The sequence below is a fragment of the Coloeus monedula genome (genome assembly GCF_965178545.1).
Source record: "Coloeus monedula genome assembly, chromosome: 11".
Taxonomy (NCBI): Eukaryota; Metazoa; Chordata; class Aves; order Passeriformes; family Corvidae; genus Coloeus; species Coloeus monedula.
The window spans coordinates 5,426,794-5,708,293 of NC_138791.1; the positions used below are offsets into that span (position 1 = coordinate 5,426,794).

The following is a 281,500-nucleotide window of genomic DNA, read 5'->3' on the forward strand; positions in this document are numbered from 1 at the left end:
TCCTGTAGGAGAAGGGATACTTTAAAAGCAGACTTTATTTGTTAGAGTAATTAGAGCAGGATCCTTCACTAGCACAAGGAAGATCTGAGTGTAGCTGGCTCCCCCAGCCTTTTTATTTTGCTGGAATAAGTCTCCACAAGGATCCAGTGCTGGCCTGGGGCAGACAGGACACACATCGCTGCTTCCCCACACGCAGTTCTAGACAATAACAAGTCCTACAACAACTGCTTTCAATTATTCTTGTAATCCAAACAGAGCCAAGAACTTGCTGTATTTATGTCCCAGTATAATTTGCCAAGCAGAATGATCCTCCTGCTTCAATCCAGCACCCCAGCCCTTGCACCAGCACTCAGGGTGGCTTTGTCAAACCTGTCTGCAGGAGTAAAATGACAGTGACATTTACGTTCTGCAAGCCCACCTGGGACAACAATAACATTAATGGCTCAGAAGAAAGGCAAGGTCTGAAAAAACTTGTAAAATATCCAAGAAAAAAGTATTTGACTTGTTCATGAAACAGATTGAATTATTTTATTAGTCTACCTTTTTCCTCATTAAAATGGTGAGAATTTTTTTTTTTTCCCATCCAAGCATTTCTTGTCATTATGGATAATAAGGTGTATTCATCAGCAAAGAATTCTCCCCTGGTATATTTGCAAGACCTGTAGTGCAGCACAGAGAGAAAAGATATTCTACTGAGTATTTTCTAGCTTAAAAATAACTACAGGAAAAATGCAATTGCAAAGAGATAAAAGGCAAAAATGAAATTATTTTGATTAATTAATGTCAGTTAAATACATATTCTTTCTTTACGTTCTTCTTGGAAATAATTTCATAATTTACTTCCTAGACTGAGCGTGTCGGTTGAAGAGGAAAGGAGCGTTACAGTATCACTGCCTGATACGGTCACAGTAAAAATTTCCTTGGTCAGGTTTCCAGATGATTTCCTTGGGCTCTATTTCTTGAACACTGACCGTTTTTCGGACAAAGTCAGTGGAGTTCTGGGTGTGTATCATTATGGATGTGTACAGCAAATAAGTCTTGTAACTCAGCTCCTGGAAAGAGAGTGTAGTTGGGGGTTTGTTTCAGGGAGTTCTTGAGAAACTTTGCATTTAATTAAGTCTTTTTGGACATTTAACTTCTACTCCCCAATAATTCTGAAGAGGGGAGGTCACACCCTGGAAACATAACACACATAACACAATGCTTTTCCACTCACCAGTGGCACAACCCTAAGTAGCCCATTATGGGTTTAGAAGATGTAAAAGTAAGACACAAATAATAGTTGGGCTTAACCCCAACAGTGCTGTGGAATGACATGATTGCTGCAGCAAATTCATTTGATGTCAAAAAATAGACTATAAATAATGGACATAAAATTGTAAATAATCATGTTTAGAAAATGAAAGCCAGCTGCTCCTGAATGTCTTGGCTCCAAAAATCCTGGTGGGACCTAAGTTGAAGTTGTTTTGGAAACTGTGCAAATGGAGAGGCTGCATATTCCAAAATCCACAAGAAAGAAATAATTGTGAAAACTCATCAGAGCAAGGCTGAACCTTGCCATGGAGGGTGTTAAGGATTGCAGGAGATCACAGCTGAAACAGGAATTTTCTAAACTTAATAATGGAGCATCCAAACGTGGTCTTTGGTTTGTTTTCTGAGATAAAGAGCTTCTCTCCTGGTGTTAGAGCTGCCATTTGGGGTAAATAAACAGCAACACTCAGCTGGTTTGTATTTCTAATTAATTTGTGTGTCTGTTGCTTAGGTCAATTTTATTCAAAAGCACAATTTGGGGATAACTCCAGCAATCAGAGAGCTGTGGAAAGACTCCTAAGAGTGTCTGGATCTGAGCACAGAGTTTCCAGGTAACAGACATGGAGGATGTGTGTGCTTTGAGATGTACTTTATCAGCAAATGCCAGAGATCAAAAGAAATTAAACTGAGGGGGTGTTTGTAAGAACACCCTTCTTTGGTGCAAATAACTTGCACTTTAGCTTTTCCCTAACAGGCTGAATTTGTTGTTTAAGTGATGCTACAGGGCTCAAGGCTCCTATTTCATTGGGGGGAAATAATTATACCTTGGGGCTACAGCTTGCATGGTTTTCCTGGACAAGGGAGGGTATTTCCTCGGTTGGATTTGCCACGAGAAAAATTTTCTATCCTTTAGTTGCTTTTAGCACATGTCTGTGGTGTGGAAAAAATGGCATGAGTATGCAGATCCTGAGAGTGCTGAGGTGAACCTCTGCCCACACAGGCCTCCGAATCCTGGTGCCATCTGCACGTCAGGGCAATTCTGGCCCTGCCCTTTGATTGTGTTATCACAAATTCTCTTGTTTTGATTTCATTTCAGATTGTACAAGAAAGATTACAGGCTTGAGTCAGCCAGTGATCCTGTTTCCTGCTGGTCAATAGATCTAACTCCCTAGGAAAAAAATTTCTGTGAAGAAAACTATGCAAATGAAGCTGTTCCAAGTATTTTTGATACTTTCATCAAGAAAACCACACAGTTAAAGCCTTACTATCACTCTATACATAAATGTCACAAATATTTTACCTTGAAATAATTATACTTTCAAGATGTGACTGTGCTTGCTTGTTTGCTATTTGAAAATGGTTTCTAATCTGCAATGTGGTTTTGTTGTTGAAGATTCATATGAATGAACTAAATAAAATTGACATTATCAGCTCACAATTTGATATGGACACAAGGACTTAGGTTTCCAAATAAAAATTAGTAGTCGCATCATCCAAGCCAAAAACCAGATTTCTAAAACTCTGTCTAGTTATATATGATGGTGTTCTTGAACCACACATTTTGTGAAAATGCCATGAAGTTTATGCAGTATTAGTTTACCACGTCTCTCATTTTCTATTTCATTGCTGTATCACGGTTCTCTTGGAGGTTGTTCTCTGAGACCATTCAAAGCAGGAAAGCAGCAGTGAACAGGGCTGTGTGTGTGCTGCAAACCCACACCAGCTGTGGTGTGGTTCATTGTTGCAAAAGTCTCTGAGGCTCCCTTTTGAAAACATCTGCAGAACAGCCATTGACTGGTTGCAAAACCTCTGGTTGCAAAAGACAGCATTTCAACCCCAAAAGTTAGCAGCTTTTTTTGGCACCAGTTCATACATTTTGCAAACATTGGAAGATGTTTTACAAATAATTAACAGCTCAAACCCAACCTGCTGTGCTCGGAGGTAACACTGCAGACTAAACACACACAGAGGCCTCTGCCCAAGGAATCCAAGCTGTACTTTCAGTCTTCCGCTTTTTATCAGTTTTAATTCCAAAAGATTTTGTTTTACAATTTCAGTTCCTTTGTATCTTTGAACCCATAAATATACCAGGATTGTAGGCAGTTTAACAGAAATTGCTTTCTCTCCTGCCAATAATATATAACTGGAAAAACCTTATTATTTTAAAGCAATGTACTCAAAGAGAAACAATTTCTTGCCAAAGTCAACAAGCTAAAACAAACTGTGTAATTAGAAGCCTGTTTTTTAAAAGAAATATGCAGACATGATGCCAAGATATGTTTGTGTGAACTGCTGGTACTTTCAAGGTGCTGATTTTGCTGGACAAATTACATTACAATGTAGAATTCGGAAACTGGAAGCACCAGATTGCTCACTTCACTGCATCAAAAACAGGCTTCCCAGTCTGATTGTTTCCATTATAAATGAACTCAGGATTTGAATCACAAACTGTTGATCTTGGGTTATATCAGCAGACTTACTGCAAATTAAACATTCCCTGCTTTCAGTTATAGGGTGTCTATGTGTCCCCTCCTGCCCTGCTGCCAGCTGCGGGGATAGAAACAGTGCTGGTCAGGGAGCAGTGGCTCATGGCTGGGGCAGCTTTCACCTGGGACCCTCTGCTTTAAGTGAGGGTCAGGCAGGTACAGCCATGCTTGAGAGCTGCACTCAAACTGCAGTGCCTGAGGTTCCCCAAGAAGCTGCTGCCCTGCTAAAGCAGTTCTCCCTTGCTGCAAAGAAGCTCTGCACCAGGGAATTTATTAAGGCACAATAAAAAGTCTTCACATTTTTCAAAGATTTTATCTGACTTTGAATAGATATGTTGTGCTGACAGAGATTTCTGTGCTTTCTGCAGCAGCCCAAAGTCGCTGGCATGCCTGGCTACTGCAGCTCCAAAATCTACACAGTGCTGCTTCCCCTCTGCACGTGTGCTTTCCATTCTGTAAGCAGGAGCCATGCCACTCTTCTTCACTTGAATTGTGTCTTAATTTGTTGTTTAGTGACTCCCCTCCGGTGCTTTCCACACCACAAAGTGAGTTCTGGTTTCTGATTTCCTCTGTTCCTTTCCCTTGCTCCCAAGATGAAGGCAGATGCAGTAATGAATATTTGGCATTCTGTAATTTCTAATTCCAATGCAAAATAGTGTCAGTGTATATGTAACAGGTCTACACATATCTCACAGGATATATCCCCACACTTCTCTTTTAACCAGCACTGTAGCCATCAGCAGGAGGAGTAAATGTTTTATCTACCTGTGAGCACCTGTCTGCTGTTTTTCTCTGCCCTCCCTGTTACCTTTAGCTATATTTGCTGTTATCTCCTACCTTGCAGGAATCTTGGAGCACTTATTGAACATGAGCCATGTAAAAGCAGACCAGAGCCCCTGAGAGCAACTCGTGGCTCTCAATTCAGTTACAACAAGACTTCTGCCAGCTCCAGAGATTTGCCTCATCCCCATAAATCAAACAGGAAAGTTCTGTCTGGCCTCAGATTGCCTTGTGCCCAAACTCTGCCAGCCAGCATAGGTCAAGGTCCACTGCTCTGCTTTATTGTGTCAATGGAGCAAGTGAGGACAGGACCAGCCCTGATGGGCAGTGCCACAGCTCCTGTTTTAGGATCCAAAATGGATCATTGCTTTATTTCATTCTATTCCATCTAATTCATTCTCTTACAATAAAAATTTAGAACCATGTAAACTTAACCTTATTCGTTTCAGTGTTCTGGTCTTCTCTCACTCCTTCCTGTGGCTTTCCCTGCCTCCCCCATTTTTCAGTCACTTACTACCTTCTGTAGAAATTACTGTTTTCATTCACCAATTCTGTCTGGATTTAGTAGGCAAAGAACTGCAGCCACTGTGACACCCTCTCCCCTCACCAATTTTTTTTTCTTCTACAAAACTGCTGCTCTCATTAAAGGATTTTGCTCCTCAAAAAGGCCTGTATCTCCCATAAATTTAAAGTAAGTATTTTTTTCCTCAATTTTTTTCCTCTTTGATTATTCTGATGTATTTTTCTTCACCTCTATCCTTGTCCTTTTAATTTAACCCATCACATCTTATACCATCTGTTTCTCCCACTACATTCCCCTTTTCTCTGTGTGTGCATTCTAGTTTTCCACAAAATTACTTCCCTTGTCCTACTACTGTTGAGGAAATGTCTACTTTGCCATTTGAGACCACAACTGCCTTTTTGTGGCTGATTTGATTAAAAAAAATCTTGAAGTAAATAAGAAATATGGGGAGGATAGAACATGTTTTTGTTGGTTGGGTTTTTTGCTTTAGAAGTAAGAGCTTGCAATTTCTTCCAGTAAAAAATGAATATATAAATAAATGGGGCACTTGCCCTGGATGTGCTCATAAATTCTTTTATGGGAACAGAAGGAAGGGTCTTACTCAAGAAAGAAACAGTCCAAAAGAGCTATCATTATTTAAATGTGAGTGCTGCTTGCAACTGTGGTATTTCATTAATTTATCAAGATTCAGACATTCAAAAGTTAGGCTCAAATTAAAATGCTAAAATACAGAAGTCCTGGATGCCAACAGTCACCTCCTGTGCTGGCAGCAGCCCTCAGCACTGCACAGTCAAGAGGTCAGGTGGTTCCAAGTACCACGGGATTATCCCAAAATCTGGGCTGAGCTGTCAGATGTCCCCTTGTGCTCAATTTCAAAACACATGTGGCACCCTGGCTTTGTGGAACTGGAATGAGAACATTGAAATGTCAGAATAACAGAACCAGGCACTGAGTACTGATGCTTTTATTTAATCACTCCTGACACTCAATTATTGATTAAAAATTGGGTAGGGGGTTTCTGTTATGTTTTACAAAGAAACATTTTAAGTCAGAATTTTAAACCTAATAAGGAGGACATTTCAGAGGATGAGGGATCTTGCACTTCAGATTGAATCAAATACACAGTAAAACTCTCCGTAAGAATCCATCATCCCTCAAGGACCGTTGTCCTTGCTAAACACGGTATGCTTATATGCTTTGAATAGTTTTTATATGTTGAAAATACTGTTCTTTCAGACAAATATTGCCTGCCTGTGAATTTGGAGGAAGTTGTAGATGCTTAAAAGAGACTGGAAACAATATAATCTGTATGAACACCATCTATCAGCCCAGCTCCATTGTCATGCACAAACCAGCAAGGAATATCAACCCCGTGTTTAGGATCTCTTCTGTAGTCCTTCTGCCAGCCCCTGCAAGGGAAAACACAGCCATGGGAGTACTGAGGTAGGAACTGCACCTGGACAAGGCAATCTTGTCTAAGTCTTTGCTAAGGACTTCATAATTTTGTACCTTGTTACTATCAGTTCATTGTTTTTAACAACCATTGTGGCATCTGGTTTCTTGGGATCAGACCCAGGATGAATTTCAAGTATGGTGAAATCAATGGGCTGGAAAAACTGTCCTAGAATGAGAAGCCAAAATTATCATTTCAGGCATTAAAACAGAAGCAAATCAAGCAGAAATCCCAGGATTTCTACATTCCTGTGCTGGTTTCCATGTGCCTTCGGGGTTTTGATTGGATAAGCAAACAACAAGTTACAGGTATGGCTGAACATATGCCTATGTATTATTGGTATTATTTTCTCTTTATAACCCAGAATTGTATCCACATCATCTGGGTGTAAATTCCAGCTTCTGAGTGCACAGAACAATTACAGCCTTTTCTAGATATCCTTCAAGATATCCTCACTTGGTGTCTTGTCTAGTCCATTGTATTTATTACATGTTTTCCAAGTCCTCAGCTTTTTAAAAACCAAATAATGCATGTGTTGATCTCTGAAATTTCTGTGTGTGATTATCCTCAGCACAAGTACAATATTCTGTCTATAAATTATGTAGCCTCATAAGGAAAGACCAGCAGAGAAACACTAAACAAAGTCATACCTAATAATCCATGGGTCTGTTCAGACAATTTATCACTTTTCAATGTATAGAGTCCTAGGAAATCTTGGTGGAGAGGATGTTTCTTCCACACTTGGTGCAAAACAACAACAAATGAGACGCCACTGCCCATTGAGAGCACCAGATTTTTTTTTCTGTTAATTATCAAAGTTAAACTGAGGAAAAAAGAAAAACATGACTTAGAGTGTTGTGTTAACCAGAGTTAACAACAACAGGAAGAAATGTGAGAAGACAAAACATGTCCAAGAAACAAATGTGTCTTTATAAACTGCTCGGTGTTTTTTAAAAGAGAGGGTTTCCTGCCTAGTTTGGTCCATGGAGTCTCTCTGTGTGTCACAGACAGTCACAGAATCATATTAAATGACACTGGAAAAGGCTATGGGGCCTTTCAACTTTTCAGTAAGATGTTTTTAGCAAAACCTGCTCTTTAACAGTATAACTAGTCACAGATAGGTTTGTGATATGTAGATACAGCACCTCGTGCTCAGTGATACAAATTCTATTGATTAAACCATCACTTCCTTGCCTGGATGCTACATGACAATTTTTCCTTTAGTTTTTCAGAGAAGTCAACTCCCAAACTGCCTATTTTAGTGCCTGGGTAGAGAAGATTTGCTTCTGATTGTGTTAGTGATATCATCCATGCATTTATCACAATAAAGAAAAGCATGTGTATGAATGACAGTTTGCTCTTTCTGCTGCACTGCCAGGCCTTGAGAAAGCAGGAATTTTATTCTACACAATGAAATGTAAAGGAGGAAGAGACAATGTTGCCTGTTCCTTTTATAAACCTTCTGCATGGGTATAAATGATTCTGTAATAGATCACATGAGAAATATACCTGCTGACAAGAAAAAAATATCAATTCTGTAACTGCCACAAGTTCCATTTTTAAAATGGAGATTTTTTTTATGGGACATTATTATGCCTTTGAAAGATTACACACTATGTCTGAAGTTACTCCTTAAGTATTTGCAAGACACTGCTACATTAAGCACAATACCAAATCTAATTTTACCTTAGTCACAGTAGTAGAAAATCAGGGGGAAATCTTCATTTACTTATTCCAAGCAGAGGAATTTGTGAATAATTCAGCAGTTACACAACAAAGTAGAGAGCAGAATCCAGCAGGGCTTGAATCAATTTCTTTTGTAGATTCACACAACAAATCTTAGAAGTATATTATTGATCAACATTTTAAAATATTTTAAGAAGACTAGAAAGTAATACAAGAACCTGATACCCTTTCTGTAAGTCTTACCCTGCTTGTTTCAAGGTGACTGAGTCCAGCCAGGTGAAAGCTGTTTTTTCATCACCATTCTGAATTGTGATTGTCTCAGGAGTTACTGTCAGCTTGAAATCCAGGTACTTATTTGCTATGCCAAGTTTTCCAAAATATGAGTTTTGGATCTTTGCATCACTATTTGCTCTCTTATCACCAATAAGTTCTCCATTGACTGTGATGCCTAATACAGAAATGAAACAAGTATTGTTTTATAGACAGGACCTGATCAACCAATGTCAAGGAGTGTCTTGAAAATTTAAGAACAACAACTTAAGAAATATTAGTTGAAAAATATACAAGAATTACTTGTGCATGTTTGTACCAAAGTAAAATGAAGTTCTGGGGGTTGTTCTGTGAATTTCCACAAAGCCAACCATCATTTTGTTGAGAAAAGTTGCATTTCTCCCAGAGCACGGAGTGTGTGTGATGGGCACAGAGAGCCTGGGTGACATCAGTCTCTCTTTACCAGATATTCCACGAATTGGCAGCCTAAGGATTATTTTATTGCTTCTACTACAACTCACTGAGAAAAATTACTACCCTCAACCCTCACAGTGGTTTTCAAACTAAGTTTCAACGTTCATTTTGCTCCAAGAAGTGAAAACAGTCATGGTAATGATACCCTCTCATAGCTACAGGACCTCCTGCTAACTTTGCTGGGAAAAAAAGCTTATGCATTATAAAGAGAGAAATAGCCTTTAAACATATTTTGTTAGAAGTATCCTGTATTTTTAAAAAAGTTAAAGACTCACCTGTAACTGGGTCATTTATTAAATTTAGGATCATACCAGGGTTTTCATTGATATTGAAACAAATGGCATCTTTTTTTTGTGGCACTGATATAATGAAGTGTGGATCTCCATCAACTGTAAAGGCAAATCACTGGTGTCTGTATAGTGATACACAGGGTCAGAGCTCCACAAAAGCATTTAATATTGCTTAATATTATAACTAAATATAAATTACTTAATAGGAAACAGGCAGTTATCAACATAAAACCTACTGATGGGAAGGTGGACTGAGAAAATGACCACATATAATTTCAATTACTTGATCTTTAAAAGACATTGAGAAATGCTTAAAGCAAATCAAAATACTTGCCCCTTAAAAATGAAAAATGGCTGCTTTTATGGAATTATTGAAAATATTCATAAGAACTGTGCAATTTAGCCTTAAAAACCCTCTTCTGTTCTCCTAGACAAACACTACTCAAACTACTCACCACTAGTATACCATGTGGGTTGTGGTGCATGTGTGTGATATAGTGGTGAAGCTGCAAAAGGAAAGAAAGTTGTTAGAAAAACACACACCAAAATGGAAAATTGCATGGTCCATATAAGATGTCAAGGAGTTAATATGCTAGGTAAATCACTAATTGCATCCTAGTTTTTAAAGCATGTAGTCTATGGAATGACAGTGTGTGTGCTGCTTTTGAATCAAAAAAAGCTTCAGGATAGAGACAGATTTCACTTGTAGTCTAAATTGCTCTGAGGGTTTCCATATAGCCCAAGCAATCTATCTGTAGGACACAAATATTTCAGACTTGAGGATTAAGCTTGCAACAAAGAAATGCAGCATCATCCATTGAAAACTTCTGACTTTTTAACTTTTTTTCTCCCTGCCCCCCCAGAATGAATTTAAGTCTTTTCAGTGAAGACTTGAAAAAATTAGACAGAGACAGAGAGAGAGACTGTTACTAATCTCCAGAGCAAAAACATAAATCTAACTCTCCCATTTCCAGGATTGCCCAGCCAGCAATTTGGTGAATCAGTTACTGTCTCTTGAATAAAACAGATGCTTTTTGTACCAGTGACTGAACATGTTAATTTAGCCAGAGATGCTGACATCATAGTCCCTTGCTTTATATAATTCCAAAGGAAATGCAAAGTGAAGTCCATCCCCTGTTCTTGGGAAACAGCTTTCAGGAAAAAATGGTGGTTTGATGAGCAGGCATTTACTCCTTATAAACTATGTAGCTGAAACTTTGTCACCTCGTATTGTTCACCCTTTAAGTGTGTTTTCAGCAGTGAGCAGAATTTGGTAGTATTTATTGAAGTGCAGTTCTACTGCCAGAAAAGGTGTCTCTGCATCTGGTAATTTCAGTTGACAGATCCTGCTCCATTCAGAAACTGAAATTAAATTACTTACCCACCAAAGGACCTGTGAACATCCCTGCTTGAATGAAACAAAATGTTATTTTAGAGGATACAAAGAACAAAAGCCAATCTCACCCACTTCCTTCCTTCCTCCAAAACCAACCCAAAAAATCTTGTATTTATGTATAAATTTCTAAATATTACAAAGTAAAAATTTAGTCAAAACAGTTTATTTAATAGTGCTACACAGCAGCAGTCTTGAAGGGGCTAAAAGCACACCCTGCTTTACAGCAAAAATGTTACTTCTCCAAGAGCATGGGGTTTGTTCTGTATGAGACTGGGAAAACTTGCTCATTCCTGATCCCTCTGTCCCACCTTGTTTGAAACTGTACTTCTAAGAATTGCCCACCTGCTTCCACATTGTTCTAGTCTTCTGCTCTTTCTACATCTGAAATTCCATCAGGGTGTCTGAAGACAGGGCTTCATGCTTTAGAAGTGGCAATCATGGCATGAATGAAGACATCTCTGTATGAGATTGCTACACACAGGTACCTGGAAGTCCCCAGTGCCAGCCCTGGAGAGCAACTTACTTGTACTGGGCCTGAATTCCATGGTGGTGGGATGGTGCAATCATCAGAGACAGGAACTGAACTGAAAGCACTATTTACAAACTTATCCATCTGAGAAGTTGTATATCTATTTATAACACGATCTTGATTGATTCCTTAAGAACTTTATGAAAATCTTGCATCCTAGATCAAATAAGTAATGTCGAAAATCCATCTCTATTAAAAATACTGAGTAAATTTAATAAGAAATGTACATACCTTCAACTGTTACCACGGGCAGGTGAGAAGTAAAAGGAAGAAAAATAGAAATTTACAGTTTCAGTTATACAATTAAACAGGAAGGATTCTTATTAAAACATTGTAAAAAACCCCCAAAACTGTTTGACAATTCAACCAGCTATCTCCAGTATTTTTCAATGCTATTTCTTCCCAATGATGCAACCCAGTATTTGTAGATCAAACAGAAATGTACTCAAAGTAAAAAGCTGTTATGTGGGGCAGCAGAACCACAATTTATTATGTATGGGACAAGAGTCTATTTGGAATTGTTTTATTGTTGTGCCATACCTATACTGAAAAATGTTCATTATTGATTTTACTATTTTGTGGTTTTCCAGGCATTTGGGTGATTCTTTTAATACTGACTGGATGATTCAGTAAATTGATTCGTGAATTGAGAATTCAGGGTGAGTAAAATTATTTTCTTTTCTTATACAGGAGCAATGCTTTGAGTATTTTCTCCTATTACTGCTCTATACTATCTATATACAGAGAGGATTTCCTTGGAAAGAGGTTCAGAAAAGAGCCTTGGTACTGCAAGTACCTAGAAAGGGAAAGCAAAGAACTGAAGATGACTGAGTAGATGCCACTTCTGTCAGATGTTTGGGGGTTTCCATCTTAGGGAGGCCAGCTGCAAACTTTAAAGTCATTATGCTGTGTAGTGACTTGAATGTTAAATTAATCATGAAGCAGTTTTATGCCAGCATTCCATTATGAGAGTTATGAAAAATAATGCAAAAATTTATCAGCAGAATGCCTGAAGAATTATTCAGAGTTGAAGGGCACTTAACAATTCACTGGTTTCAGGACTTACTGCAGCTGAAAAAAATCTCACTGATCTCCAGCATCTGTTATTCTAAAATGCCTTAAGTTCCTATGCCACAATCAGGAGATTACAAAGTTTTTCATCCAGAAGGCAGCAGAGAGCCCACACAGAGCCTGCAAGGAACTTTTAGGGGCTCTAAACAAAAGTTTGGGGAAAAAATAAAGGATGTTGATAGAAGAGATTGGAAAGCCTCTGTCAGACCTGTAGGGTGAGGGTGGCTCAAACAATACATGGAGATGAAGTTAGGGTGGCTTGGGGGCACACTGAGCAGAGAGCATTGCCCTGCTTGGCCAAAGGGGAAGAGTATTTGTTACACAGGATTTAAACAGAGAGGCTGAACTGCAGGAAAGGACAATGTTTCACTGAAGAAGGAGTTCATAATTAGCCTAAATATCAGAGGAGTTGAAAACAAATTGTGTGCTTTCAATATATTTGCTTCTCTTTCTGCAATATGTATTACTATTGTAATATATTTTACATATGTAATCTCAAATTTTTTACAACCTGATACATCCTGCCTGAGGAAGAGCTCATGCAAATTTTCCCTTTTCATATGGAAAGAGGTTACTACATCTACCCCTAGGCTCAAGTATGTAGAAAAATAAAGGAGAAAGTGATGGGAAGTCATCTGAATATAGCTGGATTACTAGATTAGAAATGCTTCTTGGTTTTCAGGGTCTTTTTTCTGTAACAGTTTTTATATTTAGTTTAAAATACATTTATTTTGAATTTATAATACTTTGCCCATATGATTTAATAATGAAGGATGGTTTGATGAAATGAGCTTTACAATGAGAAGTAATTTTGCATTAACCACACATGTGCCAGGCTTGGAAAGTAAATTTTTCAGATCCATATTTAAAACTGTACCAACATGAAAGCCTTTCTTTAGGGGAACATCAAAGGAACTCTTGGCTTCTCAAATACAGTACAATTGTGAAGATGTCTATACCTTCAGTGGGTTTATCAGCAATCCCTTCTTCATTATCATCTTCTTCTGGTTTTGTTACCACCATGGATGTCAGTGGTGTTACAAACTTGTACTTTAGTGAGAGAGCCAGGGCTTGAGCTGTAAGGTTTTCCTTTTCTTCTCCTGTAGCTGTAATACTGAATACAGAAAGAGACTCCCAGCATCAGTGATTGCTGAATTACTCACCAAATTTCAGATCAAATATTTTATTTTAAAGTGAAGTCATGTCTCTGCAGGTAATTTATCAGTATCTTTGTTACAGTCTAGGAGCACTTCTGATTCTAGTGGCTATCCAAATGAAAGGCAAAACTGTGCTTTATACTTGGAATAATTTTAAATTGTTTCATTTGCAACCTGAAACAGGAATACTGAGGCTAGGGAGGAGAATAGGTTGGTGGATTTCCCTCGCTGATTTTTGTTTTCCCATTGGCAGCTCAGTGAGATGTGAATGCCAGCTTCACATCTTGGAAGCTGCAGGAGTCAGAGGGTGTAAGGGGTTCAGAGCTAAGGTGTTATTCCAGATATAATTACCGTTTTTCCAAGAGTTGTTCAATGGTAAGATAAGCCCAGAGCCTTTCAATGTACTCTCCAAATATGTATTGTTGTTCTTGGAAAGCCTGAGCTGTTTGCTCTGCACCTTGCTGTGTAGTGTATGACAGAGCGTTCTCAGCCTGTTGGGAGTAAGAGTATTCTCTGTATCATAAGTAGCCAGGGTCTGTCAGAACTTCCCAAAAATTAAGACCTTCAAACCTGAAAATCTTATGAAATTGAAAACCAGTCTGGTTCTACACACTTGCCCAGGAAATTGCCAGTGTTGTATGAGGAATTTTGTCCCATTGTTTCTGGAAAGTTTACAGGTGTACACTACAGAACATAACCTGGTTCCCACATTCACATGGCATTTTTGTTCATCAGAATGGAGGTAAAAGATACATGCAGAGATTTTGTGTATCTTACATAAGTCAAAGAAATCCATACTTACACCTTCACCTCTTACATCTACAGACAAATGGTTTTGGTTGCTGTCTACAAAGCGCCCAGCCACCACAATCTCAGACCCATCATAGAAATGCTTAAAGCTGTTAGTAGTTAGGTCTGATATTTCATTTTCTGGGTAGTTTAACTCCACATCTATGAGCATGGGATTTGACACCTCATCATAAAACCCCTGTAGGATTAAAAAAAAAAAAAAGAAACCTTTAACCATCATTGTTTCTTTAATTCGTGGGTAGATCTGTAACCAGAAACATCCTGCTATTTCAGCAATCAAAACTAAAAGTGTAATTTATAAGAAATATATAGAAATTTGGTTAAATCTCAGAGTGCAAGGCCTAGAAATCTACAAATAATGGAAATGAGAAAGGACATACAAACTCTTTAATCTTGCTAAGAGAGAGGAAAAATATTTGAGAATAACATTCTGTGGATGATGAATTCTATCAATATAAATCAAGAGGGATCCCAAGCTTCCTGTTATTTGATAGAGATAATTTTCTAGATCTCTTCTCTGCAGGGATTGACATGACAACATAATCAAAGGAGACTGGGTATTTGATTTTAGCAGAGCTTGCAAAGAAATCCAATATCTATTCCTTTGGTGAATTCTTTGAATGGCTGCTATTGGAACGTGAGAGGTAAAAAAGTCAACCCTGTATGGCCTATACCTGTTTCCATGTCTTATACAACTCTAAAATGCCTCAGGAGTGTGGTAAGATACACCTGCTTGCAGTAAGTTTCTAAAGAAAGAATATCTAGAGCTTTATGATCTGTTACCCCTCTTGTCTGTTGACTTGACATTAACCACATGATCTGTGAGGTGCAGGAGATACAATGATTGCAGCAATACCACCAGAGTATCCTTCAGAACTGTGACTTGTATCACCCTATGCCAAGTTTTGAACTCCCTGCCATAGCCCCAGTATCTCCCTTTTACTGTCCTTGCACTTCCTGCTTATATAAGGGAAGGGGAAAATTACATGCCAGTAAAGGTCCCTTCCAACTCAAACTATTCTATGATTTTAATACTCTGATCACAGCAGACTCTGGAGTATCCCAGTATCAGATTACACACAGGGATTTTGATTATTTGAAAATAAGAATGTATGTATAGTTATCTGACCTAATGTATCTCTGATCTCATGTAAGTGGTAATTACTACACCTGAAGCTGCAAAGCTGCATCAGAGTCAGGATAAATCCGACGGGCCAATCCTTTATTCTCCAGTGCCATCCTCTCCAAGAAGCCATAGTCGACACCACTGCCAAAACCAAGATTGTATAAGGTGTATTTGCCATCAATGGCCTTCTTTACTGCTTTCTCAATCTCCTGAGTATTTGATACACCTGCATCAAAGCAGGAAATGTTTGAGTTGTTTTCAAAAATACATTAAATTAACACGAAATCAAATATGACTTGTCATGTTCATATTTCTTAGGAGACATTACTGAAAACTTGATTTAGTACTATGATGCTAGCATAGTAGCATTTAAATCATGAAAATATCCAGAAATGAAAGATGGAGGCCAATTTTAACTAGCATTTTTTGTTAGTTAATGAACTTGCTATTATTCCATCCAACACAAACTTACCTACATTTGGATGGCCATCTGTTAACATGATAATTATAGAAGCGCTTCTCCTGGGCACAAGGTTTTCTTCGTGAGCAGCATTCAGAATATCAATCCCTCTCATCAAACCACCATGTAAATTTGTCACTATGAGGTAGACATAGAAATTTGGGTTCAGCAAAGGCTGTCAAAATAAAGGTCCATTTTTCACTGGGGTGTGAAGAGATTTCATTACAGTAGGAAAATGAAGGATTTGGATTTACAAGCAGGGGGATGTCTAGATAGAAAAGTACTTGGACTCTGGAAACATAAAGAGAAATAGATGTCATGTTCTGAGTACAATTGAACTTGAGGAGTGCCTCATCAGCAATCTGAAACCCCAACAAACTGTAGCATTGTGTTCACAGAATCAATCAATAAATTAACTCACACAATGACCTATTGGCAAGGCCAGTCAAGTACTTACTGCCTTGAACAGAAATGTGCTGAACAAACTTCCTTGCCTCATCCAAATTCTCAGGAGTGGCCTTGATTAATGTTTCTTTCCAGGTAGATATTTCACTATCAAATAATATGAAATTGAAGAAGTCATCTTCTTTAATGTCATCTAGAATTTTTAGCAGTGCTTCTTTTGTCTATAAGACAAAGACATTTAAATATATGATTCAACGTTTAACAGAATAGGTGCTTACAGATTTTACATTATTAATCTCTCAGCATTGGGCTATTTTTTACTCCTACACAGTATATATAGTACATATGCAAAAATTCTGAGCTTGTTCTGTTCCTTCCAGTCCCTGTGTCTGTTACAGAGTAACTCTAGGGAAGTCAGTCAGCTGCAATAACATCTGGTAAATCTTTGTAGCTGAGATGAAAATCAGGTTTCCCATCACCGTTGGTTGCTTACACTGAGATAAGCTGGGATGGCAAATAGGTAGCAACAGGTTAGTGGAGAAGCTCATAAACAAGCATGCCTGGATATTTTGATACAGCACCAAAACCCGAAAATTCTGAGCATTAGCTCAGTCGTAACTCTGAAAAGAGCTGCTGCATCCCAGATACAGAATGAACAGAGAAAATGCACATAATCTGTATGTACAGCTTTGTTTGGAACTGTCAAGTACACATGACAACACTCTCTGGAAATGCTGAAATTTAGAGTTTTGAACTAATGACATTTCTAAGTAAATATGGCCTAAATGTACGGATTTTTATTCTGCAGTAACACTGCAGACTAATACATATGGTACTGGGCATTAGAGAGGTCACACCATCAAGCCACTTGGTACAGTTTAAGCAGCACATGTGCACTGTAAGGTGTCGTGTCCCTTCCAGCACCATCCCCCTCCCAGCACTTTGTTCCAGCTCTTTCACTGGAACTCTATCCTAATGTAATAACTCACCTGTTCAATTTCTCTTCCATACATTGAGCCACTAGTATCCAATACAAAAATAATATTCTTGGACAACTTTGGAAGATTTGTTGGTGCAAAGAAGTGTACAAAGTAGCCATTGACAATCTGGAAAAGAAAACGTTAAAAAAACCCCACACCACCACGAAAAACTTCGGTATATTACAAAGGTAAAACAGATAAAGGAGGTACTACCCTCATTTAATGTCTAGCCTCTGAGTGGTCTAAAAGGTTTTAATGGTCCTGACCAGTCTCACCTCTGTCCATGGGCCCAGGAGTGTCATTTAAGTGCAAGTCTGGGCCTTTAGTCCCTGCCTGAGCTACAGTGTCAGAACATCTGTCTCCAGCTGTATCACAGCCATACCTCTTCCTATCCATGGACTCCACTGTTTTGGATCCCACCCTGAAGACTGACTTCCTGCTCACACTCAGCTCCCTGTCCCTTAGGAAACAGCTGGCCCTCACTGCTCCCTAACTTTTACTGTGTGAGTTAAACTGTTCAACAGTTCAGAATTTCAAGTTGTTAGATTTACCTGCAAATTATCTGGAGTTGTTCTCTTCACATCATATTTTACAGTAAAATCCCCATCCAAGACAGACTGTGAGCAATTTGCACAGGTTCGCTGCTGATCAAGGGTTGGCTTGAAAGAGATATGACCCTGAAAAGAAAAGCCTTCCTTAGATCTCAACCTTAATAGATGAAAATCTTCTAAAGAACACATCTGCATTTTTTTAAGGCTGATAAATTTATATTCACAGACATAAGAATAATCTGTTTTATCGGGTTGGCTACTAGTTTTTATGTATCCATATGTATTTAGAAATTTATTGGTGGTAATTGATACATGAAGGCTGCTATCTAGGGCTTTTTCCATATGCTTACTTCCCCATCTGCCTGGGGTCAGCTCTTCACTCTGAATTACAGCTTTGATAAGGCTGTTGTATGTTTTAGGAATTCTACCATCCCCAGACAAGGGAAAACTCCTTGTTACTGATTCAGTTCTTCTGTAAGAGATACAGCCTTACTATATCCAGGTTTCCACTCGCTGCCATTGCTAGCAAGGACATTATTATTTCAGAATTATAACCATAATAACTAAATCATGGAATGCAGTAGTAAATGTACCTTTTTTCCTGAAAAAGTTTTTTTAATGGTATTTTGCAGCTCATTGGTGATGAATGTTCCTTCCGCTTCCAGCTCAGTGATACCCTGGGGCTCAAAGATATCTACTTCAATCTGAAATATTAATTGAAAATTTATTGTCATTGATTAAACCACAATACATCAACTCGGCCATTTACAGGAGGATCAGCAACTACAGACAGGAAAGAGGGATTTTCATAAAAGCAAAAGATATTTACTTTTGTGATTCCTAATGTCAGTCCAAATCTACACTTGTGTGGACACATCTTCAGCCAAACAGGCCTTTTCATACACAGAAGTTAAAAGTAAAGCTAGAAATACATAAACTTTAAGAGAAATATAACTTGTTGGAAAGCTAGATACTGGTATTCTATCAAGGCAGATAGGAGTGATCAAAGACCAGTTTTAGCACACAAAAGCTGCAGTATTCCAGAATGTGATATATGCATCACTATGATTTAAAGATGATGTTGGTTCACAGTGGTGTGAGAAAGCTGGAGTTTATGCTATAAAGGCATATACAATTACTCCAAGGCATTGTAACAGCTTTTTCAGGTTTTCATACAAGATTTCCTTTGGAATGCTCAGTAGATGAGCAAATTTGTCAGGTTTACAAGTAAAAACCTGCATTAAAGCATGCTGGTGGGGACTCCCCATGGGACTCTTGAGAAATATTATCATGGCCTTTAGCTCACCTGTGAACCAATGGGAATGAACATGGTACTCCACTTTCAACAGATACACAGAATTCCATCATCTCTTAAATTACAGTCAAATTTGATCAGTTTGCCATTTACCTCAAAATCTTTGACAAGCTGCTTTGGTTTTACTTTGATGAACATTTCATATTTTCCAAACTGTCGCTTCAGCAGTTCCTCGTATGTGAGTTCAAAAGTGACTTTACTGGCTGCTTTAATGTTGACTGAGACAGTGAATTTTTCTGTTTTTCTTCCTGAAGCTCTGTATTTAAGTGGGTAGGAAAAAAATCTTTATCCTCTTTCACAATATTTATTGTTGGTGGCATATGATTTTCAAAAAAAGTAAAACAAAGATGAGAATTTTGATCTATTGCTAAAAATCATCAATCAATACTCAAAATCATACTCAATCTGTAGAACTTATTCAAATTTCCCAGTGAGCTTAATCCCAGGAATAGGTCACACAAAGTCAGTGAAAGTTGCAGGAGCAGCCTTTCCATAGTTGCAGACAGTGCCTGTGTAGTCAGAGGCTGTACACCGTATTTATGATCTGTGCTACTGCAACTATAACTTAATGATTGTTCTTTGGTCCCATATGTCAGCAATGTGCCAGAACACAGCATTTCCAATCTCACAGTCTGCTATGGCATGGCGGTGTGGAAGCCACACAAGACATCATCCTTACTTGACAAGACCAGCAGTCTGTCCTCTTGAAACAGCCTTCTCATATTGCTTTTTTGCAGCTTCTTTCTCCTTTATAGTTCCAGGATAGGTGACACCATCAACTGTCCTGCAGATGAAAAAGTCTTAGTTTAGTTGAATGCTACTACAGGAATTCTCCCTTTATTGATTGGTTTGCTAATAACCACTTTCACAGACCTGCTATTGCCAAGATTTGAGCCCTTTCACTGAAGCCAGGCTCCTCAGAGAATTTAGCTGGAATGAAGAGCTCTGTGCTCAGTATCATAAAAGAATCTAAACCAATTTTTACTTTGAATTAGATCAAACCTGGGCTATAGCAACACGATTTACACCTGCCGTATTCCTACACTTCAGCAGCTTCACCACCTCATCTATTGGCAAACCAACTCTCTGGATGTGACTCATCTCAGATATTATCTACAGAGGAGCATTTCATCCTTGAACTCCTTAGATGACTAAGCAGCCATTTCTCCTCACCTCATTCTAGAACAGAAGTTCTAATGTGCATTATGAGTGGTTGTGGCCTAAAGCTACTGCTTCTCTTCACTGGGAATAAAGCAGGCACAGTGTGATTAGCAGAGATGGATTAACTGAATTAAACCTCATCACGGTGGAGGACTGCATATGATTGCAACTACAGGTACAAACGTAAAGGAATAATTCTACTTCCTGCCTTTCATTCAAATATGATATTTAAATGAAAAGATAAATTAAGCTATACTGCCATCAGGGAAATTAAGTAGTGGAAATTCCCTGGTTTGATAACACCAGAGTAAGTAAGTGGTATTTCTGAAAAGGTGGATGAATCTGCAGGAAAGGTCCCCCATTCCCTAAGGTTCCCTTCTATTCATGATGATGAATAGAAACAATTGAAAATTAGTCATCTTTTCTGTAGATGTACCAATGTTTGCCTTTCTCCACATATCTTGCATGTTAAGTTAATAGTCCCAGAAAATTACCCAGGAGGCATTTAGAAATGTACTCAAATGGCAAAGTAAAAATGAACATTTGGGTTCAGTTTCTCCCAGTTGAATTAGCACAGATTTTCAGTCTTCTTTAACAATACTGTAAAGATTACACACATGCTGAAGTTGGTAATGAAGGCTGTCTTAGGGAGTTCAACATCAAAGAAGACTTCTTTGGACACATTTCCACGATTGACAGCTCGACTGGTGATGACATTGTGGGCAAATCGGGAAGTTACTTTACTATCAATTTTCATGCTATAGATTTCTATCCCATTGACAATCTGTAGATTGAGAAATGCAAAAGACAAAAAGAACACTAGCTGTTACACTGATGTATGTGTTAATCAGTCATGATCATATTTTTAAAAAGAAACAACAGCAGGACACTGATCACTCCAAAGCAAAAAAAGAAAAAAGAAAAAAAAGAAAGACCTAATATAAGAACTGGAGCACAGCTGTGGTTCATTGGATATCTATTTCACTGACATGAAAGTGCTATTCCACAAGTTATACCTATAGACTCTTCAAAAAAATACCACCACCACAGCAAAAATATTGCCATTATAAGAACAGGGTTTTTTTCTCTACTTGAGAGAGTGACTTTTTATGGTTATTCAAAGAGCACAAGTGTTTACTGCTGCCTCACTGTATTAGTGACTGTAGTTATCAGAGGTGTGGATGACTCCTAGAGCAGGGATGTAAGTAATCCTCTTGTTTAAAAATAGACCAAATGCCTCCAAATTCTATTTTATGTTATTCTCAACTTCCTCCCAACTGGAGATCAGTATTTTTTAAACAAGGAGATGGGCAAGGCAATACTTATTTTCGTTGAATGCTCAGGTATAAGGTTGCTGGAGACTAAGTGATAGCACGGGTAACAACAGATGTGACCCATTAGGAACTGCACAACAAGGTCTGCTTCTTGCAGCAAAACCAGCACTGGAAAGAACCTTGGAGTTTTTATGATGGGCCTGATCTCTGGCTGATTGATTAAGAAGGTCCCCAAACAATCAAAGCATTTAAGCATTGCTCAAGGGCAATCCAGGTCAAGTGGAATCAGCCTCAGAGATGAGGTCTCCTGCCTTCCTTAGCAGTAACTGCAACATAAAAGTAAAAACAAAACCAACATAGAATGCATGTCTGTTAGAGATACAGGACAAGTTAGGTATTTATTCAAATACAACAAGATTAAAAATCATTTGTTCATTCTCTTTCCTTGCCCAGGAGCTTCCACCAGAGCTTGGAAAGGAACTGTCTAATAGTCCTACTGCCTAAAACAGCAGTTCTGGGCTGTTTCCCCTGTCACACACACTCAGAAATATCCATTTGCTCAGACTGGACTCACAGAAACATTTTGTAAACACAGTAACAATATTCTTGTCCTTTTAAAGTCTTGGTAGCCAGGACAAAACCAAGACTTACTCACCAAGTCATTATCAGCATTTCGCTTCTGTAAAGAGAAAAAAAGAGAAAAAATCATGACTTAGGTTGGAAAGCTGCATTTAGAAATAAATCTCTTAGCACCTCTGTAGTTGTCACAAGTTAAAAGAATTTGTCCAGGAGAAGGAAGGCTTGAGAAAGATCTTCATTAATAAACTGAAGTAAATTTGAGGGAAGAACAAGCAAGGCATCTGAGGCAGGTTGTAGTTATTTTGCTTATGGCATTCCCAGCTTCGGTGAATCTTTTGGTTTTCATTTGATGTTAGGGTACCTTAAATACTGTGAATTTGAAAGGTAAATTAAACTTCGAATGTTGCTCATTTTGTATTTTGCTCATGTGACACAAAAAGTGTCTTCTTCCAGCTGAAAATAAACATGGACCTTTGAAATGTGAGGGAGAATGAGAGGAAAAGAGGCTCAACTACTCACTGCCATTCATAATTAAATATCATTGAGACTAAAGAACACACTAAAATCTGCTTAATAGGTCTTCCTTGAGTATAGGTTGGCTGTATGGTGACCTCAAGTAAAACCAAAATATCTTGTCCTCGTAGTGACATCCTTGGGAATTCCTGTATCTGTGTCCTGTAGTACATATTTTTAAACTTATTCTCCTTTGGAATTAAAAAAAACAGGTTTTATCAAAGCATAAAAACCCAGTTTGCACATTTTTTTTTTTCCAGTCACATACATCCAAACTATCGGGCAGATGCACCCTTACATTTTTTCAGACTCTAAATTTTTCCTATTTCAGCCCAGCAGCCTCTTACCCTAACATGACTAGGTCGGAAGGTAATTCAGCAGGATTACAGAGAGGAGAGGCTGTCACTACAAAGAGCTGCATGGAGGAAAGGGGGGGAAATAAGTAGTTAAAATGGTTTTTTTCCATATTTGCTCCCAGAGTAGGTGCAAATATCAGAAGCTGTACAACAATATCACGTACTCTGTTCTGAAAGAGAGGACAGGCATTAAACAAACTTCCTGAGTACTGTTAAAATAACAGCTTGTGTAACTCAATTCCCATCAGCTCAGCTGCAAACACCTTATCTCGTTTGGCTTCAAGAGCCTCAGGGGTCACATTTTGTGGAATCGTGTTTACCCACTCCACCAAATACAGGGGTAAGGACACAATAAATCAGATACACATCTCAAGTACATTTAAGGCTTTCAGTACCTTTCACAGTTAGGAGTTTTACAAGTTGGAAGCTGAAACACAGAAGGTTATTTTTTGTTTATTTTGGGGTTCTTCTCAAGACACTATTAAATCTGTGGTAATGCAAGGTTTGAGGGAGGAGGCTTCTCTTCTGCTGTAAGAGTCTGGCAAAAAAAAATCTGTGTACGTTTCTTTAGGTTCATCTTTCAAACTGTTATTGCCATCCAGATTATTTCTGTGTGTCCATCTCCCCTGTTTCACAAGCATATGTGGATTCCTTTAATGCCTGTATAGAGTGTGCACCAACTCAAATCCAACTTTTCCAATACTGGAATTATCTTTTCTGTATCCATACTGTCATTACAGCTGGTAATTTCCCCTTACAAATCACAAACTGAGGTATGGGAAATGAAAAGATGGAAGTCCATGAAATATCAGTTTGTTTGGTACAAACTTTTCTGTACAGTGGAATTACCAGGCAGTTTATACAAAATACAAACAAACAAACACCCTAAACCTATAAAAATGTGTATATCTACAAATTCTGCAATTCTGACTACTGCTTCCAAATTGAAAGATACTGTACCCCATTTAAGTTTTACAGAATTGCTGTTGTGCACATTCTTTATCAGAATTATGGGTTCAACAGTAGTTTTGAAGGAGTTCTATTTTGATTCTGTAAATATTTTGAGGGGTACTCTGCAATTTCCATTGAAACTACAGAAAAATCTCTCTGTGAAAGGCATTACTCACTTTGTACTTGGGCTGATCTTCAATCATACTCAATCCAGCTGGACATCACCCAGCTACCTGCTCTAGCTGACCCTGGTTTGCACAGGGGAGGGGATTACGTGACTCTTAAGTCTGTGATTTTGTTCTGGAGTTTTTCTTTTTTAATGATTCACTTGGGGGTAACTTGAGCCATCATTAACATCAAGGTCATTTTAAACTATGTGAATAGAAAGCAACAGTGTGCCAATCAAAATGATTATGCAATTCTAGACCAAAATGAGAATTAACATCCTCTACCCTGGATAATTGTTACTTGATAAAATGTTTCTGTATTATTTTCACATACTTGCCAGGTGCACCTATTGTTATAATTTTTTTTTTTTTTTTAGTTGTGTAACAGCAACAAACTCTTCTTTTGTTTGATACTGTTTTGCTGTGGCAACAGAAAAGAATAGAGGTGCAAAAAATCTATGGAAATTAGAGAGGAAAAGAGAAGTTTGAACTCTCAAGAAAACAGGGAGGGAAAAGAGGACTGCATTACTGTATTTGCTGAAAGAAGCCCTGATTGTACAACTTGGGAAACTAAACCACAGCATGACTTAAAGACTCAGCAAAGACTGTACTGTTAACTTGAAGTTACCTCTGGGAATTCCCAACACTGAACAAGGTATTTACATATATCCCTAAGTGCTACATAGGAAAAACAAGGCATGAAAATTATCTCTGAATCTACAGCAACATTGAAGATTTCACACCCCAAGTGATGCTAATTGGGTGCCACGGAGAAGAGCCCATAATGCAGCTCAGATGTGCAAAGCAAACCTCCCTGTGAGCTATGCAGGAGCCTCACTGCTGCCAAAATGAGAGGACCATAAAGGCAAGGCTGTGCCATTGCTACCTGTGCTTTGCATGCTCTGGAGTTCTACAGGGCGTTTTTAATCCAGAAAAAACCTTCCCAGCCTCAGTAGCTGCGTGCATAGGAACAAGGTGTGCCGGCACACACAGGGAATTATGATGCGGATTTTTGTTCCATTTTCAGCAGAATTGGGTCTGCCAACTGTGTCTGCCTGGCTGTGGCTCTACAAGCAGCTTTGACAGCTTGAAGGTCATCAGCCAGCCAGAATTCCAGCCACGCTTCACCACTCTCCACTGGATACTGCTTGCTCAAAGGGGCCAAGACACAGGTGGGCATCGAGACCTTCATCCTACAGAGCAACCTCCTCCATTTCAATCAAATACATTTGCATAAAGTACAGAACCAAACGGGGAGAATCAACTGACTTTTCCACAGTGCTCTGCATGTATGGATGGAGCATTGCACAGAGCTTTGGCAGTTTTCCATTTAGAAAGGCTTTAGCGTTGCAAGACGTACAGAGAACAACAGGCACTATGGTAGGAGGAAAAAGCTCCATTATAGCTGGGCTACATAATGGTTAAATAATAAGAATCCCTGGCATTTCCAGTTTGCAGCATTAAATCTCAAGTTGACTTTTAAAAGTTAGACATGTTACTATCCTGATTTTCAAAGAAAAATTCTTGGCAAAGATCATAACCTAATCAACAGCAATCAACTGTAAATTGCTTTGTCCTGTTCTACCCAGTAACTCAAAATGCTCCCTAAAGAGACTTGCTCTCTGTAACTTTTCAGAGTGCATAACCACTGAGAGAGAGGAAAATAATACATCGAGGCGAGGAGTAGTGGCCAGCAATTTAACCAAAGAAAATTAGGCAAAACATCAGGCAGCATTGCCTTACTCAGAGATCCAGTCAAAACCAGAATGGCCCCTTTGAGAGATGTATCTCATGTTGTGCTAACATGCAAATCTTTTGAGAAAAATCCTACCATGACAATTGGATAGTAGGCATTTATCTTGATGCCATGTTACATCTCTGTTTTCTGCTTCTTAGAGCCCTCTTTTCGCTGGCATTGCTAAACAGGTGCCAAAGTCAGTTCCCTGGCAGCACTGATTGCTTTACACATTTAAATACTTTACTAAAACATGCCACCATTATGTGGTGATGACAGGGAATACAAAGGAAAGGGATGTTTTTAAAAAGAGAGAGAGAAGAACTTCAGAGCTGATTGAAAACTGAGGCTGATTAGGTCAACCAGTCTGAGTTTCAGCTTTGATCCTGTGTCCAGTGGTACCAGAGAACACAAAGCTCCTGCTACCAGCATTGTACGAACTCTCTGATAAATGCTGATAAACTGCAAGAAATTAATCTCTGAGGAGTGGGAGCCCCATACATGGTTGATTACTTACCTTGATGTTTCTGACATGTGTTAGCAAAAAGTCTGAGGATGCAAAGGCGGGAATCAATACTAAAATACAAAGCAATAGATTGTTTTCCATTTTGGAAAACAAGTGAGGGTCCAATTGGAATGATATGCATAAATATCTAAAGCTTTGTTTACCAAATGTTAATAAATAACCCAATGAGAGAAGTGGGATTAAGCATTAGGCATTTGGGAAAAATCAGATGCTGAAATTTGAATTAGTATAATCTACAGAATACTGTAAGAAAATCTGTTAAAGAATTTACAGAATATTTCAGCAATGTCTCTTCTATGTAATAGCTCCAAACAGAAATTCACAGCCATTTCTGTACTGGCAACTGAGATTAATCTCCACCCCAGACTCACTTTTTCCCCAAATGAAAACTGTCATCTTTCTGATACTTCCTTAAAGGCTTTCCCTGGCTCAAATTTACTGCATCTATAACAGAGCTTGCAGTCTGTGAAAGCCATTTAAGCTCAATTTCAAAAGTACCCCTGTAATCCTCCATGTCACTCACGTACCCGATTTAGGTATCGTTGTTTGACATGTATCCTGTCTAGTCTAGCAACTTCCCATTACATGGGTTCCTATTCATCTTCACCTGGCTGAAACCAGGTCCAAGCTCCCAGGTCTTGCATCTTGCACACTCAGTGTGCACCCAGCCTGCAGGTGCAGGGCCATTTTCCTGTGCATGTTATCTTGACAGTGTTCATTCTCTCTTAAACTTTTTAGTTGGTTCAGTTCACCCATTAATGAAACACAGACCTTGAGGACTAGGGCTTAAATGCTCAGTGATAACAAAACATTCTATTTTCTGGTTTTCCTGCAGTCAGTGTTATGAGGTGCTCAGGCACGGGAGGGACACGGGAGAGCTCCAGGAGCTCCTTTTTCAACCAGCCTGGAGTTTTTTTTTTTTTAACCAATTCTCTGCTCCATCCAGAGGGACGGGATGGCTCTGTGGAGCAGCCGTGGCTCTGCGGGGGCTCATGGCAGGTGGGGTGTGGTGGCACAGCCGTGTCCCTGTCGCCAGCCTTTCCGCGGGCTCAGTGCAGGGATGTCACGGAGCAGCACGCCAGGAACTCGCCTCACGCGGCGTTGGCGACGGGACAGCGCCGTCCCGGGCGGGCTCCCTCAGCCGCGCTGCCCACTCTCAACATGGCCGCCGCGCCCGCTTCCAAAATGGCCGCCGCGGCGCCGCGCCCGCGCCGTAAAGCTGCGCGCCGTGCGCTCCATGGCCGCGGCTGCTCCGGGCATCTCTATGGCAGCGGGCGCTGCCCGGGCCCGGCGGCAGGAGGATGCCCCTGGCTGCCTACTGCTTCCTGAGGGCCGTGGGCAAGGGCAGCTACGGGGAGGTGAGCCTGGCGCGGCACCGCCAGGACCGCAAGCAGGTAGCGAGGGGCTGGGCCGCGGCGTACGGGCACGGCTCGGCGTGAGGGGGATGGCCGGGCTGGGTTGGGCTGGGGTGCCGTGGCGTCTGCTTGGGCTGTGACCGGCACCCGGCTGTGGCCCGGCTTTGGCTGGTGGCCCTGAGCCATCCTGGGCATGACCAGGGACGTGGCATCCTGTCAGGGTGGGGCTGTGACCATCACCAGGTGTTGGCTGCAGCCACCTGAGCTGCTGTTTCTGTTCTCTTCCTTTGTCTATAAGAACTTTTATTAAAGGTGTGGAGAAGACTTCCCGGGAAGGTTTTGGTTGTGTCAGAGTAGAAGCACAAGCATTTTTGCTGGAAAACTGAAATAATCTGTCTTGTCAGGCCGCAGCAGAGGTGTTTGATAGGGAGTGTGAGGGGCAAAGGAACGGGGATGGAGAACATCCACAGAGCAGTGCCACAGGAACCTTGTGTGTGAGGCTTATGCCCGGGATTTTACTGCAGATGATGGGAGAATGTTTGTTCCCAGCAGGGATCAGAGAGTTTGTCCTTCCCGGATGAGAGCAGTTCCCTGGTTGGAATCCCAAGGTGAATCCCCATGACCTGTGGCTTGGGTAGCAGTGATGGCAGGACCTGTTCCCTCCAGGCTGTCACCACGGTGCATAGTCCAATGTCCTCAAAGAGTTGCTAACCTCATCCTAAAAGTAAACAGTGCATTGAGGTCACTTTCACTTGGATACAGGTCCTTGGATTTCATTGTCGTGCTGCTGGTCATTAACACTGCTGGGAGCCTTGCTTTCTATTTGTGGTTGCACCATAAATATTTGGTGCAGTTTACTGTGTTTTATCTTTTGCCAACTTTTACGAATTTTCTTCTGTAGCACGATGACCAGGATTTTTTGTTGTGCCTTTGGCACAGTGCCACATGTTCTGTGAAAGAAACTGTGTCTTATTAAAGCATATTTGCTGTTAACTGAGTGCTGGATTTTTTGTGGCGAAGGTCAAGTGGCTTTAAGTGTTTAACACGAAATGGGATTCGTACACAATTTGCTATCAAATAGGGTGGAAGAGCATTGCAATAGACTTCTGTAGAGAATCTTGCCAGAAAAACGGGCTCATTAAACTAAATATAATCGATGCCAAGTTTAAATTAAGGCTGATATATGTGCTTTTTCCATTTTGGTAGTGTATTGTCTAAAAGATGCTGATATAAGCTTAAATGGTTTCCATGCCCAAAGATAGAATTGTAATTGACTTGTCACACAGAACACAGTAGTTGCAGCATTTCTATTTTATTTTAAAGTCAGGTGATGCTGTACACAATTAGCTTTGTGATATTCCTCCTGGAAGCTTTGCATCATTACAGATTATATCCAGCAGGCTTCTGAAGCACAAAGTCAAGAGGTGCTGTGGATTTTCTGGGTAATTGGTTCCCTTGGTATATAGGGGCATCTCCTCAGCACTAATTAAATATACTGGGCTAATTAGTAGGCCCAGCCTGGAGAGCAGACACTGAACCACCTCTGAGGATGCTAAAATTCAGCAAGTAAAAATACTTTAAAAGTTTTGATCTAAAACCTCTCTGATAAGAGCAGGGTTGAGTGTAACCATGACATGATTTTTCTGTGGAAAGCTGATGCCTTAAAGTGATTCCTACAAAATTTACATCAGGATAGGGCCAGGTCAGACCTAAATATTGGTGTTGTGGGTGGTGAAATGGATTTTATTGTCTCAGCTTCAGCTTCATGAATATTTTTGCTGAAACCTGAAATTCCTTAGAATTACATTTAATGTAGTACATAATAAGGAAGTAGATAACTTTTGTATGTAGCTTTGAAAAGTTCTTGACCCATCTTAATAAAGAATAAAAGAAATTTAGGAATGAGCATAAGGCCTTTTGTCTCTTTCAGATGACTTTTATCATTTGTTTGAATATGACTACATACTTTCCTTATGTATATTCAAGGTTACTATTGATGTGGCCTATTTGAGAGTAACTGTGGTGCACAAACAGGTTTAAGGTTGAAAAGATGAATGACAGACACACTTAAAATGAGAGTGGGGAAAAAAAAAGATAAATGTGAACATTAATCAGAAGAAAGCAAAACACCACAAAATTCCTGAGCAGAGTTGTATTCAGGTGGATGAATGGAACACACCTATTCCATTTTATTGGTGTAAGGATAGAAAAGAAGAAATTTTGCATAACTTTTAGCCATACTGCAGCCTCTGTGTAGAATAACGAGTGGAGATACCAAATACTGCATTTGCTCTGGGGAATGCTTCCCTAGGGCTTCTGCAGTTACTTTCATCTCTTACCATACCCCTTGCCATGTCTTTTACAGTATGTCATCAAAAAGTTAAACCTTAGAAGTGCTTCCAGGCGTGAGAAGAGAGCAGCAGAACAAGAGGCACAGCTTCTGTCCCAGCTGAGACACCCCAACATCGTCACCTACAGAGAGTCCTGGCAGGGGGACGATGGCCACCTCTACATTGTGATGGGCTTCTGCGAGGGAGGAGACCTCTACCACAAACTCAAAGAGCAGAAGGGGAAACTCTTGCCTGAGAATCAGGTGGTGGAGTGGTTTGTCCAGATTGCCATGGCCCTGCAGGTACAATGAAGTGTAATTTTGTCACCTTCAGATATAAACTTAATTTGGTTTATTTATGCATTTAAAAATTCCAGCTAAACTGCAGCCTTTGGATTCCTGTTTGGCTGGGTTAGCATCTAAATACAATGGTTTTTAGTACATGAAAAATGGGTCATTGCAGTCAAATCAACTGTTTTAAGTAAGAAATTGCTGACTTATTTTATGTCCATGCCTCTGTAGCACAGTAGACAGTGGTTGCTTTTGGGGTGTTTGCAGCTCTTGTCTGAAGTGCTTCTCTGGTTTGAAAGTTTAGATTAAATTTACAAATGGTAGTTTTGGAAAAAAAAATATTGTTTCAGAAGCATTTTGTGTTCAGTCTTTTTACTGCTGTTTTTAATGGTAAATTTAGACTATTAATTCATCATTTCTATTAAGCCTTATCCTCCTATTTTAAAATTGTAATTGAGGGTTATCAAACTTTAAAGGTAATTGTTACAGCAATGAAGACCAGATATAAATGTTAACACTAAAGAATAAGAAATTGGACAGAAAATTCTATCCTAAAGTTGGCAGCTGTGATCAAACATACGCAAGTCTATGATACTGCCTGTTCTTGTTTATTATGACTAATTTTCTCCCCTGTTTACACAAAACTCACATTATAATTTCCTCTGAAATTTTATACTTTGAACTAAGATTGTCAAGAAATGAAAGCGGCAGAAAGTGAGTTACAGTCTTAACTTTGCATTTTTATTTTCTCTTTTCTGCTGATTTACAAGAGTCATGCAGGGAGATTTGTTTAAAGCAGTGCCAGGTTTTGGGCCCCTGCCTGTATCAGTCACTTTTAATGTTATTTCAGCAATACTGTATTAGCAGGACACTCCTGACCTTGAGAGTGATTTATGTGTTTCTTCTGCTTTTGTGTTTTACCTCTTTCACTTGTGTAATGAAATTTTACTTTTTGGTGTAAAAGAACCAATTAGGAGTTAATTAACCAAATTTACATGTTGGTTTTTTTCCTCTAGTATTTACATGAAAAGCACATTCTGCACAGAGATCTTAAAACTCAGAATATTTTCCTGACACGAACAAATATAATCAAAGTGGGAGACCTGGGAATAGCCAGAGTCTTGGAAAACCAGTATGACATGGCCAGCACTCTCATAGGCACCCCGTACTACATGAGCCCTGAACTCTTTTCTAACAAACCCTACAACTACAAGGTACAGTATGAAAATGTCATTTCTCTTTTCTTAGGCACCTTATTTTATTTGTCTGAGAACAATACAATCTTATCTGTGGTTTTTGGTTTCTTACTGCTTCCAAGTCTTTTTAATCTTCCCAAAGACCGAACAAGAAAAATAGGAGAGAGATTTGTAGGAATGTTTATTTCTGGAACTGTGTTTGGGAATTCATAGCATGTGATGAGTTATCACAGCCAAGGTGTTCAGCAGGCTGCCTGTACCTCTCACAGCGGGAGAGATATGGAATGGGAACAGAATATCAGTCTGTGTTAGAGAGATGCACTTTCTAAATTTATTATATGCCAGTCAGGAGGTTTTACACTCAAAAGTTTATATTAGAAATAGCAGCAGCATTAAAAAACAAAAAAAGGAAAAGGAAATTTCTAAGGAGATGAATAAACGGTGGTACTGTGAATTTAAAATATGAAAGAATAAAGCAAACATGTTCAGCTCTTGCTGTAAACCACACACAACTTAAATACGAGTGTCTGCAATGAGCAAGAGCTGAGGGGAAACTTCTTCCAATGAAAAATCAAGAATTTTCATTTACAGTCAGGGCTGATATTGTACTAAAAACGGAAACAAGCAACTCCCCTTCCCTGAAAATAGCTAATTTCTACACTTCCTTTTGGAAAAAAATTGGGGATATTTGTAAGAAAATAGTTCACTTGATCAAAATTAAAAATAGAAGAGTGAGACTGAAGCCAAAGGTTTGCGTTGGAATTTGGGCTTAATTAGCTTAGTGCCATTAAAAGCCTCTTTGAAAGCAGGTGACTAAGTCCAAAGGTAAAACTTGTTCAACTAATAAGAAGTTCCCAAACATTTTCTCTTCCCCTTTTTTCAGTCTGATGTTTGGGCCTTGGGCTGCTGTGTTTATGAGATGGCTACACTGAAACACGCCTTCAATGCCAAGGACATGAACTCCTTGGCTTATCGAATTATTGAAGGGAAGGTAAAAACTCCTGAAATTTTTTATATGTGCTTGGATTTTCTATCTAGAAATTGAGATTATGTTTTCTAATTAGAAATATTGAATGGAGTTAAAAATACTTAAATGTAACATACATCATCATATGTAAGACTGTTGTTTCGTGGTGGTGTATGAAGTGATACCAGACCAAGGGAGTTGTTCCTTTGTAGATATGGCTAGAGTGTGTTGTTACCTCTTCATGTAAAGAATATACTGATTAGTTTTCAAAGTTCTGAGATGACCTTCTTAATTTGCTTCTGGTTTTGCATAAACATTGCATAAAAACAAAATTAATGTGTGATGCCATTTTCCTGTTATGTAAGATTAGCTTATTTAAGTGTCTTCTTGCTTTGGCATATAATGAAGTTAATATGGATTTATTTTATATAAATTTCTAAGCCTATTTACAGAACTTTTACTGTTCATATTAATAAAATTAGGAACAGGTCTTAGACACACACTTGGAATTTCAATATTTTGTTTAACATGAAGTAGTTGGGTAACTTTCAGCATTTGAACAATGAGTCTACTTTTTATGCAGAGTATGTAACTGACCATAATGGTCACACATAAACATTCTAGCAGTAGCCCCTGTTGATAAATATATTAAATAATATCAGGTTTCCCTTTCCTTTCACAGCTGCCACCCATGCCAAAGGATTACAGCCCACAGCTGGTAGAAATAATACAAACTATGCTCAGTAAAAAACCTGAGGAACGACCTAGTGTGAAAAGCATCCTGCGACAGCCCTATATCAAACAACAGATTTCTTTGTTTTTGGAAGCCACAAAGGCGTAAGACATTTTCATTTGAGTGATTCTGTGCAAAATATTCATGTTATTGTTGTCTTTTTTTTTTTTTTTTAAACTTTCCCTGGGTTTTGTAGCAGGATAAAAAAAATCTTGTTATGTGCAGCTACAAAGCATATGAACATGAGTTTATTTGAACTCTTTGAGAAATGTGAGGAATTAGAGTGGAAAGTAGTTTTTTCTGCAAATGCAGGATAAAACTGTGCAGTGCTTAGGAATACAGAATTGGTAGAAAAGACACACCTTTCCATATGGTTCTTGAGGCCATTTATCGTCTGGGAATTGAAAAACCAAGTTCCTTTTGATATACACTGATAATAATTGCTTTTCTTAGGTTTAGTCAGTTGTTTTACTGCTTCCAGGTAGAACTGACCTTGGTGCTCTGCAGAACAAGTGTCTGTTGCTGGCAGAGTCTGAATCGTGTTTTTAAGCTCCTTTTCTAGAATTGAAAATGAGGGTGTTATGCACAGTCTGTCGAAAAAGCACAGTATCTGATATGCTTTGTATGAGACCTCTTTAGTGGAGTGGATTTTTTTTTAATTAGTATAATCTAAAGAAATATCTTAAGACCTTGTAGATGGTGATTGAATGAGCAACTTTCGTTTTCTTTACAGGAAAGCTGCTAGAAATCATAAGAAAACAGTGAATTCTAAACCTAAAGACCCTTGTTCTGTCATCTCAGCAAAGAATGAATCTCACAGCAGGAATGTTACACACCAAAACCACTCCTCTGAGCCAGCCAGGAAATACAAAGTTGTAAGATATGGGGTTTTTTACCTTAAAAAAGAAAAGCTAACAAAATGCAAATCCCTCTTGCTTTTTCTGGATAAAAACCTGAGTTTTATAAGAAGTGCCTTGAGCATTCCTGAGAACATTAGGTCTGAATCCCAGCAATGTGTAAAATTCATATTAGGGAAGGAATTGTTTTTAGATAAGAGTGGAAGTAATTAAACAGCTGTGGATCAGTGAAGCTAATTGCAAGATCTGTGAGATGTTAACTAAACAACACCTGGTTTTATGTGAATGACTCTTGGAGTATTTGGGGTCAAATAATTTTTCAAGTATTTCATGACAAGTGGTAATAGGTTTTTCCAATCAAAACCATATATTTAAAAACTAATTATAGTCACAACCAAAGTTGTTTATTGTTGAAATTCTTTCCAGTGGTTAGAACAAACCTTTTATAATGGTTAATCCTGTGCATGTTTTTTTGTTTTCTGTAATAAGTCTGCTGTTCTGGGTTTGAGCTTTCAGTGTTGAAATACTGAATATACGTGGTAGAGTACATCTTTAAAACTCTTGGTGCCTGTTCCTCCCTTAGGGAAGAGCCAAGTGAGTACAACTTTTCTTTTATGGTCTTGGTGAAAAGTAGGTGTACTCCATGTGTGTAAACCAATATCTGACACAGGTCATTTGCAAATCTGTATCTCTTTTAAAATGTGGATTTTTGACTTTTTTGAGGCTCCTAATCTGTTATTAATCATAACTTCCGTTCAGTTTATGTGCTCTGGTATGTTCCTGATTTTCCTTTGGTGCTTAGAGAATTCTTTCATATGTGTGTAAAACTCAGAGGATAATGACTTTTTTTGTTTTAATGCTAGGATGAAGAAGATTGCATCAGCAAATGTAAAGCCACCAAATTTTGTCCCTCAGAGAAACCAGCTGTTGAGTTGGAAAGAAAACCAAGCAAAAATGATCTGAACAGCTTGGGAGACTTCATAGCCACAGTCAGTGGAGTGAACATTGATATCTCCCTATCTGAAAGGATGAAGCATGGAAGTGAGAAGTGTGGCTGTGAGTGTATCCCAGAGAATAATAAAGCAAAACATCTACATATTCCAGACCATTCTAAAACAACATCTAATAACCCACCAGTTAAGGAAGATAGACAACAGCAAAGAGCAAAACAGGCTTTTAAAGCTGCAAGTGTTGAGTTTAAGCCGTCTTCTGTTGATTCTGTAGAAGATGATGACAACACTTTGAAACTCCTGGAGCCTGTGTCAAAAGACCAAAAGCAACCTGACCTGGTAGTGCATTTATGTTTATTTGAAGTAGACTTAACCAGTGCTGAGCTCTTAAAATTTAGAGAGCTGCTGCACATGTTTTTCTGTTAAAGTAGGATGCTGCTGATGCAATTATTGAGATTCTTAAGTAGTTAGGAGCCTTGGTTTCAGATTTGCAAATATAGTGAAATAGTTTTGGGATTGCATCTATTTAGATGATTACAATTCTGGTTTTATGGAGGAAAATATTTGCTTTTCCAGCTGAGAACAGACAGGGTAAGAATAATCTTGTAACTTTTGTTCTATGTAGTAAATAGGCCTGAATAATCTTGTTTTGGGTAGGGGACTAATTGGTGGTGATTGTCTTTTTGCTGCATTTTGGTCTACCATGAGAGTTTTAATGAGAAATCATTATTTATTGTAGAGCTTGGATTCTACTGACAAGCTGCTAGAACCCTTAGTTCCTGTTGTAATTCAAGTAAGTGTCCTTCTTTGAAGGTTTAGCTACTAAAGATGCTGGGGCAGCAGGTATTTTATCTGTCTATCAAGTAGGACTTTATTGTGGTTATACCTGTGCTATGTTAAGGTGGTTGCTGTCCAAATAGTAAAGTGGCCTGTTTTGATTTTTTTTTTTTAAGTGTGTGTGTAGATCTGGAAATGACATGCCTGCATTTTTTTTTTGGAATGCTTTTGCTTATTAGGATGATGTCAGTCATGGAGCTTCAGGAGATGCTCAGGGAAAAATGACCTTCCACTTGCAGCCTCACAGCTCTGTCAGTGAACCCTCTCTCTCACAGCAGCAGCAGAAGAGAGAGCTTGCTGAAGGCTGCTCAGAGAAGGTGCAGATACTAGAAAAATACCTCTCCTCTTTCCTTTAAGACTCCTGTGTTTTTCTTCTTTAAACGTGGGACCTATTTTCTAAAAAATGGTGGGTGTTTTAATGCTGTTCTTGTTTCATGTGTGTCTGTATAACTTCATCAGTAACAAATGCAGATCGCTGAAGGTGGCTGTTAGAAGCAGCCTGAGTAAATCTGAAAATCCTAATAACCCTCACAGGGATGAGGTGGGTGTGCCAGATGGGCTGTGCCTTTGCTGGGCTGCAGTCTTTCCTAGGAAATTCCATCAGGATTTCTCACTGTGACTACAAGTTAGTACCTCTGTGGATAAGGCTACTTGTGGTGGGTAGTAGTTTAGCAGTGCTTTAGAACAGATGTGTAAGGGCTGCCCTGAGCTTCTGAGTGCAAACTATAGGAAGAAAATCTTGGCATGCACATAGGATAGAACTCCTGTCAAGTCTTCCACACTGAGCAGGGAGGTTTATTTGGGAAAGGCACTGGCTACACAAGGCTAGAGAAGAGGGTGATTGGTGATTGATAACCTTTCTCTTTGGGTTTTGCTATTTGGGAGTGGGGACGGTTGTTGCAAAGGCATTGGCTGAAAAATAGTCTGGGAGAAAGGAGAAAAGATGTAGGGATGGAGAGAAAGGAAATGGATGCAAGCAGAGATGTGGAGAAGGAAGGATCAAGCTGGGAGATGTGAAGAGGTTACAATAGGATTCAAACTCTCTGGCATCCAGGTTTACCATGCAGGAATGTCTTCTAGATTGCAGAGTACTTGAACTTTTAATTAAAAAAAAAAAAAAAAAAAAAAAAAAAAAAAAAATTTCTTGCTCACTTCTCTGTCAAGTTCAGAGCAGTTTCTCCTCGGCCTCTACCTGATGTGACCCCAAAGACAGCCCAGAGGGGTGCAGGGCACCCTGAGCCTGCAGATAGTGCCAAACCCAGTCAAGCAGCCATTCCAAAGGTTAGTGATGAATACTGTCTGCTTGTTTTTGTCTCATTCCTTCTGAGCAGTTCATTCCATGAGTGGGTGCATAGTGAGTAAAGAAATGTGTAGTAGCTTCCTACCTCATGAAAGCCCTGTCAAGCACCTGCTCAGTGTGGCATGAGCCTCACTGAGCCTTGAAGGTCAGAAGCCCGTTTTCTAGAGTTCAGATTGGTCTCATTGAAGACAGCTTTGTAATAAATAATTAAGCATTAAATAATAGCTCTTTATCCCATGCCACTTGAAAAGGATTTTTTTGCTTAATAGGTAATTAGATAACAAAAGCCATAATGGTGATGGCAAATTAATATCAAATTATCTTCCTTTGAAGGAGCGGCCCTTGTCAGCAAGAGAACGGAGGAGGCTGAAACAGTCTCGGGAGATGCTTCCCTCTGGTAATTTTTATGTTTACATGTTAGTATTTTATATATAAATAGGCTAATAACTTCTTTGTGAAGAAATGGTAACTTCTTGTCTGTTCTTCACTGCCATCCTCAGAAAGATGCATTAAGGGTCTAGTTCTGTGTTAAATAAAAATTTCTGTTAACATGTTTGTATTCTTCTGCTTCTTAGTTATGTTCAGTTGTGTCCTCTGTTGATAACTTGTCTTTGAAATGTACATGAAACGTAGAATACTCACTTCCAGACAGAAGCTTCAATGTTTTCTCTTAGCAGAATACCTCCCTGCCTGTCTTCTGCCAGGTGATAGACTTTTTCTTGCATGAGCATGAAACTAATTCAGAATACAATTGAGCTTAATTGTAAATATTGTCAAAATGTCATCCTTCCAGTGGTTCCAGCAAGACAATTATTAAATGGTGCAGTAGTTGAAGTGAAATCACTTGTGGAAAATTGTGTTAAAGTTCCTCAGTCCTCATCAGATCCCAGTATTTCTCAGGTAAACTTTGTCAAAAGTATTTCTTCCATGTAAGAACAATAATTTATGCCATACTGCTGAATTACTTTCAGTTATTAGCATTTTTGTCATTTATTCCCTCTTCCCTTAGAGAAAGAAAGAAGCCTGTTGCTTGTCTGATGATGAGTTAAGCTCTTCCACAAGCTCTACAGACAAGTCTGATGGTGATTCCAAGGAGAGGTAAGGATTTTGTTTAATACTGTGCAAGAATTTTCACTGCTATACTGGACTTAGACTTGGAGTGGAAAAAAAATGGCTTTCACACTTTATCTCTGTGTAGTGAGTGATTGAAGAAGTATGTGATGCATAAAGGAAAACAGCTCCATTGAACTACTGTCTCTCTGTGACTATACGCTTCCCATGCTGAACTTTCTGGGCCATGTGATTGTGTACTTCTGGTTTTTGTGAACTGTAGCTTCCCAGGAAACCAATCTTCCAGCACCAAAGGACATCTGCTGTCAAGATGCATTAAAAGCACAAGTTAAAAGGTGCCAGTGTGCTTCCTTTCCACTGTAAATGAGGCTGAATGTATTTCTGATTTTTGTCAGTGTAAGCAGCTTTCAAAAGATGCAATTTGTTGCATTACCAAAGTCAGCAGTAGCCAGTAGGATTGTGGAGTTTTGTGGTGACCGGGCTCTGAGCCTTTGTTAGATGAAATAGTACTGATGTTGCTATTGATAAAACTGCACTACAACAAGTAATTTAACATGGAACACTTACTAGGACCTCACTAAACTTACTAAAAATCCTTGGAATGCAGGGTGGAAGTTGCATTATGATGGTGACTGAATTATTTCTTCCTTCTCTCCTAGGAAAAGCAACGTGAATGAAATGAATGACTTGGTGCAGCTGATGACATGGACACTGAAAATGGACTCCAAGGAGAACTCTGAGTGCTGTGTAACCTCGACCCCAGCCCCAGAGTTTAAATTAAATAGGAAATACCGAGATACTTTGATTTTGCATGGAAAATCACCAGATGAATCAGAGGAATTAAAAATGGAAGAGATTCCTTCAGGTCTGTTGCTCTAGGATTCTGTGGTAATACTTCGAGTCATCCTGTATTCTTCTGCAGAGTATGAAAATTGTCTGTACTGAAAGTAATTACTACTGCACTGATTTTTTGATTGTATTCTATTTTTAACAGGTATGTTATCTGTCCCCTGCAAGATTAGGAGAATGGTTGAAATCCTGAGATCTGATGTGGTGCAAGGATTGGGAGTGAAACTTCTTGAGAAGGTGTACAGAATCATGGAAGAAGACGATGAAGCGAAAAGAGAGGTGAATGTCTTTCATAATTAAATTGTTTATTTATAAACCTAGATAAATGAGCAGGGTCTTTACCCTATTGAGATAGGTAAACCTTGATTCCAAAAAGTCCTTATGTAGTCAGGGGCAGGCAAGGGCCTAAGTATATTGTAATTTTCACTCTTAAATTTGATTCTAGATATAGACTATGTTCAACTTCTTCAGAAACCATCAGAGCCTTAGAATTGTAGCATGGTCCCTGAGTTTGGGAAAGATGCAAGGGATGCACATTATTTTACTCTGTGCTGTTTCCCAGTAATAACATCTTCTGTCTCTCAAATTTTTGCTTTCACGTTACTTGCCTCATGCCCCTTATGTCCAAAGTAAGAAATAGTTTAACATCAATCCCCAATAGAGGTGAATGAGCAATACCTCCAGCTCCTTTGATTCAAAACTTGGTTACACTTACCCATACAGTATTTGATTTGTAACCTATGAAGATTTTACATTTTAAATTTTTGGGTGGGATTTGGAAGTCTCTTGCTTTTAGACAACAATGACTTTCATTTTTCTTCTCTCCCATCTACATTGCCAAGCTTCACATGCTGATTTCAGCTGAGTGCTTTGGTATTTTTTGTTAACATTTTGACAACTCCTGCTTTTTTTTCAGTGTCAGTAATGTTGTGGGTTTTGTTTTGTGTGTCTGAACAGCTGCAGTTGCGGGAGCACATGGGAGAGAAGTACGTGAGTTACAGTGCGAAGGCTCGGCACCTGAAATTTCTTGAAGAAAATGTGAAGCTCTGACCAGAATCTTTTCCTTGGAGAAAAGAACTGTTTTCTAGCTCCTTTGATAGACTGGACCAGCTTAAAAAGCACGTTTATCCGCTGATCTCCTTTGCTGGAATAAGGAGGTGAACTTGCAGAAAACAGTTTGTAGTAGTATTTTTCATGTTAAAATGTGAACCAGGCTATCACTTTCTCAGAAGAGAAACTGTTTAGTTTAGTTTTTATTCTCTTAATGAAACTTTCAAAAGCTTTTCATAGATGCAAGTAGGGGTGGATACCAAGTTTTGTATACTAAGGAGTGTCAGAAAAGATTGTGTTCTGGTTTGAATTTACCATAGCAAAAGGTTTTTGGTATGGTCTCATACTAAATACAGTAACAAAATCTCTGCCAAGGCTCTGGTGTGATAAGCTAGAAGCTATTACATCAGATAGTTGTGAAAATTTAGCATGAAGAGACAATTACTAATTTTTGTAGAACTTAAGATCCTCAGGTTCTATAAATTGCCAAGTCCAAGTGCTGAAGGGGGCATCTGTACTGCTTGTAAGGAGACACTTTGCTCTTGTGTTTTGTTGCTGAGGCAGTCACCAAGGTGGGGGAAAGTTATTTGGTAACTGGGTAAAATAAGTCTGAAAATGTTTGAAAGGAATGCAGCCATGGTTACCGTGGTCCCAGCTAGAACAATCCCTTTGCCTTACAAATACTAATTCCTTTTAGGAATGAAAGTGCCCAAGACAAAGACAAAACTCCTATTTCTCTTTGTTTGCATCCAGAGTATCTCACTACAGCCCCAAGGCATTGTTGTGTACCATCCCTACAGAAAACACGTGTTTTTTTAAATAATAAAGAAGTCAAAGGGAACGAATTTGTAAAATAAAATTATAAATGAACAACCTCTCTCTTTTCCTGCCTGTAGCTGAAATACTGTAACCTCCAGCACCTGTGAGGGAGGTTACTGACATGACAGTAGAAAAAAAAATACCAAACCTATGGATCTTACATGCTCAAGTTACAATGTTTCAAGAGCTGTATTGTTACTTGCTCTTCCCAGGGAAATTTATTCTAAACAAAAACTGCCCCTCTGCAGTCTCCTATCCTAGAACAGTTATTTTCAGAACTGTGGGGTATGTACCATTTCACAGTATTTGTTACAACCTGGCACTAGTGCCAGCTTGTTTTACACATAGTTGGACAGCTGTTTATTATCTTTTAGGCTATGGCAACAGCTTAACTAGAATTCATTTGATTCACTGTGTTCCTTTTTAGTGAAATACTTGAGGTGTGACCTCCAGTAGCCTTCTGAAATAATTCCCCTCATCCCTGTGTTCCCAGTGACTTCCCAGCAACTGAAACTCCAGACCTAATTTCAAGCCTTCATGCTCCCTGCAGAGCTTGGTTGTACTCATGGTAGTATACAAAGTACTAAGAAAAAAACCCAAACACTAAGCCAAGAAGTATTACTCAGTGGAAATTAATTTAACAAAATTTAACAAAGTAACAGCGTGAAGAACCATCATTTTTAGCTTTTAGCATGTCTCTTTGGCTTCCTGTCTGCTGCCTTCTTCTCTTCCGTGCCCGACTCCTGGACAGGCAGCCACTTGAGGGGATTGCGGCGGTACATGGGCCACGGAGGGAGCGTCAGCTGAGGGCAAAGGAGTGGAGTCAGAATGTGGACATTGAGATGCTAAAGAGCTGCTCTGTACAGCTTCTTAGGAAAATCTTCATCCCAAACTAATTATCTATTAGTCCTAAGAAAACTCATTTACAGTTTACATTGCAAAGTCATACTAAGTATGTGACCAAAGCAGCCCAGGTCATTGCAAGGAGGAGGACAGCACCCACTCTGAAGGAAAAAGGACACCCCGGACTCCTGAGGTGACACCAGCATCCCAGCACCTCCAAGACTGCATTGAGACCCTCTCCTTGCCTGGCATCACGGGTAAGTAACTGCAGCCAGACAGACTAAGGGATGTTTAAGTAAGGAGCAGATGGATGATGATGCCAGAGAATTACGGTGGCTTTTCAAACAGTGGAATGTGTGTGTGGCTTGAGTAGAGATTGGTCAAATCGGGTTTTATCTGGATGCTTGAAAGGTATAAGAACCACGTGTAAAACTGAATCGGGAATGCCCCAATAGGAGTGGGACACCTCTCATGCATGGAGATAAGGAATTACTTGTGCAATTCCATACTCTGCCTCCTTGTCTCTCTCCTCAGGCAGCAGGGAACAGCTGCAAAGTTTTCATGACAAGCTGCTACTGCACAGAAAGCCTCCCTGTCCTTTCTGTTAACAATGCTGCCAGCTGGACTTAACACTAACTTTTAACTGAAATGAAATATGAACTCAAAGGTGGTATTAAGTTGCAAAAATCCTGCTAGCATTTCAAAAAAAGCACTTAGTGGCCTGCAGAGCACTTTATGCAGATCAAAGGAAGTACAAATATGTATTAATAAATCTGAATTACATAGCAAACATTAGTCTGCTGACGGCCCCTCAATTTAACAATTACTCCAGATTAAATAGTGCATGTATTTTTTGGTTTGGGGAAAAAACATTCTTACCAAACATGATAAAGCAAATCCAGCCATAACTATGTAGACAGTCCATCCAAACTGTTCAGTGATGTATCCATAGATGAAACCAATTACCTGGAAAATATAATTTAGAAAAAATCAAACTTTAAATGAAGAAAAGCATTTCCCATGACATGATTAAGTTGCAGGGAGTGGAGTTAGGTAAGAAAATAAAAGTTTTTCAAAAGCACAGTTCATACATCTTTCTAACCGTTTCAAAATTGCAGGCCAACAATGAAAGTAAAAGATGGGAAGAAGAAAATTTTTAAGCCATGACAGTCCCTCTAACTTTGTTTAAAGCTTTTAGTGACCCAAAACAGTAAGAAAAATATTTGTAAGATCAGAAAACAAAATAGTCTTTTATGTTCTCACCCACAGGTCTACTATACTTACTGCAGAGACAAGAATGATTCCTTGAAAAATCTGTTCTGCTAATTTTTGGCCTTTGTAGTCCTGTGGAAAGAGACTCTTTTTAGTCAGTGATTTAAAACACAAACCTGCCCACTTAACTCTTTCAGGTTAGATCCTACAGTCTACCTGACCATGGGTTCTCAGCATTTTTGTTCAACTTTCAAACCAGATTGGAATTATTTTTCTTACAGTGTCTGTAAACACCTCCTCTGCAGGCTTGACCACATCACCTAGAAACAGAAGCAAGCACTGTCTGACCAGGGTAGGTAATGCAAGTTCAAAATATCATTGCAGTCAGCTTAACATCACCAAGTAAAAGCTGTATCACCACAGAAGAGGGTGTGCCTGAGAAGGCACCTGTGTTTTGGAGATGACTGACATATAAATATCTCCAAGATGGGTGCCAACAGGATGGTGCCAGACTCTCCTCAGTGGTGCCCAGCGACAGGATGAGGAGCAATGGCCATAAACTAAGACACACGAAGTTCTACCTCAGCAGAAGGAAGAATTTTATGTTGAGGATGGCAGAGCACTGGGACAGGCTACCTAGAGAGGTCATGGAGTCCCTCTCTCTGGAGACATTCCAAATCCACCTGGATGCGTTCCTGCTCCAGGTGATCCTGCCTTGGCAGGGCTGGACTGGATGATCTCTAATGGTTCCTTCCAAACCCAGCTAATTTATGTTTGCATGACGTTAGAAAACGTGGCTCTCTGGAGGACACATTCCCTTCTGTCTGCCTATAGCACAGGCAGGAAAGCACAGAGAGGGCTTCCCTCACACAGCTGCGTAGTACCATCCCTTTATAATACCTCAAAGTCCCAACTCCCAGGTCAAAAACCGGAATTACATGGATTCATCCTGCATCCCCCTAGTCGTGCCAAGACCGCGCAGGGGCCGCTGAGCCCGCGTCCGGCCGTGTCGCCGGGCGGGCAGGGGACACTAAAACCCGCGTGCGGCCGTGTCGCCCGCAGTGCCCCGGTGCCGAGGCCCGGGCGGGCCCTACCATCTGCGTGGGGATGGAGCGGAACACGCTCAGCATGGCGGCGGCGCCTCTCCGGCTTCTTCCCGCTCCTCTTCGCAGCCGTCTCCTGGCTCCCGGTCGGGGCCCTGCTGTTCGTGGGGTGCGGCGCGGCCTCCCCGCGGCTACCGGCGCTGGTCGCGGCGGAGCGGAAGGCGGCTGCTGAGCTGGCCGGAAGCACGCCCCGTCCGACCCGCCCGCCCCGCCCAGAGCTCCGTCGGGCGGGGCTGCTGCCTCCAGCCCCGGCCATCGCCTTCGCGCCGCCGCCGCCCCGGGGCTGCTCCGGTCCCGCTCCCCCTCACCCGCCGGGACGCGTCTCCTCGGCAACGGTGGCTTCGCCCCGCAGGACCCCGGCAAGTGCGAAGCGCCGTGCGGCCGCCTGTCGGGAACCCGCACTGACTCGGCAGCCCGCGGGCCGCCCTCCCGCCCGAGCCGCCGCGGCCCCGGTAGCGCGGCGGGATGGGGGCGGCGCGGGCTCGGCGCCTGGTGGCGGTCAGGCACCTTGGCGGGCACCCGCGGGCCGTGCGCTGCCGCGGTGGCAGCGCGGGCGGGCGGGCGGGCGGGCGGTCCGTGAGGGGCCGGGGCGCCGCGGGCGGTGCGGGAGAGCCGGGCACAGGCCCGCCGACCCCGGAGCGGGGCTGTCCCCGCAGAGCAGCCCGGGGAGCGCGGTGTGTGTTTTATTGTGGTCCGTGACCATCCCTGGGCAGGGGCCGTTCTGTCAGTGCCCCTAGCCCGGCTGCCGCGTGTACCTGAGGCACCGGCCGGGTCTGTGTGCGGGGCACCGGCCGGGTCTGGGTGCGCGGCACCGGCCGGGTCTGTGTGTGAGGCACCGGCCGGGTCTGTGTGAGGCACCGGCCGGGTCTGTGTGCGGGGCACCGGCCGGGTCTGTGTGCGCGGCACCGGCCGGGTCTGTGTGAGGCACCGGCCGGGTCTGTGTGCGGGGCACCGGCCGGGTCTGTGTGCGCGGCACCGGCCGGGTCTGTGTGCGCGGCACCGGCCGGGTCTGGGTGCGCGGCACCGGCCGGGTCTGTGTGAGGCACCGGCCGGGTCTGTGTGCGCGGCACCGGCCGGGTCTGGGTGCGGGGCACCGGCCGGGTCTGTGTGCGCGGCACCGGCCGGGTCTGGGTGCGGGGCACCGGCCGGGTCTGTGTGCGCGGCACCGGCCGGGTCTGGGTGCGGGGCACCGGCCGGGTCTGTGTGCGCCTCAGTCCCGGCGCTGGGAATTGCAAAGTGCTTCGTTCCACAGCGGGACGTGGCGTTGTGCTCCACAGGCGAAGCTCCGTGTCCCGCCCCTGCCAGCAGTGCGGTGGTGCTCGAGACACGGCTCAGGGCAGGGATTTGTTGGGCTCCGCTGATGTGTCTGCCCTGGGGTAGAAATGCAGCAGCGGGAAGGAGGTGGTTGGTTCTGATACATGTAACAGTCGCAGTACAGTTTGTGGTGTTTTAATGTGGGGATTTCACAAGTCTGTCACCGTTTCTGGAAATTTGCAGGTTGTTAGAGATCTTCCTCTGTGTTACTTGAGAGCTCCTTGACACGCTAGGATACGCAACTCTTGTTCTGATTTCACCTTGACCCTTAAATCATGAAAAAGCATGTTTGAATTTCCTACCAAAATTGCATCAGTGTTGTGTTTTTACCCACTTCTATAATATGATGGTGCTGCCTTCTTTCCCACTTTTGTGACCTCTTCCATGTGATGACACTTCAGGTGATACTCTGATATATATATATTTTATGTAGAGAATGTAATGGTTTTTAAAGCATGTAATGAATCCTGTTTGTTAAAATCTCATAAGCACCAGAATCTTGCTGTTGGTTAAGCATGGGGAGAAACATGTAACATTTTATCTTATTGTTTGGGTGCTTCCAGTTCAGATAGTTAAATAAATTGTTTCAACAGTAAAGAAACCATACATAATTTTTCAGATCTTCTCAGCTTACTTTTGACTGGCAGGAGTTTGGCTTTTTTATTTTTTTTTCTGACAGTGAAATAAGTGGCAAGATCTGCATGTCTCTTTTTTATCTGTGAGATCTTTAGATGTCATTGTATGTGGGGAGTGGTCCCTAACATGAGAAGGATGTGCACCTGTTGCAGCCCCTTCCAGTGCCTAAAGGGGCTCCAAGAGAACTGGAGAGGGACTTTGGACAAGGACATAGATGACAGGACAAGGGGGAATGGCTGTCAACTGTCAAAGGGCAGGTTTAAATTAGGTATTAGAAAGAAATTCTTCCTGCTGAGGGTGGTGTGGCCCTGGCACAGGTTGCCCAGAGAAGCTGGGGATGGTGTCTGTGCCCATGGTGGGGGTTGGAACCAGGTGATCTTGGAAGTTCCTTCCAAGCCAACCCATCCTGTGATTCTGTGGTTGTAGTTAGATGCTTACTGAGACCATACTCACTTGTTAAAATGCGACGTACAGTTTTATCTGTTTGACAGAGGGAAGCATTCACTGTATTTGCCAGTGAAACTGTTGTGACACTCCTGGTGATAGTGTACTATGTCTCATGGAAGAATGCACTGGGAGTGACTGCTGTATTTTTTTCTTGCAGGTTTGCAGGAATCTCATTCTAATAAAATAAGAAAAGAAAAATGACATTAAGGAAAGGTATGTAAATCTGTGTTTGTCTTGTTTTGGTTTGTTTTAATATCTTTTGTATCTGGGTTTCTCAGTCCTTCTCTGGTTATACTGATAAAGTTTTTTCTTCTTAATTTTCAGTGAACATTTCCATCCTTATAGTGGCTGTTGTCATATTTTTGCTAGTTATTCATCATAACTTCCTAAGCCTCAGTGACTTCTTGAGACGGGAATTGTCAGGTATGTTGGTTTTTATTTTAATTTAAAAAAAAGTAAATATTGTTTTAAGATTTGGTGGAAAAACACATGCTCTGGCCAGACAGAACCCACCTTGTGGTTTGGGTGGGGGGGAAGTTAATGAGGTTATAGACATGGCGGAGGGGACCAAAGATAAGTGCAGACTACTGTAGCTCAGCCTTTTAGTACCTTGTGCTGTGTGTGAATGTGTGGTTAAATGTGTGCAGTTTTCTGTAAATGTGTGTGTATTCTATTCATTAGCATCTCAGATTCTCAAAAGCGATGCTCTGAGTGTTTGATACTGGCTCACTGTAATCCACACCTCAGCTCAGACATCCAAGTGTATAGCAGAAATAATGGAAGTGTTGGGAATTTTAGTGTGGTAATAATAATATATAGTAATAAAAACAAGTATGTCATTTCTACTCCACAGATCCAAGCCCCTTAGGACTTCAGCCTATAGATTTCATTCCTGCAGCTCCCCAGAGTCTGACAGATGAGGGGAATGACAAGGAGATTTCTGTGGTCATTGCAGCGTCGGATGAGAGGCTCGGGGGTGCAATTGCAGCCATGAACAGCATTTACCAGCACACCAGATCCAACGTGGTTTTCCACATTGTTACTTTGAATGATACTGTGGATCACTTGAGGTAACGATCTTGTCATTGGATTCCCACAGCACTGTGAACTTCTGTATTTCTGAGAAGAGAGTGAGCTGCCTCTCCCTGGAGCTGCACTCCCCTGACTCCCAGCTCCATCTGCTGCTGCTTATGGCAGCTTTTTGACAAGGCTGCTGTGGGAGTCCCACCATTCCTTCTGGTCAGGCTTCAGGGATGCAAAAGAGACATCTTTTCCAGTGGGGTTATATCCAACCAGTGAGGGTGGAGTTTGTTGGTGGAAGGGTTGTGTAAGGTACTTCTACATTTCATCTAAGCAATTCAAATGCTGGCAATCACGTTTCTCCATTTTTGTAGATTGTTGTTCGATCCTGTTATTTTTACCCCCTTCTGTCCACACGGATGGTTTTGGGAAGGGCCTGTGATAACAGGACCGTGTATTTCTGATAAAACAAGAAGGGACCTCGTACCTTTCACATGTCCCAGGTGTGCAGTTGCTGACCTTGGGCTTGCCCCTGTGGCCACACAGGACAGCACCGATGCCAGCACCGATTACATCCCAGATGTCTTTGCTGGTTAGGAAGTGAGTAGCCACATCAAGATCTGTGTCACTGTCAGTTGGATTTCTTGCTTTTCACTTGGTTTTGTCTCACCTAACAAGATCTGTGCCTTTCTCCTGCTTGCAGGATGTGGCTGAGGAGCACTTCTCTGAAAAATATGAGATACCGAATTTTGGATTTTGACCCTCGTGTCTTAGAAGGCAAAGTACAAGTGGATCCTCAAAAGGCAGACACCTTCAAACCAGTGAGGATGATATCGATTATTTTTTGCAATTATTGGTTAATAACAATACTTTGATGTTGGCTTTTGAACACAGCTAGAGATCAAAACCAAATCTGTTAGCAAAGAAGCAATTTTTCATAAAATCAATTTCCTAGATTTCAGTGAAAATTAATTTCTGGATAGTGAGAGATGGATTTGAATATCTACATATGCATGGCTAGGATCATTTTTTGCTGCTAGCCACAGTGAAACACAGCAGCTGGCACGTCAAGCATGCCAACACCTCAGAGATGCTGCAGATCTATATGAAGACATAAGAAATTCTAATATAGACCAGTTTTAAAGTTAGTTTATCAATGCATACATTCATGGTAAACCAGGAATTAATGGAACCTGTTTATTTTAAGTTACTTGTAGGATATTGCTGCCTATTTTACTTCCTCGATACGTTTTGTCTTGGACATTACTGCCAAAATAAGTGCCAGAAAAATTAGTCAATTTCACATTTATTTGAACAATTCTTTTCATTTAATTCTTCACTTCTCTTGCTTTGCTGTTCTCACAGCTGACCTTTGCAAGATTCTACTTGCCCAACTTGGTACCTCATGCAGAGAAGGTCATCTATGTGGATGATGATGTAATAGTGCAAGGTATGGGACCTTTGTTAGCTGCCACTGGCCTTATGCTGAAGTCACTATCTCATCTCTCACAGAACCCAGACATTTCTGTAAAAATTTTGGAAATATTAATTAATTGGGTTAAACTGAGTAGGCTTATTTGATGTAACAATGGACTGAACAAAGCCTAACTCAGCACTAAGTCAGGATTGCTTTTGATTTTCCTGTGCTTACTTCCATTTTCCAGATGATATTGTTGAACTTTACAACACTCCATTGAAACCTGGACATGCAGCTGCATTTTCAGATGACTGTGACTCAACCAGTAGTAAAGTTGCTGTCCGTGGAGCAGGCAATCAGGTTAGTTTTAGTCTTATTCAATGGTAATAATACTGTAGATTTCAGGCATTTGGGAATGTTCCAAATGCTGTAAACCTAAACATGTGACTGTCCCTGCCCAAACCAGTTTTACAAATGGGACCTGCAGTTTCTGTTCAGGCACAGTAAATTACTTGGAATTTTTGCTGTGCTTTACAATGAGAGCAATTCTCATTGTCGAACAGCAGGAGGTCTAAGAACATCTGAGGGACAATTTTTCATTTCTGAATGTGTAAAAAGTACTTTATCTGAGATTGGTACCATATTAATAATATATTAAGAGCATGCAGCATTCCTAAAATAAGTAGTCTATATAATCATATTTTTAAAACATTATACCTATTAAGCTTTCTTTCTCTCATTTTAAAGGAAGAGATATTTGCTCTAACAACTTCAACTTACACCTGTCTGTTGTGAGTTGTGCAGAACTTTTCTTAAGGAATTTCACCGTATTTGAAGCTAATTTCTACTCTCTTTTTTCCCCCCAGTATAATTACATTGGATTTCTAGATTACAAAAAGGAAACCATCCGAAAGCTTGCTATGAAAGCCAACACCTGCTCTTTCAATCCCGGAGTTTTCGTTGCCAATTTGACTGAATGGAAATTACAGAACATCACTAAACAACTGGAGAAGTGGATGGCACTTAATGTGGTGTAAGTTCCCCAGGCTGGGGGTGGCAGCTGCTCAGGGCTTGGGTTCTGCTGGTGGCATTTCCCTCTTGAATGGGGGGCTGCACATGTATCTCTGGATTCCTGTTGTGCTGCTGCAAGTGAAAAATCAACTGATCAGCATCCTTTCAACTTCCAGAGAGGAACTCTACAGTAAGACTCTGGCTGGCAGCGTCACAACACCTCCACTGCTAATTGTATTTTACAAGCAGCATTCCAGTATTGATCCCATGTGGAACGTCCGACATCTCGGTGCGTATGAAGCGTTTGTGGTACTGCTCCCTCAGGGTGTTTTTCCAGGTCTGTAGCTGGACACCTCGTGGATGATGCAGTAAAGTGAGCTTTTATTCCCCTACTCTGTCCTTTGTTCTTTAAGGAAAAACATCTTTGCAAAACCATCTTGGGGCTTGTGGGCCTGAGTCTTTCTCAAACTGCTGGGGGTTAGTTCTTGAATTGACTTACTCACAAAATCCTTCTCATTTTCCACAAATGTATTGTACCTGATGTGATCCAAGGTGTTTCTTCCAAAACTGTTGAGAAGAACAGACATTCAGGTCTGTTCTATTCGTGAAACCCCAGTGCTGGGAGAGCTTTTTCAGGTTATGTTTCTGATGAGCAATACATTGGCTGCTCAATTCATCTGGGTGTTAAGCGGGTTTTAAAGAACTTGGAAGTTAAGGCAGTGTATGAAAATAGACACTGAGAGAGATCAAAGTGGCATTCCATTGCACCTGATTGTTTTTCACTTTGCCCTTATTTCTGCCTCCCCTATCACCTCCTTTCTCCATAAATGATAAAATTTCCTTTGTTAAATCCTTTGTTTTGAAGTTAATGATTGCATGTTTGTGTATCTGCTGCCTTTATTTCAAGCACTAATGCTTCTTTTTCAATTGAAGGGTCAAGTGCTGGGAAAAGGTACTCTCTTCAGTTTGTGAAAGCTGCCAAGCTGCTCCATTGGAATGGACATTTCAAACCCTGGGGAAGAACAGCTTCCTATGCAGAAGTCTGGGAGAAGTGGTATGTCCCTGACCCTACAGGCAAGTTCAACCTGATCCGCAGACACTCAGAAGCCTACGAAGCAAAATAGAGGCCATTTGAATAAATGATGACGTTTTCTCAGGAAACTTCTGGAGCCAAGCAGAATATTTCTTTTAGCCAGTTTGTATTACAGAGCCATCCTTGCCTTCTGGAGCACAAGGTGATGCACTTACTCAGGTGCAGTTCTGAAATGCACAGGTCCAAAGGAGGCTCGTGTCACCTGTGTGACACAAGATGCTACTCCAGCAGCACTACAGAAAACAAGGGAAGATCTCCATAAACGAGTACTTTTGTTTATGTCATTTCAGTTGCATTCTCCTGCTCTTTACTACAAGTCTTCTAGCGGAGGATCATTTTGTCAATTACAGAAACAAAGTTTCTAAGAACAAGATACAAATTTAGCTGGTCCTTGCACCAGCAAGTCTTGCACAGTAATGTACTGTAATTAAGAGCTGCCTGGGTTTTGTTCTGAGTTTTGTTTTGTTGTTTTGTTTTGTTATCCTGTGAAATAATTCCCTCAACAACCCTGTCTTGCATGAAATCTCTCCCCAACCATTTCTGTTTAAGTCTTTCTTACGGAATTCTGCAAAATTGAATCCTTTTTGAAAAATGAATCCTTCAAGTATTATTTCACTATGCAAAATGGTTTTAACTGCCAGTGAACACTAAATGATTTTTTGTAAAGTGGTGGATGAAACTTTGTTCAAAAATAAAGCTAATTGTAACATGCTGACTTCAGCCTCAGGTAAATGGCAGTCTAATTCCAGTCTTGATCTGTGTTTCCTTTGTACTTAGACACAGTAGCAAGTGACTGAAGCCAAAGTGAATTGCTCTGGTTATTGTGAGAGCAATCTAATTCTGAAATAGTACAAAATACTTATTTGGAGACCAGGCTGTGTGAATTACAGATTAATTTTGTTATTGTTGAGTTCCTCATAGTTCTCTTGAGGGAGCTTGGCTCTGCTATAGTTTTTCCTGCTGTGCCTTTCCTTGTCTGGGAACTCATCAAGTGAGATGCCTGTGCCCTCTGCAGCCAGCTGCCCCTCACCTGTGCTACAGGTAAGCTGGTTTGGTTTTTCATAGTTGTACTGTTGAGTGATTGAACCGATATATCCCAGCAGCCACTGTGACAACTATTCCAATTAATACAGGTTTGCATTCAAGTTGCTTGTGAAGAGCCCTCAGTGGAAGATGTTCAGACAAAAGGTTTTGTGTTCATGCAGTAACAGCTGAGTGTGCCTGGTCTGAAACACAGGGCAGCAGAGGTAAAGGACTACTTCATGACTGAATATGGTTTTAGTTTTGCTTTAGAAGGACTTCAAACTGCTTTTCTCTTTGCAGTAACTGCCTAGAGTTGTTTTTGTCATGGATATGCCAATATGGTTTGTTACCTATTGTTTCTTTTCCTGGGTTTTGATGAACAAGAACCATTATTGTCCTTGAAGCAGTTAGGCAAAATGAAGTAAATTCACTTACCAACTTTGAAAGATTTTACTTGGATTAGCTGATGCCAATGTAATTTAGCTGAGCAGGCTGTGTTTTAGCAGGCTTAAAGGAACTGTATCTGCACTTGACAGCTTTTTAAGCTGCCTATGAGAATCTATGCCTCAGCATACATTGAGGGAAAACACATTTATCAAAGAACACAGAAATCATACTTTTCAGTTAATAGGGAAAAATGAGATGCACAGGAGGAAGATGCTTAGTGTCAGGCATTTATTGTAAACGTTTAATTCTTTGAGCAGCTGCAGGGCCTCTTGGCAATTCTCTTGCTCTACCAGTTCTGCTACAGGCTAAGCACAGTAGCACATCCTTATTGCACAGGGCAGTGTTTTGCTTTATATTTACCAGTTATTGCCAGGTGTAACAGGTGCCATCAGGAAACAACACTCTTGTTCAAGAGCACTGTAAGATAAATCAACTTGTTCCCCAGTGGAGATGGATTACTAATATAATCTCAGCTACCATTCCCAGTGAAGGTTCAGAACATAAAACAGTGTTTAGATAAAGTACCTAAAGTTACTCCACTGTAAAAGGAGCATTTTCTAGCTAACTTTTACATGTGAAAGTTCTACAAGTTCTGCAAAAATATACTGAAAAGTTACTGTCTAAAATCATGCTCTAGGGGTAAAGTCTTTGTAATTCTCTAGGAAAATCAATTAAATTTTGTGCAGGCATGAAAATTTACTTTGAGATTTAGTTGTCTGAACATGACTAGAATGAAACATTTATCATTTTTTTTCAAAGACGAAGTGTTTGTCCTCTTAAAAAGTCTTTTTATAAGGCAAAATGAACAGACTAAGCGAGTCTATTAGGAATTTTTAAAATAGGCTTTAATATAGGAAATTAAACTCTAAGACTTAAAGCTGAATAACAGTTTTCTAGACCTGTATAAAATCTGGAACTGTCAAGGGAGATGCACTATTATGTACATTATTTGACATAGCAACAATTGAGTCTTTGCAGCAGCTCTGGTTATGCAGCACTACTCCAGCTTCTGCTGCAACCCAAGTCTTCCTGACTCTTCTGAAAGGCAGTAGTAACTCTCCAAACAGTGCCTTCCCACCTGATTTGTTACACATAGTCTGTATTAAAATCATAGGCATCATCTTCATCTGCTGGTTTATCTAAGCTGAAGGACAGTGATCTGGAACGTTCATTTCCTGAGAAGACAAAATCATGAGTTAGTGAAACCTGTGCAAGTGCTGGGGCACCAGAGCCCATCCTTCAAGCCAGGGTTCTGAATACACACCTGCCGTCTGCTCTTTGGAATTTGTTTGTCCTTTTCCAGGCTTTGTTCTTCTGGTGACCTGAACTTGGCTTTCCTAAAAGTCAGAGGTCAGACATTATTTAAACATCACTAATGAAATCTCCCATGTAAATGAAACCTATCAGAGCCTGGGGATAGTGTGGGTGTCCCCTTGCATAGCTGAGCCTCCCTGCTGAGGCCAGGTGACTTGGAACAGTGTTGTTTCCTTAATTAAGGAAAAAAGCCCAACCCTAGTGAAACCCTCGTTTACCTCTTCCACATCATCATCATCTTCTTCCACATCATCTTCATCATCATCACTTTCTGTGAATTCCTCTTCCTCCTCTTCCTCCTCCTTGCTTGTTTCCATGTTTGCCCACTCTGGTCCTTCCTCTATCACTTTATTTTCCTCTATTGTCCCATTTGTCATACCAGCTGACTGAAAAACAATGCTGCTTGCTGGGCTGGGGTGTTTTAAAGCTGCAGAAAACACAGAAGTGTCTGTTCAGTCCCTGTCAGCCAGCACAGATGTAAAGCCCAGCCTCCAAGAGGGGACACTGCAGTTCTGCCCCCTCCCTGCCATAGACAGGGCTCCCACACAGGGTTCTGCCACCAAGGCAAGGACAATTCTCTGAGAAAAGCTTTCCCTAAGGCATCTACAGAAAACTACTAGGAACTGGAAAACTTGGATCTGAGTATAAGTAAGTTTACCTAAGTAGGTTTAGATTAAATAGCAGGAAAAAATTCTTTCCTGTGAGGGTGGTGAGGCCCTGGCACAGGTTGCCCAGAGAAGCTGTGGCTGCCCCATCCCTGGGAGTGTTCAAGGCCAGGCTGGATGGGGCTCTGAGTATGAGTGAAAGGCGGCCCTGCCCATGGCAGGGGGTTTGGAACAAGATGGTCTTTAAGGCCCCTTCTAACCCAGGCCAATCTGTGACTCTATGGTTAATGGGAGTCTGTTACAATAACACTCCTACCTTGAACAGTGTTGCTGTTTTCTTCTTCTAGGTTATTTAAATTAAAGCCTTCCTGCATTTCAGCTATTTTTTGTTCTGTAAGATAGGGTGGTGGTTTCTGAAATCCTGGAGGTTGTGAGTAGTACTTTATTCTGGCTCTGAGAAAATAAAAATCAGCATTAAAAAACAACTGAAGATAACATAGTTAAATTGTTGTATTTAAAAATAAAACCCAGAGTATAAAGCTCTCAAACTGCTGAGTTTAACTACTCATGTACTAATATCTGTTTAACAGCAGTTCAATAGCTATTTAGATTTGACTCTGAAGCTGTCCAACAGTATTAAGTGGATAGCCCACTCCTGAGAGGAAAAAGCAATGGCACACTGTCACCACAGGTCACCTGTAAAACCATGAGCTCCAAAAGCAGCTGAGTCACTTGAGCAAGGGAGATAGTCACAGTCAGTTACTAATTCTGAGTTACATTTATTCGTACCCTCACAATATAGGAACCACCCTAAATTTCCACAGAAAGTTTGCTACATCCTTTCCTGTCTAGAAGAGGACTACATGGACTTGGTATTTGAGAGGAAAGCAGATTTCTGTAACACAATTACAGCCTAAGTCAGCAAACTGTCTATGGAGTAACATGCAACAGGCTTTGACTCTTCTTGTGTATCCTTCACTACTTTAGGAAATTGTCTGTGGATGGCATTCTCCAAATCTGTTGGACAATCCAGCTCTTTACCCAAGTAAAATGTGGGAAAGGAAGGGAAAAAAGCAGCCTCTCAAGTACTTTGCTGGACTCGGTGCTTCTGCTGTGCTGGATTAAGAGTGAGAAAAAGGTGAGCAGCATAGAGCAAGTTCACAGCATACGTACCCTGTCCAGTCACAAAGCACTAATTTAGCCATATTTTCTATGTCAGGAACACCTCCCTTTTTCAGCATGCCCCTCTTCTGAGCCAGTAAAGATAAAAACTCTTCAGGGTCCCTGAAATCTGGGATATTATAGTGCATCATTATCTAGGACAAAAGAAAACAGCACATTTAGAAAGGGATGCTCACCTTTCACACAGTTTTAGGAATAAAAGAGCAAATTGAGTTGGTAACAGTGAGGACAGAGTAAGTGAAAAGCTGTTTTTCTCTTGCACGTGGGAGTAAACATTACAAAGCAAATGCCTACTTCATTAACAAATTCATCTGCCATTCACCCAGACTCGTGGGTGTATAGAGACAGCACACTGGTCTGTGACAACACTTCTCACAGAACTGAAAGGCAATTAGGCATAGGTTAATTTGCTTGAAACCAGAGTGAAATCAGAGTTGGATCTGAGGTCTTCACTGTAACTATAGGACACAAAAAGAATATCATCCTTTTTCACTCTCTGATTGTGTGATGAGGTCTTAAAAGCAGTGTTGGAGCTCACCTGCTGCTTACTGCAGTGATTTATGATGGCATTTACTCCTTCGAGCACATCTGCTGAGTCTGATCCTTCAGTGTCTATGATACTTCTCAAGGCCAGAGCCAGGGCACTGTTGGAAGGATCTGCAATTATACTTGGACTGTCCAACATCTTTGTCTGCTTATCAAGGTGCACAATTTGCATGGACCTATTCAGAGAGAAAAGCACTGTGAGTAGATAATCAGTGAAGGGACTGGTAAGGGTGAGGGATGCAAGACACAAAGCTCAGTGTTGGATTGAATGTACTTCATACAGTCAGTTCCAGTGTTTTGTCATCATGTGCTTTGTGTAGGATAGAAATTTAAACATACAAAACATCATGTTTATGCACTGTATCCCCGGGAGAGAGCTTGCATCACACAGATCAGTCCCTTTCATCTGGCAAATTTTAATGTGCATTTAAAACTGCACAACGAAGGTGTGCTTTGCCCCTACTGGATTGAAACACAAACTCAAGGTAACTGGAACAAAACAAACAAGGAAAGGAACAGCTTTTATGAGACTGAGCTTACTTGGTAACACCTCTTGCCAGGCCAACATTGCAGGCACGCTTTCCTTTAAGACTGTTGATTATGCTGCTCTTTCCCACGTTAGGGAAACCTGAGGAAAATCACATAAATCCTTGCAAGTTAAATGAAAAAAACAGCTTTTAACACTGATCAAAACTGCTTCTTCGAGGTATCTTTGCTAAGGAACAGCATCAGTGTGAGATCAGAGTTGGATCTGAAGTCTTCACTGTAGAAGTAAGACAAAGAATGTATCCTCATTTCTCACACTTGTAGTACTTGTGGTGCTACATTCAGTGGGATTTTTGCCAGGCAAGTGGAAGGCAGTGCCAATGGAGCACATATCCTGCCTTCCTTGTGCTCCCACAGATCCCCATGCTACACATGGAAGTGCACCATGGATCACTGTCAGCTCAAGTACTACAACACTGAGAGCCTTAGAGCAGAGAACAATGACTAGAAAGCACATTAGCAAACCAGATGTTAGCAGTTTTACCCAGTCAGATATTTACAGGATCTCAAAGCTTTAGGGAGAAGGAAACTCCTCCTGTTTCTCCAAACACTTACCTACCACCCCAACCTGAATGCCTTTGTCTTGGGTCTTGCTGTACTCTTGAAGAAGCTTCAAAAGGCATTTGCTGCCGAAATATTGAGAGGTTTCTGAGAAATCAACACGTGCACGTCTTTTTGTGACCTGTTCCTGCTACAGGATTCAAAGGCAAAAAAATCCCGTGGTCAGGAGCTATTAAGGAAGACAAAATATGGATACTTAGATTTATTCATCTACTGTAATTTCAATGGTAAGAATTCCCCCACTGTACTGCAAAGCTCAGCTGAAGTGTAAAGGCACATCCATCAGTCACAGAAGTGCAAACCAGGGGAAAAAGGAACTTTAAAGATGGCTCAACATGTATGACTACAAACACACGACTTCCTCACAGGACAGCCTGCAGTGCTCTTACCATAGTCTTGTCCTTCATCATTGTTGCTGACTTAAAAGCAACTGTTGGAAACTCCTTCTTCAAATAATTCAACCATTTCTCTAAGTTGTCCTTTGGCACCAAATCTGGAAAGAATAGCAGTTTTTTCACTCCTTAAATGAATCTTATTATGACAAATAATGTTTGGCTGAGAACTCTAGTAAAATACTGAGTACATTCCCTAAAGGCACCCAGTGTGTCTTTTTCTGCCTTAGCAGAACACATCACAGTTACATTTCTGGCCTCTGTATTAGGTTTTTGATGCTGGGGTCTAGCTAGAAGACTTTGTATGGTACAGAGTGATGTTCTGTGAAGGATTATCCCACAATCCCTGCAATGGCTACTCTACTACAAAGCTGCCTTAGCTCTTGTTGTTGCTCTTGGTATTTTATTTTCTTTATTTAGCTGCTGGTAACTCAGTAATTTCCACCCTTTTTAGTGAGCTCAGAGTTGGATCTTATGTCTTCAATGGAATCTCAGATTCCTTTAAAATCTTCTTCATAGCTCACCTACCACAGAACCACAGTGCCAGTAACACTTTGAGAAAACCTGTGTTTCTTACCAATTTTGTTCAGAACCAACAGCAGCTTTTTGTTTCCTCCAGAGCAAGTGACAGCTTGCTCCAGCTGAGGACACCGGCAGCCCATTGGATCTCTGGCATCCAAAACCTCCAGAACCACATCTGAGGCCTCAAGCACCTGGCTCAGAAAAAAGACAAGATTCAAATAAGACATCACAGACCAGATGACAACTCTGGAATAGCTATGGCTTACAAAAATAGTTGTGAACACTTTGTGTTGTAAAATCCCTTACTTCAGGGTTCTAGTTTACCACAGACAAACTTCATGTTCTGAACAGCAATACAAAAAAAGGAAAATAGCAAGTGGTGTCATTGCTGACTCTCATCTAATGATATAAAAATAGTTGAAGCATTTCACCTTCATGAGCTCCCTGCAGAATGATTTCTTTGAATTTTTATTCAGCAGCTTGTTAGTCTTTCCTTTAGACTTGCCAGGGGATTCCTGAAGCAAATAAAAACAAAAGGTAATTATTTAAACGAGAATTAGAGTGTAATACTTGTGTGCATATTCAGCATGAAAATGTAACATGTAACATGCTGCTTAAGAGGTGCAGTTTCAGGATGACTTCTAGAGGTTCAAAGAATCAAAATCATACAGAACACCTACCTTTCCCTCTTTTTCCTTGATTTTGGCCGCATTCTTTTTAGCTTCCAGCTTCCTCTTCTTTTCATGTTCTTTCTGTCTGTTGAGCTTCTGCTTTTGTTTCAGTTCTTCAAGCTGATTACAAACAAAAACCCAGGCCAGATAAACCATTTTTGAAGGTGGTAAGGAAGAATGTTCTTTCTCCCCATTTCTGACCAAAGCTCCTGAGACAGCTCAGTTACAAGTCCTGGCTGTCCAAGTGACTCTAGGAACTCTTTTTTTGCATCCTACTCAGAGGCAACCATCCATCAGCTTGATCCCAAAACGGCAGTTCCACAGCAACCACTACAGCTGATAAAGGTGCTGCTCCCATGTCACACTAGTCTACACTGCAGACAGAAGATCCCTATTTTCTGTGTAATCACATAATGCCATGACTTAACTCCCAGCACTCTGATAGGACATCTCTGTAACCCAGCAGCACAGGTAATTCTGACTACATTAGAAATGCCACGTCCAGCATGTTTATATGCACAGTGAGGAAACGAAGGTTAAAAACAAAAGAGCAAGTCGTTGCACATTGTACAACGCTGGAAATAAATATATTATTTTTCCAAAGCACGAGTCTACTAGGACCGTCTACAATCTGCCATGACTGCACCTCTGAGTGCACACTTATGCACATAAAGCCTCCTTAAAGACAGGGATGGTCTCGGTTCTTATCCTCTTTGCCACAAACTGTATTTTACCCTCTGCTTTCTTTGCTCCGCTTCCCGCAGAAGCTCTTCCTTAAACGGCGCGGCACTGGGAATTCCGGGATCTTTCTTGGGCTTTTTGTGTCCGCGTTTCTTGGCCTCCTTCCTGACTTTTCGGTGGTGTTCTCTGATCTGTAGACAAGAACAAGAAAACTTTCTCAGTCTAAGGCAAAAAACCATCAAAGCACCGGCCCCAGAAACGCAAACCGCAGCGATGGGGGCCTCGCACGGCCGGGACTCACTCACCTTCTTCTGGATCTTGTAGCGCTTGTGGCAGCTCAGCCTCTTGCTCGCCTTCCTCAGCTCTGCAACGCACCGCGCCCGTCAGCGCCGTGGGCTGATACACACATCCCCCGCCACCGGGGCGCGACCGAGCTCCCACCCCCGCGTTCCCCTGAGATCCCGGCCCCGATTCCCCCGGGCCGGGCCGGGCCGGGCCGGGCCGGGCCGGGCCGCCGTTCCCTCGCCCCGGTCCCCGATTCCCCCGTCCTCGATCGCTGCCGCTCGCTTGGCCACCGGGTGGCCACCACCCCCCGGTGCCAGGCCGCCTCCCGCTCCCGCCTCCTCCTGCCCCCGGTGCCCCCCCGGTGCCCTCCCGGTGCCCTCCCGGTGCCGCTCCCGGCGCTCACTCGGCCGCTTCATGGCGCCGCCACGTGCTCCCGCCGGCGGGCGCTGCCGTAAAGCGCGCCGGCGCTGCCCCGCCGGGGTGTCGCGCGGGCTCGGCGCGTTGGGCGGCCGGGCGCGCTTTGCGGCAGCGGCGGCGGCGGCGGCACCGGCGGTGTCGGGACGGGCGGTACGGGCGGGACGGGACGGGCCGGGCCAGGCGGACGCCGCGCACCCACCCCGGGTCGGCCGCGGCTGCGGGAGGCGGAGCGGAGCCGGCGGGGTGAGCGGCGCGGGCGGGGCGCGGGCCGGAGCTTGGAGGCCGCTGCCTCCCTTTGTGTGGCGGCGCCGCCCGAGCGCGCAGCGGCCCCGCGGCGCCGAGCGGCGCCTGCCCCTGTCACCTGTCCCGGGCCTGGGCCTTGTCGCCGTCCCGGTTCCCGGACCCTGGCCCGGGTGCGCCTCAGCCCTTCCCGCCCCGTTCCCGCCGTGTTCCCCGTCCCGGCGCCGGGCCGGGCCCGCGGGGTGACAGCGGCTGCTCCCGGAGCGGGCCTGGGGACAGCGGCGGGTCCTGCCCTCTGTGGTGGTAACGCGGGGCGGACCCGGGGCACTCTCCTGTCCGCCCGTGCCGGGAAAGGGGTTTTCTTTGTGTCCTGCCGGGAATAACACCTCACCTCCCGGACAGGGGCTCCGGCGCTTCGGGGAAATTACATATTTGGCATCTTTGTTTCTTGTCCCGGTGTTGATAAAACGATGGATGTGTTGTCCCTATCGCTTTTTCGCCAGCTTTGCCCTTTTACAGTGCCTGGTTGCTGCCATCCCCCTCTTCCCATCCCGTAGCAGGTTTCAATGGGATCGCTAACTAGGGGAAATTCTGGCTGTGTTTCCTTCCCTTGTTCCCTTTGCTAAATTTATCACGTTTAGTGTGTCTGGTGAAATGTGGGAGATCCTGATAGCAGTAAGTACTACCCGGGGTATCTATGGACTTTTACCTCTCCTCTACCTAGAGGCAGAAAACGAAACGTGTGCTAGAATGCATTGTTTTATTTTAAGTGTGTTATGTCCAGTATGTTTAAAACCTGTTCGTGTAGTGAGGTTGGAGTGGGTGACACTTGTGGTCAGTCTATGCAGCTTTTGGAACAGACAGCCTTTCCCCCGTTGTGTATGTATCAGTATACACGTGAATTAGTAATGGCCAAAGCATTTCTTGCTGTGGTTTTGTGACATTTTTATGGCTGGTGGGGGCAATTACTGAGGAGATGCTCAGGCTCCTGTTGCATTGGAGGTGGCTCATTTGTAGTGGTGGAGATTCTTGGTGTGACGAGAGGCTTGTGAGCCAGCAGTGAGAGGCTTGTGAGCCAGCAGTGAGAGGCTTGTGAGCCAGCAGTGAGATTGCAGAAGAAACTCTGAGAGACAGGTTCTTCAGTAAAACAGTGTGTTTCTGTGCACAGCAGAGTTCTCTGTGCTTAGCAGTGTGGAAATCTAGGGAGAAGTTTGTGTTTTGGAGCCTCACCTTCAGTAAGAGTTGTACATCAGCAGGTCTCTCACTGAGTGTTTGTGATGTTGTCCAGACTAACACGTGTTTTGCACGGTTATTAGAGGGGAAAAATGTGTTTTGGAGGCTGTGTGTGAGTGGTGAGGGTGTCTTGATCACACCAGTGTCAGAGTGTGGCTGAGCCACAGCGTTGTGCTTCAGATAGCGGGCATGGAGCAGCTGATGTGCAGTTTGCAGGCAGGTGCCGGTTATGAGGTTCCCAAATCTTTATTTCAGGATGGGACTGGACTGAGTGTACTTTTGGGTTCCTGGTTGAAGCAGAGTTATTGATTCTGGTAGTCCCTCCTGCCTTTCTTCCACAACCAAGGGCTTGTGTTTCCCAGCACGTGCCTGGGTGAGCCACTCCAGACTGTGGCTCTCAGATGAAAGTTGGAGGCAGTGCCAAAGCATGAGGCTGGTTGTCAGTTCCCCAGATGAATTGCCTGCCAATAAAGCACAGAGCTTCTCTGTACATCCGTGTTATGAAAATGTCCAGAGTGCTGAACAGGAAAAGAATCTCTCTGGGGTTTGATTGAAGGCAGGAGTTGGATGAACTACATAGAAGCAAACATTTTGCCATAAAATGGTTCTGTATATTTCACATGGAATTTCTGGGAAAAAACTCAAACTTGGAGACTGCTTAGAAATTGAAACAGTGTATTTTTAGTGTATGGCTGCATACTTACTGCTTACTTCTGGGTATAAATTCCACTCTGAAGGGTGATGGAGGTTTAAGTATTTGTTGACCTTAAGATTATGTTGTTATGTTGTACTGCTTTGCATTCTGTAACTTTTACAGCTCTCTGGTTTGTACTCTCAGGTCAGATATCACTTCTGTTTACTCTCTGCTCTGCTTGATGAATCATTCTCTAGCAAGTGGCTGTGAAATCTGTAATGCATATTCAGGAACATTAGAGAAATATATTTTTACTGTGACAATGACAGAAGTGTCTAGCATTCTGTGTACAAAATTACTTCGTAGAGTTTCTGCTGGGCTAAAAAAAGTTGCCTTCTGTTTCTTGCTTTTTTCTCTGTCACTCTAATTATCCATTTTATTCTTTGACTTTATTCTTTATCTACCTACTCTGAATTTTCTTCTCTCTCTCTTTCTTTTTTCTTGTCTTCCAGTTGTGGCTGTACTAACACCATTACTGGTTTGCCACTCTTAGAGTGTCACCTTCTCGCAGTATCTGTGCTTGGCCATCAGACACTATGAGGAGACTGGCTTTTCGAGGTGCTGGTTCTACTCTGGTAAATCTGGTAAATTATTGATTGTATCTCCATTCCTCTGCCTTGCCCTTTTGCTTTTCTTTTTCCTTACTGTTAATTATTCCTACCTCATTCATCTCGTGTGTGTGCCTGAAGTTATCTCTGTCTCTAAAAAAAATGCTTTAATGCAGTTACGTTGTGCTGCCATACCTTGTCAATCACCTGAGTGCCTCCTAAAAGAAATCCTGGGATTTGGTTGGAAAATGGGGATAGGCTGGGATGGATGCATCTGTTCTGTCCTCAGCCTTTGAGATAGCCACAAATAAAGATATTTTTCTGATGCTGTCACTGGAAGTTGGGCAAGAGCCAACAACTTGTTCCATAAATTACCATAGTTGTTGGATGGTGGTTATTCATCTGTCACTGCTTGTGTTGGTAAATGCAAAACTATGGCCAAAAGAGGAGGGGGCTTTTTCTGTTTCTCCATGGTTGAGCCATTCATCCCACACATAAAGTGGGAGTGGGAGGTCCCACAATGGTCCAGACTTCTTTTTCACTTGAATATAACACAAGGTATTCTGTGGCCCTTTTACATTTTTAGTTTGTTTTGGTTGTTTGTTTGGGTTTCTTTTCTTTGTTGGTCTGTTTTTGTCTTTTTTTAGTTTGACATGGAATGAAGTGCTTTTACACCAGAACTGAGCATGTGTCTCTGTACAGCATTTTGGTTGAAAACAGTGGTTCTTGCTTAGTTGTCATGCATGGGATGGGGTATGGAAATGTCGAGAGTTTAAGAATATATTCTGCCAAGAGCTGCTAAATTCACCTCCATTACTGTGAGCTTGGGGGTTTCTGGCCTTGCTGTCACTGGTGACTATAAAACTGAAGGAGCATTTTGATTTCCCTTTACTCTTGGGAATTTTCACAAAGTTGGCGTTTACAGAAATGGCTTAACTGACCTGTAGCATTTGGCAAATGCGTCATCAGAAGCTTTGCTAGCTCTGCAGGTAGCTCTCAGCAGAGGGCTTGGATGCAATGCCAGGGCTTTAAGAATGTTTCTGTTCATTATAGAAGAAGTTGGATTCCATGGGTTCCAAGAGGCGAAGAGCTACCTCTCCTTCCAGCAGCGTCAGCGGAGGAGACTTCGATGATGCCCATCACTCCACCAATATACCAGGCCCAAGCAGGAAGAGGAGGAGACTTTCCAATCTCCCAACTGTAGATCCTGTTAGTACCTTCTTACTACTTGCACCTTTTTTCTTTCTTTCTTGGGGATACTGTATCCCTGTGTGGAATATGCTGGACTGTAAAATGAATGACCATATGTAGCACACGTACACTGGTCCTCAATCTGTTCCTGCCTTGGCTGAGCTTTGTTTAGGATGAAACTGACTCCCCAGTTTCATCTTTTTCTTTCCTGTTTTGCTTTTGCTGCTTTTCTCTTTTTGCTGATGATTTTAGCAGATGGAAGGATGTTGGAGAATGAGCTGAAATCATATTGTGCAGAAGTTGAGAGCTGTGTCTGCATAGCAAATGCAGAGAGGAGTAAGAATGGCACAGGCAGTGATTGCTGAAGTGTACAATGCCTCTGCTATGCCTTTGCATGAGCAGTGTAATGTTAATTAATTGCAAGGCAGAAGAACCCCTGTTGTTATTGTAGATGCCTGTGACTTGGAGAGAATTGCACTGAATTAATTTACATTTTGGATATTTTACTTAGAATTAGCACTGAAATAAAGCTCCCTGTGTTCAAAAAATAAATGGAAATTCTGCAGTACCTGGCACACTTGTCAGGTATCCTGCTAAAGTGTGAGGTGCTCCAGTTGCTTCTCACTTCTGCTTTAAGGCGTGCTGTGGATGGGCAGCTTGTCCTTCCCTTTGTGAGCAGGCTTTTGTTTGTCACCTCCTTAAAATTGTCTCCTTTTTCCTTACTTCATTGCTCTTGCATTTCAGATTGCTGTCTGCCATGAGCTCTACAACACCATCAGAGACTACAAAGATGAGCAGGGCAGGCTCCTCTGTGAGCTCTTCATCAGGGCACCGAAGAGAAGGTAAGACCACAGGTCTGGTTAAACCCTGAACCTGAGATTTAATTAGGGAGGAGTGGAAACTGATAAATACTTCAGCAATAATTTGTGAAAAATCTAAGCTACATTTCTCGTAGCTTCACACTGGTGTTTGATCCAAGTGTTTGATGTAATTATTCAATGGGATGTGCTTACCATCTCTTTTTCAGCAAAATAAAAAGATACACTGAATTAATTTAAAATGTTTCTTGCGACACCTGCCTGAAACATTTATGCCTTTGATTATGAAATACTCTATATAAGTGGTGGGATGTAATACTAAGGACATAGCTTGGGAAGGTTAAGAGAAGTGACCCTTGAAAATGCAGTAGCTAAAAAAGGGGCTGAATTTTCTCTTAAACTCAGAAAATTGAGGACAGTAACAGAACATACATAAAGTGAGCTGACTGCTAGACCACTGTCCAGATCTTTTAGCTGTAACAAAACTATATTGGAACATTCTTTGGTTTATTTGCTCATAAACATGCACAAGCTTTAGTGCTGTGGTTTTGGTTTTACTGCTTGGAATATGATGCCTGTTTTTGTCATTGCAACAGAAATCAGCCAGATTATTATGAAGTGGTTTCTCAGCCAATTGATTTAATGAAAATCCAACAAAAGCTGAAGATGGAGGAATATGATGATGTGAATGTGCTGACTGCTGATTTCCAGCTTCTCTTTAACAATGCAAAGGCTTACTATAAGGTGAGCAAACTACATGTAAAGATTCTAATCCATTGTAAAAGGGGTAGAAAAGCTCAAATTCTGCCTTGGTTTGGCTGAAACCTCTTCGGTTTAGCCTGAAGTACTATTGGTAAGAGAACAGCACACATTGCAGTTATTTGCATATATTTCCATAATGTTGGCTGTATCTTTCTGAGATGTCCTACTGTAGCAATTTTTCTGTGGAAAATTGTAAAATAATGTGGGGAGGATCTTCATGTAGTTTTCTAAAAGAGATCAAAAGCAAAAATGGAGATATAAAGTGAGAAAAATACTCCTCTATCAAAGCCTTCCCATTTTACAACACACTCTGTGTAACCCTTTGAAATGGTGAAAGATTCATTGTTTTTTTTCCCCCAGGAGGAATTGTTTGTACTAACAGCAGTAGGAGTGTTGAATCTTTCTCTTCCATTTGCTACTTAATCAAATGAAAAAAATCACTGTCATGGTCAGTGATGATAGATGTGAGTGTAATGTTATCAAGGCTACAACCCCCATGGCCATTCCCCAGACTGGGTGTGTGTTTTATTATGGATATTAATGGATTTTATTGCAGTTTTCAAAAGGAAGTGGGAAAAAAATTGGATGAATCTTGTGTAATGAAAGGTTGTGTTAAATCCATAAACCAGTGAAATTGTGTGTGGTGAATTATATGATACAGCAAATCAAAACCTGCTAATACTGCCTTTCACATATCTTTGACTTTGGAGATGATCCAAATACTGAATAACCCAGCTGGTGTAACCAGGTGACATTCAGAAAGGCAGTGTTTGTTTTGCTTGTGTGTGTGTGGAGTAGCTTCTTGAAAAACAGATGTTAATGCATTTGCACATTCTGCTTCCAGCAGAAAAAGTACAAAGATTTCCAAATCAATTGTGTACTCCTGGAGCTTTGCAAGGAATTCAGCATGGAAAACCCAACATTAATGGGCTTTTCCATGAGGGGAAAGGACCTGATGGTAGGAAAGAATGATCAGGGTTTTACAGAATGTGTGCTGCCTTTGCCTATAAAATTGTGGGCTCAACATTTAACTGTATCATGAAGATCTTGCATTAGACTAAAAATAGGTATCCATTTTTCCAGGATGAAGGAATGTTGGCATTTCCAGAGAATTATGGAGCTGTGATCTGGAGGTGTGGCACACAAACTGAACTTCTTTTCACCTTTTACCTTTCCCAGGCAGTTCCATGGCACATACAAGCCAGGCACATTGATTCATTGTCAAGGTCTTTATTCCAGCAGGTGTTTTATTGGCAGTGCTACAGCAGAACAGCAGCCTTTAGGTGTTCTGTATTTCTGGTCAAGTCTCACACTCCTGAGCATCTTGCATTGATACAGAGGGAAGCAGACTTGTGGAACAGGATACCCTTAAAAATCTGCTCTTCATAAACAACACCTGGTCTAATGTGCTGAGAATATTAAGCGCCTAATAAGGCAAGATTAAGAACAGTTCTCATGTTGGTTTCTCATTTGTATTACAAGCTGTCAGAGGTTGAGAGAGTGAAGTAAGAAGAGTGCAATCAGCAGTAATAAGGTGACATTATCAGCAGGAATACCTAAAATAGAGCTTAAATGACAGAGGAAAGGGAAAGAAAAATACATGGGTGGAAAAGCTGTCTTTGTTCTGGGTAATGTTCTTAGGCAGTAATGTTAATAGGCACATGCTTGTCTGCCACTGCCAGCTCTGTATTTTTGAAAGTTCATTTTCTAACTAATGCTTCTACCTCTCCTAAAAGATGTATCTTGAGGTGTACCCAGGTGGTATCATGTTGTCAAGTTCTTTGGAATTTCCCAGTTAATGCTGAGTATAAACCATTGCAGTGCTTTCAAAGATATTTATTGGCATTCTTCTATAGAAGTTAATTTTCAAGTGCCATGCAATGACAGCAGTATTGGCTTAAATCACATTTCTGGCATATTGATATTTAGTCTGTTTTAAATGCTGGTGTTGTGCTTCAACAAAACCCAGTGATTTCTCCAGATTCATCTAGTTGGCTTGTCCAAGCCTCAACCCAGCTAATTTTATTGCTAAGTTTTCTGAAAGATTTGGATGCTTTTGAGTGATACAGATTATATTTTCAAATGCTTACTGTGATTCTTAACTCCTCTGTTGAAGAACAAATGAAGCAGCAATTTCCCAGGTTTACTATTACTCATTGAATGCATTTAATACCTTTCAGCTAATAACTTAAAATTTCCCTCGGATGAGAATGCTCTGAATTTTGACTGGAATGTCTGATTGGTTTTTGCAGCCAGATTCTCCTGAATATAAAGCTGCCTGCAAACTATGGGAGCTTTATTTGCGCACAAAAAATGAATTTGTTCAGAAAGGTGATGCTGAGGAGGATGATGATGATGAGGAAGGACATGACAATCAAGCAAATTCTGAATTAGTAAGTGTGGCCATGACAACTGGGGAAGGAGGAGGCTGTAACTGTGGATGTCAGGTGACTCTGAGAGGGTGAAAAAGCATCGAGTAATATTTTCATTGTTAAATTATGCCCCAAGGGGTGTTTCTTTATGCAAGTTTGTTAGTTAATCACTTCACAGCATTGTATGTTTCACTTTTGCCTAGCAGAAAAAAAGCTGTGAGGGTTTCTTATATGAGTTCTGGTTTAGTTGGAATAATATGATGTGTGCTTGAATTCATGCCAGGATTGAGGTTTGTATCAACAAGTGTCCCATTCAGTCAGTGCAGCTGTTCCTGGAGTGTTGTGAGAGGAAGTTTGGGCTTGCCTGGTGTTTGTGATGTTGGGATGCACGTTTTCATTAGCAGTGTGATGTGTGTCTGACAGTCTGCAGTGTAAACCTGAAATTAGAGTTTTCTAGTGTACCTTTACCTACATAAACAGTGTTGTCTTCAAAAGTGGCATCCTTGTTTTGTAGCTGATTTTTTTTTTCTGTCTTTGAAGTGTAGATTCCTTGAAACACTCCACTATGGCTGCCATTGAAACTTTTTGTGATTTTTGTTTCCTACATCAGTCATCTCCAGGTTACCTGAAGGAAATTCTGGAACAGCTTCTTGAAGCTGTAGCTGTTGCCACAAACCCCTCAGGACGCCTCATAAGTGAACTGTTTCAGAAACTTCCTTCTAAAGTGGTGAGTATTTTAATAATATTGGTTGTGTTCTAAGTTGGAAGCCTGGACGTTTCTATATCTGATGTTACAGGCTGTGATGGCCACGCTCAGGGTGCAGTTCTCTATTTCTGTCTCATCAGTGGCAAACTGCCTGTTTTTACAGCTCTGTTTCAGAACAGTGGTGAAAGTTTTAGCCAGCAGAATAAATATTCTGAAAATCATCACCATGGATTTGAATTTCAATCAGAACTGGTCCTTTAATCAGTTTATTGATTAATTAGAATTCCTTGTATCTGCCTTATGACCTGGCTTGTCCAAGTTGAAGCCTAGTGCCATATTTTGAGGCTTACACTGTTCTTATCTGCAATTCATCTGATGGTTCATTCTGTGAGCTGTTAGGACAAAAGCTTTGAGACTGTTTATAGTAACACATAAATTAATTTTGTTTTCCAGCAATATCCAGATTATTATGCAATAATAAAGGAACCCATAGATCTTAAAACTATTGCCCAAAGGATACAGGTATGAACATATTAATGTGTCAGGGTACAGACTTGTTTAACAGTGAGCATTCCAGAATGGTTAGAAGTAAAGCTTTATTGTAGCAGGAAAGGCAATGTGTTTTCCCCCGGCTATTAAAAAACCTGCACACTGTGGTGATTCAATGTTCTGTGCTGGGTTAGTGCTGCAGAAGTAGCTGTGTGGAAAATCAAGCATTGTAAGCTGTGGAGTGCTGGCTTTGAGCCAGAATATCTCAGGTTCCTTGATTAATGGCTTAAAGCAGTTCCTTGGCAAGTGCTGCTCATGTAAAACATTGAAGTAGCAAGGCTTGGTCGTGCATTATCATCACCTACTTCTGTTCTAGTGCTATAAATAGATGTTTTGTACTGATGCATTTTTCATCTTGCTTCTCCAGTAATTTGAAATATTGTTCTGTAATTCTAGCATTTTGTGTAGTAGTGAGGGATGGGCCATAGACTAATTGAACTAGAGAATAAAGTTAAAACAGCATTTTGTCAGAACTCTTCAAAATGAAGGTAATATGTTCTATTAAGTGTTTTTTTCAATCTTCTCATTCATGAGCTTTATAAAGACTTAGCATATATGTATGTTACTGTCTTTTTTTGATTACTTTTTCCAGATACTTATCTGTTGTCTTTATAAGTAAGTTGTTTTTCTGTAAACATTCCCTTTATTGAATATTAATTCCTTTGCTTTTCACTACTGACTTAGTTCTCATGCTGTCTGAAGGTTGTCAGTTTAACCAGTTCTGCTTTTTGTTGTATAGAACGGAACTTATAAAAGCATTCATGCCATGGCCAAGGATATAGATCTTCTGGCAAAGAATGCCAAAACCTACAATGAGCCTGGATCACAAGTGTTCAAGGTTAGTTTCAGTTGTTCATAATGTGATTTGAGTTCAGATTTTCTTGACTACTTTCTGTGCTGATTGATCCTTAAATAAATCTTGAGCATAAAGCTCTCAAGGCCCTGTTTGCTTTTTTTTTTTAATAGCTTTTAGTGTTTTTTTTTTTAATATTGCTTTTAGTAAAATTGGGGTACAAAAATGACAAAAAATGAGCTTGAAACTACTCAGATCTTCTATTCAGTTTTTTCAGGCCACTGTGAAAATACTGTGTGGGTGTACTTCAGGCAGACTTTGTTCTATGCTTCATTTCTCATGCAAAATTGTTTTATATCTAAATGTAAAAACACCTTTGTGGTTTTTTTTAGATAGCTGGATATATCTGATTACAATATTATTCACTTCCAACATTAAACAAAAAAAATCTTTTAATTGACAGGATGCAAATGCGATTAAAAAGATATTTAATATGAAAAAGGCTGAGATTGAACACAGTGAGTTGGCCAAGTCAAGTCTCCGAATCAGGTACTGCAAATAGAGTTCTTTTTATAATCTCATGTAAAAACCTCTACAGCCATTCCCTTAATTGTGCTGTGGAGAGTATAGTGAGAAATAATTGCTTGAAAACTTAGTTTAGTGTTGTTTTAAAAGTTTTACATTGGTTAAAATAGTTTCTGGAAGAAAGCTTTTTTTTATTGAAATACTTCTGTGGTGAAATATTTCTGTGATGTACTTGATTATGAAAAACAGTATCAGTGGATCTTTAATAAGTTATGGCCAACTTCCACCACATGTTTATAAGTTAATAATAGAAAATGAATAGGGAATAACAAGGTGCTTTGTTTTATGAAAAGTGTTGGATATTCTTGAACCTTGTTAGGAGCTGAAACCAAAGGGCTCACAGGTAGGTAAGGGCAGAAACACAGAAACAGAACCTTGGGCAAAAGATATTTAGAGGGAAGTCCACTCTTGTTTGAAAAGCAGTTTTTAGTAATGAGGAGAGGCACAGGAAGCTGAAGATCTGGATTTATTAATCAGTGAGGCAGAGATTAGACCTTGACTATGCAGGTATAAAACACTTGATGAGAGCTGATAGCTCTATTTCTGTCATGGGATGATTTTACTTAGGAAGCAGCATTTTCTTCCTGTGAAAATCCATAGTGTATGAAGAAGTGATGCAGTCATTTAAAATGTTTCTTAGCTGAAATGCAATTAGATTTCTTCTCATATAAACTTTTTACTTATGAGTAACACTCAGAACTAGGTTTAGATATTGTTTGCCAATATGAGCTGTGTCATTTATCTAAAAAAATTTAAGCAGTGTCCTACAAGTCATTCAAGGAGTTGGGAAGGTAGAATATCTTCATGTATTAGAGCTGGTATTTGGTATTTGGTGATGGGAAACCACTGTTACAATTTCCTGCAAAGGTTTGTATGGTACAACTGGAAACACTGTCACTCCCTTACTTAACTGAAAGGTAGTTTAATTTTTTCTGTGTAGATGGTGTCAGTATGAAAAGTGTTGCCTAGGATTATTGTGTGAAAGAAGTGGAAGTTGCCTGATTGATTTTTACTGCTTGGTGTTCTGAGATGCGGTTTTTCTGGTTGGTTTGTTCAGCATCAGCATCCTTCCCATGGTCGGGTGAATCATTGTTGGAGTGTATAAAAATAAAAAGTAGAAATACTCTTTAAGGAGTAATTCTTAACATGTAGTTGAATCATTTTCCTTCTTAAAAGTATGTGTAGTGCCAGAAGACTTTGATTCTACAGATACTGAGCATACATAGGAGTTTGTTTAGCAGTAACTAGAATTACACATAGGCATAGAGGTTTTCTATTTAAATTGTGATTGTATTTTATTTTTCTCACTGTGATGGCCATTGATGAAGCTCAGGATGTCAGGGTGTATGTCATATTTATTTCTGAGGCTCAATGGTTTTTCTTGAAAACAAAGCTGATTGTGTAAGAAGGGATGACAGATAAATCACACTGATATTTGTTAGCTGAATTCCTCTCTTGCACTGCCAAGCCATCTCCACTTCTCAGCTACCTTATTCTAGATGTTCTCTTATGTATTGTGTTCTCAATAGACCTTCAAATCCTGAGGTAATCTGTCAGAATAATTGACAGCTCCCGTCTTTGTTTCTCTAACTTGGGGGAAAAAAATAATGCCTGAAGCAGGCTACAATAATACTGGGCTGAATGCAGAAAAAATTGGGATGAGAGAAAAAGTGTTATGAAAACCAAACCTTTCACCTGCTATTCTGTATTTCACTGGTTGCTTTTCTTATTGAATCATTATTCTTTTTTTTTTGTTTCTTTCTCAAGAATCTGCTTCACAGAATCATTATTTTTATTTAAATTCCTAAATGTTTTATTGTCTGAAAGGGGAGTTCTCCTTTACCTATTGCTGATTTGGGTTAAATTCCCTCAGAAGTTCACTTCAAGTGCATTTTCTATAGTTTTTTTCTGAATTTACATCTGTTATTCTTTGTCATTGATGGCTCAAATCATCATAATGCTACTAACCTAAGCTTTATCTGTTTCCCCTGTGTTAAAAATCATGTTTTTTATTGCAGAGCTCATTGTCTCCTTTGCCATACTGAACTGCTCTTTGTGGGTGCATTTAACTGTCCTCCCTTAAAGTGGCAAAATTAAATTGCTTGATAATATGCACTGTCAACCAACTTGACAATGACTTTAAGTGTTGATAAAACATGACTGGACCTGTATGATTGGCTTTGTCTGGATGCTAAGGAACAGTTTTCTGGCTGCTTTCACTGCTGTTTAGTCTGAGCTGTGTGTACAGCTATCAATGTTTGAGCTAAATGTTACTTTCCTCTGACTTAATAAACAAAATCCACATAAATGCTGGAGTACTGAAAGGATCTCAGTATTACTTACCTTTTAGCTTCCAAACATCTGTCTCTGAACCTTTTGGCTGATCTATCAAAGTGATTCTGTAAAAAGCTTTTTTCTTGCTGCGTCTTTTCATGGGTTTAAGGTGGGCCTGTTTTTTTTCCTCCCCCTTTCCTTGGCTTGCTTCTCCTGCCTTAAGGACTGCATCAAATTTGGCTGCTTCCAAGCTGACAGGTCCTTCCTCACAGGGTAAAGGCAGTGTTGGGGATGAGAGAAATTCTTCTAACAAATATTATCGGTAAGTAAATTGTGCCCTTGGAGGAAAAGCTGGGTCGTCATCATATGGAAATGCTGAATTTTGTTTGATTTTCTTCCTCATACCTGCTGTGGTGCTGTGCTTTGGATTAGGTTGAGATAAATGCTGATAACATACTGATATGGTAGTTACTGCTGAGTGAGAAGAACATGCAGTCCTTCATACTGACTGATGGATGGTGGCAATGCTCTGTGGGGTGGCTACAGCAGTTGAAACTGGCAGCACAGGGATAAAGCCACCTGGGCTGCTCAGCTGTGGCTGGATGTTGCTGCTCAGGTAGAGGACCTGCTTGTGGAAGTGCATCATGTAGGTGCTCGTGGATCCAAGAGCTGGGCCACTGAACAACAGCAGAGCAGCCAGGGGGTGGGTCAAGTTGCTGAGGCTGGAGTGGCTCAGGTGGACCTGCACTGGCAGTGTGAAAGTAAATTACAGCTCCAGGAGCCCATGGCACCTCAGGCTATCAGGGAAGAGGTGCTACATATAGATGTGCTCATGATCCAGGTGTGGACTTGCACACCCTCTAAATGGTATTGCAATAAAAATGACCCAGGTGAATGAAGGCTTTTTGATGAAATGAGGCAAAGCACAGCAAGGACAGAAGCAGAAGTGGCTTCATCAGGCAACAGCCCAGCACCACACACCAGCACTGCTGCCCTGGAGGACTGCTGGGACAGATGGAGCCCAAAGTCATGGACTAAAGGAGCTCAGTGGATGTTTTAGAGGGATGGCCCACAAACTAAGGGAATGATATCTGTGTTTATATCAAAAGGCAGGAAAGGATGTATTGGAAAGTGTAGGGCCCAGGCATGCACTCAGCCCATCTGCTTTTCCCCAGCCTTCACTTGGCTCCTGCAGGACAAGACTGAGCCCATTTCTGGAGATGCCTGAGGAGCTGATCTTGTAGAAAGGCAGAGAATGTCAGGCATAGCTTATAGTGTAGATGTGAGATACTGTGCCCCAGGTTTGGGACAAAAGAGAGGGATGCTGAAGAAGTCTTGGTGAGACCATAGCCAGTGTGGATGCCCTTTTACTCCACCTAGGAAGCATAGGAGGCTGCTTCATGTTCAGGCACTGTTTGTGCTGAAAATGCCAAAGGTGGGGATGGGGGAATGGGAGGAGATAGAATATACAGCTTTCAGTATGCTGAATTCCTTCTGTAGATGAATCCCAATAAAACAGGATCAAATAACCAAGTTATTAATTGGGAGAGACTTCTTGTCATTGCCCTTCTCCTGCAATTAATCAAATACTCAAGTATACAAAATAGAAGATGTAAGCTGGAGCTCAGCTTTCTGACTATGTTGGATGGGCCATCTCATAAAATAGAGGCAGACTCATGGCATGGTAAGAATTTCTCCTGTTAAAGTCTCCAGCCTTCTGTAATCATGGCTGTGTTCCTGGTCATGAAGTCAGAAGCTTCACTTGTTTGCTTACACACTCTGGGTGACTGTTAATGGTTAATATGATAACCCTTTCCTTTTTTTTCCATTTTCATTTTTCTCTTTTTTTTTTCTTTTTTAAAATTTCTTTCTTTACCTTTTCTCTTTCATAGTAACAAAAGATCAGCCCAAGGGGATCGTTTATCAGCAATAACCATGGCATTGCAATATGGATCAGAAAGCGATGAGGATGCAGCTTTGGCTGGTAGGAGCTGAAATGCAGTTTCTCTAATTCCTTTCATTCAAATGTTCACAATGGGCAAATCTGTAGAGCTCTTGATACATTCAAATATATATATTTCAAAAATATTTTGCACTCAGTGTGTAATTCCTTTGAATCTTGCAGCTTTTAAGACAGGGCAGGCCAAACTTGCTGGCATGCTTTGAATATTCTGTGTGTTTCCAAGTATACTTACCCGAGCTTTAGGGAGCTGTTGGTTGGTCTTGTTCCTTCTAATGTGCAACAGAGGAGGAGATACTGGAGAACACATTGGGTGCTCTGTGCAGCAAAAGAGATTGGTAGTGCTGCAATTGTTTCTTTATTTTGTTATTTACATAATTTCTTCATTGAAAGATGCATCTGTTTAATCTGTATTACTGGGGCACTTATTTCTTACCTGGTAATTGAACTGTCCTCTTGACAGTTTTCTAGTTGATGGATATGTAGAATTTTTTGGATTTTAGCTCTTGCTGCAAGCAAAGGCATTTTGATTCCTGGTTAGCCCAGAGTTCTATTATTGCATCAGAGCAGCTTTCTGGGAGGTGTGGGGAGTATTTATTAGCTGGGTTTTGCTTGTTTGATAGCTGTTATTTTTTTCAAATTGCAGTGCTGTAAAAACGTGTAGCTTTTTATATTTTAGTGATTTAAATTCTTGGAGTGATTTAACCACTTTCAGGTGCCATCTTTTCTATGGACATTATTGTCATTTTCAAGGGACCTCTCTCTGGGTGTGAGACATTTGCCTTGCTGCTGTTGAAGCTCTCCTGTCTGTATTGCATTCACCTAGGAGGCAATGTTAATTTTTTTGGAAGACCTGTCATCCCTTAAGATTTTCTGTCCTTCCAGTGTGCTACTTGGACAACCCTATGCTTTCAGTCTCTAGGTGACAAGGATTTTTCTTAAAACCAAGTGGTATTTTTATTAATTGCTCTGCTGTCTCATTTTTTTCATTCCTCTAATGCTTGTTAAAATAAATGAGAACGGGGCTGCATGGCTGAACATTAATAGAGCTCTCTCCTTCTTGAAACAGAGAACTGAATCTTTATGAGCTTCTTTGGTTGTAGCTGTTGCCTAAGCAATGAACAATATCAGTTTCTGACTGAGAGTTTATCCTGACAGCTGCAGATGGTGTTTTGGTGTGATGGAGCTTGTAGAACATTTCCAGCTCCAGTGTACAAGGATGTGAGCAGCTTCAGCAGCTCCCTTGCTCCTCATTACAAGTCTCTAAAGGCCAGCAGAGGTGGTCATTATGTATTACTTACATGTATTTAATTTTGTAAACCAGATGTTTTGGGTTTTACTGTATCATTTAGAGATGGTTTAAGATGGATGCTGCTTTTGGTTTTACTGGCAGCTATCTTCAGTTGGACAGTGAGCATTCATTGTTGTTTGGGTGCTTTGGGACCACAGAGGAGACAGTGGGGTTTTTTTTGTGGTATCTGCTGTGGTAACAGCAGCATGAAAGGGCAGTAACTGCCTGTCCCTCTCCTCTGCCAGTGCTTGCTTGGGATATGGGACCTGATGCTACTGCACATTAAAGAATGTCCAGTCTTCATTAGGTTGTTTGTTCCATAGCAAAAATAAGAATTTTTCTATCTTCTGGTCTCAATAATACATTCTTCTTTGGCTCTTAATATAGCAGGTTTTATATTAGGAGATCACTATAATTTTCTGAGTATGTAAGAATATGTGATGTTTACACATCACTTTTAAAGAACATGCACATCATAATGAAAATGTTTATAGTGTATTTTATGTAAATATAAAAATACAGTAAAACTGTAATGCATAAATGCTTTAATTTTAGTACATTTTTAAATTGCTAATTAATACCTAATTTACTTAGATTTCTTTTTAGGGAATGCCTTGTGTTCTACTTTCAATGCAAAGAAAATACATTTCTTATTTAGGGTATTGAACTGTTTTGTTGCTGGCTCAGACATAGCAGAGAACGGCAAATACTTCTCTAGTCCCTTTATGTTTTCTCCTTCATAGAGAAAAGTTATTCTGCTTTTTCTCTTTGTTTCTTACTTTTTGGTGGAGCACTCAGAACTGAGCAATTTGACTAAACAGACCAAACTGTTTGAGTAAACTAAACCATAATTTATTTTTGAAACTGACTTTACCTGATTGCAGTCTCTGAACTGTTGGCCTGTATCTCCATGATCAGGGTACAGCAAAACACAGTGAGAGCTCCAGTGGTTTGTTTCTACCCAACTTACTCTGTCCAGCTCCTGCTTTCCTGGCTGTGGTGTAGTATGTGCTGGGCTGTTAAGTGATGCTGATTGGCATCATTAGGATAATTTTGAGTGTCTCCCCAGATCAGTACTGAACATCTTCATTGCATGTTTGCACATCTGCTGGTGCCTGGTTGTGTTTTAGCTTTGCCTCTGACCCTGGTAGGTCCCACGTGCCACACGCTGCCGTAGATGTGGTGTCAGCCTGCAGAGGAGCAATGACAGCAGTGTGTTGGTACAGTCTGGGTGTCCCCTGGCTTTGTCACCATTTCTTTGTGACTTTACTGAATGTGGATAGAGAGCTCGAAACTGTGCCAGCCTCTTCTGGGCAATAATGGAAATGCCAGCTGGAAACCTGGCATTTGAGAACTGTGTTTTGTGTGGCTGAATTACCCAGTGTGTCATGTGCCAGGCTGTCCATCAGGCTCACAGAGGGGAAAAGGGGTGAATAATTTAACTTCAGCATGTGCAAAGCCACGCAGATTTTATGTTATGTCTCTCTGCAAGGTACAAATTGCACTGTTTGTGTTACTTAGAAGTGTGCAAGGATTGGCCATTTATTGCTTCCCAGTCTGTATTTCCAGTACCAGTGTTTTCTCATTCCTGTTGTGTTTCTGTTACACCCATGTAATGTTTCTCCTAATTTTATCTTCAGTAATTATTAGCTCTTCATAGCATTTCTTTCGTTCATCCTAATCCTGAAACAAGACAACCAGAAAAGTTTGCTATGAAGTTTTTTAATACTTCATGATGAATTTTTCAGTCTAATTATATAATCACTATGAAACAGTTATTTCTTCTTTGTTTGCTGCATGTCTTAGAGGTACATTGTCAGGCTTTAGTGTCAGTTTTTTCTGCTAAGCTTCACAATTTTGTACTGAGCTGTGATTAATACTATCTAAAGGATTGCAATAAAGTGCTTTTTTTTTTTTTGCCAGTTTGAGGCTCATTAGATATGTGTTGTGTCATTTTCTGAGGTGTGAATCTGACTGCCAGAGAGGGGTTTCCTTTTCTTCTGCTTTAGAACTTTATCCAGCAAAAACCCCACTCTGAGCTGTCCTGCTGAGTTTCCTGTTTTTCTTTTCTCTCTCTGCAGCTGCTGCTCGTTATGAAGAGGGGGAATCTGAAGCTGAGAGCATTACTTCCTTCATGGACACTTCTAATCCTCTTTACCAGCTTTATGACACAGTTAGAAGTTGCCGAAATAACCAGGGCCAGCTCATCTCTGAACCCTTTTTCCACTTGCCCTCCAAGAAAAAGTATCCTGATTATTATCAGCAAATTAAAACACCCATTTCATTGCAGCAGATCAGGTGAGAAAACAGAATGCAAACTACATTTGGTGCAAAACTATTCAAGGGCTTCTTTTATTCCCAGAATCTTCTCTTATGGTCAAGTTGTTGGTACCTAATGCTGTGTTTGCACCATCTCTCCTCTACATCTGATTGCTGCTTGTTTCAACTCAGTCTGCATCAGTCTGTCGATCATCTTTTATATATGGCTGCTGTTGATTTTATTTTCCATTGAGTTTCTTCTGTAATGTGCCTGAAAATTGCCATATGAATAATTCTGAAGGGCAGGTGTGCAGCAGAGATGAAAGTTTTTGCAGAACTCCCTGTTGTTCTCTTTCCTTGACCCTGATGGCATGATTACCTCTTACTGCCACGTTTTTCTACGTTAATAGTCTTCCATGTGAATTGTAGGAAGACAGTTGCAATTACATTCCTCCTGTCTAGGTCACAGTGTAACTATGGAGAATAATTATTTTCATGATGATGTAGCTGGTCTGGACTGTAGCCAGCAGTTCACCATTTATAAATCTGTGAACCATGAAAGGTCCCTGAGCTGCCAGAGTGCAGCTGTCATATGAAAGACCTGAGTGAAGTGAGCAACGTCTTTATTGAGTGGCTCAAGATAAGCCAATATGATGGGTGTGAGTAGGGTCCTGAGAGCATGAATAGGCTTTAATGGTGCTGCCCAGCCTTGGGGGGCCCAGGCCACTGGGGCCCCAGGCCCTGCCCGAGCCACACCCCAGGAGTGCCAGTCCTTCAGCTTCAGTGAGGGAGCACTGGACCCTCCCACTGCTCATCCCTTTGTAATCCACTCTGATGCACAGGTCTGTACATTTTAGTTATACCATAATATGATCTGTCAGACTTGGTGTAATTGTTGAATGAGCAGTGTCTTTGTTAAATCAGAAGCTAACAAAGCTGTTTTTTGGTTTTTTGACTTGTCAGAGGGTGTTTTGCATGTGCTGGGGAATAAAAGCTGCCACACTGGTTATCTCTCCATCAGGAGCTTTAAGGCATTTTTTCTTATGTCTTAGTACAGCTGTAATAGTGGCAAAGAAAGTGTCTTGCCTTGAACAAAGCACAAAATGTACTTGATGAAAAAAAACCCAGTGAAACTGTGAAGAATCATTGACAGTTGTGAGGAAGCTTTGTGCCTGAATGTACCTAAAAGTATTGGCTCAAACTATGTATAAACAGATTTGTTTGGGAGAGACTTTCCATTAAAAATATCCTTGGTATCAGTTACAGAAAAAATAACTTGTCATAGAGAGGCAGCTGCATTTCTGCTTTCCTTACAGCGTAGGCAGGTTGCATCTGGCTGTGTGAGCAGAGCAGAAATTCCACACAAGTTTATGAAGAACTGTAGATAAAAGTAACTTGACTTACTGCTTGGGAGCTTAAAAAATCAAAAAGGGACTGCCAGGCTTTTAGAAATAGTGTTTGAGGCTCACAAGTTAAAGTACAATGTTTATAGTAGTCTTAACTTCTTGCAAATTCTGAAATTCAGCTGTCTTTTAAATTACTGTGTAATTTTCAGTTCTTACTATACCTGAAAAGCTTTGAAGTCATGCATATGGACACTTAATTGATGTGCTTTGGGGAAAACTGGAGCATGATGGCTTTACTGATACTGCAAATATGTCTTTAGATATTCAAAACTGCCACTCATTAGGAATAGAGGTTGTTTGTGGGGTTTTGGGTGTTTGGTTTTCTGTGGGTTTTTTTCCTTCTTTTCTTGTGGTGGTGGTTTTTTTGTGTTTGGTAGTTTGGGGGGTTTTTTTTGAGATGTTCATAAATAGAGCATATCTTCTGTTCCCAGATGGGAACAGAAAAGTTAAGTGTCCTAGTGGAAAGCTGACGGAGGTGGAGTGAAGCCTGCCAGTCCTGTTTCATATCTGTTTGGCTCTGGCATCTGGCTGCCTCAGCTGTCCTGCCAGAGTGAACTGTGAAATGTGTGGCTGTTGCAAGTTTTACAGCTAGTTGTGTATTTCAGAGAGGTTTGTGTGTGCTAAATGCAGGAAAAGTCTTTAAAATAATTCCTGATTTCCAGAGCGAGTGTGTGTTTTTTGGGGTAATGAGATTATACCTATCCCAGCCTCTCAGTCACTCTGGGTGTTGTGAACCTCAGTCATTTGTTGGGTGCTGATCTTGAGCTGTTCCTGGATGTGGGAGGTAATCATGCTGATGGCTTTCAGTTTTCTCCTAATTTGCTCCTGTCTTGCTGTTCACAGAATCACAGAATAGCTGAGGCTGGAAGGGAGAGACCATCCTGCCCAACCCCTGGCTGTTATAGGGTCACCCAGAGCCTCCTGTCTGGGTCTGTGTCCAGTCAGGTTTTGATTATCTCCACAGATGGAGACCCTACATCCTCCTAGGGCAACCAGTGCCAGTGTTTGACCACCCTCACAGTAAAAAACATTTGTGTTCAGCTGAAATTTCATTTGTCTTCATTTGTTCCCCTCACGTCTTTCCCAGTCAGGGGGCACAGCTGAGGTGACCCTGGCTCTCCCTTCATTGCCTCCCACCAGATGTTCAACACACTGATGAGAATTCCCTGCCTCAAACAGGGCAGAGCTCAGAGCTGGAGAGCAAGAAAATCCTACTTAAAAAGAAAGGCATGATGGTGTCACAGCTATAACTGACATGTGGTAAAAGTGCCTGATGCAAACTTGACATTGCTGGGGAAAAGTCATTCTGTAATTACAAATAACCACAGGAATAGTCAGGAAATGATGCAGGAGAATGTGTTCAGTTACCAAGTGCATGAGTGCTAGATCCTGGCAGGCTTACAAGAACACTGTTCCTTATTAAATTTTACAGTGCTAAGAAGTGTGATCCCCAAGGCAAGTGGGTCAGGCTTTTTTATACCGGAGGAGGAAGGCATGCCAGGGAATTCCCTGGCAGCAGCTCTCTCTAAAACATGTAGGAGTACAGGCACTGAAATCAGTACCTTCACTGGCACACCCCAGTGTCTTGTGCTCCTGGGGCTGTAGCTCAGGCTTAAAAATGTGTGGGGATCTGGTGTAAAACACCCTTGGGTTTGTGTGATTTCTAATTTTGGGGAATTGAAATGAATGTTTCTTGTGAATGTGACCCTTTTTGGACAATGCTCTGTGGCACAAGAATCTAAATTATGCTTTTATGTGATGTGTTGAGGTTCTGTCGAATTTTGTGATGGCTCTTGTTGATTTTGAATGTTATAGATTATTTGAGTGGAGATTATAGTAAATGTCATCACCTGGTCAAGCATATTTTGCCATATAACTTAAGCAGTTTTAGCAATATGACAAATAAAGGAGTGGAACTTACTTTGAAATAGTGGGAACTGGTGCCTGGGCTGAAGTTTGAGGAGATTATGGAGAACTTCTGTGTTTCTGTTCGCTTGATTTATGAATGAGCCAATTGGGAAGAGAAAATGGCATCTCTAATATTTTGAATATATTGTAAATTTTTACTTTATCTTGAGATTTAGGAGTTCTTTCATTCCTTTTGTTAGTTAATATATTATTTGGTGAGTATTGTGTATTTTTGAAATCTTCTGTTTGTGTAATCAGTTTTCCTATCTTAGCAAGTACTTTCAGTGCATATGGTAAGTAAGGCCTTTATAAAATCACAGGTTCAAATAAACAACGTTGCCAATGAAAATTCTCTCCCAAACAAATCTGTTTATACATAATTTGAGCCAATACTTTAAGGTATTTTACAAGAAGACTGTCATCCTCAATAGGACATTTGTCAAATGTATCTCTTGACCCTACTCATTCTTTGTTACTGGCTTGCTTTTTCCTGAAGAGGCAGGACTAGCACTTCACAATTTCCGAATACAAGTAAATAAGTTGGATCATCTGGTGTTTGAATTTTTTCAGTAGCAAATTTTTAGGCTAAGTGTGCATCTAATAAATGGATCTTTTGATTATATGGAGAGAGTATCTCTCTCATCATCAGTCCTTTCACATATTCCATCTGGAAGGACTAATGTGTTTCCAGTACACATTTTAGGGAGTTGAGTGCCAACTTACAGTATTCTTTTAATTGATATTCTGATTTCAACCAAATTACATGTCAGTGTTCTTTTGGGCTTAGTGGCATTATGAAACTGTAGCCTTACTTTTAAATTTTTTTTTTTGCTTATTTTGCAAAGGTCATTATGTTTAAAATGAAATTCTTTCTAGTTTTACCCATGCTTTCAGGTACAATTATATCCCTGTCAATCATTTTCATAGAAATTTCTCTTAGTTTCTAGTGTGTAATTTGTATTATGTGGCAGTGACTTTCACTAGAGCTATGGGTTTTAGTTTCAGCCTCACTTTGTGAAATAAACTGATGTTTATAGAATCCTTTCATCCTAAGATTGGTGAGATGGCTTGTTAAAAATTTATTGTAAAGCTGCAGTTCATCCTCTAAATCCAGAGAAGTCATGATGCTTGAGTTCTGCTGAATTTGAGTGTAACTAAATCTGTTTAAAGTACTTATGTGAATAACCTACCTAATTAATCATCCTATTGTTTGCTGACAGCACGTACAGAGAAGAGAATGGTAGGAGAGGGGGTTCTTTGCAGAACAGAACTGAATCTCTTTTGTGCCCATACATTTTTCATTCCTCACACCTCTGGTTGGAAGTTGTCACTTTCCAAACCATTCAGTCTAAGTCTGGCTTTTTACTTTTGCTGTCAGGTCTTTGATGAACACAACTGTGAATGTAAGTTGTTTGCTTAAAATCACATAGCCTGCACCTTGATTTTTGGGTTGTGGAGAAACAAATGTTGGTAGCAGCAAGCTTGGGACTGAAAGGTTTTATACTAGATTTATTTTGTGGTAGTGATAATGCTCCATCAAGCAGGGTGACGTTCAGCCAGGTGCTGCAGAAACCAGACTGGGTTTAAAGGTGGTGTGTGAATGGGAATGTGCCAGGCAGGAGGGTGAGGAAGATGTGAAGGAGGATAGCTGTGGTTTGCGGCTTGTGACAGGCTTGGGGGTTGTGTTTCTGCAGATTAATATTTTCTGCTGTGTGTAATGAGGTGTTGGAAGGTTTAAAAAAGTAAGATAGCACTTTCAGCAAGAAAACACATCAAGTTAAGCATTAACTCATGTTGATTCATGTGTTTAGCCTATGAAAAATGGCTTTTTTGTTGTTTTTTGTCCTCTTGTAACTGTTTTCACATGAAGTGCACTTTGCACATAGCACCAGTCAAGGACCAGGTGTTTTTTTAAGAGAAGGCACAAATTGAAGAGTTTAACGTGAGGGGTGCTGGGCACTTTTGGCTCTCACTGAAGGTGAGTGGAATTGATGAAGGGAAGGCAGTGTTTGGGGCTGTGCAGAGCTGGCCTGCCCTGAGGTCAGGGCTCAGGGGCACTGCAGCAGTCTCAGCAGGCTGTGCTGCTGCCTCACCTGTGAATCTCACCTGAGTATGAGAACAGGACTTCAGTCTCCACAACTTCCAAAATTACTGAAGCCGTTCTTTGAGGAGACATGTTGCCCTAATATAACAAGTGGAAGATGTTACTAGAGAATCAAAAAATAAAGCCCCTTCCTGTAGTTAGAGCTCTTTGACTATTGATTTATCATGAGAATGAAGATACTACAGAACTGTTTTGCTCTGTATAGCTAGTGAAATAACTGGCTGGTATTTCTCTTTTGCAGAACCAAGCTGAAGAACCATGAATACGAAACTTTAGATCAGTTGGAGGCTGATCTGAATTTGATGTTTGAAAATGCCAAGCGCTACAATGTACCCAATTCTGCCATCTATAAAAGAGTGCTGAAAATGCAGCAGGTTATGCAGGTATGTGGAGGAGAACAAGCAAAAGGATGTAACTTCTCATGTAAATTCATTTCCCTAATGGATATTTTTCCAAAATCATTTTTAACTAGACCTTTATTTGCAGAAGTATTTTCATGCTTAAGGGGAAGTATGGGAATGAAGAGCATCACAAAGTGATTTTTTTCTCAGCTCACCTGCTGCTTTCTGTGATTTCTTGCAGTCACTTTTTTCCTTACTATGACTCCTAACGCAATTAAATTGTGAGAAAATTGATGATGCAGGGTTTTTTTGGGGTTTGCATGCAACTGGATAATACTAAAACCCTTCAGATTTCATTAAGTGTTTCAGCTAAGTGCTGCAGTCTGAAATGGCATTGTTTTCAAATTGGTTCCTCAAAAGTTGTTCTGTCAGTTAGAAAGAGCTATACTGCTGTTAAATTCTGTTCTGAAAGTGTCCAGCAGTGAGGGTTTGTTTTCCTCACACATGTAAAATGGGTTTGTCAAGGATTTGTTCTTTCTTCAGGCAAAGAAGAAGGAGCTTGCTAGGAGAGATGACATTGAGGATGGGGACAGCATGATTTCTTCTGCTACATCGGATACTGGAAGCTCAAAAAGGAAAAGGTATCTGCTTCTGTAGTTCCTGCAGGCCGTGACATTGCTGCATTTTTCATTTGTTAAAGAGAGTATTAAGCCATGGCTTTTAGCATTTGTGTAAGGATTTGTAATTCTGAGACATCATTAAGTGTTGATTCTAATTAATTCAAAACTATTTGCTGACTTTTATTTCCCTTGTTTGGTCTATTAGTTGACAGTTGTCAACATCAGTTGTAAGTGAAATGGACACTGTAATAGCACTGGATTAGGTAATTTTGTCAGTGGATTTCAGGATTTTTTGTGGGGAGATTGTTTTATTTTAGTCTGACAAATAGATAAACTGATTATAAGAGGTTGATTGTGTTGGGTCCTTTAACATAAACCAAATTCCCAGTGATTTGCAATAGGCTCTTTTATTAAGCATAGTGATGGCTTATGGGAGGTATTCTTTACAGTGATAGCTGTAATGCAATTAATACTAGTGATGCATTTCACTCCAACAAGGGCTAGTTTCTCAAGTCTGCCTCATGGTATCACTTGAAATAAATTCCAGCTCTGATAATATTACTGCAGTGGTAGTAACAGCCAGTGTAAAATTCAGCATCTTTCTTTGGTGTTGCTTATGACCTTCAGCTTCCTGGGTATTTGTTTCTTGTTTTGTCAAAGTAACAGGGGGAGGAAGGGAATGGAGTAGAGCATCAGTAACGAGTCACTAAAGTGCAATCAACTAAGTGCAACAATGTACACTCATTAAAAATCTTCAGAGAGAAAATATGAGCATGGATTTAGGAGGTGGCGCAGTGTAGGGATGCTGGGAAGAAGAAATGTAGTGGAAAGGAAAGGCAGACCACAGAACCAAGTAATCAAAAAGGAACAAATTGCAAAAATTGCTAGCTTTGTGATCTTCAGATTCAAAAAGAAGTACTAACCTAATCAAGCAAGTCAGATTGTCATTGGTGTCCTTTTAACCCCATGTTGCTTTTGATCACCTTGTGCCAAATAATACTGAAATACTTAAAAGGAAAAAATCTGTCAGGCCCTGTCATCTAAGAACAATGAAAGAGGAAAGAGAACAAGGGATTTGCCATGTTCATAGGCAAGGGAAATCAGAATGATGCCTGAAGAGAACCTGGAAACGCTTTTGATGTTGTCAGTTTGATACTTGTTATCCATTTCACTTGCTGAATGATAGCAAGGAAAAGAAGATTGTAAATGCTGCTGGTCACAGAAGTGAAGCAATGAGAGGAATTCCAAAATGTTGCTGGAAAAGGAGACTAATAACCCATGCAAAATTCATCCTATTGGGAAAATAACAGCTACCCAGAGGAAAGTTGTTTGACTGTCCCATTTTATGTATCAAATGCATCACCTGAATCTTGAGTATTGGCAGGCCTTTTGCTATTTCTGCTTTGGTTTTCCTTTGCCTGCTTCTGTTGAAATGAGTGAGAAAAATCTGGAAACATGTTAAAATGGGGAATTTGTCAGCATGTCTATGTTCTGGCATTGCTCACTTGCTAGTGTGAACAACCAACATTTGCCAACAGTGGTAATGTTTAGCCTAGAGAACGTATATTTTGGGTTTTCTTTGTTGTTAGTTTTCTTTAGTTATTTCACTGATCTCACCAAGGAGCAAGAGTTATCTGAGGCATGAGACTATGCTGAATTAGGATATTTTAAATGTGTGAGGAAAAGATCCAGATGATGGAAAATCTGTGTTGCGGTTTGGTTTCTTACAGGTTGTACAGGGATATTTTGCACATTCTGCAGTTGAAGGTAGTTTTTGTGGTGGTTGTTGCCTTTGCAGATAGTAGTCAAAGTTACAACTACCTGAATAAGTCTTAAGGAGATTGCAGCTTTGAAGGCTGTTTACAGGTGCTTTGTATTGAGTGTATTGCTGAGTGCCCCAGTATCTGAGCTGAGACTATATATTATTGACATAAATTTTCCTCTCCCTTATCTGATTTGCTTATAGGCCATGTAATATGTGTGCAGGGAATCATGTACTGTTTTCTGACAAGCTCTGTCAGATTTCTTGAGACAGCCATAACAGCTACACACAGGATGACTGGAAAGTTTGTGGAGGTAGCATGTACCATTTTCTACCTGGGTTTGCAGTTTCGGTGAGCTTCATTGACTTTGAACTTCATTTGGATTGACAGATAATTAACCAATTCCTTCTGCTATGTCCTTGATGTTCTTATTTGGTACTGAAGAATGTACAGAATTACTCTGAGATAAATAGCTCATGTCTTTGGTATTCTGTGTTCAGCAGAAGTAGTCTTGAAGGTACTGGCTGGAGGTTTTTACCCTGTTCACTCTGGATCTCGAGCTCTTGGATTCAGATGCCTGATCTGACTGGTCTGTTTTCTCTGCAGCTGGAAAGTGCTCAGAGCTCCTTTTGGCCTTTGCACTTTGAAAAATGAGTTAGTTGGTTTATTTTGTAGAACACTTAACTCAAGGTCAATGAGAGAACAGTCATCTCAAAGAGTCATTTCCTGTTTCAGTATCAGGCTCCTGGTTGGTTATGATGCTGTCATCATTTGCAAATTCTAGTGGACTGTATTAATATTGAAATTCTTGTGTGTGTTTAGGTGGTTGTGGTTGTTTCTCCATGGCAGAGGATAATGTCATTGTGATATTAATGTTGGAAGTGGGGAAAGGAGTCCCTGACATTTATTCTTTTCCTTTGTGTTCTTAACCTGACAGTAAAAAGAACATACGAAAGCAGCGGATGAAGATCTTGTACAATGCGGTTCTGGAAGCTCGAGAGCCAGGCACAGGCAGGCGGCTCTGCGATCTGTTCATGATTAAGCCATCCAAAAAGGACTACCCAGACTACTACAAAATCATCCTGGAGCCAATGGACCTGAAGATGATAGAGCACAACATCCGCAATGACAAGTACGCGGCGGAAGAGGCCATGATTGAGGACATGAAGCTCATGTTCCGGAACGCCAGGCATTACAACGAGGAAGGCTCCCAGGTACTCACTGGGGTCAGAGCCACACTTCTCTCTGCTGCTTTGCAGACAGACTTCTGTTAGGATGGTTTCACTTTGACTATTACTTGTATTATTTGTTGTAATTGTTTATTGGACGAAAGTAGAAATTCTCAGAACTTCTGAGAAAGGATGTCTTAGAAGGAAACCAGCTTTCTTTTCATGGAAGTGGAGAGTGTGGGAGATCAGACTAGAAGACCTCACTTGTTTAGCTTAACAAAATGAGTCTGAAAGGAATATGGTTTTCATCTACAAGTATTTTGTTGGGTGTGTCTATATAGTAATGTTTCTCAGGCAGCAAGAATGACGTGAAACAGGGTGGTGGTAAGAAATCTCCAGCTGTTTCTGACAAGAAACTTGATCAGCTGCTGCACAGGACTTCATCACCAGGATTGGACTTGAAGACCCAGGACTGTTCTAGTCCTTGGTACCTTGATGGAATCACAGTAGTTCAAGGGGTCTTTCATTGCTCTGCAGAAGGGTTTGAGGAGGAATTTGATAACACGGCTGCCCCTTGCCATTTTGTAGTCTTTGAAATAGAAATGCAGCTTAATTGGATAATTTCTTCAACATTTGTAGCTCTCTGATTTAGATGCTGTCATCAGTTCTGCTTTCCTGTGTAAGTCAGTTAAAATGAAAGGCTTATTTCTCAAATGTACACCTTAAATAAATTACTCAGTTTTGCTTTCAGCTTTTCCAAACTCAGATTTAAGTGTTTCTTAGGAGCTAGTTCTAAACTAGTCTAACCACAGTAAACCTTGTTTTGGCTGGATTTTGATTACTTTACTGATTAATAGGTGTACAATGATGCCCATATGCTGGAAAAGATCCTAAAAGAAAAAAGGAAAGAGCTGGGACCCTTGGCTGAAGATGATGATGTTGCATCCCCTAAACTAAAGCTAAGTAAGACAACCTTGTGCATTGCCTTGTCTCATTTCAAAACTAACAACACGGTACAGGTGAACAGATCTTCCTTTTAGAATAGACGTATTCTGCACAACTGTTAACACTGACAAGGAAAGTAGAATTACATTTTCAAAATCTTGACAGCAATGGCATGTCTTTATTATACAATATAATTAAGTTGTTGCATATAGTGTTTTCTAAGAAAAGTAACTTTGAAGAAAAGAGACCTGGGAATGTGTGGAATGAGTGAGATTTAGTCACGTAGTGTTATTCAAATGTTAGATGGTGCACTGTGTGCCCAGTAAAGTAAGGGGCTTCTCAAACTGAGCAAATCTCTTAATTTTCTTGGTTGAATGTCTGGGATTTTCACAGAATGATATAAAAAAAATGTGAACTTGGTTTGATAGATTATTGAAAGCGATGAAAAACTTGGAAGTGAAGTTTCCCATGTCTGTTCCTAGAGCTGTTGCCCTTACAAAGTTGCTACTACTCAAATCTTATGCTCTCTTAATATGTGTTCAGAACTGAGCAAACTGAGAAGGATAAAACTGCACAAAAAGCCTTAAAGAAAATAACTGCACCCAGTTCTCTTGCAAATTAAATGTGTAGCTCTTAGGTAAAGTACAGGTGTAGAGAACTCTCAGGTAGAGTCTGTACAGTGCAGTAACAGAGATCCTGAGTTAATCAAAAGGCCAACCTGATAATCCCATGGGAGGCCTTAATTTACATTTTACGTGTAATAATCCTTTCTAATTTGCCATAAACATGTCATAAAGAAATCTGATAATATTTTGAATACTTAATTTTCGTGATAACAAAACCCCTGTGATGACTGGATTTTTAACAGCTGCAGGGAGATATTCATGTAGAGCTGTAAGATCAAAATGAGTTTAGAGGACTTCGTTAATGATATTAGGTAGGAAAAGATGTTTTCCGTGCTGAAGCCTGAGAAGGCCTTTGCCAGGTGGAGCGTGGAGCAACATATTCTGTGTTTGCCAAAAAGAACATTAGAAAAAAAACTGTACAATTATGAAAAATAAGGGAAGCTGCAGCCTGGAATGGGCTCCATGTTGTGAGGCTTCTGCTCACACCATGAGGTGGTTCTTCCATGAGCAATTCTCCGGTTTCCACTGGAGATGGACAAAGAAATGTTCCAGTTCTCAGCTTTGTAATTGTAACTTCTTTTTTGTTTTTGTCATCTTAGGTAGGAAAAGTGGCATTTCTCCTAAAAAGTCCAAGTACATGACTCCAATGCAGCAGAAGCTGAACGAGGTGTACGAAGCCGTGAAGAACTACACGGACAAGCGCGGCCGGCGGCTGAGCGCGATCTTCCTGCGGCTGCCGTCCCGCTCCGAGCTCCCCGACTACTACGTCACCATCAAGAAGCCCGTGGACATGGAGAAGATCAGAAGCCATATGATGGCAAATAAATACCAGGATATCGACTCCATGGTGGAGGACTTTGTTATGATGTTCAATAACGCTTGCACGTACAACGAGCCGGAATCTTTGATTTATAAAGATGCCCTGGTCCTGCATAAAGTTTTGCTTGAAACTCGGAGAGAAATAGAAGGAGATGAGGATTCTCATGTGCCCAACGTCACTTTGCTGATTCAGGAACTTATCCATAACCTCTTTGTCTCTGTTATGAGCCACCAGGATGATGAGGGCAGATGCTACAGCGACTCCTTAGCTGAGATTCCTGCTGTTGATCCCAACTTCCCAAATAAACCTCCTCTGACTTTTGATATTATCCGAAAAAATGTTGAAAATAATCGCTATAGAAGATTGGATTTGTTCCAGGAGAACATGTTTGAGGTACTGGAGAGGGCACGGAGAATGAATAGGTGAGCAAACCCTTATGTTTCAGGTATCCTTTATCACGAGTTTTGCATTTAATGTTAAACAAAGGCCGAAGGTTTTTTAAGGTGTTTGCTTTCTTTGATACGGGTGTTCAGAAAACTAAATCTCAAAAGCTCTGTCAGGTCTTCAGTGGAATGTTTGCTTTCATTAGAAAACAAGGAAGGAGTTAGTTTTCTGCCAAGAGATAATTTTGACAATAATCATCCAAAGGAACACCGTATGAAAAACAGGTTTCTGCTAACTTTCATATTGAAAAAATGAAGAGCTGTTCACTAACTGCTCAAACAATGACTTACTCTTTTGGAGCAATCACACTTGGATGAATTATGGTAACACCGTGCACAAAATATAAACACTTGCAACTTCTTGTAGTATTTTGCTTGAATTCAGTAGCCTTTTTGGGAATATGCAGGTGAGAGCCTGACTGTGAAGGAGAGGAAGTAAAAAATTATCTTAAAACATCAACTAAGAGGAGTATGGATAATTAAAGTAAGTCAGTTTTGTTAATAATGCTGTTATTACTCAAGTTTTTAGAAGTTAACAGATTGTAGAGGTCCAGTGACAAGTAGCCTTGGTCACACCTTTGATTTTCCTGGCATTTCAGGACTGGTGTGTACAAAAACACTGGTTTGGGTAAACTATAATGCATATTGACAGTGGACTAACAGTTGAAGCATCACTTGATGCTTCATGGCTTGAAGTCAGTCTCTGCTGCTGCTTATGAGTAAGCACAGAAATCTCCTGGCAGAGTGAAGATCAGTTTTGATTGATCACAAAGAGTGGTGATTGATGGGTGTGTTTAGGCTCCTGCTTGACCCTGCACAAACTGTGGCTTTATCCTGTTGCTCATGTTTTTGTACAGGACTGATTCAGAGATCTACGAGGATGCAGTGGAACTTCAGCAGTTCTTCATTAAAATTCGAGATGAACTGTGTAAAAATGGAGAGATTCTGCTGTCACCTGCTCTCAGCTACACCACCAAGCACCTTCACAATGATGTAGAAAAGGAAAAGAAGGAAAAGCTGCCGAAAGAAATAGAGGAGGATAAGCTCAAAAGGGAGGAGGAGAAGAGAGGTAGCTACCTTTTTTTCACTAGTTTTGAATGTACTAAATGAAAAATGTACCCACAGGTATGATGTCTACGTGAGCTTTGCCTGCTGAAAGGGCCTCAGTAGTCTGTTTGTCCCCCAGTCTTTTATTTCCAGGTTATGAGACATTTGTTTTATTTTGATCCTTATCAGCCAGATCAGAGGGCTTTTAAGAAAGAGATGTAGGTAGGTATTAACCCTGTGTGAACTCCTTAATCAGAATACATTGGGGTACCAATATTATTTCAAGGATATTATGCAAGAAAACTATAGTTTTTTACTTGAGCTTTCTGCTGATAATAAACTTAACAATGAATATTCCCATTGACCTTTTAGTCATTTTCTTTTTGACAAGTACTGGTGGTGTCTATGATCATGCTTTTAACACTGCTAAAGAGCTGAGGTTTGGTAAGCCTTTTGTGTTTTTACTTGGCTACTGTGAGTTTGAAGAGGAGTGGGCTTGCACTGTTTTGTAGGGCATGAAGCCTACCCTGAAGGTCCTTTATTTCACAGTTCCTGGCTATTTCTGTCCATGCTCCATTATACACCATATTTAAAGGAATAAATAAGTTCTCCAATTGCACTTTTCCACAGAGAGGAGTAGAGCTGTTGGCAATTTTGTCCTTGAATTATCTTTCTAACATGGTTCATCTTCCCTCATAGCAGCAGTAAAGTCTGGTTACTCCAGGCTCAGAATGAGGCACTGACATCAGGAATCTTGCCTAATATGGAAATGTGACATTACTAACATCTGGTTTTCCCTTCTTGAAATAAGAAGCTGAAAAGAGTGAAGATTCCTCTGGATCAGCTGGGCTGTCAAGTTTGCATCGAACCTACAGCCAGGACTGCAGCTTCAAGAACAGCATGTACCATGTGGGAGATTATGTGTATGTGGAGCCTGCAGAAGCCAACCTACAGCCTCACATTGTCTGCATTGAGAGGCTGTGGGAAGATTCAGCTGGTAAGGATGTCCTTACTGCAGCAAAACAGTAGGGTGAAACTTATTATTTATTTATTATTATAAACTTTCCAATTTAATTTTTTTTCCTCTGTAGATGTTACTTTATTTGCAGAACTGTTTGGACCAGTGAGTGTTTGTTGTTGTTGTTGTTTCTGAGTTCCTTTATTCTAAAAGATATTACAAATAGAATAGAAAATTCTTGGAACAGCATGTGCTCTTTTTGGTGTTCATTTCTGCCTGCCCTCAAATTGTAAACCTTGCAGGGATGGGATTCTGAGTGGGATGGACTCCTTGTAATTTAGGTGCAAACTGCTTTTCTGTGCTGAGAAATCTGAACCAAATCTGGGCACAGGTTTCCTTTGCTTTAGAAAAATAGTACATATTTGTAATTTCTTTATAAATCATTGTTTTCAATTTGAGTTTGTCACCATGTAATTTGTCATACCATAAAATGAAAGAAATAGTTCTTAAAAAACTTAAAAGTTACCTGAGATTCTTTAAATAATCAGGTGATTGTTGTGTGGACTTTCAAGCCATTTCAAGGCCTGAAAGTCAAGATCTATGAATAAGAATTAATTTCTCCTTTATTTTGCTGAGTCAGGTTTTACTGGAGAAATAACACTTGGCAGGCTTTTTAAACCTGGTTTTCCTTTCCTGAAAAGTTTAATGAATATTGCCCTGTTTAAAAGCAGGTTGCTCTTAATGTAAATGACTACCTGGCTATTTGATTAATCAGTCAATCTCTAATTGTTCTTTCTTGGCTCATGCACTGGAGAATGTCATTTTACATTTTTTTCTTTCTATCTCCCCTCCCTTTTTTTTGTTTTCTATTTTAAAGGAGAGAAATGGCTCTATGGCTGCTGGTTTTATCGACCAAATGAAACGTTTCATCTTGCAACTCGAAAATTCCTGGAGAAAGAAGTTTTTAAAAGTGATTATTACAATAAAGTTCCTGTTAGCAAAATTTTAGGCAAATGTGTGGTCATGTTTGTCAAGGTGAGAGACTGTTCAGGGTAAGAGTAATTTATAAAATAAGTAATGCTTTCTGCTATTTCCTGTAGAGCTGTAGGCACTCTAACAGAGACATTCCACTAATATCTGAATAAAATAGGTGGGCTGTTTGTATTTTCCTTTGCTTCCTGAGATACGTGGCTCACCCAGGTGATGGAGTTTACCTGTGCTGGTTGATTTGTGTTTATGATCACTCCCAACTTGGTGAGTGTGTCCTTTTTCCAAGTCAAAGCTCAGAAATCTTGTGAGGGTGATTTCAGGCTTCAGATCTTGTACTTGTTAATGCACTGGCTTGGTAAATGAATAAAACCTAATTTTTCTCACATGCCAACCTGTACTGAATTAGCTCCTTCTCGAAGGGTGGGATTTCTTGTAACTGAAACCATGAGAGGGAAGTTCACTTGTGTCTGTGGGATGTGGGTGTTGCTGAAATATTTTGTATTTTTTCTTCAATCTGCAGGAATATTTTAAATTGTGTCCTGAAAACTTCAGAGATGAGGATGTCTACGTGTGCGAGTCGCGCTATTCTGCGAAGACAAAGTCTTTTAAAAAGATTAAACTGTGGACTATGCCTGTGAGCTCTGTCAGATTTGTCCCACGAGATGTGCCCCTGCCTGTGGTCAGAGTCGCTTCTGTGTTTGCCAATACAGACAAAGTAGATGAGGAGAAACACAGTGAAACACTGGAGGACAGTAAGGTGGGAGAAAGTATCCTTCATCTTGAAAAGGTATGCAAGGGGAACGTTGATTGTATTTGACAGAAAGAGAATGACAAAGTATTAGCCCTCATGGCTTGGGTTTCACCACATCCAGGCACAGTAAAATAGAAATGAATGTAATATTTCTGTTATAAATGATACTATAGACATTTGTAAATAAACACAAACAAAATGTAAATAGACATAACACATAACAATAAACTATGTAAATGTTTGTTACATTCAACAGCCTCTTGCCTGTGATCATGTGAAGGGCTTGGTTGGGTTTTTTACCACTCCAGAAAATTACACTTTTACTGTAAAGCCTGCCCTAAGCCTAAAGAACCAGTAGAACTAAAAGAGTAATTTTAGTTCATGGCAGTGCTGAAATGCTTTATTGTGTAGCATTTCACTAAAACAGTCAGTAGCTAGGCAGCAGTAAATAATACATAATATTCTGTTGTTTGTGGCCTGTTTGTGGTTGATAACTAGTTTATTGTCAAAATGCTTAAGAGTATTTCTGTCCAACATAGTAGATAAAATGGTTCATTTTTTTTACCTAGAGTGAGAAAATAAATAAATTTAGGTAAACGTATTAAAATAGTTAAAATTTAATTACTTGTATCTGAAAGAAATTTAGAGCCATAAAAAAGAGAATCATAAAAATCCACTTTGCCTTGAGTTCTCTAACAGAAGCTGAGAACACAGTACCCAGCACACCCGTTGTCCGCTTTTGTCAGACACTTAGTGTGTATTAGTGTATTTTTTCACATCATGACAGAAGATGGAATTAATTCTCCTGAGAGAAAGAAAACTCATAGGATCTTTTCCTTCCACACCTTGGGAGACAAGCCTGTGTTTCCTTGGCTTTCTGGAATGCCAGGCTGAAAGACGAAATGAGGAACAATTTGAGTTTTTACTAAAAAGTAAGAAATTAAATAGGGCAGATCAGATGCTATGACTTTGCAAGCAATACATGGAGTGTTCATATTGTATAAGAGAGTTGAATCATTACATTTTTTTGTCTGTTAGCTTGGCCATATATTCAGTTCTTGCTTCCTAAGCACATTAGTGTGCTTTAAACCATCAAAGCTGACAAGGCTTGGCTTGGCTTGGCCGGCTAACTTTGAAGCAGCAGAACAAAAAAGGACCTGTAAATTGCTATTCTGGCAAAATTAGAGCTTTGTGAAATAGGAAAGCTTGTGGCAGACATGGAGGGCATTTTTGACTTTGTAGTTTTAATTCAGGAAACTTTTGCACGTGCATCTTTGCTTAGTGCTTACCTGCTATTGTTAGCATAAAGATAGAGCAAAGCCTTTCACTGGTACCTGGCATCTCTTTATTTCTGTGCTTGATTTTCCTCCTTTCACACGTTTCTAAATGCTTTTTTTTCTGCAGGACAAAGAAGATGTTCCAGTAGAAATGTCCAATGGAGAACCTGGTTGCCATTACTTTGAACAGCTCTGCTACAATGACATGTGGCTGAAGGTTGGGGACTGTGTCTTCATAAAGTCACATGGGCTCGTGCGGCCTCGTGTAGGAAGGTAGGGGCAGCTTCTTTGTTTGCAGTTTGCAGCTGTAAAAATAACTTGGACAAAAGAGGGGCTGGTTGCAAAAAAATATAAAAGAGGATGGGAAAAAATGTGAGTGAAGTGTTACAAGCTCTTGATAGATTGGGGTGGAAGTTTAGCTGCCTATTAAAAACCTGGTTCAGTTGTACAGTTGTAATTGGCTGTTCTGTACTCATTTTCTACTGATGGTCTTCCTGAACATCCTGCTGCCTCATTTGGGAGGAATGGCCTTGCATTTATGTTGCTGGTTTGGTTTCTTTCCAGAATTGAGAAGATGTGGGTGCGAGATGGAGCTGCATATTTCTTTGGTCCAATCTTTATACATCCTGAAGAAACTGAACATGAGCCAACTAAAATGTTCTACAAGAAGGAGGTGTTTTTGAGTAACTTGGAGGAGACCTGTCCCATGACTTGCATTTTGGGTAATTATTAACAGCTTTAAATCTGATGGACAATTTCTTTTCGTACACAATCTGAAGTGATTGAAGGCTATGTGTAGGCTTGATTCCAAGTATGTCTTTTTCATTGAGGGAGGGAGGAGAGATTATTCAGTGAGTTTCCAGTGTGCATTCCTGCCTATGGGACCTCTGGTGAGAATTTTCACTATAACAAAGCTTTTTTACAATAAGGGAATTGCATGTGTGATATAAAAGTGAACAGTTTGCAGCCAGAGAACAGAAAACTCCACTATTCTTGCTTATTAATATAATTACTCCAGTACATATTACCTGGGAAGTTGAAAGGAGGAGTAGGAGGTTGAAATCTGATTTGTTGCACCAGATGATGGCTGTGTACTTTGTTTTGGAGTTATGATGCTGTGATAAATACAGTAACTGACAGTGATCATGGGGGTTTGTTATTTTTGTGGGTTCTCTAGTTCTTTAAAAACATCCAAAAGCTGCATTAAGTTGCTGTAGGTTTCTTGTGAGTGGCATCATTTGGTTGGAATATCAATTGATGTATTTTCCATAGTTGCGCCAAATGCCAGGAATCTTCAGGCTTACAAGACAGGCAAAAAAATGGACTTTCCACACTTTCAACAAAAAGCCTGCAAGTGTGGCTGCCTTCTTACCCAGCTCTTTCATTTCTGCAGGAAAGTGTGTCGTTCTGTCATTCAAAGACTTCCTCTCCTGCAGACCAACAGAAATCTCTGAAAACGATGTTTTTCTTTGCGAGAGCCGCTACAACGAAAGCGACAAACAAATGAAGAAATTCAAAGGGTTGAAGAGGTTTTCACTCTCTGCGAAAGTTGTAGATGATGAAATATACTATTTTAGGTAAAAATGTGAGGGGAATGAGGGGGTCACATGAGCACTCTTTTGGATTGTGGTGGACTGGCAGCTAAGCCCCCACCCAGCCTCTTGGTCACTGCCCCACAGTGGAGTAGGGGAGAGAATCTAAAGGGCAGAAGAAAGAAAAACTCCTGGCTCAAGTTAAAGACAGTTGGAAAAGTGAAGCAAAGCTACATGCACAAACAGAGCAAAATAAGGAATTAATTCCCTACTTTCCATCAGCAGGCAGATGTTTAGTTGTTTCCTGGAAAGGAGGGCCTTGGCACGTGTGATGGTTACTTGGAAAGACAAATGCCATAACCCCGAATGTGCCCCTGTCCTCCTCCTTCCCCCAGCTTTTATTGCTGGGCATGGTGTCACACAGCATGGAATATCCCCTTGGCTGGTTTGGCTTAGCTATCCTGGTTGTCCCCCCTCCCAAATCACTGCCCAGCCCCAGCCTGCTGGGGCACAGAGTGGGGAAAAGGAAAGGCCTTGATGATGTGCCTACAACAGGATGTGTTAGCCACAGTGTTGTCTCACAGAGCCAAAACACAGCACCACTCAGCTGCTGTGCAGGGAACTAACCCCATCCCAGCCTGACCCAGGACATCCACAGAAATCACAGGTGTAATTTCAGCTAACCAGCTTTCAGCACTCTTGGGAGGAAGTTCAGACAGCATCAGTCTTTTTATGTTTGTTTATGTTACGGATGTTTGCTTTTTCTTCCCCTTACTTTAAGAAAAGTCGTTACTTTATCAAGTTGGTACATTCTCTTGGATATTGTGAAAATACTTAAGTCCTCAGTATGGGTCATGAAAATCTTTTGGTGAACATTCATATTAATAAAATAAAATACGAAGTTCTAGCTTAAGTAAAATGTGAAATGTAAGGAAGATGTAGTGTTAACTGCCTTCTATTGCAGAAATTAAGTATTTGTATTGAAATCCCCTTCTAACTCATAAAAAATCCTTCTAACAAGTGACTGGAATGAAACACTGGCCATAGACACAACATTAGTTCTGCTCAGGGTTCTGAATGGAAGCACAGGCACATCTCAAGTCACCATTGTTTCTATATTGCTCCATCATAAATGAAGAAAAGTTGATTTTCTCTTCAAAAATAAGTTCTTTCTCCTGTAAGGTATGAGTGTGTTCTCAGCTGCTTTTTGTCTTCCTCCTCCACCTTCCAGAAAACCCATAGTTCCTCAGAAAGAACCATCTCCTCTACTGGAAAAGAAGATTCAGCAGCTGGAAGCAAAATTTGCTGAGTTGGAAGGAGGTGATGAGGACATGGAGGAGATGGGAGAAGAGGAGGGTGATATGACTGAAACGCCTTCTATGCCTCAGCTTCAGCCCCCCTTAGCCAGTGATTTGGATATAATGCCTTATACTCCACCACAGGTAAGGATTTTCCTTCAGGAACCCTTAAACCTTTATATTCCACATTCTTTTCCCAATCCAAATGAAGAAAGGAACAGTAACATTTTATCATATACACACAAAAGATTTATATTTCAGTCTATGAGTATATGGAATAAATTACACAAAACAGTTTTGGCATATCCAATATGATATCCAGGTGATAGTGTTTAATTCCATTAAAATATTTCTAAAGGCAATCATTCAGCTGAGGAAAACCCAGGGTACATTTCTATATATTAGTGTTGTTTCTAACAATAAGGTTTCCTATGACGCTTGTTCAGAAGTATCAGGTCTTTATATAAAATTCAAATATAAACTTTCTTACACAAGCCCTGGGATTTGTGTAACTGAGTGTGGAAGTGGTGTGAGGAACTGCTTTAGCTGGAAATTCAACTAACCAAAAATGTTTGTTTGCCACTGGATTAAATCCTTTATCTCTGTCACCACACTCGCACATCCCAGCTAATGCCAGTCTTGAAGAGACAATGGGACTGATCTGCTGGGAGCAGGAGGGAGTTTCAGACACTTTGGTGACCAGCAATGTCGATTTCTGCTTCATTACACTGCAAGGATGTGACCCCGGGGTAGAAATGTGTTTGGATGTCATGAAAAAGTTGCTGGAGTTGAAAGCTTTTGCCTGGTTTAAGTGTGATGTTTGCCATGTGGGCAGCCACCAAGTGCATTCTCCCTTGCAAGGTTTCTCACCACTCTTGTTTAATGTGCTGAATTTTATAAGCAACATGAAAACTCTTGAAGAGTATTCCAAATAGAAATGGAATTTTATCTAGCAACTATTAAATCCCAGAACTTTTAAACTTTTTTTTTCTCCTGCCAACAAAGGAGCTCTTATAACACCTAAGGATGAGAGTAGACAAGACAAGTGAATATGTGGTATTGTGGGGCTTGACGGATAGGTGGGTGATGCTTTCCTGCTACAATTTGCTGTGAGTGGAGTCAAAGTACCTAAAAAAAAGATGGGCAGTTTCATTCTTTTCTTCAACAAAATGGCTGAGAAAAGGCATAGAAAGGGGGTCCTGCTTGATTTCTTCTTTCAGCAAGTCTGAAACTAAATAAGCAGCTATCTGACTGCGTTGGAAAAGACTGTTCCTTTGAAATTGTGTGTATGGGAGATGTAAAAGGACAGAGAATGCAAGAACCAAATTTGGAATTCTTATGGTTTCTCAAAGTCTTGTTTGCCCTTCCAAACTGGTGGGTAGGCTTTTCCATGAGATTACTGTTACCCAAACTGGTGCAAGAACTATAAAGGCTAGAACAGCTGGTGAACTTGTAGCTCTCTATTTGCAGATGTATCAGAGGCCAAATATAGAATTAGATTTCCTTATTTTTGATTTGAGAACTCTCCATCTGCCAGAGTGGGCTTGCCCAGGAAGTCAGGATGGAATTGTATGTATCCTGTGTGTCATCCCAGACCCTGTGTGGAGTTTTCTTCACTTCATCCACACAAGTTGTCTTTAGGTTCATAATGAAAACTTTGCAAGTTAGTACAGTGCAGTTTAGAATCACATTTACGTGGGCCTCAGTTCATCTTGCTTAAATTGATGAGCATCTTGGTATCCCTAAAACTTTGTTTTTAGCTCAGAGAAGAGTGTTGAACTGTGGGGTCAAAGCAGCAAGTAGAAGGAATCAGTAACATGGTCAGAATTTCAGGAGAGGAAGGAAACAGTTGAATATATTTTTATTTTCTTTTTTGCCTCCACCAGGTATTTGGAAACAATGACACTTTTCAAGATGTGACAGATTTGTAACATTTAGGGTATGAGAAAGGCCTTTTGAGGGTTTTGATGTGATGATACATTTATGGGTGTTACTGGTCAGACTACGGATGAATTATGGTCTCCTGTGACAAATTCAGGCGGAAGGGCCTTCAAAAAGGGGTTCCAGCTGTGGTATCTCAGTATAGAGATGTCAGAATAGATTAATTTTTTGATGGCTGAAAACATCAAGGAGCTCTCACCAGGAGCATCCATAGTAGGAAGAGCAAAGGAGCAGAATTTTTGTTACTCATCAACATAAGAACATGATGTGAACCTCTTGTGCAGGTAAACAGTAATCAACAATAAACTGGGCTTCGGTTTTTCAGTGAGAAATGGCTACTTGCATAAAGAGATGTGAGCACTGGAGAGAAAGGAAAGTCTGGCAGGCAAAATAGCATTTAGAAGGTGGAATGAGGGAGAGTGAGGATTGCAAAGGCTGAGGAAGAAGTGGGGAAGCATTTTCCTAAAATGTGTGATGGCAAATAAAATATTTTACTCAACTTGTGTTGGCAATGTCTCTGAACAGCTCCATGGATGAAATCTGTGACATAACACAATTCCTTGTGTTCTCTTCTGGCCTCCTCTTTTGTACACTTGTGGTCATAACTGCTTTTTCTCACAGTCCACTCCCAAGTCTGTTAAGGGCAGCACCAAGAAGGAGGGATCAAAAAGGAAGATCAACATGAGTGGGTACATCTTGTTTAGCAGCGAGATGAGAGCTGTGATTAAAGCTCAGCACCCAGACTACTCCTTTGGAGAGCTCAGCAGACTTGTAGGAACTGAATGGAGAAACTTGGAAGCAACAAAGAAAGCAGAATATGAAGGTAAGTAAAAACTGAGATGCTGAACTCTTTTCTGCCTTTTTTTCTTTCTCAACACTTTCTGTTGTTCAGATGACAGGCTTAATAAAAGAAAATATTTATGTTTGTGTTCTGGACATACCTTAATGAGAAGTTCGCATAGAGAGATGACTGAAGAGGAGCAAAGAGCATGTTTCAGTTATGTAGAGCACAACTGATAATTTAAATGTCTTTGCCACAAATAACCAAATTAACAAAGACCAAGAAAATGGGGACAAGTTAGAAGTAAGGGGGCATGAAGCCCCTGGGCTAGAAGTCAGTTGGAAAAATATTTTGTGAATGTTTCCTTAAGGACTGGGGGGAATTTTGGACAAGAAGCTCTTGAGAGCTGTAGCAGCAGGTAAGAAAGGCTTATAGGGGAGTGGGGAAAAGTTCATTACTAACAGTACTTAGAGTCCTAAGAGGCTTGTACTGTACTGTAAATATGACTTACTGTTCAGTACAGTATTAATCAACTGTTGTAACTGATTTTATTGAGAGATTTCATATCCTGAAGTAAGCCTAGGAATATTTCATAATCATGAGATACTTTAGACATATCTTTTGTCCCTTTCCTCCCTTCTTTTCCTTGATTCCTTCCCTCCTTTCCTTTCTTTGCCTCCCTCCTTTTCTTCCCTCCTTTCCTTCCATTCCTTCCCTCCCTTCTGATAAATAGTCATAGTGTTTTAACTTTTATTTGATTAAAATAAAACACAGCTGATCTTTAACAGCCAGCCCTTACCCAAGCCAAATACATGGGTTTAACATCCATAGTTATTTCTCTAGTTAATAGCATGTCAACACTATTAACTACTGTATTGATGCAATTTTATTGAAAGAAAATGCTCCTTTGGATAGGAACATTTCAACACCCTGGAAAGTTATGGCCCGATTAAGTTACAACTTTGAAAATGAGATTTGATAGGTTTTCCGCACACTCGTAACTTAAAGGCAGCTTTGATCTTGAGGCTGGAAGCTTGCATGCTGTCACTGTCCACTCTCAGCCACTTCAGTCCTTTCTGAATTTTCAGTAGCAGCTCTTTGCAGTTCTGGAGGGTAACACAGCACTCTTTGCTCTGTGCAAGTTTGCTCTGCAAATGCTGCGAAGGGAAACGGTAACGCTCTTTCTTTGTGAGAGTACTGGGGCCTTCTGTAGTTGCTTCCTTTTACACCCTTCTAGGTGCATGTATGATCTTTTTATTGGCAGATCCCTCCTTTACAGCCTCATCCATCAGCAGGAGGATGGCTGGCATGTTACTGCTTCCTTGCTTAGAGCAGCTTGAAGTCCTGCCCTTCTGCAGGAAGGCTCTGTTTGTCCACTGTGTTAATGATTGTCTGTGTGCTTCCATTTTAATCTTCCTTCTCAATTAAAATTTTCCAAAGCTTTTGGGGTTTGAGCTGCAGTTTTCCTGGCTTCGTGTCTACCCCGAACTAGACTTATTTTTGCTTTTTTGAGGGGTTGGGATGCGGTGACAAAGTGTCCAAACTGTGTTTGCTTACCGTATGTGGAAGGAGAGAAACTCCACTCCTTCCACTGTGAGGAGACAAAATTCATGTGTTCCCTGGTGTGGATGTGAGCCATGGAGCAGGGAGTGGGCATGGTTTGACGCCTCAGTGAAAAAGGGCTCTTCGTTTTCTGGTGAAAAGTAGTTTACATTTTAGATCTATTTTGACCCACTGAAAATTTCATTTGGTTTGTGTGCAGGGTATTAGTTGGTTTTTTAGCAATAGTTGAGTAAAGAAGAGGCTGTGTTGGAAGTGCCTGCATAGCTAGATAAAGTAAAATAAAAGAATGCATGGGATTGAGGAAAAGGCCTGTTTTAAGGAAAAACTGTTCAAAGCAGAGGGTCTCTCTCCTGTCTCTTGAGATGTGTTGGAAATGTTTGAATGATCTCAAGTCCTGGCCTATGTGATTTGGGTTTAGTATTGAGTGTTAGGGTGAATGCTCTAGGCTGAACTTTCAGATACCTCCTGCAGTTCCCTTTGGCAGTGTTACTCCATTTGTTAGTTCTGTGGCAGTCAGGGCATGGATAGGGGCTACATAAAACTTAAGTACTGTCCTACGTCGAGTCCCTCTTCAAACCTTAGCACTCTGAAGTCTGATAAAGCTGAACACTTAACAGTAATTTCTCATTCATCAGAGTGTCTCTTATGCTTTTGTCTGACCTTTTTTTTTTTTTTAGCTGGTCAAAAGTAGGTGAGAGTCAGAACAACTGCTTCATCTTTTCCCCAAGTGCTTGCTGTGCTCTGGAGAAGATAATCTCATTTTTCTGCTTCAGGATCTACCTTTAAATATCTTGTGTATTTTGTGCTCAATCACATCTAAGTTGCCTGTGTTAAATGTAGGAGTTTCTCTGCGTCGTCATCACTCCCTGTGATGCCATGAAGATTTTTTGCCTTTTCTTTTATACCCCTGTTATACCTTTTTTACAACTTCTGTATTCCTAGTGCTTTTTGCCTACATTCTTGGACTTGTTTGTCAAGCTAAGAGACTAAACATTTTAGAAGCTTCGTAGCTAGGGATCGGTGTGCCCCAGACCCCGATGCCCTCTCCAGAACACGTTCTGTAAACTAAGATAGAACCATCCAGGGGAAGGCTCCTTGGGGAGGGGGTCTCACTTGAGCCTCTCATTAGAGAATCTTTGATAGATATGCTAATTAATAAAACCTGTAATGTTATACCAGATCTTTTGGGGGGGGGTATTTGGCAAGGTGCATTTAGATGCATATGACCTGGACGTGTGCACCTAAGGATCCTTAAAATAAATACCAAGGTAAAATCCCTTTTCCCCTTCTAACCATGTTTGACTCTTGATTTTAAGACCAGGAAAAGGCATCACCTGAAATTGCAGAAGTGGGAAGAAGGAAGGAGGTGCCTTTGGAAATGAAACTGGTCTTTGAGTGTGTGGAAGTAGTGCTAGAAGCTGCACAAACAGGTTCTAGAGGAGTCCAAAGTGTGATAGACATTTGAAGTCATGTCCTAGGGGAAGCGAGTAACACTGGCAGGGTGCATAACTTAATCTCCTTGATGAACTTCTTCTTAGCCTTCCTTTGACAGAGGACCTTGATTGCTTGTTTAGTGGCAGTTTCTGTCTTTCACCAACTGCAAGAGAGCTCATAGCCCTGCATTCACTGTTGTTAAAAATTGCTGGAGATGTATCCTGCGTCCATTTATTCTTCCTTGTTCCTCATTGTGCCAGTCAGACACAACGTTCAGAGTATACAAAGCAGGGACTTGCACACCCCTAAAGCACCTGGAGTGTGGGCATTCAGTATATCTCCTTTTTGTTTGTTTGGGTTTTGTTTTTTTTTTTCTTCTTCCCATGACCCTTTGCCCTTCCCTTAATATAAAATTGTCCTCTGGTCAGATTACCCTGCAGTAGATCTTTTGTTCTTGCAGTCACAGTGAGAGACTTGATTGAGATAATGACCAGATTCATCGTACAAAGGACACACATGACCTCCAGTGAGCAGCACAATGTGAGTTAGACATCTTCAGAAAAAAAAAAAATGACTCATAGGGGACCAAACGGGGAAATGACAGAAAGAGGCAGAGAAAAGTATTTTTGGTTTATCAAACTGCTGCTTGTTATGTTCCAAAAGCTAAGGACCAATCTGCACTAGGGAAACTTTACAAATGCTCCCCGATTTTGCCACCACTTTTCAGCTGCATCAGTAGTAAAATATATGGGGAGCCCACAAATGACTGTGCCACCAGTTGGCACTGCTGTCTGCTCTTTGCAGCACACCTGGCAGATGTGGGGCTTCAATTCCCACAGCAGCTGGTAGAGGATCTGCCCAAGAGCTGCTGGCCTTGGCTGCACCTGGTTTGGCTGAGCCAGTGGTGTCAAAACAGGGAATGTTTTGCCATGTCCTAGTGCGGACCGAGCCTAGTGCTGGACTGCTGCTTCATGTTGGTAACACTGGTGTTATTATCATCAAATTTGTTCTTTAACTTTTTTAAATTTTTGTTTTATTATTTATTTTAATTATTTTAATTTTTTTTTTTTAGAAAGAGATAAAACTTTGCAGAATATTTTTCATGAAAGGTTCTCTAAAAGTCTTAGCTGCAGCCACATGAAATCAAATCATATGCTGTATAAAAAAGATTCATCTGTTCTACTTTATATTTGACTAAACTATGCCAGTGTCTGACTAGTCCTTTTTAATGAACAGATAATATTTTGAAATTCTGGGTTACAAAACAGAACTGAAAATCTAAAATACTTTTACAGAGCGGGCAGCTAAAGTTGCTGAGCAGCAGGAGAGAGAGCGAGCAGCACAGCAGCAGAATTCCTCCCCCCGGGCAGGCACTCCTGTCGGGGCTCTTATGGGGGTGGTGCCGCCACCAACACCAATGGGAATGCTCAATCAGCAGTTGACACCCGTTGCAGGTAAAACGTAGGAGCTATGACCATTTTTTCCTCATCCACTTTATCAACCCCCTTCATAACTCTGAACACTCTCTTGGGTCACGTTGGAAGCAAAAGCTCGAACTCTTCAGTCCTTCTTCATGATGAACATACCTAGTGCAGCGGTGGCCTGGTGTCCAGTGTTACTTGCTGCAGTGGAGAGTAGCCTCTGGAAAACGCAGGGAAGCGGGGTCCTCCTTGCAGTGGTCCTGTTCTGTTAGTGTGCAGTCGTGTTTATTCACTCTGCCTTGCAGAGTTCACCTTTAGCCCTGCTGTGGCAGGAGGGCAGCAGCTAAGTAGTCTTCTAGTGCATGCAGCATCTGTGGCAGTGGTAAAGCAGGAGGGAGATTGTTGGGGGTTTTATTGTCAGGGAGGTGAGAGGCCAACAGAGTCTAACCCAGATTTTAAATCCAAGCAAAAGTTTTGTAGAATTGCCTCTTAGGCACTGGTAAGCAGAGCAGACCAGGATCTAGAGCCATTGCAGAAACAAAGACAAAATGACAACATTGCTGGTTTTATCAGGTTATTTTTCAGAATAGAACTGAGCTTGGAGAACTCTTCCACGAGGTCCCTGTTGCTGGGTGTTGAGCTCGTTACCAGTTGTAATCCGGCTTGATTTCATAGGGAGTATGCTCGGAGTAAGTATTTTCAGGATCAGATCTGAAGACAATGTAGTCCACTGAAGATTCTTGTATGGAAATCAGCCATACATGGGTGAGAAAATTATTTAGGTGTGACCTGATAGGTTGCTTTCCTTTCCCAGTTTCTATTTAAAATAAGAATTAAATTGCTTCAGTCAAGGTCAAAATAGTTCCGAGTAGATAAAAATGAGTATTTGGAGGGTTTTGATTTGAGTTTCGGGGTCTTTTTGACTTTCCCTTAAGACATTCCAATTATTCCATTTGTTCTTTTGTCATTTTTCTTTTTCTTTCTCATCTCACAGGCTGTGGCCTTATTTCGAGCTGACAGCCTTGAAGCTTTTTTCATCATGGTCTCTAAATCCCTTTTTCAGTAAATAGGCTGCATGGATGTTTAACTGAAGGCACATTCCTTAGTTGGTTCATGATCTCCAGGTTACAAAGCATTTGTTTTCACTGAGTTGCATTTTTCTTCTGGCTTTTTTTCGCTGTTTGTGGTAATTTCCCTCTGAACTGTTTGCAGTTGGTGTATGTTTGTGTGTGTGTGTATGTACACTTACCTGTGCGTATATGAAGGAAAAGGGTGGGGGGGGATGAGTTCCCCAGTGCTGATCTCTTTTGTGAATAATTTACTTCGATCTAGAATATGTAGAAATATCATCCTCTTGTGGTTGTGTTTTCTTGGTTTGATTCTTGGGTTTTTTGGCACTGAGTCACTTTTTGAATTTTTGGAGGCAGGTGTTGATGGGCAGTAATACTTGCTATTAACACTTCCTTAAAACTTTGCAAAAACGTGCATTCTGCAAGCTACACATGCTACCTTATTTCCTGTGACAGCAAACCTTGATTTCAGACCATTGTCTTACTCAAGCAGATCAACACTCAAGGCTCTTCACTTTGGCTTTGGGAAATAACTTCCTTAAAGTAGATGATGGAGCAGATCCTTTTAAACTCTTACTACTTTTGTGGCCCATTTGAAAAACATGGTCTTTCATCTTTTGGTTTTCACAAGTCCTACTTGGAAGTATCTTGTTCTGGTTGGACCTCTCACATCCTCCTCCATCCCTGGATTGCTTTTCTCTAGTTCAGAGAGCTTCTCCATCACAGAACTTCTTCATGGCCCACGGGTCCAGGAAATCTGGAAGCCTTCTAAGATGAGTTTCTCTTAGCGTGCAGCACTTTAGTGTCTTCTACATTTAGGTAAAGTTTACTTAATCTTCTGTCATTATGATAAGAAACAGAAAAACAAGTAATTTCAAAGACATCGTGAACCATAGTTGTAGGAGCTGGAAATAGTTTGGCCATGTTTGCTAGTTTAAAATAAAAGTTTGCAATTCATACATGGGGTAAGAAAGTGGCTGCTCTTATTCAAAACGAGCTACAAGAACTGATTTCTCATGGAGATTTGATGGCACCTTTATTAACCAGTTGTTGAGTATTTTAATTGGAAATGTAGAAAGAAGGTTCCATGACTGATAAATATGGGTTTAATTCCTTGGAGGGTTTTTTGTTTGTTTTAAAGCTTCAAAAGTGCATGTAACTGCACTGAAGGTGTGTCAGCAGCTCGGGGTGCCCTGGAGGTACCAGGCAGTAGGTACAGTGAGAAAGCCCTTTATGCCAAGGAGGCTTTTGTTGTTTTTCTTCTTTTACTTTTCTCCATTGGAAATAAGGATTTCCCTGTAATAAGGAGGTACACATAAGGTTCCAGATATTTGAAATAGGTACCTAAGGCATATTTAATGTGTCAGTCTAGGTGTCCTGTGGAAAGTGAAGGCTCGAGGGAGATTAGTTCTTTATTTTCTTGGTGTTTTCTCCATGTAAAGCTTTTGGGATTAGAGATTATTCACTATTGTAACTTCCTGAGGAAGCAACAGGTTTAGCTTTTATTTTGGAACTGCTCCTCCTGTTTAGATCCTGAGCTTGCAACAACTCTGTTCTCAGTCAGAATTGGTGAGAGTTTTTGGCCAGTCTCACTCCAGAAATCTCTGTTTTGGAAGTTCCTTTTCTGAATTACAGGGAGTGTGGTAAAGACTTGGTGGTTTCTTGGAACAGACTATAGAAGCCCCAGAAAATCTGCATTTCTACTTACCTCATCTCTCTAGACCTCCTTCTGTCCTCTGTCATCTTTTCATTGTCTTTCCAACCCCTCTCCTTGCTTACCTGGCAATGCATCCATTTAAATTAAACATTCCAGGGCCTAACAAGCATAGTGCAGTTACACTGTGTAGGTTCACTTCATGGATAGCAGCAAATCTGAGCCGAAGCCAGAAAAAGCTCTCCATTTTCTTGCCTCACATGCAGAAAACTAGATTTTTGAGCAGCAGCACAATACAGTGTTTGCAGTGTCACTGGTTTTCCTATAAAGACACCTTGAAGACATGGACAGTGAAATTCTGTGAGGGGGTGCCCCTTTTAAGTCCTTTCACTAAAGTTTAATGCCATGAGTGTAAATTATTGCAGCCCAGCACACCCAAGTGTAAAATTTGTATTACTGCCTTAATTCGTACTGGAGATGGTTTAATAAAAATCACCCATCGCTGCCATTAGTTTCAAGTATGTGAATGTTGTAGGGCTTTTGTGCATCAGTTTTGCATGTGTACTGCAGGAAAATGTCTGGGGTTTTATTTTTGTGGCCTCAGAGCAGGGCTGTCCGTGGGGCTGGCAAGTTAGTGTTGTGTTTGTAATCTGTATGCAGATGGCAGAGCTTTAAGCTGTATTAAAACTGCTTGCATTAGTAACATTTAATTGTGGCTGAATTTATTCCTTGTGTTAACATACCTGAGTATTCAACATTTATTGCCCCGTGAGAAGCATACAAATACACTAAATACTAATTCATCAAAAGTATAGTGTTTCATATTTACAGCTTTTATTTATTTTTAGGGTTTGTTTTTTTTTCTTGCAAGATACTAATTGTAGTATTGTCTTGCTGTACTAAAGGTGCTTTTTTTTGTGTGTGTGTGTGTGGATAGTGCATGTCTGTGCATACTGTGTAGACCATATTGCATGTTATTGATGCATGTTTGAAATTTGTTGTGTCCTTCAAGGCATGATAAGTGGCTATCCACCGGTGCTGCCACCTTTGCAGGGCCCAGTTGATGGCATTGTTAGCATGGGCAGCATGCAGCCACTTCACCCAGGGGTGCCCCCACCCCACCAACTCCCGCCAGGTATGCCAGGCATCCCAGGCATCCCACCACCCGGTAAGAACCTCATCCTCATTCCCTCTGTATTTCATTGTCATGTACTTGGTTTAACCTGTTGTTACAGGAGTTCTCTGCAGCTTGTTCAGTTCGTGGCTTTGGTTTGTGAGCAGCAGCACTGCTGAATATGACGGGTGTGCAAAACAGTGACACAACAGCATATCCAGTAAACCCTCAGGGAAAGGGTACTGGAGGAATGTGGTGCTGCTCCAGCAGGAGTTTTGTTCCAGCCAAAAAAATCTTGATGATTGTGCATGAGTTTATCAGAAGTGTGAAAAGCTGAAATCAGCCTGTTCATATCCTTATGTCATTTGAACAGCATCCCTACACTCATCCTTTTCGTATTTGAAATGGGCTTATAAATGAAATCTATTGTTCTCATTCCTTACCAAAGTCTTTTTCAGTGTGTTAATGTCAGACTGCACTGAAATGAGCCCTGGTCATGTAAAACTCCTCGGCCACCAGGGCACTGATGTGTTACTGTAAAACTGTGTTCAGATTAAAGCTTGCTGATAGAACAGTGACTGCAAATATGTAGGGACAAGGTGGAGTCAGTATTCTATGTGGCCAAATTTTGAATTGATTTTTGAGAGCATTTCTACTACATTACCTGTATTTTTGCCACACTTTTGATGAAAAGTGAGGCTAAATGAAATGAATCTTTTGCCAGTGTTAATGCCATTAGTATGTCCCCATTAAGGGGAAAAACACTCATCTGCCTTCTGGTCCTGTTTTCTGCTGATTCATTTTTTACCTCTGATAACTCATGTGCCTGTGTAAAAGATGTGCATCCCTATGTTCAGCAGTTGAACAAGCTGTGGACAAAATGGTCTCATTTGTCTCCCCCTACCCCCTTGCAACTGTGTTTATCAGAAGCTCTGTTAAGAATTTTATCTGTATGTAAATTATTTGAGTTGGGGAGCTTTTGTTTGCTTGCCTGGTGTTTATGAGATCCATCAGTACTACGTGTGCAGCTTGGCTGGAGTGCACGATTCCCTGCGATGGCACCTAGAGGCAGCAGGACAACAGCTGTGCTGTGACACTTAGCACACACCAGCCAAACGTGTGGGAGGTGAATCCAGGACAGTGCATCCCTTTGAAGGGCTTTTCCCACTGCAGTGGGCTGGATGGATCGTGTTTAAAACTGACAGGATGTGGATTAGCAAAGAAACAATGCCTGGGAATGGAGGAGCACTGGTGAAGTGGTGCTGAACTGGGCACTGCAGGCGAAGGGTGGAGCCGTGCTCTGATGCGGGCGAGGGGAGGGTGCCCTCCTCCAGACCCTTTCCCTTTGGACCAAAAATATTTCCACAGCTTGTGTTACCAATGTTTTTCCCAACTTCTGACATACTCTACAGATGCATTTAAAATGGGAGCTGTGATCAAATAGAAAGTGCATTTGAAAAACACTTTAGTGTGTGAAACCCAGTGGCACATCTTTTGATCACTGATACAGAAATCATGCATTTAATTCATGTAAATTAAACCCTCAGGAAGAGCACAGTTAGTCTGCAGCTTTTCCAGTGAATGAACATGAGAAGTGGCACAAACAGAAAGAAAAGCAGCAGCAGCACATAACTTTAATTTTTTTCAGACCAAAGCATCTGTATGTAAAATATCAGGAACTGCATGATTCTCATTTAGATCTGTACATTTTTGTATGTAAGACTGACACAGTTGTGCTGCATTCTGTGCAGTAGGGAAAAGTCCCAATATGCTTGAGAAAAATCACTTTTATTTTTTTGACACTGATTTCAAATACTAATTGTTCTATATTTAAGGCTATTGAATTTATCCTGCTGTGAATGTATTTTACAAAACTGAACACAAGGAAATGTTAAATGTTGCTAAAGCAGATTAGCATTTCCTTTCTTAAAGGACTACAGGAAGATCCTGTCAAGCCAAAGGTGTATATTATAAATGAAAAAGTGCAGTCAGGCAATCACTAAGTAACGTGAAAAAAACCTGAAAAGCAAAAACTATTCACTTTGCATTTCTCTAATTAAAATAATTCAACAGGCCACGTATCAGTGTTTGGTGGTTGTCATGCTGGCTTTTTTCTTTTTTTTTCTTTCATTCAGAAACCTGTGAAGTTTTTTACTGGGGGCAAGGGGAATATTTGAATGTTGTACATCTCCTTAAAATAACTGTGAGCAGTGATATCAAAGTATAAGTTCTTACTATAGAAGACCAAAGAGAGGTATTTGTCACTGCTCTGAAGTAAGACTAATTATTTTATATTTTGGAATATAGGTGTTATAGGCCAAAATGTGTCCCCCATGGTAGGCACTCCAGCACCAGGAGCAAGTCCTTTTGGACAGCAGGTGAGTCATTCTTGCATTATTTATGAGGCTTTAAGGCTCAGAATCAGCATTTGAGCAACATCCCAGTTCAGACATGTAGGGAATCACATAGACTTTCTCAGGGAGAACAGAAATGAAATGTTCTGATGTGTTTAGAACCAGTTAATATCTCACACTCAGAGGGTGTGTCTGTATTTGATGGTTGAATTGCTGTTGGGCTTGGGAGGTTTGTCCAGTGAGGTAACTTCAGTATAAACAACGCAGTGTTTCCTCTTAGTTTTCTACTAAACTGAGTCATTTCAGCACACTGTGAAACTGGTGGTAATTTAGGTTCTGCATGCTTTGTGACACAGAGGATGCTGCCCATTTTATCAGCTGTTGATGAGTAGGTGAAAAATACTTATATTTCACAACCTGGTAAAGCAGATGTTCATTGGCAGTTCTGAATTTGTGAGTTTGGGTAACTGTGATGATCAGTTGTTCCTTGTCAGTGATTAATGCAGATAAACTGTTCAAAACATCTCCAATTTTATTGACTAAATTTTTGCATCATGAAGAGAAATGTGATTTTGGCTTGAGGGTGTAAAGAAAGGGAGGGAGAGTGGCTATGCACAGCCAGATAGTGATAGAATGAAGGGGAATGGTTTTAAACTAAAAGAGGAGAGAGGTTTAGATTAGATGCTGGGAAGAAGTTATTTATTCAGAGGCCTTGGCCCAGGTTGCCCAAGAAGCTGTGGCTGCTCCATCGTTGGAAATGTTCAAGGCAAGGTTGGATGGGGCTTGGAGCAACCTGGGATAGTGGAGGTGTCTCTGCACATGGCAGGGGGTTGGAAGGAGATGAGCTTTAAGGGCTCTTCCAACCCAAACCATTTCAGGACTCTGTGAGAACCAGAAGTTGAGTAAGTGGTAAAGTGCTGATGTCATGACATTGAGTTATTCCAGACCATGGGATGTCTGTGCTCAGTTCTCAGTAGTGCTGGTTAATGACAGTGGTAGGAATTCTTCTGTGTGTCTGGGAATTCTCCTGCCTGAGATTTTTGCCTGACAGCGATTCTGTGGAAATATCCCAGTCGTCCAAGGATCTGTGTTAATTTGGATTAGAGGTTTTAAATTCTGCACTTCACGGACCACAGTATTTCAGATCAAGTTGGAGAAATAAAAAGGAGATGGAAGGTGTGACTAAGGTTAGTAGGAGAGAAGAGATATGGTGATGATAACCAGAGTATGTTTACATAGATCAGAAATATGAACAGTATCTGTGCAGTATGAATATGGTTGGTTTGTACTTCCTCTCTCTGTGCATCTCCTGGCCAAAGCGGGCGTCTCGAGGGAGATTTTCTCAGGCCTTTGCACATAACCTCACTTGAAACTCCATTGCATGAGGATGCCCCGGAGCTCGGGGGCTCCCTGCAGCCCCCCCGTGTGACCTCTCTCCGGCTTTGCCGTTGCAGATCGGAATCCTGGGCCCGCCGGGCCAGCAGGCCCCGCCGCCGTACCCCGGGCAGAGCCCCGCCAGCCAGCCCGTCATGCAGCAGCCCAGCACCCCCATGTTCGTCTCCCCTCCACCAAAGACACAGAGGCTCCTCCATTCTGAAGCCTACCTGAAATACATTGAGGGGCTCAGTGCTGAGTCAAACAGCATCAGCAAGTGGGACCAGACCCTTGCAGGTAAGGCTTTGGGTTCCTTGTAACCCATTATTTTTGCTTTTATAGAAAATGCAGTGTAAATCTGCTGTTTGCTTATTAAAATATATACATGTAATTAATTCCTAAAGACAAATCAACAGACTGAGAATATTTATGTTATCCACAGGCTAATTCCACCAGTGTTGTATAAACCTAAGAATCAATGGTATGGGCTTACATACAAAGAGCAAAAGTAGACTACCTAATACTATAGAGTTATATTTGCCTTTTTCTACAATAAACCGGTAGATAATTGGGCCATTTCTTGGATTTTCCAGCACGAAGACGAGACGTGCACTTGTCCAAGGAGCAGGAGAGCCGCCTCCCCTCGCACTGGTTGAAGAGCAAAGGGGCTCACACCACCATGGCCGACGCGTTGTGGCGCCTGCGGGATCTGATGCTGCGGGACACCCTGAACATCCGCCAGGCCTACAACCTGGAGAATGTGTAGGCACAGCAACGCTCCTGCCTCAGGAGTTCATGGGACAATAGCTGGTCTAGTTACTGGGTGGGAAGAGATAACCAACAATAATTTGTATTGCATTTTACTGTACATTGCAAGACCATTTTTATATAAGGACACTTTTAATAAGCATATTTCACTTTTTGTTATATTAAGTTGACTTTATCAAATACACAGATTTTTTGCATATGTTTCCTTTGTTTGAAAGGCGATTTCATAATTGGTTGAGTGTAGTCAAGGATTCATCTTTCTTATACTTTATTGCTGAGAATCTGATGCCATTGTTTTTTTATAAAAAAAAAAAAAAGGAAAACAAAGTATTTACAGATTGATACAGTGGAATGTGAATTAGTCATAGTTTACATCCTATAAGAATGTGTGTACCTGTGCTTGTGTGTGCTGGCCACTTCGGGCAGAGCTCTCGCTCCGATGTGAACAGGGAGGATCTCTTAAAAGAAGCTAAAGGTAAGATGTGCTTTGGCACTAAGGAACTTTGGCATTCCAAGTCAACACTGAGGTGGCTGAGTGGGCCACAGCAGCCCTGGAAGTGCTGGTGTGGACGGGACAAGGGTGTCTTGACTGCTCATGTTGTCCAGTCCTGTCCAGTTATTTAACTGTGTAGCCAAGGCTATTGTGATCCTAAATCATTAACACAATCCCTGTGCTGGCAGGCCCTTAGAGGGGAAGTGTTTCATCTGCCATGGCCTGTGCTGGGGGTTCTGTGATGTCCCCAACACCCAGCAGTGGGACAGGAAAGCTCCTTCCCTGAGAGATTTTGTCCGTGCTGGGAGAGGCTTGCAGAACTTGGAACCAGCCCAGGTCTTGGAAGGTAAGTTAAGGGAGAAAAGTGGAGTTGTTTTGTTAGTGAAGTAACATGTTGGTTTTTTAAATTCACACATACTCTGTTCATGATTGGGCATTGTAAGACATTTTTGTATGCTTTCTTTAAGTGTATTCATTAACCTTAGTGAAAGTTTTGCAATGCAAATTTGAGTGAAATCTGATGCTTAAATTAACTTGAAAGTAAAATACTACTGTATGGTATGGTATGTGTAAGGTCAGCATACCCAGTACATTGGAAAAACAGAGTGCTTGCATTGCAGCCTTCAAAGGGTTTGGGGTTTTTTTCTTTTTTTTTTTTAATCTAAGTAAAGTAGGTATCGACTCTTCTTGCCAAATTTCAAGGTTGTGGCTGCCTTCTGCTAAAGACTTACCTGTCCTCGTAACTAACCAACCTTTTGGACTACAAAGTTATTTGTTTAAAGGTAAATCCTTTCATTTATTTAATTTTGAAAAAAAATAATACTTTTGGATTGCTTTAAGTAACTGGGAAAGCTCTATGAATTTGGAAAAAGTCAGCAGGAATGTGGGCAGTGCAACTCAGCCCAAATGAACTGATTGACTGAGACACTTCATTTATGCTAGAGATGTTCATCATGTGCAAATGAGTTTTAAAGTCTGTTAGTACAGAACATTTTCATTTCAGTATATTTGGCAGAAGGTTAAATTAAATATTTTCCTTCAAATACTGGGCATCTTGGGGTTTGTTTTGCTGAAGTAATTAATACTCATGAGGGAAGTGACACTTGCAAGTATAAACTGTGATTTAATTTTACTGGCCAATTCCTCTCCCTCTCCTATTGCAATCCTCCAGTCATTGCACAAAATACCCCAGGTAATTACAAATAGGCACTTAAAGATAGTTTAGGTCAGATGTGCAATGGATGTGAAGGAAATGGAGCAAAACAACATAGAGGGAAATGACAGTTTTGAACTCTACAAGTAACACACCCACGGTACAGAAAATCTTTACTGGCCTTTGCAAATGACCAATTTTATTTAATAAAGTAGAAGTTGAATAGTCTTAGACCACCTCTATAAAATGTGTTTAAGTTACCGTAGGTTTTGCAGGTTTTAGCCACAAAGATGGGACGTTGAAGTGAATCAGGCAGCAAAATCCTAGTTTTTGAGCATTTGGAACTATCATGGATTGTACTAATACACCACCAGATTCTCCTACTTCTCAGCATTAACAAAAATTACACCAAAGAACCTGGGATGAATTTTAATTAAATTATTGTTTTATTTATTTTCTTTTGAGGACTGGATGGGACTCCCTTTGGAGCCTGTATAACTCAGATGTTTAATTTATCTGAAGGTCAGTGATGAGCAGACGTGCAGCACTGGCTCTCTCCTGCCGAGCAGCTGAATCCCTCCTTTCAGTGCTCTTTCTGGCCCAGGAGCAAGAGATTGGAAGTGCAAACAAAACCTGGCTCCTCCCTCAAGGCAGTGCAGAGCACTACCACTAAGCCACTGGGCTGGCCCTGATCAATTATTTTAAGCCTTATTTATTTCAAAATCGTTTCTCTCTATACTGGAGACATTTCAGTCGATTGCAGTGAAATTTAGGATATAATGGCTACAGTCTAGAATTCAAAACCAGCAAAAGAAACTTTTCTCACTCTGGTTTAAAAGGAAAAAAAAAAAGAAGACATGTTTGTCTGTCTCTTTTTCTCTCTTTGTGGGTGTTTGAACCCCTCATCTGTTTTTCACTGCCGTTCATTGTACTGGCATAAACAAAACTTTCATATTAAAATTAAAGGATGTGTGGGCAATGGTTGGCTTCTGTGAGAGTGGAAAATAGATAAAACTAGGACAGGTATTTTCATAAACCAGTTGGAGACAACTAATGATTATTTGTTCTCTTCCTCAGTCCTTCCCTTCCATGAGAAAACTTACTGTTTGTGTAAAAATTCAAAATGTTGATGTTGGTGACTTTTTTTCAGCATATGTTTTTGTACCTGGTTTATCCATGCTTGGCTTTTCATTAGATCTTGTACTCCTGAAGGCTGAGCTGCTAACCAGGTTTATAACATGTATGTACCATCACTTTGTTTACCTGAGTCTTTTTAATTTGAATAAAAATAGTTTGCAAAGTGTTTTGGATTAACCAGGTTTGAGTGTTCCATTAAGACTTCTGTGAGGATTTTATTTCAAGTAGTTCTGGCTGCTGCTGATCCAGTCCTTGATACATGTGTGCTTGTGTATGGATAAAATACCCTTTTTCTGTTGTCCTGTGTATTGTGAGATGTGCCTGCAGGTGATAAGAATAGGGATCTTGAAAACTCAGCCATAATGAGCATGAACAAGGAACCTTAAAAACATGTGAAGCATTGGGAACCAGCTGAGTGGAGGTGATAAGATTCAGTCAGTCCCAGATGCCCCCATATTAATTGGTTTGAAAATAAACAGCAAGCCTTAATTTCATCTGGAAGCTAATGTGGTTCAGGACTGTCTTCCATGTAGCTGTTTATTAGAGGAAATCAGATTAGTAATTTGGAAAAAACATCTTTTACACAATTAAATTAGAACCAAGGATAGAAATCTTCTGTACAAACTGCAAGAAAAATTAAGTGATAGGAACCTCTCAAGGTGCCTGGCATAAAATTTACAGAGGGCTATTTAAACAATCAGAACAGAGCATTATATTTAATTAACACACATTCATGTTTTCAACCCAGGGGATAAATGCTGCCTCTTACACAGGCTGCCAGCTTCACAAGACTTATACCCTTCTGTTGCAGTTGCCCAGAGGAAACTAATTCTAATGATCCTCCACATCTTACTTGCTCAGTCTGAGATAGTAAAGATGAACCATAAATGTATGTAGCTCCCTCTTGGCTGCAAGTGCACAAAACTGAAGTTTCAGAATGGTTGGGCACGGAACATTGTGTAAGGAATGGGCTCTGATTCAGTGATACACATGAAACTTTGATTAATAAAATAAAACCTTATGTTCATTTTGCCAACTGCATTTTCCAGCAAGTCTAATTTGACCCTCATCTTTGGTGTGAAGCACCAGTATCCAGTACTGATTTCAGGAAGTTCCTCAGGAACAGCATTCATCCCACCAGTGCCTGGAAGATTTTGTCCTCTTTCTCTGAAGGAGCTGGGGATGGCCATGACCAGAGTGCAGGTACAGTCTGGATCTGTGCATTAAATCCATAGTGAAAGCACGCCTCCACTGATGACAGGAAGAGTTTTGCTCCAAGGCAAAATTCCCCAATACATCAGATGGCTGTTACTTCCTTTGGCTGCATTTGAAAAGCTTGGACAAAACTCTGCTGCAGCCCTGTGCCAGGGAGGAGTGCAGGCTGGGCACAAACACCCTTCCTGAACTTCTTTCACCTCTTCCTTGGCTCACCACTGGTTTTTCAGTAGACAGCTGCCTCCTTGTGTGCACAGCTGCAGGGGAATGATCAACAGATCCATTTTTTCCACAGACTCATCCTGGACTGGCGGTGAAATTGTCCCCTCTCTGATGCTGGAGCAGTGAGCAGCACTGCTTGAATGTAGGTATCACTGTTGGTTTGCAGATGAGTTCTTACTGCTGCTGCCTTACTGAGTTGGAATTTTCCATGCTCGGTATCCATCTTGCCCTGACTTGCAGAGTTTGGAAAGCTTGCAGCAGGAATGCTTTGCTGGGTCTCACTCAGAAGCTGCTGCTGTGGCCATTGCAGAACACATGAAAACGCTGTTGGTCAGTGTGGAGCCACGCTCCAGGCGGACACCGGCTGAATTCCCTGCTGAATTCCCTGCAGGAGGAAGGGATGTGCTCAGCCCTGGAGCTGGCAAGGGCTTGGCAGGGCTAGAAGTGAAAGCTGTGACCCTGGCTCACTCCAGTAGCCTGGAACAACCACACGGTGTTCCCTGAGAGCTGAGCCAAAGGAGAGCTCTTAATTCCCCGTTGTCCTTTGCCACAGCAGACGGATGGGAGGAAGCTGGAGGATGGGAAGGAGACAGGGATATGAGTGTCAGATTACTGGGGAAGGCAAAGAGCACAGAACTAGGAGTCAGCAGGCATAAAACTGAAAAACCAAAGGAAGACTTTGGTTATTGAAGATGGGGTGTAGATTAAAACTGATACTAAATCCCCGAGTGTGCTCAGCTCTGGAATGGGCTGAAATGCTGGAATGGGGCGTTGCAGCTATTCTAATTTCCAGCATTAGTGAGAGACTGGCAAAATCTAAGAATGCTGAAGGGTCAGCACTAGCAAACACAAGGAGGATTGGAGACTGCAGTTCAGATTTCTAAATGTCAAGCTTCATATTCTGTCATAACAGATCTGTCTTGCCTGAAATGGTACAATGCCAACTTGGAGGATTTTATTCCTGCAGCAGTCACCAAGATCAGTAACCTGGAACTGCCTGACACCAGACCTCTTTTGAGTGACTGCAGCCTGTCTCCCTTTCTGTTTACCTGGCTAGAGACACCCCAGACATTTTCCAGACATGCCTGGCACTCTCAGCTGCAAATGGGAAACAGGCACTGCTAAACAAGCGAGAGTTCTGAAGAGAGAACTGGGCTGGGCTCACTGCTGTCTGTGGAACACTCTGCTACTATTACAGAGTGATTACAGGAAGCCACAGGAAGTTTTCACATCAGGCTCCCAAGTCCTGCAAAATAACTAGGGCACAGGGCTTTTGCTTGAAAAAAACCCCCATATACTGAAAAACTTATTTTTTCTGTGAAAACAGAGCACAAGAGAGTTTCAAAAGGCTCAAGAAATAAAAGCAGATGGAGCTAAAGTTCAGCAATTTTCAAAATCTGGCGCTTTTATTATTGCTTTATTCCTTACTGCTACAGTCAGGATTGACTTCAGTGCGATGATCTGTGACTGCAAAAAGCAGCTTGTTCACGAGTTTTGGGCTCTACCTTGGAACCAAAGTCAAAGGTTATTATTCTGAAATAGAGCTTTTCTCAAGTGATTCACTTGCTGCTCAAAATTTGCAGTGACACAGTCACATAATTAATTCTGTCAGCTTTTATCTCTTGAAAACACAAGTAGCACTAATCCTCCAGATCAGGTCCTTGGAAGGCACAACATGAAGGTTCCCTTTGTTTGCAAGTGGAGAACCTGCACCTTGACCTCTACAGAACTGCCCTGTCTCTGCACTTGATGAAGACTTACAAAAGCTGTCAGGAGGTAGCACAGGAACAACTCTAAGGGCATGAACTCCCTTGGGGTTGTTTTTAGGCTGATCTTAAGAATTGGCTTCTTTGTTGCACCTTCAGCCTGCACCCCTACCCTCAGAAATAAAGCAATTTTATCGATGTAGGATCCTCAAGGATTACACTGCACCAGTGAACTCTGCTGGGATACAGCAGCCAGCCCCATTTTCCTGCCGTGGGGACAGGAGTCCTACACCAGGACTCAGCGTTGCCAGGACTGACAACACATTGCTCTGCTACCTATCAGACAGCCCAAACACACGGCTGGCTTTCCAAGCACTGCGGGCTGAGCAAACACTGAACACTAAATCTGCGCTCTCTTTATCCAGTTAAAATTATGCCACACTGCAAAGAAAACAAATCAGCTGCCAGAGCAAGTCCAGTCAGTACAAAAGAAACCAACTCAAAATTACTATTTCCATTATGCTGAGATGGATGCACCGTGTAATGTTTGTTTCCCACTGGTCTTGTCACAAGGGGAGAGTTTCACCAAGCAAATAAAAGCAACAGCCAGACTGTTTACTCCGTTTAGTTTATTTAAAAGGACTGAGCAAACATTAAATTAGTGGCAGGGGCCCAAACACAATGAAATTTTCACTTGATTTAAATACAAACATTACAGATATGGAAGAACAAAACTGCCCCAACCATCTGAGTGTATTACACGAACGTGTGGATCACAGTTCATCTTGCAGAGCAAAACATCTTCCCTCACCATCAACGTGGCAGTGCTGCTGCTTTGGCATTTCTACATTTGAAGCACTCAGGAGCTCCCCCTTGAACCGTTTCAGCTAAAATTCCCCTTTCTCCATCCTTGCCTCATACAGTCTCTCAGATCGTTTCCTACGGTAAACATCATCTGCAGAAAAAGATGGTTTTTATTAGTTTCCCCAGTGCAGGATGGTGTTAAACACACGAATCCTGTCATCTCTCTTTAGACTTTTCAATCCAAACATCTCTTGTAGCTGCTGACTGACAGGCAACTGGAAATTCAAGTCAACAGAAATCCCTAATACCACTTAAAATAGCTCATGTTCTCTCTCCCATACAGGTTAAAGTTCTTCCCATCGGTCCCAATGAAATGTTTTTCTAGGAAAACTATGTTTCCAGTGCAATTCAGTCATTTCTTGTCTACTTTCCCACGAGGGTAATTAAAATTACAAATGTCCCAACTAGCTGAAGGGAAATTAAATTACAGGCGTTAAGTCAATGCCCGAGGGCTTCCAGCCTGGCTTAAGTATTTTAGTCTTTTTTATATAAACAAAACACAGGAATATTCCCACCTCCATAGTCTTCCCAGTCCTTCTTCCTGCCCCCCCGCTCCCTGATACAACATACAGTTGAGCTGATCCTTTCAGTGTAGGACACAAAAGTTTCTAACAGGGTTTATTAAGGGGAAGAATGTCACATTACAAATAAATGCTTTAACTTATAGAAACCAGATGCCATTAGCGAAGTTCTCATGAGCCGTTTTCATACTTATTTTTTTAGTTGTAAAAGTCACATTTCAGATGACCTCACACCTACGTTTAAATGCTGGCAAACCTCATGAGTATTTTTCAAGGTAAAAAATCATCATGGAATCACAGAATGGCTTGGGTTGAAAGGGACCTTAAAGATCACCCTTTCTGCTGGACCAGTTTTCTCCAAGCCCCGTCCAGCCTGGCCTTGAATGCTTCCAGGGATGGGGCAGCCACAGCTTCTCTGGGCAACCTGTGCCAGGGCCTCACCACCTTCACAGGAAAGAATTTTTTCCTAATATCCAATCTAAATATACCCTCTTTCAGCTAAAATTTTATTCAGTACCCTAAACCCAGGGGTTTTGTTTGTTTCTGCCCAGTGTTTCTGCCGGGGAGGCAGAGCCTGAAGTGCCGCATCCTGCCCGAGCAGGAGCAGAGTGTGAGCGCAGCTCGGAGCCCTGCAGGGGAGGACCGGAGGGCCTGGGCCGGGCCCCGCACACCCCGCCAGGGCCGGCGGGGACCCCGCACTCACAGAAGGTCTCTTTGCCGATGCGGACGTTGATCATGAACCACTCCATGGCTCCGCCGAGCACGAAGAAGAAAGGCAGGAACCTGTAAAAGCCAAAGCGCCGTTTCCCGGGCACCAGCTTCAGAAGGCGCTTCACCCTCTTGCTGACCAGCATGGCCGGGCGGCACTGGCGCCTTCGCCCTTCCCGGGCGGAGGAGAGAACAGAGGGGGGCGTGTGAGAGGCGGAACGGGACGTGCCGCAGTTCACACCGTGACCGCAGCCGGTGGCGGGCGAGGAGCGGCCCCAGCCCGGGTCGGGCCCCGACCGAGCCCCGCAGCCGTGGCGGCCCCTCGGCCCCGCCGCCCCCTCCCCTGGGGCGGGAACGCGCAGCCAATCAGGGCCGCGCCCGCCGCGCGCGACCCCGCGCCGCTCACCTCCCGCACGCGGGCTCCGCGCGCGGCCGGACGGAAGGACGGCTCGAGAGCCCACGTGACCCCCCCTCGTAGCGCCTCGCCTGATTGGCCGGGGCGGGGCCCGGGGCGGGGCCTGAGCGGGGCTCGGCGCGGGGGAACCGTGAGGGGCCCCGGCTCCGCCCACCGAGAGCCGCCCTTGCCCGGCCCCTCTGGGCGGGACGCGGCCCGGCCCGGCCCCTCGCACCGGGGATTGGCCGCCCGGCGGTGCGGCCGCGGGCCGGGCAGCGGAGCGGAGCGCAGCGGAGCGGAGCAGCCCCAGCTGTGCGCGGTGCCCCGAGGCTGCGGCGTCCGGCGGGGCCATGGCGGCGCTGGGCTCGGCGGCGCTGCGGAGGGGCGGCGGCGCGGCCCCCCGGCTCCTCGCCGTGGCCGTGTCCTGCCAGAGCTGCAGGCACAAAGCCACCGGCGACGGTGGGCACGGGCAGCCCCGGGAGCAGCACCCGGCGGCCCCCGGCAGAGTCGGCAGCCAGCCCGTCCCGGCCGAGGGCGCCGACACCAAGACCTACCTGTGGGCCAGGTACCACGAGATGAAGAAGCTGGTCTACGGTAAGGGGGCTGCCACGTACAGGGCCGGCCTTTCCATTCTTTTTTTTCTCTCATTTCTCTTTGCATTTCGGTGCCTTTCCTCGCCCCGCAGCCCTGGGGATGTCCCCGGGCTGTGCAGCTGCCGGGTTAGGAGCCTTTCTCCCCGGCGATCCCATCCACATCTTCCATCGCCCATGATGACTCTCTGGGATGGTTTTATTTCACTGAAATCTTGATCTTCCTCTCCCCATTCTGGGTTTCCTTCTGTGCAGATTCCCCGGCTGGTCCCAGCGTCTCAGGACGTGCAGGGTGTATGGGACTTTTCATAACTGGCCTTCTTACCGTGGGCATTGTCACGGCAAATGGTCTAAATGAATGGCTTGTTGCCTTTTTCTCCAGTTTGCCGTTGGCTGGCATACGGAATCGCGGTAGGACTAGGACAAATAGATGGGCATGCTGAGTGAAGAGGTGACGAGTCCAAGTCACAACTGGCACAAGGGTGAGCCTGGAGAAGACTGATGCTGCAGCTGCTAGGATGTGTCCTGGTCCTGAGCTCAGTTTGTGTTCCACATGTGACACACCTTTTGCTCATGAGTGTGTGTGTTTTTGCTTCTTTGACCAAAAAGTTACCTGGCTCTGTCGGGTACTTTGAAATCTTGGCAAGCAAAGAGAAAACTCAGACTGCTTGCCAAATCTGTCTATGTGTAAAACAGGATTGTGGTCTTTTTGGCAGCAGCAGACCTCCACTGTATTAAACTCTCCTATAAATAGCTTTAATGACATGAGGGCAGGGAACTTTTTCCTGTTGGTTTCTTGATTCTTAGAATGCTGAAGGTAAGCACTGTAGAGACCTAGGAAGTGTGAGTTTGTGCCTGCTCTTACAGAACTCTCCGTTAGCTTTTATTTACCTGTGGGCTTGGATAAGGATGGCAGCCAGCTGTAGGCATCTGGAAAAGCCCTCTCCCTGTTCTGATATCGGCAAGGTCTGTCATTCCTTCCTCCCCCACCTTCCAGTACACTGGATTTGACATAAAATCTCGAGTCCTTCATGATGCACAAATGTAAGGGAATTGTCTGCTGATCTATTAGGTGCTCAGCCTGCTGCATTCCAGGATGAGCCCTTCTTTCCCAGCGCCGTTGAAGGCAGTGAGGGTGCTGACAGAGGACTGGAGCTTTGCTAACGCCCTCCAAGGTCGAGTTGTGGTTTTAGCCCTACTGCTCGAAAGAAATTCCAACTTGCAATGCTCCTATTGCTGTTAGGACCTTGATATCCTCAAAGGCATTTTTTTCTTTTCCATAATGGGATTGAAACCATAAATGCAGATGTGTGTCAATAGGATGTGTCATGGTCTCTTGGCAAAATGCTCGGTTTGCTTTGTGATAGATTGTGGAGTTTGTGTTTGCATAACTCTGGGATGCAAGAGATACACTTTTTAAATGAGGTGGAGAAGTAATCAGCAGGAGTAAATGCAAAGTGAAGTCAGGTGAAGTAGCCCAAGTGTTACAGAGCAGACTCATCACAAACCTCCAGGTGGCCATCAGATGTGTTGAATAAGGGCTTCGTTACAAGGCCCTCGTTTGTTTAATAAATAGCTCTCCAAACTAAAATTTCAAGACTGTGCTGTTATTCAAGTCTTGTTAGGAAGAGACAGAGTTGGTCCAAGTTGGTTTTAATCGTTGCTTTGATGACTAAACAGTTGTGCAAAATGTGGCATCAGTCTGTTCCTTCATGCTTGATTTCTAACTCTGATGTGAAGGTGAATGTCTGTGCTTGGCTTCTCAGTACTCCCTAGCATTGAGTTTGGGCAGACTCCTCTGATGGCACCTTCTCCTTCTCCTTCCCCCTCTGAAACGCCACCTTTGTGCAGTCCTTTGTCCTGTGTTCTCGGTTATTGCCATTGGTTTGATGAGAGGTCTCTGCCAGGAGAATTTATTGTGTGTTTTCAGAGCAGCCCTTGCTTAGGACCGGATCCACGGAGCACTGTCGCATTTTTGCACGATAAATGCTGACTGAGTTGGACAGGGCAGGCTGTGCAGGATGAGCTTCTGTGCAGTAAAGTTCAGTGGAGGTGCAGGTTTGGTGGCCAGAGCACAGGCACAAGAAGTTCTCAACTCTGTGTAAACACATCTGTGCTCTGCCAGGCTTCAGTGAGGTGACACAAATGACAGCACAACATAGCTGTGTCCTCTGAGGTAAAATCTCTTCTCAGTGTTGACTCAAGAGAAGCTATTCTCTTCATTATCCCTCCTATATCTCTTCATTATCCCCAATGACTCTTAGCACCAAATTTCGTTACCTGTAAAAATTTGAGGCAGTTACTGTGCTTTTTTTTTTCCTCTGGCAAAAGGAAAAGTACATTCACATTAGTCAGGGGGATGGAGTTGAGCAACACTTGCTGTTTTCTGATCTGATAAGTGTCAAGGAAGGCTGATAAGATCTCTCAGTAAGCTTTGAAGTCCTGCACTCTAGGAAACATCCAGTTCTGAAGCAAGGGGACTGCCAAGCCGGTGAGGCTTTGGCTGTGAGGAAGTGTTTGTTTTTCCCTAGGTGCTCCAAATCTGTTAACAGCGGCTACACTAACTCAGCTTTCCTAGGGAACCTTTACAATATCTGCAAACATCTTCCCTCTGAGTGACAAGCTTGAGCATGGTTAAATGTGAGAACAGCCAGAACTGGAAGAGTGACCAGTTATGTAAGCTTCCCAATTTTGCTTTTTTGGATATAACCCATTTTTTCTTGTGAAGAACTCTTGTAGCATTTCTCTAGTGCCTTTGTATATTTTAAAAATGTAATTTTGGAATGAAATTATATTTTCTAATATTGCTTTTAGTTAATGTAGATTTCATTGGCAGGAAATCCCAAAATATTTAGGCACAATGGTGTAAATTCAAGGTCTTTTAACATGGTTCATCTGAAATTAACTGGTCTTTAGATAATATTTTTCCCTTCCTACCCCATTGGTAGAAGCATCTACTTTGGCTGGTGGGAGTGCTTTGCAGGAAATGGCACAAAACAATACTTCAGAAGGATAAAGGGGTACTGGGAAGAGTGGAAAACAGGCAGTTTGTCTTTAGAAAGCAACTCCCTGTGAACAAGGGAAACTTTTTGATTCATGAAGAACATGGAGGATGATGGCCATCTGCTTCTCTGTATCCTTCTTTTCCCTTTCTTACAAAGAAATTAGTACAGATGTCTGCTGTGTTGGACTTCTGGGAGTACAAAGGGTGTGAGAGATGGGAGCGAGTTGCCTTGTTGATGTATTATTCTTCACTAACATCCTGGATCTGAGGCTGAGAGAACAGGAGCATTTCTGCAGGATGCTGTTGGCACCACGGGAGCTCAGAAAAGCAGGAACCATGCTTGGCACCTCCTGCCCAGAGCGTTTTTCACATCAGAAGGGACCAGATGGTGTCTCTAGTGGTTTCTCGCAGTTAATTACCTGCTTTTGTTTCCATCTCTACTCTCCTGTTGGGGGTTGAGGGTTATTGCTTTCTAACAATGTGGGTTATTGCCTGGGAAGAGACACCTGTGCTCTCATGGAGACAGTCTGATTTAAGCAGCTGTCCAAGTTCTCAGTGGTAAAACGAAGGACATGTGTGTTTACTTTGCATTTACACCCAGGTGTGAAAGATGCACAAGATCAAACATGCTTTCTTGTGGTCTGCCTTTGCTGCTGAATTTCATCATGTGCCGTGGACATGCAGATACTTCCCTAAAAACCGTCGGAGTTGCAAACCGGAGCAAATTGTGCAAGCAGGCAGATTCCTGGGGCTGCATCCAGTGCAAGAGCGGCTTTTTCCACACTGTCCTCAGATGTGCTCACGCTGCTTCTGCCTTAGATCAGACTTCCTGGGTGAAGTGCTGAGTAGGCAGTGACTAACTGTGATGTTGTCTGCCTTTCTAGTTAGGACCCAGATGGAAAGAGTAGTTGGGATTATTACTCTTTTTTAATAATCAAAACTGCTCTTCATTTTTTGTGCAGTTGTTTTCTTTAATTTATTGTATCTGTCCAGCAATCCATTACAGTGTCTTGGCAGAGGAAAAGCAGAAGTTATCGTTCTTGAAAAATGGCATCTTCATGAGCTTCTGGTGGGTGTCTGTTTGTTTTGATTTGACAATTGCCAGGAAATCTGAGACAAAGATCCCTGGCAGATTATGTGTGGAAAGTCAGCAGAGCAGCAGCGCCCAAGCCTGCAGCCCAGGACTTGATTAAGCTCTCAGGATTGGTAACCACCCAGGAGGTTATCTTTGAAAAACAAACAAACAAAACTCCACAAAAAAAGCAAACCAAAACCAAACACAAACCAAGCTTCTTGGAACCTGGCTTAGTAACCCTGAGGCATCTTTGGGCTCATGTATTGAAACTGATTTTGTGAGTGCTCCCAGTTTGTGTCTTCTCCCTGCTGTAGTTGGAACCTACATGGAGACTGCATGAGTTTGAGGAGGAGATGGAGACCTGCAGCTCTGTTGAGGAGGGTGCTGCAAAATGACATTTACACTGAGACAAACATGCATCATGAATGTCTAGACTGGACCTCGGAGCTTTCCTCCTTCCTGGAAGAGCAGTGACTTTGAAATTACTGTAAATTAAAAGTGTAGGATGATGGGGTGGACAGAGCAAGCTGCAAGTTGTGAGTGATGTGTAGTAGGAAACACAGCAAGGAGATGTGTGGTGGTTGGGGAAGGGTATGTAGGGAACACGTTGTGTGTGAAAATCATTTTGGCTGGTGTGTGCACCCTTTTTCAGCCCTCATGAGGTAAGAGAGAACATGCTATATAAGTGACTGACGAAATATGGGTGGGGAAAAATGACCTGGGCAAGAGGCTGTCAGAGGACAGCAGAGAGGCTCTGTACATTTGAGGCTGGCAGGGGAGATCATTGCTTCACTCAGTGGGTCTAAATGTACTTCATGAATCGTGCTGTGGCACAGTAACTGCTTATGCTTCTGATCACAGATAGGACTTGCTTGGTGAAGCTCAGACTGCCCTCTCCTTGTTACAAAATCCTACTGCTCCCTTAGTTTTTCCTGATGGTATTTTTGCAAAAGTTGTGGCTGGTATGTGTGGTTGAATCTAGAAGGTTCTCTTGTCTTCTGTGAAAAGAGAGGTGGGGTTCAGGCAATGGTATTTTGTGATGCTCTCAGGCTATCAAAATGTGTTGTCCTGAATCTGTTAGCAAAAGGGGAATGTTGGAAGAACTTGACTTCTCTATAGGGAAACTGTAGCAGCAAGTTGGTTGCATTTGTCATAAAAACAAAAAAGGGCTTTAGTAGAAGAGGAAAGCCCTGCACATTTCCCCTGAGATGTGATTAAGGTTGTGTCATCATTTTCCTTGCGAGGAAGAAAAATAACACCCAGCAAATCCCAATGTAAGTTTAGAAAAAGGTCTTTCCACAAGTTGACTGGAGGTGAGGACAGGAAGTGGAGCTCTGTTTGTTTATGGTGCAAAGAGCATTTATGATGAAAAGATTAAAGTTGTGATCATCTGAATCCTATTTACATTTCCCATCTTTTAAAATCTCGGTGGAAAGTACTTGGAATGCATCCGCTCTCCTAAGCTTCTTCCAGGAACTTTGCCACCAGCAGAGCACTGACAGAGAGCTTTTGTTCCTGACGTGTAGCCAGCAAGTCAGCCCTCCTGCCTTAATATACTGCTTTATTTTCTAGTGGTTCCTCTCCACGTGGTTTGGTGAATTTCCTTTGAAAGCCAAATGGAAGTCAGTTAGGAGAGAAGGATGGGTATGTTTTGTAACATAGTGATTTTTTTTCCCCCTGAAAAAGAAACATTTTGAAATATTTGAATCTATTTCTTTGGTTACCTCTCTGAATTAGTGCTCACAAATGTACTGAAGACTTTTGCCTAAATTCTGGTATAATTCCAGACAAAATCTTCCTTGGGAAGGGCTGGTATCTCTTTCTAATAATGTGGTTTTTGTCCTAGACACAAATGGAAGTTGGTTTTATAGCAAGGAAGCACTAAAGAACAGGGATTCTTGCTAAAAGCCAAAAGTTAAGGTAGGAAAAGAAAAAAATCCTACCCACTGATGCTGAGTAGAATCTGGAAAATGCCTGCACTTTTTCTATCATTCAAAGAGAAAATTACCCATCTTTGAGGAGGGAGAAAATGTCTCCTTCCCCTCTGTCCCCCAGTGTGGTTGTGACCAGGCAACCTACTACAAGGAACTATTTTTATCACTCTTTCTTGGAAGGGACAGTTCTCATGGAATGGGAAGCCTGTGGGAAGATCTGTTCCTGCCTCTCCCATTGCAGTGGAGCAAAAGCTCTCCTCTCTGAACTAGCTCTGGAAAGGGATATATATACACACACACACACACACACACACACATATATATATATATATATATATGCACACACACATATATATGTATATATACAGGTAGTTCAGCTGCTTGCTCACTTAACCCCATTTTCTCAGTGGTCAGTGCTATTCCCAAGCATCTTGAACAGTAACCCTGCTTTGCAGTGACAAACCACGTGCAAGGACTGAGCTGTTTCCACAGCTGTTTATCAGAGGAAAGCAGATAACTTGTTGCTATCAGCATTGCATGCTCCAGGAGCATAACTTACTTTTTACATGTTGGTGTTTGTTCAAAACCTTGTTTTATCCTGCCCATTAATACAAAAATTTTAAAAGTCCTAGTGGTACTTGCAGGGTTTCTCTGTGAAGTCTGGTTGTCTCTGTGAGAAACAAAAAATGCCAAAAAACAAACCTCAAGATTTCTGATTTGGAGTAATCTAGACTTTTCCAAGAGGAGAGTTAGCCTGTTTGCTTGTGCGAGTTCTAAGTGAGGGGTGTGTGTTTTTCTGGTGATTTATCACAGCTACCTTTCACACTGAAGCCTGCAGAAGCTGCAGCTGCTCTGAGATAGAAATTTGACACTTCAAAACCTCGGGTTTGCTTTGCTTCATGTAGGCCAGAGACCAGGGGACATTGTTTTGCAGCTTCCTGACATGAAAGGTCAGTCTTACTGTGCAGATGGATAGAGAGCATTATCTCCAGGTGCAGCCAGAGGTTTCACAGTGTTTTTTCACGGGGAGATTATTGGAGTGAGTTAACGGCAGCAGCCTTCAGCAGCAGCTCTGTGCTCCTTTGCTGCTGCTGTGTGGCATTTCCAGCTGCTGTCAGGTCCAGAAGAAAACGTCTAAACTTCAGTGATCGTCTCAGTTTCTCTAACCTCTCCCCTTTCCCTTCTCTTAGATCTCCTTCCACCAGGAGTCTGCAATCTCCTCAACCCTGCCGCCATCTACGCTAACAATGAGATCAGTCTGGGAGATGTGGAGATCTATGGCTTTGACTATGATTACACATTAGCACAGTATTCTAATTTACTACACTCCATGATTTTCAACACTGCCAGAAATATCCTAATAGAGCAATTCAAGGTAATGAGGTGCTAGGAGTTTCCACTCAATTAAGCTTGCTGCTGTCTTTGCAATGCTCCAGACATGCTTGTGCAGGCATTGTGCATGCATGTCAATTACTTGATTTATTGAGGTAAATTTAATGTTTCACAATCTTTGATTGTAGACTTAATTTCCTTTGAGATAATTTAACATGATGTATACTCCTGGGGTTTTATAAATGTGGAGTGGGAGCCTTAGTCTAGAAAAGCTCTGGTCAGTTGTACTCAACTGTGGAAATAATGCCTACAGTATTACTGGTTAGAGGTGCACATGGTGAATAAGCATAAACCATGGGCCAACACTGAAGCTGTGAAGGACTTGACACATGCTGGTTGATGGGATGATGCCCTAGAACATGTCCCAGATCAGACACCCTGTTTGCAATGGGTGACTGCTCTGTGCATTTTTTCTCATCATGTGTTTCTGTTTAGAGGCGCTCTGCAGTGCCAAGCTGCCAAATATATGCATTGAGTGGAGCTTACAAGAAGTGTCCTCACTGCCTCTGTGAATCTGATGGCTTTTCACTACTGTCCCTTACATGAGACAAACTAGTTTTGGATATCTTGATCCTTTGTCTTACTCCATTCATCCATTTTCTTTGTTAAAAGGGCAAAATCAGGCAGCACTAAACAAGCTCAACAGGTGAAATGATTTTGTTAATTATCCAGTGCTTATGCTCTAATGATGTCACTGTTTGTCTTCCCAGTATCCAGAAGGGCTTGGGAAGTATGACTACATTCCAGGGTTTGCCATACGTGGGCTTCACTATGATGTACAAAAGGTAAGCTGTACAAAGTTCACTCTCCTGGGCTTTGTCTTCTACTGTTACATTTTTAGTGGAAATTCTTCATCATTGCTTGCAATAACATCTATCACCAAATTACCAGTGAGTCTGTGTGGCTGTGCTTTAGACTGCTTGGGTTCTTCCCCAAGGAAAGATGTTTATTGTGCCAGCCTGACCTCCAGCAGAATGGGACATTCTAGCAAAGGCCTCTGGTAAACAGCCTAGCCAATTTAAAAGTCAGTTCGTTCCACAGGCTAATTAATAGAAAACTGAGCTTGTTTGTGTGATTGTTTCTGTCTTTCAGGAAATTTAAACAGCAAAACTCAATCCTGCATCTACAAGTACTTGCCAGGAGCAGAGGCATAATGTCTTCCTCTAATAATAGAAATGACTTGTCAGGAGAATGCTTTAGGAAGCCTTCCCCACCCCCTACCCCGAATAATAGGACTGCCTGGAATAAGATCCAAGCTACTTGAGATGCATGCTTCTTAGGAACACAGGCAAGCAGAGTGCAGGCATTAGCTTTAACCCTTTTCAGTGCTTTGGACTGATTCCCTGAAAACTGATGCCCAGTGATGTCATGCTGGCTGCTGCAGCCAGGCAGTCAGGTGGGAGCACAGCAGAGAAAGTTGCTTCACTGGTGTAGCTTTCTCTTACGTTGAGTTTGAGCAAATTCAGGGAAGCAGGCAGTGTAGGCTGGAATGAGTGTGCTGTTCTCCAGCAGGAGGGAAAAAAGAGAATGAAGGAAAAAACTACAGAGATTTTCTGTCTTTTGTCCTAACTGTGATGACAGCATGGCAGCAGACCACTCACGCCTCTGGCCTTACAAAACAAGAAGTAGATCTGTGGGAAACGGAAGGTTCTTTCTCTGTTTAAATCTTTGGCTGGTATATCTGAGAAGCACAGGCGAGTGGCTTGGCCAAGCAAAGCACCCTTTGAGTGAGTAGAAAGTAGAGAACTCTCTTTTCTCAGGATCAGAGTTTGTAAACCACACAGAAATCTGGGTTGTGCCTGTCTAAGTAAAACTTTCAGCATATTTGCCTGCACTCCTCACAGATTACTGGGAGGTCTGCCCACAGTGTAGCAAGATGCACTGATATGGTATCCTGATGAAAGAAGTTTGATGCTGTGTTCCTTGTGCAAGCTGCAGAGTGATGTGGGTTTAGTGTGAGGCTGCTTTCCATGCCCAAGGACTTGTGTTACAGCTTCAGAATGATGGATGGAGGAGAAGGGATGACTCATGATTAGGGGAGTCTGATAGTAAAAATGCAAAGAAAGCTCTAATGTTACCAGCCTGGTGTGCTCCTGAACATCTTTCCTTCAATGTCTTCTACTGGGGAGGGGAGAGCTCTTGTGTGAGGAAAATGACTGGGTGCAGCTGTGCTCAACTAAAACTTGCCCATTTAGTTCTGCTTAGGATAAATGTGGGGAGAAATAGATCTCTTGTGCACACAAAGCTCCTTTGGAATGTGTGTTTTCTTGGAAGGGAGGTAAGAATAGACTGACTTGAGTCACAGAAACATTGTTGTCCCTGTTTTTCAACTGCATCCCTGTCTACGAACAGGGATGTAACACACTTTGGCTCATAGAAAGATGGTCTTTTCCCAGAGAGGCCAATAAAAAATCACAGTATGAATAAGTGTGTCTAAAAGTACCTGGAGAATAAGTGCTGCCTAAAGTACATAGATGTGGGATGTTCATACTGAACTTTATTTTCTGAGTGTCATTTGTGTGGAACTTTAAACTTTAATAAGGCTTCAGTGTAAAATTTTAACAGTAACCCAATGCTAACAGTAAATATCTCTCCCTTATCACAGAGTCTTCTCATGAAGATCGATGCTTTCCATTATGTCCAGCTGGGGACGGCATATAGGTCTGTCAGTTCTGAAAATCATGTTCTAAAAGCTCATATATGCCATGGTGGTTTTCTACATCTGAGTGTATGTTCATAGCATGTGTTGTTATATTTCTTTCCTGAGCAGAGCACAGTCTTGTCTGGCTCATCCTGTTTGCTCTTGCTTCAAATGCTTACCTGGCATATAATTGCAGGGAGTTATTTTTTCTCAAGCATTTCAAGCCAAGTGTGGGTGGGAAGACCTGGAGCTTTTTGTAATGGTTAATAGCACATCTGGTCACGTACACTGTGTGGTGTCTGAGCTGCAGCTACAGCATGGCTGGGTTAGCACCTGAGAGCAAACAGAGCCACTAGGAAAGGGCTCCTCTGTATGTGGTTCACACATGGGCCTGTCTTCTCCAGGTAGGAGTGCTCTGCTGTGCCTTGGAAAGTGGTCTGGGTGTGCAAATTACATCTTAAAGCAACACAGACATGCCAATAAAGTAATAATGCATCAAAATCTGGGCTCACTTTGAGACCTAGGTGGTCCTATTTTTCCTTTAGCTCTTCAAGAAGAGCTGGGTGTGCTTTGGAATAAGTGGCTGAAACAGTGCAGAGGAAATTTTCCTCCAAAGAGTTGTGAGACTGGAGACAGAAAACACCTTGCCCCGAAGAGTAGGATTGGTGTGTAAGATGTGGTAATTTATAGATAGCAGTAGCGAAGCTTCTGTAAATCCTATGTTGTATTTCCTGAGCATGGAAGCCAGTGTGGTTTTTTTTCTTGATCTCTGCCCTTTTGCTGTTAAGCTTCAGTAAACACTCTAAGAATATTAAGAAGGGAGTTTCATAATCAGAGAGAATTGGCTTCTCTGAGTGCCAGCTTGGGGGGTTGAGGGGAACAGAGGGTTTGTACTGCTCCATATTTTACTTCAGCTTCATAAAGAGATTTTTAGTGAAAACACATTTAATTTTTTTTTTCCCCTAGTGTCCTTTAGTAACTCTTTTTTGGAGTGTCCTTCTAAACTATCCTTTGCTTTTGAGCACAACTGAGGCAACACTTAACTTCTTAGATGCTGTATCATAACTGAGTAGAAAAGGAGAAAGGGAAAGTTGCTGACTGCTTGAGCAAAGAGTCATCAAAGTTGTGCAAGAGGCAAAACCTGCAGCAGCCAGATAACCTGGTGTTATGAACTGCACAGCTCAGCCATACCTCTGGTTTTGGTGTTTTGGGGAAAAACAGCTTTCTCTGTTGAATGGTCTTAGTCAAGATCTTGTTCTCTTTAGGAAAACTGAATAAGAAGGAAACCCCACTTTGAGCAAACCCTTTTTCTATACCTTTTCATTAAAAGTGATGTACCTCATGGAAGCAACATCTCCAAACCAAGTTAGTTACCCAGTGCTGCCCAAGTCAGGTCGTGGGGCTGATTTGGTGGGGCAGTCCTGTCTGCAGATTGACAGCAGAGAGAAGCCTCTGGCTGGACTCTGCTGGAATGTGGATAAAGCCCCTCAACTTGTAGGAGCAAACAAGTTATCTGAAGAATGTCTTGGGAAAGATTTTATGTGAATCTTTAGAGCTGTCAGGCTCTCTGCCTGTCTCTTTTGGGCAAGAGGAATTAGTGAGATTTTAAAAAAGAGCCTGTTTGCCCCATCCTGGTTTTCTCTACTGTTTGTAGCACTGTGCAGACTGGTGATTTTTGACAAACTGTGTTGTTTTGTGTCTAGAGGGCTCAAACCGGTGCCTGATGAAGAGGTGATCGAACTCTACGGTGGTACCCAGCACATCCCCCTGTACCAGATGAGTGACTTCTATGGCAAGGTATTGTAAGCCCTTGGCTTACAGCTCTTTGAACAGCTTGGAAAACAGAGGGAATTGTATGCGCATGTAAATGACTGCAGCCTCCCTTGGAAAGGCTCGGTCCCTAGTGAGCTGCAGTGTGTGTTTTTGTTCTAGTGGGAATATGCCCCAGAGGTTATTTAGCAGTTTAGCATCTGAAAGACATCTGCAAAGCATTTCTAAATACCGGGGCTATTGGCCTAGAGCTGAATGGCTTTGAAGACTGATAGGGAGATGTTCCCTGCTTGTTCCCTGGCCAAATCTAGCTCTGAAGCTACCGGGGCAGCCTGCAGTGCTCCTGTTTGCAGTGAGCTATTCGGGAGGGGGTCTCTGTGTGTAGCTGTAGGGTGCTTGCAATGCCTTTCTTTCTCTCTTTGGTTTTGGGTACGGTTTTTTCCCCTTCATGTAAAGGATTGCCCCCTCCACACTCCTTCAGAACTGCTCAGGGGGTATTATTAATAGGGTTGTCATCCATGAGTGTAGGGGGTAGTAAAGTACTGACATTCTGTCTGTAGGAGCTGTAAAAATCCTTTGGTTGCCTGAACTAGAGGAAGTTAGGAGAGATTTTTCTTCCTTGAGTGTCTCATGTAGTGCAGTGGCCAAGCAGGACCCTTCACATCCCTTCTCCCAGAACTGCTTTGTTTCTTTCCTTAGTTCTGGTGCCTTAGGGGAAGCTGGAAGGAGAAGGGCACATTTCCTATGGTAATACCCCTGTGAGTCTGCTCTATGAAGTCTCCAGCAAGGTCACTTCTTGATTTTTCTCTTTTTCTCTTGGGAACAATTAGTCTTAGTAGTTGCTTTCTGAATAAGTATATACTCTGTTTATAGCTCAATGACGTTTCCAGCTTTGAAATAGGACATTTCTGTTTAGAATTTGGTATCTGTCTGTAAACTGCCCTCGATTAGCCTCCTCCTGTGCAACTCTCCTCACTCCTGCCAAACTTGAGATGATTTCACCTTTCTTTTTAAATAATTGTGAACATGAAACCTGCTTCAAGTTGTGGCCTTCTGTAGGACCAGGTGCTCATGCTGAGGTGCTGCTTACCAGGTGCTTTCTTCTTTCCTGTAGTTGGTATTGAAAAATTTGATGTAACATCTGGCCACAGAAGAAGGGATACCAGCTTAGTCTTTGTGAAGAGGTGAATCTCCTCTCCTAGTAATGTGATAGACTCCATGAACTAATAGGTGGATCCCAAAGAGAAAGAAAGTATTTACAACTAATGATATTTGCATTCAGCAATGTCTGCTCAACCTCTGCCACTAAGTGGGACATATTTTCCCACATTAGTGAGAAAGATGAAGCAAGGGTTAATGTGACTGCTGGTGTGAGCAAGTGCAATGAACTGGTGAGGAGTGAGCCTTTAATAGGGGTCTTGGATTTGTTCTTAGCCTGCCATGCTGATGTTGCTGTATGGGCAACAGGAAGGTTGCTAACAGGCAACAAGAGAAGTGGGACTGATACGGCTGAAGTGTGTAAATACTCTCCCTTAGGGGTTTTCCTGATTCTCTGTTAGCAGGAGCGTGTGAACAGCTGCATCCCAACACCTGCAGTAGATGGGCACAGATCTTGCCCAGGGTTAGACACTGCAGCTGGGGTGGCTTTACATGTGATGGCCTGTAACGAGGGTGGAGAACTCATGAGTGTTGTGGAGAAAGCAGATGTAACATTCTGAAAGCACAGTCCAATTTTCATCATGGCTCCTGTCACTATGCCTAGGGAATTCAAGGCCACTAAAGGGAATTGGGAGAGGTTGGATTTGCCTTCTAGGAAAATGGCACAGGCTCAAAAATGAAATCAGAGCTGACAAGGTAAATCTTTGCTGTTAACACTGAACATTTACTTGTCTCTCCTCTTGAAAGGTAGGACATTGCTCTGCTAAATCCTGTACCTAGTTATTTCAGTAGGAACTGCTTTTGTCCCTCTTGCTTCTTTCCCAGAATCTCTGAACAGGAAAAAAGGTGAAGGCTGTTTGCAGGAACTTTTGGTTTTGCTATGGGAGAAATATTCCCTTAGTAACCAGACTTCAAAATGGACAGAAGTGCTGGGAGGATTCAGAGTATCCCTAAGCAGCACCACCATGTGTGGTATGTGGCCCTTTGTGCTGTCTTCTGTAGGTGAAATTGTCCTTTGCTGGGTGGATGGAAATTGTATAACCCTCAGCACACCAGCAAATGCTTTGGATTGCAGCATTTTTTGGTAATGCACCTCAGGCAAAATGCTGTCTGTTGTTCCTTTGCCCTTTTGACCCCCATTTGTATTGCCTTTAGATAGGGCTGCAGAGGGCTGGTCTTGTGCCACCCTTACCCAACCAGACTAAATGGGAGATGTTCTCTTGTTACATCCTGGCATGACAGGGCCACACTTTTGTCATTAGGCAGCAGGGGCCCTGTCAGCTTCCACCATCTGCACCTTCTGTGGTTTTCTGGATGCTGCTTTCATGTCTGTCTTTCACACAGCTCTAATAAATGCTTTCTGAAGTGGGCCAGTATTATCCTACAGCATTGCAACTTCGCAGCTGTCAGTCCTGGATTGCTCAGGCACATGCACAGGCAGGATGGAACTGGATTGCCAGGGCACTGCTGATGATCAGGTTCATGGGAGGTCTGTGTGCTTTCCCTATATGGGGCCTTAGTAACTGTCCCCATATCTGGTCTGGAACTTTATCGATGGCAGATGAAAAAATTGATCCCAGCTTCATCTTGCAAGTGAGACTCACTGCAGTCCTCTGCACAGGTGGTACATACAGAATAAGCAAAGTTCATTTTATTGGAAGCTCTCTCTGGAGCCAAAGTTGGCTCTTGGCCTGCTGATAGGTTTGTGATTGATGTGTGTGAGAGCTGCAACTTTCCCTAATGCAAGGGAAGTTATTCCTTGGTCAGGATTTAATTGTCCATTTCCACTTGACTGCTGGGTGGGCTGGAGCTGGTTTTCCTCTGGGTTTTCTGTAGTGACAGACAGGCATTGACAAATAGCTTGTTGGAGTGATTCTTACACTGCCTTGTGAAACCTCACTGGAACGTGGTTTGAGCAGCTTTGATGCCCTGTGTCACAGCCTGGCTCAGATGAGCAAAGGGACATCTTCAGCAAGGCCCTTGTCTGCTGCTGTAGCAGAGCTTTGTCTGTTGGCACCCTTATTAATGCCAAGAGTCCAAGTGGGAAGCAGAGGATGAAATAAAAATGTCTGGGACTGACTTCCTGCTTCCTCCATCTTCACCCTGTGGTATTAAAGATGCTGGGTTTGTTCAATGATTTATGTGAGGGAGACACCTCTCTTTCTTCAAGGTTAGTGTTTTGGTGGAGAAGTGAGGGCTACTGGCTGAGTGGCTGGGACTTCCCACACCAGTGTTTTTCTTTTTGTTAGCCCGGAACATATTTCAGATGATGCTGGGTGATATGAGTTTGCTTGTTGGCTTTGCTATTTTTTTTCCCCAGTATTTTTGGTTTAATGTCTCCCTTTTGTTTTTTGCTTTCCAGGGTCCATCACTTAAGCAGTTTATGGACATTTTTTCTCTTCCTGAAATGACACTGCTCTCTTCAGTCATTGATTACTTCATCACTCATGGCATTGAGTTTGACCAGGTGCATCTCTACAAGGACATATCTGTAAGTGAAATGTCAACTGCCCCACAGCTCACACCACATCAGAGCTGTGAGCTCTGCAGCACCCAAACCCGAGGGGCTGGCAGTGACCAGCTTGATATGACAGCTCTGTTGTCCCTTTAGATGAAAGCATTACCAGGGAATATTCAAAGCTGTGTTTTCAGAGCATGTTTGGGTTCTGTCTGTACTACAGAGCTGGTGTTGCTGGTATATCTCGTGCAGGAGAGCCTAGGCTGCTTAAGCTGAAGGTCCTTCCATGGGAGATATGTCACACAGCTTGTGTAAATGTTTTCTGGTTCTGCAGGCTTTTAAACTGTTTTCCTTAGTATCTCATTTTTCAAAGACAACCAAACAGTTTACTTAATACAGTGATTGTTGTAAAACACCTGTCCTTGCCTGCTCTGAGAGTCCTCTACTCCTTGCAGCTGCAGGGTAGTCTGATCCTTTGGAGATGTTTTCCAGTGGGTGGCTGTAGCTTTCATGAGTCGTTTACTCCAAGGTGTTAAGTGGCACTTGAAAGGGCTGTGTGGGATTATCAGCATTGCTGGGGCTCTTTGACTTCTCAGTTAATGCTGTAGGCAAGACTAAGTGCTTGAGATTGCTGCTCTGGCTGACTTACACTGACAGACAACACATTTTCCTTATTGCATTCATTTTTCCATGGAGTAGGGTTTTTGATTTGTACGTTGTGGGAATCTTAGGCTCACCCACTGCTGTTCAGAGGGAAGTGGGGCTCCATGGGGAAATGGAGCTCCATGTCTGTGCTGCTGCTTTGTGATACGGATCCACCTGTCAGCTGCGTGTCCTGATCTTCTGTTGGTGCTTGATAGGAACGTGCCAGCCCATTTCCCAAAAGACCTTAACATGTTTTGTGGGTGTTGGATGTTGGTTTTGCTCTTAGAGTGGGGAAAATTGGAAGAGGGGATACAGCTGATTCCTGAGGCTTTTTGCGAAGAGTCTCTTCTGAACCTTCTTTGGAGATCAAAATGGACATGTTCCTAATTGAAATCTTGAGAGCAGGGGGATGGTTGCCATAGATGATAAATGTTCAATACAGGGCAACTGGTGTGGTCCAGCCCTCAGACTCCTGGGTGCTAATCCTGGCTTTTTCCTTTTGGTGGAGAATGTGGTCGTCCCTGAGGAGCAACTGAAGTAGGCAAAGAGAGCTATGACAGAAAATCTGTGGCAATGCCTGAAATCTATATTGAAACTAGGGACCATCATGTGGTCTCACCAGAGGAATTCCTGCTTTTTTCCTGTACAATGGGAATAAACAAACATTTTTGCAAAACTTATCCTTTCGCAGTACCCAAATTCGAGTGCAAAGAAATGCTTTGTGAACATGAGCACAGAGATCCTTCTGTGCTTGCAGACAGGTGTCCCAGAGGAATTGCACAGCCCAGCTGTTAGGACAGCACTGGCTTAACCTGACACACTGCTGTAACTCTTGGTGGTAATGCTGATGCAGCCTGTGTGTTTGGGAGCAGGTTAAGTGCTACAGGCACTGCACTGAGTCAAAAGGGCTGACCCTGGGGCATGGTGTCTTGGGGTGACTTTATGATGTGTATCCCATATCGCTGCCCTATGCCCAGAAATTAAATTTCGTGCCTTTCTATGCCTTTAAACTGATCCTGAGAGGGGGAAGGAAAAACTGAGTAAAACTTTTTCAAAGCAGTTTGCAGCTTGTTCAAGGTCACACAGAGATAGAGACTTTTTTTTCAGCTGTGGCAGGAGAGCGAGAGGGAAGGGAAGCGCCCGGTTTGCTTTTCCTTTCCAGCCAGCTTTCAGCAGTTTTTTTCCCCCAGCTCCTTTTCCTTTGGAGAGTTGAACTTTTGTTTTCCTGGAACTTCATTTTTTCCCTTTTCTCTCTGCTGGACTGTTTCAACATCAGAATACATTGGGAGGACTTTCCACCGAGGCCTTGGCCCTGGAGGTGGGCCCACCACCCTGTCCCAGCTCCAAGGAGGGGGAAAGAGAGATCTATGGAAGGACTCTGAAATTTTCCCAGGTTTCTCTCAGCAGATCAAGAGGTTTTATTATTTAGCATCATTATCCCTTTTCCTGTGTGTTTGTTAAATAAATAGTTTTTATCTCTTTCACTTTCCTTCAAGGAAAATTTTTTTTTTCCCTGAACCTGGTGGGGGAGGGCTGGTTGTAGCCTGCCTTCTCTCAGGGGATATATTTCTAGATTTGGTCAAACCAGAACACATGGTAAAGGCTGAAGCTGACATGTAATTAAAGTAGTCCTGTCACACCAGTTTGGTCACTTCATATTTGAGAGTAAGAATGTACAGTTTACCCTGCTTCCCTTTGGAGGCATTTTTTTGAGCCCTGTTTGGCACCTACCAAGCCTCCAAGATTTTACCTGCAGAAACATTATAGTTTGCCTTTTTTTTTTTTCTTTTCTTCTTTTGTTTTTTGGAGGGCAGGGGTTTAGGGAAAGAGCACACTGAAATCTTTCTTCTCTGCAAAGGTAGTTTTGACACAAATCCGAAGTTTTGCTTGTTTTTAGTGACAGTGCTGGTTAAGAGAAAGTTGTTTTCTTGTTAGAGCTCCTGCTCTCTGTTCAGATTCTTTCCAGTAAGGCAATGAGATGTGATCTCTGCCTTTTTGCCCTTCAAATCCACATGGTGGAAAGAAGCTCCTAAAACTCCATTTTGAAGTGGTAATGCCTCCACCTTCATCATCCCCATTTAAGCTGTAAATTGTGGTTCTCTCCAGCTCTGAAGGAAATGGTTTTTGGGGTCATGAGGAGGTTTCCCCAGCACTGCCATGAGATCAGGTGACTGTGTTCCAGGTGTCGCTGTAGTGATGTCAGTGGTGAGTGTGGGGCTCAGTCTGAAAGGGCAGCTCCTGAAGGGGCACACACAGTGTAACAGGGATTTAAGGGTCCTGGGGAAAGGCAGCATTTGTTTACCTGTGTCAATTATCAGGGGTGAAAACAGTGCTGCTCAAACAAGCATTTGCATGTGCAAACACTGCAAACTGTGTTGCTGCTCTGGAGACGGTTCTGTGTGTCTGGCATATCTTGCTGGATGGAGACTTGGGCAGAATCTCAGTTGGGTGTGTCCAAAAATGTGTTGTATCTTGGCTTCTGGCCTGGAAAATAGAGGATATTTGGATGCCATTGACAACATCTGTTTTAACTTGCTCCCTTCCCAGCTGTGTTTTGTGCCACCCTCCTAGTGGGAGCTTCTGCTCTTTCTGTGCACACTGGTCACCCAGGGCTAGGAGCTGTGCCCTCCTTGGCTTGTGGGGAGCAACTTGGAATCACAGATGCTGTCCTCTGCTGCTGTTCACCCCAGCCACGCTCTTATCCTTTGGGTCACATTTGGCAGAACTTCCACAGGCGCAGGGAGGAAGAAAAGCCAGCTAGTGCCTGAGGCAGTACAGTTTTGGGACAGGAAATAGTTTTGGAGTGGCACAGTCTATTGCCTTGGAACCAGTGGGGTAACATGCTCGTTCCTTCCAAGAGCAGGAAGGAACTTGTGCTTTCACAGATAAGTTTTGAGGTTTTCCCCCTTACACTGCATCAGCTGAGCCAGCCACCCTGTTCTTCTTTTGGCATCTTGGTCAGCCTTGCTGGGCAAGCTTTGCTGCTTGGCAGTGATGGAGTTTTTGTCCATTCAGCAAGGAGGGCATGTATCATTACTGCCTTGGTCTTCAGTGGTGGCAGTAGGTTTGCATGCTGGGAAACAGGAATGCCATGTATAAAACTGAAACTTTTTTCCCCTACCTTTTTCTTTAGGATGCAATTAGAGATGTTCATGTGAAAGGAGTGATGTACAAATGGATTGAAAAGGATATGGGTGAGTTAAATAGAGCTCTGGTGCCAAACTCACTTGTCACTTCCTCAGTCGTTCTCTTTAGATAGGACTGATGGGTATGAAGAGGGCCACTTTGTCACCATGATGGTTCATTGACTGCCCACCTGAGGTGGATCTAACTCAGACCTTTTCTATCCTTAGTGGTATAGGGGCTAGGTTAGGTTTGGTTTGGTTTGATTAGAAGTGTGGTCATGACTTATGCCAAAGTGTCCTGATTGATGCTGTGTGTTTCGTTCTGATACAGAAAAGTATATTCTGCACGGGGATGAAATCTATGCTGTGTTAAACCGCCTGGTGAACCACAAGAAGAAACTGTTCCTCATCACAAACAGTCCCTTTAGCTTTGTGTGAGTACCATTATTGCTCATCAATGGGTCACCATGGCACAGCAAGAGCTGTGCAGGGCGCTCCCTCCTCTGAGCACCTGGAATTTGTATGGGACAGGGTTTTGTGGCAGTAGTCATGAGAGCTCTCTGGGAGCTGCTTGTAATGAATGTTGTACCCACAGCATTTATCTCACTTTTTGAAGAAGTTACAAGGCTGTGGCTGGCCACAACATTAGAGCTGACTCTTTCTATTGCCTCTAGCAGTGTTTGCTGCATCACAGACTTCCCTGGGCTTTCAGTGGTGCAGAAGAAAGTGTGTGACAGCTTGAAACAAAGCACAGCATCAATACTTCATACAATGAGACAGCCTTGGGGGGTTCACAAATCTCTGTTTTCTTCTCTGTTACTGAAATAAAAGTGAAGTTATGGCATACTGTTGTAAAGATGCAGTGTTGGGTGAAAAAAGAGTACTGGATCTGTTAATTTTTCTGTTCCTTTGCCCTTAGGGACAAAGGAATGAAACACATGGTTGGCAAGAACTGGCGGGACTTATTCGACATGGTCATTGTGCAAGCGGACAAGCCCAACTTCTTCACTGACCGGCGGAAGTACGTGTCCAGGGCAGTTCTGCCTCAGGCTTGGGGCCCCTCCCTTCAGGGAGCTGCTACTTTGGCCTGCCAGAAAGCAGTGGTTTGCTAAGCATAGCCTAGCTCCAGGAAGTATTCAGCCTTCCACTGTCCTCTCAGATACTCTCTGAGGAGGCAAGAAGTGACCAGTCTGGGAATAAATGGATAGAATGTGTAGAGCCAAGCAGAAAATGTGTTTCTGAAATTGGCATGAGAGCTAGCTGTTTCTTGTCTTGAGAGTGTGACAAAATCTTTCCTTTTCTTCTTCCCCACAGCAAGTATCTGTGGTTTGTTTTTTGAGGTTTTTTGGGGTCTTGTTTAGTTACTGGATGCATGCTGTTTGGAAACTGGCAGCTCTGGAAGCCTTTGTACATGGCAGCTGGGTTTTGTGGTCAGCTAGGAGATGCCAAAGGGCTAGTTGATAGACAGACTGCTGTCCTTACGTTGCTTTTTGGATTCTTTGCTTTAGGAACTTGTTGGGGGATTGGTCTGTCCTTTCCTTTGTATGTATTTTCCTCCCCCATTTCCCAGGCCATTGGCATATGCTGGAATAAACCTATGGGATGGCTTTATAAGCTGTGCTGGCCTGGTACAGGGTTTTTCATGGGCTGCAGGTGAAGTGCTTTACAAGCACAGCCTGGAGCTATGATGATCTGGCCCTCTTGGAAATAAAACCTATGGCTGCCTGGTGCCTAAGATCCACTCATGGAGTGGAGGATGTCATGGCAAGCCCTCAGGAAAAACAGGAGACAGCTTGGTTCACCTGTTGAACTCCGCATGGGGACTGCTTTCCATTCTCTCTGCAGACTTGCTCTATCCTATTAGGAAATTCTGTGGTCTCTGTTGGGCTGGGGCATAGCTAGGATGGAACAGCACACAAAGCATTTCATGTCAAAGCCTTCTTGGCCTTGGCATTTCAGAGGGAGTCATTATGGTTATTTTCCTCCTCTCTGTATGTGAAAGCAAGAAGAATTGTTAGGAATTTTGGCATGAAATGGTTACAGTCAATGGAAGCATTTTGAAAAGATATTTCCTTTTCACACTTTCTCTTCCCCTGAGAAAATAGTGCAAAAAGCCCAGAAGGTCACTTAGAACTCATGTAGAGCTTTTATTTCAAGTTGTTACATAGGTAAACAAGTTTTGTGATTCAAATGTTCTGGTTGCTGGGTAACAATCATCAAAAATCAAAAGAAGTTGACATCTCCCCCTTTTTTTTTCCCCAGACCTTTTCGAAAACTGGATGATAAAGGCTCACTGCAGTGGGACAAAATAAACCAGCTGGAGAAGGGAAAGATCTACAAAGAGGTAAAGTGAATGGGTACATAAAGGGTGTGAAGCAGGAGTCTGAAATGGTGGGGACTTAAAACATGCCTTCAGTTTTGGAAATCACTGGAAAAAGTGTGAGATGGGGTGGTAGGGAAACATCCTCTGCATCTGTGGGAGGGGCCAGTGAATGTCCTCTGCCCCCATGTAGAATGAACCTTCACCTTGGGAGCTCTGCTCTGACATTGTCCAGCATGGCCAATTGTGAACCTTTCCCTCAGCTCTTCTGATGTCCTGGTCCTGAAACTCTTGTCCTGGTTGGGCTCCCAAGAGTGTGGTAGTTGAGGCTAAGAAGGCACAGCTCTCTGAAACCTGTTGTGTGTGCAAAGATCTTCCACACCTCACTCCAAATTGTTCTCCATAAGGTTGGAAAAGGTGGACTTGTGTAGAAGGGAATAAAGAAACAAGGGTGATCAAATAGGGTACAAAGCATGAAAGAGGATACAAAGCCTGGGTCCAACTCTCCCCTTCTGGAAGGAGCAGCATGTCCGAAGGATGAGCTGCAGCTCTGGTGAAATTGCTGCCCTGGGTGTTGTCCTTACAGCTGGTCTGTCCGCTGGGACAAGTTGCCTCTGGCTTTAGGACAGTTTGTTCTTGGTTATTTGAGCTGTCCAATCCCGTGGGAAGAAACTGTTAGTGAGATTGTGGTCAAGTAGCTGGGACCTGACCTGTGGGAGCAAAGTAGGTCATGTCCTCGAGTAGTGCTATTGGGAAGCCTCTTGTCTGGTGGGTTTGCCAAAGTGCTGGGCTAGTGTCCCGCACTCTGCCAGGAGCTAGGAGCTGGGAACATGCAAGTAAAGCTCATTCCCAGTGGCAGCTCCCTCATGAGAAAAGGCATGCCTCACCCATGGAGTTTATTGCTGAATTAAATCCTGCTCCTGACCCAGCAACATCTTGTGGCCACAGGTTGCTCACCCAAGTGAATGGTGCACTGAGGAAGGGAAAAGATGAGGTAAGAAAGTGGGCTGAGTAGGATTTTGGGCTCCTCTCCAGTTCTTCCCCACCATGATGTTTATCTGACTGCATTAAGGTTGTTGCCTAACTGTGGTTCTTAGGATGTGACAGAGTGTGTATCCTGGTTGTAGCCCACCCTGTCTCCAGGATTTTTGGTTTCTTGAAGTGCCACAATATGCTTCTTTCTGGCAAGTGTTAGTGGCCATGGACCACATGTTAGTGTGCTGGTGGTGTTGCCAGAGGCTTCTGAGCTGTTCTGTGCCCTGAAGCAGGGCTGGATGGCAGTTTTTTGCTGTGGGTGTCCCATGAATAGGACCTCAGGGACTGGTGTTTTGCCCTAGGGAGTGGGAAGCTGAAGTACAATGACCTCTAGTCCCTCTGTTCCAACAGACGTGGTATTTTCTGTATGTGCCAAATCTGTGCTCCTGCCCCTCTCCTGGTCTGTGATCTCAGGGGAAAGGAGGGCAGGACCTGGAGGTCTCAGAACAGGTCTGTGGCTCTGTGGAGCTCCAAGCACAAGTCTCCTGGCTGTCAGGTCCACTGCTGTTTGAGGTGACTGGAGCACAGCAGAGAACTGTCCTCCTTCTAAGGCTGTGCTCCATTTCCTTGCTCTTCCTGGCTTCCTGTGTGTCCAGGAAGTGCAGAGGCTGCCTGGTCCTGTGTTTCTGTGCTGTTAAGGGAGGTCTACTCAGCTCCAGGGATGCTGCAGGAACAGAAGACCCAGCACCCTGGTTCTGGCAGCCTTAGCTGTGCATAGAGCCAGCTGCCAGTGGCTGCTGTGGGGGCTGCCTTGTGTTTGGGGGCTTTCTGGCCAGGCTGGTGCTTGGGGGTGCTGGCTCTGTCCTGCCACTGGAGTCTGGCTGGAGGGGTTGCTGCTGAGTGGCTCGTGGGTTTGCACTGACTGCTTGTGCTGGCATTGATGAGGCCTTTTCCTTCCCTAGTGGGTTTTGTTTTCATGACTCATGTGGAAAACTTGTGTGGAGATGGAAGGGTAGGCCCTGAAGTGCCTTCTGTGCACGTATGGATGTTTGGAAAGTCTTGAAAGCTGCTTGGTGCTGTGCTTTAGCTGGTGCATTGGGGTTTGGTTTGTTTTACTCAGCAGTGAATCTGTGCAGGCTGCCTGGTTCTTTGGCTTGATTAAACAATTCCTGTGGACATGTGGGTGTTGTTAAACTTTGGGGTGGGGATGGGCATCAGGGATGTAGAACAGCTCCTGCCTCCAAAAGCCTTGCCTGGCAGTGCTCAGTGCATACTGTGAGGTGAAATCATTATCACCTGAGACTAACAACTTCTAAACCCAGAACACCTTGGGTTCTCTTTGCCCATCCTCAGGCTTTTCTAATTTAGGTGTCTCTTGGCCTCTAAACTGCCTCCTTTTATTGCCTTTTTAAAACATGTTGTCTTCTTGATTTGCTGTGCCCTAGACCACAGAATTTCCCCTGAATTCCCTGTTTGCAAAAACTCTTTGGAAGAGTTTTTGTTGTTTCCTCTAGCATTAAAAAAGCTGAGGAATGTACAGGGGATTGTCACATGGGAAGAAAGTGAAGTGAGGTGGCGAAGGACAGAAACCTCTGGGTGTAGATGGTGGGGCAGAGAGCAGGTTGACATCCCATGAGACTGCTCAGACCTGCATGTGGTGAGGTGGCCTCTACCCACGTTTCACTCTGTGCTCTTGTCACTTGCAGGGCAACCTCTTTGATTTCCTGAGGCTGACGGGCTGGCGTGGATCCAAGGTGCTCTACTTTGGTGACCATCTGTACAGTGACCTTGCGGTGAGTGGAATGTCTCTGCTCTCCAGCGAGGTGGGAGCAATCCCCCATGGCTGCTGTGGCTGAAGCTGGGCTGGAGATAAGGCAGGGCCTGCTCTGAGAGCTCAGGGCTGTGCTGTGCTGGCTGTCCCCCCCCACAGGACACACAGGCTTCCCCACTGCTGTCAGACAGAGGCAGGCACTGGAGAAAGGGTTCCTGAAGTACTTCCTGTGGGTAAACTCTGTGCATTTGAGAGCAGTTGGTATTGATCCCACCTTTCTAGGTGCTTCATGCAACTGATCCTGGTGACCAGGAGATGGTTGTTACTGGCATGGGCCATGGATGGCTGTCCCCTGAGAATCCAAAATGGGAACAAACCCACTCTTCTAGGAACTGGGGTTGTGTTTGGCTTTCAGTCTTTATGTTGAATTCTTGGTTGTTTTTTCACCCTGACCTCCAGGACCTCATGCTGCGTCATGGCTGGAGGACTGGAGCCATCGTTCCTGAACTGGAGACGGAGATCCGGATCATAAACACGGAGCAGTACATGCACTCCCTGACCTGGCAGCAGGCTCTGACAGGGCTGCTGGAGAGAATGCAGGTAAACAGCTCCTGCATGAGCAGGACAGGTTCTATGCTGCCTTCTGAGTCTGAATTTTGGGTTTAGCTACAGGGATGAGGGGATGTACCATCTTGCCTGGTTCTCAGAAATATCTCGTCCTCCTGGTGCAGTGGGCTCTGGGTTTGTGAGTTACAGTAGAAATTGCAGGGAGCTGAGGTGTGGCCTGCAGGACTGATGGATGTCGTGCTTTCTGCTGCTGCCTTTGCAGATGTATCAGGATGCAGAGTCAAAGCAAGTATTGCTGGAGTGGATGAAGGAACGGCAGGAGATCAGGTGAGCATTTTCCCCCCTCACATGTGAGATGTCTTAGGGGCTCCCAGGCCTGCATTGGGTCCATTTTGTAACCTGCTTTGGGGACAATGGTATTGCAGCTGTTGGACTCTGGTCCTGCCTGGTGTCACCTGCCTCTGGGTGGGGGGCATGCAGCAGTGCAGTCCTGCAGCCTGGGAGGTTGGACTGGTTTGAAGGCAGGGTGGGAAAGGGGGGTGTTGGGAGGAGTTGGTGGGCTGTCTGCTACTGCAGCTTCTGCCACTGCCCATAACAGGTAGAGTAGGAGTGCTCTGAATATTCATCCATCTCACTGCACAGGGACTGGTCTGCATCACAGCTTGGGGCCTGGGTACTTGGGGTCATCCCCTAATGCTCGGGGAGTGGGGTGGCCCAGGGCTAAGGGAATGGGAAGAATCTGTGACCACAGTTTTATCTACAGAGCACCATCTCTTTCTCAGGTCTCTGACGAAGAACCTGTTCAACCCCCAGTTTGGCAGCATCTTCCGCACCTTCCACAATCCCACGTACTTCTCCCGCCGGCTGGTGCGTTTCTCTGACATCTACATGGCTTCCATCAGCTGCCTGCTCAATTACGACGTGAATTTCACCTTCTACCCCCGGCGCACCCCTCTGCAGCACGAGGCTCCGCTCTGGATGGATCAGCTCTGCACGGGCTGCATGAAAACCCCCTTCTTGGAGGAGATGGTGCACATCCGGTGAAGGGCAGGTACTGCAGGCGGCAGCAGCACAGCCGGGGCTGGAGTGGGGCCGGGCCACTCGGCCGGCAGCACCTCTGTCTACCACTAAAGGGCGTTTGACACTTGAGTATGTGTGTAGATGGTGTGTTTATTTTCTCCCTTCACTGGCTCCATCCCTTTCCCTGAAGTGCACTGCAGGCTGGACAGAGGATGGGTGCTTGTGCAGGGAGTCCTCTCTAGGAGTAGGTGAGATGGAAGGGCCAATGCTGGTGGTGGGACACTGCCCCTCCCTGCTCTGTGCCCAGACAAGTGGCTCAGGCACGGAGCTCCATGTCTCCAGTGCTTGGTGAGAACAACCCGTGGGAGGTGTGACAAGGTGTGTCAGGTCAATAGCTGCCCCCAGAGCCTGGGACTGCAGCATGAGTGACTGCAGATGGACAGGGAGGGTCAGGGCTGCCAGCTGGGCAACCAGTCAAGCCCATCAGTGAGTGCATCATATGACAAAGCATCAGCAGCATTACCTGTCCAGCAGCCTTCAGCCCCCATCCCGCTCCCCACCAGACTGGTCTGTCCAGCTGGGGACTCTGGTAGGTAACTGGGCAGGATGTGCAAGCCTTGGGTGTGGGAGTAGGTCACAGGGTCTCAAAGTTACTGTTTGGGGACATGGATGGCTTTTGAGTGAGCTTAAGGCTGTGCAGTGTTGGTATTTTTGGGTTTGGTGCTGTATGATATCAGTATTTTGGCAACTGCTGTGGTGTGGTCTGTTGTGAGTTGCAGAGGGATGTGTTCAGCCCTCCAGGGAAGGGGCAGAGGTCGCAACAGCGGTAGTGGCCCTCCACCTGGATTTGCTGAGCTGTGGCCTAAGGTGGCTGGAGAGGCAGGTGAGGATGGTTGGGGAGGGGGTGAGTGTGCAGTGCTGCTGGGGAAGGTGGCCAGGTAAAGCCCTGGGATGCCACCTCAGCAGGAAGGAGAGCAAAAAGATGCTAATAATGATGCCAGAATCTATAGGATGGGACAAGGGTGAAAGGAGGCCCAGGAAAGTGAAAGCTGCTTTAGGATGTGAGGTGCAGAAAGTGGGCTCTGCACCAGGCCCAGGACCTTGCTGGTCCTGTCCAGGCTTCAGACTGCCCCAGGGCCATGCAGGGTGGTGGGGAGGGGTAGAGGGCAGGTGAGGTGCAGAGGGGGTGTTGAGAGTTTGTGCCACTCTAATACAGGTTGGCCCTGAGAAACAGGAGATCATGCCCCCAGAAAGCTGGTTGGTGTGTGGGAAATGATGGCAAGTGGATGAAGGGGTAGACATTGATTGCTGTGCTCCTCCTCCTCTCACTGCTGCACATTTGTAGATGGCAACAAGAGTGACAGTGCCAGCTTGTTCAGGGGCAGTTGGTGTTGAGGTCAGAGGGAGGAGAGAGGGAACAGAGAAAGGTGGGTCTGGCAGTGAGCAGGCACAGACGTGAATAAGAGACTGCAGAATGTGTCTGGGCAGAGGGTAAGGGGTTTGGAGAGAGCTGGGGATGAGCAGGAGGGGCAGGCACCAGGGGTTTGTGAGCACTGGGCAGTGGTAAGTGCTGTAGGGGCTGGGGGTGTCAGTGTGGGGGAAGCTGAGGGAGAGAAACCAGGGCGGTGTGGAGGCCCCTGTGCCAGGACCCGTGACTCAGAGAAAGGTGCTGCGTGTGTCAGCAACCCTCAGTGAGACACACACACACAAAAAATCCTCTCCGGCATGTTACTCCCCAGTACCATGCCAGGCTGGCCTGTCTGTCACACATGTGTCACTGCCTTGTCTTTGTGCCATGTGCCAGCCTGTCACAGACTTTCAAGATGCCTTTTGCTCAACTCAGTGGCTTGGACAATCTGTTAACGTGGCTGTTCTAATCAAACAGCTGTAGTAGGTGCATGTGGCACTTGTCTTTGTGCTGTGTGTAGTGTGTAGCTCAATAAATGTCTGCAGCATGTGTAACTAATGGACTAACCCGCTCCTTGTGCTCGGTGGGGCTCCTCTGCCTGCCCTGGGGGCACGACCAACGGCAGCTTGGGCTGAAGCCGGGCTGGGCATCAGACAGCCCGAGGCTGAGGCGGTCAGCACGGAGCAGTCGGTGCCCTTACAGCGGCACTGCAGGCAGGGGCCAGAAGGGGTGCGTGGGGTGGTGACTGATGTGACTCGTACCTGACCATGGGGCAGTGTAAGAGCACAGGAGCGAGGTCCGGCGGGCCCCGGGGGATGTTGCACGCAAAGACTGAGCGCCGTACGTCCCTGGGAGCAGCTGAACTGGGCCCTGGGTGCTGGAGGCTTGGGCAGGCATCACCTCCTACGGGGCCATGACAAGCGCTGGGCGGGGGCGAGAAGGGGCTGGAGCTCCCACCTGCAGGGGGCGGCCGGTACCGGCGGGGCGGGCGGTGGGAGGCCGGGGCTGCGGCGGCGAGGCAGGCGCGGGCACAGCCGGTGGCGCTGAGCTGTTTATTTCCCCGCGGCGCGGTCGGGGCCGCGCGGGGTCACTGCGGGAACCCGCGGGGGTCGGTGCCGGCGTCCGCCAGGGGCGGGTCCTGCGGGGAGCGAGAGCGGCGTGAGCGCGGGGCGGGGGCGGGACGGGGGCGGGGCGAGGGCGGGGCGTGGCTCACGTGCAGCGGTTCGTAGTCGGGGGCGTGGCCGCCGTACAACGGGTTGGGGATGGCCACGAGCGGTCGCTGCGGGCGGGGCCTGGCGGCTCGCGGGCCCGCGCGCTCCGGCCGGGGCCCCGCCTCGTCCTCCTCCTCCTCGTGCTCCTCGTCCGCGCGGAGATCGGCCTGCACCGGGAGCGGCGGGGCTGCGGCACCGGGGGCGGGGCCTCTCCCGGCGGCGCGCCCCGCCCACCCCCGGCCCGTTGTCGCCCGCGGGCGCCCCCTGGCGCGCCGGCGCCTCCGCGCACCCACCCGGACCCCGGCCGAGCCCCCCGGCTCCATCCACCGCCCTCGCCCCCGTCCCGCTCCCTGGCTCGCCCGTACCTGGTAGTACCCGAACTGCCCCTGCTGCCGCCGCCTCCTCACGCAGTAGTAGGCGACGCCGGCAACCGCAGCCAGCGCCAGCGCGAAGCACAGCGCTGACAACGTCCCCGTGGCCACGGAGCCCGACCCCTGCGCACCGTTCACCTGTGCCGAAAACAGAGGCCCCGTCACGGCGCTGCCCCGGCACAGCGATGGCACCGCCCCTGCTGCTGCTCCCCAGTGGGACCGTAGGCAGCCCTCCCAAAATGAGCCACGCCAGAGAGCAGAGGACGAGGCCAGTTCTTGGGATGACTCTGTCACATCATCCCCATTCCCAGGCCTAATGCCAGCCCTCTTCATGCCCCAGACTCACCTGGCCAAGGTGAACGACGGGCGGTGGGATCCTCAGTGGCTCTGCAATCACGTGAATGATGCCATTGAAAGCTATGATGTCCCACTCCACAATCATCGTGTCATTGATCCCCTTGGCGTCCTACAGCACAGGACACAGATGATGTCACCCGCCCAGAAAGGCTCCCCATCATTCCCTGTTTCAAAAGAGATGTGGTGAAAACTTGTGGGCTTTTTTTACCCTCTGCCACAGCTAAACCTACTGCATGCTCTGTACTGTTGCTGGCTGGGAGGTCTGAGACATGGAGGTCATATCCTGACTGGGATGGGATGATGGTGCCCGTCGTGAGGTTGAAACTGAAGAGGACAACATTGCTGGATGACACGTGGAGCTTCAGTTCTTCTCCTGTCAGTGTCTGAATGAGCACCAGGGCACAGGATGAGAAACGGATGAGTTGGTCTCTCCCCTTCCCTGCTGCTGTGCAGCTCCCCAGCCAAGCCCAGACTCTCTCCATGGCCACAGACAGCCCCATTCATGGATAACACGGCACAGAATGACTGCACAGAGCAGAGGGGATTTGCCACCCTTAGGATTGCCAAAGCTCAGCTGGATAAGGCTCTGAGCATCCTGACCTAAACATCTCTTCTGAGGAAATGGTTGGACTGGAGACCTCCAATCCACTGGCCCCCTCTGACCCACATTCCTCCTCCTTCCCCAGACTATTTCATGCCAGCTTTGATGACACCTGCTCTCCTCTGGGGCTCTGATAGTTCATCTCTGCTTGCTTACCTCATTATCTGCAAAGCCAGAATTCAGAGGGACAAAGAGAGTTTTGGGAGCAGAGGCATCAGACAAATACATGAAAAAATCCAGTCCTTCTTCTGTGTCATTGGCAAAATTGAGTAACATCTGGAAGAGATGGGAGATCTTCCCCATCAACACATTGCTGGCAGCACAATGCTGTCACCTTCCCCTGCCCAGGAACCCCCCAGCCCTGGAAAGAAATCCCTTCTGTGTCTGTAATCTCTATCTTGCACACAGACCAAACCCCAGCTCCTCCCTGTTCCAGCTGATCCCTCCCTCTGCCTTGCTGCTCCTGCAGACCCAGGAGAGCACTGCTTACGGAATAGAAGGTGGAGAAGCGGTCCTGGTCTGCGAGCACATCGGGGAGTTTCCCGCTGCACCAGTACCCATCTCCCACAAACCCATCACGGCAGGTGCAGGTCACATCTGCAAAGGAACACCAGGGTGTGATTGGCCTCACCAGAGCCACCTGCCCCAACCACCTTTTGATTTCTGGATACCCTCATGGACACGGGCATGGGGAGAGGGGGTGTGCCTGGCTGCCCTCATGCTCCAGGGCAGTTCCCTGCCTGCTGCCCTGACACAGCACTTGTGCCCAACAGGACTGTCCCCAGGAAAAGTGCAGGCACTACTCACCCTTCTCCCGGTAGCAGAACGCATCCCAGGTCTCACTCAGGTTGCTTCGGGAGCCATAGTCCACAATGCCCACATGGCTGGACCCACAGCTGGGGTTGGGGTAGGCTGTGGGGTATCCAGCTGTGCCATTGTCCAGCCAACCCACCAAGCACAGATGGAATCCCATCTAGAAGAGGAAAATCAATGATTAGATTAAAAACAGCTCTCTCCCGGCTTTTCTGCCCCAATGAACATTCCCATTGTGCCTCATCCAACATCTGCCCAACACCTAAAGTGTTGGGCACAGTCACAAGTTCCATCCCAGTGTGACTGGCAAGACCCAACAGTCCTGTTTCATGGATGTGGATGGAGCAAACAGGGCCTGGCCAAAGGGATGAGAGGTCACCCACCCACACATCATCCCCTGGGCTGGCCCAGGCCCCAGGAGACGCAGGGCCTGTCCCAGCCCCACAAGGAGACAGAGCCACCCCTGCCCTGACCTGCTGTGCTGCTGCCAGCTGCTGGAATGTGGCCAGGGAAGCACCTTCTGCAGCACAGGCTGCCTGAGCCTGCTCGTAAGTGAAGTCGTACTTTTTTCGGGGTGACTGCAGGTGAAACACACCCATGGTCTTATCTGCAAAATACCAAAGCCCAGGAGCATTAGTACAGGGCACACTGAGCCACCTCCCTGGGCAGTCACGTGGGTCCCTGTGTGACCGTGGGCAGCACTGCCAAGGATGGTGGGATGTGGACAAGGCACAAGTGAGGGAGAGGCTTCCTCTGAGCCCCTTGCCTTCCACAAGGGAGCTGGTGCCACCAGAGGCCATCTCACATCACATGGGAGCAGATGAGGATGGCTTGTCCTCCCCGTATGACATGTAGGGAAAAGGGAAATGTGAAAACCATGCCAGGCTACAGAGATCAGTCCCTGCCCCCTTGGCCATCCCACCCTCCAGCTCTCCTGAAGGCCTTGGATGGGACCAGGCCAAAGGTGAAGAATGAGGGAATGTGGCCTCTCCATGGAACATCATCCCTGGCCCTGCAGTGCTGAGCACCCTCACCATGGAAGTGCAGGTCAGTGCAGATGGCCTCCCGATGGCACTGCCCGTTGTTTTCCAGACACCGGTCCGTAGGGGGCACGACCTCCTCCAGGCACTGGATCCCATCACCGACGTAGCCCTGCTTGCACTCGCAGCGCCGCTCGTTCTGCAGCACAAGGGAAGGGTGGCAATTGTGTGAGTGCAAATGCAGATGCCAGCTGGGGATCCTTGGATCCCTGTGAAGATGGGGATGAGCCTTCAGAATGCCTCTACAGCCTGCTAGGACTGTGACAGAGCTGTGAAAGGCCACATGGGCCTGTCCTGCCCTCACACCCAGGCAACGTCACATTGAGTCCTTGGCATGTGCTGTTTGTTTGAGCTGAGCTTTGAGGTATGTGGCTCGTGACTCTTGTGCTACACCATGCTCCCAGTCCCATCTTCTGGCCTGTGGTGATCAACTTTGGTTCCTCTGCAAAAATGGCCAGCATTGTCCTTGATGGACCATCCAGGAGCCCCCAAAACAGCCCAGGAATGACACAACTGACACAGCTTTTGCTCCTTAGAGAAAGGAGCGGGGAAAAATGGCCTCAGCATAACATCCCCAGAACCATCACAGCAGCACAGCCCCTGCCTGGTGATAAGGACCTGCAGGATGAGAGCAGCAGGGGGGACGCTGCCACATGGCTGTCCCCAGGGCAGCCAGCTGGGCTGTTCTGCCAGGCACGCGGATGTCCCGGCCCCAGGGGCCGCGCTCACCGGGCCGGTGCTGATGCAGTGGGCGTGCTGGCTGCAGTCCCCGTTCCTGCCGTCGGCACAGCGGTCGATGGGCTCACAGATGTAGCCGTCACCTCTGTAGCCAGGGCCGCAGGTGCAGGACACGTTCACGCCCGTCTGTGAGCACTGTGCGTGCCTGGCACAGCCCCCGTTGTCCTGGCTGCACATGTCAATCACTGTGGGGGAAAGTCCTGGGTTAACTAGAGCACCCCATGAGGTGTCCTGGGGGTCAGCCTGGCTCTCCTGCCAGTCATCACCCCAACGTGGCCAGCGGTAGATGGTCACCTGCTGTCCTGCCCTGTTGTCCGCTTCCCCCCCGCTTGCCACCCCTCCAGCCCAGCCCCCGTGGCTACCCCGTACCTGAGCATGTTCTCCCGTCCCCTTCATAGTGCAGGTCGCACTCGCAGAGGTTGCCGGCGCGGCAGACGGCCTGAGCGTGGCACGGGGGAGAGCAGGTGGGTGTCACCACTGAAACCAGAACACAGGCGGCTCACAGTGACCGCAGCGCTGTGGCACGGACACCGCTGCCACCACCAGCCTCTGCCCCAGGCCCCCTGCCCCACGCTCCCACCTCTCTCCCTCCCCCTGTTCTCTTCTGCAGGTGCCTTGCCCAGAGGTTCGTTACTCCATCAAATACACCTCAGACCTTCACTTCAGCCTCAAGCTCTTCTTTGAGCACCTCTGAGCTCAGGGACTTGTTAATGATTCAGTAGAGCTTTCCTCCTCTACCCCCTCCTCACCACCCCAACCCCTGTGAAATTCAACAGCATGGGCCAGATCTCAGGATGAGCCTCACAACTGAGAGCTCCTTTTTGGAGATACTTCTGAACAGCTGCTTGAACTAGCCAGCTCTTGGGAAAGCAGCCACGTGGCATCGGGTCCCAGGGAAGAGCAGGTAGGTCCCAGGGAATAACTGAGCATCCCCTCACCCAGTCTGGTTTCACAGCGGTCCCCAGTCCAGCCCTCGGCACAGAAGCAGAAGCCGTCACCGTGCAGGCCTCCATTGCACACACCGTTCTCAGTGCAGTTGCACTCTGTGAGGAATGGACAAACACACCATTTATGCCTTGGTGGAAAGGCCTTGGGACAGCCACATGACAGAGGTGTGGCATTGTGGGCAGGTGTGAAGGTGGGCACAGCAGCCTGACACATCCCTTCCTGCCACCGCCAGCCCTAGCCCCCTGCCACACACGCCCTTCACAGAGGAAGAGAAGCCTCTGCACCCACAAAACCCCATCACTCCTCTCCCCTGGGAATTTTTGGAATGTATTTCTCACTCTGAAACATTCCTTGAGACCCTGTGAGGCCCAGTTTGGGATGGGAGGATGGAGGACTCTCTTTTCCTTCCCTTTGCTTTTGTCTCATGTGGGCACAAGTCCCTGCTGAGCATGTCCCAGAAGATGCTCTCTCTGTACAGGGTTCATCACAACTTCTGTGTCCCCCAGCTCACAGTACAGTGAAATACTTTCTCCCAAACTGGGCTCTCAGCTCTGCTTGACAAATGACTTGTGGCCTTATCAGCCATGGGCTGCAAGGGGGTCAGGCCAGCAGCTCTCCAGGCAGCCCTTGTGCCACAGCCCCTCTGTGCTGCTGCCACGCCCAGCTGGTACCTCGGCACTCCGGGCCGTATCTGCCGGGCGCACACAGCTCGCAGCCCGTCCCGATGAACTCCTGGCTGCAGTTGCAGATCCCTGAGCCGCTGATTTTGTCGTCACACGTCCCACGGTTGTTGCACGGCGCCTCCAGCCCTCCTGGGCATGCTGCAAATGGGTCACCTTAGTGAGGCTGTGGTGACAAAGGGACCCTGTGCTGGAGCGGAGCCACCCGGTGCCCCCCACAGACCCCGCACACCAGGTGCCCCTGAGCTGCTGCTCACGGGGTGCTCGGACCACAGACAGCTCAGCAGTCGAGGCAGTGAGTGCTGGGGATATCCTATGACGGGAAAACTTAGGAATGGGGGCAAGAGGGACAAATTTGTCACAGCTTCCAGCCTGGGAAGAAGCCCTGCTGTGATGTGCTGTGTCTGCACTGACCCCACACTAACAGCAGACTCACCCAAGGACGTGAAAGCTGCCATGGCACAGAGGGCAGATGCCAGGGAATGGTTGAGGACTGGCAACATCTGGGGGTGAGTGACATGTCTGACAGCCACCCCCAGCAGCCCTGTGCCCAGGGCTCTTCACGGAGACAAGGTATTCTCCAAGGAAAGGGAACTCCCTGTTATAATCCCAGGACATTGCTCCCTGCACCTTCTACAGGCTGGGGCTCCCTGCCTGCGGTTTTGCCCGTCCTTGTCCAGGGAAGCACATTCATGGATGTGGATGTGCTGAAGCAGTAATGCCACCTTCCCGCAGGGGACACGGTGGTTTGGCTCTTACCCCGACACTCCCGGCCATAGTGGTTGGCACAGCACTGTGGGACCCACTGGCTGGAAACGCAGCTCCTCCTGCAGCCTCGTCTCAGAGGCCCCCTGGAAGAGAAGTGTCTCCTGAAGGGGTCCCACGGGGACTGTGGCCACACCGGCCGCAGCATGGAGTTGCGGTGGAACAGGAACGTGTTCCTCAGCAGGTGGTTTCCGTAATAGTAGCAGCGCCTGGTTTCCCCCTGTGAGCAAACAGGCAAAACACAGAGTTCGCCACACTGGTCACTGACAACTCACCTGGATGTTTCCTGTGCCGCTCATTCAGTTTTATGACAAGTAACAGAGGCTTCCTAACATGTGCTGGGGCTGGTGACAAAGGAGCCCCAGAGGAACCTCAGGGTCACGCCAGAAGCCTGCAGTGAGAGGTACAGCCACTGCCTCCCAAGGCTGCTCACCATGGGATCACTGATCCACTCCCAAACTGAGCTCTTTGGCAGTAAAGCACCCAAAGCCACCCCCACTGCTCCTGGAGGGACCCCTGTGCCACTGTCACCCACATAGGGCTGACCAAGCAAAGACCACTGGACCCCATATTTTTCAACCCAGCTCCTGCATGACTTGGGGTAAGGCATGGACAGTGTGACTGAGCTGAGGGCTTGCCACATGCAGGTGGGCCTTCATTTTTCTATTAAAACATGAGGGGCACATGGGTGTTGTCATCAGTCCCCTAACAGGCTCCCCTGGTGACAAAGCTGTGAGATTTACCCGTTGAACAGAGCCAGCAGGGCAGGGTGGCTCGAAGCCACAGAGTCCACAGTTCTCTGTAGATGCCTGTGGAGGGGAGAAAGAAACCTCACAACAACTCAATATGTGCTGCTGCCTCTCTTGGCTGCTCAGAGCTTTGCCAAGGAAGAGCAGCAAGCCCTCCCAACATCCCTCTTCCTAGGCACGGGGCTGCATGGGTGGCCCAAGATCCTCATTCACCTCATCACAAGTGCTTACCTGCAGCTCAACAAAGGTGAACTCATCACACCGAGATCCCAGATCAGGTGGCTCCAACAGTCTATCAATGCCATGAGCAATGCCCCCATTGAACTCTATGTGCCTCTGGGTGATGGTGGCATCGCCGTTCCCCACCACAATCTCCCCCTAACAGAGGAAGAAAGGAACTTGTGATTCTGGTACATCCTACATCCAGGCTGTACCACCCAAAAGTTGCCCAGTTTTGGCTGCCATGGCTTCTTAATCAGCCCAAGAACTCCAAAATCTCTGTGCACACATCCTTAACCACCCTTTCCATTTAACACTTTTCACAGCCACCTCTCCTAAGGATAGCCTCTGTCCATGCAGCATGTGCTCTGTAAAGATTGTGGCAGCACAAGGTTGTGCATGTGCAGGTACCACACACCTCTGCACTTCCCTGCCAGCTGGCTACACCTTGTAGCCAGGAGAATGGGGTGTCCCAGCCTGCAATCAGCCCAACTCTGTGTTCACTCCCTGCCAGAAGCACCAGTTGTCCCATGGCCATGGCCATGCCCAGGAACACTTGCTCCATGGGAAGTCAAGCCTGGAATCACCAACACTCACCACGTGGGCTTTGCTGCAGCTGAATGAGATGGTGGAGCCGTGCATGGTCCGTATGGTTTTGACTTGGGGCACGTTACCAGCAACAATCTAAGAGGGAAAAAGAAGAATGAGAAGGAGAGACTGGCAAAACTGGCAGTTCATGTTAACAGATGGTGAGGACAGGGGTCAGTGGCCAGCTTCAGAGGGGTGTGATGTGGCAGTCCCTGAAGCTGATGTGGGTGGCACAGCAGAGCTGTGCTGGGTTAGTCCCAGATTCCTGCAAAGTGGAAGGCCAGTGTGAAAACACAGGCCCTGGCTCTGCTCAGCTGGACTCTCCCCTTGTTCATACCCCTGTACATAAGGGCCTGTTTGTGAGCCTCACAGCTCCCCAGAAGCTGCTGACAGAAGGTTTCAGCTCAGCCACCAGAGTGATGCTGTAGTTGCCTCAAATGCTCAAACATCTTTGTGTCTTCTCAAGACAGCTGACATGCTGTGTGTTCCATGGCAGCAAAGTATTTGGCAAGGTCACTCTGACCACAGTCATAGCAGGCTTTGGAAGCTACATGCCTGTGTGCCATCACATGTACCTTTGTGTCCCTGATCATGTGTGCCTTGAGGAAGGAGGCCAGCACGTCCCGGTGCTCTCTGCGGTACAGAAACTTCTGCCGGCTCTCCGGGAGGGCGCTGAACGCGGCGTCCGTGGGCCAGAGCAGCGTGAAGGGTCTGTGCACGGGGTCACCGAGCAGCGGCAGCAGCTCCGCATCCTGCCCGGGAGCACAGGGACACAAAGGGAAAGCCCCGAGCCCACACTGACCGTGCACAGGCACACAGCACCTCCCCCAGAACAGCAGGGGCAGGGGCTCACCTGCAGCAGCTTGCTGTAGATGGTGTAGCCAAAGGCCTCGGCCACGTCCGTGATGTTCTGCTGCAGAGGGAGGAAAGCAAACAACTGACACCAAGGGTTCCCCATCCAGGACCAGCAATGCATGGGAGAAACCAGACAGGCAACAACTGCAGTAGCTAAACATAAGTTTATCTCTGTCACCATCATGCCGATGATTTGGCCTGGAAAGGGCTGGCATTCAGCAGCCACTACTTTTCTGATTCATCCTGGATAGACACTGCTATGGCAGGAGCTGGGATGAATTCCAGCACTCTGTTGTGCTGCACAGAAAATGTGTTATATTCTGTAAAATGCAGGATGTACAAGCCCCTGTTGCTTGCTTAAGTAGTCACAGAGAGGCATTGGCAAACTCATGCTGCAACCTGCTCTGTGCTGGAAAAGGAGTCTGATGGTTGGCATGGGACATGATCCTCCTGCCTACATCCAGAACTGTTGTTCCCTAGTGATGGATAAGGCTCCTTATGTTCCAAATATGGCTATGCCACAAATGCTGTCACCTTCACAAGCCAAATCTGTGGCCTCAGACAACCCCTAAGCAGTCAGGAACAGGGAGGAAGAGCAGCTCAGGCAGCCTTGGGCTGAGGCAGCACTGCTGGGAGAGAGATCCTGTCCCTGAGCTCAGCACAGCCCTGACGCCAGGGCACAGCTCCAGCCTTACCCGTGAGAGCTTTGAGGAGATGTTATGGCCCACCAGGTCACTGGGGATGAGGATCTTGCTGATGAAGTGAATGACCCCATTCACACCCACAATGTCACTCGTGACCACTTTGGCTTCCTCGTTGAGAGTGATGCTATTCTGCGAGAGAGGGGACCTGCTGAGGCCTGCACAGCCACAGCACTGCCCCGGGAGTGTCTGTGGGCCCAGGTAAGTCACTTGCCACAACCACAGTGCCTTCAAATGACAGAAAAAGTGACATCCTGACAAGTGGGACAGCAAAAGGAATTACCTCATTCACTGTGATCTTTATTTTGTGGCCAGATAACGATGTAAGGGACTCCTGGCCTTCCAGGTCACTGGAGAGCAACTTCTGGCAGCCCACCATGTGGTAGCGAAGCAGGTCCCGGAGGAGACCTCTGCTCTTCCACTCCTGAAACTACAGACAGAAAACAGGAGGGAGGTCACACTAGGACACTTTGCCTTGCACACAGGGCCCCCAGCCCCAATGAGGAAGACCTGGATTGCCCGAGTTCCCTTTGACTCATCCCCGCAGGGAAGCAAGTCCTCCCAAAACACACTGAAAGCACAAAACCATTTGAGAGCTTTGGGAAAATTCAACCAGCTTGACTAGTCAGTGATGGGGTTAGGATATTCCATTACACTGACACCAAAAAGCTGCCATTCTCTTATTCCTGATGAGGAGGAAGATGTCTGTCACAGACGCATGGAAGCCTTGCTGTTACCAGCCCCACGGGCACCAAAGCCACTACACACCACTGATATGGCATGGTGCCTCTGAGGCCCACAAGACATCATCTCCAACAAGGGTCTCCTTACAAGAGGAGCCATGTCCACCCCTGTCCAGGTCGTCTCCTCAGTGAGATGCCTCCAAACTTCTGCTTTTACACTGATGGAGAACAGGGGATGCCTTTAACTCTCCATGGTGCAGCCCCTTCGCTTTGATTCACTGGGCAGAACAGTCCCAGAGGTGACACTGCCCTGACTGCAGCTGTCAAACACCTGACAGAGCTTGGGATGGGAGGGCACTTACCACTGTGGTGTTTCCTATGAAATCTGTCTGTGGGACGAAGACAGTGAAAGGCCCTCCCCCACTGAGTTCTTTGATGCTTTCTGCCTGTGTTAGAAGAGCATTTGTGGGAAGGGAAATAGAAAACATTGTTCCAGTTAGCAAGACTCTTTGCAGAAAGCCCTAGGTGTGATTTACTACCCAGACACAAGGACAAAGCTGTCACCAACCTGTATCATCCTAAAGAACATGGATGCATCTGGAATTCTTCCGAGCTCCTTAAACAAAGGGAATCAGCTGGTGTTAGCAGGGTCCTTTCCACTTGCTCCTCACCAACCAGCACAGTGACTGGCTCCTTCCACTCCAGGTCACTCTCCCACCCCAAAGAGACACCAGTTCTCCTGACATACCACAGTAATCTTCCCTCCCTCCCTCACCAGCTCTGCAAGCACAGATGACAGGGATGTTGCAGTGAGCTCTGCCTGCACCATTCACAAGTGCTGCAGGATGGAGTGGACAGAAGATGGAAGCTGGCTGATCCTGCAGCACCTGTCTCATAGGTAACTGCCCCTGTGCTCATGGGACATCTCGAGTGCTTCACAAAATCTCTGCTTTAACCTCACTGCTGCCACTGCCAGTTGTGGGATGCTGCCCAAAGGACAGACATACCCTGGCAAGGCAAACACCCTCTCCTCACCACCCTGACTTTCTGCAAGAGCAGAGGCACAGGCAGTCCATCTCTTTTCTTGTGACTCTGCTGTGGGCATGAGCTTTTCTTTGCCACTGCCTGAAGAGGTCACCAGCTTGCCCAAGGACAGCCATTGTATGGGCAAGAGAACTGGACATAGACTGCTGCCCTTGGGTCCCAAGTCCTGGCATGGCCACAGGAGACACCTGCCCTCATCCCACTGGGCAGAAGTGAGTTGCCTTGGGAAAAAACAAGATCACTGCTATTTGTTTATGACATGAAGCAAGCAGTCCCCTGGAGGTATGGCCAACATTGCTGACAGGAGTAGAGTTCCCAGCATGGCTCCCTTTGGAGCAAAGTGACTTTGCCATGATTCTCTCCCACAGCTGGCACACCAAATACACTTATGATTTACAGAGAGTTTGCTCAAAGCACCTGTCTCCTCTCCTATACCACACATATATCGATGTGACACCAAGATCTGCTCACCCTCTGGAGAGGGGGGAGTGGTTTGCTGCAGGACAGGGGACATGAACACAGAAGGTGCAGCACATGCCTCTCACCTGATGCACTTTGCCACGGCAGGTGAAGCCATCTCCAACACTGTGCCAGGAGCAGGAGCAGTTGCGAGTGCCAGGGCCTGTGTACTTGCAGAACCCAAAGGGACTGCAGCCTCCATTGTTCTGGAAGAGAAAGCAAAAGGCTTCTTGGAGGGGCTTCTCCAACCACCTGAACTGCTGCTTGCATGTGGGAGCTGCAAACTACATCCAGCCCAGTGAAAGGAAACCATCCCTCCCCACTGTTTAGTGCCTTACAATAAACCTCACCCAAATTCTCAAGGGCTTCCCAGCACCAAATCCTCCCATGAAATAAGACTTTCCCACCTCACTTTGGAACACAGTGATGACAAAGCCCATGATGCAGAGGGACAGTTTGACATGGCAGTGATGCCGTGAGCACAGAACCCTTTGAAGCTTTTGCGCACAACCCGCATGAAACGGACACAAAGGAAAAAGCCCACGTGCCTCCAACCCTATGTCCCTCTTTCCACCCTGAGGGAATGCTGGGTGACTGACATAATTGCAGGTGACTGCAGGAGGCAATGGAAACCAAACACACAAGGAAATCCTTCAGTGTGTGGAAAGGCAAGACCTCAGCTGCAACCAACCAGGTTAGTGCTGTTCTTGCTGTTAACTCCTGGGAGAAAGGAACACTTCCAGGCTGTGGTCTTCACCTCTGGAAGCAGCAAAATGCAGACATACCTGTTCACACAAGTTGATGGGGTTGCACTGGCTCACACCATCCCCACTGTAACCAGGCAGGCAGTTGCAGGCGACCTGGAGAGAGAACAGACCCTTGGGCTCAAACCTGGACCCACAAGGGCTGCCCTGGACCGAAGGCATGTGGTGTAGCGCCCATTGCTGCCTCCATGAATAACCAAGCTTGTGTCCACAACAAATATAACCCGAGACTGCCTTCAGCCTCTGGCCAGCAAAGCCATCTGCTCTCATGGAAATGGCCATGTTTTCATGCTCTTCCCCAGCAACTTCTCTACATGGAAGGGAGTAAGCACAAAGCAGGGCTCTGCAATGAACAGGACTGTCTCTAAGAGGATTACACAGCTGTGACAACTTCCAGAATAATGTCCTGATGGCCACCCTACACACTCACCTTCTTTGGGCCTGTTTTGATGCACTCTGCATTGGTGTGGCAGCCCCCATTGCTTTCGAGACAGAGATCAATTTCTGCAGCAAAACAATAAGGCCAAGTTATTGCTGAGGACTGCTCAAGGCAGCTGGGAACTGGTGATCCAAAGAGGTAATGGGAAAGCAACAGGGAGAATTTTTCCAGCTTGGGGAACGTTTTCCTGGGAAATTGTCTTTTGATAGCAAAGGAATAATGTGCAACTGCAAATTTACTCCTGACACATGTGGGTCTCTGAGCTGTGATAAATCTGCCCACAGAAAATTCCAAGCCTGTCTGGGTGTGCTTTAAAGAATATGAGAGGACTGGATTCTCCCTAGCTCCATCTTCACCTCAGAGCACCACTGTGGGAGACTGCCCTCACCCTCTGTCTCTGGGCCTCTCCATGACATGCATCAGAGCAAGAAACCTTGCAGGGATCTTTTGGTTTGAGACCAAAACACTGATGTTTTAGTCTGAAACTCCCCTTAGTATTGATGCTGCCTCTCTGTCACCCCCCCCAAAACACACCCTGAGCACTCACCCATGCAGAGTGTCCCATCACCAGCGTAGCCTTCCTTGCAAACACAGGTTCTCTCTCCTGGGGACACTTTGGTGCACACAGCGTGCACGGAGCAGCCACCGTGGTCAATAGTGCAGGGATCTATTTCTGTGACCACAAACAAGAAGAGCAGAATCAGCTCAGAGCACCTAGGAATGATCAACTGTGCCAGAATGATCATCTATCTTAAAAAATCACAACATCTTGTTAAAATCCCTTTGTTTCCCGATGAAACTTTTGGTTCCTTAAGGGCTTGGGGCCTCATCCAGACCTGAGAGAGGCCAGTTCAAGTAAATAAACTGCTAAGCTGCTTTTTTTCCTCCTTATTCACCTTCCAAGAAGGGCAATACTGAAAATAAATTGGAACGTCTACCAGTGTTTTGACTGTTACAATTTTATTGCTTGTTTTTTCCTCATCTGTTTGCTTTTGACATAGACATGGCTTGTAATGTAGCTCTGGTGCAGTATCCTGAAATCCCACCTCATTTTGGCTCTACTGCTGCACTATTACCTGGCTTTGGCACGGCCAGCAAATAGAAGAATCACAAAGTTCTAGGGAATTGAAATTCTCATGTTCCAAGGATTCATGGCCAAAACTGTGTAACAACTTTGCCACCAATACTGTGATATTAGAATGAGTACAACCCATTCATGTGCATCAGGCAATAAGAACTGCCCTCCTACACTTGCCTGCCTTTTTATCCCTCTCTTGCAGGCTTTAGCAACACCAAGAGCATCCTGTGTGAAGCTCTGGACTGGAAAACATCTCTACCAAGGCATGGCAGAGTTCACGGTGGATGTCTGAGAGCAAAAGGATTTGAGTGATCTTTGCTTTGGCAACTTCCTGCCATTTATTTCTCCTTGTCTTTGCTGGACATACCTGTGCAATGGGTCCCATTCCCTGTGTATCCAGCAGAGCAGAAGCAGGTAGGGAGGGAATCTGTGGAACTGTTGAGGCAGCTGAAACAAGACAGGCATAAACAATCACTGAACAACACCTCCCGATTTGCCTGGCTGGTGGGAAGCACTGTACAAATCTGGTGTATGCAAGAGACCACAATGACCACAGGAGGCACATTCCAGGTATTCCTTCACAGCTCCAAACACTCCTGGTGTCCAGCCCAGGCCTCCCACAGTGCACCCTCACCACACCCACGAGCTTCTGCAAGGTACAAGGGGGATGGCAGGGTCCCGGTTCCCGGATAATGGATGGAGAAGGGAGCACAAGGGAGTCATTCCAGCCCTGTTTCATTCCTTGGCAGGGGCAGAAAGGGCTTGTAAATGGCTGGTTGATTTGTTACATGAATAAGGCCAGGTTTGGACTACCTTGGAATCTCTGCTTTCTCCATCCACACATGCTGAAGGAACTTGGAATGGATTTATGCTCGGACAGACAAAATCCTTGGGGAGACTACACATGGCACAGCTCCAAAGAGAGTTCCCAGAAAGGAACTGACAATTATGTATCTTTAATGAGTAGGCACCTTCTCCCAGTCCTCTGCTAAGCCCTAAGCCAGAATCACCTCTGTGTGAAACACACACAAACACACATGGATGACTCTGCACTTACTTGGCCATTTGATGGCAAGTGTTATTGCATAAGTCAATCTTGATTCCTGCAAGAGAAAACACAAATATAACCTGGAATTTTCAACTGAGGCCATTTCTGCCACCTAGAGAAAAGGAGTCTGCAAACCAGGAGTGATGCTAACACTCTTGTCCCATGTGGCAGCAGGAAAATCTCATGGGATTTATGTTTTGGCACTTTGCCATAAGTGAACTGGAGTGAATTTGATGTTCTCTGTCTGAGTAGTGGTTCAATTTGATTTTATCTGTGATTTTATCTCTGCACTGGTAGGAATGAAACAAAGACTGTTAATGACTTGTTAATCCAGACATACAGAGCCATTTGGCTTTGGCCCTTTAGAAGCAAAAGATGAACTGCTTTCATGCTTGACATTTACACTAGAAAGGACAGCTCTGCTTGATTTCTATTTCTAAATTCACAATAAAATCAATCTTGTGTGCAAACCTTTAAAACCCCAAGGTATCTAGAAGCTCAGGTTTGTCCTCACCCAAATGCTAATCAAAATCCCAAATCCATCTTCAATGTGTTACTTTGACACACAATGACAGATGTATTGAACACTGCAGACCACGGCCTGAGCTCATCTGAGTGAATGGATCTGTGAGCAGAAAAAGCAGCTCAGCAAACACACTGGGGCCTTTTGAAAATTCAAATCAAGCCCTGCCACATTCTTAGGCAAGCAACAGGAGTCATGGTCAACCCAATGTGGCTGGAAGCTCCCATCTCTCTCACAGAGCAAGGGGCTGTTTTTGAGGTGCCTCTAATCTCAGCAGAGGTAGAAGCAGTAATAGGCTTTTCCTGATTTACCAAAATTACTCGAGGGCTCACGTGCTGTTGGGGAAGTCCCAGCAAATGCAGCTGGTGTGCAGGAATGAGTGAGCAAAGCCTGAAAAGGTTTTGGGGGAATGCAGAGTACATGTGACCCTGTGGTCAGAGCAGACAGAGCTCTCTGGCAGCTCAAGATGATCACTCAGATTACACCAGAGGCCCCTTCACACTCACGTACTTTCTTGGCAGGTAGGGCCCGTCCAGCCCGGGAAGCACTCGCAGCTCCCGTCCCCTCGCAGTCCATCGTTACAAATGCCGTTGTCACAGGCACATTCTGCAGGGGAGATACAAACACCACTGCCAAACCAGCCAGGTCTCAGCAGAGTCTTGCTGCCATTTCATTGGCTGCTCTTTTCCTAATCCAACACATCAAACTGTCATCAAGAAAATGTCACAAGAGTATCAGGTCTTGATCCCTCACTGCCAGGCCAGAAGACCCAGGAACAGACCACCTGCCTTTACTTGCTGTAGTTTGGGTGGCAGCAGGATGGGCAGCATATGCTTGGTTTGAGAATGCAAAATGGGGCCACTCCTCTGGCTGGCCACAAGTGCTCACTCCTGCTGTCTCTCTCTCAGAGATCTGGGAGCCATTTGCCTGTCCCAGAGTCTTGGGACATTTCTGCCCTCCCACCACTCCTCCTGAGAGCTGAGATGTGGCCACTTTTCTGCCCTTGCACGCAGTTTGGTAGGGCCAAGCTGCCATAGCCATCGGTGTCACCTGATTTGCAGTCGGCTCCATATCGTCCCACTTCACACATCTCACAGGCAGTGCCATGGAAACCCTCCAGGCATCGGCACTCCCCACTGCCCTGGATGCCATCCTGGCATTCCCCGTTCCCGGAGCACCACTGGCCTGGCTTCCCGGGGCACATCTCGCACATGTGGCCGTAGTAGCCGGGGCAGCAGACGGACCTCTGGGAAACCAACAAGAACAAGCCGGGGTGAGCCATCCTGTGCAGCACAGACAAGGTACAGCTTTGTTGTGGGAGCTGCTCGATACCTCTCTCTATGTGATAGCCATAATTTCTGACAACACGTGGAAGGAACAGGCAGGATGACGTGAACACCCTGAAATGGGGTGTTCTGTTGCCCAGAGCTTCATGTAAAGGTCTGCACTGCCCTTGAGAAACACTGGACCTTTGGTGAGTAACTCAAATGTTCAGTCCTGAGCCTCTCCAGCCTATGTCCTGCCTGTGTCCTCAGTATATCTCTCTGCTGGGCAGAGAGAGGCTCCACCAGGAGGTGATTTAGTTCCAAAGCCTGATTTAACTGCTCTCACTTCTTTCAGCGTCTAGCCATGGAGGGAGGAAATCATGATGGGAGCAAGTTGGACAGTACACATGATGAGAAACAGCATCTAATGAAGTGCTGCAAAAGTGCCAAATGAAGCACAAGTGCTGACTGAAATTCTCTATGTGAGTACAGCAAGTCTAACTCCCTCTCTCCCTTTTCAATTTCCCATTCCCACTAAACTTTCCAAGTGATGCTGCAACACCTGTAAGACTTCAAATTCACACAAGTCTTTCTTTTACCATTTTCTCTTTAAGCGTTTTCTTCCAGCAACCCATTTTCACAAAACTGGTAGAGGCCATAACACACACGACATGAGGTGTGAGACCTTGTGCTCCTCCCTTTGGTTGGGCTCCAATGAGTCATCAGTTATTCAGGAAGGCACATGCACAAGCAGAATACCATCATTCATGCCTCATTTCCTTAGGAAACCAGACTGCAAACATTCAACTCCTTCTCTTCCTCTGCAGGACAAAACCCAGAGCAACAATACCAAAGCAGCAGATCCCAATCCATCACTGTGCAGACATTTCTGCAGATTTTGGTTTTGTTCCAGTGCCCTCCACCTCCAGGATGGAGAGCGATTCCCAGACGAGCCCAGCCTCAGCTACGCAAAGGCACAAATGCAGCCAGGACTTCAGCACAGCCTGCACTTCCATGGCTGTGTTTCTGACACCCATCTTGCTTTTGCCAAAACGGATCTGAGGCAAATGCTTTTCTCACCAGAGAAACTTTTGCACAGGTGAAATGGCAGCCAAGTATTCTTGTACCCGCAGAGCGCAAATCACAGTGAGCCATATTTCTACTCCCAGGAGGTTCCTGAGGATATAATTGGCATAGACACAAACAGGAGATATTACAATATTTAGACAAACAAAGTACATTTTGGTGCATATAGCAGTGTTCTTGCTTTGTATCTGACAGGAATAGCCCTAAAAATCGGAACTATCCAGAGCTGAGACCAATGAGGCATCTCTGGATGCGAGGTCACGACACAGAGTCTATTTGTTACCTGCCAAACCCATGGTACACATTAGTCTGAATACTGAGAGAAAAAGAATTGGGAACTTTTGGGCATAGGGTAAAGCAGCGAGGCCTAAGAAGCCAGATGTAGCTGCTAGGCAATTTACAGGCAGCATGGAAATGAAGTGCTTAGTTATTTTCCTCTCTGGAAATGTTTGTCACTCACTAACATACAAGCCATAGGCACAACCAGCCCATCTGTGTGAATAAATCAATGGTCCAAGCAGGGAAATTGCTACAGGCATCCCTAAACTGGCTTTCCTTGACGATAATGTCAAGAGTAAAAAATAAATTAAAATAAGACATCTCTTCTTCCCTGTTAAGTGGGGAAAGTAAAGGGCTCCTGAAATTCAGGCAAAGCCTGGAGCCAGCTCTGGATGGAGCTTTGTGATTCATGTCCATGTTTTTCCTGTGTAACCCTTCCTTGGTTTCTGCTTTTTCTTGCAAACCTTGTCAATGGCTGAGCCACAGAGGACTCAAGGGCACATTTTTTCAGGTATCAAGGTGACACCTACAGAGCAATGAAAGGACCTCAAATCATTATCTGCAACCAGTCTGTGAGCTGTCACATGAATCCAAGACTCACCACAAGAACTGATCCAGAAGGACACTTGATCCCCTTCTCACACTTCCCGCACCTTGACTAGAGCACAGAGAACAGGACAAGTCACAAGAGTGCCCTCTACTCACATCACACCAAGACACCAATCTTGAATTACAAATGCTGCTCTACAGGCTGCTGGCTGGGACAAAGACAGATGTTTTTATCTCTGTGGCTTAAAACACCAAAAGAAGAGATCAAATACTACACCTTTCCTGAGTCTCAGGGATTTTTGTAGCCCTGGCATTCCTTCAAACAAGGCTGCAAATACTTTTTTTCCTGATCTGTAGCAGGCAGACTTACCTCAGTCTGACCTTGCAATCTTCAGGTTTAAGTGGCTCAATTGCCATGAGCTACCAGGTAAGTGCAAGCTGGACTTTAGCCATGACTCCCAGGGAGATCAGACAGCATTTTCTAGGGGAGCTTGTGGTCATGGAATGCAGGAATTGGGCTGGATTTTCCTTCCACATCTGAGTATCTGGGAGTCCCTGCACTAGCCAGCCCCACTGCTGGCACTGTAAGAGAGGCTCAGCAAGGGAACTGAACATGATCTGCACAAGAGCTGCATTAGATGTACAGAATCTCCAGGTAAGAGGTGCCAAATCTTCACGACGCCCCATTTCATGAGGTTCATCTGGGGTTACACCACAAGCTACTGCCTCATCCATGAGGAAAACCAAGGTAGGTTGGCTGTTATCCATCAGCTTGGTTCAGCAGGTGGAGGAACCCTGTGAAATGGTGTCAGCTCCTTGGTCATCACCATTACCTTTAGTATGGTGGTGGTATTGGCAGTGCAGCGATTCTTCTGGATCTGCAGCACCTGGGACACCCCGATCAGGATGCCATTCTTTGTCTCGAAGGATTTTCCATCCAAAGGAATATTATTGACAAACTTCTGCAAAGCAGAAGAAAACAGCTGAGATGATAACCATCAATTCCCTTTGCATGGATTGCTTGGCAGCTGCCAGATAGTCACATCAGTAAACTTGTGAAGGTGTGCAAAAGAGAAGTGGGAGTATTGAGTCAGCACCCTTAGAAAGTGATAGGTCAAGCCAGACCCTCAGATGGCAGAACAGTCTGCCTCCCTTACCTGGGTGTTGTTTTGGTAAAACATTAGCCAATAGGAGAGGCCTAACATGCTGTTCTTATGAATTCCACTTCTCAAGTCCGCGGGCAAGAGCTTCTCTCCCAGTACAATGTGGTACTGCACTGTTTCATTGTCCTAAATCCACAAAAATACAAATGTTAGGAGCCTTTTCACTTCCTAGAATACAATTCAGTCAGAGGTATGGCATAAGAAGTGCTCCTAAGAACCTGTAATGGCTAATTAACCCCACAGAGCCTAGTAACTCTCTATCACAGGTGACTGATCACACTTGATGATTCTGATACTTGATGAAGCCATTAATGTTTTTTGGAACCTTTCAGAAGTCTGAAAATTGCCACAGCCAGCCAGGAAGTGGAATATATTGTGCCATCTATCCACATACTAATTTACTCTGCACTTGGGGTCCAAATACTCTTTTCAGATCCCACTGCAACAACCAAGAAAACCTCTCATTTCTCTGCCATATTTCTGCCAGCTTTTAGCATCAGATATTCATCTCCTCTCCATGCTGAAATCCCTGGGGCTTGTTTGGTATTTGCAGTGTACATGCCCCTGCACTCACCACAATACACATTCAAACTACATGCAAGCAGTGAGCTTACCAGCTGGGTCACATTGGCAGCATGGCAGTACTCCTCAATGGAATTATTTCCAGGAACAAAAATTGTGTATTGTTCAGAGGACTCAACTTTCCCAGTGAGCTGGTACTCCTAAAAAATGTCCAAACAGTAACATTAGCAATTACCCTTGGACTCATTAAAACCCAAACCACACATGAAATCAATTACAAAGGCAAGAGGAAATGCTTGAAAATGGGTTATACAACTTCTACTCAGCCACACACATCTGATTGCTTGCTCCTCATCCTGGCTGACATAAGAGCAGCTTCCCATCTATGAAAAAGCCTTCCCTTTCCTCTGGGTTTCTCTGCCTTGTACAGGGATGAGAGCACCTGCAGTAGACAGGTCATCTTCTACTGTAATACATGCCAGTGATGTAGAGATCTAACTGTAATTATATAACTCTTTGGCTGCTCAGAAGGGCTTTCCTAGAAGATCCCTCATGTAGGACACACATGATCTCCCTTCCTTACCAGGCAGTCCAAATTTAGGTCCCCCAGCACAGGGTAAGGTGGGCATTTGCTTGAAAGACAGTTCTGACAGTGACAGCTGGGCTCACCTCGACTGCTTACCTCTAGCAACTCCTTGAATGTGCTGAACGAGGCCACTGCGTTGAGCTGTTCCTGCAGACCTGGAGGGCTCGGTGGGATATCTCCTGGGGGTGGCAACAAAACCTGCAGAAGTGGGTTCAGAGCAAGGCTGAGCAAGGGGCTGAGGGGAATCACACTGGACTCCTGCCCTGCTTCCAAGAAAGGCAATTAAAAGGCCTCATTTTACACAATCCTGCAACAGCCTGAACTCAGCTATCAGCCAAGAGAAGGGGAACTCTCCTCCCACTTGTCCTGGAGACAAATGTTTTAAACACTGAACACTGCTGCACAGGAAACATCTGTCAGGACCTTGTGATAACCTCATATATTTTGCCTTTATATCCCTTCCTAACTGTCCAGACATGTATTCCTCCTTGGCCCTATCACAGAGGCTGCTACACAAAGCTGCTGCTACAACTGCAGCATTTCCCAGTGTCACATGTACTGACATACCTTACTGAGGACATGGATAATGCCATTGCTGGCAGGGATGTCACTGACAACTACACTTGCATTCTGGATGGTCAATACCTGCACAAGGACCAGAGGGAGAAGCAAAAGGATTAGGAAATGCCAAGCAAGTTCAAAACAAATACATTGTTCATTCAAGCCTGCATGTGGTTAATCTGGGTACAGCTTCTGAAAGATGCCTGCATTTGAGGGCACCAGTGTCCCATCCAGGCTCCCCACTGGATACAGCAGCCCCTCAGCAGTTAAATTTGAGATTGTACACGAGCCTTATGTAAGAAACCCTTACACCACTTGTGGTGTTTATCTGCCATCTGGTCTGTGGGTTGAGAGTGGGTAATTCTGGCCTGTCGTACTTTCTGAGCTTTTCAGCAGTGAAGACACCTTCAAGGAAGTGGGCTCTGAGGGGAACAAAACCAGATAAAGAAAACATTAGGGAACTGTTGGTAATGACTGGGAGATAAGACCTTACCACCCAACATTCACATCTCTCACATGAAGTAGTTTAGCATGTGGTGAGAACAACGGAGAGAACTGTTCTGCTGCCATCTGACTGGGAAAATCTCCCTCTGCAAATACATGAAAAACAAACCCACTTCCCATGGTCTGTGATCTGTTTTGTTTTAAATGCCTACTTAATTTTTGCATGCCAGATATTTAAATTTGCTTCTATATTTATCTCAAGATATCTCCTTATTGGTCATGCACAAGAAAAAATCCATCTCATGGCTTTGTTGCTGTTGTTTGGCCCAGTAAAGCAAAGGCAGGAAGCTCCTAGTACCTGACTAAAAATGGCAGGGTGTAGGGGGTCAACCAGAAATCTTTGTCAGCGTTGCTCAAGTTCTTGATAGCTGCCTCTGATGGCACCAGGACAGTGACATTGGTTCCTGCTGGGATGCTGAAGAGAGATTTCTGTTGTCCAAAGCACAAAAATGAACAAATAAGACACGCCATTGCCACATCTAGAGTGCAAAATACAGCCAACAGCCATCCCGCTCTTGCAGTCACATGAAAGGGATGTGAAGGAGCACAGCACATGCTCAGCAGCACAGCAGGCTCTCCTGGGTTCTCCTGGGCACAGCAGTCAATGAATGGCACAGGTCATTTAGCCAAAACAGCTGACATCTGATTGCCAAGGGAAAACCTGCTGCTTTAAGCTCTACTTTCCCAATTCAGTTTTCCTTCAAACACATTTAATCATATCCATGAATCCTTTTTGAGCCCCCAACATCAGTCCTGGGGGAGGGATCAAGATAATTGCTGGCAAAAGCAATGTATGCAGCAGGCCAGGTGAGCTAAAGCTCATTTAGAGGCTGTCCATCATAGTGTGTTTCTACAGGCTTGCTGCAGTCTGTGGAGGGTCTCACTTAATTCCCACACCAAAGACAGGGAAGCAGCAATGAGAAAAGGAACAAACACACAGTCTAATGTCCCAAAGAATGTTCTTCTGAAAAACAATGTTATAATGTCACCCCTTCTTTCCCTTCTGTGTTGTTTTTTGATGGCCAGGAGTCACAGATGGTACAACCATGAAAATTAAGTGTAACACAACCCCAGCTTCCTCCACTCATGACCCTCATTCTACCACAAACTCCACAGCTTTTCTACATGCCTGCTCTGGAGCCATTTCTACATTGCTTTGTTTTGTTTTCTCTGAAGATAAACGGAGTTGCATGTCCTTTAACAGACTCACTCACAGAACTTACATGTGTGGGTGTCCCATGGTTTCTCTTACCTTAACCCAGTTGTAGAAGCCTGCAAAGTGGGCATTCCTGGCCAGCTCCTTTCAAATAGAAACAACAGAAGAGTTACCTCTGCTGAGCACAGGGTACAGGGCTGGGGGACTCAGGGTGCAGGAAAGGAGCCCTTTGCAATATCAAATCTGCAACAACGACTTAGACATTCTTCTCACTTCACAACCGTTACAGGCACCATGCATTGTGAGGCGAGATGGGCATTTTAAAAGCAAACTTCACCCATTAAAAATATATATATTCCCAAATAAACAAACTCCTTTCAACTCATTTGCAATAAGTTAATGTGTATCAGGGACAAAAGATTGAATCCAAAATGGCCTTTGATATTTCTAATGACAGAAAACAGGCCTGACAGCTCTGACCTGAAAAACTTTCTGAACAACAAAGAAAAGGTGACTTATTGCACAGGACAGGTGCTCCCTGCACAGGGGTGAAGCAGCTTAGAAATTATGGTTTCACTGGCAGTAATTAGTCTTGGCATTGCTTCTGTCCCTGTGGCCTTGGAATACAATTGTGCTTCAGGCTGATGCTGGGAGAAGGAGTCAACTCAGGTAACAGAGAAAAGTAAAGTGAGAGCAGAGCCAGTTCTCTCCAGCCTCAAAAAGGCCTCAGACATTTGCCCTTCACTAACTTTTAGAATGTCCCCATAGCATGTCATGCCATCTCCGATGTAGCCTTCAGAGCAAACACAGGATCTCTCTCCTCCACCAAGGGGTACACATGTAGCCTGAAAATACAAGGAAAGGAGGGAGAAATTAGAGAGCAAACACATGTTATGTAGTGTTACACCTATCTCAGAATTGAATTCTGGCCTCCAAGGGCTGGGCTAGAGTAGCACACACAAACACCTTCCACCTGCTGCCTTCATGGCACTGAGTGCTCCCCTCATGCAGCTGAGCCTAGGTGATTGCTTTGGTTGTATGAACCCACAAAAATCAGAGGATCCATCTCTGGAGCACATCAGTGCAGGCCAGTAAGATGACATAACATAAACCCTTGTAATTCTCTCAATGCCATGGCTGCTGCAAAACCTGTCAGTAAGCAGGTGAACCTCCCCTGCCATGCCAGCCTTAGGACAGCTCTTTAGTTACTCACCAGGTCATGGCAGCCACCATTGTCCATGAGGCATGGGTTGATTGCATCACAGCTGTGGCCATCGCCAGCATAACCCCTCTTGCAGACACACTTGCTCTGCAAGAAAGAGACATTTCAGTTTTATAGACTTACCAGAGCATCCTCATTTACTATTCAAAAAAGGCCTCAGGCAGCAAAACTTATCCTTAATTTATTTTCCCAGGTTTTCTTCCTGGTCCCTCAAGACCTGGAAATGTGGAGTTGTTTCCTTAGCAGAGCATCATCCTCTATCACAGCACACAAGCTGCCTGGTTACTCAAAACATTGATCTCTCATGTTGCTTGGCTGTGGGAGTCACTTGAAGGTGGTGGTTTCCTCCTTTATTTCCAGGTTTTTAGGGAATGACACAGACTTCATGAATGGCAGAAAGAGGAGAGGAGTTGATTTCAAAGCTTTCTGCTTTCAAGATAACTAGGAGAGCACTTGCATATCTCACCTCACTAAGATCTGCTACAACTTTTGTACCTTTTTTTCAGCACATTGTGCAACTCTCCCCTGGCTCAGTGGGGAGAAGCAGCACCCTGACAAGTCCCCTCTCATGAGTGCCTTCCTCTTATCTCAACATACCTCACTCTTGGCCCAGCTCCCTCCACAGACTGTGTGAACAGCTGCACATGCTCTTCAATGCTGTGGTCTGGAGACAGGGGGATGCAGCAAGTGGTGCCTTAGATCAAGCTGTATTGCTGCACAAGCCCCCGAGTCGAGTAGCAGTCCTGGACACACCAGTGCATCTCCCACACAAATGCATGCTCATGCTGCAGCTGGTGTTTCTGGCTGTAGACAAGCAAGCTTGGCTGCTGGCCAGCCCAATTTTTATCCCTGACAATCCAAGGCCACCTCAGAGCAGCTGAGGAAGTGTTAATTCTACCATCAGGCTGCTTAGCTTTGCTCATACCTGTCCAGGCCCGATGTAAACGCAGTCGGCGTTGAGGTGGCAGTTCCCTCTGCTCTCCAGCATGCAGTTGTCTATGGGCACACAGGCCTTCCCATCCCCAGTCCAGCCCACATTGCACTGGCAGGTGGCAGTGCCAGGTCCTGTACTGGTGCACAGGGCCTTCAGGAGAAGGGAGAGAGAAGGAATTACATTCAGCAGAAGGGAGAGAGTGCAAAGAAAATACAACAACAAATCTCCTTCCTCACACTGTGGGGAATTTCTGACTGACCAACTCTGATTCCAGCACTGGGGATGGGGGTGGAAGCATCTTCTCCAGGAGAGTAATGGAAAGCTTCATAATAAAGTGATTCTGGAAATATTTTGTTTTTTAAGAGAGGTAGACACTTGTGTCTAAGGTGGCTCAGAACTCACAGAGCATTCATTACCATTGTGTAAAGCTCTTCCATTACACAATAAGTATTCCCTGAAAAGGAGGACCACAATCTCCTGCCTGGACATGCGGGATGGAATTAATGATAGATGGCACATCTCTCTCAGGAAAGACCTACTTTGTACCCAGTGCCATCCTATTCTCTTCTATATGGCCCAATGTCTTCCTCTGACTGAAGGGTCTAATTTATGATGAAGTCTGACCATTTGGCAGCAATTTCCAACATAAAGCACCACAGTCTTTAACCATGGATAATAATGTAGTGTTGATGGTTACTGGGAATGTGAGTTGGATCTCCAGTTAAGCTATAGTCTGAACATAACAACAGAGAAAGTAACACATGTCAGAAGAGCTTGAGGGGAATATCATTGCAAATGAAAAATTATCTGTACAGCTAATCTGTGTGACTGATAAAATATCTGGTGTGAATCAGCCAAATTTGGTGTTGACTTGGAGTGTCACATTTTGGCACCAATCCAAATGATCAACATCTTTACAATGACTGTGTCAAGCCACCTGTTATTCCACCACATCTGACAGACAGGAAAAATTAACACACAAGATCTGTAACAGTCCCAGGAGTCCTGGATCCATGCCCTGATTGAGAGGAGCTGCCTCTCCACACTTCACAGTCTGACCCCACTTACGTTCTGTGAACAACCTCCCCGTTCTGGCTGACTGCACAGGTCGATGGGCTGGCAGGAAAACCCATCCCCTTCGTATCCATCCATGCAGATGCATCTTAAAAATACAAACACAAAAGGGACACAGGTAGAGCAGTCCCCCAGGCAAGCAAGATTGATTACTAGCAGGTTGGCTGAGTTACTCAAACAATCCTGTGCAACAAGTACGCAGACACACACACAGAGCCACAGGGGTGGTTGTACAATGGCAGTGTGCCCCTGAATGTGCCACAAAGACTGACCTTGCTGTGTCGTTGAGGCTGCAGACAGCATGCTGGTGGCAGTACTGGGACAGCCCACTTGGGCCACAGTTCTTGGATGTCTTGTCACAGAATTTCCCAGTGTAGCCTTCCTTGCAGGACCAGGACTGACACACCCCCCCACTGCCAGGCCTGTTGTCACAGACACCATGGACACAGGCACAATCTGTCAAGGACATGCAGTAAGATCAGTAAGCACAAAAAGTCCAGAACACCACAGTTGTAGATTCCCAACTTCCTTTCAAAATCACTCATGACACCAAATGATCATCCCTTTTTTTTTTTTTTTTTGACAGGGGGATGTCTGCTGAGAGACATCCATCACAAATTGAGCCTGGCCAGGGAACAGATCCTGTGACTGCCTGGATCCACATTTTCTATAGGATGTAATTTAGGCTATCGAGCTCAAGGTCATTGTCAACTGTCTTTTGTTTCCTAACGGGACAGATCTAAATTAGGTTGATGTTTCCAAAACCCCCATCAACCACTGTCATATCAAACATGTCTTCTCCACTGTTGTTTGAAGGGACACACATGATGACATTTTTGTCACTCGTGATGCTGGTCTTGACAGAAGGGAATCCAACATACATGAATTTGCACCATTATCCTTGTTCCACATTTTTCTTTAGTCTCTCCATCAGAGTTACCAACCTTCATCACAGTTCTCGCCATGCTTGTTTGGGTTTGCACAGATGTGGCAGGCTGTGCCTTTGAAACCTTCAAAGCAGTGACAGTTGCCATTCCCTTGTATGCCATCGCTGCACTGGAAGGAAAACAAAAAGAAAACCAAAGTGATTGAAACTCAGGGAAATGCCAAGGCCTTGATATCCATCAAAGGCACTTTGATACTCACAGTAACAAACAGGACTTTGAAGAGTGCTGGTAGTAATACAAGATCCCACACAGCCAGAGCTGTCCCCCACAGCCATGACCTGATTCACACTGAATGTATGCCACTCTCCCTGGATCTTCTGCTACCACTGCTGCAGCCTTGGAGCACAAACTCTGATTTGTACTTATCTACAGCTACGCTCTCAAACCACACTCATGCCACCGCTCCTTGCAGTGCAGAAGGTTCCTCCACACTTACATTTCCCCGGCCATAGCATGGACTGGAAAATCCCCCTGGGCATGGCATGCAGTCTGGACCAAAGAACCCTTTGCAGCATCCAGGTTTCTGAAAAAAAAGCAAAATTGGTAAGGTATGACATGACTTAACAATATCAAATTTGCAACAATGACTTAGACATTCTTCTCACTTCACAACCATTACAGGCACCATGTATTGTGAGGAGAGATGGGCACTTCAAACTTCACCCATTAAAAAAATATATTCCCAAATAAACAAACTCTTTTCAACTCATCTGCAATGAGTATCCTAGAGGAATCCTGTGCTCATAATTCTGAAATTCTGGTCTTTGTCTCTGCCATGGAGGGAAACAGAATGTTGCATTTGGCACCTAGGACCTCCTGCACTTAAATTATTTTTCAACAATGCCCCTCTTCCTGCTCATAGCCTGTTCTTCTCAGAACAAACCATTATTTTCTGCTTGTTCTGTGACTTCAACACACAGGGTCCATGTTTTTTATGAACTTTTAATTCTTTAATAGCACTGGCCCACTCACTCTTACTTTATCCTTGCCCAGGACTGCATTCCTGTGGAGGGATGGAGCAGTCCTGGATTGCAGGCCCTGTCATGACTGTCCAAAGCAAGAACAATCATAATACAAACAATCAGCAGTATTTAATGAAACAACCACAAATCATTCCATAGAGCTGGCACTGTGAGAGCTCAGGAGCTGCAGACAAACACGTGGTCCATAAATTCACTGACAGACCTTCCCGAACCATCTGACAATGGTTCATAAACAGGATGCAATCACTTCACAGCTTACAGCACTTTCCCTGTGCTCAGCTTCCTCTGGGAGAAATGCTAAATCTGGGACACTCCAGTTAACACTGCACCATCATGGCTTCCTACAGCTTGGCTGGTCACAGCAGGGATGCCTTATTTTGTTTATTTATTGCACTCAGGTTTAACTGAGCGGCTTTCTAACATTTGCAGTAGGTTGGTACCCTGTGTTCTCTCAAAGGAAAAGCAGGCAGCTGGTTTATGTGATGGTCCTGGGGACAGCTTTCCTTTTGCTTCCATCCAGCCCTCTCAACTCAGAGCTCTTCTTGGTGAATGAGGAAAGGCAGAGCTGAGCTCCTTGCAGAGGGAATGTGCTCCTCCATCACACTCACCGTGACGGTTTGATTGCAGTACCTGGCGCACCCCTTCTTCAGGACATTCAGGCCTTGTGGATCATGGATGTAAACACATTCCTTTGGAGAGAGTGTTGGTTCCTGTACAAACAAAACAAGCCATCAGTACTGTAACCTTCCCCTTTGCTCTTTTGCAGCAGAGAGCAGCTGTACCTGTCTCTGAGCTGAGGAAGTTCACTGAGGAGCCAAGGTGAACTGCACACAGTTACGGCAGGCCTGGGATGAACCAAGGCACATGGTGGCCTCCTCTTACTCCCAAGAGTCCCCAAGTCTGAGCCAAGGTGCTGCCCTTTAGTTTTAATAATAGTATCTATGATAAGGGAGAGAGCAAGCACAGGGGGAGGAAGGGAGGGACAGGACCCAAGGGTGCGATAAGGGCTGCAGGCGGGAGAAAAAGAATAAGAAAGAGGGGAGGAAAGAGATAGGAGAGGGGAGAGAGTGGGGTACAGGGGGAGTAAGGAGAGGGAGGGAGGGCAGGAAAAAGGTGAAGGTGAGACGAAGAGAGGAACACACAGGAGAAAGGGTTGCAAATAACTTTGGAACAACGCTCAGTGACCTGTCTTGGAGTTGAGCACAGGTAGAACTGGGCCCCAGATGATTCTGACTTTGCCAGCCTCAATCAGAGAGGAAAATGAGCAACCAGTGATTTTGCAGAGCTCTACTTCAGACATCCGTGTTGAGACTGCATTAGCAAGTTCTCCTGGAAGTCAGATCTCTCAGAGGACACCCAAGAGTTTAAGGGTGGTGAGCACCTCTCTGGCTTTCACAAACAACATCTTGGGTCTGGCCTTCACATTGTGACTTCCTGGAACTTGCTGTTCTGCTAACCTCAGCATGGGATAACTCAAACAGCAGCACTCCACTCCCCCTTGCTCCACCTTCAGCTAGGTCCGCTCATCTCTGAATCAACAGGGAGCAGAGGCAAGGAACAAACTGTTTCTCACTCCCTGCAGTGCAGAAAGGTTGTTGTGATTCTCTGCCTGTCATATAGGCAGTACTGGATGGTACTAGTGGAATCAGGCTTGCTTCTGAGACTCTGGAGGAGCTGGCAAACCCTGCATGTGAGTAGGAAAGCTCTGCCTGAGGCAGAGCAGAAGTGCTAAAAGCTGCCAATCTACAATTTCATTCAGACCAGAATTTCTCACCATGGTCCACATTGATTCAGCAAGCAGACTTCAGACTAAGAGAGTGCACAGAGCAGTGAGTAGGCACCAGTCTGGGATCACAAGGCATGGATACATGCCCTCTAACAAGCCTCTCTACTGGCTGCCTTTCCTGCTCCCTGTTTATTTGAAAGCGGCTGACTTAGAAACTGTCAGCATGTCTGTCATTATACAAAGAAATTACAGAAATAACTACAAATATTTACCATTTCCTTGCTGCCAGGTGGGCAAATGCTGTTGTTGAGGGTCTCACAGTCCACACAAGAGCCCTGTTAAGAAAAGAAGAGGCAAAAATATAATCTTCTCAAAGGAACCCCTTCCCCATGCCAAGAATGCTACAGAGCTACTGTTCCCAGTACATATATTCAAAACATCATGTGTATCTGAAATATTTAACTACTATTAGTTTCCACACTCTGAAATGTGCCAAGTTTATCATTTACATAAAATTTCTCACGTGTCTCAAGGAGATGCTTGTACCTGCCTGAAGACCTGCCTGGGGTCTGTCTGCACTCTCTGAGTCTCTCTGCCACTAGACCTGCTGCTAGGCTGGAAAGGATTTTGAGCATCCAAGCAGCAAGACTCACTGAGTCAGCAAGTTATGTGGACATGCTGGCCCCTTGTGTCTCTCCAAACCTCTTGCTATTCAGAGCCTCACCTTCTCTCTTCAGTAACCTACCAACGATCAAACTGGGGAGCAAGCACCTCAAATACTGTATATGAAACAGTTCATGTGAGAATATTGCACAGCATTTGTAGCTCTGGCTACTGAATGCCTGCTTCCTGTCCAGGCTACAGGACACCAGTGCTCAAAGAGGTGGGAACAAAGCTCTGTCAGCCAAGTTAGCAACTCTAGTGGGAAGAAGATCATACGAGGGAAAAGGCAGATGTACTTTGGAATCAGAGGAAGGATGGGTGCACGGAAAGAACAACAACCTACCAGGAACATCTGCTGATTAGCAGGAAAGCAGTGCCAATCCCAAGCAGAAGTAACACTGACAGTGCTGCCAGAGTTCATACCAGGGGAAGTCTCAGACAGACCACATTTCCCAAATGCAGTTTACACAGCCTGCTTTTGGCCCTCCAGGTGAGTGTGGGGTACACGGCTGTGCTTGAGCATGAGAACAGGAGAAGCTGACTTACCATCACAATCTTATGTTGCTCTTCATTGCATCTGTGAGGCAAAATAGGAACGATTGAAGGAGGGATGAAGATGCCATCCAAAGTATGAATGATACCATTTGATGCCACAATGTCTCTCATGTTTAAGGGGATCCCTGATTCATCCATCAGAATTCTTCCCTGATGCAGAAACACAATTTTAGCCCATTAGACAGGATCAACTACATAAAGCCAATGCAGGAAACAGATGGTTCACAACATCAAGGGCAACTACACGAATGGTCAGGCCTCTTAGTGGAGTCACAGATTCGATAAGAAGCAAACCACTTCAACTATCTCTTTATGTCCAGATTTTTAAGCAGAGGAGGAAGCAGAGATTGGGTGAAACCACATTGTTCAGAACAACGCCAGACTTTCCCCAACACCAGACAGAACAACACCAGGGTTTGCTCCAAAGGGTTTGGATTCACGCTTACATCTGCACTAATGTTGATGGTCAGTATCTGGTTAGCCATTGTAACAATGTGTGGCATCATTATCAGTTGCTCTATAGTCACCTGAAACAAAAACACAAGGTACCATGAGAAAGCAGGGTCATTTCACTGCAGCTTACAGAATCCTTCCGTGATTCCTGCCACTTAAAAAACTTCTCAAGGGGACTTAACATTTATATTTCATGAAATACCTTAAAAACAAACAATGGGTCAGAGGGTAATCCAGGACTTTGTGTGAACTGTTTGCAGAACCACAAACACAGCAGTGCTGGTGGCAGCTGCCTTGGTTTTCATTCCTTGTTTAGGTAACTGCCCAGCACAGCTGAAATCAAGTCTCACTAACAGTGTCTCTTACTAATACAGCTGAAAGCAGGGTCAGACTAATAAGGGTTTTTCTAGGACATATTCAATAAACAATGAAAGTTCAGCCAGAAGCATAATAAAGAACATATTTTGACTGAAAAAATAAGCTTAAAGGCAGAAAAAAATTGCAAACTGCAGCTTTTGTACTGAGAAACTTAATGATTTGAGTAGAGAGAAGTTCTGAGAACCAGGACAATTGTTATTTTTGTGTCCTGCAGCAAACTCGGCTGGACAATATTTTCATTGTAAAGGCCATCCAACTAGGGAACACCAACACTCCAGAAAATTCAGAGTTTCTTGATGGAGAGCACAGCTGTCCCTTTTGGCAAGCCCTTTCATGGTAAACATTTTCTCCTCATCAGATCCTCATCACATCTCTGCTCCCCCAGGGGAAGTTCAGGAAGTAGCAACTAAAGTCATCAACACTGTGACCTCTATGCCAGACAAGAGAGTTGATAAGTTGTTGATCTGAAGGAGGTCTGGAGTTAGAGCTGCTGCCTTACCGCTGCTGAAGTGTAGATGTGATGTTTCACCAGCTCCTGAAGCTTATTTATGCCCTAAGGAAAGAAGAGAGCATCAGAATCAGATACCCCTTCAATGCTCAGGAGTAAAAGATGGCAATTACATTTTCTTCTAATCAATGACTGACAATGGCAATGCCTATAGCAGTGAATTCACTTGGTGAATAAGTTCCTTCATTTTCCCCTGCCCAAAGCTGGGGTGAGGAATGAAAGTCAAACACCAGATTTAAGCAATCTGGCTAACCACATTGCCCACTGCAGGTTCCAACAGCACCCACTTCTCTCCCAGAGCCTTACAGAAACAAACACGTGGTTTAGCCATCCCCAGGAAGAACAGCTTTCAGCAACGACCAGATAAGTTGCACAAAGTCATTCCAGCACAGCCCAGTGCAACTCAGTCAGCTCAGGATGTCTTACAGCGCTATGGGCTCTCACCTCTGTGAAAAGATAAATGAGCCTTCCATCTCTCAGCCTATCCACACCATCATTGCTGGGTACAAATACAGTGAAGGGGCCTGGTCCATCCAGTATTGCAGGCAGGCCACAGTTCTGCAAAAACAGTGGAAGATTTCATCATGGATCTAGCATGGGTTAGTGAGGGGGGTCCAGCAGGAAGTGAGAGGAAACATTAAACAACGCACTAAAGGCAGAGCAGTTGAAAAGCAAAGTGTGCAAGAGGCAACTGGACACCAAGGACAGGTGTGTGATATAACAGAGGCATAAGTGCCACAAAACCACAGCTGGGACAATGAAGCCACTGGTGGGAATGCAGCAATAATGAGCAAGGGAGTCCTGGGCTGATGCTCCCTGCATGCTTTAAACACACAAGCACACACACAGAGACTAAAGTGTGGTCAAGAACTAAACATGCTTTGGAGAACAACTCTCCAGGGACAAGGGGAAGGGGACATGGGGAGGAAGATGGGAAAGAGGCATGTACCCTTGCTGCTTGTGCCAGATCCCCTATAGATGTGAAAACTCCAATCTTTTCCATTATATTTGCTTAGGTAAAATAAGAAAATAAGAAATTACACAGAATAAAACTTTCAGAATAAGCCAAATTACTGAGATGTTTTTAAATGCTATTCAAAATCCCCCCCAAATCAGCAGCAGGCTTTGTACAGCAGCTTCCTGGGCAGACACAAACTTGCTTACCTCCAGTATAGTTTCAAATCTACTGAAGATCTCCATTGAAGCAAGAATCTCACCAATGGTTTTCTGCAAGAAGATACAAAGAGGAAAAACATGGCTGGGGCTGAAGCAAGCTCTGAGCACATTCTCGGATGCCCAGCTTGTGGTTTGCATGTAAAAATCTACAGGAAGCCATCGACCTCAAAGAGATGGGCACAATCTAATGATTATTTGTTCACATTTAAAATATTTTTAACAAAAGACAACTTTTTGATTATAATTTCAAGATGCAGTACAGACCAATTAAAGAAAATCTTCATTTGATTTTTATGTGAAAAATACTCTTCAATACTTGTCCTGTAAGATACATATTCTGTAAGATACAACTGAAGAAGAGCTCATTTGCTGTGCTTTTATTCATGAAAGTAGAATTCTCTACTCATCCAAACACTGTAAAAGCATAATTGCAAGATTTTTATCTGGCTCATGCAGTACCATTAGCTACTTTTAATGGTATTTTAATAGTACCTAACAGGCCTTATCAGAGCTGAAAAGAAATAGCCTTTTCCCTTTAAAAAAAGCCTCACTGATTTGGAAGACTAATCGATTTTTTTTAAAGTGTTTATTCTGCTGTCCCATAAAAGAGAAGAAATATGAATGCTTTTGTACCTGTGAGTTTCTGAGGTTGTCAGTGCTGGTTTTTTTCCTGAGGCTGTTGACAATATGTATGATGCCATTGGCTGCTGGGAGGTTTGATTGCAAGATGTTGTACAGTTCCCCTGGCAGGTCTTGATACCGGAAAGATTTGATGTATGTCTGGGTAATAATAATAATAATAATAGGTTATTTCCTTGTGGTACATCTGTGTTACCATGATAGAACTATAAATCAGTGCTTCCTGCCTATGGATCAGCAAGGGGAAGGCACGGCCAGAGTTACTCACAAAAAAGTAAATTTAAGAGATGGCCTGGGTATAAGACAAGCACCCCATTCTACTTGAGTTTGGGTGATACTTTGATCCTGAGTGGTACTTTTAAGTCTTATTACAGAAAAAACAAGACCTCACCTGGGACACCCTGCTCCAGAATTAAATTTGACTGTGAGCAATGCTTGATCACAGCTGTGGATCACAAAAGGATGCCCTGACCACCACATAAATGATTTGGAGGCAATCCTGGAACTACAGCTTTGAACACAGCTTTTATGGACTGATTATGCCTACAAGAAGTCTTCACAACAAAGCCAAAGCAGTCAGGCTCACTGAATCACAAGGTATGGATCCATGCACTGAAGCCTGGTGTGTGGGGGTGTCCCAAGGTTAACCTACAAACTAAGCATCCAAGTCTTGGTGCTGCAGCCATGATTCAAGTTCAGGCAAGCACAGCTTTCCTGTGCTTTTCATTTTACCATGTGCATTTTGAATTGCTCCTCCCTGCCCTAAACTTCAGTTCACATCACTGAGAGTTCCGTCTGAAACAAAGGAAGGGGAGGGCAGACTTCCCAGATCAAAAGACTCCTGAGTAAACAAACAGGAAAGAATTTTAAAAGGACCACTGACACACTCAGTTCAGATTCCCCTGCTCCCAATAGTGCTTTGTCCTTTTGATGTATTATGACCCAGACCTCAAGGCCAAGGCTGGATCCTCAGAGAGGAAACACAGGGCTCTCCCCCTTGGCCACCTGTGAGCATGCAGGAAAGGTGCAGGATGGAGAGAGAGCAGTGTATACAGGAAAATGTGAGTCAATTGGGAAAGGAAGAAAAGAGCCTTCCTTATCAGAACACGACAGGGAAAAATTTTTTGCTAGGAGGACTAAGGAAAATAAAATAGAAAGAGGGGAAAAGAGAAACTAGAAGAGGAAATAATTCAGCATGTGGCTGTGTCCAAGCACACAAACTACACAGGAGCATGCAGTCTGAAGAGAGACTTTGTTGCCTCGTCCATGTCAGCCACATGGACATTGTAGCCACTGATGCTGTAGGGAAAAGGTCTCTTCTCCAGAACACAAGGCATATAGAGAGCATAGAAACACCATTCACGTGTCATATTCTTGGTTGTCTGTGAGACAGGAGGTGTGGTTGCTTGGGGTGTCTGGTCTTAAACCACCTTGCTTTAGACTGCACAAAGAACTTGCTGTTTTGATCATAAAAAAAAGGTTTTCTGGTGAAGAAAGCCAATCAAGGAAACCGTGCTCAGGCTCCAGTCTGTCCTATGTGAAAACAGTGACCCAGGCCTCCAGGGGACTCCTACCTGGCTAGTGAATGTCAGCTGATGTCCTGACAAGGTCCACATAGTCTTGGCTTTTATCATGTCTTCTATCAAATGCAGACCAGGAACAACGTGCATTCTGCACAGCTGCTCAGCAGTGGTGTCCTTTGGGGAGGAAAGCCCACATAAAAAAGATAAATGACACATTCTTTCGAAAAGTTAATTTACAGAACACTTTCTCCCAGCTAACACACACAGAGGAATTCTTAACATACAAGAGCTCTCCTCTTCATTTTGATTCACTGAAAGAGCACTCTGGCAAGACTCTTCCTTATGTTTGTGTACACATTCAAAGAGGGAGACTGATTAACCTGCAGGTGACTTTAGAGGAATCCCCCGGACAGAAATCCATTGGACTTGGACAATTTAAAAATCAGCCTTGCATGCTCCAGATTATAAAATATGCTGAAGCTCCCCAAACACAATCTTTGCCTATGCTGGACCATGTAGGTGATTTAATCTGCTGAAATTACACTTAGTTTCTTCCTTTCTTCTCTAGGTTTACCACCATTCATGTTTTTTAGAACAATCCTCTGTCAATACTGATTTCGGTGGAACTCATCCTTGGGGGAACAGGCCAACTAGGTAATTTGGGGGCCTCTCCTGATATATTTTCTATGGATCCAGAAGTTACTATTTTTTACCACTGGTCAAAATTCCAATACTTTGGCGCAATACTTGGGCCCTTTTGAAAATCACACCCTCAGGTAATAAAAAGCCATTTAAAGTTTTAATAGTCATACATGAGAGGTTTGAGCTTTGAAAGAAGAATGGCCAGAAAGTCTTACGCTTCCTGACATTAAAAACAAACAAAAAACTATTGAAGAATTGAAGAAAGAAATAGAGGTCTTCAAAATAATGTGAGGGATGTAACATCCTCTAAAAGACTGCCACTTAACCAGACAATGAAAAGTATTCCCAAGAGATGATTTCTATAAATAGTGCCTGCCAAAGTTCCTCTCTTGTGTCTATCAGTTTATAAAGGCTGCAGAGCTCAAGCAGGGAAGAACCTTAAGACAAAAATTTGCTAAAACCAAGAAAACTTACATTGAATTCCATTCTATCAAGAATGGGAAGAAGGGATGGTACAAAGACTGTGAAGGGCCCATATTTAGTCAGCAACATTGAGCACCCAGAAGCTGTAAAAAGAGGAGCAGTGTGAAGCAGTTACACAGCAATGGTTTAACTACAGCAGTAATTATTCCTCTTTTTAGCTGCACTATTCAATCTACACATTATCAGCCTGGTGCAAGCAACAATTACTTGTTTACAAGGAAGCAGAGGGAGTTTGGCACTGCTACCCTGTCCCCAGTTTGCTCCATCCCCCAAGCAAAATAAAAAAGCATTTACCAAACATTTTCTTGGCGACGTTTAGTTTCCTAGTAAATCTTCCTCGCAAATTATGCTGATTTATCTCACCCAAGAGATCTTTATAGCAACTTCTCCCATCTCCAATCTCCCCTTCTTTACACACACAGCTATGAGACAAGGATGAAATATAACAAACCATTATAAGCCAGTTTGCAAGATATTCAACAAATGCGAATAGGACAACATGTCAGTATCTACACTTGGAAGACCAATGCCAGCTCTAAGAGCTTAGAATCATAGAACGGTTTGGATTGGAAGGGACACTAACCCTAACCCAAACTCCCCCTGCCATGGGCAGGGACACCTTCCACTAGACCAGTTTGCTCAGAGCCCTATCCAACCTGTTCTTGACCACTTCCAGGGATGCAGGTAAGGGCTGAGTAACTTCTGCCTAAACTGAGTGACAGGAAAAAAGATGCACATTTCTGCCAGGCAAACCAATTTGTATCTACCCAAAGAGAATGGAGACGCTTTCTCAGATACAAACAACATAAGGATTGTCTGCTCTAGAGTTCAGGATACAGATCGCCACAATATAATTATTCAGACCTTTCTAACTAGATATTCAGTCAGTTGTAGTCATTACAGCATCTGAAAATCTGAGGTAAGGCATTAAACCCACAGGCTAAGTGACAATCTATCAAACAGCTCCTATGTGACCCCTTGGCTTCAGTGAGAAGCCAGCCCAAGCACATCAGGTAGCTACAGTTCATCTGGGACTCACTGAGGGGCCCAGAGAAGTTAATGACTTTTCCAGAAAAGCTTATCTACATGTGAAAATCTCCGTCCTGGTTCACACGGATTTGTAGTCATCACTCGGAGACTACCAAAGATGTTTTTTCCCGTTTGGGCTTTGTCCAAGTATCAGCTCTGCTCTTTCTGTTTCAGCCATGCAAAGACATGTGACAACGGGAGGAATTTGACATCACTCCAGCCTCAGAGGGCTTGGTGCCAGCTGCTGGGGAACAGATATGTAAGGCAGGGACTGTGCTGAACACTGTGTCCTGCACTGTGCTAACAGATCTTCAGAAAGGGAGGCCACTGTGTGTTTCAGTCCTGGCCTGGAGCACACAATGAGCAAGTGGGTGCTAAGTTTTAGCAGCATTGGAGAAGGAAGGATCAAGGAGATGGGATTGCTCTTTCCCTCTTCAGTGTCTCAGAGAAGCTCTACCTTTTCTTGAAAACACATACAATTCTTGGTGAAGCTTTCTCTGGTGTTTGAGAGGCCATTATGCAAAAATGATCCTATATCCGGCCATATTTCCCATCTAAGTGGTACCAACTTGTAGGTGTTTTGCTTCAAAGGACTATGTGAGGTCTGGTGTTTCTTCACTCAACTTCTCCCTTCCCTGTCACTCTGCAACTCTAATTTATTTATTGCTTACAGGCCTGGCTGGGAGAAGAGACAAAGTCTTATCCCTCAGAAGCAAATGTATGCAAATGTGAGCAAACAAGTCACACACCTCCCTTTTAAAGATTGATTATTAACTGATAATAACCTTCTATCACCACTTGTAGCTTGGGGAGCTACATCTCCAGTTCATATTACAGAAGACTCTGCCACCCCAGATTTAAAGTATTTTGTGACCCACATTCAATTTAGTAATTTAAAAAAAAAGTAGTTTACAATTACTGATGTAAAACTCTACTTTCAACGGGTTTGTTACTAACAGGTTCTTCTCAAAGGGTGACTCTGGCCCATACTCCTCAGATCACCGGCAGTTTCTTAAAAATTCAGCTCATCCAAACCCAGTTTCCATTCTAGCTGCAGAGTAAGCTTCTTTATTTGCAATTTTCAAACTGGCTTACCTAGGAGTCCCCTGAGAGTTAATTTCACACGTGGCAGTCACGTCGCAAAGATACTGCCGGCAATCGCTGGGAAGTGCCAAACACTCGGATGAAGGAGTTCTCCTACTCATCCCAGGCTTGCAAACACAAGTTGCCTAAGGGAAGGCAACACAGTGATCATAGAGCTGCATTTACCATCTTTTACCCTGTTAGTTATCCTACAAAAGAGCTGTCTGGTTTTCCTTTGCAAAATCTGAGGTGATGAGAGCACATTTGACCCACACATTCATCAGTTCATTTGAACAACTTCTCCCCTGGCCATTTTTCAGACCTTGGCTGTTATTGCCCTTACCTCTCCTGGACGTCTGTAAACACAAATTGTAGAGTTTTCTGGACAGCCTCCATTGCTGTCAACACAAGGGTTGATGGGCTGGCAAATCTTTCCATCTCCTTGAAATCCTTCTTTGCAGGTACATTGATACGCTCGTGACCCAAGAGCTTTACATGCAGCAAAGGGGGAACATGGAGAAGGAGTACAAGGATCCTGAGCTGCAATTAAAGAGATTAGATGTGAGCAGAACCAAACTTCTGTTTTCAAAACAGCACTCAAGTGCAGCACAGAAGGCTGCAAAAGGCACGGAAAGAATGGAGCATACGGAATTTGTACTACTAAACTTCTAAAATTTCACAGGAAAATGAAATAATTCCAGAGAGCAGACATTTGGGGGTTTTTATTCTGAGCCATTTGGATGACACATTTTCCATGTTACTTCAGAAACAAAAGTGTGAGTGACAGAGGATGCTTGGATTGATTCTGAATTTGCATTGTGTCTGAGGATACATGAAACTGCAGTTTGGTCAGAAAAACTGTAAAGAGCCAGTGAAAGCAGCTATCCATAGCTAGCTGATCACGTGCATCTTATCAACTTCCTTTTAAGGAAACCAATTCACAAATTTAAATTTGAAATCAGTGAAGAAGTCCTCTAATTCCACACATTATTTAAACTGGTTCAGACTCACCAATATCCTGCTGTCATTATTTAGTACATACTTACAAGCAAGTGCTGGATGGAGCCTGCAACTCTAATTCACTTCTTGCTTTCATGACCAAGTGAGAGGAGAGCCAAAAGCTTAGCCCTTAATCTTAAGGGGATTCATGAAAAAATAGGTTCTTAAGCCTCTGCAGTGAACAGAGTGTTAACAGTAATCGAACTCCTCTGCAGGTACCAGTGCAATAGGATTTTTTCCCAACAGGACCATTTAGAGTCATGGAGAAGTTTCTCACCTTGGCAAGTGCTGCCCTGTTTTCTGTAGCCCAGCTTGCAGTCACACACGGCTGTCCCATCCCTCACCACACACTTGCTGTTGGCCTCACATGTCACACCTTTGCAAAGGGGGAGCTCTGCAATCACACAGCAAAAAGAGTTTCCCTTTGAGCATGTGGGGCACTGGCAGAAGATATAATTCACCTTACAGAATACCTGGAAATAAAGGCAAACGTGGTTTCCTCTGCCAAGGACCCCAAGCTGGCACAAAAGCCAGAGGATATGAGCAGTGCAAGCAGCTCTAAGCTCCTGGCAGCCTAGGTAGTCAGGTCCCCCAAGGCTGAGAGAAAGGTTCTAGCTGGTTTCCAGAGAAAGAACAGAGGCATACAGAAATGGTACATCTTGACCCCTGCTCTTCCCTCTGTCTCGATCTCCAATGCTCCAATCATCCTTCCTCTATATTCCAAACATATCCAGTGTCCCCCTGCCCCTTTAGGGACACATGCACCCAAGCCCGTATCATAGGTTGCTCTCCCAGCCCCTCTGCAGCTAGCAGTGTGTTTACCTTGGTCACACCGGGGGCCCGTGTAGCCTCCATAGCATGTGCAGCTCCCATTCCCAGCGACGCCGCTGTTGCATTCCCCGTGCACACAGTCACACTCTGCAAGGGAAGTCCAGACAAACCTTCAGCCCTTCTGCTGCCTGGCAGTGCAAGGGGCTCCAGGAACACATTGGCCAGCTGCCCTGGGACTTGGCATCCTGGTTTCCCACTAATAATCCACTAGCTCCTTTTAAAAGTTGGCCATGCCAGTCAGAGCTTTGAGAAGGTAAATTGCATGTCCTGGGCTCAAGAACACAAGGTAAGAGCAGCCCTGAACGCAAGATCTAGACCAGCTTTTCAGGCACGTGTTTTAATATATGAGCACAACCACCAAGATCACACCTATCTCACCTGTGTGGACACAAGGAAGCAGGAGCTAGACAAAAAGGGCTCCTGTGACAGACAGGCTGCACTGCCCATAAATCACTTCCCAAAATGTCATGCCTGCAAGGCAGAACAGTGTGTAATTGTTTTTTAAAAGAGGGCAGCAAGAAAGAAGTTGGGAGACAAGTGGAGCTGTTACAGAAGTCTGAAAAACAGTTGGGAAGCGAGTGTGGGTTGTTTCAGGGATGTAGGTAACAGCCTGGCTAAAAAGAGAGAGGAAAGTGGGATAGCCCTGATAAGGGGGGAGAGAGAGACATTTACAACAGGAAAAATGGACTGTTTGAGTGAAAGCCTGACAATAATTTGTTTAATAGGACAGTGCAGAAGGGCACAAAGACAAAATGCCCAGACACCTGCTACTGAACACTGCCAGCTCTCTGTCACTTTCCCTCTCTCCAGCACCTTCCTCACTCAACCTCCCCCTCCTCCTTCCTTGTTTTCAGTTATTTTTGTGAAGGGTTCACTTCAAAGACTTGTTCTTACCTGACTGACAGTCTGAGCCAAAGCGATTTTCATCTCGGCAATTCTGGCAGCCATACCCACTGTACTGCTCCTAGAAGGGGCCCAAAATGTGCCAGATATTATTTTTCTGTATCACTCTGTTGTTTCACACATGGTTATAGTTCAAACTCTCTCCTCATTTTTGATTTTCTGTGATACCTGAAGCAACACAGTGAAGAAAACTGATCTGCTCAGTGCTCCAGTCCTAACCAGCCCCCATGGCAAAGGAGATCCCAGTGTAAGCTGATACACAGAGGGCATACCTCATACCAATGCCAGGAAACTCTGGTGGGCACTGAGGAAATAATGTTCTAATTAGAGACAGACAGGAATGTTCCAGCTGGCTCCTGATCTCTCTCTGAAAAAGGAATCTGGAATTCACTAATACCAGTGGGATTTTTTACATTGATTTTACAGGGCTCAGGGACCTTCAGCATATATTTTAGTTGATATAAGGTGTCTTTGACTTAAGTCCAAAATCAACTTTTCTCAAAGATGAGTCCAAGAAGTAGGATTTGAGCTGTTAATTGAGGATGCTGTAAAAATACACAGTTCGTCAGGGAAAGTTTCAAGTCTGACACTGATTCATTACCCTATACATTTCAGAAACACTGCTCTATCCAATTTAAATGTGGAGGAATTGTTTATGCTTTGGTTGTACTAAGTCTGGGCAGTAAAGAAAAAAGAAAAAAATATCTGCCCTAAATTCTCTTTCTGGTCTCTCCTGCTTTTCCTGAGAGAGGGAGCCTCTGCCTGCCTTGGTACAGCTCATTAATAGCCAAGTGTCTCAGGGCTTCTTGCAGCCACAGACTGACACCAATTATTTTAACTGATCAGGGGTTAAATTCATGCAATTCTTTCTTAATGTCACCCTTGAGATTCTTCCCAACTCCACACCATCACCAATAGTGTTTTAGTGCTATTGCAGACCACACCAATGCTGCAGGAAAACCACAGACACTGATGCTGGAATGGAAGGAGCTGCAAACGGCCTTCCAGGCAGAAGGGCAGCCTTCACCCAGAGCACCTGCACAAACACCACACAAACAACTCCCTCTGGCAAAGCACATCACCCTCGGAGTAAATTGTGCACTGACCTTGCAGATGCAGGTCCCATTTTGCTGTATACCATCCAAGCATGTCCCATGACCACTGCAGGGATTTTCAGAGCCACCTGGACACTCTAGCAGGTAAGAGACAGGACAGATGAGATTAGATTGAACAATCAGCACCTTTCCATCTCCTTCTCTCCTGGGTATTCCAGCTGTACAAAACGAAGGCCTGTTCACCAGCAAATGATCCAGCATGCCTAACACTGCCCCAGAGGTGCATGGTCTAAGGAAAAGTCCCAACAAGCCATAACTGACTGAATTTCAACAAAGGCACTGAAACATTTTTTGAGGTTGTGCCACTGATGCCAGCAGCACTGAGAGGTGAGGGCAGTTCTGGAACTCGGGACAGACAGGAGCCTGCTTTGCAAAGACACTGAGCATTTTCAGCTCTCCCAGACTTCATGAAGAGCTGGAAGCATGCCCAGAAAAACATGGTCCACACATCTTTAGAGTGAGGTACCCCCAGATTCTGGGGACTATTTCTGATCATTTTAGGCACGTGATTCCTCTGATGAAACCAGTTGCTTATTCAAAGCCAGTGTGAGAACAGGCTCAAGCACTCAGTCTCCCATTTTCTGCAGAACTGGAGGGGGTCTTTCCATATTCCATCAGTCAAACGTGTGAGAAATGTTCAGCTTAGTAGGCCTTGCTTTTGGATTTTTGAGACAAGACAAAACAAATTCTCATTACTTGGCATAAATCTGAGTGGGAGTTTTGGGATGGTTATTTTCACCTTGGGTTGGAATTGCTAAGTATTTTCTGTGGCTGACTGAACTCCAGACTATAGAGCAGCACACGTGGCACACGCGCTGCAGACTAGAGGGATATCAGAAAGATCTTCCTCTTCCTTTGGAAACTTTCGTAAAGAGGAACAAAAACATCCCTTTCCAAAAGTTTATTTTTATAGAAGAGACAAAAGGAAGTTCCACCACAGGAGGTTATGTTATGTGTTAAATGTAAGGGGATTCAACTCATCCGGAGCAAAGAGATTATGTGCTGAACAGACAGATATGCTCCCAGACAGATAACAGAGACCTTGTGCATGTTCAAGGAATAATGAAAATTAATCACCTCTATATATATATATATTTAACGCCTCCTATTAAAACTGTTTTGACCTGTTCAGCAGCCAGAGGTTGCAGTAAAAAACCCCAAAACTTACCATAGCACTCCGTACCCCAGAATCCTGGACAGCACTTTCTCTCCTCAATTTCCTTCTTACACATGTGATGGCACCCTGTCAGGGAAAGGGTATTTTCTCCTAACTTGACAGAGTATCTTAAAAAAAAACAAACCAAGATTATGATTACTCCACAAACCCAGCACAGGCCTGCTGGAGGGTTTCTAGGCGATCACACTGCAGCACCCTGAGCTCTGAAGGGAAGGAAGGGCCCTCATCCCCTGTTCCATGCACACAAACACGAGAGGTTTTGCTCCTGGTATGTCCTCTCTAAAGAGGCCCATTGATTTGAACCTCAAAGATTGGTTACAAGAAATCTGTCAGGGACTGGGCATGAGAAGGCATCTTGCATCAGGATGGAAACCTTCGGTGCTGGAGGGTTAAACAGCACAGAAACAAATTTAGGATTTCCAGGGTGACTCAGCATTCGACTTCACATCCAAAATAAGCTTGAAAGAACAAAATCTCCTTTAAGGACTTGGCCCTTTCTGTCTTTTGCTAAAGACTCCAGATCGAGATGCAGTAAATTTGGATTTAATAGCTGTATTATTCACAGATTCTCTGTTAAATCTTGGACAAATGCTTTAAATCCCCCAACAGAAGCATCTTCTTTTCAACCCATCATCCCTTCCCTCTACTCACAGGGTGAGTCCTTGGTGGCAGTACCTCTTGTTCTGCACGTACACAGTACAAAACTATTCTTGGGTCTGTCCAACAACCACCAAAGAGTAGATAACACTCAGAAAAGCTGCATAGATTCACATTATTCTTACACTTCATTTTATTTTTGGCCCCACATCCTTCCCAAAAGGAACTTGGAAACTGTCTCAATAGCATTGCTGCTTTGGCTTCCATCTGACTCCTGTGTGTGCAAAAACTGCTATAAACTGCAAAACTGCCACTGCTATTTTTAAAGTATTTTGAGGGAATCACAGAAAGAGTAGACAATGGAGCTATATATTAACAGTTAACATTCACTGCTGAATACATACACAAACAATAATCTATAGTGTTTCATTTTACAAAAGCCTTCTAGTAAATTCAGTTTTCTTTCATTCTTTTCCTACCAGCCAAACTCAACAGAGTATGAGCAAGGAACACATGAACAAGCAATTGTCATAAAGTGAACTAGGAAGGTAAAAAGTTCAGAGGATTATTGCTGGAAGCTGGGAGGATATACAAGGGGAACTATCATTATATTATTTTCCTAATAAGCCACTAAGGAATTCTGTGCCTGAAACAGGTTTCTATGCTAGACAGACCTCTGTTAAATTGCTACAGCAGGATTAGCAAACTCAGGTTGTTTAGGGCAAGTTAAGAGGTTATTGTCATTTAATTTGTTCTGTGTATATAGAACCTGCCCAGCAGAAAGTCTGTGGGATTTGCAAGGAGACAAAAGCAAAAATAAGAGGGGCCATAAACCCATCTGAAAACAAAACTCCTTGGACCTTTACAGCTCAAAACCACGTGTGTGTTCCCCTGAAGACACACACTACTCCCTGCCTAGCAGGGCTGTGCCAAAAACTTAACACAGTTAGGAAATAGGCCTTACCTGCAGTCCCTTACTCCTAATCTTTGGGTGGTCTTTAACCAGCCTCTTGGACACAACATTTTAGGCACTGCAGCACAAGAAGTACACGCTGTATTCAAGGTGAACATCGTCTTGACATTGCATCGCATGGATTTTAACTTAAAAAGAAAAAACAGAATGGAAATAACCCCAGATTAAATTGTTATCCTAGGCACTTATCTTGCCAACTTGTAATACCTTTATCAAGTTGCACCATTTGTTAGATAGCACTGGGGAGGGCAGTGGCCAGTGCAGCTGCTGGGAGGTACCACACACTCCCATGGGCTAAACCCCGCTGCCGTGGTGCTGCATGCTTGGATCCACCTGGATCTCAGCTAGAAGCAACAGGGCAGGTCACAGCTATCTTATCCTTCCTCTGCAACCCACAGCAAAAATTCTAACCATTTCTAAAATAATCACAACTCTGCACTGCTAATTTCAGCTGATCTTTTACAAACATGTGATAGTGATGTGTGAGGACAAGCCCTAAATTCACAACCCTTGCCAGAAGACACTGAATTAAAAGGCAACACAGCATTTATCTTTTCCATGCCACTCATAAAATCCAGTTCACTGGGTGTTTCATTGCTGTTCCACGGGTCTGCAGAGCTGACTGTGTTAGTTCAGTCTATTTCCCAGAGCCAGGAGCTGCTCACAGAAATATTTCTCATGGCAATTGTTTTTGAGGAGGTGCAGGGTGGTGAATGAAAAGGAAAGGTGCTCTGCACCTCTCTGAACACCTTGATGCTTTGACCCCAGGTGAGAAGGACTCCATAAACATTGGCGTGATCAGGTAGGACACTTGGATATATCACATGGCTGGTGATTAAATCAGCTAAGTCCTTCCACTCAACCAGAATAACTTTAGGGGTTTGGTTTTCCTCACAGGGCTTTCCTGCACCACCTTGCTTCTCCAAATGAAACACAGCCAGAGCAGATGTCAAAGCACAGCCCCAGAGTGAAGGATCATCACATGCCAACCTGTCATTAAAACTTGTGACTTTGCTCTAAAAGATTTCCTTGAATTTCTAAGCTTCTGGAAACAAGCAGCTGCATGGAAACCTCACTGGTAATTTTTTAAAAAGACAGTAGTTGCCCCTGCTGATGACAGAGAAAAGCTGAGAGGCATGAGCTGTGTATGCCCCAAAAGGTCATTGACTGGAAAAAACTCACAGAGCTCATCTCAACTGTGCCTCTACAGGCACTGTATTTTCTAAAAATAAAAATATTAGATCAAATTTTGGGAGGAGGCCTTGATCTGGAATTTTTAAGCCAATCCTGAACAATGCTGTTAATGCAGCAGTTCTCCTGTCCCCAGAACTCCTTGTTTTGGATTCCCATCAGCAATCTCAGCTTTGCTTCCTCTGAACTTAAGCCCAAATACATACATTTGTCTCAAGGCATGGGAGGAAGCCCATAGCTTCCCATCAGTTATCAAGAGCTCAGGAAAGCCCTCCCAGATGATAGCCAGCCGACCCTGTCAGGAAAACCTCCTGAGAGATAACCCCCAAGTCCACAGGGGCATGTCCCTGGAATGTTTCCTGACTTGTTCCCTCTGACTGGAGTCGTTGAGCTTTTTCTCATGTTTATGGATCCACCTTCTGCAGCCATCCATGCAAGAATGCCACCCGGTGAAGGAAATTATTTCTGTGGCTGTGGTTGCCCTTTCCATGGATATTAACTTCTAGTTGTGCTTCTGAGGCTTTCCTACCATACAGCAACCTCCAGTTCCCCTGGCAGCAGAATCCCCAAAGAACCTGTTACGTCAAGGACTCCCTTGCATTACAAAGAGCTCAAACCCAATCTGAGATCCACCAAATCCACCTCTCCTGTGAGCACCAGCTTTACTAATGTTATCCAGCAGAACAGAGATCAGCTTTGCTGTTCCTTATGCTTCCACCAACACAGAGCAGTCAGAGGAGATTTCCTGTTTTTCATGGAGCAAAACAGAGAAGACAAACAATATGGATGAATAAACAAGGTGCTGCCTCCAGAGTACTCTGCCTCTAAAGATCAGCAGTGCCATTGATGGGGTAGGGAAGAAGTCCTTCCAACCATTTGATTGGAGCCTAAATTAGGACTCCAGATTAAAGCTGGGCTTTTGAAAGGAGCCAGTTGAAGCCAGGAACACAGATGTCACAGAACAGCACAGCTCCTCTATTTCTAGCTCCACCAAATCCCAGCATTAACTTTCCCTGAGACAATGCCTTGGAAAAAGGAATGGGAAGATACCTGAGCAAGAAATACAGATGTAGACTCCTTCCTATGAGTTAGAATTATGCCACAAACCTTTACCAGGTATCTGAGCCACTCTACCTGTTTCAAAAAGACCACATAAACAGTAGAGAACCAAATACTAAATTAAATTCTCCAACCTTCTGCTTCATCTGCACTTTCAGGCATCAGACACAGTTGGGCCATCAGATGTGTTCTCTGTCATGGTGGTGGAGGAAGACACCATTATTCATACATTATCCTATTTCCCTTCTCCTTCCTTCATCAACGTGGCTCCATTTCTCAATGGAAATGAAGAGTGGGAGAGGTGGATGCTTGCCATTCTTCCCTGTTGGCATGTTTAATTACTTGCAGGCCTCTAAGAAAAGACAGTTATTGTGGAATCCCCCCATCCCTACTGGGACACTTCATAAGCTTTAGGCAGCTTTCCAGTAAGACCTTCCCCTTTTTATAAGGAAATATGCTTGTGTCAGCAGCAACAGGCAGGAGGAAAGAGGAAGAAAACAGCTGACTGGAAAAGTATTAAAAAAAATATTTCCCTTCTTATTTGAGTGACAGAACTGATGAAGCAGTCATTTTCTGGAGAGTTTTGTGTCTTAGGAAAACAGAAGAAGGAATCAAGGGACAAAAACGCAACAGTCCAGATACTCAAATTCTGGAGAGGATGAAAGACAGACAGAAGTTTGAGTCTGAAGTGGCTCCTGGGGCACAGCCTCATGGAAAACAATGATGCACTGCTCCCTTGGGCTCATCTTTGCTGTTTCTAAGTGTGAAGCCACTGGAAAGGAAGCAGCAAGAGGGAATGTCTGTCCCTGTGGTGCAGCAGTGCTGCCTGGTGACAGTCACTGTTCTGATCAGGTGATGTTGTGAGCCTGGACTGGATCACAGTTTATGTACAAAGTAACAGAAAAGGAGGACTAATGCTCTCAAATATCTCCAAAATGAAAAGAAGCTTTTAAAGCAGAAGACATCCAGCTGCAGCCAAAAGAAGTTAAGAGCCAGGGTGCCCCTGTCTTCCAGGCTGTGCTGTGCTCTCTCCCTGCACTCAAATGCTTGTGCAAGAGCAGCTACTGCTCTCTGCGCTCAGCTGACACACATCGAAGCTTCTGGATGCTGCTGTGTTTCCTTCCCTCCTCTCTGAACAGATGTCCCTCACTTCTCAAGTGCTCGTTTCTCGTATTCCACCTCAAAAGAATGAGCTGGGAAGTATTTCGTAAGAGCTAGTTTAATTCCCTCATTTTCACCCTTTATCTTTTCCTCCCAACCCAGAACACAAATCCTTCTGCACGGCAAAAAATCTCAAGGAAGAAAAAAAACTTATTTGGACGTCAGTGTTCAGCTCCAACAATCCTGGGAGCCAGTTCTGGAAATAGCCATTATCTAATGAATCACCAAGTTTCCAGAGCATTTGTCCTTTACAAAATAGAGCTGGAGACACATGCTTGAGTCATTACAGCCACGTACCTCCCCAGGAAGTTCTCAGTAACACTTGAGCTGAACAGACCAGCAGCTCCTGGACACACAAACCCTTCACACTTGTTCAAGGGACACCTTTTAGCATGAGGATGACCAATCAAGCTCAGAGATCACATAAGATCTTCCATTGCCCTAGGTGTTTCCCAGCATCTCAGCTGCAGAGGTCTGGAAACATGGAGATGCTGAGACCACTCTCCTCATTTCCCACCTGCCTCCATTCCTCCTCCAGCACAGCTTGGGATTGGCCTCCTCCCAGCAGAAAAACTTTCACAGTTCTCACATCTGCTGCATCTTCCCCAGCCCATAGCAAGAAGTATAAAAAACCAAGTCAGACTAACAAATTCACTCTCGTGTTTGAACCATTAAAGCTGAGCCCTGACATAACATCACTGAAAAACAGCACAGAATCTCTCTTCTCTCTCAATGGCCCATGTGAGCCAACAAAAGCCTCCTGTGGAAGCACTCCTATTCCAATCAAATCCAATGGGTATCCTAAACTACCAGAGAAGGCTTCATTAAATCCTTATTTTTCCTTATCTCCCATTAAAACCTTTCAAATGTTTCTCCTCTTTCTCTATAAAGAGGGAACTTTTTGAGGAAAAAAACTCTAAAAGGGAGTTTTTCCTGGATTAAATAAACTGCTTCAGAGGTGATTCAAAACATTTAACTTCTCCGTAAGTAGGTACTCACTACCTGATAATGTAATGGTTTCCTGGCGAGCCAGACTCCTCAGTGATTGCAGAGATCAACAGACTGTCTCCAAGTAGAGAGACCTACATTTCCACTTACACCAGCTGAAGACACGAGCCCACGCCTCTGAACACAATCTGGAACCCATCTGCCTGGAACCCACGTCTCCAGACAAATGAAATTGACCCCTAGAGACACTTCAGGTTTGTGCTCAAGTCACCTTAATGATCCTACAAGCCTTCCTAGTAGTCATTTATAGTCCTTTCATGAAAGAGTCTATACAAAAGCTTGCACCCAAAGGTCTGACACTGAAAAACCTTTCTAGTCCTCTGGCTTTTTGTAAATCAGGTCCTTAAGACCCACAGGTCTGCTCATTCCCCACAGGCCTTGCTGTGTCATTCAAGACAAGACAACCCTCCATAGGGAGTTTCCCTTCCCCAGGGAATTTCCAAATGCCCCCCACAACTCCCGCCTTAGCAGGCCAGTTCATGTCTCCAACAGCAGGACACAAGAAGGGGGATGGCAGAAGACAATATAATGTGAATTAGTGTAAATTCCAGCCCACAGGAACTGGGCTGCCTCCCCATGGAGTCTAGAGAACAGATCTACAAAGGCATCACACATTCTCCTAGATGCTGCTGCTAAACGCAAGAACAGAGATGAAGGAATCAAAAGAAAATCAACAAAATTGAAATAAAATGGAAGTATTCAACAGTCCTTACTGAGGAGCGCTTGGGAAATATACTTGAAACAAACTGTTGCAAAGGAACAAATTGATGAGATTGTAAAGATTTTTTTAAAGTAAAATTCTCCTGGGAAACTTATGGAGCTGTCCTGATGGATACAAAGTTCCCATCCCACATACTGAAACTAGCAGAAGACAAAGATGCCGAGTATTTCCCTCTGATACTGCTACTTTCAAGTTCAATGCCGAACACAGACACAAATTTAATCTGATTTAAAACTCGGGTAGCTCCCTTCAACCTTATATTTAGTTCCTCAGTTTGGACTACAGAGAAGATACCTTACAGCCCTACAGTTTTTACAGATGTTATTCTGCACCTAACTAAATGTAAATGAAAAAACGAGTAGTGGAGAGGACTATTTCCTACCATGCTACCGTCCAACCACGAGGAACTGTTCAATGAACATTTAAACAAAGACTCACAGACTTACCTTCTGACTCTGGCAGTCAGCTGTGGGAGTGAAGCATGCTGCTAAGAAGAAAAACAGCAATCCAGGAGGATGCATTTTCATGCTTTTACAGGCAGGACCCTTTACACAAAAGGGGTGGTGAGAGAGGCTGCAATTTCTGTAAGATAACACCGCCTACTAAGAATCAGATCCAAGACAAACCAGAGGTTAAAAGTAAACAGGGAGAGAGCATTTTTGCACTGTGCTTTTTGGCTGCAAAGCCTTCAGAAATGGATCTGCTACTTCTAGCGTTATTTCTGAATCAACATAGCCTTTTTCTTTCCATTCTTTTTTTAAATGCACAGGCAGAACTCCTTAGTAAAAGGTTTACTCAAAACAGGAACATCTACGGATTTCCTCTTACATATCAGTTCAAAACAGAAGGAAGGAAATCCTTAGTTTTCAACTAATTGGAATGAAAAGAGGCTAACTGTATGCTTAAAAGAAGGCAAATCCAATGGGCAACCTTAAATACTGTAAATTCATGAAGGGTAAGTTAATTTCCTTTTGCCACTGATGTGAATATGTCTGTAACACCTCAAAGTGAAGGTAGAACTGACCACTGCCTACCCCAAAGTATGCAAGAACAAAGCAGTGCGAGTGACGGGCTGTGCTTCAGAGCTGGAATGGAGCACATTGCATCAATCAATCAAGCACTTTGGGCAGGCTTTGATATTTTTTTTAAAAATAGTTGACTTTCTCAGCAAGAAAAGCATCACATTTTGCAGATGCTATGGCAGCAATGGCAAAATTTATAATTTTCCAAACACTCTGCTGACAGCTTGATGAATCCAAGGAGCACTTCCACAGCACTCAGAACAGGAAAGTCCCTAAACAGGATTAAAAAAAATACACACTAACCTGAGGTACAGTCTGCAATTTATATTCTCCTTTTAAACATTACAAAGAATTGATTATTGACAGATTTTCCATGGCCTTTGCCTCCTTACACTGCCAAGAGAGCCTACTATACTGAGCAGTCTAAGGACTGCTTCTGTTAGCAACAAATCTCACCAAACAATGAGGGACCTTCTTATTTTCAAGCCATTAATAGTCCATGAAGGTGCCTAAATGAAACCAGGACAGGGAACTATTCTTGTATTTACATAAATAATGAGAGCATTAATACTTTTTTTGCCCCTGCACCCCCACAAAGACACACATGCTGTAACGTATGAGGCTTATAGGAACTGCTGTACTTACTGGTGCCGTTAGCTGTGCTTTACTTCTGCCTTCATCCTACAGGGAAAGCCAGCATGATGAACAGCCAGCCCTGCTATATATCCCCCACTAACAGGAAGCAGATAAGGCACACAACCATCCACTGCAACCCACGTGAGAAGCACCAGCCCACAGCTCAACCCAACAGCTCAGCTCACTCATCCTGCCACAGGACAACTGCAGCCCTGGGACTGTCACTGCCCAATGGGTGCCACTCTGTCAAGGTCAGAGGGTTCACACTGCTCTGGAAACCACTTGGTTCCCCGAAGATCTTCAAAATGAGGCAAAGGCATCGTAGCTCAAGGCAGCTCTGGTGGGATGGGAAAGTCACAAATGGACAGTGGGGACACTCGTGTAGCGAAGGGAAGCTGTTCAGTGCTTTCTTTGCCTGCAGTCGTGGCCCTGGGCTGGTCATGGAAACACAAGAGTGAGGCTGCTCCTCTGCACCATGCTGCCAAGAAGGATGTTGAAGATTGTTGATGGGTTTTCCAAGAGATGGCTGTATGACATAGGGATTAAGTTGCCAGCAACCACACACAGCTGATAAGCTTTTAAGGTGAAAATATCTCATGCTGGAGCACTTGAAGATGCATTGGCTTCTTTCATGGGCTTTCAGACAGTTTTCTAAAAGGCTCAGCACTGAAAACGGTACAGGGCAAGAAAAGACACACAATGGCTGATTCCAAGGCTTTCCACTGCTGCTTATAATCACTGTATCTGACCTCCTGCAGGGGAACCAGGAAGGGAGAGCAATGCTTGGTGACATTCCTGTCTGAATTAAATAAATCAGATTCACGGCAACATCAAAAGGTTCACAGCCAGCTTCCTTATCTGACCTCACCTCAATTAAAGGCAAGCAATAGAACAGCAATACACAGGCTAAAAATGCAAATAGGGAGCAGTGCCATTGTAGAGCAGCAGAGAATAAGCTGAAAAATCAAAAAAAGGTCATCTGTCATTTGATGCTGCTTTCCTGATCAAGCAGCAAAAGCAGTGTGTGTTTCAGCCACTGCCTATGAGCTGCTCTGAGAGAATGGAAACTTTGCTAATCACCACTGCTAGATCTGGAACATCGAAAGCTGCAACAACTTTGGATCTTCATGAATCTGGAAATTAGTAAGAAGGTAAAACATCAACTATCTCTAAATTAATGGGTGGCCAAGAGCCATTAATAATACTCAGTGCACAGAAGCCAAGGTGCTGTCAGCAGCAGTTCAGTTGGCAGTGTCATCAAAGATGGCAACACCAGCATAGAAACAGCACAGGAAGCAAAAATGAGCCAAACAAACACAAATTACTGCTCCACTCATACTGTTTCTGTTCTCTTCTGATAGATGGATTCCTCTTAGGCAAATAAATGTATTTTCTCATGGATGACATCTACAAAAACTTTATGCCTTAGAGGCAAAATGCATTGGATTGATTTTTTGGTACCACTGTTTTGTCCAATACTCCTCAAAACCGTCAACAAATAGAAACCCCAGTTCCCTCATTCATTTCAGTATTAGACCAGCTCACGCACAGAGGCATCCCTACAAAGTATTTCAAACCCCCAAAATCTTATAAAGCAAGATCCTGAGGTCTGCTGATAAGCCTTCATCAAAAGAGAAAATTTAGGCAAGACTTGTAAAGATTTGATGACAGAACACACAAACGGCCCAGTGCAGGTAGGAGGGTTTTGCTCATGTCCTAGTCAATGATTGAAATAGGATTGTGCAAATCCAATTTTAAAACATACAGCAGGAGTTGTCAACTGCCTGCCAGTGTGTTTATCTGTGAGGTTTCACACTTGGGCTTTTGTTTTGGAAAGCATAGAGATTGCCTCATCAAGTGTCTCTTGCCCACGTAACAGAAGGTGGCTGGTTGAGTAGGAGAAGTCACAGACATGGGTCTCGGAAACATCTTCAAATTCTGGCCCTGGCTTCTTCTAGATGACTTCTACAAAACACTTAAAATTTACCTTGTAGGTTCAGTCTTCCCTATCATCAGCAGATTATTGGCAGCAGGAATGCTTAGGATTTTTTCCTCTCAGGGAAAAACTCCCTCTCTTTTTCTTTATGTATCAATGACAAGTTGGGTCCTCTAAAGCAACTTATCTAAGACCTGGCATTTTTATTGTGTACACATTAACATTTAAAGTTGAGAAGCTGCTGGCAAAAATTACTCAACCTGTTTCACAGGAAAAGAAAACCAAAACCCACCTGGATAAAGGCAAAGGATAAGGCTCCAAACCCTCCCAGACTCCCTGCCTGTGTCACACACAGTGTTTTAAAATGCTGGGTCACCAGCTCTGCTCTGTGAAGTGTGTGCAGCCTCGACTAGATTGGGCAATTTCCTGCTATTGAAATCTTTTGTTTAGAAACTACAGAGCCAAGGCAAGTGATTTACCATCCAGTCTACCTTGCCACACAGCTTCTCTAAGAACTGACCATTTGGTTACATTCACAGAGAGAAAGAGACTCTTGTTCTGCTCTTCTGGGAAAGCTGGGAAAGGACATTAAGTCCCTTTGCTCTGAATTGTAAGACTGTAAGAAGGCTGTGAGTCTGGAAAGGATTAAACAGGCCAAGCCAATAGTGCTTGTGTGTAGGAAGGGGGCCAGCTGAACCATACTTACCCAATACACCCTCAGTGTCCTGGTGAAGAGGCAGGGACACAGTCCTATTTTTGCCTTTGCTCTTGGCAAGATGGAAAGAACAGGAATTTTAAAGTTTGCTGATAAAAGCAAAAAACTGCAAGGATTGCACATAAAATAGGAGTCTTTCTCACACAGACAGTAGTCCAATTCCAAGCAGACAGGTAGGGCTGCCTGGGCACAATGCTGTCGCATAATTCAGGAAGAAATTGTCATGGTTGCTCGCATCCTGTTTCTCCAAAACCTCTAAAGGCAGCAGTACCAATGTCAGTACATAAATGCTTTAAATCTGGCCTAACACTTCCTCTTGACTCTGAGCTCCTTTACATGTTCTGCTGCAGTGAAAAGCAGCAACATATTCCCTTCTCTTGGTTTTAGTTTCGTATCTTTCTCATTTATTAAGCAGTGCTCTGGGACTGTACTGGAGAGTCAGACACTAAATTCCCCACAGATCTCCAATATTAATTAGAAGTCTGAGTAAAACTAGAACAGGCTGAGCTACTGAAACTCAGCACCTGCTCACAGGAGCGTGATAGCAGAGGCAGTGAGCTTTGCCATGATGTGCTGCTGATCCTTCGGGTACTGCTGTCTATAAGGGATAAATAAGGGCTACAATGTGCTTGACTCAAGCTGTAGCCAGCAGTTTGCCAAGGATTGCACTGAGTATCTGCCTGAGAACAGATGGAGATGGGAGTCAGGATCCTGCTAGCTCTGCTTTTTGAGCAGCTTCAGAGATGCTGGGAATTCTTGTCATCCCCTCTCAGAGACCCTGAAGACTGAAGCATAAGGGCTTGGTGCCCACCTTACCAACTCTGGGTACTGCTCTTCATGCACCTATTCAGGTAGGTTTTTCCAGTGTTGGTCAGTCTTTTTTTAGTGCTTTCTGGTTCTAATGAATTTCACATCCTCCCTTTTTCCACCTAAAGTTTTAGCTTTCCAAGTTACTAAATGCCTTTAACTATCAGGTGAACATCAAGAAACAGAAGCTTGTTGTCTGCTCTGAGCCACAGCTTCACGCTTTTGCTCATGTTGCTGCTTTTCAAGATTTGGTATGTTTGAAGATTAGTACTGCAGAAGTAAACTTTCTGATCAGAATGCAAGTAAGACGCAGCAGCACTTTGTGTTACTTCAATTAAAAAACCCCACCCTCCTTATCAAAGCTGATAAGAACAAAAAGACAAGTCAGAAGAGCTGATGGAAATACATGACTGTGCAGTACATCCACAGCCATGCAGATCAGAGTTCTGTAAAGCAGTATGGGAACGGACACAGGACAGACAGGATGCAGGTCACGCTGTCTTTTCTTCTTGCAGCGAAAACAGCATAGCCCAGGTCAGCACCTCATTTACTTTCCTTCCTACTGAGGTTCATTTACAATTTTTCAATTGTAATACAGGGGAAGATCCTTGGTAGATGACACTGAACAAAAATAATTGTCTGGGTCTTCCTAGGGTGGCAAATATCTACATCAGCTGCAAATCCAGAACACGGAAGTTTAAGAGTTCAGGAGATACTTTCCTGACAAAGGTCCCCCCACCTACCTCTGTGTGTTTCTGGTCATAACTTCAGCTACTCAGATATTGTCTTAATGTTGAACAAGGGCTGGAAGCTGGAAAGGATTTGAGGACAAAAGAGAAATACATGTGCAAGGCTTTGTAGTGCTCTTACAAAAAGAAAGGAAGAAATCAAGACCATTCTATGTGCCCTCAGTTGTTGACAGCGACTTCATTCTGCAGAACTTTCTGTAGAAACTAAATGTGGAAAGTTCTGGGAAATCTTCATGAACTGAAGCAATCAGTTTAGTTTCAAGATGAATGATTGTACATTTTCAAGAAAAACTTACTTAAATCCCTGTATTTAGAAACAAAAGACTACATTAAAATTCGACAACAGACAACAGGTTGGCACTGAAGAATGACAGTTTGTAAGATTTTTCAGCTTAATATTGCACTTAAATGAACAGAAATGCACACCCACAAAGCACTACCTCCAGCAGGTTCTAACACAGAGCATCTCTCCTTGGAGACTGCCTGGGAGAGCTTGAACTGTTCAGGTTGGAAAAAAAGCTCCAGGGAGACCTCACTGCAGCAACATCAGTATTTAAAGTTTTTTTTAATGAGGGACTATTTACCTCAGGAGATAGTGATACAAGAAGGGGGAATGTTTTATAATTAACAAGAAATTAGCTTTTTCTACCCAATGATAATAAACTTAAATGAACATAAGCAATCTTGATATGTGAGAGAATAGAAGAGCTCCAACGTACAGGGAAATTTAATTTTCCCCAAGAGCCTGCAGTACCTACCTTAATTGTTCAGTTCAGTGTAAGAGGGTACATTTCCTCTGCCAAACTGGGAACAGAGCTGCAGCCCAGTTATGCTCCTCACCTCTGCTTGATTACAAACTCCACTGCATCCTGCCATACAACTGACTTTGGCTGCCTCTTTGTCATCCTTGCACTGACTGCAACACTCCTGGCTTCTGAAATCCAAAAAGCACAGCTAAGCTTTGCAACAGCATGGAAAAATACCCTGTGAAACCACCAAATTCCCAACACCACTGTGGACTTGCCATTCTTGGAGAAAACTCATAACTTGTTTGGACCAGGCCCTGAGCAATGTTTGAAGACTGCCCTGTTTCAAGCTTGACTGTTGGACCTCCAGAGGTCTCTTCCAACCCAGATTTCTCTCTGTGTTTAAGGGGCATCAGTTTTAAGCAGCAGCAACTGCCACATAAGTATCAAAAACTGTCCTTCCCTTCTTAATCCCATTGGATATAGAACATTCTTTTTTAGTCTCAGTATTTGTCTTCATAATAATGAGTAGAGATTTTACTGTCATGGAGGAGGTTAAAACTTGTTGGGCACAGTAACAGTCAAGTTAAACATGACAGCTCAGAAAGAAAATCCCTAATATCTAATGGAGAAGCAAAAGTACTTGAAATAAATCCTCAAATTGTGTTTAGAGGCTGCAGATCCTCAGTTTCCATGACTCAGCTGCATTTCTGGACTAACAATCTTGTTACAGTAGAACAAACTATTTTCTTCTTTCATCTTGCTGCACACTTCATACTTTACAATGCACTCTAGGAACAGAATATGTGCTGCTGAACTGCCATATGGTATCCTGGAAACACAAGATATAAACTTGAATAAAGACAAGGCCAAAAGAAAACTGTCAAATTACACTTTATTTGTATTGACAAGATAGGCAAAAGAAAGACTTTGTGTTCAGAGATACAAATCCATTATTTGCTGACAAAATGCTGATATACCCACATTGGGTATTTCCACTTTCACAATACTGAGGGGATCTTTACCAAACAATTCTTTTATCCTTGGATAAAGAAAATAAATGCCTGTGAAAATAGTTTCATATGAAAATTTGTCACTTGCTTGTGGCTCAAATTTTACTGTTAAGTTAATCATTGGCAGCAAATAATTACATTTGACCTCAAAGAAAAACATATGTAAAACTGTAAGATCATTAAATAATAAGCATTAGCAGCATACCCAAAATACTTCTTGTACAAAGAACATTGCACTTGAACATACACAAGCATTTACCCTTATTTACACATTAGAATTTGTATAGAACAGCTAGACTGATATATACAGAAAAATAGTGGAAACCTTAACAGCCCCAGACGACAGAATATCTAGTGTTGACTCCTTAAATTTTCCATACAGTTTCCCAGGATGTCTCATGGTTTTTTTTCACTATATACTATTGCATAAAAAATAGACTGTACAAGAAGTTCAGTCCCCAGAATAACACTTCAGAATATTTCTATGTACTGTTACATGTTCATTGCACCAGGGAGCCAGGGAGTCCAGGTCAGCTCCTCATGAAAACAAAGAGAACTTTACAGGTGCTATCTACTTAAACACTGTGCTTTACCTTAAAATACACACTGAAATCACTTGGCTGTGCAGTAACTACCCAGTGAGTTCTAAAGGTAATTCCCTACCACACAGGATCTCCCACTGTCTTGCAAGCAATGAAATTAATTTCTCCCTGCTTTCTGCACTTGGGATAAAAATATACCACTGGATCTCTCTGCTCCTGCTGCCCTCTTGTTTACAATTTCCCTTTGGGACACTATCAGTTTCTCCAAAGTGATCCAGTGTTAAATTCTGCATCAGGTCCTGATTCTGAACATCATCAAACACAAATGTAAGGGCCTGTGGATATGTCTGATATCCCATGAGGACTCTATCTAAATCCCGGATTCGTCTTCCATCTGCAAGCTGATACTTATCTCTCTTTGGTGGCTCCTTAGCAAATTCAGGTAGTGGGTAACTGATATAATCTTCATCAAAGAGGAACAAATCAGAGCTGGTCAATATCAGTGTTTTAGGTTGAAGTGAACTAGTGTTCTGAGCAGATCCTTCAACATGATTTACTTGAAATGCCAACACATACAGAAGGATGTTGAGGGATGGAAGACTGGTCAAACCATCCATCTTCTCTGCCACTAGAAAAGCAAGGTCCCCAATTTCCTCTTCATTTGGATAAATAAATTTTACTCTGCTAGAGTGAATCAGTTCATAATTCTCCATTTTTCCTGCAAGAAACATACATCATTATATCTCTATTTAGTGCTATACAATACTTTCTTAATGTACTAGGATAAGCAACAACCTTTGACAGCTGGCTGCAGCTGGAAGAATTCAAGTTTTGTACTTATTCACACATGCTTTTGCTTATAAACAATACTGGAATAATTTTATTTGGATTGCAGGTCTCTGCTGGAGTCCTTCTTGCATTACCAACATATTTTCTGCAAATTTCTAACCACGTAAGTCCAGGGTGAACGCAAGAGGCCATCACTAACTTCACTCGTGCAAGACTGTTACTACATTTAACAATTCTGTTCACATAAGGCACATTAAGATAATTAAAGTCAGGGAGTTTAGATAAAAAAAATCAAATACAAAATGACTGATGCAAAAACACCTCTCAAAAGTTTTTAATCAGTACAGTTTAGGTGAAACCTGAAGTATGATGCCTAAAATCACTCATGAGATGTAGAAAAGACCACTCACCTGTGTTTTTACTCCCAAATTCAGAGTAGAAGTCTTTATCTACTGGTTCAGGTGAAGGAGTGCGTGCAAGCAGTGACAGGACTGCCATAAGCTGCTGTATGAAGGTGTGAGTGTTGTAACTGTCTCTTGTCAGGCAGGTGACAATGTGATCTGCAGAACGTCCTGGAGAGAACACAGAACAGAATTCACTCACTGATCTGTACCTGGCATTACCATTTCTCGAACCAACATGCAACCATCATCAGAAGAGATTTTTTTCAAGGATTATTTCTCCTGAAAACATGCATCACTATTCAGAAATCTTTCAAATTCTTGAAAAGAACAACAGAATACTTACAAATCCCTCAAAAAATACATAATGCCTCTTCATTTAAAATACAATGCATACTTATGATTCAAATATTGCTCTAGGGATTCAAGAAAAAGAAGCAACAGAAAAACCCCTCTTCCATCTCACTACTAAAGACAGGCATCGGTCTAAAAAAGACTCAAATAAAATAGAACTGGAAAAACTTAAAGCACAAGATGTACTCACCAGTAATTCGGAAGTATTGGTCAAACAGGCCAACATTTACTGACTGCAGGTCATTAAGTTTTAGCACAAAGCAGCAAGAGAGATGAAAAGAATTATTTTCACAGTCTGAGTTTTCTTTGTTCCAAAAATCTGTTAAAGAAGTGTATATGATTAAAAAGTCAAAAGAAAAAATTGTCTTTCCATAAGCATAATTTTTATATTACAGTCTAATATTTAACTCACACTTGAAGAAAGAAATTAAGGAAAAAAAACTGGATACAGTGGCTAATAATTTCTCAAGCAAAATACAAGCAAATTTTATTAGCTTGTATAAAAGCTTGTATAAAATTTTATTTTATTTTTTTGAAATATTTGACACATACCAGATTTAAATCACACTTCCAATTAAAAGTGCGATTAATATTACACTTTAATTGAATGCTCACCATGAGGTTCACTACCCTTCACTTTCCATTTTATGAAAGGGACAATGAAATGACATCAGAGAAAAGCATGGACACAACAGCAGCTAGAAGGGTCTGTCTGAGAAGCAGACATGACTCAAGACCCTGTTTTTTTGAACAAAAAGCCTTATTCAGATACTGACCCCTTCAACTAGGAGATCTAAGGAAGAATATTGACCAAAATTGGTACTTCAACTGAGGACACACACAGAGAGGGATTAAGTTGGTAACCTGATTAAAGGATCAAAATAACTATTTTACCTGACTGGTGCTCATCTGCATGAATGAAAGAATCATCCAACAGAAAGTAAATAGCTTTTGTTGAGAGAAGCACACAGGCCATCACCTCCACGCTGGGAGTCTTGTAAAACAGAACTGAAGACCACATGAGGTGTCTCAACTCTTCATTTTCCACCTAAGATGTAAATTTTATTTCATAAGCACAAACTTTGATATTTCAGATAGTTTCACCACCTTAGAGGCAACTTTAAGACCACTAGAGAAACAACTTCAAAATCTTAAGCATCTGAAGATGCTCTGGTCAAAGAGAAGTAGTTCACCTCAAAGCTGCTAAAGGAGGCCACAATGGCAGCCACTGAAAATACCTTGTGTTTATACAAGAAAATTATTTTTCTGTTAAAAACAAATTATTCCTTGTTTTCTGACCAAAACTAGAAAAAAAACCTGAAAAAAATCTTGTTTACAGGAAAGATTTTTTAGAACAGACACCGCAGACAAAACTTTAATCAACAGCTGTTCAGTGGCCTCCCAAGCCTCAAGTCTGCTGAGCCTTCAGATGCTCCTGAGGGTTGGATTCAAAGACCCTCAAGAGAGGACAGAGCACAGCTTGCCACTACAGCTGGTGTTCCAACCAGGCATCTTCCCAGCTTCTAACTTGATGGGCTTACTGTGAACCCTTAAATGAGTCACCTGCTTTTTTTATCAGCTTCTCCTGATATAAAAAAAGAAGCACAGCTTGTAACTATGCTCACTTAAAACATTTGGAAGGGAGGTAAGGGAATAAAAAAATGTATCTATTTCTCAAGCTTTTCAATTGACATTTGGAAGCAGATCACAGTGATTTATCACTCAAAGACACATCACACATCATAAATTTTGGGTAATATTCGTACTTTTCAATTTGATGTTCCCCAGACAGACTTTAATGTTTTTCAGAAATCGGGTTTATCTCCTCATGTTTCTGGAGTACCTGAAGCCCTGCACATGTTGTAGTCGTGCACAGTATTACAAAAACGAGCCAGAACACTTATTTATTGATTTAGCCAAGAATCATCACAAAATAATTCTCTTTTCTTTTACCACTTTAAAGAAAAAAGAGGAATATTCTTGGAGCAATCACATCTTCAAGACATACATAATGTACTCTCCTGTTCAGCACCACAGATCCTGAAGGCAAAGTGTGCCTTGCAGGATCCCAACCACTGTAGCAAGGAACCCAAAAAGGAAAAACACAGATTTTTGATCAAAACGCTTCCAGGTTTCCCAGAGCCTAACTCTCGTGACTAAGTTTGATCAGCAAAGTTTTAATAGATACTGTGTAGTACAGAAAGGTCACAAAAGCATGTTTTTGTACACTTTGGCTAGGCACTATACCTCTGCAATGTTGCTATGGAAGAATTCAACCAGGGCTCTTCCCTTCAGCCCAGCCACATACTGCAGAGACACAGAAACATGAAGGTGAACAGGAACCTGGTTGTCTTCTGTTATCTTCTGCATAAGAAACTCAGATGGGTATAAAGATGACAGTGTCAGATGAGGCTTGCAAAAACTAGAAAAGACCCAGAACACAAATTATCAAAATGTAAAGATCTACACAGCTTCTCCCCTACAAGAATATTTATATTTCATTCACAAACTAACACCAGGTAACTTCCATTTTAAAGAGTTTTAATTATTTGTATCTTGAGCATAGCTGTCAGCCTGCCATGACCTCAGCCTGCAGGCACATGAAGCAGGAAGTTTCCTTTCATTAGAAATTACATGTTACATTGCAGCAGCAAAACGGAAGAAAAAAGGTACGCTGCTACAGTCCAGGATAACCATTCACACTTACTCCAGACTAGCACAACGCAGAAGTACCTCATCAATTCTGTAGTCTAAACCCAACCATAATGACAGCAGCAAACACAAGGGTTAGGCCACATCAAGCACTGTGCAAGAGACCTTTCACAGGAATCATTACCTGGCTGCCTGACCATGTCTGTTTGCCTCCACAACATGATTTCTTACAGCATCCAATTTGCTTGAAGCTTTGAAAATAATAATAGTCTTAACATCCTGCAGGAGTGTCCTTAAAAGGCTGTAGATTCTTAGGAAGTGGAATTTCTCATGAGGTAGAACAAACACTGCTGTAACAAATCTGTATCCAACAAGCAGCTCCAGCACGTGTCCATCCAAAAATGAACCCTTCTGCTGCATGGCACCATGAGTTGGATGCAACACGAGTGATGCTAACGGAATTCTATTCAGCTTAAATACACTTCCCAACTCTTCTCTGCCTACCCATTTACCTGGCAGTAAACTAAAATCCACCTTTACTATGTACAAATGCTGGGGTGTTAGAAATATCCAACACGGATGGACCACACAGGGACTCTGGTCAGAAGATTTATATACTGAAGAATAAAGTGCAGAACACAAAATGTTCTTTGACCATTCCTTGTTATTGCCAGCTGACTCTGGTTGATGCAAGACTTTCTGAGCATTGGTTTTATTCCCATAAACAAGGTATGTTGGGAAACAACCTTTTATTTCAACATCTTCTGCTGAAATGCAATTCAATTCCATAAGGTGACAGAGAAATTCTTGGAGATTTGCTTTTCTACAGTACCACGTGGAGCTTGGTAACACTGATGTGTAGTGTCGAGAGCAATACGTTTGTAAACAGGAATAAAAGTCTTGAAGATTCTGGGAGTCTGAAACAACAAACAAGCAGTTGTCACTGCTTTTCAGCTTCAGAGTTAAACAGATTTCTGGCAGCAGAAAGCCAAATTCTATTAGATCAGTGTATGGAAAACACAGCGTTAATTTCAAGGCAGAAGGGATGTGCTGGCAATTTCCCCTCAATTCCTGATGAGGAATCTCAAACACAGCTAGCATCTCATCGGTCAAAACCAAACAGGAAGCAAACTGTCTGAGTCCTTTATGAATGTGAATAGAAAAGCTCCAGAGAATTTTGACTATGTCAACACTCTCCACTGCTGTGTTGTCAGATGACTGAGTATCTGAAGTAGTGCTGAACTCAAAAGTCTGATCTCCTTCATGAAGTCCCATTTCAAAATATCCATCTTCCTTGTCTGTGGCATTACCTGCAGGGCTTCCTTTATTCTCTGTGAGGGAGGGGGCAGATTTCTGCACAGCCTGCACTATCAAGGCAGAAAGGTGCTGGATAAAGTCTTGGTTGGTGGCAGTGTAGGACATACAGTTAAAAGGCAAGATGACGGTGTTACAGGGGTCAGGCACTGCACAGTGTTCCTCCTCTGAACTCTCCAAACTTCAAAAGAGAGAAGAAGCCACAGTAAGTACAAACCTAAGTTTAAACCAGCCATGGCTACCTACAATTCATGGTGCTGCTTCTCAGAACTTTGATTAATACAATTAGATCAGTGTAATTTTGTAGAACATCTTTGTATTGCACAGCCATTGATTTTAAATGCTCGTAGTGTGGAATTCTATACAAAGTAAAAACTAAAATGGTTAACTCCTCTTTCCTTTCCCATCCCCAGTAAGCACACCCTTATGAACTAAAGGACTAGATAATACAGCTATTGCTGGTTTGGAAACCACCAACTGCATTCCAGGGTTCAAAGATTAAAAACACTACACACCGTATTTTGGTTCAAAAAACCAGAGGCAGAATACAATGAAAGAGACTGTTTTGCCTTAAAGGCTGGGTTTAAGAAAACAGTACCCACTTATTTCCCAAAAGCTAACAAGGATTTAAACCAGAATTTATTTAGGTAGCTTACCACACATGATGACCACCATCATACTCTTTGCATGAATCCAATAAAGAGGCAGGTGCCTGAGAAGAAAGCAACATCAGGAAACTGTAAACTACTTAAGAGTTCAGCACACATGAGAAGCAAAGTTAATGCTGGCTCATGGTTTATAAAGCTGGCCAAGTCCTGCTGTACTCATGGGCAGCTGAACAGCCATCCTTTGAGGACCCACAAACACTGCTTGCTTTAGGTTGGGCATTCAATTAAGGCAGAAGAAGAATGAACTCTGCTGCTGACCTGAGAACAAATCCAACCTGTGACCCATAGACATTTCAGCATTCTACAAACTTTTACTGAATTAGTGTAACATGAAGCAAAGAGGTAAAGGAACTTGACAAAGACCAACTACACTGGTATCAAACAAAGAGACATCCCCAAGTCTTGCTGTCTTATTCCTTGAAGCCAGGCACATGAAGAGTGCTTCCAACACCACAAATAAAATCACAAACCAGAAGTTATCAGACAGGAGGAGATTGAAGAAGACAAATTAAGGCCATTGCCTATTGACAGGGAGAAGGTTCTTCCACTCTACCAGTAAGAGAATCGCCTTTCAAACACTGATACTGTAATATGGTAAGACAAAAGTCTTACATTCAGCATCTAAATGGCTATTAAATGATGTTGTACTAGTACTGAGTAAAATCTCAAAGGCATAGTGGCAACAGTTCTCTGCAACCCTGGTAAACCTGGATTCTGCATTTAATTTATAAGCAAGACCAAAACCCCTTGAATCAAATTTGGGGCTGTCTCCTTTTCCATTAAAACAGCTTTGAGAATCAAAAAAAACCCCTTTGCTCTGGATTACTAAGATAACCTAGGTTTAACATCAGAAATAAGTTTGCAAAAGTTTTTTAAAATACCATAATATAAACAGAAGTGTGGCAATTACCTGAATTTTACATCTGGAGTCTGGTATTTCAAAGCATCTCTGGGGAACTGTATGGTCTGTAGGAGTCGAACCACTGGATTGCAAAAAACTGCCGGCTAGGACTGGTTCTTCACAAATTATTTCTAGAACAAATATAAACAGCTCTTTAAATCTCTGAAGTAAAACAAAAATAAATGTCTAATAGCATCTGCCAATTAAGTGGAATTAAAATTGTACAATCAAGATCTAATCATAAATCATTAAAGGTAAAGAATATCTCCACACAATAGCCAGGACAAAAAAGCAAGCAGAATTTTAGCTTAATCAAAGTAGTAACTGAAAGTTGCATTGAAGAGTGCTACAGCTTCTTTCTCAAACTAACAATCAATTTGAATCTCAACATCTGGTGTAAGAAATCTTCTCACAATTCAGTTTTAACAGAACTGGTCAGCTGCTAGACTAGCAGAGCATTCTTCATGAACTTTCTAGCACACTCCCAAATTTCTGCAAGCTTCAAGTGAACAATCTCTCTAATATCTGTGTACAACCTTCAACCAGACTGAGAAGCTCTGGTCTCTCAAATGCCACTGAAGATATTGTCTCACCTTACTTGGAATCTTTTTCAAGGGTTCAAAGCTGAATCATCAGTAAAAACTTATCATGAGTGAATACAAGCCAACATTCTCAGGGACGTCTGACTTTTTGCCAGTTCGATATTCACACCATCAAACTGACACAACAGAGCAACTCAATTTTCAGTACTGCCAATGAGCCAGTCAGCTCAAGTACTTAAATATGCAAATAATCAACAAAATTACAGTGTGGATGTGTTTCTAGATTGAGCATAAAAATTCCTGCATATATCTTTTGGGACTGATGGCAAAGTTCAGCAGATTGTACCAAGACATCTCATGGTCAGAGGAAGCACAAGAGGTATTTATTACTTGAACAAAATACTGCGTTAGCAAGAAGGAAACTCAAATTGACAGGAAAACAGAAACATGACAGCATTATTTCTGATTTTCTGTTTCCTATATAAATATTTAATCTTTTTCCATAAGCCATTTCCCAATGACATTTAGGATGAATAATATGTTACGGAAACAGATGGTGTCTAGAAAATGCAGAGAAAACAATCCATAGAAATAGCATATCAGGAAATTAATTCCATTATTCATGACTTAAGATCTAACAGTGAAACTAATTGCCTAGCATATTTCCATTTTTTTAAAGATGATTTCTCTGGTATTTTGAAAATGACACTTAATAGTTAGATATGTAGCATATAACCAATTTTTATTGTTGAAGCTGAGAAATAGCCTGCACAGTCCTCATTTTCCCATTATTTCACAAAAGCCTTCCCAAAAAATTCTACTGAAGGAATCTTATGGAAAAGGACTATGCTAAATAAACCTGGAAACTCGTACCACTCTATAGAACTCCTAAGTCCTTCAGAAAGATCTATATTTTTTTTTCTCCCAAGACTTGTTTGCCCCTAAACATTTTCTGTAGTAGAAAAAAACCTATTGATAAATAATTTAAACAGTCCCAGGGGTTGCTGACATGCATTTTTACAGCAAGTCCTGTATAAAACTGCAGGTTGTTACATAGTTACAGGACTGAGACAGTTTGTCAAGTGCTTAATACTTTAAAGGAAGCACTGACTTGATTTTGGAAAAACTGGCATTTTTTCTGTAGATTAAAAATTATCTAGAAGGGCTTCAAAGGCAAAGTACATAAATAGCAACTAAATCTGTATCAAGGTGTCTGTCCCTTAATCAAATGCTGTCTGAAGAGTTTCATTTTTCTAGAGTGAACTATGAAACCTCTGCTTATTCTGCAGAAGTCACAGCAATGGACTTTTTTCAAAGATCAGGCTCCTCAGGGATGTTTCTCTGCCTTATCCACCAATCCACTGATCAATGGTAAGAGGAAGCTGTGCCACCCCAAGTAACTGATAACATAATCCCTGCTCTTTTAAATGGGTACAAAGTCTTCTCTCATCATGCATATTGTACTGCACTTTTCAATCAGACAAAAGGCAAAACCAGAAAATATTTTTATCTCTTTTTCTTAGTCACAAGTGAATATTCACGTAAGTCAGTCCTATGCGCTACAGAGGAAAGTTAAGGCATTCTTCCAAGTTCCTAATGCAACAGGCACACCCATTTGAAACATACAGTAAAAAAATTTGAGGTGCAGTCAGCAGGTACTGAGGAGCACAACAGATGTGCTGAAATCACAGCCTCAGCCAGAACATTAATCCCACGAGTGTCTTTCACTCATCTCCTTTCTCCATCTTCCCCCTGGTGTGACAGAAATGCAGCTCTCACAAAAAGCACTAATGGAACATACACTGCTCGAGCTCACATTCTGCAGACCGAGGATGGGTAGAGAAGCAATTTTGAAACATGTCTCTCTATGTCTCAGTTTTCCATTAAGGCATGACTCTAAACCTGGAAATGGTATCTAGTCCTCTGCAGGACGATGCAGTAAAACACCCTGTACCCAAACTCTCACTCCAGGTATTTAACACTACTGGGAACTACAGGTCAGTTTTGCTGAGTCACATTCCATACAACTTTCACTTTCAAAGCCAATTCTACCAGGTCTTTGTGCTTGTCTTTAAAGCCCTATATCCATGCACATAATATTCATGTATATCAATGCAGCTTAGAAAAGCAGAACCAAGAGGCTCAGCCCAGCAGCACGATACATACATGATTACCTTGGCTGGAGCTGACAGGACGAGGCAGAGAGGGAGAGGAAGGACGAACAGTAAGAGAAGAACAGTTTGATTTGGAGCTGGCAGCAGTGAGCCTGGAGTCCTCACTGATCTAATAAAGAAAGTACGCAGCAATTAAAGAAAAAACCTAAATACACAGGACACATGAGATCCTGAACTAAAACTATACAAGCTTTCTCAATTTGAATAAAAGGAAAGTTAGTGCCAGCTTTTTTTTTTTTTTTTGGGGGGGGGTGGTCATCACCTCCTCTAAGTTTCAATTTTCACATTAAGTGGAACTCCACTAAGAAGAATTAGAAGATTAAAGAAGTCGTTCTGATCACTGACTAATCACTGTATTGACAGAATCGGCAGTTTCACAAGTCAAAAGAATGAAAACAGGATTTCTACACTGTAGGGACAGAACCTGCTCTGTCCCTAAGTTTACTTCCAAACAGAGCCTAACCAACTACACAGCACACAGCCAGGTATGAGAGAAGGCAAGGAGAATTCAGATTTCTGATTCTCTCCCACTGCTGAATACCCACAGGAAGAAAGTTTGGGGAAGTCATTTCAGTACTCTGCAACGCAAGCAGTAAAATCCCAGCTCTACAATACTTGTATAAGATACAAAATATGGCTGTTAAGGTCGACTGCAAATTCATTGTGTACACCATTAAGCCATTTTATCTTTTCCTCCCACTTCCTCTCTCCCAAGCCAGCCCAAAAAAGGAAGGTCAGATAACTACCAAAACTGCATTGAAAACTACATAGCAAAAAGAGGCAACATTAAAAGTTCACACCACATTAAAACAAAAAAAAAGCATAAAAGTTTTAATGCTATGGAAAATTTAGTGCATTCTGCTTACATCTAACTTGTAGAAGTAATTTTGTAAGCTTATGTATGCAGCACATTCTACTTCTCTCACAGCACCAGACTCACCTTTTTATCAGAGTTGCTCAGTTTGTATTTCACCTCCTTTGCTTTTTGAATAGCTTTTAGCACTTCCACTGTGTCTAGTTCCTTTTCTGTGGTAACAATGTTATCCAAACAAACCTAAAAAAAAATTAAAACATCTAAAAGCATTGAAAACAAGGCATTCTGCAATTTTTATTAATGGAATAATCAAAAATTACTGTAGCTCAATGCAAACCATATGCATCTTTGTAACCATTACACAAAAACAATTACCACATTAGACCTTCAGCTAACATCAATTTAATGCAAACTCAGGAATGTTTGGTAAATTTAACAACCTTCTAGCACAAGTGTTTCAATATTAACACACTGTTACCCAATGAGTGCAGGGTAAAATATCATTTAGATCCACGAGCACAGTTGAGTAACATTAATAAAGCTTCATTCTCTAAACACCTTTTCCAATGCACACTAAAAACCCATCAGGTTTTTAGAACATTTGCACCACTTTCCTCACCAGGCTAAAAAGAGGATTAGAAGAGCAGCACTGGGGCTCACCTCTGAGGCCCTGTCTCCAAACTGAGCAAGTACTTTGGTCCGGTAATCAGGGATGATGCTCAATGGATTGCTGGACAACACCACCTTTTCTAAGCATGGAAGGCTACCAATATTTTTTACTTCTTCAATCTGAAAGTATTTGGATAAAAGCATGAATACCAACTGGCAAAATGAAAATGAGCACACAGACCAAGTGCTTCTTGCATGGATTACAAACATACAATAACCAAGAAAAATCACTACAGCCACTTTTATTTATTTGCAGTTTGATCCACTAAAAGAAATGGCTTCTGATCTAACACACAATTTGACACCAAAAGTCAACACTTACCTGTTCTATTTTGTTGTTGCTCAGATCCAAGTTAACTAATGAGTACAGTTTGTTAAGACCACACAGCCTTTCCAGCTGATTTCCTGCTAAATTCAGAGTTTTGATGTTTCCCAGTTTTGTGTGAACACCTTCTAGTGATGTAAGTTTGTTGTAGGATAAGTCCAGGTGAACAAGGTTGTACAGATGCTACAACAGGACAGAAAATTCATGTCATACACTAATTAAAACTAAATACCAAAGATGCTATCTTATGGCTGGCTCATTTTATTGTGCAACAGTGTTTTCACGCTGGATGCTATGTAGCATGAAAGACGTGACATGAAACTGTTCATTACAAAGGTTAAAGCTGGTAGAAACAATTTCCTCCACTGCATTTTTACCAACCCACACATACAGCTGGCAGTGAATGAATTTAGTTAAGAACTAAATGGTTTATGTCAACGTTGGCAAAGAAATTAAAATATCCAGGAGCAGTTAAGAAATGCACCATTAAAAGAGTACTTGATGTTACAAAGAAGAAGCTATTTGGGCTTAAACCATTCTCCATGAAGAAAATGAGCAACAAAATTCTGAAGCATGAAAATCTGTGCTTTAAGGTCTCAGGCAGTTGGGTAAAAAAAAATCACCTTAAAATGCATCACATACCTGTAAATTTTCTACCAGAGACACCCCATTGTGACTCAAATCCAGGAACTCAATCTTTGGAATTAATTTCTAGAAGAGGAAAAAAAATACACATGTTAAATGCACTTTAATTTTAAGTCAGGCCACACTTCCTTCAGTATCTGCTGACCAACAAAAGCAATGGAAAGGTGTTCTCCAGTGCAGTCTCTCTTCCCAGCTTTTGGCATTAAGAAAACATTCTGTGTGATTTGGAGCAAAAAAGAGCTGACTCCTGCTCTTAAGAAATCCAGGTTACTCTGAGGAGCACTGTTAAGTTTTAATCTGAAACCTGGTTTCTTACTGAAGACAAATAATTTATCCTAGTTTATTCCCACTAACTATAGATCAAACTCACTAGTGGTGCTTTGGTCTTATCAAACAGATAAGCCAGGAGATTTATGTTACACACAAACCTGGATAAAGACAGTAGTACCAAGACTCAGAAAAAGCTGAGTGATTGGTTTCCATGTTCTGATTACACCAGCCAAGAACTACAAGGTCACACAAACCTGTAGAAAATGCACTTTAACTCAGAAAGCCTTTTACTTGTGGAGGTCTCAAACCTGGATGCCAAATTCTGACATCAGTGTTTTTCATCTGTTTTATTTTGGTTGTAATCTCAGCATTGATTTGCCTTATAGTTAAGACCTGGACACAGACCTGAAGCATCTTAAATCTACATCACAAAAAATCACAAACAATATAATTATGCTCCAATTCTATGATGTCTGGTTGAGCTACACATGTAGCTATTTCCTGCTTCACAAGAGTAGCTCAAGTAAAAAGCTATACTCATATTTTATCAAGTTCTTGTGTTGAATGTTCATTTTTTTCGTAATAACCAATTTACCACACAAAATTTGAAAGTACTGGCAAAATACTCCAAATTTTGTTTTCATGCTCTTCACAATGTTTCGATGTCAAGAAAGCTGCCAGCAAGTCATAGGTTTTTAAATATGCAAGAAGCTTCAGCCTTGATAACAACTCCAAAGTTGAGTCTATGAGGTGGATTTTATTTAAAAAAAAAAATCTGCTAAGTAGCCTAAGGCCGAGAGTAAAAGTGTGTTTCAAAAAGTCAGTATTCATGGAAATGTTGCCTACAGAACACAAAACGACAAAACTATTCTCCTCTAGCAAAGGAAATAAAGTTCTTACAGAACAAATCTCCTCAGCATTAGCTTGGGTAGCTAACCAACAAAGTACAACTGAAAATTCTTCAGAACAAGCGACAGAGCAGATGCAAATCCCTGCTGTGTATTATGTGCCACATATAAATCATGCCTTTTTCCACAAATGAAAAATATTGCTTACCACTGAATCATCAATTTCAGAGATGCTATTGTGACTCATATCCAGAGTTGTTAAAGTTCTCCAGGTTGGGATAATTGCTGTCACTGGACAACTTGAGTTGTCCAGTGCATCCTCTGGCTCCCACTGATCAAACTCAGAGGCCTCAGGCACCAGGATCTCCTGTTTAAGAGAAGCACTGGATAAAGACAGTAGTACCAAGACCCAGAATAAGTTGAGTGATTTGTTTCTAGATCTAAATACTGGGCTTCCATCTTCAGGGAAAGCTAACAGTTTTGGAAACCATCCCAACTATCTCGTGCAAGCAAGCATCAGAAGTGTCCCTGGGAAGGGACACATCTGAACACTTTCTTCACTTAACCTTAAGATTCTGTATGGTTAGTAAAGCCCTACAGTTCCATGGCTTTAAAAACAGAACCTGCAAGAGGCAGTACAGAAAGCTACATGGACTCCAAGTGGATATTTCCCTATTGTGCATGTTGGTTTTGCACATGCTTTGAACACTCACCAGAAGCAGGAACTTGCTCTTACCTTCATTGATGTTGCTGAAAATCGAACACTCAGCGTGGCCAGAGCATGTTTTGATGAAGTCAGCCCTTTGATAAGCTTTCCCCCACAATGACTGATCTGTTTTTTAAAAAATCACATTACAAAGTCAGAAATGTTAGGACAGACAAATGAGACATGAAAGAGGCACCTAAAAGCTTCAACAGCAGATTCCGCATCAATTTGCAAAGTAGTTATAGCACTCCCATAAAATCTTGAGAAATTATCAGGTCAGAAATACTGACACTTGGCAAAGCTAAAGCAAGAAATTAGAGGCATAACTACAGAAAAGTGAAATTCAAACATATATTTGAACAAAGCTTCTCCATTGACTTTCCACCTGTCCCATGTATTCAAGGTGAAACTACCCAGTTGATTTAACAGGCCACAGCATTTTTACTGTTACCAAAAGGAGAGGTATCTCAAACTATGACTCAACCTGCAAACACACTCATTTGGGTATCAGATGTCCTTTTTATCATAAGAAAAAAGAAATGCTTAGAAAGTGAGGATACTAATCTAAGAATTTAACCCACTAATCAGCTAATTACACACACTAAGTTTAAGATTACAAAGTCTCTTTTTCTGTAGCTCAATTTGAAGCAACATTACCGAAAATGTGCTACAGCATCTGTCCACGTTCTTCTCTGCAGACAGTCACTTCAGTTCTTAACCAGCGACTGTCTCACATCAATGAGAAGATAGCATTCATGTACTGGAAAAGGTGCAGCATCCACCAAAAGTGGACAGAGTACAGACTGTGTGACAAAATTGAATATCCTCTCTCTGGAAAGACCTGAAGTGGCCAAGAAAGTATTTCAAAAAATACTCATTGAAAACTCCTAGAAACTCTGGTATTCACACTGAAAGCAGAACAGTGAAAAAAAATCTGCAAATTATCAAGTAAGCAGCACTACACCCAAAAGTGCACTTTCACAAACAAATTTAATGTCAGGATGTTTTCACAAACACTTGATGTACGTTTTTTTCCTCCAAATAAAAAGCACTTTGTAATAAGGGATCCAACTATAACCATTTGTTAGTTCTTCAAGGCAGTGGAAAAGCACTCAGGCATAGGTTTTGTGTAAATATTGGAAATTGCTTTCTTTGGAAACTTAAAAATTTAAACCTTGTGTCCTTATTCCCAAAACTTGTGAAAAAAAATTGTTTCACAAATAAAACAATCCTTCTAAACTCTGCATTCCCCAATTCTAGCAGCAAATCAAAGCAGAGAATCACCATTTCTGAGACATATGCAGCAGGCCTGGCATTTGCAGAGCACCTATGAATTTATGAGCAGTATCTCAGTCCTACCTCTATTTGATGAAGCGATTTGAAAATGGACAGATCAAAAGGCAAGAGATGCTCCTGAATGTTACTGGTTCCAAAAGGTCCCCCTGTTCCAGTGACCTGGCATTTAAGACATTAAAGAACTGAGTTAGTGCACACAACCCAACTTGTTCCCATTCCAGTCTTACACAGGCAACAGCCCTAGGACAGTAGTGTGGAAAGACAGCCAAAGCTCCAAGCAATTTTTCAAATATGGAATGATTCATGACCCTTGCAGATTAACTCTTCGGGTAAACAAATACTAGTTGCTCCAGCTAAGTGCGTTGAACTTGAAGTGCCACCTTGTGCTTGCATTCTGTAGCACATGTGGCACGCAAAAAGCAACACAATAAGCAAGGCTGACCAAGGCTTCATTCTCAGCTGAAAAGGCAGAGTTACAATCACTGAAAACAACTTCCTTGAAATGAGTGAACCCGCCAAGTCAGCACTGTCTTTAATTCCTCTACAATGGATGAAGTTCAAGTCATTGACAAGATGGGCTTGAAGAAAATAAACATTACATTGATACATATCAATTAAAATGTATCTGGTATTTCCATATCGTCATAGGATTCTGGCCTCAGAGCATGTCAGTAGCATAAAAACCAGGTGGTTTCACTTATGTTTGCTGTGAATTTAATTTTGGGAGAAAACTCTAAGGTTTTTCTTTGGTTTTGTGTATCCTACAAGCTCTGAATGTGCCCACTCACAAGCATTCCAAAGGCCTAGAAATTCTGCAGATGGCAATTTTTCTAAACAATAAGCTCTTCTCCAGCCAGAAAATCCTCCCTTCAGAAGATTCTATACAGACAGAGGATGACAAAGGCAACTGAAGAGCCACAGGAACACCAGCACAGCTGTGGTTTTGCTTCCCCTGATCCCCCATTTGATTTCAGCTTTGAACACAGACACATTTAAAAGGCAGCTCCTCATGCAACAAAGGGGCTAAAATAAGTTTTTGAGTCATAGCAAGCAGTGTTAAAAAAATTACTCAGGGAAAGTCTAATTCACTTTTTTGGTAGAAAAACAAAAGTCAAATTGGCTCCTGACAAAAATTATCTGTTCTGAGGCCATTTTACATTTAACCTGAAACGGCATTTTAGCTAGAAATTCAGGGCCATCTAGGAAACTGAGGCACTTTTTAGGGTTTTATTTTTAACTTTCAGACGCAGTCAGACAGAGGGAAAGGGGGCAAGATTTATATAGATGCACATATGCACATGTATACATACACACCGGCCTACCCACAGTACCTGCAAAGAAAGCAAGGTTGAAGAGGTCAGTATTTATTTCTTTACTCATCCCTACTGGTACCCAGCAAGATTCTGTGGCTGCAGCTATACAGAGGGCACTGCTGAAAATGTCACATCACACAGCAAACATCTTGACTAGAGAACAACATGGATTGAAGGTTGGCAGCATAAACACCCATTCAACATCGACCTCACCTTTAGATACTTGAGTCTGCAAGTGAAATCCAGAATATGCCCTAGATCTGTTTTGGCATCTCCATTAGCACAGGTAGGTTTGCCCTGCAGCAGCTGCTGAGTGACAGCATACAACTGCAGGGGCCTGATGGTGAAGACTTCTCCAGCCATTAAGAGCTGCTCTCCTGAAAAACAGAGGAGCTTGGGATCAAACACAATGCTGCAAGGGTTACACAGGAATAAATGGCACATGGAAAATATAATGATATATGTTTGTTATTTATATCGAAGCTGAAAATTGAGGTAGCAAAATAATTTTTTTTTTTTAACACCAGAATAATTGAGGTATTCAAGTAGGTACTCATCATACAGGCCTGAAGTTCCTAATGCAACTAATGGCAAATTTCCCTCAGTCTTAACAGGACTGGAATCAAAGTTAATTTACATAATGTAAGAGTTATGAAACTTTTTCTGAAATATCTCTACACTTCTAGCAGTTAGGATTTTTTCTATTCAGAACCCACAGCACCTGCCATCTAAAATACAGACCTCAGATCTTTTGCTATGCTGCCAAAATGCAGAATTGTAGTAAATGTGTTTATTGGAGAGTATGGGGATTTTCTGCACACTAATACCAAAGCAAACACCCGTAACAGAAAATGTCTTATCTAATTATAATTTTACAATCCAATTTAATTCTTGGAACAGTAGGAAACAGCATACAAAAGCCTCTCTATAGGCTGCACAAGCTCAGCGTGGGCTAGAGCAGCTGGAACACACACACACACACAGAATGAGTATCTTTCCTTTCTTCCTTTTAGGGACACCAATTTGACTTCATGGACGAGAAAGCATCAGCTTTCGTGATAAGCAGAGTTCTCAGAAATGCTCTCTGAGGAGTAAAATTGCCTTCAGCTTCATTGGGAGCAAGTCCAAGAGTCCAGCTGCACATACATTACTGGAAGGTTACACTATTACAGAGCAGTCAGTGATACATCCACAATTCTTGTATCAGTGAGACTGCAGGCACTACAAAGCCAGCAAAGATTTCTTCACAAGCTTCCTTAAGAAATTCCAAAATCTGCTGAACAGACTCTGAAGTGGCTTCACCTAAAAGTAACTTTCTGCCAGAACAATCTGAAAGGCCATGCTGAAACATGCTTCACCTATCATGCCTCCCATGCCTCAGCCAACTGGAATTATAAAGCAGCATCTTGCATGCCCTTCAAAACAAAAATAGCAGGGATTAATCCTTTCACATGCCTCCTGCTGTTAATGGAGAAGCTGGAGCTATTGTAGTTACAGTAAGAGCATTTCATTTTCATCTGCTGGCCTCAGAAAAGCACACCCTCAAATTAACTGGCCAGAAGGTCTCCTGTTTCCTGAGTTCTGGAAGAATAATATTTAGATATGTAAAGTGATCTCTTGCATTTAATACACAGACTGTCAGGACTCGCTGATACTGACCAAGTTTCCTTATGGGTTACACTAAAACACACTGAGACAGAGAGCTTAGCAAAAGCTCCTGATCACCACTGCCACATCCTATCCCTTAAGGACACAAACTAGTAGACCCTTCTCAGAACATAAATTCACCAATCTGTTGTTTCCAAAAGTGGCTGCAAGACTGTTACAGCTCCTCAAAAAATGCAGCTTGAATTAAAGCACAAGCAGCAAGGAAAAGACAAAAAGAAAGAAGGGGGAGAAAAAGTATTGGAGTCTGATGTGGAAGATCAGACCTCTCATTGTCTGGAGGTCAAATATCAAAGGTATGTGAATGCATGAACAGAGAGGAAAACATTCCTGGATAAATACTGCAAGTTCCTTACCTTTGTGAAAGAGCTCTTCAGCCAATGCAGCAGTAATCCCATTGATCTCCTGCAAAAAATAAACCATTTAAATCAAGTGTTATTTACATATTTAAGGGTTCCAATTTTTTAATTTATACCTTTAGTGAAGTATCCTTTTTTTGCTGCGGTAGAGGACTTTGATTTTTTTTTTTAATTGAAATCAGGGGTGACTGTTTTACAGATTTTTTTGTAACTTGATAATGATTCATAAAAATTATTTGAAATTATTTTATTTCATATGATTTTCATTTCCAAGATGAAAGACAGTGAACTACATTCAAATAATCCCATCCTGCACACATTAGAAAAGGGCAGCAGCAACTAGACCCAGTATTACTAGCCATCATCAGCCCAACTTGAAAGACAGCTCTGTTTTAAAGAAAATATTACAAGTGTAGTGTTCTTCAAATTTTACCATTAAGACTGTTGTAATGCCTCAAGCACTCAATATTTCCTTAGAATATCACTAAAACAGAGAAAGCTTTAGATTAACAGGTCTACAGAAAAAAAGAGGTATAAAAAGTAAGTAGTCTTCTGGACTTCAACACTACTATGCTTGCTGCAAAGTAATGCAAACCCCCCCTTTTCTCATCACCCCTCTTCCCCCTCCTGGACTCACTCAGGCACTCAACCTCCATTCCTGGCACTGACAGCTCCGGGATGAAAGGCTGAAAACTCTCAGGGATTTGCAGGGATTTGTACTTTCTAAATCTGCAGGTGCACAAAGATCAATACAAGTATGTCCCACCTGGGCACACCTCTCTCCACAAAAAGCAAATGTTCTGTGCAAGTCCAGAAATAGTTCTGAGCATTTCCAACAGCTCCCTTTCAAAGGACCACAAAAAGAACAAAACTATTTGTAAGCTTCCCCTAGACAAACATCTCATTTTAAGGTAGCTGCAAAGTATAAACAGATATTATGGATCATCACCACATGAATATTTCATGAATTTACTTTGCTGACAAATACCTCATGATTCATAACAAGGGAATACATCCACAGGACATCTGCAGCAGACAGCTCAGCTTATTTGATGAGGCAAGGATTTTAAAGCAGCACATTCTTAGTGTAACTGAAACCCCACTCACTGAGGACGAACAAAGCCTCCACACCATAGCTCTGAGAACAACAAGCTCAAAGCTGTATTCCAAACAAAATTAAACAATTCAGATTCTCATTTGAATAAGCCAATTACACTCATCTGGCAAGCACAGACTTGATTGAAAACTCTACTCTGTATCTCTTTTGTCATCTGGGACACAGAGCCAAATTTTTTTCCTACATTTATAATTGGAACAAGATTATGACTTAGGCTGCTCAGTGACTAGCAGGCAAAAAAAAAGGAACTCTATCCCCCTGTCAGATCTACAAGAGACTTCTGTCTTAGCTGTAACTACTTAAATGCATCACACCCACAGAAGTCCATTGTTTGCAGGTGTCTCTGAACAGCAGTTCGCGAGTACTCAATGCTTTTCCTGCAAAACCTTCTATCTGTAAGTTAGCAAACCAAATCTTCTAAGATGACAAAGACCGTGCAACAAAATAAGCATCCCCACATCACTGCAGAAATCCTTCTCAATGTGGAAGTTAGAATACAGTTCTACACTGCTGTCACATGCAACTGTTTCTCTTTGCTAGGCTGTACCCGAGAACAACTAAAGGCTTCAAAGTGAGTTTAATGTATCTACGGCTGGTATTTCTACTCCATTTAGTTCCATTAACCTGGGAAATAAAAGTAAATAATTCTTACTGGAAATATTACAAAAAACAACAGACAAAAAAATTGTAGCCTTCCTATATAAATTAATGAGGCAATATCAGGGATTATAGTGGCTCCAGTATGTACACGGGCTGTCTTGTAATGAAGGTATTTTAAAAGATCAAAGTTCTGCAGAAAGGTAATTTTTTCCAGTAGAATTGCTGTGGTAAATATTTAGCTTTTCTCCTGAATAATTAACAGTTTTTTGGTAAATATTTAAAAGTATTCTAAAGTTCCAAGCAAAAAACAATTGACTTTACAAGTAAGTCAGACCCCCCCCTAAAGCAAAGAAATGCAGATTAAGCAACATCTTTGCTCTTAATATCCAAGAGCAGTATAGAAACAGGGAAGCAGTCATATCCAAATACTGCTAGCTCTTTGGAAAAGCAAAAAAAGATTACATTACAACAAGAGGGGAAAAAAAAGTCTTTCTGAAAAATAAGTCAGGGGCTAGGAAGAACTTCTGCCTGCATAAAAACCATGTGGAAGTTACAACACTGAAACTTTAATGAAACAGACATCATTTACAAGACAGAGCAGGCACAGAAAAATTATGCAACTTACTGGTGATCAGGAGTTTTGCTCCATCTGAACAGAATTCCCCCTACATTGTCACATATTTTTAACAAATTTAAAACCTCTAATCCATTTTAGAAGGCTTGATAGTGGCAAACCTGTGCTTGTCTCTCAAATCTGCAGGGCAATAGCAACATTGTGGAATAAAACCTCCTACCGTTTTTATCTAAGTCAAACTCTGAAGTCTCACCAAGATAATTATGTTCATGTAACATAACTAAACCAGGTTTTTCCTTTGTTGCTCAAACTTAATTAACACCTAATGGATCACTTGTGACTAATTTCTGAAGCCTTTCTATGAAACCATGAAGGGCCTTCTCAAAACATCCCACCCCAAAGCAGTCACTGCTGCTTCTTTCCATTCAGTTCTCCAGTGCATTTTCCTCTTTATGAAACTCATTCTCCCCCTTACAACATGATGCCATATTGCAAAAAAAGCCTAATTATACACAAGAGATGAACAAACTGCAATCAGAACATGAAATCAAGTAATTGCTTCTTGCTTCAAGTATCCTTTACCGTAACATTCTGTCTGCTGGAGCTATTTCTCCAAAGGCCACTCCATCATTGTGCTTCCACAGAGAAGCATCGTTTTTCTTCATTTGGGCTACCGGAAACCGTTTCAGTGTGAACCACAGCTCCAACCATTAGCCACTAAGTAGGGGGGTGTGGATCCATTATGCAATGGCCATTTGAGAGCCAGCACTATTGACTTCAGCCTAACCAATTCAGCTTCACATTTATTCACAGCTTCCAACTCTCCTGCCAGCATTTATTTTCTCTTAGAGTCCCTGCCCACACTACTTCCCAGCACAGTGTCTACTGCAATAAAAAGTGGTGTCAAAAACCTTAAAAATATGCTTTGTTATACTGTGCAAAATGTTGAAAAAGAACCATTTCAGCGAATTCATGAAGATTCCACAGAATTCTCTCTATGTCAAAGAACTAAGGAAAGACACTCAAGCCTCTATTCAGACACAAAAAACATAGCTTACATATAAATGAAAGTGTAGGAAGTGTGACAAAACTTTTGGTGCAGTAACAGGGAACTTGAGCAGCAGAGTTTGCAGGTAGATCTCCAGTTCCTTTTGTCTTTTTTCCACCAGGCTTTTGGAATTTTTTCCAATGATCTTCTTTGGTGGTAACAGATTTTTATCTATTTTCTTTTCTGAAACAAGCTGAAAGACAAAGACCAGAGTTAATACCTGACACACCATCTGAACTTGCACAAAAGATGCAATGGAACACATTAAGTGCATGTTGCCTGATCCTGGGAAGATCAAAAAAAAAAAAAATTACTTCAGTAAATTTAGCTACTGCCTTCAAAGTATTAGGTATTTTCAGAAAGAACATTTTGGCATGGAGTGATGTGAAGTTTAATAACAGTGTCTGCTCAAAGAATCACTCACAGTACGAGGGCAGAATGTAGCAAATGTGATAAAACAACAAAATAACCGGTGCATTTCTGAGAAAGCAGAACACTCTCGAATAAAGTAGACTTTTCCTCATTTTCATTTCTTTTTTATCAGCACTGGTTGGTAACTATCCCATGCTACTTTAAGGCCACCCATGCTACTTTATCATCCACCCCTGATGAGACTTTGGTCACCAAATCAGCTGATCATATTAGCAAAAAGCTCAATGACCCTAGCCTGACCTCTCCTCTCTGACACAGTTTCCACCCAAGGCTAAAGTTGTCCAGATCAACCTCTCCCAGTTCAAGAGGGGAATGTAACAGGGGCAAGCAATAATGTTCTCACAAAAAGGACTTAGTCTGCAGTTCAGATGGTATCTGGCACCCGCACTTTATTAAAATCTCTCTTTATTGAAGAAAGAAATTATGTAAAACATTCTGTAAAACAGAACTACAAGAACTGTACAATGTTTTGTACGAGACCAAGGCCACAGTTTTAACATTCCTACCTTTTCATGCAGATCATGGAAATCACTGTAACGATGTTTGACTGTCCATTGATGATTGCCAACACTAACCTGAATAATGTATACCTGAAAGGAAGAAATTCAAGTAAGGACACTGTACAACATTTGCCTTAAGGAGAAGCTGACTGTGAGACCTGCTGGTCAATGGGCACTGTAAGGTGGTTCTACATTCGGCAAGAATCAGAGCTAACAAAATGCCAGCCCCAGCTCTGAGGTGACTCTGCTGATGTGGGATGCCTGAGCTCACTCATGAGGCTGCTCCACACACAAGAAGATGCAGATGCCTCAGTGCAAAGTGATGGCTTTCATTTTTGCAACCCAAAGGTTAACATCCAAGGGCTCTAAGCTACTTATTTTTCTGAAAGTTTCTGCTAACTGAAGCTGGTATTCATAGTTACCCACAAGCTTGAGACAGCAGCATCCCTTCTTCCATCTACCAAGTTCCACAATGGGCAGAGGAACTTGGCAAGCATCCTGCTGTCACTTCAGTTAAGCAGAAATCTGGAGCTTAACTCTTGAGAAACCTAAACAAATTCTTGGTTGGCTGGATACTATGTTACTCCTTTTAGGGTAAAGCACACAAGGTATCTTCCTGAAAAGTAACTGTGCCCAAAGAATCACTACAATTATCTAAAGCAACCCAACATTTCCTAATACAAAACTAAGTCTTTTTAGCCATGCACGTACCAAACAAAAATTTTCATTCTAGGTGACTTTCTGGATTGAACAGTACTGGCTTTGCAGGAAACCCAGTCTTCTTTTAGATATACCAGAAACAAGCCATTCCAAAGAAATTTTAAAGGGACAAGATAAAACACAAGTAGAAAACAAACAAGGCTCTGCAAAACCAGTTCCACAGCTACTTGAATACAACAAATTAAATAAACTATACTATCCAATCCAACTATACTCCTTGGGGAAAACACCAACTTAATCAAATCTTGAAATCATTTAATACAGTTGAGAACTTGCTTACTACCACAGATCACCCAGAGCTGACTCATAGCTGCTATGAGGATGATACACATCTAGTTGCTAAACCCACTTGAGAAAACAAAAAGCATCAACAGTTTCGATCTGTTACATAAAAGAACAGTTTTCACTTACTGCAAGTACAGAGCAGCACAATGTCAAACATTAAATAGAATGCCACCTGCATTTTAGAAGATGAACTATAGCTCATGCCAGTTTTATTTTTGTAAGCATCTGACACTGGCTCACTGAACAAAACCCAAGTCCTAAAGAGAACCAAACCAAGATGTCTGACTAGTGCACACAGTGAGTGACACATCAGTGATGGGATGAGCACTGGAAACACAGAAGAATGCCCACACAGAATTATGGACTCAATTAAGGCCTGTGCCTGCTTTCCTGTCATGTTGTGTTGGGAAACAGCAGATCAGGATTAATCACTGTCCCGGTGACAAACCAGAACAGGAATAACACCAGCATTCAAAAGCACCTCCTAACCTTGAGGAAAGCAAGGAGACACTCAAAGAAACTAAACTTAGAAGTAAAGAAGTACTACATCTATAAGACATAAGAAAGTTCTTTTGAAAAGCTGATTATGCTCAACTGTGGCAGAGCAAGAACATCTAAAGGCAATGCACATTTGAGTACACAAGGCATGAAACCTCAGATTAGACACTGGAAACTCAGTAACTTCACAGCCCCCACCTGCCAGCAAATCAGGTGAGGAAGGAACACCCTTCTCTCTGTATAAAACAGAGTAAATTTGTAGCAAAGGTTTTGTATCCTTTTGCTGAAATGGCAAGCACTAACCACTTCTAGAAACTCAGCACTCAGTGAAATGGACAGTCTGGTTGGGAAAGTACCTGTTAAAGTGAGTGTTCACAGGCACTAATATAATTCCTCAAGTTAAATCTTTAAAAAGCCACAGCATCCCCATCTAGAAGGCAGCCAGAGCAGGCAGTACATATTCACCCCACAAACAGCATCAGTATGCAGAGACAGCAACTGATTTCATATCAACCCACAAGCTGCCATTATACTGAAGAATAAATATATAAATGCAATATGCTGATGTGCTTATTAAGACTTGTCTTAATATAGAAACAAATCGTTTTAAAGCAAAAAAATCCCCTTAGACATCTCAGTTTTAGGAGCTTAAGTTCATCATCAACAAATTTTGAGTGCACTAATATGACAAGGCTGACAGCTTAAGTTAAGGTTCTCCAAGGGCTGCCTGTCACACCAAGCACTAAGTGAATACATGGATAAATGATGACATTCTCACACTGCTCTTTCTTCCAGACATAAATACACCATATGAAATCCCCACCCATCCTTACACCACAAACCACACTTCTACTGAGCTAAAACACAAAAGCCTTTACATTCACAGGATTTCCTCCTCCACCTCTCTCTACCAAACTCTTCTGTATAAAAAGTTTTGTCCATCTTTCTATAAATCAGTTCTTTTGGTTATGTTCTACTTTGTAAAGTGTTTGGCATATTTACAGTGCTGTGTATATTTTCTTTATTTTCTAGCAAGCAACTACAAGTTCTTTGCAGTTAAGAGCCCACATCACCAAGCAGCATCCCTTCATCTTCTTAAATACTGAGGAGTGAAAGACCTACTAAGCATTTTTAAGCCAGCTATTAAATGAACAACAGTGATTCCAGACTGCTTTTTATTCGCTTCCTGTACACAGTACACAAACCTGCCTACCTTGCTTTACATGGAAAACCTGCATTTCTACAGTGTGCCTCATTCAACTGCACATGCTTCAGTACTGTAAAAAAACCAAACAACCCAACACTTAAATGACAGAGCTCTCCACAGGAAGCCTGGAACACAGGTGTGACTGCAGCCAGCAGGTCCCAAATTCCAGAGCAGTGATGCAGCCACATCTCCTCCACCCTGCCTCATCAAGTAGTCAGACAGTTTACACACATTCAAGGAAGCAACACTATTTTCCTTAAATATCAAAGTTAGTATTTATGTTAAAAACAGCTGCAAAAGACAGGAAAAGCAGGAAGGCAATTTTAGGCTAAACAAATGCATAGCAGGAAACAAACAAAGCACTGACGGCCTTGAGGCCTTCTACTCAAAACCAGTCTTCAGTCAGCATGAGCTGGACCAGCACACCCAGGAAAAACACCCCGTAGAAGTACTCATGCCTTACTAACCCAACAGAAGACACATCAACCAGTACAGGATTTTTTCCTTGCCTTTAATGCTAAAAACTCCAACAAGAATCACGTTTTTGAAAGTACCTTCAACATTACACAGAACTGTGGGCCTCCCTGACATATTCTACAGGATCTAATATCACAGCTGCCAAATGGATGTCATTACAGTCCCCTTCTATTGAGACTGAGCTCTGAAATACAGAGTACGAGAAGCTCATATGCCACAAGAAAAACAACTCTTTCAAAAACAAGGATGTAAATAGGATCACTGCCACCTGACCACATGGTAATGGATGAAGATCCAGGTTGCTACAGCTGTATTTCCTTTCCTACCTTTACCAAACTTGACTTTTACACCATTTAACAATCTCTGCCCTGGTGCAGGTCTTTGTCATGTCCTTAAGCACCGGTCAACTAATTCTGAACACTAAACACATGCTATTTTTTTCAAAAACTTATCATTCTGTGATGAATTTTGTAAAACTTCTGCTTTCATGTAAAGATCTATTCCCACACTTCTAATGGCTTGGGCCTGTCTCATAAAAGCTGACTGCAGGCTTGGAGTCCTGCTAACAGCTTCAGGAGGTTTACACACAGGCAAGCTTAGTGCCAACATGCCTTCAAAAATGCAGCAAGAGGATCAAAGTAGGACCAAATACTGGTAAATCTTGTCTTTCATACACTGTAATTTTGAAGCTCCCAAGAAAAATGACATTAAAATAGCATGGTATGTCCATAACCATTAAAGAAAGAAATCTGGCCTTGAAAAAGTAAGCTTTCTTGGGCTTAGCTGCAGCAGCTTAAAATGCTATCCTCAACTATCAGCTGATCAGATGAACACTACCTGCAGAGTTACACACCTGAACTACAGCTCATTCTAGAACATTAATGGTATTACCAAAGCATGGCCCTACCACAGCACTTGTTTGCAGTCTGAAGCAGCAAAAGAGCACCTGTTTCACCTCCTGCACCATAACTTCCAGTGGGATAAGGGGGCAGATAACACATTTTGTCAACTGAATGCACTTGATTTTCCCATTCACTGGTATTGCATAATACTGATGGAAATTCTCAACACCAGCATTAACACTGCTGAGTCTTGGTTCACACCTGAAATGGAAGTTTCCAGTCCCCAAGCCACAGGTCTCACCATGCCTCTATGCTGAGGGATGAACCACATCCTAACACATGCCCCAGTAACACCTCAACAGCTGTGGTACTGTTTCTGTGAATACACATCATGCAACTAAGAGAATGAGCTCAGGCACCTCTCAAAAATTTGTTTCAAGCTTCTAACCAACTCCTTCACTGAATGCTCCCTATGTTTTCGCCTGTAAATATGACAACTCACCACCTGAAAGTCATTCCCACACAATCATGTTTCAAGGGTCATCACCTGGGAAGGAGTTAGGCTCTTCATGCACCACAGCTGTGTAAAGCTCTGTCCTATTAACAACTCAGAAATCACTCTCCTGTTGCTCTGTTTTCCCTGGATACCTTTACAGAACCATAAGCACGAAGTATTACTTTTATCCATCACACAACTTTCCAAATACTGTCTTTCTACATCATTGCTCTGCTTTCCCTTTTCTCCCACAGCAGGAAGAAGCCTGATGTCATCCATGTGCATTCTACCGAAAAAAGGTCTTTCAAATCACACTAAAATAAGGCAGAAGGAGAAAACATTTTTAGTTATATAACTAAAGGGTGGTGTGCTCGAGACATTTTCTGTCTGCAATTATGCTGAGGTTTGTTTTAGGATGAGCTTCTTCCTGAAAAACAGACCAATTAACTCTAAGAATGAGAACAGATAAAAAACAAGTTATACATCAAAAGCTTCATTCCTTCCCCAAATGAAAACACTGCTGGCAGTTTTTTTTTTTTTTTGGTGGGGTAAGAGAAAACTGTCTATTCTAAATCATCTAATTTCCTCCGAAATAAGATCAGATTTATTATTATTATTATACTTCCACGCGAAGGAAAGATTTCCTGCTTTGTTTAGTCCAGCTTTGAAAGCTATGTTTACTCGACAGCAATTTTTCATAAACATACGCACATATACATAGATATATATACGGGCAAGAACATGACATTTGCTCACGGAGCCTCCGCCTCTCCCAAAGGACCACGGCTACGCGAAGCTCGGTGCCGCTTTTCCCAGCTGAGCACCGCTCCCACGCGGCTCCTCTCCCCGAAGCCCCTCGGAAACTTGTGCCAAATGTCTCGCTCCGTCCTCAGCGTGGGCACAGCTCCGGCCGGGTACTGCTGCGGGAGGCAGCCCGGCACCGAGCCCGGCCTCACCCGCTCCCCCGGCACCGCTGAGGCGGCGGGGCCTCTGCCCCACATCTCCGCTCGCTGCCCCCATCCCCGCTGCCCGCACGTCCCGCACGGCCTCCCCGCTCCGCACCGTGTATGTCTCCACCAGCTCGGAGCCCAGGACTCGGGCCTCCCGCGGGGGCTCCTCGCCGTCCTCGCCTCCCGCCGCCGCCTCCATGTCGCCGGGAGAAGCGCCGGGCTGCGGCCGCTCAGGCCGTCACGGCTCCCCCGCGCCCGCCGCCGCCGCCCGCACCCGCCGAGCGCCCGGCCCGCACTGCCGCCGCCGCCATGTTGGCTCGACCCCCTCAGGGCGCGGCGGGCCCCGCCCGCGCCGCTTTATGGGCACCCGGGGGCGGGGCCTGGGCCGGGAGGAGCTCAATGCAGGGGCGGGGCTTGCGGTGGGCGGGGCGGGGCTTGCGGCGCACGGGGCGGGGCTGCGGCGCACGGGGCGGGGCTGCGGCGCACGGGGCGGGGCTTAGTCCATCGGGACGCGCACGCGCGTTCGCTCTGCTGGCGGGGCGTCGCGCAGTGCAGTGCGACGGAATCCAGTGGGCTCTAATGGAATAGAATCCAATCCAATCCAATCCAACGGAATCCAGTGGAATCCAATGGAATACAATCCAGTGCAATCCAGTGGGATCCAATGGATTAGAATCCAATCCAGTGCAATCCAGTGGAATCCAATGGAATAGAATCCAATGGAATCCAGTACAATCCAATGCAATCCAGTTCAATACAGTGAATGCAATGCAATCCAATTCAATTCCATCCAATCCAGTGCAATCCAGCGGGATGCAATCCCTGCAGTGCAGAGCTGCTGAGGGCTGAGTTCCCTCCCAGCACTGTGGCTGTGAAGCTGCCCCAGCTGGTGGCCGCTCGTGTGCAGCTCAGTGGCCACCAAGGGCTTGGACACTGTCACACCGGGCTGAGGTGCCACTGCAGTGGTTCTGTGACTGAGCTGCCTGGTCCCATCCCAAAAACAGAGCTGAGGAGCTGGGCTGATGATCCAGACCTCAGGAATGAGCCCAGAGTGAATTCAGGGTGTTGTTTGGAGTGATTTACAGACAGCATGGACTTTACTTTCACTGTCCCACTGAGCATGGGGAAGTGTTTCAAGCCTGTACACACTGAAGGGATATTGCCAGGAATTTGTAACAGAAGGGGAGAATCTAAAGGATGCCAAGAAAACCCTCCTCAGCCTTTTCCCCTGAGCTGACCCTGAGTTACCCTGAGGGGGAGTCATACTATGGCAACCTTTCTGACAGGCTCTGTGTGCAGCCCAGGAACGGAAAATTGCAGGAGAGACGATATAATGAGTTTCTTTAGGAGTATCTGAGTGTATTAAAATTGGGAGGTTGTCTAGAAAAATTATATTTTGGCAGAAGGATGCATCAAGCATCCATCAAGGCTTTGAAATATACTCTGCACTACATTACACACAGAGGGATTTTGTTTTGGGCCATCAAGTCACAGGAGATTTTGTTAAAAAGCACCTTCCAGCAAAATGAAGGCGACATCTGTCTGCCCTTCCTTATGCTACCTAAGAGAGGATGCAATTGGCTGAATATGGTGTCATTAATAACAACAGAAGTGCAAGTGCCCTGGCTGGATGTGTGGAGCTGCAGGGGCAATGCTTGTGTCTGACAGATGCCACCAGGCAGATGAGCAAACACACCTCTGCAAATGGAGCTGGACAAACCTATTCTGGGGGGGATTTTCACTGAAAAATGTTTTCCCTTGGTCAGGATGTAGCTGAAGGATGATGTGTACAAGAACAAAACACAGTACAGGCAGCCCAAGAGGGATTTTCTAACGCTGTCCCAGCATCAGGAACTGCTGCTGAGCTCAGCCTCTTCATGAGATAATAAGTGGGTTTGGAGAGCAACTTTAATTAAGCTTCCTCTGAATGTCCCGTCTCCTTAATTAAATAACAATTTGCAGCACTGGCGCGGCTGTCGGGTGTGATCAGTGCCCGTCTCCTCCTCCTAAAGCAGTTCCTGCCTGTAGGCACAGTGGTGGCTCACGGTGTGACAGCCCTGTCCTGGCTGGCAGCGAAGAGGCAACAGGAGCAATGTGGCTGGGTAAGGGGGCACATGGGGCCTCCTTCATGTTCTGAGTAGGGTTTAGGAAGCAGTAAATTAAAGAATTTTGCTGTTGCTGGGTCTGGACTCTCTCAGGGCCAGGTGCCTGAGGCAGGGAAGGGGGATGCTGGAACATTTTGCTGCAGTTTGGAGCCTTGACACAGCCCAAGGAGCCCTGCAAACATCCCTGATGTCAAATAAAATTGCAACTTAGTTGGGCTTGTGCTTTTTATTTCTTTATATTTGACCTGAAGAATGCCTCTGCTAGTTTTGCGGTGGGTTGGCTTTTACAGCTGCTTGGAAACAAAAACCTGAAACGAGGTTTTGGAGGAAAAAAGCGCTGTAAAGCTTCCCAGTTGTCTTGGTACCACGGACTGACTGACAAGTGGGACAGCATGACAGGATGCAGCTGGAGCCAGAGCTAACAGGCTGCACTAACCACAGTGACAGCCGGTGTGCCACTGAGCCAGCCATGCCCAGATTAAGGGCACTTGTGCTGGCAGCCCTCCTCAGGCTATAGATAGCCACGCTGCTCCCTGCCATGGGGCTCATGTGAGGAGGCAAAGGAAGCAGCAGGAGAGGATGGTTTTCCCTCAGAACACCCCATACCTGCAGTAGCCACCCCCTGCGCTTTGCACGGCAGAGGTTCTGGGTTTCCCTACAGAACCCCAATTGCCAATTCTTTTGTAAGCAAACAACTTACGAGAGCCAGGGGATGCTGGAAGCTTTGTCTCCAGGCAGCCGACGGGGAGGCAGGGGTTGGCACGATGCCACTCGCCTGCGCCTCCTTCCCCGGCAGGAACATCACCTCCCGCTGCCAGATGGGATTTCAGCCTTTCCTCTGGGCTCAGCTCTGTTTTGTAAGTCTCTGCTTGCAGCAGATGTTCGCAGGAGTGCAGCTTTCCCATGCCAGTGCGTAGGGTGGCAGTAGCCCAGATTTCCCCATAGCACACAGAGGCCCTTCCTCCACATCCCAACCTGAATTTCATCCCAGCTCTCTCCAGCAGACCTTTTAAAGGCAAGGTTAGAGCCCCCACTCCTGCGCTACATTGACCCTAAATAAATTCTGACGCATCCTAGGGGCTGTTTTCAGGGGGGTGACTCAGAGCCACCACTTCCCAGGATGGAGGGCCAGGGCCAGGTGTGATTCCTCAGCCCCTGCCCTGGTGCCTGGTAGTGCCCAGAGCTGGCACCTGCCAATCCACTGTCTCCACAGTGAATCCCAAAGGGGGAGAAGCAGCCAGGGGCTGGGGCTTGCCTCAGGGCAGCACTTCCTTGGGAAGGTCTCTGTGGGGTTGCCCAGGAGGTTTTGGGTGATGGTTTGGTTCTGGGGGACAGAGGGACTTCCATCCCAGCCTGTGCCCTCACCTAAGGACAGGTGCCCTTTAACAAAATAGCTGCTTCCCTCTGCAGCTTTTTTCACCTTTCATATGTTCAAGGCAACCAAAATATTAAATACATTCCAATTAGGAAGACTAACTGCTTCAAAAATCAATTCCTTAAATGCAAGTTTTCCTCTTTATTCTATCTGCCACCAACATGCTGAGCAGAGGCAGGGATGGGCTGAAGCCTGGGCAAATCAAAGCCAGCAGGTGCCCACAGGACCACAGTTCCTATCAGGCTGTGCAGTGAGTTAATCTTTCAGGACCCAGAACCTGGGAGGATGTGATGTGGGGATGGCTCCGTGCTCACCTGCATCCCCACTCTGTGCTGACACCACCCAGGTCCCTAGTTAATGCTGCTTTGGCTTGGGCCCCATAGGGACTGCAGGTCTTGCCATGCAGTGTGATTCCCCTTAAAGGGGGATTTTTAGAAAAGATGAAAACTAACAGCTGCATTAATTGTATTTTCCGTTTTGCAAACTAATTCTGAAATGAAGCAGCTGGAGGTGCAACTTTGCCACCCTGAGGTGTCAGAACCATCTGCAGCCCCTCTGGACACAAGAGGGAGTCCTGAATCATTAAAAAGAGAGGTTTGGCTTTAGTTGCTGTGGATTAAAACACTTTTCACTGCACTGACAAAACTGCTCATCACTTGGAGGCCTTTGGTGTGTTTTGCTCTCCACCATGGCAGGGTAAATCCATGGTAAATCCACAGTAAATCCAGGAGTGTGGATTTTAGCCATTTGCAGTGGGGACAAGACAGCTTATGGTTGGATAAAGTGAGTCATGATTTCCTAAAGGACCGAGAATTATCCCTGGAATCAAACAGAGCTGATACCCCATTTTGATAGCTGATCCCCACATTTTGCAGCCCCAGCTGAAAACAGAAGACTGGGGCAAAGCTCCATCTGTCTCCACACTTCTCTCCGTGGCACTGGGACCGCACATTCCCCCCATCCTCCGCGCCTGCCCGCACCTGGCATCGGCTGCCCCGAGGGCATCGGTCCTAGCTGCTAGTCCCCCATGGATTTGGGGACACCCGGCAGAGGGGACGGGGGGCCCTGACACCCCCTGTTCCCACTGTCCCGGGGGACATTTGCTGCTGGACAGGGATATTTTGGGACATGTGCCTTTCCAGTAATGCCCAATTCTATTTGGCACAGTATAATCTTTCTAACACAGCTCCCAGGGGAAACACTCTGGAGGTGGAGGTGACAGGATGGCACGGGTCCAGCCAGGACAGCCAAGTATCGCAATATATCAGCAATTTCGGCAGGTCCTGCTGAGAACTGGTGCCTTGATCCCACAACAAAGTCACGAGGAAACCTCCAGCTGCCGCGGAGCGGGGCTGGGGCTGGCCCCGGACGTGCCAGCGCCGGGCTCGGCGGTGTCCCCATCCCAAGGCACGCAGGCGAGGCATTCCTTGGGGGCCGGGCATGCGGGGCTGCCGTGGGCTGGTCCCAGCCCCCCCCTATATCAGCCGTGCCCGCGGGGCAGCGCTGGCAGAGCGACCGTGACAGCCCCCGGCCCCTCGCCCACCCGCTGCAGCCATGGACGACATTTACAAGGCAGCGGTGAGTGTCTCCCTGTGGGGCTGTGGGTCGGGGAGGGGGGTCTGAAATGGCTCTGGGACTTTTGTTGTAGATTTCCCAAAGCTGTGATAGCAATAATTCGATGGAGAAATGGAAACGAGAAATAATAATAGGGCAGCAACTTTTAGTCAACATCCTCATCCATGACACAGACCCTTCCCTCTCATGGCTCTGGAAGTTTCACACTCCTCTTACAAATGTGAAACTCTCAACCTGCTGTTAAATTATTTACAATGACCCCCTGGTTCCCCACTAAAGCAGGGATATGGCTCCTAGGTGAAGCTATAAATCTCAATAAAACCTGCATGGCGTAAGAGATGATTCCTGGTTTTAACACAGACAAAGCAGAGCAGGATTTCCCAGGAAATACACATTATTTGTATGGGTTAAACCTCACCCTCTTCTTTCTGGTGCTTTACAACTCTGCTTTACAACATTGCTATGTTTCCCCCCTCCTTAGCTGAATATTTTTCCAGGGGATTTTAAAAAACCCTTTTCTCAGTTATTTCCAAACCACCTCCTCTGCTTTGCTGCTCCTGCTCTGTGCTGTGCAGAATCCAGAATGTGAGCTATGCCCTGGGGAACGTGGAGCATCCTTAGGCTATTTTAACTTCCACAGCTGCACGCTGTGCTCACTGTGTAAACCCAAACTATTTGGTCTGTAATAGGAACACTGCATTATTCTATAATGTAGACAGACAGAGATGTGCCAGTGGAATAAGGATGAAAATAGATTCTGGATTGTGTGGATTGCTATTGCATCCATAACTGGATTTACAGTAAGAACTTTTTGGTGCTTTTTTGCCTCTTAAATATACAGCTGATCAAATTTGATTTTAAGCAACATCACAAAAAATGCATCATACAAGTCTTATTATAATTCCAAGGTTTTCACAGGGAAGGAATATAGTGCTTGGTAGGTAATTGAAGAAAAATACCCCCAGTGCTCACACATCCTGTCCTTTGGTCAGCCCTGAATGTCAGAAAATGGAACCCCTGCAGTGATCCCGATTGTGTGAAAAGGCTCAGGAAAGGCTGAGTCCCCCAACCAACACCTCCAAAAGGGAGAAAAATGGAAAACCAAAGAACATCCAGGCCTTTCTAATTAAGGTTTTAAATTAAATATGTTCTCTGTGACTCAAGGCACAGGCCCTTTCCTCATTGTATAGGGACCACATGCCCATTAATTAGGTAAATGTAGGGTTTGAGTCCTGGGCATTAACTGCCAGCACCTTTACAGAGGCAAAACAAGCCCAAGCCAGGCACAGCTGAGACAAACAGCCCTTTTGTGGATCTATTTCCTGCTGTAAGAAAACATTTACCTGGGGAAAAAAACTGAAGAACCTCAGTTTCCCCTGTCTGACTTCAAAGGGAAGCATGGGATGAAGAGGAGAGCTGATAAAAAGCAAAATACGGAAGATTTGGCATTACCAAGGCTGCTGCAGTGCTGTGAGCTTAGAGCTTGCCTTCCCACAGTGCAGGCAGGGAAATCTGTTCCTGGAGTTATGTGGAGAGAAAAGAGGAATAAGGTTGCAAACAGCACCCAGAAGGAAGTCAAGAAGGAATTATGAACAGCTCAAGAGACATCTCTGTGACAAAAATGTCACTCTATAGCAACAATGCATTTAATTTACATACAGCACATCTATCACTTCAGTACTCAAGGAGGCTTCAAAAGTGAATAGTTTTATATTTTCTGCATGCTGATAGCATATATTAATATTACATATATGCCAAATCCCCTACGTGCAGCCAGAGAACCCAATGGATTTTCATCTTACCCACTCATGCCTAGATAAGGGTGTGCAAACACGAAGCTATTTTGGGAATATTTTTAGGCTCTGTTAAGCGGTGCTTAGAACAGTGCCAGGGACAAGTGTCCAGATAAAGGGCTGCAAGGATAAATACCAAAGCCTGGGAACAATCGGGGAGCTCATCTTTATCTCCAGCACCTCGCTCACCCAGGCTTATAAATAGCAACTGCGCCAAGAGTGTCATGTTACAGAGCAGGACGTGGCTGTGGCCATCGCGGTGGTGGCTGCCCTTGCTCTGCCCAAACAATGTCCACAGAGGGCTGGCAGCTGCCTGCCTGCCTTCAGCAGCACAACGGACACAATGGTCTTGGGTTTCCTCCAGCAGTGGAGGAAAATCCTGCCGCTGTCCTTAGTGCTTTCTGACAAGTCCTCACCTCCCGGAGCATGGGGGGTGGGATAAAGTGCTCTGCCTGCTTCCCACAGGCTCTGTCCTGCTAAGGAAAAGTATTGTCCTTGCTTCTTGCTGCAAGCAAGAAGGGTTTCCAGCGGCTTTTGCAAAACCATTGCTCTTCAGGGCAAAAGAATCAGTTTTTGTTCAAAGACGGTGCCACAATCTTGGGTTGTGGGGTTCTGCCCCAAACAAAACATGGCAGGGATGGGTGTTGGGGGCCACCTGCACAACGATGGCAGCAAGGAGACTTTAATAGGGTCAGACGGGGCAGACATGGGGTCCTGCCTGGCTGGATCTAGAGAGGCTGTTGAACCAGCATAGGAAAGAAAAGTCAATGTTGTCATGGATGCTACCAAAGGGGCAGTTGGACAGGGTGGTGAGGTCAGCAATTTCAGATAAGCAGTGCCAGGAACAAAGCCAAAGAGAGAAATGCACTTAAACAGGTATGGCACAGAGCTGACTGATTCCCCTTTGCTCTCCTCATTGATTATTTTCATTAATTCATGCTAACTAATAAACTCCCACTGATGGTCTGTGGGGATTGAATTAGGGCAGAGCTTGGGAAGAGTCTGCCAGCCCACATCAGCTAATGCCTATTGGCTCCACAGGCTTTTTCTTCAGAGAGATTCCCAAACAGGCTAAAGGGAATAGCAGCTCCCTTCAGAGCCAGACACCTTTGTAGTAACACTGCCTCAGATGGAAGGAGAGCAGTTAATGCTCTGGATAGGGCAGGATTTTCCTGAATCTAGGGCTGAAAAACAACTACCAGGGATAGCCTTGTCCACCTCTCTGTCCCCAGGGACGTCTCAAGCACATCCCATCTCTGATCTGGCATTGGCCCACATGCGAGCAGCCCTCAGCAGTGCAGCCATCCTGCAGTGAAACCTGCCAGCAACAAGAAATTATCTCCACATGGTAGACAGAGGCATATTCTTTTCCAGTGGGCTTCCCCTGCTTGTACAAAGGCTATTTCTGCCATGTATTAGCATCTACTACTCTAGAGAAGTGATGTTTGCTTCAAAAGAGATGTGAATTAATTTTTTTAAGGGGAAGAATCTCTACAAAAACTTGTGGTGTCAAACCCCCCCTGGTTGTACATTCCCCGGTCCATGAGGTTGACTCTTGTGAGGTTTGGCTGACCCTGGCAAAGGCTGTTGAACAAATAACGTGTCCTTTTAGCAATTAGTGATGCTGACAAAATTAAAATAACTTGGTGTCTGTGTTTTCCTTACAGGTTGAGCAGCTGACAGAAGAGCAAAAAAGTGGTAGGTGCCTCTTCAACCTGACACCACAGCCTAAAGTCGAGCTCCCCAGCCAGCAGCCCAGCCTGCCTCAGCAGTAACACTCTGGAAAATGCTTTGGCCAGATGGGCCAAGGCAGGGCATGACCCAGGGACTTCGATCCACCAGCATTTCTAGCAAGGCAGTTTCTGTGGTGTGCATGGGTGTCCCACCATGCCACGCCTGGGCACTGCTGGGGTGCAGAGTCAGGGGAGGCTGTGCCTGGGATGAGCCCCCTGCCTGCAGGGTCAAGGTGCAAGGCAGGACCCCCTCACATCTCCTCTCCCCTCTCTCTCCAGAGTTCAAGGCTGCCTTTGACATCTTCGTGCTGGGGGCAGAGGATGGATGCATCAGCACCAAGGAGCTGGGGAAGGTGATGAGGATGCTGGGGCAGAACCCCACCCCCGAGGAGCTGCAGGAGATGATAGACGAGGTGGATGAGGACGGTGAGAGGTTTGGGTTTCTTCCACTCTCCCAAGCACCACCCCCACATCTGGAGGTGTGGAGGCCATCTGTGCAGTGCTGGCAGGATCCGTGCTGGGGGCAGTCACAGCTGTGGGGAGCAACCTGCAGTGCTGTGAATTCAAAGGACATCCACCAAACCTCAGCATGGCTCCTTTAGGGAATTTCCAGGCAAAGAGAAACTATGAAAATTTTTATTCCTACAATGATCAGACTGCTTGAATTGATTTTGGGGGATACTCTGAAATTGTACAGATCCTTTAAAAAAACAAAATATAGGCTGAAGGTAAGAACTGCCATTTCAGAAATGCTACTTAGAGGATTCCGCCATCAGGAAAGTCTCTCACTGCTCTAGTGTACACACCCCCACATAACTAACTGTCAATATCAATTACATCAGTGTACTGATGATCACACATAGCAAAATCCACTGTGGGCATTTGGGCAGAAATACCATACTAAGTAACTGGAAAATAAAATAGCAGTTTAAAATCTTGGCAAAAAAGGACAATATCTTGAGTCATTGAAAACAACACTACTGTACTGTGGGTGCAAAACCACACTGCATGAATACCTGCCCTCTGAAGTTTTCAATATTAATACCTAACTGAGATGGACAGGTTATCTCCATAGCAGGAATTTCCACTCTTTGGTGCTTCCAGAAGGACTTTTGCCAAGGCAAAATGACTGTGAAAGGTAAAAATTAACTTACGAGGTCAGAGAAGGGCTTCAATCACTTACTCCAGCATCCTGAGAGTGGCCTCGTGCTGCAGGGCTGCTCTGCTGAGGTTTGACCTTGGTTGCTGAAGGGAAGTGTGATCCCTCATTGACACTGCCCATCCACCCCCATAGCTCCAGCTGATGGTGTCCATTCTGCCCACAGGCAGCGGCACTGTGGACTTTGATGAATTCCTGGTTATGATGGTCCGGTGTATGAAAGATGACAGCAAAGGAAAAACCGAAGAGGAACTCTCAGACCTCTTCAGGATGTTTGATAAGTAAGAACCATGACCACAGTGTGGTGGGGTGGTGGGAGAGGTGCAGCCACCCCAGCTCCCCCTCCCCAGCAGCTCTGTCTGGTCCTGAGCTCTTCTGTCCTGGCACAGAAATGCTGATGGCTACATCGACCTCGAGGAGCTGAAGATCATGCTGCAGGCAACAGGAGAGACCATCACCGAGGATGACATAGAAGAACTGATGAAAGATGGGGATAAAAACAATGATGGCAGGATTGACTATGATGGTAGGACTCTTTCTTGCAATGTGATTTGGTCACAAGCCGTTGGTCATTCCCCTGGGCAGCTCCCATGGTCTTGGTTGCCTTCTCAGATGAGCACGAGCTCACACAGGCAATGCTGCACAATACACCTGACAGGAGCATGTGTGCACAGGGATGGGGGGTTCTTATGATTGTGAAATACAAGCAGGGACCTGGGGCTGCCTTAACTGTCCCCTTACAGTGAAAGCCAACCTGCACTGAAGCACTGCCACTCTTCACCAGTCCCCTCCTGCCCCCTAAACACAAGCACCATTTCTGAGGGGCCGTATCTTTGTATGTGATGCTAACAAAATGACCCCCTGACCATTTCTGAGCTGAGTCAGTGGCTGTGTCCTCCCCCCTGGCACTCACCTCCATTGTTTTGGTGGCAGCTGAGGGTGACGCTGGGCTCCAGTGACATTTCCAGCAGGAGTCACAAGGAGTCCTCGCCACAGTCAGAGGAGAAGTAGCGATCCCCACCTTGGCCTCTTGCATATTGTGGGGGTGGAAAAGGAGACAGGGCTGGGAAAAGCTGCCAAGAGTGCACTTGGCAGCTGTGGGGGCACTTCAGTCTCACCTCACACCTCTTGTCTCCAATGTCTTCCCCTTGGCAGAGTTCCTGGAGTTTATGAAGGGGGTTGAATAAATCTGAGGCCAGATGGACAGCTTGAATCTCCTAAACCCTCCAGCTCTGCATCTCATCTCCTCGACTAAGTCCCCTGGCTACCGGCATGAAGACTGAGTGCTGAGAAGGGTGGCCCGGGGCAATAAAACCTGTTAATACCCAGTGCCTCAGCTGGTCATTCCTTGGAGGTTCAGTGACAGCTTCACCCCGTTGGGTGCTCATGATTAATGGAACCACTCCTGGGGGCCACTTCTGGCAAGGTGAGATCGCAGCTGGAGCTTTAAGCCTCCAAGGAGGTATTTTGCTGCCAGCCCAGTGGCAAAGTCCATCCAACAGGGCCATGGGTGCTCGGTGGGGAGCTGCCATGTTCCATCTCCTCACCCTGCCATGGTGAGCAGGCACAGGAGCTCGCACTGGTGCCAGCTGGTTTAACTGGAGCATTGACAGCGTTTTAGCAATGAAATATGAATTAAAACCCACTTCCAGCCATCACTGAAATCCTTACAGTTCCTCTCCTTCCTAGTCTTAACCTGGCTATCCTGAGGGTACAGCCCCTCTTCCTCTGCACCAGCCTGACTGGCACCCTGTGGCACGTGCAGAAAGAAGACCTCAATTTGCTTTGGAAACATGAATAAAAGCCATTCCTAAGCTGGACTGGATGCTCCTTCCTGTCTCACCCAGCCTGGTGGGAGGCAGGTGCTGGCCCCTCATAGTCCTCCTGCAGCCCTGGGTGGGAGCCTCACTACAAGGAGACACCCGATTTTCCCTGAGCAATCACATCCATTTGGGCCACTGAGAAATGCATAACCCCACTCTGGGTCTCAGCTCCCAGGCACAGGGTGACAGCAGGGCCAAAGCTGGGACTGAGCTGTCCCCAGGGGCCCCGAGCACTGTCTCCTCTCATCCCAAGGAAGCGCAGCATTCCTGCGGCATTAGCAGCTCTCCCTGCACATAGCTGCCTCCTCCCATCGAATTACAGCCTCAGCACAACTCACACATTGCAGTCGTGTTGCTAAAGTCAATCGTTTACCCAAGCAAAATAAACATTGGCAGGGCAAGGCACGGGACTGTGTTGGTTCAAGCCCTGGCGATGCTGCCCTCGGCCCTGGGTGGCCACACTGCTGGGCCAGTGCCCCAGGTCTGCTGGGTTGTCCTTCTGCCTTTCCTCCCCAAACCAGCTTTTTTTCCCCCTGCTTCTGTGGAAATAACACCCTAAAGCAGCTGTGACACAATCTCATTTATAGAAACAACGAAATATTGCAATCTCATTTATAGCAATAATGAAATATTGCAGTTCAGGACAAACGGGCCTGAGGTGAAAACAGGCATGAGAGGGGTGATCGGTTGGAAGGACATGGCTGTGTCCTTCCTCTAGACAAGCAGCACTAAATATTTTGCTCAACCAAGGCTTATAACAACAGAAAAACTAAAAAAATGAACCTGTCAGCTAGAAACCCAGCGTATTTTGGAAACAGCTCTAATGCAAACATCTGTTTGACCCACTCAAAGGGGTCTCCCCAAGGGTTCCAAGCCCTTGATGCCATAGCTACTACAATTCAGCAGGACTACAGGTGCACCAGAAGCCAATGGAAACATGCTAGGTCTAAGAACCCTGGGACAGGAAATGTTCCCAGGTGTTAACAGATTCTGTTTCCAACGGATCTGTAGCCTGGAGATGAAAAAGAAACATTTCCCACCTCTCCAGTGCAGCAGCAGCAGTTGTTTCCCACTGAAACCTGTGAGGACACAGCACATCCTCACATTTTACCCCAGACCTGGGAACCTCCAGAGAGTTGCCAGTACCTGGGTTTTGGCCAGGAGCTGAGGTGATGCCAGCTCTCCCCACACCCACAGCCACCCAGCCCACGGGCAACCCACCCCTGCACTCACATCACATCAGGCATCACTGACAGCCCCCTTATCCTCCTCTGTCCTGGCCAAATCCCAGCATCCAAAAACGACTTCTCCAAGGTATCTCCACTGCTTACTGATAGGCTTTGACTCCCTGGAGGGTGAACAAGAGAAAAAATGAGGTTAACTCCTTCCCTTCAGTCAGTTTGGTGGCTTGGACTGTGCTGTGACCCAGGGAAAAGGATGGCTGGAAAGGGCCACCTGGCCCTGTGCCTTGGGTCTTCCCCCTTGGCTCAATGGCACTGGCAGCAGAAAGCCACAGCCCCACTGGCTGCCCACCCTTTTTCAAGAGTAACGCAAGGGAAGGTGGTGGCTGTAGAGAGAGGACAAAAGTCTTGCAGCAGCCAAAACTTGTCAGTAGAAGAGCAGATACACTGAGACTATTTAGGCTTTTTCTGTCCTTAGAACAGGAGGCTGGGAAGCCAGGAAAACTTCTGCCAGGCTGAACTGCCTTAACACACTGCCTGTCCTCCCAGTCAGACAGCAAATGCTGCAGGGTGAGGAGCTGTGGGTGGATTTCACTGTTGGTTAAAACACGGGAACAACTGCACAAGGAATGTAACACGACATGACAGGCCAGCAAGTGGGTGAGTGGGCTGAAAAAACAGTCACCACTGATCCTCCACACAGGGAGTGTGCTAACAGTGAATGAGAACCACCCTGAGGAGTCCATTTATCTGTGCAACTGCAAACCAAATCGCAGTTTTCACTGCACGTGTAGCGAACTTCTGGTGCCCGAAAGCCTTTAAGGAATGTGACACAAATCCTCATTGGCTGGGGGAAAAAAAAGCAACTGAAATAACTTTTTAAAAAATCAGGTAAAAAGTAATTTTCTGGTCCCTAAAACACTCCCTAGATCTGTGTGCTTTTACCTCCCCAGCAGAGACAGCAGTGGAGCTGTGAAGGCAGGTGACAGCAGCCCATGCCACCAAACCCTGCCATCAGGCCATTTATCTGCTTGCCTTTGCTGTAGATTTAACTCCTGCCCTGGTCTGCAACTTTATCAGTGTATTTGAGGCCTCTCTTCAGCCCTCAGTAAAACTCTGCCATGTGAAGCAAGTGAATGCAGGAAGCTCTGATGGAATTTCGTACACACTGCCCTAATAAAACCTCTGCATAAATCTGCCAGCAGGGCAGTGGCAGTGCAATGTGAGCTAAGGTACAACAGGTAAACTCTTCACCAAGCCAAAGCCCCTGTGGTGCAGAAACACCTGCAACAGCCTTGAAACCTGGGCAAAGCAGAACTCATGCTCTGTTGCTTTTTCTTGACTACACTATTAAAAGGCAGTAAAGAGGGACAGAGCAACAGGTGTCCAGCCCTACTTTTTATTGTCACTGTGAACATCAATGTCCCCAGTGAATACTCTGCCCCATCAGAGCATTTTGCAGGGTTTTCATTGCCCCTCCCCAGTTCTGTGCTCTTGGCTTTCAGAGCACCTTTGCCAAACGAGATGATTTGGTATTTGGTTACACACCCTTTGCTCTTTTTCTTTTTTAAATCAAAGCAGAGAAAGGAGCCAAACTGGAACTTGATACTGGGTCCTCTTAATTGCAAAGAGGAGAAATAATCTGCAGCAAGTATGACGTACAGCAGCAGCAAGCATGAGATGTATAAGCTGATGTACAGCAGTTGTTAAGCACTGAGATGCTTTCGAGCTCTTTGTCTTCCTGTGGGATACCAAACACTTAATCATGAGAGTTCTGAAGTTTTTGAATATCAAAGATAACAAAGAGCTCTGCATAATAGGAATAGTTTCAAGTGGGCCACAGCTGCCAGTTCCCCTCCTGGGCTGTGTATACGTAATGTCCCCGAAAAGGATCTCCAACCTCACTTCACCAACAGAACTTAAATGATTTCACAAGGCAGGAGAAAGAGGATGGAGACTCACCAAGAGGCAGTGTCAGCACAAACTCCCCTTCACAGCTTTCCCTTCTGGGCTGGGACAACTGTACAAGGAGGGAAGCTGTGAACTGAGGTGTCGCAGGGTTAGCAAATGCAAGAGGTGGTCACTGATGTCCAGGCAGTGCCCTGCAGAACCACCACGTGTGCAGGGAGCACACAACAACAAACCTGACACCGACGTGCTATGGAAGCTCACAAAATTCCTGTCTCTTGCTACACAATGATGCCTGGATTAAGGTTACGTTCCTCCATGCTGCATTTTGTCACGCAGCCGCTATTTTGGTCAGAAAGTCAGCAAGCCCTTATTTGGGAAGCTGTCCCTCTGAAGGGCAGCATGAAGGGCAGTGAGATGAAAAGGCTGCTTCTGAAGGCAGGCCTGGGGGAGCTCCTTGGAGCCACAGGAAGCCCCAGTCTTGCCTTCTGTTTCTTGTTAACATTCCAACATCCTTTTCTCAGCCTGACCTTTGCCTCTCTCTTCCCTGCGTCTTGTGGGTGAGCTACTCCCACAACTGAAGCACTCAGGGGAAGACACCAAGGGAGGTTGAGATGAAACCTCCCTTCCTATGTAGGAAAATCTTAAGTGCAAGATTTAAAATGCAGAACTTAAACCATGTCCATGTGCAGACACACAGGTAAAGGTGTAGACTGACAAACACCAAGTGCTCTGTTCAGAGGTTTTTTTCTTTGGCTCTTGTAACACACATCTACACCAGACTGACCCTTGCTGGACCAGCCACTCCATCTCCTTCAGTACCAGCAACAACTCTCTGCGTGCCTTAACCACCTAGTAAGTAGTAGTTAACCTTGCCAATAAACTTTGTCATGCTGTTGCTTAATATTAAATCTGTTTTTTACTGATACCTTTGCTGGTGATTCTTTAAGTTCCTCAAACACTTGTTTGCAACAGGCTGACAAACACCAACCTCCACAAAAGCCCAAGAGATGCACACAGCAGGAATCAGACAGCTGAGGGCTACAAACACCCCTGACTTTGCAACACGCTTGACTTACAAGTTTCAAATTAGTAAATCTCTTTATATTGCTTAGTTTAGGGGTGAGTGGGTTTTCTTAACCAGTCAAAAACAATTAAAAAGTGGGAACTGGGAAAAGATTTTTGAATTTAAGCCAGAAAGAATTCAAGCTAACACACATCATTACTATTCAAAGAATAAACTACACGAATTGGATATTCCAGTTAAAATTATGGTTTTCATCTGACAAGTGTTTTGCTGCTGTACTGCAGTCTGAAGGTACGGGCAAACTTCCAGCCCTTGCGTGGCTCCATGGATTTACGCCACCGCGTGGACAAGCGCTGCAACTGCGATTTCAGAACAGTTGGTCGCATTCCAACAGGGGGCTCATGCCAGTAGAGGAAAGCACGGCCTGAGCCAGCTTTGAGGAGGCCCTGGAGAGTGAAGCCCTCTCCTGATGTACACAACAGCAGGAGCAAAACCCGGGCTCAGCTCCTCCCGGGATTTTGCACGTTACTCTCCTCATCTCGCCAAGGCAGCACGTTTCATCAGACAGACTTTTGTTACTGGAGTGAAAGACATTCCCTAAATCAGTCACTATGAAAAAAAATGTGTATTTTGTATATTCCTAAAACCTTACACATTCCCACGGGTAGCTCCACTAATGCTTCAATATCTACAAGTATTCCAGGATACAACACACACCAACTCTAACAGAAACTCCTGTGGTCTCCAACACCACAGCCAGCACTCCTTACCCTCCCATTGCTCAGGATTCCAACAGGTGTAAGCACCTTACCCACACAGCAAAGCAGCAGACACGTAACAGGCCCCTGGAAATCTCACCTTGCTGTAACACCACCAGGAATTATCACTGAAGTCACGGTATGTAAGAAAGAAAATGTCAGCCCAGTTTTCAAAAGCACAAGGAGGATCCAGGGAACTACCAGCCAGTCAGGCTCCCCTGCATCACTACTCACAGGCTTGATGCACCGCTGGGGGATAAAATACAACTCAAACCAGGCTTCTGGAGGGCTCTCCTCAAATTCAGGAGGTGAAGACTTTGTTACATACAATTTTATTTTTAAAAAATGCTGTAACACACATGCCAGTAAGAAAACTGGTTCTTCTTACTAAATCACATCAGCCCTTTTTCGGCTGAGCAGCCTGCTGAGCAGCCTGCTGAGCTGCCTGCCTGGCATTGTTAGCCTGCATCTTCTTCAGCCCCTTTTTGTTGTGTTTCTTTGCAAATCTCATGTTCCTCAAAAACTTGGGATCAACCTATAAAAACAAAGGAAAAACAAGCCACGTTGCAGAAGAGACGTAGATAAAAACATTTATAGCTCCATATTGTTCCAATTATTCCCAAATGCTGGCTGTGACTAGTTCAGACTTTTTTTTCTGATTTTTCAACAAAATTATTTTAGACACCTGCAACCAGGCTTTAATAGCTATTTTCCTTAACTGCCATAAAACAAGAAATCCCAAACACCAGCACTAAACATGCAGAAAGAACAGGATGAGCAAAGCTGCAGGAGGAACCCTCTTTGAGCTTTGCAGAAAATAAATTTTTACATCACTTCCAAAAAGCTTTGTAGATCGTGACATCTACAAAGCAAATAAAATCACAACCTCCCTCCCCGAACACAAAATGTCCTGTTTTCACTTCAAGTGGGGGAAAAGATCCTGTTATATCATTTAGATAATCTCAGAAAAAGCAATATACTCTCACTTTCATGTGTTTTGCCCAGAAATGCCAATCCCTCTTATTTTTTAAGTGAAATTATCTGGATTAGTACAGACAGTAAATATTGAAGGAGAGGGAAGGGAACAGAAGGATTCACTGGCAAGTGTTTGTTTTACTGGAAACAGCACCCAGAGACAGCCACCAGAGCAGGACAGGGACAAAACTGGCCACTAACTAAAATGCAGTTTTACAGACATATAAGGGCAGGTTTCATGTGAGTTAGAAAGGTCCCAGCTGTGTGTCAGGTAAGTAAAACAACTGAATCCCACAATGGTTCTGACCACCTGGAACACAGAGCTCTGTCTGCAAAAAATGTGTCAGTCAAAATCATACAAATTCTGGATGTTTTATTCATGGTTAAGTCTCAGCAACTCAACAGCCTGGGAATAGCAAATAGAAATACTCACCCCTTTGAGAGATTCGTATCTATGGGTTTTGGGCTTCTTGATGCCATTTCTGTGCCACTTACGGGCTATGTGGAAAACGAGACAATTAATTAAATTACAGTTTCTGTAACTATTAAGCAGCTGCATTCATTTCTTTTTAAGTGTACTTGACTATGAAAATGATGTGGAATAGACAATTTTTGGACCCTTCCTATCCAAACTACATTTGAATTAAAAATACACCTCTATGCTCATCCCTCTGCATGCTGTGCTCTCACCACTGCACAGGCTTCCAACCCAAAGATTTCAGGCAGCTCATTAACTAATGACACACTGACAACAACATCAGCACCACAAAAGGCCTGTCAAGAATAAATTCAAGCACTTGTAGTCAGTGTCAGAGGGCACCACCACTCTGTGCAGGACCAAGCAGAACCTACTCGTGACCTCTGCTAATTCACAGCACAGGTGAGAAGACCCCAAACATGAACTACTTAATCACTGTGGCCATCTCTGGATTGCACAGGATCCCAGGGATGAAGCCTTTCAGTAACATCACAGAATGACAGGATGGTTTAGGTTGGACATAACCTTACAGACCATCCTGTTCCACCCCCCTGCCAAGAGCAGGGACATTTCTCACCAGACCAGGTTGCTTCAAGACCTGTCCTACTTGGTCCTGGACACTTCCAGGGATGGGGCAGCCACAGCTTCTCTGGGCACCCTGTGCCAAGGCCTCACCACCCTCACAGGAAAGCATTTCTTCCTAATATCCAACCTAAGCCTACTCTCTGTCAGTGCAAAACCATTCCCCTGTGTCCTGTCACTACCTGCTCTTGCAAAACATCCCTCGGCCTGCTCAGTTGGTGATGATCATCATGGAATCAATCAAACTGGAAAAGGCCTCCGAGATCATCAAGTCCAACCTATGACCCAACGCCAGTGTCAACCAGACCATGGCACCAAGTGTCACGTCCAATCTTTCCTTAAACACTTCCAGGGACAGTGACTCCACCGCTTCCCTGAGCAGCCCATTCCAGCACCCTTTTTGTAAAGAAATTCTTCCTGATGTCCAACCTAAAACTCTCCTGGCACAGCTTGAGGCTGTGTCCTGTTGTCCGGCTGCTAGTTACATGGGAGAAGAGGCCGACCCCCAGTTTTCTAACGTAAAACTTTCTATTTTTCTGCCAGCATATTAATACTATGTTGAGCCCGAACAAATCCCGACTCTTGTCACACTGCTTTAAACCCCACCACTCGATCTCTGCGCAGCACCACCTTATCTCGCTACAAACCCGCGGGCAGACCGTGCTGCCATCACCGCGCCGGTCCCAGCCCGGTTAAACCCTCCTGGATCCCCGCCGGCCCCCGCCCCGCTCACACTGGTTGTGCGTGGTGTGGTTCTTGGACTTGGCCATGGTCGCACCTGCGGGAGAAACACACACGGCTCAGCCGGGCCGGGCTGGCGAGGGGCGCCCGGCTCCCGCACAGAGCCCGCCCGGCCCCGAGCCCCGACTACCGCCCCGCTCCGACAGCCCCGGCCCGGCCCCTCCGCCCAGCCCAGCCCGGCCCGGCCCGGCCCGGCCCGCGGATGGGCCCGGATGGACTCGGATGGTGCCGGATGCGGAGCCGCCCTCACCGGAGCCGCGCTCGCCGCCGCCGCCGGACCGGAAGAGAGGGAGCAGCGCGGGGGCTGCCGGGAATCGGGGTCGGGTCCGGCCGGAACCCCTAGTCCTGTAGTTCCGCCCGGCAGCCTCCCCGTAGTTTTCCCGCACCACCGCTCTTTGCCTACATCGTCTCGGCTGCCGCGGCCGCCGCTCCCGCCCCGGAGAGACCTGAGGCTGCCGCCGCTCCCCCCCGGGAGGGCCCCGCCGCGGCAGGACCCGCAACTCCCAGCGACGTGGCTGACCCCGGTCCTTCGGCGATGCGGTTCCCCCACCAACACGATTCCCACCAACACGGTCCCCCCACTAACATGCCCCCCGACCATGGCCTCTGCCGGCCGGGCCCGGGGAGCCGAGAGCCGAGGCCGCCCTGCGCTGGGCGCTGCCCGGAGCCTGAGGCCCCCGGCCCCGTGGGCATCTGGGCACGGTTCATCTGCGCGTTCCACCACGCTCGGGCAATACACGCAATGCTTCTCGCGGCGGGTTCATTCAATGCCGTTCATCTTTATTTGTGTGGAGCGCCAGAGGCCGCGAACGGCTCTGTTTACTTTCAGACAATTGGCAGCTTTGGCTGTGCTATCTCGGTGAGCCCCGAAACCCCCCCATGCCCAGCAAAGACGTGGCACGGTGCCGGGCTTTGTGCTGTGTCTGACCTCCTCCACCCCAGCTGGCCAGGCTGCGAAGTTAAAGGCTCACTCCTGCAAAAGATGTAGACCGAGACTTCGGTGTTTTATAATGTGAAAGACACTGAAATGATGGAAAATTTTCTCATGGAAAGGGTAGACACTGCAATGGGCTGCCCAGCGAGGTGGTGGAGCCACTGTCCCTGGAGGTGTTCAAGGAAAGACTGGATTTATGGTCATGAATTGAAGCATCTCCTGTGGTGAAGTGTCACAGGAATAAGGGGAACCAAAGGCCAAGCTTGCCCAAGCCCCTTGGGTTGTATTTGTTGACCAACATTGGCATTTCTGGTCAAGGCTGCTGTGATTTCAAATGGGAACCTCTGAAAAATGAGCAGAAAAGGCCCAGGCTCTTTTGCATTGTGGGAACACGCTGCCATCTTTTTATGGCACTGCCTTTATTTTACAATGAGAGGCGCAAGTGAATTGCTTAAAGTAACCTGGACTGAAAAAACCAGCCCAGAGACCAAAAGCCCCATGACCAGTTCAGAGAGTGCACTGCATATTTTTTCCAGTGGCTGACTGCTTGCAGAGCAATTGCTACTCCGCCTCAAGTTCAGATACCTATAAACAAGCTCTTCCTGTCACAAAAATTAGGAAAAATCTATTATCCTTGGTAGTTGGGCAACGCTGATGAAAGGAAAATAGTCAGGAAAAAGAAAGCTAATGCAACTTAATGTCAGTATTTCTCTTATTTTGAGCAAGACCTAAGATGCAAAGTGTATTTGGCCTAATTTCCCACCCCCACTCCCATTCTGGGCAGCTGCTGTTAACAAATAGTGTAAAAATAGATGAAAACCAGCAATATTCTTTTACTGCAGCTGGACTGTGAAGGTCTGCTCAAAATCCTCCTTGATATGCAAACCTCTGACTTTTTAAACTGCTGGATTTTAAAAATTCCTTCCACTGTAGTGATCTGCAGTTTTAAAATATTTGTACATCACTGTGGCCAGATAATTGCAGCCAACAGTAGAGAGAAATCCTGACTTTCCTGATAATGCAAAGAGCCACACTCAGTGGAATACAGAACTGAATCCCAGAGGTGTGTTTGCCTTCATTGCATTGCAAAAGGCAGAAAGGCTGCCAAGCTCCCTTAGCTTGGCCATTAGATTATGAAAATTCTTGGTTTTTTAAACTAATTTCTGAGCCTTCCTCCATAGCAAGAAACAGAAGGGTTTACTTTATGGTTCTATCTACCTTTTCCAAGTTTTTTCAGGCTCTTGCTGTAATTATTGCTGTTGGAGCAATAATTTCAATACAGCAATAATTGGCTTTTTCCCAGCTGCTGCTGGGGCCACTCAGCTGAGCAGTCAGACAGGTGGGGTTTAGAGAAGCTGTGCTTAATGCCCAGGTGATTACAAGATCCATATGCCAAATTATTAAAATGAAACTGTGGAAGAGCTGTTCAGTTCATGGGGCTGAGTGGAACATGTTCAGGGTACTTCATAAATCCCTACAAACCAATGCAGAGAACCAGGTAAAAAGGATGATCCAAGGCAGGATCAAGCCCCCTTGAATTTCTCCCGTGCCCTGATGAGCTGCCTTGCCTCTAATTATGGTGTTACTGAGAATGATTGGCCAGTTCAAAACCTTTAGTCACACTTCCAGTGATTACAGACTTAATTAGTGCATGTTAGCCCAAGTGTCCTCTATTAAAGGAGCTGCTCTTGTTAAATAGGATGGTAATTACTCCAGCTACAAAGCAATTATGAAAAAAAATCATAACATGAAAATCTCACAGTGCCTTTGACGACTGTATCTCAGTCGCTGTCCTTGCATCTCACACACTTATGCTGATTGATCTCTGTCAGGTTTGTCACGCTTTTCATGCTGACACCACATTTCAGCAGCCTCCCCTACCTTGCCTCCTCCCTCCCTGTGAGCAGACTCTGACTTGGAGTAAAGAATTACTGTGGCTGCCCCCATTCAGTAATGCCAGGGACTGTCCATTGTCCAGCATGGTGCTGGTGCCAGAGCTGAGCCAGGCTGAGTTTTACAAGGGCTTGAACAGAAGTTGGGTCCAGTCATTTCCCAAAACATGTGGAAATTTCCTCCCCATTTCCACAGGAAGAAGACGAGGAAAGGCCATGTTCGTGTAGGATGCTGGACACAGTGTGACAGCGCAGCTCCCCAGTGTCCTGAGCACAAAAGCAGGGATAAACACTTCCAGGTGTTGATTAGGAGTCCAGCTGCCTTTGCCTGGCACAGACTGTGGGGCACCCCTACAAACTGCTCCCTCGTGGGGAGGTATCAAGCAGTGGGGAGAGTGCAGTGATACTTACGGCTGTCCCTGCTGGCTCACACGGAAAATTTCCACCCTGCGCCTCTCCCAGGGCAGCTCAGGCACTTCACCCATCACCACCCATTCCCACCTCGCCCTGCAGACACCACCGAAGTGCAGCTGCAGCGTGCAGGGCTGTGCCTTGTCAGAGAGAGCACTCTGTGGGATATGGCCACCTTCATCATCACCCTCCTTCACCCTAGCAAGCGCAGCCAGGACTGGGCTGTCTGGCAGGTCCCCAAGAGGTCGCTGCCCTGGCAGGTGCCGGTGGCTTTGGGGCGATTTTAGGGCTGTTCCCAGCCCGTGGGCAAACAGGGCTTGGCTGTGCTGTAGAGCCGAGCGACGCTGCAGGGGAGTGAGGGTGGTGGACAGTCCCCGGGGACAAATGGCCAATACGCCTCCAGAGAAGCCAGGAACAACGGGGCATGGAGGCACTAGAGGGAGCCTGAGCATAACAGATCCCGCTCTGGCTCAGAGTGGGAGAATTAGTCCCGCTCGGGGAGCGGGGCTATCACCAGGGAGTAACAGCAAGTTTCACACAGCAATTTCCCCCTTGACCTGGCATCCTACCTGGCTGTGCCTTTTTCCACCCCCCCGAAAGCTGTTGTAATTTCCTTGAAGGCATAAAGAAATCTTTTCACTGATGGAAAATGCCAGTCAGCCAGTGGAGAGGCAGCTGGCTCTGTGCTTTTGGGATAGGAGGTGAGAAAAACCACTGGTAACTGGTGGCAATTGTCAGATGAGAGGGTTCAAGAGAAAAGGAATTCTTGCAAGGCAAAGGAGAACAGAAGTACTGATCCACAGCTGCAGATATCCCTGTGGGAAGGAGAGCAGAATTACTGATCCACAGCTGCAGATATCCCTGTGGGAAGGGGAGCTGTCATGGCACAGTGCTCCTGGACTGATGGCAGGGACATGGGAACAGTAGCTGAGGCTTGCGTCCTCCACTCATGCACTCCAGATAGTACCAGTTAAGAGAGCTGAGGCACCAGAAGAGGCTGGAGATGTGCAATCTTTTATTTTTCCCATCAATATTTTCATTGGCTTTGATTGAGGAACGGGGTCACTGGCTCATGGGCTATGCCTGAATGTCCCCCTGCCACTGTCACCAAGGACCAGTACAAAGAGTAAGAGTGAGAGTCTCTGGCTCAGCTGCAGGTGGGCATCAGTGCCGTGGTGGGGCAGGGACTGGGGAACAAACACTCTGCACTGGTGTTTAGCCACAGTGGGGAGATGCATGTGTTTGTTCCCAGTACATCTGAAAAGAGCATCTTCTTTTAAAATGTTTGCAAGGGGCCAAAATTTGCTTTTAACAGGGGTACTCAAGTTCAGCTTAGTAGAAATCAGAGGAGATGAGTGAGCAGGGACCAGAAACAAATCCTCCATCACCTCTGGCTGCTGTTGGCGGCTTTCATTCCCCCCTCAGATCAGCCCAGACCCTCCATACATATTGCACGAATGTGTTCCTGTAAGCAGCTTCCTACCATGAAGGCAGGAGGAAAAATCAGGCAGCAGCCTGCAGTGGAGCCCTGACCTTTCTCTCCAGGACTGCCACCTCCTCCCACTCTCCCTGGAGCTGGCACTACTAACAACTGGTTTCCTCTTGTTATTTTTCCACCTCCACTCCTTCCTCCAGAGGGGAGGCCGTGCTGGTGGCCCACGTACCAGTGACTCACAGGCTGGGACCTGCAAGGAGCCAGCTAAGCCTGGCCAAACTTAGTAACATCTCATTTTCCATTGCCTACACCCTGGATGATGCTTCTGGCTGGGTTCATCACTGGAGACCTCCCCCAGCTACCTGTGGAGTTTGGGAGGACCAGCAGGAGTTGGGCTGAGATGGAGCAGCCCTTGATGCAGATAAATTCCATCTTGGTCAGTGCTTATCCAGCTTGCTTATAGCTGAAACCCACGAGATGTTCTGGACATCAAAGAGGGCTTTTTAGGCTTGGGAAACATGTAACATAGGACTGCACAGTCGTTCCATTTTTCTGGAAGTGTTTGAATGATTTGAGGGGAGCTTAGGGGTTTAAAAGCTGATTCCCCATCTGTGTCAATCAGCCTGGTCCATCTGGCTGGATGTCCCCAAATCAACAGATGACAACTGCAATCACATAACTGAGCCTGGGGCACCTGCAGGGTGGGGAATGATGGTCTACAAAGGTGGAGGTGCTGCCGTGGCTGGAAGCTGGGAATGGGAAAGAGCTGGGGGATGACCAGGCTGGCAGCAGTGGAGCAGGCAGAGCAGGGGTACGCAGCTCCTGGGCAGCTGCATCCCGTGGAGCAGGACCCTACAGCTCGGTGCGGGGCTGGGTGCGGGGGACAGCGCCAGGAAGGGAGCAGCCATGTGTGCGCAGCCCACGCTTAGTGCTTTAATGGGATTTTCCAGAACACTTTTTGCCCCAGTAACGGAAAAGGAAGCTCGCCTGCCGCTTCCGAAGGCTGGGGTGAACGTGTGCAGGCGACGTGACACCTGCTCAACCCGCACTTCCCGAGAGCCCGGCTGTTCCCAAGGAGGGAGCGGATCCGCAGGCACAGCGTGCACCGAGCAGCTGATCGCTGCGGGGAGGAGGCACACGGAGGCGGCTGGGAGAAGCGGAGAGGGCTGACCTAAATAGATGCTCAGCTAATTTATTCATTTCTCTGCTTTATTATTTAACACAACTTCGAAACAGCTCAGGACTTCTGGTTCCTCTCAGCTCTGTTGCTGACGTTGGGATGGGGTTATTTTTTACCTGATTTTGCTGCCTTGCTCAGCACCCCTCTCTCCCAGCAGGCAGGCCAGGCACACTGTGGGAAAGCTCCAAAACAACCACTTTCTAGCCCGGAGCACAGAAAGGACTTATTTCAAGTTATTTTGAGCTTTTGCTTCACCTCCTGCCTAAGAAGCTGTTCGAATTTTGGCCTGCTTTATGCATTGCTAATAGGGAGATTTATCTCCAACTTAGCTGGCTGAGAAGGGGATTGGTGGGTTCATACAGCACGAGGCAGCCTTCAGCCTCCACCGACATCTTCCTTCAGGCAGGCTGCCAAAGGCAGCCCCAGGCTCTGCAGCACAGGGGCTTTCAAGGATAAACCTGGAGCCTGTCTCACTTCCAGCCAGCCTCCTCTCTCCTCAAATCCTAGCAATCCCCTGAAACACTGTCCAGGAGGAATGTATTACTAGAAGGACAGCTGCTGGGGGAGCTGTTCAGGCTGCGGTTCACCCCACGGGCTGCACGTGTCCTTTGTGAGCCCACGTCACGTTTTAGCACTGCTGAGCTTGAAAAGCCACAAGCTGGGGGAAAAAAAATTGATGCCTGTGCAGGTTGTCTGAACCCCTGCACCATTTCTGCGCAGGCACGAGGGACACGGGCAGAGCTGCTCCACGTGAGGTGACTGCTTCCCGGGATTCAAATCATGCAGCACCCAACTTATGCCAAGCAGGGCCCTTTAATTTTTCATTACAGTTCGTCACTTGATGTATGAATTTAGGCCAGTGTTGTATAAAGTTACCCAGCCCCTCTGTTATGATTTTTAAACTGGATTATTCATCGACCTGCTTGATGCTTTACAGATTTCTAAGCAGTAAAACGAGTCCCGATGCTGTTTAGTTCGGCAGCAAGGGCATCTCAGCTCACCCGCCTTCACACTGCTGGAGGGTTTGGTGATGTTGCTGGGAGTGGGATAGTGCAAATTAGCAGAAATGAAGCAGTTAAGGAGGCTGCAAGTTAAAATCTTCCAAACCAGCCAGCACCAAAGGGAAACAGTCGGGCGTGGGGCTGTGAAAGTAGGTGCTGCTTCCCTGGCACAGTCAGCTCCTTCTCCTGCCTTCGCTGGTTAAGCTGGGGCAGTGTGGATCCTGGGCAGGATCCTGTGCTGGCAACCCGCAGGGTGTGCAGCCTGGCCCGTGTCAAGCTTTGATCTGAAGGGCTTTGTGGTAGTTTTTAATGTAAAGTGATACTTTGGTCCGAGAGCCTTGCGAGGTCAAAAAGAATGAACATGGAAAGGACAGAGGCAGTCCAAGTGAAGTTTCTCTTTGCCTTCCTATACCCTGGACTAGATTCTGGTGGATGATGCCCCAGATTACCTAATGAGGGGAGAAAGGCCCTACATCCCACATGCTCTGGGGCCTGGGATTTTGTTCCCTTGCACCTTAATTGGACAGGGGTGATTAGGATGGAGTTAAGGGTAACTGAGTGTCACTCTGGGAGTTACGATCCTTCATGTGGGCACAGCTTCTGCCCTGCAAGAGAGGGGAAACTCCCTTAATGAGCCAGAGTAGGCAGCAGGCTGGAGGTGAGGGCTGCGGTGTGGCTGCCAGCTCGCCTTTATCTGCACAGAGAGGATTATTGGGAAGCCATGTTGACAAATGCTGTGGCTAAAAAGGAAAATGAACTTCCTCACAAAGATGGTTTGTTTGTACAAAGAGGGGAGAGAATAAAGAAGCTGCCAAAAAAGCTGACATTAAACCCGCTGCTTACCTGCAGCTCATCTGATACCATGACTGAAACCTCTCATTTTCAGCAACATAATCCAAGATGTTCTTTCTGCAAAGCAAAAAAAAAGTAGGTTATTGCTCAAGCAGAGCCGGGGAGGGATAAAGAGACAAGCAGGGCCTGATCCTGCCAGGTTCTGTGTGTTCTGCCCTCTGAGCAGGGTTAAAACCCTGGCTGGCAGCCTGATTTGGGGGTTTTGGAAAGAACTTGCACAAAATCTCTTTCCAAACCTTTAGGAAATGGCTTCCCGTGCTGCAGAGGCAGGGCAGGAGGCAGAGCATGGGGCTCCCAGCCCTGCCTTCAGCTCCCGCCCCTCTAGCCCAGGGACCTGGAGGCAAGAGACACAAACCCGTAATCCTCAGCACTCTTGTAGTGCATCTCACCTTCAAAGTGCTTCGTTGGGAGAGAATTCATGACCCTCCACAAAACTCGGGCTGCCCTTTTCCCCCCCTCGCCGCTTTCTTTTGGATGCATTACCTGCTCCAGCCACTGGGTTATCCCACCTTTCCCGGGATGCAGAGATGCTGCACACACGCTTTGCTCAGCAGCATTGAAATCCTCCCCTCTGCAGCACCGAGCAGATCTTGTGCTATTTCTTTCCCTGCCTTTAGATGTGCAGAAATCCACTTGGCTGCGTCTGCTGATTGATTTTAGCCGTGGTTCTGTAACAGGATCTTTTCAGAAGGTCTTGCTAATTAAGAAATCCTGTCCCATCAAAACCACTAATGCAAACACCTGTTGATATGCTCCCTGCACCTTTTTGGGGCCCACTGCAGCCACCCTGTCTCTCTTGGGAGGCTGTTTCTTATCCTGGGTAGCAGCAACAGAAGGTTCCACAAAAGCTGTCCTTGGGTATTGAAGACATAAATTACTGAGCTGCCCTTCCACAAAATCAGTGCTGAGAAATCACTGACACCGTCCTTTTTGCATAATTCAAATGAAAACCTGATTGCAGCACGGCTGCAGGGGAAGGGACAGGGATTAACAAAGAGGTTTGGTGCAGAGTTCACAGTTCCTACCAAGGAGCAGTGCGGTGCAGGCCACCACAGGGGCTGTGCCTGGCATGTCTGTCTGCTTTAAATAGTGCTTGTGCCCAGCCTGTACTGGAAATGGTGCTCAGGGGCACCGATTTCAGCCTGACACCAGCTGCTTCCCTATGACAAAATCGGCTTTATTAGGAAAATAACATGGGCTGTGGCAACACTTCCATTAGCCCTGCTGCCATCCCACCCCCTGACAGCCGAGTACCAAAATAACTGAGCTGGTCCACGCAGGAGTGATGCATTGGGACACAGGACTGCCAGGGAAGCAGGAGCGTAGCCCTCCTCTCTCATATCAGAATGGCCTGAGTTATGATTTGGCTCGCATTAAAACACATTTCCTTCCACAGTAATTTTACCCAGACTTTTCAAACATTTCATGAACGCAAATAAATCCTTAGGAAGTCTCTGGCAGGTGGACGCCTTCAAATATCCTTGGCACTCAGCGAACCTGATACATCCAGAGGGGATGGGGAGGGCAGAGTGCACAGCCAAGATCTGGAGGCAGGTGAACTTCAAGCATTTTCCACTAAAGCTCCAAAGCTGTAGCCTCATTCAAGTGTTTCAATATAAGACATCAAGCCACACTGACATGTAGTCAGGAAGAGGATGCAGGACAGACCTCAGGAGTCCTTACTCTCTCCAGACACGTAGAAGATCTCTCTTTTTCCCCCTAGTCTGCGTCATCGTGCTGCCACCCCTTCAATAGCTGCAGAATCCTGAAAAATTAACAGCTAAAGGTTTTTTCTTGCCTGCTCTGGCCACCTGAAATAACCTTCTGTTCGGATGGAAGCACTGAAGTGTTTCTTAAAGCAGCTTTTCCTCCTGTCATTAAATATTTAAGAGAGCAGCACCAGGGGAAACCATGAGCTTTTATGGAGGCAGGATGGCACAGTGCTGGGAACCACGCGGAGCCCGATTTAAATAGTAATGAGATGGCAGCGCCGCTCGGTTTTATCCTCCCGTTGCCCCCCCTTCGCTGAGGCGCTCCCCGCAGCATGCCCAGCATCACATCCCCGGCATCGCATCCTCGGCATCGCATCCCCGGCATCGCATCCTCGGCATCGCATCCCCGTCCCGCCGCATGCGGGTGCGTGGGCTGGGCTGGCTGGGCTGGGTTCGTGCTCTGCCAGGCCGTCCCGGGCTGCAGATCTGCTGAATGGAATCTTGATGACCTGGAAACCAAGCGCTTGTCAGCGCTGATGGGAACAGAGCGGTGTCCGAGCACCGCTCGTGGGTGGGAGCAGAGGGCGGAGCAGCCGTGGCTGCCGAGGGTCGTCCCTACCAGTTCCTTTGCCTCCCCACCACCACTTTCCCTGCTCTGCCTTATTTTGGGGGAGTGGAGGGTGGCAGAGGGAGGGTGTCTCCGTCCTCTGCAGTTGCTGTAGCAACTGCGGTGTCTCTGGCGGCAGAGCACACGTTTCTTGCAGCCAGCCCGAGTGTGAGCTGCTGAACTGAAAGCAGATTGATTTTTCCCCTGCTAGAGAAAAGCCCCCCCCTCTGTCCTCCCCGCCCCCAGCAGCCAGAGCCCAAGGGGGCTAAAGGGCACCTGGGCACCGGCCCAGTGCCGACCCGCAGGGATGCTGCCGCGTCTGGCTGCTCCCGGGAACTCTTCTGCACATGAGTCAAAGCCTCAGCATCTTCTTGAAATTCTTCGCTGATCCCTCTCGGCTCCTTGGCAAGGACAACCTGCCTCTCCCTAATCCAGGCCCCAAGGCAGGGTGGGTTGCTGCTCATCCCTGGGGCAACTCAGACCTGAATTCATTTCCACATGAAACAGGGCATCTGCTTTGGTGGGGAGGGACCAGTCATGATCAAAACATTCTCAGAAGAGAATCAGCATAAGCTTTGCTATGTTACTTCCCTGGGCAATGATTTTTAAATAAAAGAGCCTTTATCACAGGCTGGATTCATTTGGTACCCATTTCCTGCCACCTGATAAGACTTTGCCTCCTAAATCCCGTTACTCCCCTATTTCCATCACCTTTGTAGATCACAAGCCCTGACCTGCTCTCCCTTCATTTTCTCTCTGAGAAACCGAAGAAAAAGAGTTCCTTGAGCCAGCTCTTGGAATGTGCTGGTGCCTCTCCTCTGAGCCTCAGCCCCTTGGCCGTTGCACTGGTGTTTGATCCTGAGACCCTGTGTCCCACCCTTGTGTCAGGACCATCCTTCAGCCTCCTGCCACTGCAGGAATCCATTTGGAGCCCATCAGCCTGGCTTGGGCTCCACTCTGTATATATGACATCTCTTTTTTCCTCCGCCACTGACTTAGTGTTTGGTTCAAATAAAGCATATCCTGCTGGCCAGCACATCCAACAGCCCCCATCAGCAGGTGAATACACAGGAGGACAAAGCAAACAAAGCTTAGTGCCAAGGCTCCAGCGTTGCTCATCACCCATGGCCCTCTCTTGCATCTGTTTTGGTTTCACTTGCAGAGTTAAGCCCTGGCCTTGCACAAATGCAGAGACCTGTCCTGATTTTCCAGAATGTCATGAGCTCTGACCCAGCCTTTTCACCACCTGTCTTTGGGATGGCTGCCAGGGAGGGCAGGAATTGCAAGGAGGGCTGTTCTTCATAGGAGGGGGAAGGAAAAAGGGAGTGAGTTAAGTTTCCCACGTTCAGAGTCCACCCTCTAAGCATTTCCTGGTGGGAACCAAATCTTCTTTCTGCAGGTGATCACCTGCACCACAAGATAAGAGATGAGCAATGCTCAGGCAGGGGCTGTGGTAACCCAGAATAGATTTTTTTCACTGTACTCATTACTTAAGGGGCCATTTCTTAGTCAGTGTTTTTGGGGCTGCAGCTGGAGCTTTATGTTCCCTGGGAAGTTTTCTTGAAGAACAGGTTGGCCAGTTGGGGAATGTTTCACTGCTATTTCCAGCCTGGGACGTTTTCCTTTTTTTTTTTCAAAGTACAACAAAAAACCTGTCAACAAGTCACAAAAGAGTGATCTCAGTCTAAAATACGAGCCCTGGCACAGGAGGGCATTTGACTCAGAAGCCACTTCCCATCTTTGGAGACTTGAAGTATGTTCCACTTCGTCATCCCGAAGGTCTTTAGGCGCTTATAAAAACAGAGTTTATTTATCCACAGTCAGAACAGCCTATCTATTATCTTGAAGGCTGAATTCAGAAAGTTTCTTCAGAAATTTATTGGTTTCATTCCTACCAGTCTGAACAGAAGTTTTCCACAAGGTCTGTCAAAATACAAATGTCTCAATTCCAATTTCCCTCGGTCTTTAGCAAGACATCACATTAATTGTGTTAAAAAGCACTTTTATTAGTTACTGAGAAAGCAGGAGTCTGGCAGCTCTTCTTGACCACGAGCTATTCACTTTTGTGAAGTCTCCTTTAACAGTGCTTTGATCCAAAGCAGTGGTTTTCTCCACCAGCAAATTCAGCAGTGCCTGGAGCCAAAGGGACCAGCTCCAGGCAACGATTATTGGCTGCAGGTTTGAAGGGCTTCTACTGCTGCCTGGGCAAAGCCTTTCTGTTCCTCTCCAGGCTTCTCACATCCCCATTGTCAGAACAAATGGAGTGGGGGAGGCTCATGGTCAGCCTGAGGCCAGGGAGATCCAGGAGCACAGGCAGAAATGCAGACAGAAGGGGGGAGTTTCATCCCCACCTGTGACACTTCTGGGAGGGCTCAGTGAGCCATCAAACAGCTCGTAGGGGTTTTGCTTTAGTCTAGTTTTGCATAAGGCTGTTCCAGCCAAAAGAGCCCAGTCTGGTGGCAATGTGGCATCTTCCTCACAAGGGAAAGGGGGTAATGAAAAAAGCCACCAATTCCCAGTCCTCCAAGGGGCAAGGAAAAGATATTCCCCATCTGATCTCCGTGGGATGGTCTGGGATTGCTCCTGACAACATTCAGTCATTCTGGAGCTGGGTGAGCAGCCAGAAACTCAAACTTCACCACCTGCTGCCTCTCATCAGCCCTCCTAACTTCCTGAGCCAACACCAGCGTCTGAGGAGCAGGATGGGCACTCGGCACACAAGCCAGCAGCAGGATCCATGCAGTTCCCTGGGATACAAGCACCATGGTGAGATACAGCTGGGTCATTAGCATTAAAGGAAAGGAAAATCTCAGCTCTGCTACATATTTCCTGTTGACTGTCCCATTCTAAACAAGGTGGCAGACATTAAGTGACATCAAATGACATGAATTGAGGCTGGCCTTTACCTCACAGCACTTTTTTGAGCACCTCCAATGCCACTCCAAAACGAGTCCCTGCTTATGCTTCAGCTCTGAAAATACTTCAAGGAGTTCCAACACACATGTTCAATCCTCTTGTGGAGGAAGGCATTGCTCTGATAATTGAGATGTTAATACTGAAAGACTGAGCAGGATTCCCTTGGCTGACACGACTTGGCTGCTGGGAGCTTATGAAAATAAAAGAAATAAATTGGTACTAAGTTGAAATAGCCAATGGATTGAAACCTGGAGATTTCTGGAAGCAGCTGTGCTGGAAAGGAGCATGTGTAAAGGGAGGATCCCTCCTATGGATGTGTAAAGCTCAGCACTGATGTTGCAAGTTGCAAATGTTGGCAGGGCTGGCAGAATTGCACCCATCTGACTGCACCAAGGCCTCCAGAAACACACTCACACTGTCATCTTCCAGCCAGGTATGTGCAGATGCCCCTGCAGAAGGATGGCCAGGACAAGCACAGGTGAGAGCCCAAGATCTGTTGGGAGCAGAGAAGTCCCTGCAGAAATAGTTTGTTGGATGCTCAGGTATCTGTGGAGGGATCTGCTGGTCAGCAGAAACCCAGAGAGGGGAGATTTCATACAGGAGGAAAAGCTGTGCCACCCGAAAAGTGCAGCCCACTGTCACAGCCCTCTGTAATCCACCATTAGTTTGACACAAATTCACTGGGGAAAATAAATGCTTTTAGGCTTGAGGATGGGTATCTGATACACAAATGTGACAGCTCCTGCCCTCATAGAGCAGCTGAAGATATTTTGATCAGAAAAATGCCTTCTCAACCTCCCTTGCTGTCCGAGGAGGATCTGGTGGCCTCTTGCCTTACCTCTGGTGGCAAAGGATCCAGCCTGTGGGGCAGCCAGCATCAGGAAGAGGCTTCATTCAGCATAGACCCTTAATCTTTTTCTTTTATTTTAGTACTCCACTCAAAATTTTAGACCGTAGATGTGGCAATTAAGGGCTGAGCAAGGTCTGGTCACAGCTTCTGCATGGGACATGGCTCCTCCATCAAAGACCAAGCACCAGTGCAAACATGTGCTGGAGGGACCTCATTGCCTGTAATTTAGCCCAGTTTTGCTTTCAAGCACTGGCCTAATCATGATTTCTGGAGGCCAGATGGTGCAATTCATTGGTGTCTGAACCTGATGCTCTCACACGTGCTGGTTTTACACCAGTATGATCCAATGGCCTCATCAGAGCCAGCCCTGACTTCTTCTGGCTCAATGGAGGGGAGAATCTGGTATTTCCATTATTTAGCCCATGGCCACAGCCCCATCCAGCCTGACAAACAGCCCTGTCACATGCCCTTTGCACAGCAGGGGAGAGCCTCAATTACACGGCGGTGGCCACACATGGGCCACCAGCTCCACTGTTTACAGGAAGCACCAGCACGGAGCATGGAATTAGAAAGACCACAAGGAAGTGAGGGATTATTTACTGGAGATTAAAGGACATGGAAAAACCACAGGACAAATCAGTGGGGCCTACGCAATGGTAGCTGCTATTCCAGTCTTCCAGCTGCCAGCATTCATACTGGTCATGCTGCGATGGGAGAACTGGGGAGGAATTCAGGACAGGAGGCTGCTCTGATTTTGGACCAGTAAAACACACCAAAGAATAGGCCCCAAACCTGTTGAAAGGACAGGAGGGATGTCTCATTCCTTCCTCAACCACTCCCATGTGTCTTCCTCTTCCCCAGGTGTGATTCCTTCTTCTGGACTGCCCCTCCAGGCCAAACTGGACCTGCCTGTCAGCAAAGCAACTGGGATGTGCCCATGGCTTAAGCCTGGATGAGTCAAGATAAAGCATATCCTCAAACCTGGAAAGTCCAACTGCCTGTGAGTTCACCTAATTTTTGGTGAGATCTGCTTTTCAGCTATGTCTGGCCACCAGGATTTCAGTGGTTGCTAGTGAGCTCTGACATTTGGACTGTAACTGGACCTGGTCTGGTGTCAGTGTGTGCCCACCTCTTCCTGCAGCTGTAGATACACAACTGCTGCCCCTGGGGCTCTCCAGGATGGCCACATACTCAACCACGCTTTTCCCTGAAAATCCTGCAAGGTTTGCCAAATGCCTGGCTATACTTCCTAAAGCATTTTGCTCCTGGCAGGTAAAGCTGTTTGAAGTGCTGCTGTCCTTGTCCCACAGCCATGCTGGCAATATTGCCGTTGCTAGTCTCCTGTCACTGGCAGGAGGTTTTGGGATAGCATCCAAACTCCTCCACCATGCCCCTTCTCAGGGAGTCAGGTGAATCTTTGGCTGCCTCTCTTTCCAAAGACACACATATCACTTTATCATCTCCTCCCCTGGCCTCTGCTGCACTTCAATGCCACATATCAACAGGCCACCACTATGTGCCAAAGGACAACATCACCCATCCATCCCCACATTGATACAGACTCGGCTTCCACCACCACCACCAAAGCAGCATCTCCAGCAGCCCTGGGGCCCCTTGTGCTCAGTGTGGGGCGGTGATTCAGCTCTGACTCAGTGGGAAGTGGCCACTGCTCCCTGCACGGTCCATAGTGGAAATGACAGAGCTCCAGCAAAGGCAGCAGGGAGGGAGGGAGGCTCCCCTTGATGAGAAGGAGCCCACAAGAGGCTCCCACTGACATTTCCCTATCTCTGTACCCGTGTGGCTGAGGGAACACAAATGGCATTGCCCTCATGTTTGAGCAGAGCAGTGCTTGGCTGCTGGTGCCATACCACAGGCTCCACCTCAAAAGCAAACAGAAGCTCAGTAGATTTTTCTTACAGCAAATAGAGAGAAAGGAAAGCATGAGTGAGCTTATTTTACAACCTCAGAGGAATACCCAGCCATTGTTAGCTTGACACGGGCTGCAAAAAGTGATAGCTAAGAAAATAAAACTTTATTCTTTCCTGTATGTGTTGGCTGAAAAATAAAACCCTTCCACGGGCCAGCAGCAGCGTTTCCATCAGCTACGTGGCTGATCCACAACTCAGTGACTTCCAGAGCAGGACCTGACCTGCTGCACATAACAAAAGGAAATGGAAGGACTAGGTTTACATCACTTTTGAGGAATCTTGAGGCATGCTGTGCACCCAGCCTGCCCTCCCCCACACAGGTGCCCTCAGCACCATGTCCCATCCTGGGCTTGCAGCAGTTGGAGGGAATGCAATGCCATTCCTCTGTGAACACTAGCATAGAAACTCCCCAAAATACTTCCTTCTCCCTGTTCTCTGCAGATAGAAAACCTTGCCACAAGCTCAAACAGTGCCCAGTCCCAGCTGAGGCTCAGGCACCTGAAATGAGTATCTCAGAGCCAACGGGACACCAAGGGTGACAACCTCTGCCTCAGAGAACCAGCACTGCCAATAAATTGGTTCAATGACACTTTCTCCCCTCAGAAATGAGGACTAAGAGCCAGGGCATGCAGAGAAAATAGCCATGCCACAGATGCTCAATTAATTAACTCAATTAATTTTTACCAGGGCTTCTTGGGTCGTTCATTGTAGCCGTCTGTGCCGGGAGAGCCGGGCGCCGTCGCCTGCTGCAGCCTTGTCTGAGGCAGTAACGTGGCTCTGGAGATGTGTTCCTCTCCACTCACCATATAACTTGCTTCTGCCACCAATCCACATAATTTCCCCTTATTATTGAAGTGGTAAAATCAGCCTCAGGAGCTCAGAGTCCAGGATCAGGCATTCACAGTTTGGAGTCTGCGGCTCTCTTGTGCAGTTCAGTGACATATGAAGGGAAAGAAAAAAAAAATCCCATTAATAATTTCAATTCCCTCCTCAATAATTTCCAAACAATCCAAACAAACTTCCCACCCAAACCAGTGCTTTTTAAAAGACTGGTTTAGAAAGCAGGAAGTGCTAGTAAATACACTCCTTCCCTGTCACAGAAGCAATTCCACTTTCAAACACACCTGACATCAGAGACTGGCTTGGATTTTTATGGCTCATGCTATTTTTCCTCCTTCATTCAGCATTCAAAATGGCTGCAAAAACGGAGTTAAACCAGAGCCCAGTGATGCCAAGGCATTGTTTCCCTCCATCCTTCTGCCCTGTGTTCCAGGGGTCCCGGGAGCAGCCATGGGCAGGGCAGAGGTGGCTGGGATTATGTCTGGGACTGTTTCCTGCATATCCTCATGTGCATCAGTGGGTGTGCCAGGTTAGGGAGCAAATGATGTTTTTGTAGACCTGTAAAATCAGGAGACCAGCTCTCTCACTGACACCAGCAGAGAGCAAAATGGGTCCCAGGCAATTTTATCAGCTGTGGCTCCAACCCATAGCCTGTTGGAGAAGGGATGCCCCATGGAGAAGGTGGGATCTCATCCTTTGCAGCTGCACGCCCGCTTGTGGCTGGGCAGTGCCCTTCCCAGCAAAACCACCAGCCAGGGTCTTCAGGGGATCAATGGTCCAACAAATTACAGGGAAGGACAAAAATGGGATTTCACTTTAACTTGGGAACTTTATGTTTTTTTCTTTTTTTTTTTCTTGTGGACCTATGAAATGGCCAAGTTTTTCAGGTGTGCTCCACAGCCTGGCAAGAGCCTCTTCCTGTGCTGGGCCATCCTTCACCACCTGGCTACGTGGGGAGGAGAGGGCCGGTGCGGGGGGATGTATCCCGATCCGGGATTTCCTGGATTCCCCTGCACTGAGCAGGGAGCAGCGGCTGCCACGGGAGCCTCATTATGTGGAGGCACAGGCAGGGGACTGGCTTGGTGACAGCAAGTCTGCTCAGTCACAGCTCAAATGGCTTAATAGAAACTGGATCCAACTGGTCCAGCCTTGTGGGTTTTGATTTAAACTGCAGTTATAGGGTGTGATTAGAGGCGGGGGACGCTGTGCCAAGAACTAAGATGTGAAGAAAATAACATATATTAAGAAAAAAGTCCTTTATCCTTCCCCTAAACCTGTGTGTGTTTTCCCATCATTAACCCTTTGCCTGCCACTGCCAGATACCCAAGGAAATCCTGGTCTGTCCGAGTACACCTTTGGCTCTGCTGCTTGAATCTATAGAGGTCTGTTAGCCTTGCAGAGGAATTTGACCAGTGAAGTACTGACATTTATGGGTTTGCTATTAATAATAACCACAGCAGAGCTTCATAGGGACCAACTGAGTCTTTCCTGCCACTGTGCCTGAGAACCAAGGAAGTTTGTACCCTCCCTGCATCCCTCACACTGCCCAGCCAGGGCTGGAGCAGGGGCTGTGTTTGGCTGCCTTCTTTTTGGGTTACTCCTGTACAGTGTAGAAGGGGGCAGTGCTTTTCTGTCTGGAAACAGTTAAATCAGGTCTTTTTTTTCCTGTCTCCAACTAGTTGCCCAAAACCTCAATAGTTAATTTGGCAAATGGAGGCCTTTGGAGATGTTAACACAGTTCAAACCTTCAGCCCATACGGATAAAATCATAATTCAATAAAATTGCTGGTTCCTTATCTTCATGTGGCATCATCACGCAGTTAATTTCAAGCTTTCCAGTAAGTTGTAATCTATCTTTTAACCTAAGAGCTCTTTTGCATGACACTGAAATAGGTCCCAGTCTATATACATCTGCTGCCAATACAAATGTATGGTTCAGCAACAGTAAAGAGGATATAAAAGACTCCCACGTTACAAATGTAGGAGGCAGAGGATATTTTAGTATGGCAGTGGTTACACTTTTGGCAGCTTTGCTATAAGAAACTTTGTTTTCAGAGCCTTAAAATATTCCCTGTGCAGTGCAGACTGACATATTTGCTTTCAGCAGAGCTGTCTCAGGGGCCAGAGCTGGTGAACGGAGCTCAAGGATGTGGGGGAACGCGAAGAAGATGGAATTAATATCAACCTATGTTTAAACAGGGTATTTCCTCACAAAATGCAAATATTTACAAATGCCATCAGATCCTGATAGGATTATTTCCATGAATACAGATGGGCACTCAGGAGGTACCTGCAGGCAGTGTGCCCAGCCCTGGGGCTGCTTCAGCAGCTGGGGGCAAGGCAAAGAAGCTTAGTGGGCAGGCCAGGAGCCAAAAAAATGAGGGCAAAGAGATGCAAGACAACAACCTTATGTAGGAAAAGTCTCTGGAGACCTCCACTATCTTCCATCTGGTGGAGATCTCAAGTTCCCTGCCAAGATGCCACTGCTGGGTGCTTGTCTGGACCTGAGACATAACTACCTCGAAACAGAGGGAGCCCAGCCACAGCTGGCAGGTGGATGTTGGCTTCCATGTGTCTCCCAAGTCATCCTGGAATCTCATGATCCACTGAGGCACCACATTACCCATGGAGAAAATCAGTCCTACCTTAGTGCACTCTGGAATGGTCAGAGAAGCTGTGAAACCTTGATCCAGGCAATTTTTTAAGCAGAAAAGGGGAGCTTGTCTCCCATGGCTGATGGGAAAAGGAGGCAGCAGGGACAGCAGCAGAGCCTCAGTCCTGCCTGCTCTCTGTCCCCTCATGAGGCAAGGCAGAGCTGTCCTCCAGGTCCCTAGATGCTGAGGGCCACACACCATGTCCTGTGGCTCTGGGAACTCAGACCGATAAGGGAGAACACAAGGAGGATTGTTTTGAAACTTCAGGACAGACCTTCAGACCCTTAGAGACTCTACTGAGCCAGAGCAGAGGAACAGCAGGGAGGTGGCTTTCTACTGTGTCCTGACTCCCAAATGACATTTCCTAAGGTCCAACCTGTGGTAGGAAAGGAGTGAAATCTTTGTGCCCATTCTGATCAGTTTGAACCATCAATTTCTTTCAGGAGGGATATCTGAGAATTCAGATGAGCCAGGATTGAATAGCAAAGCAAGTGTGAAGCCATGCTCTGCTCAAGAAAATACTGGGAAACGAGCAAATGTTGATCTGGCCCAGGGTATGAGCTGAGCATCAAACCCTCTGGTAAGCTCTGGAGAGCTCTGGTAAGAGGGTCCAGCAGGACTGCTCTGTGTCAGGTGCAGTCCAGACACCAAGAGATTTCTGAAGTCCAAGCTTAAAAGTGGGGTAAATAACCGAACAATGCCATTTCAAAATGTTCTCTGCACACATACAACTCTAGAAATTCAACCCTGCTCGTCAGTATTTCTAAGCCAGCAAGAAAAGCACTTCTTATCATCAAACCTCCTTAGAAAAGCTCAGTGCTGCTTGTGCTGAACCTGGATGGGGTCTTGGCACAGAGGATTTGGAGACCATGTGATGGCATTATAGTTTTGTGCTAATCTGTCCTCATGGTGTTCTATTAAAAATAAATAAAAACCATGGCTTCCTAATCCACAGGTTACTAACTGTGGGAAAAACACGTTTGTCACTGCCTTAGCAGGGGCTTAAAAGTGTCACACTTTTGTGTTTATTTATTGCACAGCGAATGTATAAACACATTGTTACCAACCTGAGTATCTGCATTGCAAAACCCACGCAGCTGCTCCTGCAGGACCAAACCCTCACATCTTCAGCAGAAACCCTGTGCCAAGCCCTGCTGCAGCTGGGGGGCTGCACGAGGGATGACCCAACCCCTTTGTGTGTGGACAGCTCGGGGGGTTTGGCAGTGCCTCATCAATGAATGTTCTTGCCCATGGCAAGTTTGCTGGGATTCCTAGGAAGTAAAAGAGAAAGAAATAAATAGTTTTGATAGCAGATCAAGTATCAAAGGAATAAAAATAACCAGGTACTTTTGCAACCTGCAGGCTGAGCCCTCTGCCATGAATCCAGGTGTTCCTGCCTGGGGTGAAACTCCCCCCAGTTCAAAGAGGCAGCATGACAGCACTGGGGCTCTGATCTCCACAGAGATCAGGACAGGGTCTTGATTGCAGACTTCAGAGAAGCATTTTCATTTTTTTTCTCCTCTCCAACCAGCCAGGTGAGGCAGTTCCTAAGGGGAAATCCTGCCCAGACCAAGGAACTTTCCTCCTCTTGTCTTTGCAGTACAGGACGAGGAAATGAATGACCTCCTAGATGAGCACTGAGCCAGACAGTGAGTATCTTCCACCAGACTGCAAGTCCTCCTGCAGGGACACTCCTGTGCTTCCCACACACAGAGCAATGGGCTCCCACACCCTTGGAGGGAGGATGCATTGGCCAACATTTTGTCAACCAGTAAATAAAGATGAATTAGTCTGAGGAAAACACCTAACCTGGTGTCTGCTCCACTGAACAAACTTTCCTTTGAATACTGAGAAGATGCCTGGGTTCAGCCTCTGCCACTCCTTCTGTCCCAGCACACAGTGAGGCACCAGCCACCCACTCCTAATTAACTTGATGGGTAACTCAGCAGCACAAATCACCTCAAGTTACCTTGGCCACGGAACACAGCAGATCCTTCCACAATGAAACAGCATGGCAGGAATTATCCCAATCCATAATTGCTCTGAGCAGACAATAAACCAGCTTGTGCTGGTGGAAGTAGCCACTCGGAGGTAATAACCCAGTGAGTAACAATAATGGCAGCAGATACTTGATAAAAAGCAGGGAACAAAAGAGAAAGCTTTCTCTATTATACAGAGAATGGATGTTTTCTGTTTGCTTCCTGCATTTCAGAAATGCACTTGGCTGTTTGGAGAGCGATGGAGCACAGCTCACCCTCACTCCCAGCAAGAGGGGGTTGGGGCTGGGGGAGGAAGGGGTTGCTCTTCACTGCTGAGATCATGAATAGAAAAATTGGTTTTCTTCTTTTAATCTTTCTTGGATTTCTACCCAGCTGGTATCCAGGCATTTTCTTTTCTTCAAGAGAAATGTTTGCATATCAGTGGGGGAAAAATACAAACTTGTTCTGGGGTAGTTATAAAAGGGCATTGAGGTACAGATGTGCTTGTTCCCCCCATCTACACCCGATGAGTGCCCAAGACTGGCACTTGGATCTCAACCCAATGGGAAGGTTGAGCCATGCTTATCTGAGGAAAATTCCTAAAACCTGGAGCTTGCCTGTGCCTGGTACAGGTGCCCCCTGTTCCTGCTTCTGCACGTGGCTGTGACCTCCTGTTGCCCAAGCGGCTCACACCGGGGGTCTGGCTGCCTGCCCTGTGTCTGCTGGCCCACAGCTCTGCTGCCCTGGCCCAGGCCTGGAGCTCATGCAGGGGCTATCACCCACCTGCCTCTGAAGAATTGGTCTCTGAGAGCAGGACATGGGGCAGAGAAAAAACAAAGTCACCCCATGCTCCTCAAGTGCCACAAAGGCAGCAACGTGGCAGGAGCAGGTGGGCAGTGACTCAGCTCCGAGGATGTTTGTGCTTGTGGCTCTGGCCCAGCACCAAGTGCTTGGCACCAGTGCTCCAGCAATGCCCGTTCCCTGCTCAGCTCTCTTCTGCTTCCTCAGCCATGCCACCTGCCCCCAAGCCACCCCCTGTCCCCAGGAGGGCTGCCACGGGTATGGATATTGGTGTCACAATGGCTCCCATGGAGAGAACAGGAGCTGGGTGAGATGGAAATCACAACAAAGAGAAATCACCAAGACGTGAAAGATGGAGCAGCACAACCCAGGGGGTATTGTGGGGGGTTTAGAGATCCAAGTGCCAGCTGGGCATGACACACCCCCCGCTCCAGCCACCCCGAGCTGTGCCCTGCAGCATCACTAAGCCTGCAGCCAGCCATCTGCAGCACAGAGCACCGGGGGAAGGCTCTGCAGGCTGCAGGGGCTAAGCACTGCTCATTAAAGTGCCGGGGAAATGTGAATGAAGCAGATGAATGGAAGAAGAAATGAATGAAGGAAGGAAGAGGAAGTGAATGAATATTGCATTGACTTGGTGCCTTTCATCGCAGGATGGCAGAGCTGTGCAGTGCAGCTGATGGGCAGGCACCGTGTCGCTGCTCCCTGGAGAAACCCCCGGTCAAAACAAATCAGATTATTTCCTGTTGACAGAGCCCTTCAGGGAAAGGCAAACAGGGAGATGTGGCATATGGATTGATATTGCTTGGAGCACGAGGTTTTCCCCAAACAAAATCCCTCCAACTTCCCCTTAATCGATGTGACAGATCATTACTTTTTGAGTTGCTCTTGTTCTTGCTATTCCAGACACCGGGTGATTTCCATGGCAACAGCATCCCAGCCATCCCAGGCCTTGTCCTAACCTCTGTCATCTGCTGTCGAGTCACACCAGTGCATAACCTGCAGAGAGGAGCAGCAGGGCCACAAAGGTGCCTTTTGCATTTGCGGGGGGAGTTAAAGACCCTGCTTTCCGCCCTCTGCAGCCCAACCCTGTGAGCCCCAGGGAACCTCTTGCAGCCAAGCACAGCACAGGCCTTACAGGCAGCTGTGGGGGAGCATGTGGAAATGAAAAAATTATTTTCTGGAGGTTTTTTTTTTTTTTTTTTTTTTGGGGACAAAATCAGATGAACCCACTGGTGAGCCTGTTGGAAACTGGGATCCAGGATGGTTTAAATGGGGATGATAGGAAGGAGCTGCAAGATGCTGTTGCTCCCTTGGTAATGCAAAGCAGGGTAGGGACCAAACCTGGGTGTTTTGGGGGGGAAAGAGAATCCAGCTTTACTTCTGCATTGGAAGAGAAAGTG

The 281,500-nt window shown here is 44.2% G+C and overlaps 13 protein-coding genes across 29 annotated transcripts in view; 6 read left to right on the top strand and 7 right to left on the bottom strand.

The window, feature by feature from the left end:
* The window catches only part of LOC309577075 (inter-alpha-trypsin inhibitor heavy chain H4-like), a gene marked incomplete at both ends in the record, with an annotated part of 17,088 nt that extends 14,665 nt beyond the window's left edge, over window positions 1-2,423 (top strand). Inside the window, 3 exons of the mRNA XM_082288781.1 lie at window positions 848-1,002; window positions 1,763-1,862; window positions 2,348-2,423. Of these exons, the coding sequence (XP_082144907.1) occupies window positions 848-1,002; window positions 1,763-1,862; window positions 2,348-2,423 (331 nt within the window). The remainder of the gene's footprint in view (window positions 1-847; window positions 1,003-1,762; window positions 1,863-2,347) is intronic.
* A 3,896-nt stretch (window positions 2,424-6,319) lies between these two features.
* Window positions 6,320-26,356, bottom strand: LOC309577029 (inter-alpha-trypsin inhibitor heavy chain H3-like; the record flags this gene model as incomplete). Its single annotated transcript, XM_082288695.1, has 20 exons — window positions 6,320-6,449; window positions 6,550-6,661; window positions 7,144-7,316; window positions 8,423-8,627; window positions 9,199-9,312; window positions 9,669-9,719; window positions 13,169-13,323; window positions 13,718-13,857; window positions 14,169-14,354; window positions 15,347-15,528; window positions 15,775-15,900; window positions 16,220-16,388; window positions 17,157-17,273; window positions 17,699-17,824; window positions 18,292-18,402; window positions 19,107-19,269; window positions 19,693-19,797; window positions 20,792-20,958; window positions 22,104-22,127; window positions 26,267-26,356. 20 exons carry the CDS (start codon window positions 26,354-26,356, stop codon window positions 6,320-6,322), a joined length of 2,646 nt encoding a protein of 881 aa, XP_082144821.1.
* Window positions 26,357-27,553: 1,197 nt separating this feature from the next.
* Window positions 27,554-41,357, top strand: NEK4 (NIMA related kinase 4). Its single transcript, XM_082289017.1, has 16 exons — window positions 27,554-27,669; window positions 29,996-30,262; window positions 31,267-31,464; window positions 32,330-32,437; window positions 33,096-33,250; window positions 33,880-34,021; window positions 34,867-35,292; window positions 35,693-35,746; window positions 35,970-36,107; window positions 36,955-37,071; window positions 37,424-37,487; window positions 37,884-37,990; window positions 38,100-38,188; window positions 38,821-39,026; window positions 39,156-39,289; window positions 39,968-41,357. The coding sequence occupies exons 1-16, from the start codon at window positions 27,577-27,579 to the stop codon at window positions 40,058-40,060; spliced, it is 2,391 nt and encodes a 796-aa protein (XP_082145143.1). The 5' UTR covers window positions 27,554-27,576; the 3' UTR covers window positions 40,061-41,357.
* Window positions 41,358-41,495: 138 nt separating this feature from the next.
* On the bottom strand, window positions 41,496-44,199 carry SPCS1 (signal peptidase complex subunit 1). Its single transcript, XM_082289018.1, has 4 exons — window positions 44,029-44,199; window positions 43,007-43,066; window positions 42,602-42,688; window positions 41,496-41,682 (listed from the first exon to the last, which is right to left on the bottom strand). The coding sequence occupies exons 1-4, from the start codon at window positions 44,062-44,064 to the stop codon at window positions 41,560-41,562; spliced, it is 306 nt and encodes a 101-aa protein (XP_082145144.1). The 5' UTR covers window positions 44,065-44,199; the 3' UTR covers window positions 41,496-41,559.
* Window positions 44,200-44,261: 62 nt separating this feature from the next.
* Window positions 44,262-51,667, top strand: GLT8D1 (glycosyltransferase 8 domain containing 1). 2 transcript variants are annotated; one of them, XM_082288747.1, is made up of 10 exons: window positions 44,262-44,396; window positions 46,592-46,647; window positions 46,759-46,857; window positions 47,288-47,504; window positions 48,158-48,275; window positions 48,820-48,904; window positions 49,119-49,231; window positions 49,738-49,904; window positions 50,059-50,171; window positions 50,816-51,667. In XM_082288747.1, exons 2-10 carry the CDS (start codon window positions 46,632-46,634, stop codon window positions 51,004-51,006), a joined length of 1,119 nt encoding a protein of 372 aa, XP_082144873.1. In that variant the 5' UTR covers window positions 44,262-44,396; window positions 46,592-46,631; the 3' UTR covers window positions 51,007-51,667. The 2 variants fall into 2 exon arrangements, with proteins under 2 accessions (XP_082144873.1, XP_082144874.1); XM_082288748.1 differs by having other exon boundaries at window positions 49,167-49,231.
* Window positions 51,668-53,268: 1,601 nt separating this feature from the next.
* Window positions 53,269-60,213, bottom strand: GNL3 (G protein nucleolar 3). Its single transcript, XM_082288565.1, has 15 exons — window positions 60,154-60,213; window positions 59,771-59,829; window positions 59,519-59,656; window positions 58,794-58,904; window positions 58,545-58,628; window positions 58,169-58,304; window positions 57,589-57,692; window positions 57,194-57,329; window positions 56,633-56,720; window positions 56,085-56,268; window positions 55,538-55,680; window positions 54,681-54,817; window positions 53,978-54,186; window positions 53,710-53,782; window positions 53,269-53,620 (listed from the first exon to the last, which is right to left on the bottom strand). The coding sequence occupies exons 1-15, from the start codon at window positions 60,164-60,166 to the stop codon at window positions 53,532-53,534; spliced, it is 1,704 nt and encodes a 567-aa protein (XP_082144691.1). The 5' UTR covers window positions 60,167-60,213; the 3' UTR covers window positions 53,269-53,531.
* A 65-nt stretch (window positions 60,214-60,278) lies between these two features.
* Window positions 60,279-116,901, top strand: PBRM1 (polybromo 1). Of its 13 annotated transcripts, XM_082288569.1 has the most exons (32): window positions 60,291-60,410; window positions 62,787-62,909; window positions 63,936-64,091; window positions 64,818-64,915; window positions 65,488-65,635; window positions 67,906-68,046; window positions 68,636-68,752; window positions 69,185-69,253; window positions 70,020-70,118; window positions 70,537-70,622; window positions 73,156-73,254; window positions 74,825-74,916; window positions 78,265-78,481; window positions 84,102-84,243; window positions 84,745-84,842; window positions 87,522-87,798; window positions 88,611-88,716; window positions 89,924-90,566; window positions 91,445-91,656; window positions 92,446-92,631; window positions 93,470-93,627; window positions 94,103-94,369; window positions 95,738-95,883; window positions 96,175-96,332; window positions 97,004-97,187; window positions 98,374-98,584; window positions 101,003-101,204; window positions 105,455-105,613; window positions 109,317-109,472; window positions 111,726-111,796; window positions 113,227-113,443; window positions 113,740-116,901. In XM_082288569.1, the coding sequence occupies exons 2-32, from the start codon at window positions 62,871-62,873 to the stop codon at window positions 113,910-113,912; spliced, it is 5,127 nt and encodes a 1,708-aa protein (XP_082144695.1). In that variant the 5' UTR covers window positions 60,291-60,410; window positions 62,787-62,870; the 3' UTR covers window positions 113,913-116,901. The 13 variants fall into 13 exon arrangements, with proteins under 13 accessions (XP_082144692.1, XP_082144698.1, XP_082144701.1 ...); XM_082288566.1 differs by lacking the exon at window positions 105,455-105,613 and having other exon boundaries at window positions 60,279-60,317; window positions 62,787-62,918; window positions 113,740-116,900; XM_082288572.1 differs by lacking the exon at window positions 105,455-105,613 and having other exon boundaries at window positions 60,279-60,317; window positions 62,787-62,918; window positions 63,939-64,091; window positions 113,740-116,900.
* Window positions 116,902-120,451: 3,550 nt separating this feature from the next.
* UQCC5 (ubiquinol-cytochrome c reductase complex assembly factor 5) lies at window positions 120,452-122,400 on the bottom strand. Of its 2 annotated transcripts, XM_082288557.1 has the most exons (3): window positions 122,340-122,400; window positions 121,929-122,105; window positions 120,452-120,795 (listed from the first exon to the last, which is right to left on the bottom strand). In XM_082288557.1, exons 2-3 carry the CDS (start codon window positions 122,077-122,079, stop codon window positions 120,728-120,730), a joined length of 219 nt encoding a protein of 72 aa, XP_082144683.1. In that variant the 5' UTR covers window positions 122,080-122,105; window positions 122,340-122,400; the 3' UTR covers window positions 120,452-120,727. The 2 variants fall into 2 exon arrangements, with proteins under 2 accessions (XP_082144683.1, XP_082144684.1); XM_082288558.1 differs by lacking the exon at window positions 122,340-122,400 and having other exon boundaries at window positions 121,929-122,274.
* A 169-nt stretch (window positions 122,401-122,569) lies between these two features.
* On the top strand, window positions 122,570-148,901 carry NT5DC2 (5'-nucleotidase domain containing 2). Its single transcript, XM_082288879.1, has 14 exons — window positions 122,570-122,921; window positions 130,121-130,305; window positions 131,033-131,107; window positions 132,928-132,983; window positions 134,667-134,760; window positions 138,254-138,382; window positions 142,128-142,188; window positions 142,451-142,553; window positions 143,039-143,140; window positions 144,382-144,463; window positions 147,121-147,207; window positions 147,645-147,785; window positions 148,015-148,079; window positions 148,535-148,901. Exons 1-14 carry the CDS (start codon window positions 122,678-122,680, stop codon window positions 148,794-148,796), a joined length of 1,686 nt encoding a protein of 561 aa, XP_082145005.1. The 5' UTR covers window positions 122,570-122,677; the 3' UTR covers window positions 148,797-148,901.
* Window positions 148,902-149,032: 131 nt separating this feature from the next.
* On the bottom strand, window positions 149,033-203,015 carry STAB1 (stabilin 1). Of its 2 annotated transcripts, XM_082288878.1 has the most exons (69): window positions 202,725-203,015; window positions 197,130-197,266; window positions 195,560-195,675; window positions 194,383-194,468; window positions 193,268-193,337; window positions 192,365-192,460; window positions 191,820-191,936; window positions 190,887-191,083; window positions 190,556-190,689; window positions 188,726-188,853; window positions 188,423-188,514; window positions 187,358-187,480; window positions 185,778-185,924; window positions 185,133-185,195; window positions 184,413-184,526; window positions 183,960-184,013; window positions 183,076-183,156; window positions 182,621-182,779; window positions 181,684-181,746; window positions 180,294-180,395; window positions 179,139-179,225; window positions 178,700-178,811; window positions 178,028-178,211; window positions 177,750-177,843; window positions 176,673-176,831; window positions 175,739-175,834; window positions 175,275-175,370; window positions 174,622-174,669; window positions 173,668-173,798; window positions 173,176-173,287; window positions 172,872-172,949; window positions 172,401-172,502; window positions 171,811-171,918; window positions 171,191-171,322; window positions 170,867-170,995; window positions 170,086-170,142; window positions 169,200-169,295; window positions 167,905-168,100; window positions 167,365-167,460; window positions 166,341-166,386; window positions 165,651-165,730; window positions 164,753-164,878; window positions 164,197-164,270; window positions 163,788-163,862; window positions 163,089-163,208; window positions 162,068-162,115; window positions 161,862-161,945; window positions 161,100-161,246; window positions 160,811-160,948; window positions 160,114-160,173; window positions 159,836-160,012; window positions 159,270-159,356; window positions 158,685-158,831; window positions 158,448-158,513; window positions 157,699-157,924; window positions 156,931-157,080; window positions 156,250-156,354; window positions 155,681-155,788; window positions 155,303-155,496; window positions 154,568-154,712; window positions 154,007-154,140; window positions 153,528-153,693; window positions 153,211-153,317; window positions 152,877-152,996; window positions 152,350-152,502; window positions 152,109-152,228; window positions 151,757-151,900; window positions 151,394-151,558; window positions 149,033-151,318 (listed from the first exon to the last, which is right to left on the bottom strand). In XM_082288878.1, exons 1-69 carry the CDS (start codon window positions 202,803-202,805, stop codon window positions 151,268-151,270), a joined length of 7,836 nt encoding a protein of 2,611 aa, XP_082145004.1. In that variant the 5' UTR covers window positions 202,806-203,015; the 3' UTR covers window positions 149,033-151,267. The 2 variants fall into 2 exon arrangements, 1 of the variants encoding a protein (XP_082145004.1); XR_014226737.1 differs by lacking the exons at window positions 149,033-151,318; window positions 151,394-151,558; window positions 152,350-152,502 and having other exon boundaries at window positions 151,765-151,900; window positions 152,109-152,283.
* A 6,752-nt stretch (window positions 203,016-209,767) lies between these two features.
* Window positions 209,768-239,214, bottom strand: NISCH (nischarin). 2 transcript variants are annotated; one of them, XM_082288464.1, is made up of 21 exons: window positions 239,008-239,214; window positions 233,427-233,510; window positions 232,499-232,681; window positions 229,147-229,195; window positions 227,339-227,502; window positions 225,876-225,971; window positions 224,547-224,642; window positions 224,019-224,177; window positions 222,690-222,758; window positions 222,045-222,230; window positions 221,714-221,842; window positions 221,180-221,293; window positions 220,240-220,348; window positions 217,533-217,654; window positions 216,611-216,666; window positions 214,825-216,135; window positions 214,236-214,410; window positions 212,883-213,036; window positions 212,179-212,307; window positions 211,644-211,805; window positions 209,768-211,162 (listed from the first exon to the last, which is right to left on the bottom strand). In XM_082288464.1, the coding sequence occupies exons 1-21, from the start codon at window positions 239,092-239,094 to the stop codon at window positions 210,534-210,536; spliced, it is 4,263 nt and encodes a 1,420-aa protein (XP_082144590.1). In that variant the 5' UTR covers window positions 239,095-239,214; the 3' UTR covers window positions 209,768-210,533. The 2 variants fall into 2 exon arrangements, 1 of the variants encoding a protein (XP_082144590.1); XR_014226720.1 differs by lacking the exons at window positions 209,768-211,162; window positions 211,644-211,805; window positions 212,179-212,307; ... (1 more) ...; window positions 214,236-214,410; window positions 214,825-216,135 and having other exon boundaries at window positions 216,652-216,666; window positions 220,232-220,348.
* Window positions 239,215-243,825: 4,611 nt separating this feature from the next.
* Window positions 243,826-249,966, top strand: TNNC1 (troponin C1, slow skeletal and cardiac type). Its single transcript, XM_082288904.1, has 6 exons — window positions 243,826-243,953; window positions 247,411-247,441; window positions 247,756-247,902; window positions 248,802-248,916; window positions 249,025-249,161; window positions 249,791-249,966. The coding sequence occupies exons 1-6, from the start codon at window positions 243,930-243,932 to the stop codon at window positions 249,820-249,822; spliced, it is 486 nt and encodes a 161-aa protein (XP_082145030.1). The 5' UTR covers window positions 243,826-243,929; the 3' UTR covers window positions 249,823-249,966.
* A 5,666-nt stretch (window positions 249,967-255,632) lies between these two features.
* RPL29 (ribosomal protein L29) lies at window positions 255,633-258,547 on the bottom strand. The gene is made up of 4 exons (XM_082288635.1): window positions 258,359-258,547; window positions 258,101-258,145; window positions 256,741-256,805; window positions 255,633-255,867 (listed from the first exon to the last, which is right to left on the bottom strand). The coding sequence occupies exons 2-4, from the start codon at window positions 258,135-258,137 to the stop codon at window positions 255,730-255,732; spliced, it is 240 nt and encodes a 79-aa protein (XP_082144761.1). The 5' UTR covers window positions 258,138-258,145; window positions 258,359-258,547; the 3' UTR covers window positions 255,633-255,729.
* Between the last annotated feature and the right edge of the window lie 22,953 nt (window positions 258,548-281,500).

What these genes read in the sequence shown, in the direction of transcription:
- SPCS1 (XM_082289018.1), bottom strand. Translation starts at nt 44,064, where the DNA reads ATGCTGAGCGTGTTCCGCTCCATCCCCACGCAGATG. An exon ending in GCTCCATCCCCACGCAGATG is followed by an intron (nt 43,067 to 44,028) that starts GTAGGGCCCGCC and finishes CTCTTTCCACAG; the next exon opens with GACTACAAAGGCCAAAAATT. An exon ending in GATTTGCTTTATCATGTTTG is followed by an intron (nt 41,683 to 42,601) that starts GTAAGAATGTTT and finishes CTTTGCCCTCAG; the next exon opens with CTGACGCTCCCTCCGTGGCC.
- GLT8D1 (XM_082288747.1), top strand. An exon ending in TGGATGGCACTTAATGTGGT is followed by an intron (nt 49,905 to 50,058) that starts GTAAGTTCCCCA and finishes TTCAACTTCCAG; the next exon opens with AGAGGAACTCTACAGTAAGA. An exon ending in GTGGAACGTCCGACATCTCG is followed by an intron (nt 50,172 to 50,815) that starts GTGCGTATGAAG and finishes TTTCAATTGAAG; the next exon opens with GGTCAAGTGCTGGGAAAAGG.
- GNL3 (XM_082288565.1), bottom strand. An exon ending in TCAAGGAAAAAGAGGGAAAG is followed by an intron (nt 58,629 to 58,793) that starts GTAGGTGTTCTG and finishes TATTTGCTTCAG; the next exon opens with GAATCCCCTGGCAAGTCTAA. An exon ending in CTGGCAAGAGGTGTTACCAA is followed by an intron (nt 56,269 to 56,632) that starts GTAAGCTCAGTC and finishes CTCTCTGAATAG; the next exon opens with GTCCATGCAAATTGTGCACC.
- NT5DC2 (XM_082288879.1), top strand. Translation starts at nt 122,678, where the DNA reads ATGGCGGCGCTGGGCTCGGCGGCGCTGCGGAGGGGCGGCGGCGCGGCC. An exon ending in TCCTAATAGAGCAATTCAAG is followed by an intron (nt 130,306 to 131,032) that starts GTAATGAGGTGC and finishes TTGTCTTCCCAG; the next exon opens with TATCCAGAAGGGCTTGGGAA. An exon ending in AACAGTCCCTTTAGCTTTGT is followed by an intron (nt 142,554 to 143,038) that starts GTGAGTACCATT and finishes CTTTGCCCTTAG; the next exon opens with GGACAAAGGAATGAAACACA.
- UQCC5 (XM_082288557.1), bottom strand. Translation starts at nt 122,079, where the DNA reads ATGCTGGTCAGCAAGAGGGTGAAGCGCCTTCTGAAGCTGGTGCCCGGG. An exon ending in CATCGGCAAAGAGACCTTCT is followed by an intron (nt 120,796 to 121,928) that starts GTGAGTGCGGGG and finishes CTTTTTCTGCAG; the next exon opens with ATGATGTTTACCGTAGGAAA.
- RPL29 (XM_082288635.1), bottom strand. Translation starts at nt 258,137, where the DNA reads ATGGCCAAGTCCAAGAACCACACCACGCACAACCAGT. An exon ending in CCACACCACGCACAACCAGT is followed by an intron (nt 256,806 to 258,100) that starts GTGAGCGGGGCG and finishes TTTTCCACATAG; the next exon opens with CCCGTAAGTGGCACAGAAAT. An exon ending in GATACGAATCTCTCAAAGGG is followed by an intron (nt 255,868 to 256,740) that starts GTGAGTATTTCT and finishes TTGTTTTTATAG; the next exon opens with GTTGATCCCAAGTTTTTGAG.
- TNNC1 (XM_082288904.1), top strand. Translation starts at nt 243,930, where the DNA reads ATGGACGACATTTACAAGGCAGCG. An exon ending in GACAGAAGAGCAAAAAAGTG is followed by an intron (nt 247,442 to 247,755) that starts GTAGGTGCCTCT and finishes CTCTCTCTCCAG; the next exon opens with AGTTCAAGGCTGCCTTTGAC. An exon ending in AGACGAGGTGGATGAGGACG is followed by an intron (nt 247,903 to 248,801) that starts GTGAGAGGTTTG and finishes TTCTGCCCACAG; the next exon opens with GCAGCGGCACTGTGGACTTT.
- NEK4 (XM_082289017.1), top strand. Translation starts at nt 27,577, where the DNA reads ATGCCCCTGGCTGCCTACTGCTTCCTGAGGGCCGTGGGCAAGGGCAGC. An exon ending in AGATTGCCATGGCCCTGCAG is followed by an intron (nt 30,263 to 31,266) that starts GTACAATGAAGT and finishes TTTTTCCTCTAG; the next exon opens with TATTTACATGAAAAGCACAT. An exon ending in GTCAAGCAGCCATTCCAAAG is followed by an intron (nt 37,072 to 37,423) that starts GTTAGTGATGAA and finishes CTTCCTTTGAAG; the next exon opens with GAGCGGCCCTTGTCAGCAAG.
- NISCH (XM_082288464.1), bottom strand. Translation starts at nt 239,094, where the DNA reads ATGGAGGCGGCGGCGGGAGGCGAGGACGGCGAGGAGCCCCCGCGGGAG. An exon ending in GCAACAACAAAATAGAACAG is followed by an intron (nt 221,843 to 222,044) that starts GTAAGTGTTGAC and finishes AAATACTTTCAG; the next exon opens with ATTGAAGAAGTAAAAAATAT. An exon ending in TGCAGATGAGCACCAGTCAG is followed by an intron (nt 212,308 to 212,882) that starts GTAAAATAGTTA and finishes CTTCTTTAACAG; the next exon opens with ATTTTTGGAACAAAGAAAAC.
- PBRM1 (XM_082288569.1), top strand. Translation starts at nt 62,871, where the DNA reads ATGAGGAGACTGGCTTTTCGAGGTGCTGGTTCTACTCTG. An exon ending in AAATGCAGCAGGTTATGCAG is followed by an intron (nt 84,244 to 84,744) that starts GTATGTGGAGGA and finishes TTCTTTCTTCAG; the next exon opens with GCAAAGAAGAAGGAGCTTGC. An exon ending in GCTGTGGGAAGATTCAGCTG is followed by an intron (nt 92,632 to 93,469) that starts GTAAGGATGTCC and finishes TCTATTTTAAAG; the next exon opens with GAGAGAAATGGCTCTATGGC.
- STAB1 (XM_082288878.1), bottom strand. Translation starts at nt 202,805, where the DNA reads ATGAAAATGCATCCTCCTGGATTGCTGTTTTTCTTCTTAGCAGCATGC. An exon ending in AGCAACATAAGATTGTGATG is followed by an intron (nt 181,747 to 182,620) that starts GTAAGTCAGCTT and finishes TTTTCTTAACAG; the next exon opens with GGCTCTTGTGTGGACTGTGA. An exon ending in CTTCTGGATCAGTTCTTGTG is followed by an intron (nt 169,296 to 170,085) that starts GTGAGTCTTGGA and finishes TTATATCCTCAG; the next exon opens with GAACCTCCTGGGAGTAGAAA.